This window comes from Atractosteus spatula, chromosome 3 (assembly GCF_055471065.1).
Source record: "Atractosteus spatula isolate fAtrSpa1 chromosome 3, fAtrSpa1.hap1, whole genome shotgun sequence".
NCBI classification, from domain to species: Eukaryota; Metazoa; Chordata; class Actinopteri; order Semionotiformes; family Lepisosteidae; genus Atractosteus; species Atractosteus spatula.
Genome location: NC_142708.1, coordinates 72695282 through 72950725, shown reverse-complemented (window position 1 = coordinate 72950725; position 255444 = coordinate 72695282). Strand labels below are relative to the sequence as shown.

At 45.7% G+C, this 255444-nt stretch overlaps 7 protein-coding genes and 1 non-coding gene across 14 annotated transcripts; 3 read left to right on the top strand and 5 right to left on the bottom strand.

Moving 5' to 3' along the window:
- Positions 1-10554: 10554 nt before the first annotated feature.
- Positions 10555-22569, bottom strand: yif1b (Yip1 interacting factor homolog B (S. cerevisiae)). 4 transcript variants are annotated; one of them, XM_088911880.1, is made up of 8 exons: positions 22361-22569; positions 17946-18172; positions 17234-17338; positions 16440-16518; positions 15427-15484; positions 14578-14733; positions 13346-13439; positions 10555-12425 (listed from the first exon to the last, which is right to left on the bottom strand). In XM_088911880.1, the coding sequence occupies exons 2-8, from the start codon at positions 18156-18158 to the stop codon at positions 12270-12272; spliced, it is 861 nt and encodes a 286-aa protein (XP_088768006.1). In that variant the 5' UTR covers positions 18159-18172; positions 22361-22569; the 3' UTR covers positions 10555-12269. The 4 variants fall into 4 exon arrangements, with proteins under 4 accessions (XP_088768006.1, XP_088768007.1, XP_088768004.1 ...); XM_088911881.1 differs by having other exon boundaries at positions 22338-22408; XM_088911878.1 differs by lacking the exon at positions 22361-22569 and adding an exon at positions 21391-21609.
- A 393-nt stretch (positions 22570-22962) lies between these two features.
- On the top strand, positions 22963-23035 carry trnak-cuu (transfer RNA lysine (anticodon CUU)). Its single transcript has one exon. It is a non-coding gene; the product is annotated as a tRNA-Lys (tRNA).
- Positions 23036-25561: 2526 nt separating this feature from the next.
- sertad3 (SERTA domain containing 3) lies at positions 25562-33164 on the bottom strand. 2 transcript variants are annotated; one of them, XM_088912399.1, is made up of 2 exons: positions 32949-33164; positions 25562-29642 (listed from the first exon to the last, which is right to left on the bottom strand). In XM_088912399.1, exon 2 carries the CDS (start codon positions 29633-29635, stop codon positions 28757-28759), a length of 879 nt encoding a protein of 292 aa, XP_088768525.1. In that variant the 5' UTR covers positions 29636-29642; positions 32949-33164; the 3' UTR covers positions 25562-28756. The 2 variants fall into 2 exon arrangements, with proteins under 2 accessions (XP_088768525.1, XP_088768526.1); XM_088912400.1 differs by lacking the exon at positions 32949-33164 and adding an exon at positions 30124-30563.
- Positions 33165-33940: 776 nt separating this feature from the next.
- On the bottom strand, positions 33941-39951 carry blvrb (biliverdin reductase B). 3 transcript variants are annotated; one of them, XM_088910355.1, is made up of 5 exons: positions 39774-39948; positions 37737-37898; positions 37240-37329; positions 35666-35797; positions 33941-34727 (listed from the first exon to the last, which is right to left on the bottom strand). In XM_088910355.1, exons 1-5 carry the CDS (start codon positions 39856-39858, stop codon positions 34573-34575), a joined length of 624 nt encoding a protein of 207 aa, XP_088766481.1. In that variant the 5' UTR covers positions 39859-39948; the 3' UTR covers positions 33941-34572. The 3 variants fall into 3 exon arrangements, with proteins under 3 accessions (XP_088766481.1, XP_088766479.1, XP_088766480.1); XM_088910353.1 differs by lacking the exon at positions 39774-39948 and adding an exon at positions 38547-38884 and having other exon boundaries at positions 37737-37944; XM_088910354.1 differs by lacking the exon at positions 35666-35797 and having other exon boundaries at positions 39774-39951.
- Positions 39952-54583: 14632 nt separating this feature from the next.
- On the top strand, positions 54584-108735 carry sptbn4b (spectrin, beta, non-erythrocytic 4b). Its single transcript, XM_088911661.1, has 36 exons — positions 54584-54734; positions 55846-55997; positions 56284-56457; positions 58974-59065; positions 59334-59414; positions 60022-60137; positions 60568-60680; positions 61259-61446; positions 63336-63453; positions 63586-63744; positions 64232-64534; positions 64894-65044; positions 66595-67465; positions 68722-68859; positions 70607-71363; positions 74406-74608; positions 75882-75972; positions 79521-79667; positions 87295-87558; positions 89801-90025; positions 90201-90290; positions 91226-91504; positions 91960-92090; positions 93247-93451; positions 95387-95632; positions 95943-96077; positions 96626-96870; positions 97448-97586; positions 98547-98631; positions 98979-99175; positions 99595-100346; positions 100923-100989; positions 101411-101688; positions 101941-102108; positions 103164-103206; positions 103524-108735. Exons 1-36 carry the CDS (start codon positions 54584-54586, stop codon positions 103752-103754), a joined length of 7785 nt encoding a protein of 2594 aa, XP_088767787.1. The 3' UTR covers positions 103755-108735.
- A 2682-nt stretch (positions 108736-111417) lies between these two features.
- Positions 111418-124426, top strand: shkbp1 (SH3KBP1 binding protein 1). The gene is made up of 18 exons (XM_088911955.1): positions 111418-111636; positions 112816-112869; positions 112969-113014; positions 113136-113209; positions 114408-114466; positions 114556-114636; positions 115032-115196; positions 115361-115451; positions 116122-116312; positions 116558-116673; positions 117778-117865; positions 118160-118276; positions 118907-119077; positions 119363-119518; positions 119846-119942; positions 120809-120993; positions 122493-122625; positions 123021-124426. Exons 1-18 carry the CDS (start codon positions 111581-111583, stop codon positions 123565-123567), a joined length of 2427 nt encoding a protein of 808 aa, XP_088768081.1. The 5' UTR covers positions 111418-111580; the 3' UTR covers positions 123568-124426.
- A 2343-nt stretch (positions 124427-126769) lies between these two features.
- Positions 126770-138723, bottom strand: esrrd (estrogen-related receptor delta). Its single transcript, XM_088910905.1, has 7 exons — positions 138614-138723; positions 137713-138143; positions 135130-135246; positions 134447-134557; positions 133926-134087; positions 131810-132079; positions 126770-127129 (listed from the first exon to the last, which is right to left on the bottom strand). The coding sequence occupies exons 1-7, from the start codon at positions 138670-138672 to the stop codon at positions 126885-126887; spliced, it is 1395 nt and encodes a 464-aa protein (XP_088767031.1). The 5' UTR covers positions 138673-138723; the 3' UTR covers positions 126770-126884.
- A 9951-nt stretch (positions 138724-148674) lies between these two features.
- On the bottom strand, positions 148675-227350 carry ltbp4 (latent transforming growth factor beta binding protein 4). Its single transcript, XM_088911221.1, has 40 exons — positions 227254-227350; positions 224951-225230; positions 224330-224406; positions 223707-223813; positions 222312-222402; positions 218029-218086; positions 215834-216039; positions 209516-209686; positions 202125-202346; positions 197760-198043; positions 196564-196666; positions 190251-190319; positions 186211-186333; positions 183973-184137; positions 183473-183649; positions 182648-182740; positions 178123-178251; positions 177246-177371; positions 176561-176686; positions 176003-176122; positions 175469-175588; positions 174629-174748; positions 173592-173711; positions 172876-172995; positions 172111-172230; positions 167696-167821; positions 166716-166841; positions 165730-165852; positions 165233-165364; positions 163015-163140; positions 161896-162039; positions 160368-160580; positions 159653-159724; positions 159016-159144; positions 157598-157741; positions 156782-156934; positions 155520-155778; positions 154972-155243; positions 154588-154737; positions 148675-152509 (listed from the first exon to the last, which is right to left on the bottom strand). The coding sequence occupies exons 1-40, from the start codon at positions 227348-227350 to the stop codon at positions 152355-152357; spliced, it is 5748 nt and encodes a 1915-aa protein (XP_088767347.1). The 3' UTR covers positions 148675-152354.
- Between the last annotated feature and the right edge of the window lie 28094 nt (positions 227351-255444).

The following is a 255444-nucleotide window of genomic DNA, read 5'->3' as shown; positions in this document are numbered from 1 at the left end:
TAGTTGTCGAACTTATATTTAATAAAACTTGACGCTGGCGTAAAATGACTGCGTTTAAAGAGAGGCGGTGTTGTTTCAAAGTATATTTTTTTAAGGTGAATACCGAACGAGGAAATGGATCTGAAATCCTAAGGTTGGCGTACGGGATATAGTGTGAAACTGCAAGGTTAGTCCATAGCACGCAGTTAACTTACAGTGCAAATGCAAAATAAAACTTGTCTTACCTGTGAATAAACCATTTACCAGAAATGTAATAGGAAGTCCCTACAATAACTGGTGTAGTTTGAACACAGGCAGTACAGGCATGATTTAATTTCGATGCAAGTCAATTTCAGAACCCAACTGCAATTCAATCTGAACCGGAGAGAAAAAGGAAATAATGTCAGTTACGGTCAAGGAGTCTGACATGGAGAATTTGAAATGCAGTAAGAAATTGAGTCACTTGTTTACACAAAGAGCTGTGGGAGTATGGAACATGTAACCCAACCATGCGGTCAAAGACGATACATTCACCCCCACCAAGAAAACTGCTGAAGGAGATCCTGTGAGGAATTAGCCATGAAAAAATGAGCTAGACGGGCAGAAACAAAATAGATTTCTTGTGTTTTAAAAAAATATTGTAGATTCTCCTTTGAACACAGCTTTTCATCACATCATTCCATCACCTTAATAATAATCCTTACACATATAGCACTTTTCTGCACACTCCACTCAAAGCATTCTACAGGTCATGAGGATCCCCACCACCACCACCAGTGTGTACCCCCACCTGGATGATGCGACAGCAGCCAGAGTGCACCAGTACTCTCCCCACACACCAGCTATCAGTGGGGAGGAGAGCAGTGTAATGAAGCCAGTTCAGAGAGGGGGATTATTAGGAGGACACGATTGGTAAACGCCAGGGGGAAATTTGGCCAGGACACCAGGGTAACACCCCTACTCTTTTCAAGAAATGCCCTGGGAATTTTAATGACCACTAAGAGTCAGGACCTCTGTTTGACATCTCATCCGATGGACAGCGTCTTTTTTACAGTACAGTGTCCCCATCTCACTGTACTGAGGTATTAGGACCCACACAGACCTCAGGGTGAGAGAGCCTACTGGTCCCACTAACAGCTCTTCCAGCAGCAACCTTGGCTTCCCCAGGAGGTCTCTCATCCAGGTACTGGCCAGGCTCTCACCTGCTGAGCTCCAGTGGGCTGCCAGCTGGGAGCTGCAGGGTGATACAGCTGCTTATTCGATACAGAGTTACAGAAAGCCAGAGCCTATCCCAGGAAGCTACGGACTCTGGATACACCCTGGCTAGGATGCCAGTCTACTACAGGGCACACACAGACTCATACCACGGCCATCTATCCAAAAATAATGAATCTACCACTATGTCTTTGGACTGTGGGAGGAACCAGAAGCACAAGGAGGAAACCCCCGCCAACACAGGGAGAACGTGCAAACTCCACACAGACAGCACCACAGGAGCTGAACCCAGGGCCCCAGCGCTGCAAGGCAGCAAACCTAACCACCGCACCTGAACACCACTTTGGGTTTTCTTGCATTTATTCTATTATTTATTCGATTTGGCTTGAAGTCCAAGGCAAGATCAATTTTTACAAATCGATACAGCTGGAAATCTTACTAAAACAATTTCAGTGACACTCAAAGGTTCAACGGCAGCACACTCACCTGAGCCTAGAACAACCTGGCTGTCCCAGGTCCAGAACCCTGTCCCACATGCATGACGTGTGCCCCGTGTGTAAGAGCTGGTCTGACCAGACCAGCAGAAGGTGCACAGCACCTTGCAAGACACCATGTTCAAAAAGCAACGAATCAAAGATCATTCAAATCCAGGATCGTAGTAACACAGAAGCACAGAAATCACATCTCCCTCCCCATTCAACCACAGAATTTCACACTATGCAAAAAAAAACATGTTATTAAAAATGAAACTTGCCCTTGTTTGCACAGGCGCCTTACGAAGCAGACAAACTGTACATTAGCCACTTAGAGCAATATAGAAATTGAATGCTGGCCTGCATTGAACACAAGGAATAGTACACATGCCCAGAGTCTTCTATATGTGACCAGACACAGAGGTAAAGGCATGAAATTTAGTTACAGTTTGTATTCCAAACTCCCTTCTAGAAAAGGCTGGATTAGCACTGTTCTGTGGTTCTGTGCACAGATAATCTGGCAGCTGCTTTATGAATATAGACTGATGATGATCCCTGCTATTTGCATTATATAAATGAGCAGGAGAGCACACAGTGGGAGCGCACATCTCAGTGGTCCTGTCTGATACTGCACCCCACTGACCAGTACGCCCATTCATGCCTCATGGCCGATGGTCGTCCCCCAGTGGGGGGTCCCTCCAGTGGGTCTACATCACCCAAGGGTCCCTGCATTTCTATGTTGTTGTAGGACAGAAATCAAAACTGCTCGTGAAGTAACGTAGCACATAAGCACTGGACAGACCCACCAGAGCTCTCAGCATTTGAAGAAATAACATTAACAAAACTAAAAGAAGTTGCTACTTGATAAGTCTGTGTGCTCCCCTCCCCTCCAGTGCAGGAAACAGAAACAGTGGTAGCGTTGCTTCCCTTGAGCTTTCTATTAGTATGTTGTTCAGACTGTAACAGTGATGCAAAACCCAGGCAAAAATGAACTGTTAAGCATAATTAAGATGGATTATGTGTAATAAGAATGTAATCTTTTTAACAAAACGGTACTCTTTATCTCCTTCTTCACAGGAAAAGATCAGTTTCAAATAACCATAAAAAATTAACAAGAAGTATAAAAATAGATTATTTTAATGCAAAACACACTCCAGTGTCGCTTTAAAAGTCATGTTTAAAAAAGGGTATTTTAAACATCACAGGTTCTCTCTGAAGAACTTGTCTCCACACTCTTAGGGACTTGTGCCTTCCTGTGAATGGTTACCAGTCAATGCTCTGCACCTGAAGCTCTCCTGCAGACTTGTTCACTTAAAAGTAATTAACTACTGGCGAAGTTTAGAACACAGAGAGCAGACTGCTTTTTTTTTCCTTCTCCCATTATTAATTGTAAACTATTTCTGAAGATTTACTATCGGAACAGACTGAACTCGGAAGGACACATCATCGTTAAGGGGGCTCTCTCCGGCCTCTCTCTCGCCTGTGTGAAACCCTGTTCCGACGCGAAGCCCAGCCAGAAAGTGAAATGAGTTTGAATGGTCTCAGCTTCGCCCCCTGGTGGCCCTCTGTCCACTCCGCAACATCTCCATTCATTGATTTCGTCGGTTGGGAATGAGGGTCAAGAGTGAAGAGTATAATAATTTGACCCGAGACTCCGGACTCCAACCCACAGACTGAACGCCATTAACCTTCCGTGGCCCAGAATCAACTATCGGATTCTACGCACAGAATGCGTACACCCTCGCTCACACACGTGTGTTATACTGTATGTGCACACACACACACAAAGTGCATTTATATGGAGTGGTGCGGTGTTATGGAGTGCGATTTCTGAATGCCACCATCAAAAACAATCTACAGATCGCGGGCGGGATTAATTCAATGCAGTTTGTGTACTGAAGCAATTCGCTGCGCTGCCCAGCACAGCTGCAATTCATTCTTAACCGTCAAATGCTCAAGCAGCTTCGGGGTTTTTTTTTACAGTATGCTGTCATAATAACAACAATCCCTCCATATTGTCCACTCGTTTCCTGAGCAGTAGCCTATATTTGTCTTACTCCCCTCCCCTTTTACTATAGACTCCACTTGTCTGTGGGCGACTACGTTTCTAATAAAGTATACCATGCCGCAGACTGTAGTCTTGCACGGGCAACACCAAGCGAAGCTCTATATCGAGAGCACCACACACACACACAAAGATACAGCACTCATCATGTATCCAAATGCTTTATGCTGTGTACCGGGTCTTAATGTTAGCCTGTATGTTAAGCTCCTGTCTCTCAAGTCTCGCCATTGTCGCCATTAGAATGTCATTTCGGTGGCCTCGTTTCACCCTTATTTTGTGTGATACACGATGGCACAGTCATTATATAACGACAGCGGGAGCGAAGAAGACGGGATTCGCTGTTTTTTTTTCCCCCCCGTTTGTCTTCTGCACCAACAACCCTCCTCGCTAGTGTCCGAGAAGACTATTAACACGGTTTTGGAGGCACGCGTAAACCCCCCCCACACACACACACAAATACCGGATAATGCCATTTCAAAGCCAGCCAGCCCACAGCCGCTAATAATAATAATAAAATACAACAACGTGCGTTTGAGCAAAACTTTTGGACAATAGTTCCGTGACAAAATGTGCAGGAACGAGTGGAAATTCACCTTTCCCCACATTCATTTCTGGATATTTTCCGTGTTCTTTAAATAAACATCAGTTATGTAATTGCACCCGATTAATCTTTTCAGCACAGCATCAAGCAGCATTCCAGCCTGAGCGCAGCGGAGATGTATTATAATCCTGCTCACTGTTACACAAATGGCTCCGTCTGAGGAGATGAAAGAGAGGGGGGAAACGACTCAATTTATTCGCTCTTATTTATTTTCCTGGCGCTCCGGTATAACGCCGGCGACTCGGCGGCGGTGTATCTGGGAATGTGCGAAGTAAATTTTATTTCCAATGGCCAAAGTTGGGACGCAAAATATCCTTTAAAAAAAACATGTTAAACGGATCGCCCGCTTTGTACACCACACCCCTTTACAACCCCCGTGCAGTTTTGGAACCATCAAACTTACCTCCAACCCTGTACATGTTCGCTGCCATCTTCCACTCCTTAATGGAATAAAAATACGGTTGTTGCTGTTATTATTATTCTCTTACAAAAACCTCCGAGCTTGAAGACTCCGAACTTCGCTCCTGGCGATTCCGATGTCCAACAGTTCCTATCTTCACCTGCTACAATACGCCGCTCAGCTCGCTGCACAAAACACAGAACATGATTTTTTACGTTATTTTTTTACGTGTGTCTCTCTGTCCTACTGTCTTCTTTTTTTTCCTCTCTCTCTGACGTCGGAACCATAATCTTCGACAATCTTGAATACTTTAACCCTTTGCGGGCCCGTCCGCATTTACCAACACCCCTCGGCGACTTGCAAATTCTTCCGAAGGAGAATCATTTGGCTGGAATAATGCGAGTTTTTGGACGAGAGTTTACGACATCAGAATGAGCTGGCCCAAACAATTTCGTAGTCGCACGGTCGTGTATGTATATGTGTAGTCCTGTTTAACAACCTGTCACGTTTTATTTCTTTGAAAAGGAAAAAAAACTAAGGAACAAATACACGCAGGTATCGAAAGGCGTATTTAGCACTGGTTCTCGGAGTTTCATAAAAACAGCTCTCTGTGCGACTCAGCATAGGCGATTGTCAAAGTTGACCACGTTGAATGTGCAACATGGTTGAATCTTGCATTTAATCTGCTCTGCCTCGTTTTTTTACATATTGTACTGTACTTTTACAGCACAATCCTTTACTCTGATACCAGTGTGCATAACTTTTCTTTAAACCGCGTATTTTTTAAACCGCGTTTACTGCGGTATTTCACAGTAAGCACTAAAAGGAAAAGCGTACTGTCCCAGATGAGTTTTTTTTCGTATCTTTATGCATAACTTGCAAATGATCGATGAAAGCTGTTCCGCACGCCTGTAAATTCTCAAATCAGTGCTGCTGCTTTTAGAATGATCCATCACGGCACGTTCTCGCATCATGAACGAGTCATTTTCACAACTTACGGAGACAATATGAGAAGACTGGAAAAAAAACTTTAAGCTTTACTTTAGGTATCTGTGTCTATTTTAATGCAACAGTCCAAAGCATTAAAATACATTTTGAAGTGTGTTTTAGTGGCACAGTGTGGTTTCTTTTTTTAAAAGTCGCCCCTATTGTCTCCTGATTTGGTATAGGGAGGCCACACAGGCACACAGACGACTTGAGAAATGTTTATCTACTGTAAGGCAAGTGGGTCGTGACCGTTAGAGGCGCACACGGGGTTAATTCGAGTCCCGCAATTCGCTCTGACGTCCTTCAATAGGTGAGGTCAGAGCTGGAGACAACACATAAAACATTTTTAAGAGGAAAAAAAAATCAAGATGTAAATAACCAGTTGTCACTTTACCACTGACATTTTCCGCCGTCATATTTCCTCCTCCGTCAAAATACTCCGGCGGCACAAAGTTAGCCGGAGTGCACGCTGACAAACATTAAAATAAGAGAACAAAAGACATTTGAGATGTGTTGCCAAAAGGGAGGTGTGGGGGGGGGGGGAGCGTGGATGAATATGATTAAATTTAAGCGGCGGTTAACTGGTCCTTTTCTTCATTGGAAGTGGTGTGCTCCTGATCCGTCCGCGCCTATAAGGGAATAAAGTAGTACCATGCTGGCACAGAGTCAATATCCATCCGGGTATCAATAGAAGATAGCGAGCGAGAAGCCGATCCATTAAAATCTGCATGGTCCCTATTAGAGGGAGGAGCTTAAGACCCTCAGCAAGAAACACACACATACTCACACACATACACACACAATCACACTCTGCCAGGCACGGTTCATTAAAGTCACAGGGGCTTATTAAGAGAACAGACAGCTTGAAGCACTAGCAACTTGTTCATCCCTTTGTTTTAAGACATAACAGGACCGTTTTCACAGCTCTGCTCATTTAAACCAGGTTTGCAAAAAATGTGCAGTATTACCCTCTGGTACACCAGCAATCTGTGCTTTAACAGTTCAAAGGGAACATACGAAATTAATGGAACGTATATATCGTATATCTTACAAATTAGATCACAGTTCTTGGGTAGTATTTTTTCATGCCTTCAAATCATAAAGACCATACTCTGTACTCTCCTACATCATTTATCAAAAGACAACAGACTGCTGGCATGCAGACTTGCAGGCTTCTATCAGTACCCCTGGTTAAAACACATGTCGTTGTAGAGAGCCTGGAAAAATAAGACACAGCACTCGTAGTGGACTCTGGAAAGGGACCCTAGAGTAAGACTTGGACAAGTTCTGGTCGCGTCCACAGGCGAAGAGATCTGGAAAAGATAAAACACAGATTACAATTTTAACTTGACAATTTTGATTTTACAATTCAGCACCTTGACGTTAGCCCGAAGTGATGGAAACAGCTCCTACACAGCACAGCTACAGTCTAATCGCTTTCCTTTCTGATTTATTCCCCTGCCTGTTTCCATCGCCTGCCCTGTCCAAATGGTTTCAGCAGAGCAACGCCGGACAGGCTAGACTGCTTTATAGACGGGGCATCCCCTGGCTCCTCAAGGCTAGGGGACGTTGTAGAGTAGACTGTAAGAGTGCCTGGGGAAAACCATTGGAACACTGGCAAGAACACGCAAACTCCACACAGAAGGACACCCCTGACTGGAATCAAACCCAGAAGCTTTGAGGCAGCAGTGCCATCAGTTACCGCCCCTGTGAATTCCCCTCTCATCTTTCCATCCATTCATGAAAGAGAAAGAGCAGCAAACTTGCTGATAGCGATGGTTGCCCTGCCAGGACTGATCATTTTTTTAACTTGTCTTTACAGGGGCTAAACTATCCAGTCAGCTGCACTCTCACCTTGGATAGGTACGATCATCGGCACTCCCTGGCCTGAACCATAACCTGCCAGTTTTTCTTAAACCTCTGTTCAGATCCTTCCATCAAACTGACGCATGCGATCTTGGGGATTAGTTAGCTACAAGTAACCAACCAGCCCTGACCTCTTCTTATTTCTTACCTTGGAAGGTTTAAATACATCACTGTATCCATTCTGCTGACTTGGCCTCAATCTGATCAGATGGACTGCTCTAACCCAGTAGAGCTACCTTTATTGTTAGTTTTTGTAATCGCTGGCTTGCTAGATGGGTGGTCTTTGTCTTTTAAAATAGTCACTAGCTGTACCTACAGTAGATCTTAGATCTCAGTTGGCTTTCGCTGTACACTGTTCTAATTTGACTCATTCCAGAGTGCTGTGACATTAGTGTGACCCTAGGTGTGCTCTATACGCTGGAATAGCTAGTGCCTAACCAGCTAGTCTCACTCCTGCGGCCTTCGTGATCTGCAAGCACCTTCCTGGTGCTGGTAGACCATTTTCCTGCCCCCCCACCTCCCCAGTCCATCTGTTGTGAGGGGCGCAGATTATCTGCCACACGCCAGCCAGGTGGGGGTTGCACTGCCCTGGTGGGTGAAATGGGTTCCCTCCTGTCGGCAAAGTGCTTAGGGACCCTCGGAGATGAAAAGTTCTATACAAATGCAATGAGGTCTTATGATGTTTGAACTACAGGGCAGTGCCAAATGGAAGAGGTCAGGCACTTGAGCCAAGGCGGGAGCAGGATTCCCTGATAACTCTGAAAGCTCAGAGGTGCCTGCCTGGCAGTCCACACAAGCCTCTGTTGTGCAGTAAGACAAGGCTGTCCTGGTGGGCTCACACCAGCTCGGGGTTAGGGAAAGTTCAAGCTTTCTGTACTTTTGTCATGCAACAGCACATTCTCTGCCGTGAAGGTTTGGACCATGTAGTGGTGATAGGCTCTGCACCTTATAGTGATTTAGCCATTTATTGAAGTAGGGCTTGATCAGGCCAACATGTTGTTTTGCAGTCAGACGTTTTATTATTACAGAACAAAAACACGGAAAACGAAGGATCATACTGGTGTCGTTCCGTTGCTAAACTCACTGCCACTTGCTAAAATGCCAGTGTAACTCAATCGCTTCCAGGAGTGAGAGAATTGTGATCTGTGGGTGCCCGGAGCTTCGACTGACGACTCGGCTGTGAATATCGGAGGCAGAGAGCTCTGTGAGCTGCACCCTCTCTTCCAGAGCCATCAGGACACATCCCGCATCTGGCCTGACGCGCGGAACTGGCGAGCGCGGATGACCAGGATTGAGCTTGGAAAGACTGAAGCTGTGAGACACTTTATATCAATTGATTGATCCGCTTTGTCAATAAGCGTAAATTCAGAACTCCCGCGATACCGCCGGGCTTGACTCTTCCTTTCTGTTGTGTGTACGCTGCCGGTGACGCGTAATAAATTAAGTACGCAGGCTCTCTGGACGGCTCTGATGCCGAATTTTGCTGACATACGAAAAGTCCTTGTATGTGCGAAGAATCTGCATCCTGCAGTGGTATTTGTGGGCTATTTATTTTGAATAAAATTACTTAGGCGCCATATTAGGGGCTCCTTACATACAGGTCTCTCTCCTTCAAGCATTAGTAGAGGTTTACCTAGATAGTGCGATTTCATGCTATCGAATGAATTCAGGAGTTGTCAGGGCCCGACCTGTAACCCGGTGTTACAGCACCACCTTGCGACTGAAACTGCAACACAAACGAAGCTCTTCTGAAAGAGGCCTTTGGAAGACGCCGAAGGCCTTTTCTATTTCTTTTATGAAAACCGCGGTTCAGATACCAATTGGAATGCAGTGGCCTTTCGTGTGAAAGAGTTCATAGACATTCCTCATTCGCAGCCGACACAGACTTGAAATGGAGCTAGCACTCCAGAGGTATTCAACCGCATTGTCTGTCCCTGCTTTCACAGGAGAGCAATCCCAGTGCTGACGACACGCACATTATATCGGGAGACAATTCAGAAAGGGAGCGACGTGTTCATGTTTAACAAACTACCTCCAAGGATAAGCTTTGAAGTCAGATGTAAAAAAAACAACTTGCTGGAGTACTGGCCAATTTTTGCTGGGAAAGCTGAGGCTGCTGCTGGAAGGGGTATTAGTGGGGCCAGTAGGGGGCGCTCACCCTGTGTCTGTGTGGGTCCTAATTCCCCAATATAGTGACTGTGACACTATTGTGTAAAAAGGCACCATCCTTCAGATGAGATGCAAAACCAGGATCCTGCCCTCTTTGTGCCATTAAAAATCCCAAGGCATTTCTCAAAAAGAGAAGTGGTGTTACCCCAGTGTCCTGGCCAAATTGCCCATTTTAGAAATTTTGGGGCAACTGTGTCCGTTTTATTGGTCAGTTTGGAACCCAGAGAGGGAGGTGGGCTCACCTCCTTCGTTTCGTTAATTCACACCGAGGGCACGTTATAACGCTGGAGCAGAAACTTGAGGTGAAGGTGGAAAGTTTGGGGCTCCCGGAATCTGACACCCAGCTCAGAGAGCACGACGTCACAAGAAGCCAGTGCTCTGGGGGTCAGGGGGAGTAAAGGGGAAAGACTTGGAGGTTATAGGTTCCAGTCCTGGTTGAGGGGGGTGGTTTATTTTCAGTTCACACTGATACGTGAAGAGAGTGCAAGGGTGGGTGGGTCTTTGCCCTTACCACTGGGAGGTTCCAGGTGGACACGGAGGTCAGCTGGAAACAGGACAGTCAGTCCTGGGGCAGGATGGGAACAAGGAGACTAAGGAAACAGGAGTGGCCAGCGTGTAGGTGTAATGAGTTTACCTTTTATCAAAAAATGTGGAAACCGCTGCATCCCAGAGGTGTGCAGATATCGTGGAGCGCAGTGTCTCGGTGTCACAACAGCAGACAGAAGGCACAGCGACCGCACTGGAAAGAAGAGTAAGAAGCATCCTGGTGCGGGACAGGACCCGCAGTCACGACAGCAACATCCGTTTCGTCTCTTTTTATTGTTTCATCACCCACTCACAGGTACAAATATAAATAAATGACATACTCGCAGGACACACATCAAAAGCATCCACAACGTGGAATTGTGAGAAGACTTACAAAACAGAAGATATTAGCAAGAGTTCAAATGAATTGTAAAGCACGGTACCAGAGCTCCGATTGCAATCCGAATTACAGAGGACGTGCAGGGAAAACACCTTAAAGGTGTTTTGTGGCCTTAGAGGGCAGCGGAAGGACAAAACTGATTAACTGTTGGCTCCACTCTTCAGCAACCCTTACTGTAAATCTGCTGACGCAAGTGGTGTACAGAGGCATCTGACAACTCTTCCCAATTACCAATACAACCATGCTGTAAAACAGGGACCAGCCTAATACGCAACAGGATTGGCTAAAAGGAACACATCAGTAAAAATGGTTAAAGAGAAAGGCTCAATTCCACAGGACATAGTTCAGAGTAGCCCCTTTCTTTATCAACCACTTATGCACGACGTGCATGAAGAGCTTCTCCGACTCGGCTGCTTTTCCGCAGGGTGGATGCCCTTATAATGGGACTGCATTTCTTTAATCGTGTCTTGGGAATGGCGTAAGGCACAGGAACAATCGGAAGTGCCCGTGACATTCTGTAATTCTAGCATTCTGAAACAAACTGGTGACCCATCTGACTGATGTTCTTCTTTATTTGGGGGGCGATGATCAACAAGTGAAATAAAAATTCTGACACCTTGATTTATTCTTATAGCCTGGCCAATCAGGGGGCATATTAAGTTCTTTTGCGTTCAGACACATCGGAAGACGGACACTGTAGCAGGACCGCTTCAGGAATAAGGCTGCAATATGACAAGAGGGCCAGTTCTGGGGGTGGTGCAATGCTGCAGCTGAAAGCCGAGGAACGCCTGTGTGATCAGGGCGTGTTTTTAATTGATCAGCCCTTCCTGTGTGGCTGGAATGATCGTGAGCAGCTCAACGCTGCCCACTGCACCTGGGCCCCCCCCAGCAGAAAGGCTGAGGCCCGAACCTGGCTCGAGGCCTGCAGCTGGGAATGGAGTAGCGCCATCATTCCTCTCCGAAGCGGTTAGAGAGAGGGCGCGGCCTACGGTCGCTGTAATCGCCGAACAGCGCACATCCTCGCCCACCGTGACTCCACTACAACGAAGGGTTTTTGGTTTATGCCTCCACCGGTGGCTTGCCCCGAATTTTCACTTGTTCAAGTAAGGCGAATGGGATAATGAGCACAACACCGACAATTCTGAGTCCGAGCTGGTGATTCGAGTTCAATAAGTGTTTGATTTTAGGAACGGGGGGGAGGGAAACCTAATAAAAAGGGTGGGCGATGTGTTGTGGTGTATGGATGTGCCCCCCGCAACCCCTCCTCTCCCCTGCGTTTCCTGGAGAATACCCACCGATCAGCCGAAAGCGTATGCTAGCCCTCCTCTTCAAAGAGCTGACCGAAAAATAACAACACATCAAAAATCTTCCCTACGGGAAGGATGCTCTCGCAATGATCTGCGGTAAACATTCACATTCCGAAATAAAAATACAGAACAGTCCGTTTGTGCTGAGCAGTGTGCCGGCGCCGCTAGAGATGGTTCTGAAGAATTCCAGGTTGAAGCCGTCCCGGGGAGAGATGATAAGGAAGTGAGGAGCGCGGCGGTGGCAGTGTGGGGCCCACGGCTTGCCCCCCGAGCGCGGGCACCTCATCTGACCAGGTGGTAAGTGAGCCAGTACATGAAGACGGGCTGCAGGCCCGCGATGGCCATGGTCAGGTACATCCGGAGCTGGTTCTTCGCCCCCCTCACCAGCACGCCCTCCGCTGCCGCCTCCGAAAGGATCTTCAGCCTTAAAGTCTTGATCTGCCGGGAGGGGGAGGGGGATCATGGGAAACTGTCAGCATGTGGGGCAAAACCTCCTGTTGCCGCTGCCCAGGGGCTCATTACATCAAACACCTTCAACATCAAAGCCCTCCATGTGAAATAGCATGTCTTTTTCCCTTAACTGAGGGTACAAGTTGGGTGAGACAGGCACACAGAAGGGAAAATTCAGAGGTTTTACATGCAGAGCATCAAAAGGAACCCATCATTTACAACTGCAACAGGCCCACAAAGTTAACCAGTGATTACCTGTGTCATGTCTGTTCAATCAAATGTAAACTCATGAGACACAGATTGACACCTGTCACTCGCAGGAATGACCGGTAGGAGTGTCTACTGTGTGTGTAAGCCTCAGGTTAGGAACTTGTGGCCACTGTTGTTCTGCAAAATAGTGCTCTGCACCAGGCTGAAGGTGCTGTCCTGTGGGATTGTGTCCCATTCTTTCACACACTCTGGACAAGCATGTGATTGGTCACTGATCTCTGGCTCCTGCCTGGCAAGCAGTGCACAGGAAAACGTCCACATTCTCACTGTGCAGCACAGTTGATCTTCCACAAGCAGCATGGGCACAAGCATGTTGTCTTGCAGGAAGCTTGTTGTGGGAGGATGAGAATGTAATTTCAGTGTAATTTTAAGAAATTATAATAAAAGCCGAAATATCCAAAAAAATCCAAGAAATTAATTCATTACATTGCTATTTCATAGCCTCTCCGAGGAATCTTTCTTTTTGGAAGAGTAGGGGGGAAAAAAAAGGGCGCTTTTCAGCAAAACAATGAAAGTGAGGTGTGTGCACATGGGTCACCTTGTCTTGGCAAAGCAACAGGTCCATTTCAGTTTTCCAACATGATGCGGAGGATCACTCAACAAAACTAAAATTAAAAAAACACAAACTAAAAGCTTACCATGAAGACAAAGATGGCTATGCAGCACCAAAGCAGCACCAGATAATAACCTGTTCTTCCGAAAAGCAGCCCGGCCACAACTCCTACAATCATTCTGCAGGGACAGGGGTGAAAACGTGAAGGACCAGTTACACTGAAGAACATGCCCAAGTCAGCACTTTCCAAACTAACACGGCACCCTTCTCAGCCAGGGCGTGAAAGCAGTTTTTTCAGGAACGTTTTTTGTCTTTGTTCTTCCTCAAGGGTGCTCTAAATTGCCTTTTTACGGTATGATTCCCTTTTTACAGTATGAATGTGTAAAATTAAAATAGGGAGATGTTGAACATGTCAACACGTTGGAGACATTTTAATCAGGATACTTTACCCCCTGCTTTCTCCAGTGCAGGCAATGAGCTTAAAGCATAAACAGAGTATAGGAACTATCCTTTAATCTAGCAAATGCACAACTGTAACTCTATAAAAATGCACTGAGCATGAAACACCTATATTCTCTGCATATAACAATACAGCTGCATCCTTAAAGCTCTGCCTTTTTGCCCAGTGTCTGGATGGTATTCTTTAAAGGAAAGACTTGGGAATGTTTGCACAGCTGTCTTTATCTGATCAGGTCCCTGAAGCAGTAAACATGGCAAGGCAATTGTCCTAACTTTTCACTGAGAGTAAACCAACTGTGGTTAATCAGTAAGTCAGCCTTCTTAGAGGATCGGCACAGTAGAGGGTAAAAAGATCAGACAGAATAGTGCAGACTGGATTGTATTCTCTTTTTTCATCCCTTCGGACCATGTGCAAGATATTTACAATGCATCTTTACTCAGCTGACTACCTTTAAGCAGCTGAAACATTGTGTTGTTGTAAATATATGGCCATTTCTAGTAACATTGTTACTATGCTGCACTGCAAAATGAAAAAGACCTGTGCCATGTGACACTCGGCATTCCCTGAAAATAGGGGTGCGTACCTTTTAGTTTTTATACATTTTGCTTGCTTAGCAAGGTAGTATTTGGACCAGATGGTTTGATGGAGATCAGTTATTGTTTACTCTCTCCTTGCGGTCACGTCTGTTAAGAGTACGGGCCACTTCTCAGATAAAAGCCTGGGTTTGAGCCTGCTCCATTTTAGGCTTGGCGTTTTACCTCCTGTTTCTAATCTACATCCAGGCTGCTCATTTGAATATGCCAGACCAGTGTTTTGCAGACATTCAGCACTTTCTGCTAGCATTAGAATCGCCTTACCCCACGTACTTGTACCCAGAGAAGGCTATGAGGTCGATGGTGGTGAGGTCAGTGTTGACTGTGACGAGGTACAGGCTGAGGAGAGTAGCCAGCACTTCGATGATGAGCCACACCAGGGCTGAGCTGGCCTGCATGCCCAGAATTTCAGGGGAAAACCTACACACCACAGGAGGAAAGGAGCAGAGGAGCGGTGACCTAGCTTGACTTTGCTCTGATGGGATTGCAAGCTACAGCCTGGACTGCTTCACTCTGGCAAGCCCCCACGTCAACATACAGGACCCTGGCAGCAGCTACGCGGCAGCATTTCTGCCAAACCTCGCCATCACACAGGACTAACACTGCCCGTTTTTAAACCACACCTGCACTTCCTGTGATCCATCACTCACCTGCCATGATTGTTGCATCTTGTTGCAAACAACACATTGCATACTCCAGTACTGCAATACTGCATACTGCAAGCAAGCAAGCATACTGCAAGTGGAAAGTTTTTGTTCCACACTATTTAAGGAACATTTTTGAACAAGCATTAACCCCTGATTTAACAATAATATGATCAAAAATATCGGGGGTGCTTGAGCCCACACAGCACCCACAGAACACTGCGCCTAGGATTCCGATGAACTACACAATAAGCAAACACTGAATCTGAACTATACAATAAGTAAATGTTTACAAGCTTTTACAAAACACGTCCAGGTAAAGACAGACACCTCAGCCCTTTTTTCAGGAGTTGCAATGGAAGACGCAAGCTGAAGAGAAAGACAGCAGCCGTCTGTTACAAGAGTGCAACTCTATATCAGTGCTGTGTGGCGCAGTAACCTTATACAAGCGCAAAGCCTGCCAGCTCACCTGTTCTGAGTCCCCAGAGCCAGCCCTGCCACCAGGATGTAGGTGATGAATGCCATGGCTGTCGAAACAAACAAGACTGCAGGTTAGGAAAGACACTGGCTGAAGGAACTGTTTGCGACTCATCATGTACATCTTCTAATGTGGAGAATCAATTCAAAAGGCAAACAAGATGTTGAGTATAGTCAAAAGTGTAGAAACTGAATTAAGGGATGTGATGTTAGAATTGTACCATGTACTATTTAGGCCTCATTTAAAACACTGTGTACAAATTTGGTCACCATGTTATAGATAAGATCCTGCTGCTCTGAATCACTCCAGAGAAGAGCAACTGGATTCATTCTGAGGCTTAAGGGAATGTCCTACACCGACAGGCTGAAGGGACTAAACCTTTTTAGTGCTGAACGGAGATGATTACTAGGGGATCCTATACAAGCTCTCAAAAATCTAGTAGGTTTCTTCAGAATTATGTGAGTGAAAGACAAACCTGAGGACACAGGTGAAAAGTACGTGGAAGTGTATTTAAAACTGAGTACTGGCGGCACTGCTTTACACAAAGGGCAGTGGGAGTATGCAACAGGCTACCCCGCCGTGCTGTTGAAATTGAAACCCCCGGCGTCTTTCAGGAAACTGCTGGATGAGATCCTTGGATCAATTAACTACTAATTATCTAACGGGCAAGATGAGCCTAATGGCCTCCTCTCATTTGTAACCTCTCTGAGGTTCCCATCAGTCAGATGCAAAGGAACTATACTGTTAGTACATGCTGATGCACCAGTCATGTGGTCCTCGCTTCCAGTACACACGGGGGCTTCTTGTGTCCATTCAGTCTTGTATCCAGAGCGGAGCTCATCAGGCTGTGGCTGATCTTGCCAGCGCAGTGTTCAGGCAAGGAGCGACGCGGTTTGTCATTCTGACATGGGATATTAAGCGCAGTCAAAACTCTGATGACGGGCGGCTATGTGCTGGCTGGAGGAACCTCAGCCCCCCGCTGGCCCAAGCAGTGCTGTTCTTACCTGGAATGTACAGGTCAGGGGCGTTGATATCGAACCTGGGTGCCACTGGGGTGTCCTGCTGGTAACTCACCTCCCAGTTCTGCACAGAAAGCCAGGAGAGGATTACAAAAAAGCACTTCAACCCCAATGTCTCCCATCACATGGGCAAACACGCCAGGGTAGGACCACTGAATTGCCAATGCAGCAGCAATCAGCCCAGGGGAGAGAAACAGCTGCATCCCTCTTCAGGCTTCTGACCCTGAGCAGTACATGCTGTACATTCAGCAATTAAAAAACCTGTAAGCAAGCCTCAGAATGAGATCATTCACAGCAATACAGAATCTCTAATCTACTGACACAGATTCGATTCTAAAAGTTTCCCTTTCAGCATGAACCACTCTGTGCTGTAAATCCAGCTGTCTGGATGCCAGTGTTCTCACATTATTTCTCTCAGAGGTGAATAAGGAGTGTTTCAAGTCACTGTGAACTTCAAGGTCTTTCATCCAAACATGAGCCAGACATCTCCCGCTGTCACTATTCGGCAGTTACAGAGGCGAGGGCTCAGCTGGCCAGATGTTTTGTGCATTGCTTCCGTCTGTTGACAAAAAGCCTTGCTTTGATCCAGAAGCTTTTCAGAGTGACCTCTTCTGCAGCTGAACATCATGATCTGCATGCAGCACTGGGCAACAGTGCGCGAAACGTGCCGCCATGTGGCCCTGCAGAGCTCAGAACACTTCTGCACAACAGGAGGCTTAATTCGCTGGGTTACATTCCACACAAATAATCCAATTATAGTTAAAAGCAAAAATCAATACCTGGTGCATGTAAGGGAAGACCAGCAGGCCGAGCTTCCTGCCCACATAAACCGTGTCCACTGCAAAGTAGTATTTCAGCTTGGAGATGGGGATGAATCTGTCCAGCTGTGGGGTTCAGAACTGGTCAGTTTGACACCTTGTTTTTTTTGGATTCATGCAGGCTTATAGTCAGGAAAGTCAAAAGCACACATGCCTTGAACACAGAACTGGAATCCTTAGAGGATTCAATTAACAAAGCACTGCTGCAGGCCCAGCTGTGACAGCGACAGGGCGTCTTCAACAAAAGAAGAGACCTCATCGTTTCTTCCTGTAGCGATGCCAGCCTCGTTAACGCTGACTGCTACAGAGGAGCTGTAACGAGCACACAGAGAGCCTTGTCTTCACGCACAACGCGAGCATGCACACATGAGCTGCGAAAGCACGCAAACGAAGGCAAAAATGACATAGCGGCTTAAAAACTTAGTGACTGTGCAAGAACATTTTGCCAACAACGGTCTTGAAAGCTACTCTTCTATTATTAATACAATTATTATAATTTTGTAATGGAAATCCAAGAGGATTTTACATTTAGTCGGAAGATGAATGGAGCCCTGATCAATCCATAAAGATACCATTTAGGAGAAAAGGCACTAAAGGAATGCAATGGGCTATTATTCAGACTCCTGCTTCAGATGTCCTTACGCCATGACTAAGGGACTAAGCCTCTACTCACATTTTTGTCCACGATCTGTTTTCCCTGACTGGCCAGACTGCTGCCATAGGCCATTGCCAGATTGGACATGGGGTCGGAGAGCAGAGCCTGTCCTGGGTAGCCCGCCCCCACTGCTTCCGGGCCCCTGAAACCCGGGCCCACCGCCCTCCCGCCGGTGCTGGTGTCATCGAAGAGCTGGCTGGGGTTGGGCCCGTCCGGGGCCGCGCTCCTCATTCTCGCTTTCTGTTCTGGAAGCGGCAAAACACTCGCAGGTAAGAGATCAGAATGCAGAGACGGGCACGAACACAGGCTTGCAGCCATGTGAAGAGTGCCTGCAGGCGCACACTCCAATACGCTTGCGCTGCAGTGCATTACACATGAGGGCAGCGCGCATCTCTGCTTTTCACATTAACAGGCTGCAGGCTGTCCCAAGACAGCTATTCTGTGGCAAAAGAAGAATCGCACCCCCTCGCTTGGCAGAGGTGTTGCAGAGATGGATCTTCTGTTCCAAGTCAACACTGTGCCGTTTCCCCACACTCGTCTACTGGGCCCCAAGCTTTAGGGCTCTGGTAAATAACTGGTAGGACTGGTCCCGAGCAGCTGAACTGTTGTTTTTGTCCCCATTAGTATATTTTGGAGGAAAACTCCTATGAGTCAGAACTCCAAGAGACAAGGTACAAACAGCTCACCTTAAAAGAGATAAATAGGGAGGTGCATGAAATAAATACTTTATAAGTCTAATAGTACCAAGGGGGGGGGGGGTTGTAACAAAATGTGCAACTAGGGATGTTTTGTGCATTTAAACAATTTCCTACTCAGTCGCCGTCAGGTTATTCTACTGTGGATTTGCACTCTCACCAAGTGAGCCTGCGGTGGAAAAAGCATTCAGCATTTGATTAGAATCAAGCAGCGAAAGCTGGGGTGAGCGAGAAGCATTCCTCGCACATCACTCTGTGTTTTTTTGTTTCCTATTTATCGACCCCAAAAGCCAAGCAACCCTTGATTTGTCATCACCTACTCACCTAAGGCAACTTCATCCTAACCTCCTGGAATGCACCGCCTAAATACAGGCGTAATAAATTCATGAAGCCCTTGTGCAAACACAGCAGCATAAACATGTCGCTGTAGGCTGTGTCTTGAACTACAGTAGAACTAGCCAAGCATTTAAAACTGAAAAGGAATCCCAAACCTACAGGTGACATTTGCTGGGTTATGCTGATTCATTCAGTGCTGTTGCATCCCAGGAAATTCCTAAGCCAAGGAAAATGCTCCACATCCTCCACACTGCGCCCGGCACCAAAACCCCAGCTTGTTCCGACCTCAGTGGAACATCACAAGATGTTTTCGCCCAGAATGAATTTCTCTCAAGAATAAAGACTGCATTATTTCATCCTCAGCCAAGATGTCTCTTGAAGAGGTCACAGGAGCGAGGTAGCAGAGCTGGTGGAGTGGTGCCACAACAACCAGGAGGCCTGACAGGACACAGCCAGCTGGCACTCAGAGCTGAGCAAGTCACATGAGCCCACGTCTCTGCTGGACTCTTCTCTCCAGGTGCTGGGCCTTTCCACCTCAAGGCACAGCCAGGCATTTCTCTGCTAAACTGGATTTGACACATATTTAAAAGGCACTTTCTCCTTTCCTTAAAATGCAATTCCTGAAACTGCACTCCAGTGTCTCTTATAAATCTGAATGTTCGTTTTCTGAACCTAGCTTCTGAACACTGTGGATGTGCAACCCATAAATGTTGCCATATGTGCTGTTAAAACGCACATATTGTCAATAAACCTGTAGGTATTTGTTTATGGTAGCTGTCAACAGCTTGTCTGTAAACTGTGCGCTATACTGTTATACTGTATATAATGTCAGCCTGTCTCTTGTAGGGAAACAGTTCAGAGCCTCCCCCTCTGGCATCTGAATCAGGACTTCACGTGGGAGAAAGAGCCTCCTCTGATCTGAACTAAAAATATCCTCCCCTTCCTGTTTCTGGAGCGCTAGAAGTCCTTCACCCTTTCTAAAAGATGCTGTGCTTCAGGATGTGTTTACACATCTGTACCTAGTTCGGCCTGTGCCCAGATTTACTAACATGACAGAAACTAGAGCACATTCACATCAAATCCCCAAAGCCAGTATAGTTCTGAAGCATACCACCTTCTAGAAACAAAACCCCCCTTCTACTGTATATACAGGGACAACAGAAGCAGGTCTGAAATCCCATCATAGTTTAGAGGCGAGGTGAGTGTCCCAGGTTGACAGCTTGTGTTGAATCCTATTCCTGGGACTGAGATCTTGAGCTGGGACCATCCGCAAGAGGCGCAGTACCAGACAGAACAGCTACATTCAGCAGGGCCTGATGCAGACACTCACACAGACGACTGGTATGTTACAAAACCTGTGACACATCTATGGAATGCTACAAAATTTCCTTTTTCAGCCAATTTATCTGCTTGGATTTTCACCTGAGCAGTGCTGCATTTTAGGACACTGTTCATGCGCTAGACCTCATTCTGACAAGAAACATGCTGGCAGGTCCCTACACCCTGTCCTGCTTATGAATTAAAACACTGCATGTCAGTGTTCCACAAAAACCAGACTATGAAATATGTGTACAAGACAAGAAGATATTTCAAACAAAGCTAAAACTGGCTTTTTCAAGCACTATGGCAGACTTACACAAAGATGAAAAGGAGAACTTTGGATGAGTCAAGACAAAAATTCGAATTGCATTTTCTCCAGTGGACAAGACTGACTGAAAACTTCACAGTCTGTATTGCCTAACGAATGTCACTGCTTTGTTCACGGACCATTATTAAATTACAAAATATCAAAACTCCCAGGCTTTAAAAACAAGTGCCGAAGGACTTTGGCCATGAACGAACCCTCTGCCCCAACAGCTTCAGAAAGCACTGGGCCGGCTGTGGTCTTACTCGGTACCATCGTCATTGGCACTGCGGTACAAACAGCCTTCTACCGTGGTACTTAAACCGCTGTGCTAGGAATAATGTTAACTGTGCTTTACCCAGGTAAGATGGGGGAAAAACTTCGTTTCCTGCAAAAAAAAAGACAACAGCTGTACACTCGCGTCTTCCGTTTCGCTTAGTTTTACTTCCCAATTCAAAGAGCTTCTTTCAGTAACGCAGCGCAGAGGACCGGCATCTCTGTCTCCGCTACACTGTGTCAAGATCCTGCTGTACAGTTCCTTCGCTTACACTGGCTACGGACAGTGCGCTGTAGCCTTGTCTAGCTCAAAAAGACAACTAAAACAGTAGCCCAGATAATCTGGCAGTGACAATATTTTCTGAAACAGATATATCTTGAGCACATAAGTAAAAACACTAAAATATCCACCATCTTCTCCTTTTTTCAGACATGATATATCCTCTTTGTGCCCCCCCCACTTTCATACAATAGGAAAGTGTCACGCAAAAGTGAAAATTAAATACAGATAAATCTGACGTACGTAACTTACGCTGTCTGAACCCGCTAGAGGTCGTTGAGTAATCCATACTGCGGAGATGAACTGACTGAGATGAAAATAATTAGACCACAAAATAATGCAAATACACGAAATTAAATGGCTTACATTCAACTTTGTACAGTACGATGATAAAAAAAAAAACCATTCAAATCGGTAAGGCCCTGCCTCTTTAAAATACAATTAGCAGCGCACAACCGAACTTGAATGTCTGACCAATCAAAGCGTGGTAAATCAGTCCAGCGCGCGATGCACGTAAGGATCCAGCCAATAGGCAGGCTCCGATGTACCGCCTGAACGGAGACGCCCGACCAATGAAAAGCAGACGCACCGACGCGTCGTGAAGATTGACAGCACAATTCACCAGTCACACGCCAGTACAGGGCAAAAAAAAAACCCCGATTTCTCTAAGGAAGGCAGGATGGCGTATCTGGGAGCATATGAGAGAAACTATACAATACTGAGAGATCACAGCAGGTCTGACTTATTATTAACCCACTGTCTACCAAGACTATCGAAGCAAGCCACTGCAGTAAAACAATCTGACTGGTTATTTTGCAAACATCTGTCTGTTTTCTCCTCAGTATAACAATTCCAGATTCTAAAGTGTAAATAAAATGCATAATATTTAAAAAGAAATTACAAAATGCTTAACACCCAATATGCTCGCTTACATTTGTAATTCCTCACATTTTATTCACAGAAACGCATTTATGGTTATTAAATTTTTTTTACCAATTAGCTACCGATAGATAATACCAAAGCGATATAATGCATCATCGTAACATTTCAAACAGCTGCACTGCGAAATATTGTTTATAGCTAATAAAAGCTGTAGTCTGCATGGAGCACACGTTAACCATTTCAACACAGCAACTCTTCAACGTTTTTTTTCTTCAATAAGATTTAGAAGAAAAATAAGATTAATTTTGCTTACTCACTTTTAATCCTGTCATATACGTACCGTCACGTTTATAAAGCTGCCTCTCCAGATAAACTTATATTTGCAAATTGTACCTGGTAGGTACTTTGTCAATTTGAGCGAAAGGGTGTGCGGCTATATCGTTTAAAAAATTCGTTGTAAAAAAAAAACGTACGTAATTGTTAAACATTAAATTCCATCAGATGAATTTCTGTGTCGACTTTGTGTTGTCATCCTGCTAAAGGTGAATCAGTTCTAGGGGAGTTCGGAGTTCGACTTTATGACGTCAAGCCTGCCAGCACGACCCGGCGTTACCCACGCGAGCAAGGAAATACACTACAGCTACACGGAGCAGAGACCAGAAGCGGGGATTTAAATATGTTTTAATCTTCCTGATTTTTTTCCGCGGGCTAGCCGTGCTTAGTGTCTTTTATAATAAACATTAGCCTAGCTCTTTTGTACTATTTAATTCACAGTTATGTGTTAAATAGTAACGCTTTGAGGGTCAAATTATCCCCCCGTGCTTGTATAAAAGCGTCGTGCAATTAAAAATCAATCTATAATTATACTTCAACTCTAAAACAGGGTAGTAGTTGTTACAATATGTCTTTATTACAGACCCCAGACATCCTCGTGTATCACAAGCCCGGCTAGCTCAGTCGGTAGAGCATGAGACTCTTAATCTCAGGGTCGTGGGTTCGAGCCCCACGTTGGGCGATGTCATTTTTACTGGTCTTTTACCGTAAGTAAAACATACTTACTGTATCTTTTCATTTAAGTAATTCAACATTACTTTAACCATTTAAAACCATGTGACCTGTTATTTGCACAATCTTAACTTTTCAAGTTAAACTTGAAAAGTACCGATTCTTCTAATACACAGTGCGAAAACGCGCAATTTATGAAAACGATGATTTCAGAAATTGTCCAGTAGGTGGCAGTAGCTATACAGTATTTAACCAGACTGTAGTACAGATGCACATCTTCCACGAGTTTTTTTTCTAATCTTACTTCACCCGCATTGGAATATCATTATGCAATGCGTGTTTTAGATGGAAATACAGGACTAACAGTGCATTAAGAGAGTGCTGTTTTTAGACCGTAACTATCTAACATTTTAAAACTCCGCGCTGTAACAGATTTAAATGGCTGCTCATCGCAGGCCGTCACTGTGCTGACAAAATCAAACACACCGGAATCAAGTTACCATAGTGACGCCTAACATTCGTAAAAACTGTTACTCAATCGATTGTGTTATCTTTTCATGGTCGTATTCGGGCATGGCCTACAGGCGTCGCTCCACTCTGAAACACGTAAACGTTGTCATTCACTTGGCATAAACAACGAAGAATCGAAATGTACATCTGAAAACGCGCAACGAAACAACCGAACACACGGTGGATAAATCTTCAGTTTTGAATTTTAACCCTGAACAGAAACTGAGTTCGAAAAACCGCATTATAATTGTAATTTGAAAAAAAAAACTCGTGAAATTATATTTTTAACGGTTTTGGATAGGCACGTGGATAATGCATTTATATTCATTAAAATAAGCTTCGTAAATCTGCGAGAACATCAAGCACCCGGGCTGCTGCAGTCCAATCGATAGATACGGGCAATGAGGTTTTGTGTGATATTTAATCACTACAACCTAAAGGGGTAATACTTTATGACCAAACTAAAATTTACCATGGAAGAGGTAACTTGCGGGCAGCCTGTGGACCACGGTCAATTTTTTAGACGATCAGGCTTACAGCACTGTACCCTGAAATCGACATTCCCTCGAGAGGTGCTGGAGCCATGTTTCCTGTCCCAGCCCCCCCCCCCCACGCTGCGCGTCACGTGGCGCCGCTCCCCCTCCGCTTGATGAATGATTGCAGCCCCGGAGCTCGCGGCGTTTCCAATGTCGGCCCCGTCGCGCGCCAGGCTTCCTCCTCTCGATGACTCGACGGGAGAACGTGCCTCTTCTAGCGCGTTGTCTACGCGCGACAGAGAAACCGGTCTGTGCGTTCTTGAATTAGATGTGCAATTTTTGAAAATCAGCATGCAAATTCAAAGGGAGCCTACCGTCCCAATTTCTCAGACCGGCTATTAATTAATTCACGGTCTTGCACAATTTTACAAATTCCGAATTGAACACAAAATCGTGAACTTTGTGAAATTACTATGTTGTTGCAGAGCCCTGCTCTCGCCCCGGGCAAGTGACGTTAGATGGCCCTTCCTGCTCTCTGTAATCACTCATTTAATGCGATGTAAGAGGGAATGAGCTCAGGTTGTGCAGCAGATATTTCACCGCAGAAATATTCCAGCCTGTGTTTGTGTTGGTCGGCAAACTGTCTGGAAGCAGACAGCAATACTTCTATTGGATTAAAGGACATGCAGACATGTATTCACAAGCCTGCTTGTTTACAACGCAATGGGGCCAGAACACATCACTGCAATCACTGGCCTCTTTCTGAGTCACAGAACATGACACTGTGCATATCTGGAAATGTAATTTTGTGGTTTTACATGGTACTGTGTACATTTTGCTTTAATTGTGGTTTGTAATGCACTTATCAATGCTCTTTCTAACCCCCCTCAAAAAAAGCATTGCAGTTCCCCTTTAATAATAATAATGGTTAGATAATGCTCAAGGCACTTTACAGGTAATGGGAACTCCCTTCCACCAATACCAATGTGTAGCCCCACCTGGATGATGCTATGGCAACCCAAGAATGCTGGTACACCCAGCATACAGAGTAGAAGACCATGACTGGTAAAGCCCAGGGAGAAATTTGACCAGAACCCCAGTTAAAACCCCTACTCTTTGAGGAAAAGCCCTGCACTGTTTGATGACCATGGAGAGTCAGGACCTTGGTTTTGCATCACATCTGAAGGATAGTGCCTTTTTTACAGTATGGTGTCCCCATCACCATACTGGGGCATTAGAACCCACACAGAACACAGGGTGAGAACTCCTGCTGGTCCCATTAACCTCTTCCAGCAGCAACCTTTGCTTTCCCAGGAGATCTCTCGTCCAAGTACTAGCCAGACTCCTACCTACTTTTTGGGTTGCCAGTTGAGATTTACATGATGATACTGCTCCTGGCTGTCACCAAATACACAGTCTTTGAAATATTTAATTTCTCAAAAGCTTTGAACGTCACTTACCTGCAATCAAATCTTTGAATTTCTTTTTGGAAGTAATCAATGCATGCTTTGCACACCATTCTCAAAAGACCACCACTGACACCGAGGCACTAGGTTGATTTGTTTTATTTATAAAAAGTAATTACAAGAGAATTGGACACTTTTTAGTGTTTGCATAGATGGAGCAACTCAATATGTACCCGAATGCTTTTGTTGGTGTGGAATTTCTTGCTATTTCATGTCAGCATTCTTCCATCTGCTCAAGAATGCCTGCAGATACGTCTGCCTGCACATTTAATAAATAAACATTAAATTAAAACATCTTCTTAAGATGCTTAATAATTTTCTTGAATAGAGGAGCCAGTTCACTTTTAAAGTCAGACCTGGCTTTCTGTAAAACACCTTTAGGGAACAGCTGAGAGATGACACTGTTCCAGACACTAGGAAGAGCTTGGCAAATAAGTTATGAGTCCTTCAACCATGTTAACCTGTAGCTACTGCACTAGAGTATACAAAGGAGGCATATCATATAAAAACTCACATTCTTTGAAATAAAACATTCACATGTTTAAAAGGAAACAAGGCAAAATTTCAGGTGTATTACTGTAAATCAAAGTTTAAAAAATGAAAAATACTGCACTTATTATTGCCATCCAATGAGCCCAGAAATGCACTTTGAGTGCACCAAGACTCTTTCAATGTCCTCTTTAGAGCAAGGAGCATAAAATATACTTCAGGAAATTGTGCACCCCAGGCTCTATAAAAGGTCAGAAAGGACAGTTTCTAGCCATACAACAGACAAATGTAGTTCTCCAGCAACACTGGTTTCATACACTATTTAATAACACTGATTTCAGAGAACCAGACTGAAATGCTGCGCTTGGACATTGTACTTTAAACAGATCAGGCTTAAATACCCCAGCCTTCTTGCACAAACATAATACAGATTGAAAATCAGAAGTCCATTAGACAGCCTGATGAGAAGACACTGAATGACCGTGCAAGAAAACAAGGAACTAGACCAAGTTCTTTGTTCTTAAACATATATGGATAAAAAAAAACTAAATGTTCAAATGTACTTTGCTCAAACCATAATTTGTACTGTGATTCAACCTAACCAGACAATGCTTCAACATATATAAACCCCATAAAATGAGTGTAAAACTAGTGTCCGTTTATGAATGTGTCAACACTGAACAGTAACTGCCCCGGAACAAAGAAAAAAAGTACACTTTTCACTTGAAGGCAGAATGTGCAAATTGTGCCTTTGTCATTTTTACAGTCCACTTCTTCCATAAGAAACCTAATGAAATACTACAGATTTTAGGGGGAGTCTTTTGGTTACAGGTTAGTGAAAGCTGTTTTGCTGGCCAGGCCAAAGCCTAAGACAATGCACTAATCAGCTGACGGTACAAAAGGCTAAAAAACTAAGTAAATTCTTGGTGACCTTTAAATTTCTGTGGAAAACTTTCTAGTTCACAACCGAAGCCCACCTTCACCTAAAGTGAAGCACACCTGAAAATATTAATGTCAATAGCAGTCAGTGTTTGATTTTAAAACTTGAATTCAGAGGAAGACATTCGTGATCTTAAAGAATAAATATGTGCTACCAAGTGACCCAATTATAGTGTACGTACAGATCCATGCATTGTCTCAGCCTTAATGATCATTCATTTGGAAAGCCAGGCTTTTAGTCCCCTCATGTACAGGTCTTTCACATTGTTGATAAGAATTACTAAGCATTTCAGAGTGTTTACAACAGCTTTCACACAGGAACAAAAGACCCCAAAGAGAGGTATAGCAGATTTCAGAACTTTTGGTACACTTTTGCTATTACAAAAAGACAGTAATTCGGAAACTTGAAGATAACATGCACACTTTAAGCTATGTAGTGATAGTGGGCAAAAAAATAAGCAATGCAAAAACTGTAGGTAACCAAAACCCCTTCTACTTTTTTCCTCAAAGGTTTACAAAATATCTTAAACTATCTACAAATAAATATGGCTTTTTAACCATCAGGTTTTTCTTCATTAAATAGTAAAAAAAAGGTAAAAACATTGATCTATACCACACTGAGTATTGAAACGGAAGTTGGAGTTTCAGATTCTCATACATTACAAGACTGTGATAAGAGTTAGAGACTACCCCACGGTCCCTTTTATGAATAAGAGTTAAAAGTGGAATTTTCCACTACACAGTTTAAATTATTGCAAAGGAATATTTCACCTCTCTTACAAAGCATTGGCTTGCAATATTTAGTTAACAGCCTTATTTTACCACAAAACAGGCAAGGGTTTACTAGTAAAATTGAAGCAAAAATGTTTTAGAATAAATGAGATAATTTAGACTCTTTACCACAAACACTGGGACTCTCAAAGGAATACTTTTTAGAGTAGTTCAATTGTACTTGTACTAAACTGTGCAGGGGGAAATGGTTTCATGCAGAAGATGAGGTAGCATTAAGGTAAGTTGTAGATATAATGGAGACATAAAACATTAGAATATTTCTGACTTCCAGGATGAATGAAATATTTCAGAAACTCACTGAAACAGAAAGGCAGGCTAAATGGGTCTTGAAGGACTGGCACTCTGCCAGCCTAGCCTGATGGGAAACCCAGTTAACGGAGGTAGTTGTGATTTCTGCACCAGCCGATGAGAAAGCTGACAGTTCCTTTCGGAGAAGCTGACATCATTGTAAATCAGTTCCATGTTACAGTAAGGCGTTGCTTGTTGAGAGGTCTTCAGTTATTCAGAATGTTAAAAAAAACTAATAATAATAATAATAATAATAATAGCAATAAATATGTATAAAAAAGATCTTCACAGAAGACAAGATTTCAACATCAGTCAACAATCATGTCAAACACTTCCCTCACAAGAGGCATAACCTGGCCAGAGAATCAAACTTGAGCTCATTTACGCAGCTTGGCACAGACACTTCCTTGTCTTTAATGGTTGAGGACTGGAATCTAGGCTAGATTCAGAATACCGTTTCCTTAAATATGCAGACTTACAGTCTGCCAATAAAACTCTTCATGAGACAAAATAATCGTGATCCTCAGCCCTTCGCCGTGTCGGTGCTGAACTGCTGTAAAACCCGCACTCATCTTTAAACGCGCCACAAGCTTCCAAAACCCCCAAGCCTTCAAAAATGTCCTCTTTAGTCCCTTGTCAGGGAAAGGTTTGAAAGTACACTTTACCAACTCATTGCTTCTCAAGGTGAGTTGGGGTCAAGCCCTGCAAGCACCAGTTTGTAAACCCTTCGCCCAGTTTCCCCACAGGCCGAGACGGAGAAGACACCGAGGCTCAGGAGCCCACCAGGATTTCCATGATGTGCTCCAGCTCATTCAGGTCCCGCACGGCGGGGGATGGGGAGAAAGCAGAGGAAGGGGGGGAGCAGGAGGACAGGTACTTGAGGAGCTCGTCCCCGGGTGGCACCGGGAGAGTCCGCCCGCCCAGCGCGCCGGCCTCCCGCTCGTAGACGGAGGTGTCGATGTCCGGGAAGAGGTCGTCCAAGGCGACGTCGGTGAGGTAGCTGGACCTCATGATCTCGAAGCTGCCGAACACCGGCTCGGGGGCCCTGCAGGCTTCCGGGCCCTCGCCGGGCCTCTCCGCCCTACAGGGCGAGCCGTCCTGCTTGGACCCCCAGTCGCTCGGCAGGTTCTCGATGGAGCTCAGGGGGGCCCGTTGTTGTTGTTGCTGATGCTGCTGCTGCTGTTGCTGGGGGCCCGGAGAGGAGCTCCCATCCAGCACCAGGTCCAGATCCCTGAGAAGAGAGGAGATGGCGGAGGACAGGGAGAAGTCCTCCTCCGCGGACAGGAGCGCCCAGTCGTCGCCGTCCCCAAACCCCAGGCGGTGATTCTCCAGAGACATCCTCGGAGGGGGGGCTTCCTTGTGAAGGCCGGGCTCTGGTGGGATTGGGGCCGGGACCTGCTGGTCCGGGCCCGAGCTCCCGGCACCATCCTGCCGGATCTCCTCCTGGATCTGCCGCAGGGTGTTGGCGATGAGCACGGAGCGGCGCAGGCTGGGCTCTGCCAGCGCCTGCCCGCGGTGGAACTTGTCCAGCGAGATGTCGAGCACCGACTGGCGCTGGGCTGCGTACAGGCTGCTACCCTTCTCCGCGCGCGCCCCTGCGGGCAGCTCGCCGTCGGCCGGGAGCTTGCGCTTCTGCCCCTTCACCTCCATCCTCCGCCTGCGGGAGACACGAAACAGACCGTCAGAGAGCGCCCGCGTCCCAGCAGGACCCCCCTCCTTTCCTCCCAGGGACTACCCAAGTGACCAGCAATGACCCTCTTCGTCCCATGACCGGCAACCCAGAGTGCCACAGCTCCACGCAGTGACCCACCCCCCCCCCCAGGTCACCAGCATGACCCTTATGACCCCCTTCTCCTGGTGACTGGCGCCCCCCCAGTGATGACCCCTCGGGCACTGGCACAGCTCCACAGCTACCCCCCAGGTCACCAGTGTGCCTCAGTCATGACCCCCCACCCCCAGGGACCAGCATCTCTCAGTGGTGACCTCCCAGGAAATGGTACACCCCCCCCCGCCCAAGATCAGCACACCCCACACAGGGTGAGGGGCAGTAAGTCCAGGTGCACAGCTCCCACCGCACCCCAGTGCCGAACAGAGGTGGACCCAGAGGGAAAGACCAGGCGCTTTCGTTCCTAACTCACAAGTAGATTCAACACCATCCGCTTTCCTGAAGCAGCCGTCCCTGGAGCACGCTGCACCTCCGCCAGACCCTTCCTTAACCACGGCACACGGACCAGAGACAAGGGGGAAGGGCATTCAGCACCAAGAATAGGAGGCGCTTTTTACACACAGGGTTGTGGGAGTCTGGAACACACCACCCACGCCATGTTCTTCGTGGGCTTCTTTCAACTACATCATTGGCTTAATCGACCACAGGCTGGTGGGGCTGTGGGCCAAACAGCCTCCTCTCTTTTCTCACTGTTCTTCACGACATGGGGGGAAGCTGTGCCTGAGAAAGTTATACCCTAGAGGAAACACAAAGTAGAAAGAAACCCTGGTAGTAGCCCAAGTAGCCAACCCTGGTCCCAGAGACCTGCAATCCCCGCCTTTCCAGTCACCCTCAAACCCATCCGTTTGTAAAGCATGCACTTTAACAAACTGCAAAAATTAATGTTAAATAAAAGCACCCAGACAACAGAACCTGGTAGCCAGCCCATAACCACCAGCATTAAGCACAACATGAAAAAAAAAATCATAGTCACGCCCTAGCACGTATATTAAAAACTGGTTTTACCTGAATCTAATATGGGATCAGAACTCCCAACAGTTCATAAATGCGGGTCTGATGTCCAGCTGCAGAAGCTGGATCCCAACAGGGCTCAGCCGGCAAGCCCAGCTCTCTCTCGCTGCAGAGCCACACTACAGCGCGGCAGTTACCCGAAACCGCCTGAACCCATCCGGTGGCGCTGTCGAGCGCACTGCCGGGGGCACCAGCGCAGGGACGTGCAGAAGCGAGGATGCCTAAAGGATGCCACGGATGTTACATGGCTTCACAGTACAAACCGATTACTGCACACAGGGGCGGCCTGGCGTCGAAATATCCTGCCTAGACTTAGCCGAACCCCCCGCCCCCCCCAAAAATCAAAATGAAACCCGCAAGAACAAAAACGAGCGAACTACTGCTATTTTTTTCACCTCGTAGAAGTGGGGAAGGTGGGGGAGGGGTGGTGGTAGCCGATCGCCTAAATGTAATTTTCCGCCAGTAAAGATCTTAAAGAAAGATTTTAAAGGCGTTTTTTCATTAAAAGATCTTTAAAACGGTTTCACCGATAATGAGGCCTCGGCCCGGGGACGTACCGGAGAGACCCTGCAAGCACTGGTCAACTCCAGCAGCGCAAACAACTCAGGCGCCTGACCGTTTCTTTGGGTGAACTCAAGTAAAGCAGCGAAACTCAACCCCGAACAGCTTAAACGAGGCTGTTAAAGGAGAAGAAAAAGTTAAACCGACCGACAGTACTCACCGATATCGCCGTCTGCCCTCCCCTCCAAACTCACAACTCAGTCCGCACTTAAAAAAGGGTCCAGCATCTAAATAAAAATCACTGCTGCGCCTCGGAAAACGCGCCAGCTCCGAATACAGTGTCTGCTCTGAAGCAATACAGGCAGGTAAGCTGGTTACAGGACGAGGTAAATAACGAGCCCTCTACTTACTCCCTCCTAGAAAATTACTGCACAACTAGCCGCTCCTACTTCCCGCCTGCTAATTCAAGTCCGACGCGAACCGCAGTGCGCAGGCGCACGACTACACCCCGTCCTTGGCATTGTGGGATACGGAGTTTAAAGATGGCGGCCTCTTTCAAACGCGTTCCTATTTAGTTTAGAACGGGCTTTTCCGTCATTTTCAGACGGCGGATCCATGCTGATCAAAGGGCACTTCAAATGAAACTTTCGCCACTGTTAGAAGTGCGCTTTTGCTGTATTCTGCGGGATGTAAATGCAGAATTGATCCGATTCAGCCTCAAAGCAGGGGTTTCCCAGTCTATAGACTGAAAACATTTTGCACCAGGGGTTGTTTTCAGTCATTTGAAAAGTGAAATCTTGCACCTTATAAGAGTTAAAACCGGGAAGAGCGCTTTTCTGTTACAGAAAAGTTCTTCTCTGACTGCGTTAAATTAAACCTTTGTCTAAAGTTTTATCAAAATGTTGTTTCCATGTTACTCATGTCGAAATGCACGGCCGAACACTTCTTAAAAAACTCCAAGTCCCAGAGCGCATTGCGACGCAAAGGGAATGTGTCGGCGATCCATGTTAACCATGCGTTTTTTTAATATAAGGTCAAATTAAAATATAGTCTGAAAAAAATGGGAATTATTTTCGCATAAACGCGCTTATTGTCCTTTTACGTTTTCACTGGGTCTCTTCCTTGCATGGCATCATACCAATATCCTTAAAAATATTTTTTTACAATCGAGTCCTGAACTTATAAATAAAAACACGACTCGCATCACTCGTATTAATACACGAAGGCACTACATTAAAGATAAATTATAGTGTTGGAGAATTTTAGAATACGACTGCATCGTGACATTTATACAGAGAGACACAAAATCAATTTAAGTCCCACTAACCAGTGCACAAAGTAATATTTCTCGGAAAAGACTGTTAAAAGTCAACCGTTGCACGTAGAGACCGATCACATAATATACTAACGTTAAAAAAAAGAGAATGAAACTAAAACATAACCATCCGCTTTTACGAATTGTTGCCGTACGTGTAAATTTAGTTGAGCATTTTACAGGAAACATTTTGTGTGATGTTAAATGTTTAAAAACACGAATCCCGCACCCGTTCCCACCTCCAAGTCCTTTAGCTCAGCGATTTGTTTTTTTTAATCGTTACTTTTTGATAGTTAAGACGCCGCAAACGGCGCCTAATGCAGCGACTGCGATAGCGTCTTCGTCTTTTAGCCCATCAACGTCCAGTAAAAAAAAAAATCCGATAACGCAAAGATGGGACTGAAATTTACCTGCTTCGCGTTCGTTTTCCCAGGCTTTCGTTTTCTCCTCAAATCCCCGACATCCACAGGTTTTCTTCCCCCTCACCTGGAGAGTTAGGGAATACTACTACCACTTTCCTCGCCTCGAAATCTCGAATCTTCCCCCTCTGCCCATTGCTCCAGTTAATGTCTGCAGATCCGGGACAGTTTTTCCTAGTTTCTCCGACAGGGCTAGCACCCACAAGAAGCAGGGCGCTCTCTACTGGCTTGGACCGGCTGTAAAGCCGCCTCGGTCTGGTCCGGATTGGACGAGACGGATGTCGGTTTAAATTAAATCGCCCCCACCTCAGCTTGTTCCCTTCGGTTTCGCAGTCCCGGCTCCGGAGACAAATGGCAAAGGTTGTAGAGCCCCGGGTAAATGATCCAGCCCGATACCGGAGGCTTGGAGCTCGCTGGGTGGTATTCAAAATCGAGCCAGCCGGAGAGGACAAAGTGGTGTGCGAGACTGGTGGGGAGAAAGGGCTTCCACAAGCGCCCGGCCGTTTGAAGGCGACGGCGGACAGTCCCGCACGGATCCCTTTTCTTATTAAAACAAAAGTTGCCGGTTTTGTCTTACTTGAGTCAGATTTTTTGTAATACTCAACGGTCTATCTAATGCGCTTAAAAGAGCGTGGGATGGATTTACTGCCATCACACACCCAAAACAAAACGCGCCGGCACGACCGCAGACCGACGCTGTCAGCCGCTGTTACACTTCCCGGGCAAGATCTCTCCCCTGCGCTGTTGTCGTCCCTTGACTCCGCATTCACACGTGAGGGCTTATCGATGTAGAACCCGAGGCCCCCTGGTGCGGCTGTGGACTGTCCGACTGGACTTTGTCCACCACTAACAATGGCGAGTTACATATGTGCGAACGGGTCGGTGGCGACACGGTTCGTCTTTATGAAACCCCTTGATGAAAGGACGAACCGACCCAAAACGAGGTATATTCGGTGGGAGGGGGTGGAAAAAAAACACCACACCCGCCTGAACTTGAGATGTTTTATTAGAAGAAATCTTCAGAGGAGTTCGAAGCCATCCAGTCTGAAGCAGTAAAGGCAAGGCACTCATTGGCAACAACAGGTATCTGAGCATTGCATGATCGGTAACTCCTCTGCAACCTGGCGCACACAGGCACCGGAGGTGCAGCTTTTAAACGTTCGCTGAAAAGGTGAGACGGGCCCTCAAACCACAGTAAAAAGGAGTTTGTTTTTTTTTGGGGGGGGGGGGAGAGAGAGAGCAAAAGCCATTGCACCAGCCAAGCCTAAAACACTGCCCCCCAGTGGACATGAAGGGTTCTTTCATGCCAGGGGGTGGGCGCTGCTCTTTCCAGCGAGGGCAGCTGGAGCAAATCCGCGTTTCACCCACCTAACATGCCATCAGCCTGCGCCCAAGCAGCACCCCCCCCACCACCACCACTGTGCCACTCCTGCCCACTGCTGTCACCAGGCTGCAGAGGGCATCGACACACTGTGAGCATTTTGCCAGTCTTCTAAAGCAGCAGTTTCTAAAGCTTGCAGCAGGTTGCGGGGGCTTAGTGACCACAGCTCAGCACATGTTGATGTTGTTGAGTTTAACCCCTCCCCCGTCCCACCCTCGCCCCACCCTGCGCCGGTTAGCTGTACTCTCCGCAGAGCCCCACGGTCTTCCTGTCCCACTCCGTCGTGGACAGGCAGTGGACGAAGAAGTGGCCCAGGTCGTATTTGGAGATGACTTTCCCCTTCAGCATGTTCTCCGTCACGGTGTACCTTTCGGTCAAGGGGTGGTTATCTGCAGAAACAAAGGCAGGACACTTCCTGGCTCTGACCTTTACAGTGGGCTTTCTGCTTCGACCGGTATTAAACAGAAAGCCCAGGCTGTGCACAGAAGCCTTTCTTCCCACCAGCTCCTCTTTTTAAAACAAACCTCCCTGCCTGATTTCAAAGCATGAAATGTCCTGCTCAATTCTGAAATAGCACCTCGCACCTCAATCTGTAGATCTTGGATTGGTGTACGGATTGAATATGTATGGTGGATGTGCACTGTTTGGGTTTTTTTTTTAAATCTAGGCTAGGCAAATTCCACTCAACGTTGTTGACATGGCACAAAGTTAATTTGGACATGAATAAGCACCTCTTGCTGTCCAATATCTTCCTCCTCCTGCTCGCTGCACAAACTCCCCTGACACCCAAGTGATCCAGAAGCTGGGCTAGTTACCAATTAAGGGAGCTAAAATAATAAACTGCTGGTATAGACACTGTGGGGAAAGTCATTTTTACGCCAAGTTCTTAAGTTTTCTGCATAAGGAATGTCTGGCTGTTTTCTTCCACAAACATGATGGATCCATTTTCTGCAGGACAAAAATTGACTTTTAGCTGTGGGGCTGCATATAGAGGAATGTCTCACAGTGACTCAGCTAGGCTGGATTGATACATGTAAAGGGACCATACTGACTGTGCAGGTTTAGTTCACTATGAGAGACACATTTCTGAGGATTTTGCCATCTCAAACTCACGCTGATCCAAGTAACAAGCCAACTGAGATCCATGAGGAGCAGTGAGATTTTCCATTTTGCAGTGGAAAACATTAGCATAGCAGAGGCCTTGAGGAAACCGAATAGCACAACATGCATCAAGGGTCTCGTTGCCTTCCAAGAACACCCCCCAGCTCTGAAGAAGACTCTTGGCAAAGGAGGGAACCAGCCAAGAAGCAGGCCGAGAGAAAATCACCCGCAATGTGTGGAGGCATTACTGCCACGTAGTCCAGCCCCGACTCCTTCAGCAGCCTGTGCATGCGGTCATGGTCCTCAGTGATGGGCACCAAAGGAGGGGGCACCCTGCCACGATCCCCAAGAAGGAAGGCTGTTGTAGGAAGAGGGCACATTAGGTTCACCAACAACCCCCTCCACTTTCCCCTTTTGATTTTTGGAGAGACCAAGCGAATTGCTGAAGGCAACACCGGAAGAGGAACTGCAAAGCTCTTTTTTACATTTAGGAGTTAGAAAGAACCAGCAGATGAGCCAAAATTTCCAGGTACATGCAGTTCCCTTGTTCTGTGATGGAGAACAAGGCACCAACTTCCAGTGAGGTGAAGCAGCCCCATTACATTGTAACCAAGCAGGCTTGTGAACACATCTTTTAACCCAATAGAAATACTGCTCTCGATTTTGAGACCGTTTAACATGCAAATACTGCTTACTTGTTAAATCTGCACATAGATCAGGCTGGAACATTTCTGCAGTGAAATGTCTGCTGCACAACCTGTGCATATTCACTCATACATCACATTAGTCATTATGGAGACTAGTGAGTAGGAAGGGCTGCTTCATGTTGCAATTCACACGAACTCTCGGTCTTGCCCGTGACGAGACTTACAGTACCTTTCACCAAGTTCACAATTTTGTGTGCACTTCAAAATTGGTAACATTTTTCTCAAACAACTTAAATTCATTGATGTTTTATTAAGTAAGGTTGGAAGAACTGGCCTGAGAAATTGGGAATGCATTTCCCTTTAACGGAACAAAATCACGATACGAGTTAGGATCAGAAGTCGTTTTTGTCAGTGTAAGCAGGGAGACCGGGATTAAAATGGATTTCACCATGTCCATCAACTGAAACTGGAGGCCCTGGTCTTCGGAAGTCACAAGAAATATACTGTAGTTGTGTACATCATTCTGGGTCACTGCCTTAGAGGGCTCTATAGCTTGCATACAAAACCTGAGGCTCAGCCTCTGTGAGCCCTCAGCTTTGTAGATCCCAGCCACATTGCCAGGAGCTCGCCAGAAACAGTGCTAATTGTTCCCCCAGTTGGAATTCTGCACCCTGGGAAGAAACATCAGCTTTCATTTGAGCATCTGCGAAAGGCACACCGCACGATGCTCAAGACCAAGCCAGCAGATGCTGTTGTGTTTGTGCATGCTCTGTTTTATGGTTGGGGCTGTGCATCACCTTAGTCATGGTTGAAAGTTAATAAGTTTAACTTTGACATCAATGTTTCCATTTTTGAAAGATGGAAATGTCTTGATTTTCCCAAGTATAATTTTTCCTTGGTATTGAAGAAGCAGGTTTTGTGCGGGAGTCACATTCTTGCAGTCCATTTACCACAGCTGAGCTATGTACCACTGTGACTCTGGTATGGATTTTGCCTATATGTACTGTATAGGGTTCTCAACATCAAAAGCAAATACTTTCATTGGCTCAAATCTGATTATGTCCGCTAAAGACTAATGTTCTCCAAGAAGGATGGCTATGGTACTTTAAACACGCTTTTTGCAGCACACCAAGGCAAAGATGTCCAGTCCTACCTGACATGCATGCAACAACCTTTTGAATTCCACGGGCTTTCATAACTTCCAGAATGTTCCTGGTTCCTTCTGACATCACGGTGGTGGGGCCTGTTAAAATTCCAGAGGCAGTTCAAGGCGCGTACACCCACAAGCCCACACAAAGGATGCACGGATTCACTTTTGTCCGCCAACCCTGGATTTCTAGTACTTGCCCTCCCTCTTGTGGTCACCATTGGGAATTGCAGTCACTATTTCACGGAGCTGTGATCAGTTACTCATTCAGGTACAGTGAAGTTCTTACTGTTTAAAATAAATGTTAAGTGAAGTGTATTTCTGGGGAAAGGGTTTAAGGTTAGATCATTTTAAATCCAACTTCAAATAATCTTACAAGCAAAATGTCATTTTAAACCTTCGACCTTTAGCTATATTCATTCATTTTAAATGGCTCCAAAGGCACAGAAGACATCAGATAACCCAAGGGGTTTCACCAGTGGTCTCCAAGCGCTCAGACTCACTCAGGTCGTTTCCAGTGCCCAGGATGATGATGGCGGCGTCCTGGCCCTCCAGGGTCTTCTTCACGTCCTCCTTGTTCAGGACGTCGCCCACCACCACCCTAGAGGCCTTGTGGTCCGGGGGCAGGCGGGAGGGGTCTCGCACCAGCACCGTCACATTGTAACCTGCGGACATGGGGGAGGCGGCGCGCGGTTTGACCGTGGTCAGCACCTTCGGAAATAAACACCTGCTGCTGGACACCGACTTGCTCTTCATCAGCACAGTCGAAACTCAGAAGCAATTTCATGCAGTTTGTGGCTGCTCAAAACCGCCATTGGGGACGGTTTGAAAATGAGGCGCATATTCCGAATTTCTGCACCAAGAGAGCCCGTTTGAAGAGACACAAGCACAAGGCAGGTGGGGGTTATGACTCCTGTAGTTTCAGAGCACTGCGGATCAGCGCCGGAGCACGGAGCGGTTAAGGACTCGCATTGCCATGAAGCGGGGTAGTTCCAGAGCTCTGCTCCAGAGAAAATCGAGCTGCTCGAGTGCACGCGCACAGAATCAGCCAGCTGGTCACCCTGTTCGTGCTCTCCCGTCACGAGTTGAGTGTTACCCCTAAGGCACAAGGGAGGGAGCCGTAACATTTTACAGGCTAATAAACTAAGCTCCAGACCCGCCCATCACTTTGTTTATACAAGATCTAGACTGTTTCATGTTTTAGGGGGCAGTGTGCATCCTCTTTCCCCAATAAAGTACACTTTTACCGACAGTATAAGCCGAAAAGGTTCATTTAATTCCCCCAAACATCTTGAATAGTCGAGGTTGCTCACCTGTTTTACTTTTAGAAGTCCAGCGAGCATGCCCTTTTTTTTTTTTGCCTGAAGGCACCCCAACAGCTTTCGCCCCTGTTTTAAATAACTAGGTAATTCGTTACTGGACAATTCGTCATTGACGCGGACTTTTCCACGAGAAGGTGTTTGTACAGATTAGCGACCGTGCAGCGTTCGTGAGGCCCAGACGGCCGGACGAGAGGTAAATATACGCGCGGCTCATGCAAGCAAAGCTGCTGTTCGCACTTGTTTCAGTTATGTGGGTAAAACGGTCACATGTCACCCTTCCCCGTAGCAATGGAGAAGCGCTCTCCCAAGAGGCGCAAGGTCAGCAGCGTTACCATACTGTAGCTCCCAAGTGCGCACAGAGAACGGAGCTCAAAGTGAATCGAACCCAGCCCATCTGTTCCTGAAGGATAAGGGAACTATCTGGACACCTCGTGACTTATCTCCCTTGCAGCAGGGCGATTTGCAACCGTGACTCAGCTGAAAATCAGCACCTGGTCTGCCAGCATTACATGACTGTTTTTAAAGGATCTTCGCTCCGTCGTAAAGCAAGCAACACAAGTGCATGAAAAAAAGCCTACTACACTAATACCAAGTATTTAAAAAAAGTTCTTCCTTTATTAGTCAAGGCAATTACTGTATCGCGGGCTGTATGCGTAATAGATAACTGATTAATGAAGTTCACTAATATATTTAACGCATCTAAAAATTCGTCTAATATGAGACAGCGGAATAAGCGCTTGCTTGTTAAATAGAACAAATAGACGTCGTAGCCTTTTCAACGACTGAATGAATATAATTTTAATGTCAGTAGTATTAACCTTAATAGCATGGAACCTTCCATCTTTCAACTCCATTATTTTACTAAAAAAGCCCCCTTTCGCATCGTTAATGGATTGTTTAGAAATTCCGCCGAGTCAGCTGACGTGATGGTTAGATCAGTCAGTTGGACAAGACAGCTTTCAAAAACAAGCAACACGCTTTAGTCTCGAAATGTTTTACCTTACCGAGTCTTAACGATACCCCCCCCCCCAAAAAAAAATAGGCAAATAGTGCCCTTGAATAAGTACACCAAACTTCGCAGCTGCCTAATTCGTCAAGCAGTTGCGCTACAGCTGCAACTTGTCGATGCACAGTCCGTGTCCGCGCTGCAGAGGTAAGATTAAATCAGCTCGCGATCCACGGCCGTGGCCTCGAGCTTCACGTGGCTTAGATCCCTACCTGCGCCGACAGCCTGGGGCAGGGTCGCGCGGCCGGTCATTCCCGTGGCGCCGAATAACGCGACGTTCTTTATCGTCCCAGCCATGACGCCTGGAGAACAGTAGCAGTGAGCTACAGCCACACGCTCGGTGTAACAAAGCTCGGCTTGGAAAGCGAAACCTGGTCTGTTAGAGGCGATAAGGAGGGTACGCCCCCCACGCCGAGCGCTCACTTCCGCGACGAACTCCTCCCAGGACTAAAATCTACATTCCGGGCCATTGCATACTGAAGGCCAGGCTAAGCCATTAAAGACTACACCAAGTGCAAAGATCTCGCAATCGTCACGAAACTGTCGATTCGGCACTTTTTTTTAAAGCTCTTTCGCCATTTAACTTTGAAGGGAACGCGCTTTAAAGACGTCGGGCTTTAAAATTAAAGTGGATCGCGTTCCTTTTTCGAGTTTCCGAGAGGGCCACTCGTGATAGAGTTGATGGCTCTTGGAGCAAACCGTTCCGCTAAATATTACCCCCGCTCAGTGGGAGTGAGCAGCCAGCCTACCAGTCCTCTGACATACCAAGCGTCAAGCGTTATTAAGCCAGAAGCCCAGAAACAGAGCTGAGAGGTGACCAGTCACCGACCAACGTTTTCCGCATGAAACACGGACATTACGCCCTCGGAAACCATTGGCTGTTTTTATTAAATATATTTCTGCTAGCTAGTATATACAGTTAAAATAATAATAATTGCTTTTCTGGACACTCCACTCAAAGCACTTGCTCAAAGTGTGGACACTCCACTCAAAGCGCAGCCCCACCTGGATGATAGTGCACCAGAACACTCTATTAGTGGGAGTAGTGAAGCCAATTCATAGATGGGGATTATTAGGAGGCCATGATTGGTAAGGGCCAATGGGAAATTTGGCAAGGATGCCAGGGTTACACCCCTACTCTTTTTGAGAGACGCCCTGGGATTTCTAATGACCACAGAGAGTCAGGACCTCGGTTTTACATCTTATCCAAAGGACACCTCCTATTTACAGTATCATGTCCCCGTCACTATACTGGGGCATTAGGACCCACATGGGCCACAGGGTGAGTGCCCCCTGCTGGTCCCACTAACACCTCTTCCAGCAGCAGCCTTAGTTTTTCCCAGGAGGTCTCCCATCCAGGTACTGACCAGGCTCACACCTGCTGAGCTTCAGTGGGTTGCCAGTTGTAAGTTGCAGGGTGATATGGCTGCTGGCTTTGAAAGAATCCGCAGTTTTCTTGAGGTTCTCTCAATGAAAGGTAACTCAATCTAGAGAATCCTCCCCAAGATTTGTGTTTGGTAATTTACTAGTAACAAACCGTGTACTTACATTACAAACAGCCAACTTACGAACCCTCCTGATAAATTGAGAGCTTTTTTTTACAATGTCTACCCCCGAAAGAGTGAGCAATTACCAGCCACAGTCCTATTTCAAGGAGAAGGTGCCTCTTTTGTGAGTCATCTGGATTGGTACCATTGGCCCTATCTGTTATGTACTCAGCCAATAGGAGACACACAGGCACATGCTTTTCTGATGGCTTTAGTGAGACATGTGCTGTCACCACTGGTGAGTCCTTAAACAATCCTTGTTCTGGTTAAGCATGATCGATCCTTGCAATTTATTTGACTGCGATGGTGGGGGGGTAAGAGCTCAGGAACATAAAATGTGAGAGAGATCTATTCTTGTAATTATATTACATTTAGAAGGGGGGAAAAGTACATTGATGAGTCAGTGAGGGGTTGAGATTCTGTCTTTAATAATAATAAGTGATTCATGTAGTTCCAGTCATTTGGTAATGGTACTGGCTACTGTGTAATGTAATGTGTTACTCATTTGACAAATGATTCTATGAGTACTTTAATTGAAGTTCCTCGTGAACAAATGAAGTTCTTCTATAAGTCTAAGTCAAGTAAGGACAGGCATGTGGGGGTCATTACTATATGGAACAGTACATTACTGAGCACGTCTCCTGAATGTTTCAGTTTCTGTTCCAACTAAACTCTTGGACCTCAAACTGAGGGAAACCCTTGGTTTTCAGTTTATAAACCAACCGAATCCATATAGGTCACCCTTAATTGGTAACTCATTGGTTTGCAAAGACACGAAAGAGGTGAGTTTTGGTCCGCCTAGTATGCTTTGTCACTCCTGTTGAGCAATAGTTTAAAATGCAATATGATTTGATTTACAGCTCTCAGGTGACTTGGATAGAATTAAGTGCTGAGAAAGGAAATCTGATTTCCCTGCACAAGTTCCAGAAACAACTAGAAGTGTCTTTTCGACATTCTTCTGATTGTTTTATAAATCAAGGTTAGACTTTAACCTCTAGGTTCTATTTAACCAGTTTAGAAAGTGTACAGTAGGTGCTTTCTTCATTCTGATCAGTAATTTCTACTCATTTAAAGCACAGATTATAAGGCATACAGTGCTTAAAACTGAAGCTATGTGGTCAATGTTTACTGGGAGCTCTTAAATCACATCCACAATTACAAGCATATCTATATGGTCTACATCAAGGGTGGCAGATAAAGTTCTCGAGGGTCTGAGCGCACTAAAATTTCCATTCTGTGTCTAAATTGCAAAATCAGGGCACAGCCAGCTCACCGATCGCTAATTATTTCTATACAGTTTAGGTCCCACTACTGTAGATCAGTGTTGGGCAGATCCAGTCTTCATGGGCCAGAAATACTATTTTTTTCCAGATCACTTCCTAATTGAGACCTCTGTGAAGCCAAGAGGAACCTGGCGCATGTTGGATCTGCCCAACACTGATCTACAGGAGTTTATAGAACTTTAAAGAGGTAATTAAGAATCAGTGATCTGGCTGTGCTCAAGCAGTGCTGTGCAGTGTCATGGAGTCAGGTGTCTGGTATTTGAATAGCAGGGTTCTACAGTAAGATGCATCATTTCTAGATTACATACCAAATCAAGGAATCCCAATACCTCGTTACTTCAGTGTCTGGGATTTATTCCAGCTCACATGGCTTTTCATATATATTCTGGTTTAAATTCGTAAAGATATTCTGATCAATACTTTTCTATCCTCATTTATGAAAAGGGCACCTAAAACTGTATGGAACAGATTCTTTGAAGCGTCTGCTTGCGTGATTTGCTAGCTTAGAAAGCAATACTCATTTACACATTGAGACGGTATTAGTTTGCTAATTCGGTGTCTGTTCTACTATGTAGGTAACTACAATTAACACGGATAATGCAATAAAATGCTAGCTGTTTAACGGGGAGGTTTAAGAGTATTTTATAGTAAGTCGCTTCTTAAGGCTTTTTTTTGCGAATGAACTAAAATGTTCATGTTTGCGGTTGGATTTTTCAAAACGTTTAATTCGACGTATCCAATATTGAAACGCATAGCGTGTTTTCTATCACAGCATGCGAGAGAACATCAGAGGCAGGGCTACTGATGAAAAGACATTATGTGTGTTGATAAGAAAATCAATTCAGTCCCGCAGGAATAAAAAAAAGAGTTTTCACCTATTCCGTAAGGACGAGTCGCTGACGTTTAACTGTCGCTTCCAGGTCCTTGTCCCGCTTACATGCAAAGCGATGAAAGACAGAAAATGGTAGCTACTTGGGAATACATTCAGAGTGCCTCCAGCTGAGGGATTTTTTTTATGTAGAGGGGACAGCGGTGGGGGAGGTGAAATGACTGATTTTATTTGATCCTGTTCTTGTACAAAGCGCGTCTTGCGGGAGCGCACATCACCGACAAGCGGAACAGTCGCCGCTTGCTTGCAGTACCACAATTGCATTCTGCCGCCGAGACAGGTAAAACCCCGGTAGCAAAATATTCCTCAACGACTGACAGGCCGGCCCAAAGAACTCGGCAGGTTTCTGAATTCTGAGCCGTCCCAGCGCTGCGCACGCCGATACAGAGAAAAGCGCTAAGCTCGGCGTCTTCAGCCCAGTTGGGAAGACCTCTTTAAGGAAATACGAGAAGAGTCTTTTGGCAATGTGTGCACGCACCCTACCCTCCACGCACACGCACGTATACGCGTGCATAGCTAACACCTGTGAAGGCGGCTTGTCTCCTTTGATTCACGTATCTAGCTCCACCGCGCGCTCCCGATTCCAAGTCTCCCCCTCCGTGAGGCGCCGCTTTGAGCGAACCAAAGCGGTCTGAATTAGAAGTGGCCGGGTGCTCCTTCCTTCTCTCTCTCTCTCGGAGACGGGATGCTTGGCACAGACGCCGTGTCGCTCGTAGCGTCGTTCAAAGCACAGGGAGCGTGTGTGCGCTTCGCACAGGTTGATTGAGCAGGCCGGCTGGGAATTCTGTCACGCATTAAACAAGGGTATTGAGTCGGGGGTGGGGAAGAGGTACACAAGCTTCTTTGCAGTCCACATCGCGGCTTCGCCTGTGTGTTTATGGTTCCGTGGTTTTCTGTATATTGCCATTGGTGGCGAGCCTGACAGCCGAAAGCCGGGCTCAGGATGCTGCCGGGAGGAAGCGGCAGCAGGCTCAACCCGTGAATCCGACTTCTTCGCTCGCTGATATAGAGTACACGAGTGGCGGCTGCGCGGTGCACTCCGGCGGCTTGCGGGACCTCAGTCGGGGATTTGGAGAAGGGAGGTAAGCTCGGTTCCAGCCTGCATGAATATCGGAGGAATCCTTGGCCAAATGGCACTGAAGCTGCAAAGTGTGGCAGCACCCGAGGCGTGTGTTTCAGTGAGTGGAAAATGCAGCTACCGGCCTGCTCGGTACTACTGCAGTCATTTCAATCCGTCCCCCGTCTCCCTCTCGTCACCCTGCCGTAAGGCTTGCCGTCTCCCGCAACCGGTTTTTGTACACCGCGGCTAATGGTATTGCTGAATCAATATAAAAGGCTATTTTTATTTTTTTTTTTTTAGTCAAATGAGGATATCGAATTTGAAAGCAGGCCTGTCATTAAATCCTCTCTCAGAAAAAAAAAGCTTATTTGGTTGCGGCGCGTTCGGTCTCGTCTCATAACAATAGGTATCGCAAATACCCAGTTCCTGGATGTTCCAAGGGGTGATGGGCATATTGTCGTTGTCTTTAAATACTTCTGTAGCAGCTTGTCTTTTATCCCGCTTGTCACACTAGAATGAAAAGGAGATGTCCAGTCTACACGCCGATATAAACCGAGATCCGTGAATCAAATACACCGGCACGCGTTTGGAGTGCTTTGACACAGCTGATCTTAACCTTAGCGACAACCCCAGCACGTCTTTGTCCCCAAGGTCTAGTGTAATCGTTGCACAGCTGGAACGACAGTCCTGTGACCGGGGAATACATGAATTGTCTTATGCGCACGTTAAGGTGATATCTAGCAAGCAAGTGGTTTCATTTAGCGGCAGAACTGCGGCTCATGCTATTTTGTAAAGCAGCGCACGCTATCATTGCTCCTGTAGTATTGCGGGTTACAATAATCATTGGACGTAGGGGCTGAGCCAGAGGCCGGCTGGGGAGGGTGGAGGGAGCCGGTAGGGTGACTCATTAAAGTTCCATCAAGGGAACTGGAGTTCGCCCTGGAATCCGCGCTTCCGGTGCTCCCGCCGCGCTAAGGTGAAAGTCAAGACAATGGCAATGACACGAGCCGGCCCCGTGCTGTGGGTGCGCACTTGTTAAACATTCAGAGAGGCGTGTGCAGTAGTTGTTTTTTTTACTAAATTCCTCATTGCCGATGAGGAAGAGGCCATTGCTGATTTATGTTTGCATCTAGGGACGGGAGCTATGTGTGTAATCTATGCTCCGGTTTATTTGGGCCCACCACAGGCGAGAATTTGTATTTATATACCTAAGCGTATTGACACACACCCCACACTCTGACTCGGTTACTGACACACTAGGCGTTTTCCTCATTTTAAGGACGCGTGCCTCTCACCGCCAGAAATCGGTTCAAAAATCGCCTGTTAAATTCCCTCTCCCAAGACCACATCTGATGTTTCCCACAAACCCGGAAGTCTGATCACGCATAAACGTGAAACCCGGGGAACCCGTGAAAGTGCCCTGTGCCTGGATGCCTGATCCGCCTGAATTCCGCCGATTTGGCCGAGACCGTCAGCATGAGCGATGGCATCTTCCGACATCCTGCGCTGTCCGTAGTCCTGAAGAGACAGGGGGCTGGGAACCTAGCGCAGTGTAGTGTACTTTAATATAATTCTTATTTACACAGGTTATGAGCAGCACATGTTTTGATCAGAACTTATATTTTTTCTTCGGCTTCCCGTTTTACTCACTGGTTCTAGTACTGAATCATGAGGCAGTTCCGTTATCTGTAGTTGCCTACTTTTTAAAACAACAGCACACCGTGCTTTAAACAGGGACAGTTTCATTTTGAACCCAGAAGCTAGTAGAACAGCCTTGTTTTTATTAACTAAGAATGCTATTTTAGCAAAGCCTCTCGCAAACTAACAAAAAAACATAATTGTGCCATTGATATTTCATCTTTTTCAGCATACTAGGTATGATTCTGATAATAAAATACCGGCAAACGGAAGTGTAACAGACATGAAACTAAAAGATCCCACTGACGGCTCGATATTGGATTCCCAAAGAATAGCTGAGTTCAAGTTTTCTGCTCTGGAGAGGACTCGTTTGCTATGCAAACTGAGGGACGGTGCTTGAGTGTACATCTCGCCCACCAGCTCCTGTCATTATCTCATTAGAGCCGATCTGGTCTCTGGAGGATCTGGGCACACAGCTAATGACTCCTCTGCTAGTCTAAGGGTTACAACTGAGAAAACAAGGAAAGTTGGGGTGTCTCAATGCCTTCAAGGGCAAACATGCATATCACTTACTTTTAAAGCATAAAAATCCTAACATTCCCTGTTTTTATCCCAGTGAGTAACAGGACCCCATTTATAACAACCTTAACTGCTGTTTTTAGCAGGCGATGTCGTACCCTGATGTACTAACTCCACATTAAAAGAGATGGGAGATAAAGCCTGCAGGTCTACTCCAAATGTTTTATTTTCACATTTCTTAAGCCTTTACAAACAGGAAAAAAAAATCCATTATTACATAAACTCCTCAAAATGCTGGAATTTTGCGCTCAGAACATTGAGTTATGTTCAGCATAGCAGTGTCCAGCCTTGCACTGATTGACAGTGATGCTTTAAGAGTGATTGTTTAGCGTTTACTAAACTGCGGACAGTTTAGCAACGACTATAACATCACGCAACAATATCTGGAAAATGTTCTCAGTAGCAGCAGTGCATGTCCTACAAGAAACTGTCTTGTAGGCTCCCTGTGGTCTTGACTTGAGGAGAAGAGGAGGGGTCCTGGATCAGTAGCTCAAAGGGCATTTCCAAAGTAGACCCAAAGGACGGATACAACATCAACAGGTGGGCATGAGGCAGATGCCCCAAGTAAAATCCAGGAGGTACAGCGCTTCTTTGCAAATGGGACTGTGGAAGATTAGGACTAGCTACCCAGCCACTCTGTGGAAGACTTGTTCAAGCAACGGCTGGGTGAAATTAATTAGGATCCAGCAAACAAAAGAGCTAAAGAGGGTGAATGGCCTCCTCTCATTTGAAACTGGTCTTATTTTCTAAGGGGCAGTAATGACTAGGGATGCAATAATAGTCACGCTGGCAGCAGTAGTGTCAGTCATACCAGTTGCAGAATCATTATTTGCAGCTCTTGTAACATTTTCCTAGCTCTCTGGACTCCGGAGGGTGGTGTTTGCGTGTGTATTCGAAGCATGAGACAATGCTAAGGTATATACCATGCAAGTGAGCTGTCTGTGGCTGCATGCTTTCATTAAAAACACATGAAGCAATATTAGACGTTTCTTTAGGTGATTCTGTCGAAGGCTGTGAAGCGGTCAGAGCTAATTATCATTCGCATATCCCATTATAGTCAGATGGGCGTATAGAGCGATCTGTCAAATAAAAAAAAAAATCATATCCTGAGCTCTTTTTAAAGTCGGAGCGAGGAGAGTTGAAGAGCTTTATATTAATGTGCTGTGACATCTGTTCTTCCTCAGGTCTATTCTGGTGTTTGTACTCATAGTGCTACACTGACTAATATCCTACAGCAGAGAACAGGACATAATGCTTCTGCTGAAAGGTCAGATTTGGTCTATTAATGGGAACGGGCTGCTGCCTTAAACTAGAGTTTCATTTTACCCAGCACCATGGACTAATGATGCCACAGAGGTTCCCACAATGCCACACACAGGGTAGTAGAGTGTAGCCATCAGGCATATGCACGTCAGAATCAAGTGCCTTGAAAATAAAACGAAAGATGTGTTTTGGCATGAAGACTTTCTTGTCCCTGTGTCATATTATTTCTCTTTCCATTTGAGCTGTATCTAACTCAATTGGCATCTTTGTTTGGGATGTGGGACGAGCTCTCTGGTAAAATAAAAGGCGCTTTCAACAAGACTGATCTCCCATAAGAACTAAAACTTCACACCACTTGCAACAGCCTTAAGGCTTTTAAACGTTAACAGTATGAGCAGCAGTTTTACACAACTGCTTTTAGTAATCCAGCCATTCATATCCTGGCTTGAATGCAGGGAAGCATGAAGGTTGCTTTTGAAAAAAAAGATGCTGGAAAGGAAAAGGCTTCACACATGCAGGTCTGTAAAAAGTTCAGAAGATGATGTGGCCATTGGACACAGACACCCTAAAAATAGGTTAAATGAGACACAGTGCTCAAACAGCACTAATATGTGTTAAAAGCAAGAAGCAACAATGATTATATATTTTACCACCAACATGTTGAACTCAGGCAGGTCAATATACAGTATATGTTGACATCTACGACATTGACGAATACATGCACGTTGAGCAGCATAGTGATGTGGATGTTTCACAGACCTTTGATTCTTGTGTTCAATTCCAGTACCTTTCTGTTTAGACTAGAGTATGCATGTCCTGTTGTGTGCTTAGGTGGGATTTCTCCAGGTGCTCTAGTTTCCTCTGACAATCCACAGACATGCTTTTCACATTAACTACCTCCCAACCCCGGGGTGGGTGTCACAAAGAGTTTATCAGGACCCTATGCAGACAAAAACACAGGGAAAGAAGACTGGGAACAGGGCTGGTAGACGAACAGGGGGGCGTGTCGATGGTGACCTGGTGCTTGGGGGGCGTGACCAAGGCAAACAAGTCCAGGGGAGTCCAGGGGGGAAATCCGGGGCGAAGTCCAAGAGTCCAAAACCGGGAAATCCAGACGAGATGAAAACAAGACACAGTTAAAAACCGGAACGGGATCCGGAGCAAGGAGAGGGAATAAAAATGGGGATAACGGGACCAGGCTCTCCAAGCCCCGGACTCAGCTGGGTCAGGACGCCAATAGGAGGCCTCTGCCCTCAAGCCGTGGGCGTAGGCAGACTTGATGGTAGCTGGGCCTCCGGGCGTCCGTCTTCCAATGCTGAGCTGGGAGTAGCGAGAGCGCCCAGCTTAATTAAGGAGGGGCAGGACTGGGGGCAGGTGCACATGATCAAGTAAAATGTGAAAGAGCTGGAGCGCCCTTAAGAGGAGGGATTACCATCGTGACAGTGGGTGTGTCACCTCATGGACTGGCATCACATCCAGGGTGTTGTCCCACTGTGTGTCCCATGGTCCTCTGGGTCATAGTAACCCTCTCAGGATAAAGTGGTCTTGCAATAGATGGTTTATTCATATTTACCTTCCCGAGAAATTCTATTGAGGCTGTTAAAATAACAAATTCTAATTTGACAATCTGGCTGCATTTTCTATTGCAAAAAGTACTTTTTTTTCCTCGAGGTTTGGTTTCTGTTTTCACATCTGGAAGTATTAACCAGCCTACCTGAAGCGCCAAGCACAGCTTTAAGAATCTCTGATAAGAAGTGGCACCTGCCCAGCACCATTATTGTCAATGAAAACATTGTCTAGCTTTCCAGCGATGCTTTGCGAAGGACTGTCTGTTCAAAGGTCCCGTTAAGACCCATGTAATTGGCACAGACCACGACAGCAGTTTACAGAACAAGGATTCTGGTTCTTCTTGTCAGCGGCAGAAATGGACATTAGCCAGTCAGAGCAACCAATCTGAATTTCCAAGAGCTAGATCATCTCCTTGCCAGCAAAGCCTGCAGCATGCAGCGACTGCTCCCAACAGGTTGATTAAGGAGGACTGCTCTAAATAATGAATGCTGAGTAAAAGCAACACCCCACTGCACAGGCTGATCTGAAGTATCTTGATCCAAGAGTCACCTTCCGTGATCTTCCTTGTGACTCGGATGGATTGGAATATCTCTCAATAATCCCGTTGGCTTCCTGGAAGACTGTGGGACATGCACTGAGAACAAGGGGAAAGGTTTCAGCAGGTCATGGTCTGTCTGCTGGAGGTGGGAATATGATTAACTCTGTGCAGCCGCCCATAAACAGAAAGAGCCAGGCTGTGCCTTTACATCCCGGTGACAAATGCCATTTTGCTGTCCCCCGAGTACATGTGTGATGGCCTCTGGTCGCTATGATATTGCCACCTCGGCAACGGTGCAGACTTGCAAGATTTTCCCATGGTGTAAAATTTCAGAAATACCTGCTTGCAAATGGATGTGTTTCTGCCCCCGAGTGCGTAAAGATATTAAAATATGACGCTACTGAAGTGGGATTGATTTATCGTGCCAGTGAACTAGAGCACTGTGCAGATGTTGAAGCGTAATGCTGAAACAGGTTAAAGAGATTGTCAGTGGCAACACAAGGAGAAAGACACCCACCCCCCAAGTAGCACTGGTCCTAACAGCTCCTAACTGTAGACAAAGCTGATTCTTCCAAGTCTCTTGGTACAATCAACGCAATTCAGTACAGTATATGTTGATAACGCAGGTCAAAAAAGAAGAGCAGCATGTGCTCTTTCGCAGGCTGCAGAAACATTCTGGTGTGCAGCAGGATATAATGACTGAGTTTATTGAGGTATTGCTTCCTATCACTAAATTACTCCAAGATGGCAGCAGAATTACAGCATGACTATTATGACACAAACATTCAAGAGTACAGCCCCATCTCCGCTATGATTTATATAGCACGCACAGAAGACACAAACGCACCCTGTTCTAACAGGGCTCCAGTGTGTGAGGGCTAACTCTTACCGTATTTGTCCGATGCAGACTGGCTGTCTTATTGTGTATGTGTATTCCTGTGTAACACAGAGCATGCAAAAGGACAAAGTAAAACCAATTTAAGAGGCGCTCCAAGCCTGTGCTTAAGAGACAGTGATTTATGAAGGTTCCCTTGCGAAAAGAGTAAACGCAGCCAAAGACCAATAATCAAAGTCTACTATATATGTCTGTCTACCATGTAGTGTCTGTGTGGACAGGTTTCAGTTCTGGGGTGGGAGAGAGTGGAGCCAACGATACAAACTACATGCAGGAAAGATGCTGAGTGTGAAGTCAGAACTTTGATTCCTTCTGCTCTTTAAACAATCATTTTCACACAACCCCGATTTACTGCTTACAGGCTGCTAGCAAAACTAATCTCGTAAGGAGCTGTGTTTTGAAAATAAAAATAGGGCAGCACGCATATACTTTACTAGCCTTTGCAAATACAGACTGTGTAAAAATACAGATCAAAGAAGCTGATAGGACACCTTACAAAGTATTTTTCTTCAAAAGCAAACAATGTAACATTTTTCCTTCTCGAGATACACTTGATCTGACAGTGATACCATTTTCAGGTTAGTTTCAGGATGGTGAGTAGCTAAGCTACTCTACTTTTGCTCTATTTTTTGAAGATACAGAGTGCCTAATTAATGTAAAAGATTACAGCTAAAGATGTGTAATATATTATTTCATATTTCATTATAAGTGCTGTAAATGCCTATATAATAGGAGGAAAAAAAAGTCATTTCCATCTTGTGTGCAGGACTCGATCTCTCATCTGTTACTGTACAGCCACCCAGGCTGTTCACAGCTGTCTAAATGCACAGGGTCAGAACAGCACTGCAGGCACAGAGCACCCAGTCTCCTCACTGCACAGGGACAGAGCACTTTCTCTCACTGTACACGTGCAGTCTCTCCCAGGTCATCTCTTGTATTTAGAAACAAATGTGGTACATGTAATGGGGGAAACAAGCTTCTCTGCATGCAACATTCTAATTTGCTATCAAAAAGACTGACTAAGCATTAACGGGACATTTACCACACATGTAAATAGTACACTGTGTCTGTACAAATCTGTGAAGACATTTCAGGCCTGAATCCGGTAAAAAGAGTTCTTGATTCAGGCCTAACCACAAAACAGTTCGTTTTGCTCTTATTTTCACAGTGAAGCGCTGCATTTTTAAATTCTCTCAGAGCAGCCGTGAATGGACTTCAAAGCCCTTCCTAAAAGAGATTTTGGTCTTTGCCGACAGTGGCGTCCTGAGGCATTTTCACGGCCGCAGCTCTTAGCGGTGTGCAGTAAAAAAAACGCAGGGTGTCTGCTGGTCCCCATTTTCAAGGGTACGAGACAAGCCTGGGTCCGGGTCGGATCCGTAACCCGTTTCCCCTCGCAGGTACCGCGGCCAAGCGGCGCGGTCCGTAGCGTTTCTTCGGAAGCGGGGCTACCGGTAAAAACGTTTCAGAGCGGCGATCATTCGCGTCCTCGCCGCGCCCTTACTGACGCCCCTGGGTCCATTAGCCTCCGCCGGCAGCAGCTTCTGGGGGAACGAAGGCAAAAAGAAAAAAAACCGCAGCCCAGCCACTGAACTGTGAAACGTCAGCTTCACGGCTCAGCGCGCTCCTTCAGTACTTCACAAATGGTCTATTTTTTTTTTAGAGGAGAGAAAAAAAAGTAACAGCAGGATTGCCCCTCACCCCCAACCTTCAGAAAATCTGTCCGAGAAGATATGGAGAGGAGGCTGTGTGTGTGTGGTGGGGGTGTTTGTGGTTTGTGATGAAGGTCATAGCTGAAAGCTGAATTCTGCAGTATTTACTGCAGATGACGTGCTGGGTATTAAGACAAGGAACATAACTGGGGAAAAAGTAAAAAGAGGTGATTTGGGAACTTAAATTAAAACAAACACATATATTATTCATCACAATAGCAATGAGAATAATTCACCTCACTATGATAATTTATTTTGAGGAAGGACGAAAGGTTTCTACAGTGTGATGATTCAACGCATCTGGCTTGTTTGGTCGTTAGAAGTGTATTGATCCGTGAGGATCTCATCCAGGCAGTTCCAGAAGATTCCCAGGGCATCACATTTAACAACATGAGAGGGCAGACAGACATCCACTCTCCTTTGTGCAAAGAGGCGCCTCCTGTTTTTAGTCCTAAATTTGCTGCTGCAATACTGTGCTTTTTAGGCCCAATGGACTCTTTGCAGTGTCTTTCAAGATTTTGCTTATTTGTAAAAGTGCACAAATAAATACATACAGTGTGTGAAAATATATAAATGCCAAATTAAATCTAAATCCGATATCACCCTGCCACTCACAGCTGGCAGCCCACTAAACGCAGCAGGTGTGAGCCTGGCCAGTACCTGGATGGGAGACTCCTGGGAAAGCTGAGGTTGCTGCTGGAAGAGGTGTTAGTGGGGCCAGCAGGGGGCGCTCACCCTGCAGTCTGTGTGGGTCCTAATGCCCCAGTATAGTGACGGGGACACTGTACTGTAAACAGGTGCCGTCCTTTGGATGAGACGTAAGACTGAGGTCCTGACTCTCTGTGGTCATTAAAAATCCCAGGGCGCTTCTCGAAACCAGGAGCGTTTCACCAAGCTGTTGGTGTCTTGGTACCTGTGGGGTTGTTTTGGCATTTTCACACCTCCTTTCCGCTGTACGGATGGTCTGCCGTGTGGTGAAACGCGTATCGCTGTTTCGCCAACTCAGCCTTTTCGCTGAGCCCTGGCGTTTGATTTCTCTGCTCATCTATTTTTAAAGACAGCAAAAGGCTGTGGAGAAAAAAATCGTTAATCTTTTTTGAACCAATACGCCGTGTGTGTGCAGGACAGTGCATTAAATGTAGCTCTGTGGTAAGAACTTTTACAGTATATTCGATCGCTGAAACGATCGACATGATTCACAGATGGAAATGTGAGTATTTGATCCTGAACATATGATCCTTGTGATCTTCCTTTTGGTCATGGCACTGGTTTGAAAACACAGCTTTGATGAGAGAATCTTGTAATCTTCCTAAGAACAAAAATTGGAAACATTTACATAACATAAAACTGTACTTTTCTCATGTTGTGGATTTTAAACCTATAGTTTTGTAATACGAGGTGGATTTGACTGTGGGATTTGCTTTCAGTAGAACAGGGGTCTCCAGCCCCGATCCTGGAGAACCCCATTCCAGCAGGTTTAATAGGGCAGCCTTCAACCGATCCATTTCTAAAAGCCTGGAACCATTTAACTATGATCATTGAAACAGGCGGTGCGTTCAATGAAGTCATTTAGAGATCATCTGGAACAAAATGGGAGAAAAGACTTCAGCCCTCCAACACCAACGTTCCTCCCATTGATACACAACGTGCTGAACTGCTCAGTCGCTTAAACAAGTGGTCCTAAACTTTAAGGCTGCTGTCGCATCATCCGGGTGGATTTTGCACATTGGTGGTGGTGGAGGTAAAGCACTTTGCTTTAGACTTTGAGTGGAGTATCCAGAAAAGTGCTATATAAATGTAAGCAATTATTATTATTATTATTATTTAAGTAAGAGGTGACTTAGGGGTGACCTACTGTAGAAGGATTGGGGCTCTCCAGGAGCAGGCCCGTTGACCCCTGTGTTAAAACATGATCTTGCTGTGTAGGGTTAATGATTTTCGTCCAGTCGCTGTTTTGGGAGAAAGCCACGATTGATCGGTTTGAGCGATCTGGTTTCGGGGACTAAGAGCGCCTCTCTGCCTCCCTCCACAGGGCGAGTGGGCACAGGCATCATGGCCAGTGCCTCCACAGACCTGGATAACGCGGAGGCCCAGCGGCAGCTCAACAACAACAACCGGCCCGCCCCCAGCACGGAGCAGGCGTGGGACGCGGAGAGCACCACCGCCAAGCTGTTCGAGTGCTCGCGGATCAAAGCCCTGGCAGGTGGGCGTGTCCGCTGACTTCCGCAGGAAGAGGCCGGAACCGCGCCTGATGTGACATCAGGATCAGGATCAGGATTAGAAACAAGATTTATGTATAAAGTGCCTTTCTAAACCTAAGGATGGTATACATGTTCTGCAGAAATAGTGATAGAGAAAAATACAAAAAAAGTACAATAAAAAGAAAAAATAAACAAGAGCACACAGGTTTATACTGCTGTAGAGCAAACAGACATAAATCTTGGTAAAAAGGAAAGTTTTGAGTTTGAGTAGGGAGCTGTTTCAGCATATTTAGGCTGCATAGGAACAGGTAAAGGTTTTGCTGAAAGGAAAAGAAAAGAGGCACAACGTTTCAGCTGTGGAGTCTTCTTCAGGTGTGAAGAAGCACAGCTGCCACACCTGATGAAGGTTCCACAGCCAAAACGGTTGTAACGGGGAGTCTTGCTAAACCGAGGAAAGGTAGGGTTCTACGCGGGTTCAGGAGGTGGGGAGGTAACCAGAGAGTTACTTACTTAGTAGATTCGTTATCCAAAGAGGTAGGCAAAGCCAGAAACCAGAAGTCCTTTAACCGAGACAGAATCCTAAAGCCAAACAAAACCGTGATCCGAGAAGCCAAGTCCAAAACACGAAACCGAGGAGACACTCCGGATGAAAGGCCAGGGATATGTGGAGCTCGAAAGGTAAACACAATACTGAGCGTGGAAGAACAGGTAAGTGGTGATGAAGTACATTGGGAGGAGAGGGTGTGTCGGCAGAAGAGCGAAGCGGTAGGTTAGGTGATTATCGTAGTCTCCGCCCACGTCTTGATCAGGACGCCTGGGCCGTAACAACATTTGCCTCTTCTTTTCCTTTCAGCGCGGAATAAACCTTTACCTGTTCTTTTGCAGTTTTAAGTTAGGATTTGTCAAAGAATGTGTCTCTCTTAGAGCGTGAGGAAGGTCATTCCCTAACACTGGAGCAGTGAAATATAGTTCAGAAAAAAAAATGAGGTTGTTGTGAAGACTGGAGCCAGTAGGAGCCGGTAGGTCAGCAGGTTGCATTGTGGTCTGCCTCACCAAAAATGGTGGGTCAAAGTCTTCATCTCCTTCCCTTCTGTCTTTTTTTTGTTTGTTAAGATGAGCGTGACGCAGTCCAGAAAAAGACTTTCACCAAATGGGTGAACTCTCACTTGGCGCGGGTGTCCTGCCGAATTGCAGACCTCTACAATGACCTGCGGGATGGGTACATGCTCACCAGACTCCTGGAGGTGCTATCAGGAGAGCCCCTGGTTTGTTCCAACTTCTTAACATCCATAGCCCAGGACTGGTAGACTTTAGACTGGTAGATCTTTTTGCCCCCTTAAAAAAGAGCTTTACACTTTGAGACAATGCTGAAGGTGACTTCTTTCAATAAATTTGAAGAGGAATAATGTAAATTGTGCTGATCTTTAAAAACCGTAGGCCCCGTGTGGCTGTTTTTATACTCTGACAAATAAGCGGTTTCTCAAACTCCTCTGTTGGCAATACTGTTTCAGCCCAGCGCTCTGCCCCTCTGTCTCGCTCTCTGTCCCTCAGCCCCGGCCCACGCGAGGACGCATGCGGATCCACTGCCTGGAGAACGTGGACAAGGCCCTGCAGTTCCTCAAGGAGCAGAGGGTGCACCTGGAGAACGTGGGCTCCCACGACATCGTCGACGGCAACCACCGCCTCACCCTGGGCCTCATCTGGACCATCATCCTCCGCTTCCAGGTGCGGCTCTGGCCACTTATGACAAGGGGGGAGGAGACGGAGGTGTTTCCAGACCATTGCAAATCAGAGTGTGTACTTAAAGGGGAACTGCAGTCCCGATTTCTCAAACAGGTTATTAAATCTCGGTAAGGAAATAAATTCTTTGACGGAATAGAAAAATTTCAGGCATTTTACAAAATGGTGAACTTTGTGAAAGTACTGTAAATCACCATGTTGAATGAATGAACAAGTAAGTTCCATTTATAGGCAAAAACCGTCTTGAAGTCGTAAAAGAGATATATTCACAAGCCTGCTTGTCTTCAGTGTAATATGGCCGCTTAATGTCACCGGAAGTTCTGTTGCCTCATTCTGAATTGCAGACAATGACATCAATATAGCACTGTGAATACCTGGAAGTTTTACAGGTTACTGTGTACATTTTACTTTCATTGTGGTTTAAAATGCCCTCATCAATGCAGATTCTTTCTAACTTCGAAATAGAAAAGTAGTGTTGCAGTTCCCCTTTAATTGTTGAAATTATCTTCAGTGGTAAGGCCAGTTAAGTATTTGAAAGTCAATTAAATGACTAGTGGAAGGCAGGACACTATGGGGATGAGGTGAGCACATGGCTGTTGGGTGGCTGCTTTCTCCTGGAAGATGGATCCTGCGAGCTAATTAAACCCAGGACTCCAACAGAAGATGCTGAACATTCATTCAGTCACAAAGGTCTTCCAAAGTGCATTCTTGAAGCAAATCTTCACTGGGAAGTTTCTGAAGTCTGGTGAAGCAAACACCCAACACAGATGGCCTTCCACACTCTGCTTCCTTCTGTTCTGCTCTAATGATGGTGTTAAAATGCTGTTTATGCCAAATGTATTTAATCTGTGCAGCACTGAACAGGACCGGGTAGACTCGGTAAAGGAGAGACCCCAAGATCATACACAGCCGCATAACTGGAGGAGTCAGCAACTTGAATTTCCATGTTAATAGAGGTGGCCTTAGTAGATTTTTAGGATTCTGTTACAAAAATTACAATCCCCAAGCCCTCTTGCCTTTCAGCGTTCCTCACTGCTGAACTGTTGTGGGGATAGCCTGGGCAATATAGCTCTTGCCCATTCTGCACACCGCAGCCAGGCAGCCGACAGGCTCTTGAATTTTTCATGTGGTGAAAGAGAAGGAGCAGGTCGCTGCAAACGGGTGGAACTCTGGGAGTGTAGGCCTTTACTATTGTCCTTTTTTTTTCTTCTCCTGTCTCGAGCTGGTGCCAGACCTCTGCCCTGTCAGCAGTACAGGGACTCAGTGCTGCAGTATCTGCGTCGGAAGTGTGTGTGTTGGGAGGGGTTTTGGGTGAAAGGGAAAGCATGTGAAAAAGACAGTCAGGTGAGCTGGAAACATGATATGGTGTGTGTGTGGGGGGGTAGTTGTTCCTGGAAAGACTTCCGGAGTAGATGCAGCATTCAGGATAGTCCAGATCCTTTCCTGTGAAGGCAAAAAAAGCAAAGGAATCTGCAATATTACAGGCAAACGTCAGAGCCTGTGAGCTCTAAGCCTGCTCTCCTGGGCTGCTAGCGGTAACATTATTGATGATGATTAACATTGAACATCAGAGCTGAAGGGTTTTGTCTTTCCACTCTTCCTGCTACTGCTGTTACAGTTGTGAGCAGTTACTGCTGCAGCTGCTAATAAATATTCCCATTGGTTTTATTCGCTGATCTGTCGTTGCACTGCACTGAAACCAGACACCTGTCAGAAAGGGAACCTGGTGCCACTGTCCATCAGATTGCAGAGCTGGAGGGCCATTGTAGAGCCCATTTATTGCACAGATCTGAAGAGCTGCTTGTGAGGAGAGGAGCTGGGCACCACGAGTCTTCAGAATGCCGTCAATTACTTGCATTTATTTCCAAATTCAGAGATCGAGAGAAGCGCTGTCATTGCTGAGGTTGAGGAATGCCTGTTTATGTCACTTGGCTTCATTAGCTGGGATCAAATTTGCCCATCAGAGCATGTGTGCAGATTAAGAGTAAATACATGACAGATAATGCTGGAGTGAATCCAGCCTTGCGCTTACAATAAAAGTTGCAGAAATAAAAAAAAACGTGAAACAGAACAGTAAGAAACAGAAATAAGGTTTTGCCCCGTTCCTCACTCTGCTCCTATCTGATTTTCTGTGGAATCACGCAGCCCCTGATTTCAATCCTGTTTCGTCTGGTCTGGCAAAGGAAATCTTCCCACCTTGGATCTACAGCAAAGACTCCTTACCTCCCTCTACCTTCTGTCACGAAAGCGTTCTTTCTGGACCCTATGCAGACGACACAATCCATGGTAGAGTGAGGAAAACACGGGGAAAAAGGCATGCAGGGATCAGGAATGAAAACAAGGGGCGTGTCCATAGTGCGCTGGTGTTCGGGGGAGGTGTGGCGGAGGAACCAGAGGCAGGTGCAGGGCATGAGTACTGAACAAGGAAGGGCTGGAGCGTCCTTAAGAGGAGGGGTTTACGATCGTGACACCTTCATCGTGTATTTCCCTTCCTTAATCAGATCCAAGTCATAAAGATTGAGACTGAGGACAATCGAGAGACACGCTCAGCCAAAGATGCTCTCCTGCTGTGGTGCCAGATGAAAACTGCAGGGTAAGTGGTTGCTGGAGTTATCTGAGTCATGATGACAATATTCATGTAAGAGACCTGCGAGATACTATGTCAGGATGAGAGGGACAACCTCAAATGTTTTAAAAGCACCTTCCTTGCCATCAGCTCTCCATGCATTCCTCTGTTTTTTACCAGCTCTTCTTTGTTGCATACTGTCCAGTAGCACGTGTGAACATTTAATGTTTTCCCTCTCCGGCTCTGATAGATGAAAATAAAGCTGCTGATGGCATTACTGTCTGACACCCTACAGGTACCCAGAAGTGAACATTCAAAACTTCACTACCTGCTGGAGAGATGGTTTGGCTTTCAACGCACTGATCCACAAACACAGGTAACTCAGGACTCGGGAGCTTTTCCTATTATCATCTAGGCTTTCTCCAAGAAAACATACAAATGGGTAAGATTATCAATAAAGCGTTGTATTATATGTTGTGCAAGAAAATGATGTAGACAAAGTACAGGGAATTCAAAATGTAAAAGGGCTTTTGATAGAGTACACCTGTAATGAAATAGAAGCATTGCAGAGCTCTGTACTCTTCAGCCAAGACAGATGAGGTAGAAAAGAAAGAACTCAGAATATGAAGTTCAAATCTGGAATGCTTGGTTTTCAGTAGCTAATTGATCCAGGGGTCTTGTTTAATCACCTCTTGGAAGAAGACAAGGTATAGGCTTCATTAACATGTCTGGGCAGCTTGTTCTAGACGCTCACCACCCTCTATAAAAAAGTGCCTCCTGTTCTAAGTATTAAATGCTCTTCCCATTAGTTTCCACTTGTGTCCTGTGGTTCATGTTGCACTGTTCATTCTGAAGAAGTCTGCTGGGTTGAATTTGACCATGCCTGTCAGGATTTTGAATACTGATGTAGCTGTCTTCACCAGGTACATTATGTCCCACCACTGTTTTCTCACTCTCAGACTGTGTGTGCTGATGATTTGCAGGGCAGACCTGATTGAATTTAATAAGCTGACCAAATCGAATGCCACGTACAATCTACAGCAAGCCTTCAACATTGCAGAACAGAACCTAGGACTTACAAAATTGCTGGACCCTGAAGGTGAGGTCTTGTCTCTATATCACTGCAAGATGGGCAACCCTCCCTCCTGTATCTAATGTGGAGATACTGTATAATACAATTTAACAGGCTGAGCTCTCTCTTGAATTGAAGAGTTATGGTCACCCAAAGTATATGGTGTCAATAATGCTTGCATTTTGTTTCCATATTATTGTTAAGTGAGATTTTTACAGCTACTTAAGATTCATCTGCATGTTCCTAAGAACATGTCAATGCAAGAAGGGTCACAGATGAGTAGGTCATTTGGTCCTTTTTTTCAGTGGGTTGCTGGTTGCATATAGAGCTGAGAATCTCATGTAGTCTTTTCTTAAAAATGGACAATCGACCTGAACATCATGGCTGGTCAATTATGTCTTATGTAATATCGAAGCCTTGTGAATATGACCAGTACTTTTCCTTCTGCATTCTGTAGACGTGAACACAGAGAATCCTGATGAGAAGTCTATCATCACCTATGTGGTGTCCTTTTACCACTACTTCTCCAAAATGAAAGCGCTGGCTGTGGAAGGAAAGAGAATTGGAAAGGTAGGGTGATGCAGGATTCTTAAAGAGGATTTTAGAAATAAGAGATTTTCACCGGAGGCCTGGAGACATTTTCCCTCAACATTATTCCCAGCCTTCTTAAATGTTTTTCTTTTGCATTTGTCTTTTTGGTCAGCATGGTGTAAAGGTAGACAACATAGTACGGCAGATAGGGCCATGGGCTCCTAATTGGAAGGCCATGGGTTTTAGCCCCAGCTGCAGATACTGCTGTGGTACCCTTGAGTTTCTCCAGCTCCCCCAGTTGGGATACCCTTGGAGAGGACTATTGACCCATCTAGGACATAGTCACACCACCCATTCCTCTTAACACTGTGGAAACTGGCAACAAGCACCAGGCTGAAGAGTTACTACATTCAAGTATGTAGTTGAACAAAATGGGCTGAAGTCTAATCCTCTTTGGTTAATACTTTTCATGTCAGCAAGCTTTTTCACAGCTTCGTTTCAGCGTGCTGCCAGAATATTCTACATGCTAGTTGTGAAATGCCTCTTTTTAGATTTAAAGAGCCAGCAAGTCAAGGCAAGTGACTCTTAACCTGACGCTGTTGATGCGATGTGGCCAGGTTCTGGACAATGCGATCGAGGCGGAGAAGATTATCGAGCGCTACGAAGACCTAGCCTCGGAGCTGCTGGAGTGGATCGAGAAGACCATTGGGATCATTAGCAACCAGAAGTTTGCCAACTCCCTCGCTGGAGTCCAGCAACAGCTGCAGGCCTTCACCACCTACTGCACCATTGAGAAGCCCAACAAGTAAGATGATGGAAAGGGGCTGCAAGGATGGCCCCTGGAGGAGAGAGTGCTTGTGTGTTGTTGGCAATGAAAAGAAACCCAGTTGATTAAATCATCAGCACATTTCTCCTTTTCCCCTGGGTTATATTCAGCATTGGATGCAATAGTTGCTTCCCTGAGGAGTCTGGTGGGTTTATGGGACAACCTCATGTTATCATCCTTTATGACCACATCTGTCAATCCGTGCTATAGAATACAAACATTATAAAAGTTGTATTTCATTTTTGGTTGTGTGGTGAAAGCAATGCCGATGTGCACAATGTGACTTGATAACATAGAGTAACACACAGAGTGACACACAGACCCCTGTCTTAGTTGTTGATAATTGGGTGCACGAAAACCCATCTTCTACTTCAAAGTACAATTTGACTGTCAGAAATGGGCTTTGTGATTTCAAGCAAATAAAAAATACAAGTAGTTAGGTATTTGTATTTCCATCATGCTTATAATTTTATCACACTCCTCATGGACGGACAGATGTGAAGAAGGAGGCATGTCCTCTTAGGGTAAATAGAAGCCTTTGATTTTAATAGTTGTATGCTCACTGTTCTGCTTTCATTAATTCACGAGGAATGACAGCAGCCGAAAGCTTGGGAGAAATTAGAATCGTTTTTTGTGATGTGGAGATTTGGCGTAACCCGCTTGGCTGAGGGCCAACCTCCCGGCCGTTGGACGGGGAGGATAGGACCCCCATGCGACCAATTGGGTAGCTGCAAAGGTGGCGAGGGGGTGGAGGAGGGATGCAGAAAACGAACGAGGAAGAGGAGAGGGTGACGTTTGATATTTATGGAGACCGGTTGCTTACGTCAGGATTAGTGAGAATTGCAGCAGCTGTGTCGAATGAGCGCGGCTGCCTTCATTCCTCCCGAACTTTCATTAAAAACTCCATTAATAGGGACACAGAACATGAATGAGGTAAAATTGGGCTGCAAAGATTTCAAAACTATGTATATTGAAACCATGCTGTGCTGTGATCAAAACATTTATGCATCTCAGATGGGCTCAACATGTTATACATAAAAGTGTATAAAACGTTAATGATATTAGGCTGACAATGCTCATTTTTTTTTATTTTAAGGACTTAGCAAAACAACTGAAGGTGCTGCGCTAAGGTCAATTAAAACAGTAAATAAATGAAACAGCCATTGATCAAAGCCATTTCAGACCAGCTGGGACTGGAATACCTTGACCAGATGTCAAAATAAAAATGGGCAGTTTAGTGGGATGTGTTTTCCAAATTCTGAACCCTGTTACGCTGCTGAAATGCAGCATTTTGGCTTAATATGATCAATAATTTCTTATTCAAAGGTGTATTGAATCACATTCCTAAATAAAGCAGTATTGTCAGTCTTGCTGATGGGGCCAGAGTAACTCCCTCTCTATCTGAATTACCAAAGGGAATGTCTGCTTATTGATGGAAATGAAAACTGAAACATCTGGATCATGTTTAAACCAGGCTTTGTGCTGCTGCAGGGCAAGTGCATGTCCACTCACTATCAGCTGTTAACTCAAGCCGCCATGTTGCACAACCGCAAGTACATTTTATTATTTCTGTTTTCTCAGCTTCCTCTCCTCGTATTAACAATGGCGCAAACCGCGTCAGTCAAATTAAATACTACAACTACTTTAAAAACTCAGGAACAGAAATATGAAGCACAGATGTCTGATCTGTTTCCGTTTTTACCGCATACAAGTGTACAAGTTCTTGACAGTCAGGCTGCAGTTATTGGTTTGAATTAGAGATGTATAAATCTAACAAAATTATACCTCAATACATTTTTGAAGTTTAAGTCATTCCAGACAGACTTTAAATACACCTGGTAAATTTTCTTGCTCTGGGCGTTTCATAGATTCCAGGAAAAGGGTAACCTGGAAGTCCTCCTCTTCACAATCCAAAGCAAACTAAGAGCCAACAACCAGAAGCCATATGTGCCTAAAGAGGGGAAATTGATCTCTGACATCAACAAGGTGAGTATTGCCTTCCTCTGAGGGCATGGGATAAAAAATATTGCCCTGTCTGGAGCTCAGCCCTAACGTTTTATGTTAACTGCTTGCGACTGAAGGTTGCCACTGTATGACTGTATATCTGTTGATCATCAGGCTTGGGAGAGGCTGGAGAAGGCGGAGCATGAGAGGGGCGTGGCGCTGCGGACCGAGCTGATTCGCCAGGAGAAGCTGGAGCTCCTCGCCCAGCGGTTCGACCACAAGACCACCATGAGGGAGGCCTGGCTCAACGAAAACCAGAGGCTCGTCTCGCAGGTACTGCGACAAACCCCCAAGCTCGAAAGGGAGAAGACAGACACATCCAAACCTGGTAAAGCGGCCATGTGAATCAGGCTGGAGCTACAAGAAATTGGAGAACTATGGTATTTTTTAGGGGTGCTTGTATTTTTAATTGGGTAGGATCTTTTGATATGGTAGCAGAAAAGGAAGAGCATTGGGAACATATTAGCTTCTTGCTGGACAGTGTGAGTCACATGTACCTCTACGTATTTGAGCCTTCACAGATTCACAAGGGGCACACATCAGAGATCTCTGAGGTGCTCTGTTTTTCATGGTCTCCATTCATACATATTCCACATTTCATTGTTTAGCAGTGGGCAGTTTCCACGGTACAGATGTTCCAGTAGACATACTGACATTCCAAGGGCCCTAGCTCGTACTGCTATGCAGTAGGAGCCTTGTTTCCATTCCCTCACTGTTCGCTCCATGCCGAGGGGCTCTGACTCCCACCTGCCCATTTTAGGATAACTTCGGCTACGACCTGCCCGCGGTGGAGGCGGCCATGAAGAAGCACGAGGCCATCGAGGCGGACATCTCGTCGTACGAGGAGCGGATCGGCGTGGTGGTGGAGCTGGCGACCGAGATGGAGGAGGAGAACTACTACGACATCCGGCGCATCACGGCCCGCAAGGACAACATCCTGCGGCAGTGGGGCCTCCTGAAGGAGCTGGTGAGCGGGCGCAGGACGCGGCTGGAGAAGAACCTCGTCCTGCAGAAGACCTTCCAGGAGATGGTCTACATGATAGACTGGATGGAAGACATGCAGGTGAGCAAGGGGTAACATCTGGGGTTTGCACATTCCTTTAAAACACCTCAACACCTTTAACTCCTCAACTCTTCCACAGGGCTGCTGAAATTTCTCCTTTTCATCTAGCATGTGTAGCTGGGTTCCCCTCTGTGAACTTGAAAAGGGTTTTGTAGACTTTGCTAGCATTAGAGATTGCAAAGATGAATGATAGAGCAGAAGTAATTGGTGTAGATTTCTTCCAGGAATGATCCAGAAGAAATAATTAAGCATTTGGAGCTGGGATTTACACTGGCTCACAGCTGGACAGCTGAGCTGGTCTTTGCTATGAACGCTGTTGAATGGCAGTGGGTAATCCTTCTCCTTCCTTTCTCCCCCAGGTGCAGCTCCTGTCCAAGGATTTCGGCAAGCACTTGCTGGAGGTGGACGATCTCCTCCAGAAACACGGGCTCCAGGAAGCAGACATCGCTGTCCAAGCTGAGAGAGTGCAGACGCTCAATGCGGCCGCCCTCAAGTTCGCCAATATTGAAGGTAGGAACCATCCCTGCGAGTGTCCCGTCTCAATCAGGTTTTTGTCCAAAAAAGACAGTTAAATAGTTTCTAGAGAAATTCTGTTCAAGCCAGGCTGTGCAAATGGAACAGTCTTCTCTAAAAGCAAATATTCATCTGATTAGTTTACATTGATACAGGTAGACTAAATACAGGTAAAATAAGCACCAAGTTACCAGCAGAGCCGTTTGATGGTGTTTGAATTGGGAATGAAAGACTTATGTCTTCTTGCTATTTACCTCTTTCAGACAACACGAGGAAGCAATTTAAAAAGGCAAACAAGATGCAACGATGTACAATTTGCTCTATGGGATGTTATGTTACAATTGTATAAAGCTTTAGTAAGACCTCATATAGAACACTGTATACAGTTTTTGCCAACATGTTACAAAAAAGATTGCTGCTCTGGAATTAGTTCAGAGAAGAGTAACTTGACACAATCCAGGGCTTGTTAATTAAGGGAATACCCTGCACTGACAGGCTAAAGAACTGAACCTTTTTAGTCTTGAGCAAGGAGGGACTCTAGTTAACCTGACACAGGTATTCAGAATCCTCAAAGGCACTAAGAAACTCCATGGATTTCTTCAACAATTAAACATGAACCACAGGACACAAATTAAAAACTCACATTTAAGAGCATTTAAATCTAAGAACAGGAGGCTCTTCTTGAACAATGTGTTGTGGGAATATGGAACAATTCACTGGCTGAATTGTTCCAATACTCTGGCTTTTTTTAAGAAACGGCTGGCTGAGATGCTTGTTTTAGTTAAGTACTAACAACCAGACAGTCTCCTCTCATTTGTCACCTCTTACACATCATATCCAGGGCTTGTGCCTTTCGGAATGACCCGCTAATGAACATTCCTGCAAGATCCCATAGCGCACAATACCATCATTTGGAAGCAAAGATGCATTTTGTAAAGTTTCAAACCAGGTTAGGGTTCCATTGTTATGGCAAGTATAACTGATATTGCTTTTACAGACAAAAAAGTCTTGTTGCACTTCACAAGACAGAGGAGATTGGTAAAAATAATAACCTAATGCCAAAATGGTTTTAAGAAATGTTTTGTTGCATTTACAGTATACCACACAAAAGGCTTATTGCTCACAGAACACAAAAAGCTGACGAGTGTTTGCATACTACCTACATTTTTTTGTGTTTAAGGCCAAATGACACCTTTATGTTAAAACAATTCTGTACTTGTACTGGTACTGGAACAGTTTATTGCCTTCCTACCTTCTCAAGGACAGATTGGAGGAGCTGAATCTTTGTAGATCAACAAGATCAACAAAGTGACAAGCTTGAGGTTTTCACATTTTTAACCAGTATAAATACAGCTGCCTTTTGACCCTTATTTTGACTGAAATGCCAGCAAATTTGGCATTGACACTAGAAAACTACATAGTGCATGGAATAAAAAGCCAGCCCACCAGAGCTTGCCCAATGCACTAGGACTTCTAAAGTCACTCTGACCCTATAACTAAAAGTGCAAAGGGAAGCTGCAGCTAAGTAACATCTCCCACCTCTGCAGGCTACCAGCCCTGCGATCCTCAGGTGATCTGTAACCGCGTCAACCACGTCAGCACCTGCCTGGAGGAGCTCAAGCAGCTGGCAGCCAAGCGTCGCGCAGAGCTGGAGGAGTCGCGGCAGCTCTGGGCTTTCTTCCAGGAGGTGGAGGAGGAAGAGGCCTGGATCCGGGAGAAGCTGTCCATCCTGGCGTCGCAGACCTATGGCAAGGACCTGAGCAGTGTGCTGGGGCTCCTTAACAAGCACAAGGTCCTGGCTGGGGAGCTGATGGGTCGGCGCACCTTACTGCAGCAGACCATGAAGAAGGGCAAGCAGATCCTGACCCAGAAGTGCTTCGGGACAGGGCGGATCCAGGAGAAGATCATGGAGGTAAAAGCGGAGTGGAAAAAGCTGGAAGACCAGGCCAGGCAGCGGCTCAGCAACCTCCAGGAGGCCCTGAACTACTTCCAGTTCAACGCCGAGACGGATGACCTGCTGGTTTGGCTGCAGGACACCTACCGCCTGGTCTCCAGCGAGGACTTCGGCCACGACGAGTACTCGACCCAGTCCCTGCTGAAGAAGCACAAGGGCGTGCGGGAGGAGATCGAGACGCACCGGCTGCAGGTGGTGGCGCTCCGCAAGCACATGGTGAGCCTGACCCTGCAGTACCGCGAGCTGGACGAGGTGCAGGCCCGCATGGCCGAGGTGGAGCAGCTCTACACGGAGGTGGCCGAGGTCTCGGTGCTGCGACAGCAGTGGCTCCTGGACGCCCTGGCCGTCTACCGCATGTTCAGCGAGGTGAACGCCTGCGAGGTGTGGATCGACGAGAAGGAGCAGTGGCTGAACAAGATGGAGATCCCCGAGAGGCTGGAGGATGTGGAGGTTGTGGCCCACAGGTACCGTACGAGATGGGGGGGATGGGCGAGGCGATCATTTGGTCCCAGTCCAAAAACCCACAAGACTGATAAAGGAAAACAGAAAAGCAATTACTCTGCAACTTGACCCCAGTCTTTTGCTTGGGCAGAAGTGGATGAAGTCCCCTTTTCTTTTCCGTTTCTAGTTCCGAACTGCTGCTAAGTAGGACTGGGCAACATTGCTTTAACTCAGCTCCACACTCATTTCAGGAGGGCTTTCCCCCCCTGTTTTTCGGATTAGGTCACTTCCCAGCCTCTGTCCCAACAGGGTGCATGCTTGAACCACCCAGAAATTGTAATCCTGTCCAGGATTATTGCTTTTGCTGCATTTTTATGACATTCCTGGGAGTGACAGAGAGCTGTTCTGTGCATCTGGCCTAGAGGGTTGTCTGTTGTGATATGAACTATAGTATAGGCCATATGGAATCCCTATTATTGAATTAAAAGGGGTTGTTGTTATTGGTTGTATATCTCCCCCTAGTGGCAAAAAACAGCCTTGCCAGATATCTAGCCTACCTGATGCAACTCCAACTAAAATGACAAGCATACATCTTCACAGATACCGACAGTAGAAACTGGAAGAGAGCCTGCAGTTTGTAAAACCCAAAACTTGCATAAAGTACTATGCAAGACGAACGTGAGGGTCATGCCTATTAACTGACGTACGCTGCACACAGTGTTGCAAGAAATGCAATAGAGCAATATTTTCACAATGCAATGAGCATTCAATATTTATACTGAGACAAAGCTAGAGCGAAAAAGAGCGTCTGCCATTATTTTAAAGCAGAAATAATAACTGTCTGCAGACAGGAAGAAAATTCTTTTATATTTTCCAGTTCAATTTAATGATATTAATTGAACGTCATGGTGATTTTAAAATTGAAGTGATATCATCGCTTTTACAATCAGTTGAAATAAACAGGAATATCAGTGCACATTTTCTCCCTAATTAATACATTTCAAATGTTCACAAGGTCCAGATATTTACATGATCCTTGTTGTGTGGCTGTATCTGATCACTAGTGTAAGAATGAAGGACTTAGTGGAGACTTATGATCTTATATTAATCAAAGTTAATCAGTTTGGGCAGCCAATGAATGAATAATAAAGCATGTACGCATTTACACTTGTCAGTGGCTGGTTCTGTTGTGGTTCACTGGTTAGTTTTGTTGAATACTCCCCTTCTCCTACAGCCGTCCACAGCGGCACCACGCCTCCTGTGCTTGTTGTCTCCCCAGGTTTGAGAGTCTGGATCAGGAGATGAACAGCCTGATGGGCCGCATTCTGGACGTCAACCAGATTGTCCAGCAGCTGCTGGACAGCGGACACCCCAGCTCGGCAGAGGTGCGGGGCTGCCAGGACCACCTCAACAGCAGGTACAGTGCTCTGCTGGAACAGATTACAGAAGGTTCATTTGTTTTTGCATCACCCTTTTATATGTTTAATTTCCTCCCATGTAATTTTACAGCAGTTGCCTGTCATTAGTATTATTTACCCTTCAAACGACTTATTTTCATGCTCTCTAAGAGCCACACTTACATTTAATAGGTACCTTTACTGTATATGGCCAATGAGCAGTGATCAAGAGAGCATGTTACTCCTTAATTAAGAAACTAATTATGCCAAACAGAGCTCTGATGGAATTTAGTGTTTAGAAAATACAGACATTCTGAAACTTGAACATAATATATGATTTTCTACATTGCATAAATGCTGCATAAAGGTACTGTAAATCCTCACCCAAGTTCACCTAATGTGTTCAAAGATTTTGGCAGTACCAATCCCTTACTGCACACGTACATATACAGTATATACTCAAATGTACGCATTACTCATGTAGCTCAAACGTTTACAGTGACAAGGATAAAAACCAGCTGGCGTGTGGCCCTTCAAGAGCAGGATTGGAAACTTGGGACCATTTCCTAAAGTCCTGAAACAATACAGTGGCCATCAGATAAGCATAGTAAATTCAGCAATTTAGATACCATTTAGTACACAAAAACTGAATGCTTCGCTCCTCAAGCACCACAGTTCCCTTAATTGAAAGATAATAGTTAATTTATAATCAGGTATAGGTGATTAAGCATAACCTATAGATCCTATTGGATTAGGACACTCCAGGACCAGGGTTGGAGACCCTTGTGTCAAATTCCATCCTGACCCTGGCCTCTTTGACTCGGTGGCAGTATGGTCTGACACACCAACCTAGATGTGCTGCTCAATTCTTTATGTAACTCATGCATCACAAAGGAAACTGTATTGCTTCACCATGTGAAGCTCCTCGGACGTTTTCTGAGGTGGTCTTCTCTTTATTCATTGACTGAGTCTTCCAGCAACAGTCCCAATTGTAAGAAGTATTTTCAGAAACTAAAAATGCATGCCCATATTTACATGCTACATCCACTACACAGCCATATCCCTTGCCTTCCCATTTCTGCTTTTCTTTTTTTTGACAGCCTTAATGTGCCAAAAAAAACAAGTTTAGATTATCTCTCTCTCTCCTTTCTGGGCCCCTTCCAATCTGACAGTCAAGTTGGCACGGTTTCACATTCTGCATGTGGGCTAATTAAAGACAAATCAAGTCTTCCTTTCTTCGATTTCTACCTCCCCTTGCCTTGAGTAGAGTCACTGGTTTGAAACATGACAAGATCAGTCCAGCGGATCAAGGAATTTCACACTCCTTTTGTGCTGTAAAGTCACTGCTACCATGGACACACTGTAGCCAATAAGGGGCTTAGTCAAGACAAAGTCACGAATATCCTTAAAACATGCCACAGTTGCAAAAAGTGGCACGATTTTGTCTCATCCTTTTCCCTTTGCTACTTAACATTTCAAAGGAGAGTATTCCCACATTGGTATTGCACAGTACATACATAATATTCCTTTGTGCCAAGGCACTGACAAAATTAACATAGGTAAACATGGTTTCTGTGGGCCCTAATCTATTGAATTCTACTGCTGTTGAGGTTTACCAGAAAGTTTATTTTGAACAGTACTCATCTAATACGATCCCCAGAAGCAGTGCACATTACTCCCATATTGCTTACTGTATCACTGCTGTTAACTTGATTTGCAAAAACAATGTGATCACTCTTCTTGAGGTGGGTCTTTGCCTTGCTGCAGGTGGAACTGCATCGTGGAGCTGGTGGAGCACAAGAAGGACAACCTTAACTCTATTCTCCGCATCCAGAACTACCTGCTGGAGTGCAACGAGATCAAATCCCAAATCCAGGAAAAGAGGAAAGCCATTGAGACCACCCAGTACACGGGAAGTGACCTGGGGGGGGTGCTGGCCTTGCAGAGGAAGCTCTCCACAATGGAGGGCGCCCTGGCTGTCCTGGAGCCCAAGCTGATCCGGCTGCAGCAGGAGGCGGAGGAGCTGGCAGTCACCCATCCAGCTCAGGCCATGGAGATCCTGGTCCAGTTTGAGGAAATCAGCGTTGAGTGGGAGGAGCTGAAGAGGACCTTGCAGGGCTGTGAGGACTCGCTGACGGTGGCCAGCAGGCTCCAGCAGTTCATACAGGACTTGGACAACTTCCTGACCTGGCTGGTCCAAACCCAAACAGCCGTGGCTTCCGAAGACCTGCCCAACACCCTGGAGGAGGCCGAGCTTCTCATCAACCAGCACGCCACCCTCAAGGAGGAGATCGGACGCTACGAGGAGGATTACGACCGCATCCAGTCCGTCAACAAGTTCCTGGCCCTGGAGGAGGCCCAGGTGCCTTACATCTCCCTGCAGCAGTGGCTGCAGAAGCTGGACGTGGGCTGGAACAAGCTCCTGGAGATGTGGGAAAGCCGGAGGGAGGTCCTTGTCCAGTCTCACATCTTCCACCTCTTCCTGCGTGACGTCAAGCAAGCCGAGTCAGTCCTGAACAACCAGGTGAGAAACAGGGCCCTCTTCTAGGAGCTGGGTCTGCCAGTTGGCTATGTTTAGCTTCGCCAGGACCAAACCAGATCACAGATACCATCTATTATGTTCCCATGAGAAGGTACACATTCAGATAATCCCAAAATGTGCTTTATTGTGCAAGCCATATAATGATGGCTGATACGGTATGTTTCTTTTTGGTTTTTCCAGTTGTGCATTCTTACAAAGTTCCTTAAAACTGAATAATGTTTAGTTTTTATTTGCTAAATGACATATGACAAGGAGCTCAGTCAAAAAACATTAATTTGACTTGTTTTTGCTTGAATATAATTTGAGTTTGCATTTCATTACTGGACACTGGATATGAGCACTTCCCACTGTTCAGGGTCCTACTTAATAGTTTTTCCTAACATTCTTTTGAAAGCATTGCAATTATGCAGTAAAAATACATTTTTTCAGGAGAATGGCTGCAGGGTGATACTTCTGGATGTCACTGATGTGTAGTGAGCTAAACAGGCAGATGCACTGTTACTCAGCAGCTTGAACGCCACAGTTGAAACAGCCAATTCCTTAGAAGCTGTGGAGCCACTGTGGACAGTGAAATCTTGACTACTTGAGACTTACAGTATTTGTGGGGAAAAAAACCAAATGCAATACCAAAATGCCATTTTGCTTGCCAAAATCAAGCCAGCGGATGTTCTGAAAACCTTCTTGCGGGCCTTCCTTGTGTCTTAAAACTGCCAGTGCAACTTTAAACCTTGACCAAATTATGCTTGATGGTACTCAACAAACAAATTCCCCATTTAGAATTCCAGCCAATCCACTCTTATACTTTACTTAATGAAATCTTTAAACTGATGTTATTTTTCTCTCATATGTACTGTATATACCATGAAAAAAAATACATGAACAGTATACACATGCTGTTTATATGCATGCAATCCTGCCTGCATATGCTTGCACATAAAAAACCCAAATAAATATTATTGCATGTAAAAAGTCTAAGCGTACCTATCCATATATGTATATACTGTAGATATAGATATACGCCTGTGTGTATTAAATGATGAAAAGAGAACACCATTATCACAGTATATTGTTTTCTGTATAACATATTTGGGTTGAAAAATACAGCACTGTTGCTATGCTGAAGGGCGGGCTGTTTGCATTGGAAACCAGAATCGCAGCATCTGCTTCAAAAACCCCATCGTGTCAGCCCCTATTACCATGTGAAGGATACAGCAGGGAGCCTGCAGCCATCTCTTCATACCCATAGAGCTCCGAGGTTTCACCTCCCCCCCCCGGAAAGGTCTAAGCACTGTGAGCTCAACTGACACATGTGGGAGATTTGCATAATTTCCATTTTCTGTGGCTGCCACACATTCCTAGCCCCACATGTGTGTGTGCGTGGACTGGGGAAGAGGAGAGGGTGGGGACAGTGTGTCAGAACGGAGATGAGGCAGACACAATCACTGATGCCTGAAATAGCTGGGTGAACAGTCAGCCATGGCGGAGTGTATTGCTATGCCTGCACGCTTGTGCCCGAGAGCGAGCGTGTTTTCTAATCCCCAACGTAGTGGTCACAGTTAGAGGACAGACCTTCAGATGTACCTACATGTGTGCACAGCTTGCATGCTGACTGGCTTTGTATTGTTTCCAGTACTGCTAAGAAAATATTTTTTTTAAGCTTAGGACTAACATGCGACATTTCTCCCCATGATATAATGCTAAAAAACAAAGCATTAGCTGCAAGCAAATCCTAAGTGTCCGTGTATCATTCGTTGGGAGTTTTCACTTTCATCATCACCGTCTTTAAAGCCCTGTCCTTCACAAGCCATGGTGCTGCTCTGTAGGGGCTTTTCTTTTTTTCTTGATTGTTCAGCAAGCCAAAATCCCAGGTAATTAGCCCATTCTCTGTGTTGCTTCTGCAGGAAAATAGGTTTTTACCTTTAGTGTCTTCAGTTGTGTTGGCAGCACAGTAAACATCACGAGATGTCACTTGTTTCTTTTTAATGATTCCTACGAAGGCTTGAGCACACTGGCACACTGGCATCTGAATGCCTGTAATATTCAAGTCAGTGTTGCTGTTGTGTATGGCACTCCTTTGTGAAACACATACAGTAGCTGCCTGGGTATTATTTCTACTGGCCGTTTTTACCCATGTGGTTCTACATGTGTGTAGCTTTCATTGCTTTTAAGTTACACACCTCTCCTGCCTCTTCAGACATACTGTAACTGTAACTGGAAGCTTGTGGGCTCATATTCCAGGTGAGACACACCTGTTATACCCTTGTGGTACTTCACCTGGATTCCAGCAAAAAACCCAGGTCTAAATTAGCACAAATTGAAGGTGCTTTGGAGAAAAGCATCAGACAGATAAGTCAGTAATAAGATCGAGATGACAGATGAATGGGGTTGAAGCGTCAGTGAGGCTCTGATGGCTAGGTTAACTGGTGATGAGTAGTTTTTCCCAATTAGCAGAGATTCACTATTTGCGGAGCTGCTGCGATCGCCAGTTTTACATCCTGCTGCTCTTTTCACAGTTTCAGGAAAAAGATACCACAGCAACTCCGCAGAACAGCACATCTCCAATTACGTTGGATTCACCACCACTTAAACTTAAGGCTTCATTTTTTTCCAGCAGCTATATCACCCTACAACTCAAACAGCATTTCTTGAAAAGAGGGTGTTACCCAGGTGTTCTGGACAAATTTCCTCCTAATAATCCCTGTCTATGAACTGATTCATCACTCTGTTCTCCTCCCCACTGAGAGCTGGTGTGTGGGGAGCATACTGGTGCACTCTGGCTGCCATCACCTCAGCCAGGTGGGTTGTGTGCATTGGTGGTGGTGGAGGGGATCCCCATTACCTGTTAAGTGCTCTGAGTGGAGAGTCCAGAAAGGCACAACATAAGTGTAAGGATTTACAGGAATTAAACAAGCCATCAGAGCCTCACAGACAGGCAGGAGGGTCCTGCAGGGGGCAGGAGCATCACTGCGAGTGTTTTTGTTTTTACAAGGCTGATCACCAGAGTGCTTCTCCCCCCCTTGGCAGGAGTCGGCACTGGCCCACGTGGAGCTCCCCGCCACGGTGGAGACGGTGGAGGGAGCCATCAAGAAGCACAAGGATTTCATCACCACCATGGAGCTGAACCTGCAAAGGATTAAAGCCGTGATCGAGGCTGGGGAGAGCCTGATCAGCCAGGGCAACATCTATTCCGAGCGCATCAGCGAGAGGATCGAGACCATCGCCAACAGGTGAGCGCGCATGCTGGATGCTTAGAGTGATGAGGGAATGCCTAAAATAATTTCCTGCCAATTTGCATCAAATTAAAATGAGACTGTGAAGTCAGGTTTTAATTGTGACTTGAACTACTTCAGTATTGTACAACTCCAGTCCTGAAGAGTCTGTAGGTTTTCACTTTACCAAAACTACACCCATCTTAAGGAAAGATCTGGTTCACCTGTGCCCTGTGCTATGGTCAGGTGGATCCACTCTGGGTTTTAATTTAAACATCTGTTAGCAGGATGTTCAGTAGGTGTACCCTTGAATGCACATCCAATAAAAAGGATTATCAACACTGTCAACACTGCATTTGTGATAAGCATCCATTCAAATTAGGTTACAGAAAAAATGAGGAAACCAAATGCAGATCCAAAAGACCACGTGGTGCCTCTGAGATCGACACAGGACTGCAAGCTTAAGCCTTGCGCGTGAAATTGAAACTGATTGGAAGGTCGCTGAAGCTTAAAGCCCTCCTCTGGGTGATTTCCCCCTGTATGTGATTGACTACATATTCTTCCCTTCCCTTTCTAAATCGGGGGCAATCTTTGCATCTGCAATTAAAGGGAGTCGGAAAACGGCTCATCAGTGAGAGTCATACCTCTCCCTGGGGTGGAAACAAAAGACACAGATGCTCAAGAGCCTCCCAATAATGAGGCTAGCGAGAGGCCATGGTGAGCTGAGGGTTGGCAGACATGGATGACTTGAGCTGGCCGTGGTAGCTCAGTGGGTTAGTGCTGCCTCCCAGGGCCAACTGGTCGCTAGGCCCCCAGTCATCTGCATTTTAGGTTCTAGATCTCTGCCTCTAGAACCTCAGCATAGTGCTCACATGGGAAGATCCCTTGTCGCTGCTGGTTAGTTCGTGACCGAATGGCAGCTGTTGCCCTTCCTGTCGATCTTGCATCCGTGCATGAGTGCACCAGAGAAGCAGCAACCTGTGCATTAGAATTAAATCAAACCTAGTAATATTGAGGCTTTGCAATTTACCAATTACAACATATCTGGAATACCTTGCTGAATCCTGGTTGGTGCAGTACAAAATGGACCTTACTGCTCTTCTTTTATGCTACTGTTATCCGCACCATCTTGACCTGATGCGATCTTAAGCCGCTTTGGATAAAAAGTGCCTGCCTAATGAATGAAAACATAAAGAGGAGTTTCATTTCTGTCCCTGATTGTGCTTTGTAAATCCCTGGGGGAAACTAGCTGGCTGATCTGACCAGGTTGATTTTTTTCTTCTCCACACAGGAGCACACAGAACAGGGAACAAGCCCAGGAGTGGCTGCACAAGCTCAACGACCAGTGGGAGCTGCAGAGGTTCCTGCAGGACTGCCATGAGGTAAACTTAGAGTGGCCGACGGCCTCAGGCCGAGCACTTTGGTTCACACCAGTGCTCACCAGCAGCAGTCGGAGGGCACTGGCCACCTCTGCTTGAAATGAGAACAAGTAGACAATGCTGGAGGAGACTGCATCAATGTGGAGGGAGACTGTGGCCCAATTCTCCCTCTTGTTGGTTCAGAAAGCTTTCTGAGCTCTCTGCTCTTTGCAGGAAGCTAATATTGAGCACATGGAAGGCACTTCAAACCCCATCAGGAGCACAGCTAGGGAGTGTGCACGCAGCTTTTCTTTTTGTGGCGAATGCTGAAACAGAATGGGTGGGGGTGGGGGAATGATTCTGTTCTTTGAAAGCCAGTTCTGTTACTGGTTGGATCTGCGCCATGCACAATTAACCCTGCACCATGCACCCCAGAACTGCTCCGTATGGGATGCTAAATCTGGGTTGCAATGGGACACATTTTCATATTACAGCACTGTTTCAGTATGGGTCTTTCCAGAGGTGCAGGATAAGACAATGTGAGAGGCATTACAATTTCAACAAATGAGTATTGGAAGCAGTAACATTTGTTGTGTTTTTAAGTGCACCTTGATGGATTATTTACAATCAAATATTCTCAAATGCAATGAAAGTAATGAAATGAAATCTGGGGGGCTTTATCGGTTGCTTTTTCAGGTGCAAAAACACTCCGAACACCCCCCCCCCCCCCCCCCCAACAGCCGTTCTCCCCCTTTACAGCAAACAAAGCCAAATTACACAGAGAATTTGAAATGAGAAATTCTCAGCCCTTCAGCAATTACCCAATCATTTATTAACACCCACTGTGGCTATTTATAAAGATTGGTGGCCATAATATATACTGGCCTCTAGTGGCAAGTCAGCTACAGCTGAAAACCTTTCTAAAGCTGGCATGCAACTGTCTTATTTCACTTCTGACCTGATCAAAATCTCTGAGGTTCATGTTTACTTTTTCTTGAAATGGAGATGTGATATTTCGTAACAGAGAGCTCTGTTGTGGCCCACATAGACCTGCAGTGGCAGGAAAGAAAGCATTTTTTTAGCTATTTTGCAGACATGTGCAGCTTTACTTAACCTCTATAGATGGTGGTTAACTACTCTTGTACTGCCTGCTTAGTAGCTGGGCTTCTCAGTCCATTGAGGATTCTGCTGAGCTCTCCACCACAACACAGGATAAAGGCATTTTAATCTTCTCAGTCTTGAGCACAGGAGGTTATACAGAGACTTGATACAGAGTTTTCTGAACTATGATTGTATTGATAAGGTCAACCCATTGAATGATTTTATGCGCAGCAGCCAAATAATAACATGAAGACAGTGGGAGGTTGATGATAAAATATGGAATGGGAAAATTACAGGAATGGGAAGGAGAGGCACTTACACCCGAGGGTGGTAGGTGTCTGGAACAAACAACCTAGACAAGCTGTTAAAACCGAAACCTTGATTCCTTCAAGAAACATCTGTCAGTACTTAGGTACTGACAATTAAACAAACAAGATGGATCTAACCATCTCTTATCCTCTGCAGCCTTCTTAGGATATTCCTTTTAAATATCCTTTTCCATTCATTGACAGTAAATGATTCTCTGTGGTGGTGTCTTAGCGTAGTAAAAATTTCCATTTTGCGACGTTACGTTTTAATGCACTTGACTTGACATTTTAATACGCTTTGATTGTCAACACCAGCTGACAATCAATCACACCTGGTTTGAATGGTTTTTCTGACACACAGCCATGCCTTTATTAAACTTGACCTTGGGAGAGTGCTATTGCACGTGTATAAAAAACATAAATGAAGAAAGCAGACAGCAGCAGTTACTCATTAAAGATTTTGAAACTCCTTGTCCAAACCAGACACAAATGTCTTTCAAAATGTAAATATCTCAAGGCATGCTTGACTGCTTTTCAATTTCATGTTTTAATGGATCTGCAGCCACAGTTGATTTCATAACATGTAGTGAGACAGAGACCTTTTGGCAAAACAATTCAGTAAGGAAATTTTTAAACACGTTATTGAAGCCACACTCGGTTCCATGGCATTCCCAGTTAAATCATTTGCCCGAGTTCAAACTCTCCTGAAATCTGTGCCGAATGGGAGAGAGAGAGAGGAGACACAATGGGGAGAAGCTTAGTAGCGCTGTTAAAGATAGAGCTAAAAAAATAGGTCAAGGTCCCTTTAAATGAAAAATGCTCTAATTCAGTCAGCAAACTGTGAACCATGTGCTCCTTCTCCTCTCATCTTATCTCATTCAGCTGTTTCCCAGTGCTTTTTTTTTTGCTTCGCTCACAGTGCAGTAATTTCAAGTGCAGCGAATTGTCCCTGGTGACGCCCATGAACGACGTAAATTCGCTCGCTCTCAGTCTCTATCGCTCTCTCTCTCTCTCGCTCGCTCGCTCGCTTGCTCGCCCGCTCACTCTGCTCAGGCACTGCAGTGGGAAACTAGGGCTCATTGGATGCTGAAGAGCCTGGCAGCAGCAGCACTAGAAAGCAGGACTGCAGCAAGCGACGACACAGCATGAGAGAAGGGGGAGAGGGAGAGGGAGAGGGAAGGGGAGAAACCGATACAGATTTATCGCAATTCCGAGCATCCAAGCGTCTCTTAACCTGATCTGGAAGAAAACTGGATTCTGAGGAAGAAAGGGGAGGCTGTGCTTAGCCCTCCTGGTCCTCGACCTCCTGTTTCATCTACCCCAACCTGCAACACCCTCCTTCTCTGCCCTTTCTAACCCAGCACCGCCACAACAACTCCCAGCATCAGCACTGCTTTGAAGCACCCTGGACACCTCAGGTTTTTCCCAAATCAAAGCCGGTCCCCAGTCTTGGGGTGACAGCACAGGACAAAATCATCTCGCATCCCATACTGTGTGCTGAGCCATTTTGCTTGCCCTTTTCTTCCCCTTCCTTTCTGACACATCTCGTTGTGGATTAATTTGGGCTTCACAAACACAAAGGATCTGGGAGTCTACGCGACGCACAGGAAACCTTTTCAGCAGCTCGATTTGATCTTCTGCTTCTGTTTTCTTGGATTTTACATTTCTCCGAGCTGGGATTCCCTCAGATGGCCTTGTTGGCACCAGCACACCGGCACTGCAGGTGCAGTGATGAAGGCAGGCGAGGATGAGGGGGTTCGGGTTATTACAGGCTTTGTTGTGTGTTGTTTTTTTGTTGAGTTTGTGCCCGGAGCTACAGAAGACAGTGATGATCTATCTTTCTCTGATAATGGAAGGAGGGGAGGAGAAAAGTTAAGTGGGCTTTTGGAGGACTGGGGGAGATTGAAGAGAGAATAAGGAGGCACAGAAGAGAGTGTGCCCCCCAAGACAAACATAACTACAGGAAAAGAGATTTGGGGGACAGTTTTGTTTTATTGTTTTGCATTTTTGTAGCACCTGGTTTGCAAAAGCCATAGCTCTTTCACTCACAAGAGGAGATGCAGAAGGCCACCCCCTCAATTCCTCTCGCTCCATTTCTGGGGCGCCCCATCTGAGAATGTCCCGGGACTGCAAGCTCCTGACCCCTGTCTTTGTGTCCCCTAGCTGGACGATTGGGTGGCTGAGAAGATGCTGATGGCCCGCGACACATCTCGGGATGAGGCGCAGAAGTTGCACAAGAAATGGCTGAAGCACCAGGCGTTCATGGCAGAACTGGCCCAAAATAAAGAGTGGCTGGAGAAGATTGAGAAGGTGAGGCCGGGACCCAGGGAGGGGAGGCCTGACCGCTCTGGGAAGGGGAGGGGGTGGGTGGGAAATTGGCCATGGATGCCTGGGGTATAAATTAACATTGAGAGCATGCCCTGCTTTTATTACTACAAATGCTCACGACTGCTCAGCACCCGTAGCCTTTTTGTTGAGATATCTATATTCATTTGTTTGTTTTAACTGGAGTTTGATTACAAATAGGAACCGATCCTTTTTTTTTACATGCTCTGTGGTCTAGAAATGCGATTTCTTTCTAGTGCTAACCTTGACGGTGGTGATGGATGGGTGTGAAATGGATAAATAAACATAGATGTATATAGAGGTCCTGGGCAGGCTGACTCAGTCAGTATGCTGTTCTTTCATTCTGCTCACTGACTAGTTGTGTGAGAATGTATTGACAAGACCTGCAGCGGGAAGAATCTGTTTTCTGTTTTGCTGTAAGGTGTTGTCCCCCTTGAAATGAGAGAAATAGGAATTGTAAAGATAAAGAAAACGATAAAGCCAAAGGTAAAGATTTTACAATTGGCTTTCTGGAGGTCCAGTCCTATTAAAACTAACATACGTCTGATGACTAATGACATCAGTACAGAGCAGGATTCTGTACCACAAAAAAAAACAGTTAGATAAGAAGCTGACCTCCTTGGCCCTTTAAGGTGCCCAATAAACTGGATTTTGCCACGTTACGTAAAAAAACAAACAACTTTTTATTTCAACAAAACTCCTCTCCAATACAATTAACATGGTGTTTACAGTATAACTTATCAGCAGTAAACATCATGCTGTAACAATTCCTGATCAGCAATGCTTTTTTGATATTCAGTGGTGAGTCTGAATTTGCTACAGTTAAAAGCAATCATAGCCTCTTAAAAATTCAAAAACACCATGACACAGACTGCCTCGGTTCTGAATTCACATTATTATTTCCACTGTATCCTGCTTTATTCCTTGGTCTGATTCTCTTAAATTAAAGGATGCAGCAATCAATATTTGCATAGCAATTGGTGTAATGTTAGTATAAATAATCACAGTATCCTATAAACATGGCAAAATCATGTGCATATTACCGCAAAATACTAAGCAAACTCATTGTTACAACTTGCTTGCTTTTTGTAAAAAAGCAAGAGTTAAATCAAAACAAGAAAAAGAAATAATAAGTGACTGGGTTTCAGAGTCACCCGGGCTTGAGCTAATTCAGTCAGGAGCGTTTTACTCATCTTGCAGGGGTGATTTCTACAGCTCTGCCAGGCTAATCCAGACCGTGATTCTTTTTTCCGCCAGCCTCTGGTATGAACACAACCAAAAGCAAAACATCCCTTTACAATAAGTACAATATCTCCGTTTTGTCTATAATGTAGCACCATTTCACAGGAAACAAGAAAATAATCAAAATAAGGCAAATGAAATCACAGGACTTCATCCAGCAGAAGGCTAATATTCTTGCCCTAAGGAGGGGACCTGGACACTGGTTTTCCTTCTGTACCCCTTTTTCTTTTCTGTCGTCTAAGCCCACCTACATACTATGGATGACAGGGCCATCTCTTTCTACACCCCTAAGCTCTGGAATTCTATTCCTGTCAGAGAGTCACCTTCTCTGAGCTCTATCAACCAAGACTCAAAACCTTCTTCTTTAGAAGGGCCTTTATTTGACTGCTTCTGGGTCTGGCCCTTTGCTTTTCTACTGTACTCCATATCCTTACAGTAATAGTGTAATCCTGCTGTCTCCTCTCTTTGTGTGCTTTTTCTAGCCACAAAGCACTTTGAGAAGCGACTTTTAAAGGCGCTGTAGGCAAATAAAAGTTTATTATTATTTATGATTTTGGAGGCTCGCTAATCTTAATGTAGTGGTGCCCTTGGTCTATTTATTTTAAACCACAGAAGTGTGCAAGTATTTAAAACGCAGCCCTTATCATAAGATGGTGTTTGACATGCACTGGGTGGCCAGCCTCAAGTCCTTCAGGGTGTGCTGGCCAATCACTTTGTTAAGGGTTTCGATTGAATTCTGTTTGTGTGGAGCTGGGTCGTTTCTACTCGGATGGTGATCTTCCAGGTTTAAACACTCATCTTTTTTTATTGTTCCGCCTACATGAAAAAAAAGGTTTTTACAGTCTGCCCCCAGTCTAATTAAATTTATTAGGGTGCCAAAAATAAGCACCACAGTTCTTACTGGACTGTCTCATACGGGTAGGCTCAAAGGATGATCTTTAGTGATACAAAATATGTTTTCCAAGAAGGGTCTCCGTCAGGATACTTTGTAAAAGTATCATCTTAACCTTTTGTGCCTAAGAATGTTCAGTTTAATGTATTTTTAGCAAATCATAGTTTTAACATTACAAACTGCCTGATTCACAGTTTTCAGAATCTGTTTTTCAGGAACGTTTCGATTATTGCCAACAGGTGATGAGTCTTACATTGATTATCTTCAAAACTCCTCATAAAACCTCAAGTAAACAGGTTTTATTCTTATGCACCTCACTAAAAGCCAAAGCACTGTAGGCTTGTTTCTTTCTAAAATAGTCTGGAAGAACTTATGGAAGGTTTCATTTGGAATGACGTACTGTAGCTTGACTCATTTGGCCCATAGGGGAGCATCTCACCGGCTGGGCTGGGGAGGTATTTTATATTCCACACTCAAAGCCTCGAAGCTTCTCCATTTTTTTTCATTTTGCTGTAAACTGCAATTGTGTGATGGTGTGGTGACAATGTGAGTGGGATACGGCATGGTAAAAATCAGTATTAAAGATTTAATACTTTTAAAGAGTATTAAAGCACGCATGTTTCAATCTGGATACTCTGACAAATTGTGAAGTATAAAGCACAAGCAGTGGTCAACCAGAGAATTGTTTTTCACAATGTTTTATCACTTACTGACCCACTCTACTGCACAATGGCTGTTAACCATGCACTTGCGCAGTATTGTTAACACTGTGTGGGAGTAGGGTCTTCTTGTTTAACGCCAGTGCAGTATTATTAATAATTTGGTGTGGGAGTAGGGTCTTCTTGTTTTAATGTCAGTGGACATCTCTTCAGAAGTCAGTCTGTTGATAATGATTGTTCATGTTATCAGCAAATGACGCAAATCAGCAGAAGTGCCACATTGGGTCTTACTGTATATGTTTCAGTTCTGTATGAAAATATTGATTATCCCACCGTTCTGTTTTGATAACATCTTCAGTCACAGTATTTGATTGAGGTTGATTGCTTTTAATGTCTGGCTGTGATTTGCTTGGACAAAAGTTACATTCTCCTTTAGATCTGGGGATCTCACTTGAAGGACCTTTTTGATACAACCCGTACAACCCCAGGGTTTGCTTGTAACGTTTAGTCAGTGGTGGTGACTCAAACAGAGCTGAACAGTTTTGCAAAGGACTTTGGGAATTGTTTTTCAGGAAATATTTAGATTATTGCCAACAGGTGATGATAAATCTAATATTGATTATCTTCAAAAGTCCTCATAAAACCTCAAGTAAACAGGTTTTATTCTTATGCAACTCACTAAAAGCCAAAGCACTGTAGGCTTGTTTCTTTTTTAAATAGTCTGGAAGAACTTACTTCTTACTTACTGGAACAAGGCAGCTTAGCCCATCTTGCCCATAGGGGAGTATCTCACCCACTGGGCAAACAGCTGCTTTGGAAGAGATGTTTCTGACCCAAAAGCAATAGAGCACAACAAAAACACAACACAAAAGCAATAGAAACACAAACCTTAATGTAGACTTGAAATGTTTAGAAATGTTTTACTTCCTTTAGCCTCCATACTGCTGAAAAGAAAGGCAAGGTTTGATGTCAGTGGAATCGATTTTTATTCCCACAGGCCTGCGGTGACTTTTTGACACCTCCCTCTGCTCTGAGATGATTAAATGGTTTAATGCCCGATAAAAGCAACACATTTAACACTCTTCTCTCCAAGTCTTCAAATGCTTATATAGGCACAGAACCCTGTCGCAATAAAATAAAACCAGAGAAGAATTGGCCATTTCATTTATTTTGTGACATCTGTGATATTGCTACTGGCTTTCAGTGTCTGAGTCAGGTCTTGCATAATGCAACAGACTACACTACCCGGTGCTATTGTGTCCGGACTAATACTTTTTTTTTTAAAACTAAGAATGGGCCACTTAAAGAGATCAGAAAAATAACAGGGAGATTAAGTTGCAAGGAAAACCAAGGGTAACAGGACTTCTCCAGGGAAGACACCCCTGTTCCATCTTCTGTCTTCTAAAAGGCAGACCCCTGCTTGCTCAGGGAGCAGTTCCGGTGGAGTACTAGGGTGTTTGCACCCTGTATTAATATTTCGGACTGCCACAAATTGTCCAGGCTGACCTTGTTCGAAGTCCCGCAAACAGCTGACAGTTCAAATTCTCCTGAAGTGTAGCATAGCCTGAAGCCCTGCGGAACAGTGCCTGTGCATGCATGTCCTTGGAATTCTGGATTTCTTTTCCTAAGCGGAATGACCTACAGTATGCCAGCTGAAGCTTAATCCACCCATCTCAGAACGCAAAGTGGGACAGAGACCACATGACTGCTCACCACCCTGGGGTGGGATGTCTGTCCTCCAAAAGGCCTCAGAAAAAGGGGCCAGCTCACAACAGCCAGTCGAACCTAGCCAGCGTGTCCTTGGAAGATGGCAGAAAACTGGAATGGCTGACAAAAAAAACAACCCCAAGCAGTTCTCAAGAGAACTCCACACAGACAGATGCCAAAGGTCAGAATTCCAGGATCACAGAAGTATGGGACAATTTCTTAAGGGTCTTTGCTTATTAAGAACTGTCATATTCACACATGTATTAGCACAGATGTAAGGTTTTTTTCCCCAAAAATATATATTACATATAGAATACCTTTTACACAGTAGCATGATCAGTAATGACTTCCAAGAGGCATACTTCCCTCCTGATGAAGGCCTGAAGGTACTTCAGTGATCTGAATACTTGTGCTTTAAAGAGATTCTGTGGTTGACATGGCCATCTGCGTAAGACTTGCTCATCACATCACCTTATGTGATCCTGTACCGTGCTGTCGGACCAACTGTATCAAGAAGCTTTCAGTGAGTCCTCGACATCTTAAGCTCGAAGGGCTCAGAAAGAAAGTCATTATTATAAACTGGTTTATTTCCTCCTTTAGGTTAAAGCGGGTTTTACCAGTGAACGCCTTGTTAAAAAACTGCGTAAACCCTTTCAGACTACAATGACAAAATAATTTGCCGTCTATGTTTATTCACACACAAGGACGAGGCTTTTGCTCCAGTGATTGCTCTGCACTCCCTTGAAGTTCTATTCTGTTACAGAATTGTAAAAAAATAATACTGCCAGAGGGCAACAGTGAGATTTCTTATTCACACTCTGTGCTGTTTTTTTTCAAGCTATTGCAAAGGTTACCAGTTTCTTAAGAGACGAGCGTGGCCGGCGTTTGAACACCCAGCTGGCTCTGTCCTTGACGCCTGGGGGTGCTGTATTTCACCCGGGGGCGGCTCCACTGAGATTTATATTTGTGAAAGCGTTAAGCACAGATTTTAGGTCGGGCGATCGGTGAGGTGTTCAGTAGCCCCGCGACGTTTGTTATGTTTCACCCTGCTGCATATGGTCACCGTGCCTGGAAAAGCAACCGTGGGTCCTGCGCTCTTTTTGGTGCAATCTTTTTGTCACCCGCGAGAACAAGAATAACAAAAAAAAAAGGACCCCCAGCTTTTTGCAGCATGATCACCTAATTCTGCTGGCTCTGCAGTCTCACGGAGCAGCAGCAGCAGCAGCAGCAGCAGCAGCACAGCTGAGACAGGAAACCTGGAGCTGGGGTGGAAGGAATGCAGCTCGCTCATTATATAAGCAGTGGATCGAGTTCCACCATCACCTCTCTGCGCATTCAGTGAAATTTGTTTCTGATGAGCAAAACATACTCTACTGTGATGGGTGCAACTAATAGATTGGGAATGAAAGAGGTCAGTCTTGCATGAACTCCAGTTTTCATAAGACAGATGCCACAACATTATCGCACACTGCAAGATACCGTTCATGCACAAGGAACGGTAACACGCCGTCCTCGTGTCAGCACTGTTGATGAGAAGATGGTTTGATTTGAGACACACACCTTTAACCCCCATTTTAAATTTGAAAACCCCACGGAGCAAAAGAATTAAAAGGCACGATGATGAGAGTTATGATTAAACCTTCACTCCTGGCGACACAAACGGCTTAATTAATTAAGACTTAATTAAGACGATAGGTTGCACATTAAATGATGCCGCCCACGTAAGAGTGCAACGGTACTAAGCAGTGGGGAACATTTAGAAAAAGAAGGACATTTGTGAGATGGAAAAATTGGAATGTGTAGGTGAAAAAATATTCTAAAGTGGTTATCACAAGTGTGGACATTCACATTATGTTCATCAAACATGGATAAAGACATCACCAGGAAACACAAATGACTGAATAATCAATTTTCCCCCACTAAATCTTTTCCCTAACTGACTTGACTTGAATATTTTTTTTAACAACTCATACCAGTGAAGACCATCATCTCCTGTAGTTATGTGCATGTGTGGGGTTAGAAATATTAAAAATATCTGAGATAATAATAACTGATAAATAACAGAGGTTTTTGTAACATTAAAACATATGGTTCTATTAGGGAACTCATTTGTTTCTTTAATGTGACTGAATAATCTTTTCTGCATGTACTGCAAGCATTTTTTGTATGTGTTTAAGAAGCAGGACAGTATAAAGCAGAAACTCTACTGATAAACATTCAGACTCCTCTTAGCAGGCTTCATCTACCAAGACATAAATCGCAAAAAAATATTTGGCATTGCGACATTTGCTCAAAAATATTTCTCTTCTTTGTAATCCTCCACAGGTTCTATGCATCTTAACAAAATATAGTAAAAGTAGCCCCCGCCTCCTGATCGCTATGTTCCACACAGATTTTGACAAGCTAGGACATAACAGCTATTTAAAGGCTGAGAAGCGTATCCACGTGCTGCCAATGGTCTGAATTAGACAAATACTGAAATGATGTGCTAGTGGTCACTTTATTTATGTTTGCTGTAGACCATCCGTAGGCCTTCAGTCTTGGAATTGGCTGAGAAAAGCCTGTCATAAATAATATCTCGTCTTCCACCCAGTCTCCACGCGTTGTGGCATGAATTCTATTTCAAGAGCTTGGCATGCTGCCACAGGACTCTTGAACAGAAAAGGAGAAGTAAAAGCTTTCTTAAATGTTTCAAAGATTTTTCTTATTCAGACTGTTTGTTGATTGTCGAAATTCAGCAAATCCACCATGATTATTTGGCCTGGATCCTTGTCTTGACCACAGATAATAAGCCATTAGAAATGCAGGCTCTCCAACCAGCAAGGTTTGCCTGTGATGAGGCTCCTTGCAAACTTCAGCAGATGAAGGCAAAATGCCCGATGCTTTTTCTGTGGAACGCCTGCATATCCAAAGTGGAAAACTCTGTCCGGCTATCAGCAAGCTAAATCAAACATTCAGCTTTTCTACAATCGATTTCAAGAGCACAGTTTCAGTCATGGCCAACCCAATGCGGCATCAGATGAAAATGGGTTTCAAAGATGGGGCAGATGATATTCAAGTTTCTCCTTCCACCCTGTCTATGTTCCACCAGGAAGGCCAGCAGCTGATCCAGGAGAAGCCGGAGTTGGGCGCCATCGTACGCCGGAAGCTGGAGGAGATCAGGGAGTGCTGGCTGGAACTGGAGAGCACCACACAGGCCAAAGCCCGACAGCTCTTTGAAGCCAACAAGGCCGAGTTGCTGGTGAAGAGCTACAGCGACTTGGACCAGCAACTCTCACAGCTGGAGGGCCAACTCACCCACCTGGATCAGGGCAGGGACCTGACCAGCGTCAACAAACAGCTGAAGAGGCTCCAGGTCTCTCCTCCTCTCCCACCCCCTCATTATCACATCATTTTCTTAAATAAAACCGTTCTACGTTTTGGCAGCGCACAGATAACACACTAGTTGAAAAACACAGCGCAGAAAATTTAATTTTCTTGGAAAAGTTAACTCTACGTCCACTATGAAAAAACAGTAATGGGAGAGTAATGAAGGCCGACATAGATGTGCATTAAATTTGATACCTGTGCATGTAGTCTGCTGGGTGGATACGTGGTCACGATCCTCAGTGATCAGTATCATTAAAATGAAAAGCATCACGCAGTGATCGCCCCCTCACACATACAATATTTAATTTTGTCTTGAAAAATACCAGCTCATGTCATAGCACGAGCAGCTCTCAGATAAAGGGCTTGAAACAGGAGCACCAAACAATGCACTTGCCAGCACAGCAGTGTCTACCAGCTCAGCGCTGTGCATCATGAAGAGCCTGAAGCAGACGCCTTTTGTGGATGACCAATTTTTAAATTGGTGTCAGCATTGTAGCAAACATGGAGAAGTGCGCTGTCCTTGGAGGTGCTCTTTTTAGGGTGGCAGGCGTTCCTCGGATGAGCCTTCCCGGAGAGAGACCTTTAGCTAGGGATGCGAGTAAGACCAGGGCTAACACAATCTTTCCTTGTGGTTTATAAAATGTTTATAAAAACCTCGCCTTCAAAAAATGTATGTAGCGAGAAGGAACTAGCTTTAACTTTTAAGCCGGTGTGCTCTACTAAAGACTTGCACAAAAACCTACTCCAGCACATTTAATAAAAGCACACGGCCAAAAATGACAAAACAATGAATGGGTGCCAAGTAACTATGGCACACAGGGTGAATGCTTTTAAGCATCACAGACTCTTTGCATTCTTTGTAAAAACAAAAGAAAACGGATCCTTTAAAAATACAAAGCCATCTCTTATTGTGTGCGGTTCCCAGATGCTGTTATAGATGCCCTGATGCATGGTGATGTAAAGCATGCCAGTGGGCCTGCAGCAGAGCCAGGAAGGGGATTAGTGTTGGACGAGTGTCCTGAGCGGCGTGCACATCCACCGCATGTCTGTTTTGACCGACCCAGCGAGATCGGTCAAACACCTCTTTTGGTCTAACCTCCAGTTTGCTTCCTCGGGACAGCGCCAGGGCCCGAACCCCGCGGTCCTCAAACAACCAGATCTTCATTTCATGCATTTTCATTCTCCTTTTTGACAGCATGCTGGTGCTTGAGCTGCTTTGAGTTCCTTTACAGCCTCGCATTGTGGTTTGTATCAGTGCCACCCAGCCACCTCCAGAAGGGGTACAGTAGTCTTTTCATTTCATGTCATTCGCTCTCCCGCGCTTTGTCTTTTTGGTCTTATTTTACAAAGGGGGAGCTTCTCCTTCCTCACTCACCCAAACACTCCTTCTCTCATCCTGCTCTCCTTTATTTTTGTTCCTTTCTTGCCCCGGGGATAAGTAATTGCCTCAATTACTGAGAATGTCAGTCTTATTTCCTTTGAAATCCATATCGAAATTTCACGTGTTTGTCCAGACAGGTCAGTATTAATGTTCCTCACTGTTTAGCTGTGAAACACATTCGATATGGGATGAAAGGGAAATCCGGCTAGGAAAAAGGAATAATGATCAGGTTTGCAAATACCTGCTTCATGTATTCTCTTGTGTGTATTTTTATGTGGTTTTCTTTCTGTCTGACCCCTCTGCATTTTGTTATTTTTGCACATCAGGTTGCCTTGAAAGCAAATGAATTTCTTCAAAAGAAATTCAACTGCACACAGATGCATCAGAGCAGATGGTGTTTGTGTCAACTCATATTAATGTTCAGCCTCAACAAATTGAGGCTTCCTCTCGCATATACGCAGATAGCGTGTGGGCTTCATCGCCCCACTCTTTTGCCTCATAATTCTGATTTCCCTCTTTTTCCACACACATGAAGAACACCCACACCTTAAAAGTTTATTTTACTCTTCATAGAGTGCGAACAGAAAGCTATTTTGGTAAGACACTCAGATACTTAAACTACAAGTCATCAAATACGCCAGATGGCCATTCAAGCTTCCTCTCAATCCTAATCTTTTTATGTTCTTTAAGTTTCTAGAGCTTTTCATATCTCCATGCCTATTTCACAGTAACAGTTATAAAAAGAAAGGTATTGCATGACGAATCTGGAATGCAAAGCCTCACACGTGCCTGGCTGTCTCTCTCTCTCTCGGTTTCTCTCCTGCATTCTGCCTCTGTGCTCTCCCAGAGCATGGAGAACCACATGGAGGAGTGGTACAAGGAGGTGGGCGAGCTTCAGGTGCAGGCCGCTTCCATCCCCCAGCAGGGGGCGGTGAAGGAAAACGTGGCTGACAAGCAGAACGTGGTGGAGACCCGGATCGTGCGCCTCATCGAGCCGCTGAAAGAGAGGAGGCGCATCCTGCTGGCCTCCAAGGAAGTGCATCAGGTCAGCCGGGACCTGGAGGATGAAATAGTGAGTCGCTTCGATTCCGTTCCTGTCCCCTCAACACCACCCTGCTTTGAATTTTACACTCCCGGGAGACGCGGGACATCAGCAGTGGCATCATGACCACGAGGCATTTGTGTGGAAAAGCATGTTAGAAACCTTAAAGACCTTCACCCATTGTCTTTCTTTTGTGGTTTTACAGATTTGGGTTCAGGAGAGGCTGCCAATGGCCACTTCCAAAGAGCATGGAAACAGCCTTCAAGCAGTGCAACAGCTCATGAAGAAAAACCAGGCAAGAGCCACCCTACCCAACCCTTTCTATATTTTGACAGCCTTGTTCCAACATTGTCACCTAATTTCGTCAGATCTCAGAAACCAGGGAAGGTTAGGTTTGTTTAACATCTCCTTCAAAATACAGGGAAGCTGTTCTTTGAATGAGATGTTAAACCAAGGTATTGACTACTTGGTCAATAAAGCCCCCAGGGGGCTGTTTGAAAGAGGAGGGATCTTAACTGCAGTGTCCAGGCTAAACTCCACTTTGGACATGGGTAATCTGGCCTCTACAACAGTCCCCTGTGTCACCCAGCCACTGTAATCCAACTGGTGAAGTTATTTCTTCCTTTTCCACATGACCTTCTATGCAGTGGGGCTACTGGTGCAAAATGACAGCCCATACGTCACTAACAGGGGTTCTGCTCTTCAGGTGCAGATAAAGTGGATTCCCATATGTGTGTAAAGCTCTTTGGGTTCCATTAGTTGAAAAAGAGTTGTTATAAGGGCACACTTTCTGAAACACAAATGCCAGCATTATGACCCAAAGCCAGCTTCCACAGCAAAGATTTTCCTTCCTATCGTTGCTTGACCAGAGGAGCTTTTCAAAGCTTCTTCCTGTGCTGAAAATGTTTGCGTACACTTTTCTAGCAGCCACCCCTGACTGCCGCAGTTTGAAGATACAATTCTAGCACGAGACAACTTGGTTGTGTGGGAATTATTTTAGTGCGGATCTTTCATTGTATTTTATGTGGAAGTGGGAAAAGAGAAGAAACTCTATTGTAAAGCAGTTTCTAATACAAGAGCCTAGCTGGGCTTCCCTCCAAGCCAGTATTGGTGACAGTTGATAAGGTCACCTCCAGCCTCAGACATATCACTCTCCAGAAAGTGTAGGAACTGCATTCCTGGTGGGTAACGCTGGCCTCCTTTATGGATTTCTATATGATTCTATATCAGAGTCTGCAGCGTGAGCTCCAGGGCCATCGGGCACGAATAGAGGACGTGCTGGAGAGGGCGGGGCTCATCGCTTCCATTCGCAGCCCAGAAGCTGACTGCGTGCGGGCCAGCCTGGAGCACCTGCGGATGGTGTGGGACACCCTGCGCATGGAGACGGAGAGGCGTCAGCTGACCCTGGACGCCATGTACCAGGCGCAGCAGTACTACTTTGACGTAACCGAGGTGGAGGCCTGGCTGAGCGAGCAGGAGCTCCACATGATGAACGAGGAGAAAGGCAAGGTAAGAAGTGGACTGGAACACTTTGTGTTGGAATCTTGGTGCATTTGCATATAGACGGATCAGGAAGCCCATGCCTTCATTTCCCAGGGCCTTGTGCCAATGTGGCTGGTCAATGCTGCTATCCGTGCTTCCCTTCAGAAACGTACATACAGTAACTTACATAACAGTATGTGGCAAGTTTAAAGAAGCTGTTAAGGGAGAAACTCGAATGAACGGTGAATGCAGAGCGTTCCTGTAGAAAGTTCCTGGAAGGTCAAGAGGGCTTCTGAGAAACCCATGGAGCTTTCAAACCAGTAGAGGATGCTGGAAAATGGCAAGAAAATGGTTTCAGTGATTCTTTTTTCAGGAAAAGCATTTTATTCACCCCACCAGCAACAACACTCAAGCGTTCAAACATTCACCCATTTAGGGGTTGGCATAGTTGGTTCCAGCGTGTTTATTTTTTTTAATCCCAGGATGAACCCAGCACCCTCCAGCTGCTCAAAAAGCACCTTGTTGTGGAACAGACCATCGAGGATTATGCCGAGACCATAGGCCTCCTCTCTCAGCAGTGTAGGCAGCTGCTGGAACTGGGGCATCCAGACAGGTAAGCCCATCCTCCATCATTGCAGACCCCTGGGAAGGCCATAAGAAAGGTGTTTTGACTCTAAGTCCCAGCAGTAGTCTTGCAGTGACACATTCAAAATCCAGGAAGACATAATTCTCCAAAAAAATGCATGAAATGGAGTTTATAACAAACGTTCGGAAGGGATAACAAGAACCAAGTTCAATCAGACTTAGCTGTCAGTAATTTGTAATCACCCCTGACATCATTTCCTCCTCTGCATGAAAAGATGTATCTTTTTGCATCCCACCTCCACCTCATCTTCACCTCTGCAGCTGCTCCTTGGTCACTTCTCACTCTGCCTGGGAGGACGAGCCTCCTTGTCCTGTGGCCAGGAAATTAGCCCTAAGGCAAGCAGGTTAAGTTAAATTTTGACTAAAACCCTCCATAATCCTTTCAGTACTTAATTAATGGGTGTTGTTATTCCTAGGAAAGCTTCATTTCTTCTGGGGAAGTGCTCCAGCAGCTCTACATTTCTTCTTTTCTTATAGAGGGGCCTTCAGCTGCAGAGACTTCTTCAAATTTCTCCTGGGTCAGACATCTCCTTACAAAAGAGCTCACAAAAGTTTTCTTCACTATTAAAAACTAGTCCCTAACTCAAAACATGAGTACTCTATGGGTGACAAGGCCTTCTCCTTTAATGCCACAAAGCTCTGGAACTCTATCTCCAATGATATCAGAAAGTCACCTTCTCTAAACTCCTTCAAATCCAGACTCAGAACCTTCTTCTTTAGAAGAGCCTTTACTTAACTGGTTCTGGTCTTCTGCTCCTACTGTATTCACTACCCCCATCTACTCTCATTGCGCATATCTTGTGTATTTTGTTGTTGTTGTTATTCTGTAAAGTGCTTTGAGAAGCCACCTTTAAAGGCGCTTAGTTGATTATAAAACATTGCTGCATGAAACTGAGCAAATGTAGCAAATGTAGGTAATTGATTTTCTCGTGGTTTCCTGCAGAGTGTGAGGAAATAGACAACCTCCATCTATTTTCTGATTTTTAAAAGACTAGATGGCTAGTTCTTTTCACAGCTCAGAGTAAAACCAGGGGAAGACGTGTGATTTTGCCATTTGAGATGTGTTGAAGTCAACCCACTTAAAAGGCTTCCTCTCCTCCGCACTCTCGGGTCTCTTCGAGAAGCGAGCAGATCAGCAAGCGGCAGTCTCAGATCGACCGGCTGTACGTCTCGCTCAAAGACTTGGTGGAGGAGCGCAAGTCCAAGCTGGAGCAGCAGTACTGGCTGTACCAGCTGAACCGAGAGGTGGACGAGCTGGAGCAGTGGATCGCTGAGCGGGAAGTGGTGGCCGGGTCTCCGGAGCTTGGGCAGGATTTTGAGCACGTCTCGGTGAGGAAGAGACTTGGGGCAGCAGTGGGGAAGGCAGCTGGGGGACATGGAAGTTTGCATGAACAATGGTGCAGCGTTGGGCAGTCCTTGGATTGGACCACTCTAGATTCTTTGCAACAGAGGGCCTGAAGACTAAGAATTGCTTACAATCCCTGGAAACATCAAAAGGCATACGTGCCTATAAAATGTCACTTTTTTACAAAACTTTTGTTTTAATATCCCAAAATTGATATTCACAGATACGTGTCATTTGCAAGGGTTGACCAGCCCTAGATCCAGAGAGTCAAAGGATTAGATCCTGTGTTAAATTTATTCAATCCCCTAACAAACTCAGTCAGTGGGATAAATAAATTGGTTTATATTTGTTCCAGGTATTAAGAAACAGCTAAATCACGCAGATTTGAAGATCTCTAAAACATCTACAGCTTTATAGGAATGAAAGAAATTTGTAATCTCTTCACATTGTTTATTTCAAAGTGATGTTGCGCACAGCACTACAAGACATGAATATCTTTAGTCATAAATAGTGAAGACTGGTAACATATATGAAGTTTTCCTAATTTTCCTTAGATTTCCGAAGTAAGTTGGAGGAGTTGCTTAGCTTGTAACACATTGAAAATGGAAAATTCTTCTTTACATAAAATTTAGCAGGTGTCTGGAATTATTTTTGAATGATTGATTGTTGGACAAACAAGAAATGTCAGGATACAAGGATCAGTTAGTTTCCAATCTGCAAGTAGGATGATCCAAACGGCCTCATCACATTTGAAAATTGTTCTTTTGTTTGTGTGATACCTGAACAGGAACATAGAATGATGAAAATGTGGTTCGGCCGAGGACTGTATTCTATATAGTACTACTTATGCGAATTATGATCAAGCATGTGAAACAACAGCTGGAATGTAATTAACGTTACAGATGGTGCTCAGCTAAATAGCAGGCGTTATAAAAAGGAAGTTGATGGGAGCCATTTGTATTAATGAAGGTGTCATCACCTACTGGTCTGTAGGGACATTTCTTCTCTCCGATTTAGTTATTTAATCGGGTTTTTGAAGGCCACCATGCATTCATCCAGAAATAAAGAGACCTCCTTAATAAAAGCACACACTGAATGCAACCTCAAATAAATGGTACCACTGGGGTTCTGGAGCAGAAGATCTATTATCAGTACCCTGCTGTGCAGCTATAAACCACTCAGCTGACAAAGGGCTCTGCTGACCTAGGAGAACCGTAAGGTTTTACTGTGGCAGTATCACACAGAAGCACTGAGCCACGACCCCCCACGAGACATCCCTGAGAGGGGGGTAAGAGAGATGGGGAGCAGTCTGAATAGAATCTTTTTTTTTCTTTTTATTTGAATGAAAATGAAGAACAAGTAGTGGAAGAGGGGATTAACATTCTGGCTTATTAACGAGGGTTCACTGATGCATGAAGTGATCTACTGGGAAACAGGCTGGCACCGGACAACGAAGGCAGCACCCCCCCGTATAGACACCTCCTAGATGGGTGTCGGGAGATTTAGAGAGGATTAACCAGATTTTGCATTTTATTTTTGAAGAAGCCATTTAGATTTAGACTTTGGGTGAACTCTGAAGGCAAAAGCAGCTCTTAGTCACTTGGTTTTAGGACTCAATGATACAAATTATGATAAGACAGAGAGACCTTCCAGTTCCTGGCCCACTACTAGGGCCCATAATACATAAGCATATAATACACAAACACATCCAATCTAGAAGATGAGAGGCCGTTGATGGTCTTTGATGAACAGACGATGAAGCTCCAGCTAAGCTTACTTGCAAACATAAAATCTACTGGAGTCCCTAATTTGCTCACAGTAAAATGCCAGACAAAAACTTCACAGCTCATACATTACTGTTAACTTTGTGAAAGCATGGTAAAAGCTCCAGTCCCCCTCTGCTCCCACTTTTCGCTTAGATCCTGCAGGAGAAGTTCACAGAGTTTGCCTCGGAGACGGGCAACCTGGGGCAGGAGCGCGTGACGGCCGTCAACCAGATGGTGGACGAGCTGATCGACTACGGCCACGCGGACGCGGCCACCATCGCCGAGTGGAAGGACGGCGTGAACGAGGCCTGGGCGGACCTCCTGGAGCTCATGGAGACGCGGGCACAGATGCTGGCTGCCTCGTACCAGCTGCACAAGTTCTTTGCCGATTGCCGTGAGGTACACTGTGCCACTACCTTTGTCTTTATTTTTGTTTTCGCTTTCAGAACTCTGCTGTAAGAATGGGCAGCCTTTTCACACAGATAATGTAAGTGACAAAAGGGGACAGACACTAAAACAGAACAATTCCACTGTATATGGTGGAGCCCATTTTAATGTGGCCAGGTTCTATAAACCTGTATGTAGGCATACTGTATACAGGCCTTAGACCATACATTAGAATCAGCCCCATCTCAAAGGCAGTTCAACTGCAGTTGTCAACACTCGTTCTGTGAGACACTAAACGAAGACGGATCTTATTGAACTCTAGGTGCTGGCACAGATTGAGGACAAGCAGAAGAGGCTTCCTGAGGTGCGGGCACGCCAGGGGGGCACTGCCAACACCAGCACCCTCCAGAGACTCATGCACAACTTTGAACATGACATCCAGCTGCTTGTCACTCAGGTGAGGACACAGAGGCAGCATTTAAGTAATCTCTGCCAGAGGTTTTTTGTTCTTTTATCTAGGATGAACACTTAAATCATGTCCAATTCCTGTTTTTTTTAACCAAATTCTAACCAATCTAGACCAGTCCAGCCCCTTGTATATCAACGTGATGACCTACACAGGAAAGTACCACTGTTTTACAAAGGAGTAGACTTGTGCTTGTTATCTGATCATGAAGGTGTCGGATCATTCTTGATCATGCTGGATCATTTCATTGAGCAGTGAATGAAACTTAACCCGGTCACGGTTCAATGTAGCTGTAACTGGAAAGCCAGTTCTGTGGATTGAGAGAGAATGACAGAGGTGTGGCAGTCCAGTTATCAGTGACATTAGCTCAGCTCTTTGTGATTTGGGTTCTGTGAAAAACTCAGTCGTCGTTGTGCCAGTGTGCATTCTGGAGGCTGTGTATGTATTTTACCCCACGTGTCTCTGCGTTGTCAGCCCCGGAGCTGTAAAAGCAAGCCAAGTTGATGCTCAGTCCTCACATGTTCTTGCCTGTGGAGCAGGTGAGACAGCTGCAGGAGAGCGCGGCGCAGCTCCGGACGGTATACGCTGGGGAGAAGGCCGAGGCTATCGCAGGGAAAGAGCAGGAAGTGATGCTGGCCTGGAAGGAGCTGCTGACCTCCTGCGAGGAATGCCGGGTGCAGATCACCACAACGACGGACAAACTGCGCTTCTTCGGCATGGTGCGGGACTTGATCACATGGATGGATAGCATCATCTGCCAGATAGGGACCAAGGAGAAGCCAAGGTAGGCTAATCAAGGACAGGTTATGGGCGGACTAGTATTTAAAAGCCGCAAAGCAAGAACCCAGCAGGATGTTGCGTTTGAACTTCTGTACATTTAATTGCTTTCATCAGCCACTAAAGCTAGGCCAATGCTTTTTATCAGTAGCTCAGAAAATGTATTTTTGCTCATATGCGAGCTAGAATTTAACATGTTGATTATGTAATATCAAATATTGACTCTTTACATAAGAAGCTGGCCCAAAACCTTACATTGTAGTTCTTGGGAGACAGGTTTAGAATTCTGTGTGATTTTCATGGCAGATTTAGTGCAATAAAACCTTTTTCACCTGTACAATACAGTCGTGCTCCTTATGCTCTGCCACTCTAACCCTGGACTGCCAGTGCATCTGCTGGTTTTGATGACCTAATTGAACTAATTGTTGGAGAAGCTCAAATGCTTTTCCTGGTTCTTAACATGTCACTAATGCGGTCAGAGACAGCGGCCTTTGAGGACTAGGTCTCATAAATCAGCTTCTCAGTAATCCCTGCACGAGGGCAGAGGGCGATGAAATGAGGAGGTGGATCTCTGGCCGTTTCAGGGATGTCTCCTCCGTGGAGGTGATGATGAACTACCACCAGAGCCTGAAGAGCGAGATCGAAGCGCGCAGCAGGAGCGTGATGCAGTGCGTGGAAATGGGCAAGACGCTCCTGGCAGCCAGGAATCCGGCGGCAGAGGAGGTGATGGCCATCTCTCCCCCGCCGTCGGCAACCGGTCTCCCCCAAATCCCACCGCTTGCCCAAGGCGACACAATGCCACACACTGTGCATGCTGAAGCATGAATAGCAAACTGAAAAACAAACAGGGAAGGGAGCTGTAAGAAGAGGGGTTAATCAACAGTGCTCTGAAGAAAGATTAACTAGTGAACATGGTAGTAAACCATTTGGCTATTTTTTAAATTTTCCCTCAGCAAACGTGGACTTTACTCTACATAAAGGACTTTTTAATCATTTGACCGTAGACGTCACTTGAAAATAACTCCTTTACCAGGAGGACCCACTTATCTGGCAACAGCAGAGCGTTTTACTGAGGCACCTTGAGAGAAATTCCTTTTATCAAAGGCACAAGAATAACAATCCATGTGGGGTTTGAACCCATGATCCTACAACCCTAACCTCTACTCGACACTGCTGCCAGACATAAAATTTGATTTTAATTTTTTTAACAAAAACAAGTCATTCATACGCAGTAATCCTTTGCACCTTGCCTGAAAATCAAGGCCGCATGGAGGTATCTCACAGCTCTGACATCTACAGTAGGTGGTATTCAGGACAGGGGCAGTGTTTTATGTGGAGTTTACATTCCCCCAGCATGTGTGTGGGTTTTCTCCAACTGCTGCTCCAGAAACATGCTGGAAGGTTAACTGGTTGCCACTCTAAATTGTCTATTGTGAGAGGAAGGAAGCTGGGCAGTAATCTAGCCTGTCAGGAGTGACTCAGATTCCCAGTACAAATTCCTGCAATACCATAACTAAGAACAGGCTACTGGTTCTCTCTGTTTATATAAGATGTTCAAGTGATTAAGAGATAAGGTAGAGATCTGCGATTGAGTAGTTTTTGTATTGATATGGGACAGCTACTGTATATGGTGACCAGGCAGATCTGTAACCTGTGGCTAAGTGTCACCTCTGTCTTTTTCAGATCAAGGAAAAGTTGGATAAGCTCATCTCAAAGCAGAAGGAGCTCTCTGAGAAATGGGATAAGCACTGGGAAACGTTGCAGCACAGTGAGTACGCCCTCTTGCTCTTGGGTGGAATGTTTCAAAGGTTTGGACATTTTAGAAACAAATGATCTGTCGCCCAAACAAGGCAGCGGCTACGACGTTTTGATACAACTGGCAGCAACGCCCCAAGGGTCACAGCGATTTTGTGTGTAAATGGTACAGCTAAAACCTCTAGTGCTGCACCATCCTCATGCTTCAGTGTGCCTCTCCATGCTTGACTATTCCTGATTAGAATTTTATTGTGCTTGTCTTATTATCACGGTGTGCCACAGGCTCAATTCTAGAGGACTGAAACCTTGATTTTTTTAATGCACAAAACCCTTTCTGAGAATGTGCGTGTTGCTCCGCAGTGCTGGAGGTGCACCAGTTTGCCCAGGAGGCCGTGGTGGCGGAGGCCTGGCTTACCGCCCAGGAGCCCTTCATCAGCAGCCAGGAGCTGGGCAGCAGTGTGGACGAGGTGGAGCAGCTCATCCGCCGGCACGAGGCCTTCCGCAAGGCCGCCGCCACCTGGGAGGAGCGCTTCAGCTCTCTACGCAGGCTCACCACGGTACGGGCTGTGAGACCCCTCTACCAGGGGGTGCATCTCCGTGGTTTCGCTTTAATTCAGCGTGTTCTTGATCTGAATCTGTCATTTCAAAGGTCCCACTTTGCTCTGTCCACTTTAATTGCATAATAAATAAGATCTAAACGATGATCCTCAGTTGCATTGGCCTTGGCATCCATTATGAAGCACTCTCTAGTGGTGGCTGTGCTGCTGAAACACACACACTTGTGTTAGAAAAGATTTATTGGAGCTAGAGATTGGACTTCTTCATGTGCTGGAGCAGTAATCTGAAAAAGTCATACATTCATACAACCACCAGGGGTCACGATGCAGCTGTGTGAGTCAAAATCTTTGGATGATTTTCCGGGCCATTCAAAACAAGGATTACTGCATGCTGCTGATGTCCTTATTCTTTTCCCCAGGTAGAGAAGCTAAAAGCAGAACAGGGGAAGCTGCCTCCAACGCCTCTGTTGGGACGCAAGGTGTTCCTAGATCCCCAGGAAACCCCCCCTGCTCGGAGCGCTACCTCATCGCTGTTGCGTCACACCATCTACGAGCAGATCGAGCCAAGACTCGACCGGCCACTGGAAGCCACTTCCTCCGTGGCCCGGAGGCTGGGCTCCACTGTCGCTTCCTACACACCGGTCATGAATGGGATGAAGTATGGGACCAGCCTAGACCACCGCAGCGAACCTAAGGTAGCCTATGTCCGGCAAGAGTTGAAGCCTGAGAGACTGCGGCCCAAAATCGACAACCTCCATGACGGGCTGAGGCCCACGTTGGAGGTCCGGCTGCCGGAGAAAGACAGGGAGACGCCAGGTCCAGCCGAGGTGACCCACGAGCCTGTGCTGGAGATAACTGATGCATCTCAGGAGCCACATGGGGAACCTCGGGTAAGCCGCTCGGACCCCCAGGTGGACCACTACTACAAACGGGAGAGGGAGCGTAAGCTGGACCGGCAGACCTCCAGTGAACAGGAGATCCAGGCCAGGCGAGACGAGCTTCCATTGGAGATCCGCAGGGAGCGGTACGAGCGGCGGCTGGAGAGGCAAACTTCCAGCGAGCAGGAGGGCCAAGCGCACCAGGAGCGGAGACGGGACAGGCACAGGCTAGAGAGGCAGGAATCCAGTGAGCAGGAAACTACTCGGGAACATTCAGACAAGCGTTCGGGAGGGTGAGTTGAAAACCGGCACTGCAGCGACAGCCCAACTAGCTAATCGTGTAAGAGGACTGTCTGCATCCATTACTAGGGGCAGTTCATTACGTAATGTCTCCCAGATGAAGAGGGCTCTGCCATATTCCAAAAGGCAGCTTCGATATAGAAATGATGGTTATAACAAAACACTTGGTTCATAATGGAGAACAGTGAAACGTTTGTTGGTAGCTTGGTAGCAGTCATGCAGAAGGCTCTTTATATCATGGCTATGAGATGAGAGAATAGTGGGAAAAGTGGCTAATATCACTGTTTAAATGCTCAAACAGAATGGCCATTTAACAAAAATAAACAGCGACTCCTAGAGATATCAGATGTTGCCATTGGTCTGAATTACTGGGATACACGCAGACAGAGTACTAAAAGAAATGTCTCAAAATAAATATAAAAAAATAGCTCAGTCCATCAAGACTGCCTTTAGTGTGAGCTCTACTTAGGTGCAGCCAACATGAAACTAACTCTGTGCTTCTGCCGCAAAGATCTGCCTTAAGACTGCCCCAGACCTGCGTGTTGATGGAAATTAATCTGTGCTTGCAGGGAGAAGCGATCCACACTGGCGGATATTGTGGAGCAGCTACAGGAGAGGGAGGCTGCTCAGGCCCAGGTGAGCCCATGAGGGTTTATTGCAATATTCACTCTCGGGACATGTATTTCAGGCCTTTCAGTGTGAGCAGTCATCTTGGGCAGTTTGAATAAATTCTTTTTGCTATTTCTCCTAATTTAAAAAGGTGAACTCCATGAACTCTCTCACAGGGAAAAAGCAGACTTTAATAAACTGAAACTACAAATAAGGAAAATAAAGAAGAAAACCTCCACTAAAAAGATTAAAGCGTTTAGGATGAGAGTCTGTTTGGCCTTTTGTTTTCTGAAGCAAAAAGTTCAGACACTGGGCCTGAACTGGGACTACAGACTCAGTTTCATTACGAAAGCAGAAACCAGAAAACATGCAAAAGACTACAAGTGTAAAAACGTTTATACTGCGTTAATGCTATCATGACCACTGGGGTCTGTTCTTCTGAGCACAGGCCCGTGAAAGGGAAGGACCTCCACGTCTGCCCAATGGCCTGCCTGAACGGGCAACCAGGCCGGACCGGCCCCGAGCTAGAGACCGCCCCAAACCCCGCAGGAGACCCCGGCCCAAGGACCCCAACGCACCCCCAGGAGAGACCCGGAGATCCCGCTCTGCCCCAGCACAGAGCGGCTCGGCGCCTGCCGTCCCCCAGCCTCCCACCCACACCGCCCAGCACGAGGGCTTCCTCTTCCGCAAGCACGACGTGGAAAGCCAGAAGAAGAACTCCAACAGGTCTGGGGCGCGGGGAATCGCCAATATGGCAAAACGTTTGATCACTGGAGTGTCAGCAGCAAGAACAGCTGTTGCAATTTGCATTCAGCATTTTACAGCTAGCCGGGCACACTAAAATATCCACTCTTGGAAATTTTGAAGTGGTCTGAAGTCTCAACACTATGTTTGCCAGTATGAAGTCGTGCTTATTTTCCAGTGTGTAAAAAGGGCAGTGTTTGCGGTAACGGATTACGACTTCTTCTGTGACTGCAGGTCCTGGGTGAACCTGTTCTGCGTGTTGTCCAAGGGGGAGATCGGATTCTATAAGGACGCCAAGAACACCGCGACACCTTACAACAGCGAGCCCTTGCTCAGCCTGAGCAGCTGCACCTGCGATGTCACCAACGGCTACAAGAAGAAGAAAAACGTTTTCAAACTCAAGTAAGGCACTGGAATCGCCCTAAACCTCACCGCTCTGCATGAAAAGCGCTAAACTGCAGACTGAAGAAAATGGTGCTTCAGGCAGCAGAGTTTTCTTGAGAATTGTGAACAGAGAAGGCCCAAAGTCAGTTTCTCTGAAAGCAGATATCAAGCAAAAAGCAAGCCATTCTTTTGTGGTTTTCTGCTTTTGATTGGTGACATGTAAAAGTGATAAACCTTCTTGATGCAAACACTCAAAAGAAATGAGTAGATGCTAGAAAAACACTATTTTTCCATTTTAAATTATACACAGCCTCGGGCCTTCATGAAAACCATATTAACATACATCTGTAAACTACAGTATGGCTTATTACCATCTTGTCAGTGTAGGCTGGGGAATTCAGGGAAACAAAAGCATTAGAATAGTTCTTTGCTATGGCCAGCAGCCATATCACTCTGCAACTCACAGCTGGCAGCCCACTGAAGCTCAGCAGGTGTGAGCCTGGTCAGTACCTGGATGGGAGAGCTCCTGGGAAAAACTAAGGTTGCTGCTGGAAGAGGTGTTAGTGGGGTCAGCAGGGGGCGCTCACCCTGCGGTCCATGTGGGTCCTATTGCCCCAGTATAGTGACGGGGACGCTGTAAACAGGCGCCGTCCTTCAGATGAGACGTAAAAAACCGAGGTCAATAAGAATCCCAGGGTGTTTCTTGAAAAGAGTAGGGGTGTAACCCTGGCGTCCTGGCCAAATTTCCCATTGGCCTTTCCCAATCATGGCCTCCTAATAATCCCCATCTATGAATTGGCTTCACTACTCTGCTCTCCTCCCCACTGAGAGCTGGAGTGTGGGGAGTGTACTGGTGCACTATGGCTGCCCTCTCATCATCCAGGTGGGGCTGCACACTGGTGGTGGTGGAGGGGATCCCCATTACCCATAAAGCGCTTTGAGTGGAGGGTCCAGAAAAGTGCTATATAAGCGTAAACAATTATTATTATTAATTTGAAATGATTTGCCTCAAGTAAAGAGCTTCACCCAAGACTCAAGGAGAGAGCTTAATTTCCACTTTTATTTCCCCTTAGAACGAAAGATGGGAGTGAATATCTCTTCCGTGCTAAGGATGAGGTAAGATATTCCTTTAAGACATTTCCTGTCCCGTGGTGTGACGCCCAGTGCATCGTTATTCCTGCTGTGCGGTCTTTACGAAGCTCCTAAATTTAAGCCCATCTCAGGTGGGCCATCTCAGCTAATTCATTTTGTGACAACCCTTTGTTTCTGTTCATTGGTAAAGTGAACTTCACTGCTACATGCAATTAACCAATTAAATATCGGTTAAGTGATTCAAATACTAACAGGGGTGAATCCCTGGATTGGCTGCTCCAATACATGGCAAGACGTCTTAGACAGGATTATAGGGACCGATTTGTGTTTCTGTCCTGCAGGAGGACCTGAAAAACTGGACTACAAACATCACAAAGAGCATTGACGAGCACGAGGAGATCGCCAGATGGGGGCAGACCCAGCCTACTACCTCTTCCACAGACGAAGGAACGAGGAGGGACGGAGACAAAGGAGGAAAAGCGGACAAGGCAGACAAGTCGGAAATATCAGAAAAGACGGAGAAGGCGGAAAAGGCGGACAGACGCTCCAGTGTCTCGGGGAAGAAGAAATGAGAGGGAGGTCACCTGCGGGGGCGGGGGAGGGGGGAGGGGTGACGGGCGTGGGGACGAACTTGAGGTGATGCTCAGATCCCCTCCCCCCCTACCTGAATCGAAATCAAAAGCAAAAAAAAAAAAGGCGACCGGGAGCACGTATAGCCGCCTGCATCCCCACCTGTCCCCGTGTTTCCGGGAACAAGAGGCCAGAGTTGCAGAGCGAGCCCCGGCACCAGCTCTCTTCAACACCCTCTGCTTCGGGTGGCCCGAGTCCGAGTCGAAGCGGGGCAGCCTGGTGGTACACTCGTACACTCCTCTGGCTAGGAAAGTACAAAATCAAGGTTGTCGCCCCAGTAGCTATAAAGAACGTTAGTTTTCCCTTAAATCTATCTATCCGCCTAATCTTGTAGTCCAAGTAAGTTAGAATCAAATAAGGTAAGCTATTGGAAGCTTTGGCAAGCGTTTTTCCTTCTTGCTCTTCCTTTTCTTCATTTTTCCTCTCGCCGTCATCTTCCTTTGTGTCGAATTGGACCCGCAAGCGCAGGCCAGTCAACACGTGAAGGTGCTGCCCCCTCCCGCTGAGAGTTCCTCCTCCCCAAAGCCCGAGACACGCCGCTCTGAGGCGCGTCGGGAGTGCTCTAGGCCCAGGAAGATCTCACCAGAGAATCGAGGACCTCCGCATGACGATGGAGGAGAGTTGGAAACGGAAAGCTCAGTGTGGCTCAGGTGGCAAACAGGCACACCAAACGGCCTGATCGAGTCTAACACCCTTCCCATGATTGTAATCTTTCTTATTCTTAACACTGGTTCCCTAGTGAAAAAAAAAAAGCCTTTATGCAGATTACAGCATGACACACGCTACCCCAATCAAGCCTTTTTTAAAAAAGCCATAAGTCTTCCATTTTCAGCTTGGCCAGTTGTTGCATTTGAACAGTGGCCTATTGCTTCCTTGCACAAAGAAAGGTTTTGTTTTGGCACAGGAATCCCATCTTGCAACAGGAAGGGGCAACGCCAAAATCAGCAGTCAAGCCTGCTTTATTCCATCATCGCAGTCATTACCAAATCAGGGTCTAAAAGAACTTCAGTTATGAGAAGAGTACTGTACGCCGGGCCAACCACCATCAAACACATCAGGGGTGAGAATCACACTAGCAAAGCACAGTCTGGAATACTGCTTTCTTAAAGTCTTTCTAAACTGGTTGGTATTGCCCTGTTTTTGCACACTGGGGTGGGGTGGGAGACATGCCAACATCTTTCTCTAGAGAGCGTGTTGGATTTTTCTTGTTTTTAAAACAGGAAGAGGTGACTGCTCTTTCGACAAGCTTACATCCACACGGAGACATGTCGTGGACAAGTGTATGGCTGTTCAAAGCCATCGCTGCAAAAGGTGAACCTTTGCAGAGCTGTAATGAAAGCAACAAATTGTCAGCCTCTTATCGACTTCAGCTGATAAAGGATTGGTTCTGCATTGCCCTTCCTAGACTCGTAGTTTTATTGACTACTTGGTTTGTAGTGTTGCTGGTGCATTCAAAGCAAATGATGAAAAATACCATAAAGTCTACTTGTAGTTCAGCATTTAGTGGTTAGTGCCACACCTAGCAGTATGGCAATATGTGTACAATGCAAATATATTGTGGCAAAAGCCAGACACTGAATATTTCTACAAGGAGTGTAGAATTTAAATACTTCTGAGGGAGGGGTTTTCGTAATGAATATAACTCGTCTTAAGCAGCCTTTTCTGCTTTGTTTCTTCTCAGTACATACCGGGGTGCATTACCATATACCACAACCAAAACAATGCACGTCCAACACAAACGCTTTTTGGGGGGTAAAAATCGAATTGCCACACGTTTGAGAATCGCGATGCATACAGCACGAAGGACATGCACAGCAGGTACCTGGATCGGTGTTGTATTCAGAGAAGTACAGAATGCCTACAGCTGGGGAGCTAGCAGAGTATTTCCAACACAGTGAAGAGCAGAAAGGGTAGTCTGATAGGAATATACAGCTCATATCATATCTCGTGTGTTACTGGTATGCTTCTAGCGTACAGCGTCCTTTAGTCTTTTTTTTTTCGGATGCAAGTGTTAGGCCTTGCATTTTCTTTCACACAAGTCAGCTTCATATGACTTACGTGGGCACCATGAATACATTGAGTAAAACTTAAAATATCTTTTTAAAAAAATGCCCATCAATTTTTAAATCTCTCCTTTATGTCAACAATTCAGTAGATTTTTCTATCTGTAGTAATGAACAAGTTCTGCTACCAAAATCATTTGGAAAGAACCCGAAGGGGGATTTCATTACTCTACATAACACTGGGCCCTGGACCCCATGGAGTCTCAAAGATGCACAATCTTTGATGCCTCGACTTCAGCGTTCTGAAATGGAGCCAGCGGCAGGGCGTAACTGTGGCTCTGCAGGCGTTGTGCTGGCAACCGGACCATGTCTGAAATGCAATTTTAAAATGGGCGCCTCTTTGGAATTACACGGAAGAAAGCTGAGCAGACACAAGGTCCATCTTTCTTACACTGTTGATTTTATCCTTTGCGTTTCTTTTTTAATGAAAAAGTCCGACGAGTCACATTCTTCAAAAAGCAAGAAACGTCTTACTGTACTCAAGGTTTGGTCTTTTATTTAAAGACATGTATTTCTGCTTGGAAATGATAATTATCTTGTTAATTTCCTTGTTTATATTGTTATTGGTACAAAGAACTACAAAATGTTTTTACGCAGTATTCTCTTAAAGCTGTTATGCAGTAGAACTTCCTTAGTCCTATAAGATTGATGATAAAGAAGCTATGGACACAATGATAGTGATGGTATGACTAGAAAATTTATGCAATTTTTCCTTTGCACTAAAAAGCGCTACCCCATTGCACAGTGCTATGTCCATGCCCATTGCACAGTGCCTATGTCCACCTCCACTGCACAGTGCTAATGTCTGCAAGGCAATGGTGATGCAGGGTCAGTCCAAAAAAAGGCTCCTCTCTTTTTTTTCTTGGTCAAATCTGTCTGCCCTGTCCGTCAGAGACGAATTGGGCTCTGCATGTTTCATTAAAAGGAATTTGGCAATTTGACAGCAATTGACCAAGGACTCATTCTATTTGGTCAGATGCAAATACAATGAGTATAAATTCTTGCTTTTTATTTACATGTGCCATAAGCTCAATGTTAACATTTAGTGTGAAATTGAACTTATTTTCTAACCAGTGTTTAAAATAAATAAAACCCTAAAAGTTTTTTTTTCCTCCTCTACAAGCAACTGAACTGTTTTCCCCCCTTTTAATATCCCAGTCAGAAACAAGCAGCTAAAATGTATGGAGATTGTGCAGTAGTTACTCATTTCACTCATATGACTGTTTGTCTAGCTACTGTAATGTTCACATTAACAATTCATTGGTGTTACAACAGAATGCCTTCGATTGTTTTAAGCTTGCCATAAAAGAGTACTCTCCCAACTGAAAGAATTGAAAGATTCTCATTAGAGAGGGTTGTAGCTCTACATATTCCTTTATTCGGCATGGAATTCCAGTCTGTTTTAACAAGCGGTTTGTAAAGTAAAAATTTCTAAAAAAGCTTTAAAAAAAAAAAGGCTTTCCTCGAGACTTGGGGCAAATTGTCCATTTTAATGGCTTTTATTTGGACTAAGAGGGCTAAGCCAAAGCATAGAGCTGCTGTGTTTCTTAAGCTGCTGCACCCCGAGAAGTGGCCGTGTCCTGAGGCTTCGGGCAGCTGTCTCTGGGGTTTAAACAGCTGGGAGAGCAGAAGGCAGAGCCTGGGCCGTCCCTGGGTGCTCACTAATAAGGCACTCACACAGCACCCAGTCTGCTGTCCACACGGGGCTCCAAGCAGAACGTCAGACGTCTCGCTTTGTGTTGGAGATGGTGGCCTTGTTTTGTATTCGGCTCTTCCAGTACGTCCCCACCCTCCTCAACATCTACATTTTAGAGCTAAAAAAATCATCTCTAATTACAGTAGATAATGAAATGAAAGCACAATTTTTATAACATGTAGATTGAAATCTGGTGGAGTTTCTACGAGACATTAGTCTAGATACTTCAGTTTATGCCAAGACGTTATTACTCTTACGTTTTTTTTAAATACGTGAATTATCCTTACGTGTGGCATGCCTTTTAGAGTAATTTTTTTTTGCTTTTAAAAGGAATTTTCATATAGAGCACGACCTAGCCTGCCCTCACAGTTAGTGCCATGGACTTTCAGAGTAACCTCTACAATTCCTTTTTAAAAAATAATAATTTCTGTTAAAGATAAGCTTGTGCTTCGGTTCCCAGCTTTGAAAATGAGCCAGATGCTTTGAGTTACTCTTGACAGAAAACCAAGAACAATATTAGAACATTCTCTTCTTGCGACAGCCTTCATCATTTGATGATGCTGAACAGACTGAACTGTCCTTCTTCAGGCTGTTACCAATTTGTTTTTAATAGCCAGTCTTAATTGCAACTGTCTTTTTTTAAAAAAATACGTCCTTGTCTTTGAATTTCTGCAAGGACTAACTGAACCCTGCACCACCATTCCTGTGTAAGCAACTTACCTGATTTTGTGCAAAGCTCCACAAGCTTAAAAACCTGTATAAAAATGTATTTGCTTCGGATGCATTCTGTAAAGAAGAAATCCTTCCTTTTCTGCTGTAAAACATTTTAAAAATAAAACATTTGACTTCTAACAAATCTGAGGGTCAGAAACCGGGGTGGGGGGGAGAGGAGTGTGTGTGTGGGGAATGAGTATGTGTAAAACAGAAAAAAAAAGGTTGCATGAATTAGTATTAAATCCCTACTACTGAGTCGCTGTGCATGTTTTTAAAATGCGTTTTATTGCCCTGATGATACAATCATTGTACAGTAGTGAGTTGGGGTGACATGTAAGCCAATGGATGTAATTAATGAGCAATGTATAAAATAGATCAGACCTTACACTCAGTCATTGCCTCTGTACAGTTATCGCTGTGAATTGATAAATACAAGTTGTGATATATCAACAAGCCTCTTCAGTCGTTCATTTTCTAGACTAACGGGGGCGACGTGCAAGCCTCCGGTGTCAGAAAACAAACAGGACCCCCCAGCTGTTTCTTTTTGGTGAAGCTGACGATTCCACACTGGGGCCCCGCAGTTTGGAAAAGCAGGGGTTAACAACCAGGGCTCAGAGCAGCTGCCCCTTCGCAAGCAAGAGAAGGAGAGGAGGGTGGAGGACCGAGGGCATTGAAACCAGTCCTACACCCCACCGCAGCGTTAGAGAGCAGGGTGGCTGCCCCCAGTAACACACTGCATGGCGATGAATGGTCACCAGCACACGGCTAGCCTGTTTCAAACTCCGGTCCATTACAACAAAGGGTGCTAAAGTGATCGTCCAATTATAGCTCAGAAATAGGCCTCTCCCACATGCGTAGTACAATAGCTAGTGAAACAGCCCAAGCTGAAACCAGCACACTTTTGCTTGAAGTCCCACTTTGCACCCCTGAAATCTCTTTTCACCAGTCAATGAGAGAGGAGCAGAACACCTCTGTGTGTTCCAAGATACTACCGCAGTCGGAGAACAGGCAAGTTCGCTCTTCATTTCAAAGCACAAAACGGACATTTTGGGAAAATCGTACACTTTTCATTGTCGCCCTCACACTTCTTACAGCTTCCCCATTACGCAATTTGCAAAACCATTTGCCCCCCTCCTCCGGGACCGCCCCGTCGACACGCACACCCTTCCGTGTCGGTTTGCGGGAGTTTCACGATCACAGCCTTCAGTTTCACGGAGGGAGACAGCACTACCGACCTTTTCAAGTCAACTTCCTGTCTTCGCGGAGGCCCGTAAGAGACGGGGCTTTTATAACGCCGCAGGCCCTCTCTCACCCCACCCTGTTTCGTCCAGAGGAAACGTCTTCGCCGGGTTTTTATACACCACCAGCGTCTTGATTTTTTCCTCCAGGGTAAAGGACTGGGGATTTTCACACCACTACTTTGCCTTTTCGTCCTCTGGGCTGTTGGCTCATATCCAGAGACGAGCGACCCCTGTGATATTCAGACGCGCACACACAGTGGGGCTCTTTCCTTAAATGGGCAGACTGCTGTTATGGGGGCGAGGTCATCTCCCTCTAGTGGCTAGAGACGGCACTGCACCTCTAGCTCTTCCCGACTAGCTGAAGCAGACCACTTTAAATACTGCAAAGGAACAAGTAATAGGTTTATTCCCTACTGAAAAGAGAAGAAAGAAAACACAACGTTTCGGCCGTGTTTCGGTGACACCTGAAGAAGGCTCCACGACCGAAACGTTGTGTTTTATTTCTTCTCTTTTTAGCAGGGAATAAAACCTATTACTTGTTCCTTTGCAGCCTATGCATGCTGACGGAGCTACCCACCTGAACTACTTCAAATGAAATACTGTATAGAAGGTAGCTGCACCTTCTTCGGGTGTGGCCCTACAGCCGAAACGCTGCTTCCTTTCTTCTCTTTTCAGCATGGAGTAAACCTTTACTTGTTCCTAGTGGGCGGTCGTTACTCCAAAAGAATTCACCACGTTTCCCTGCTTACATGATTTTTTGTGTGGAAAAATAGCAGTTTCATCCCGTGGACTGGATACACCCGTTAAGACAGTGCACCAGCTGATCAAACAGCAGTTTGATATACCGGACTGGTTTTAACGCTAGTGTTGTCGTAAGGCATCCTTCGGCTTTCTGCAATGAATACAGCCCGCCAATGCAGCAGTGCATGTCTGCGACGTGTGAAGATCCTGTAGTGGTGATTACTCGCAGTCTCAGCGGTTTCCCATGTTTGCAATGCTTGGTACCACGCACGGAATTACTTTTAGCGCATCCTGCAACTCTACACGTGAATCTACCACAGACAGGGTTTGCGTAGACAGCGTGGCGGTCGTGTCATTCCCGTGAATGCCAGGAGCTGATGGATGGTCCGGTCGATTCCTCTTTGTATTAGAACACCGACTGCGTTTGCTCAATGAATCTCCCTTATCCGGTGCAAGTCTGGAGAATTCGTTTTAGTTAGGGCGGACCGGGGTGACGAGGCTACTGTTTAAAGTTAGTTCCAGAAACAAAACAAAACTCGCTACAACGTGCAAACACGACTGACCAGGAGAAATTCAACTCGGATCAATCCGCGGGTATCGCTAGTATTGCCCAGGCCGGGCAGCTGGGCTCAGGGCTTTGGCGCTGCCGAACAGGAGGATGGGATGTCCCCTATCAATAGGAAGCAGAGACCAAGATTCCCTGCGATACACTGAAAGAGACACTCAGTAATTACAGAAACACCCTTCCCCATATCTAAAGGCATGCGCTGCAACAATCCTGTACGTACACCGTCGTGTACACGCCGTATTTGGATTATTATAACCCTTCTGCATAGAAAGCAGACTGTAGCGTCGTTATCAATACGCACTCTGGCGCCAAACAATTTTTGGCAAGAATTTCTCCGTTCGTGCAGTGTACTGCCCAGAATTAATAGCACGTATGAGCTGAGCAGTATTGCAATAATACGGATACTTTCTTGGGCGGGGCGAGTGGGTAAAATCGCACAGGGGAAGGCGTGTGGACGACAACCATTTCCCTGTTTCCGAAACAAGGAAGGACAGGACACAATTGTGGCGAGAGCACTTTGAACGACAGCGCGCCGAGCCAGTAGCGCACAAGCTTGGTTTCTCCGGCTCGCCAATCGCTGACGAGTCCAGGGGAAGGGATTTTAAAATGAATGTTTCAGGAAGTGGGTCAAAGAAACGTTTTGCAGATCAAGTTGAAGTTTCAGCACCCACCGGTAGCAGCACGCCTAGATATTAATATAAAAAAAAGTGAATCAGGGGCGATGTCGCCTAGCGAGTAGTGTGATATGGCCAGCCTGACGAGAACAGGGGAAATCGTCCACCTGAACGTGGGAGGAAAAAGGTAAAATAAAAATGTGATCTCCGTTCGCTGATCAGAGTACATCTCGAGTTTTGTCTCGGAGGAGATGCAATACATATCTGACATAGTGTTTGTTGCACGAATACTGTATAGTCTCTGGCGTCGGTAACAGCAGATCGGCTAATTTAATTACCAGTAGCTTCTCAAGATCTAGCTTAAGTGAAGTTTGGAAGTCCAGAGAACACCCTATCTTCATTGAACTACCTCATAACGACCTCTCGAGCATCATTAAAAACTATTTCACAAGTCTAAGAACCCCAAAAAATGTTTTCGGTTCCTCCCTGCAAAACCTTTGTTTCTTATAGCGGGATATTTTGATTCGCTCCTGGCCGTGAAAAAACGTGTTAAAACATTTGTCATTTGTATTGGCTGTAAAACAAAAGGAAATGAGGATTTGACGGAAATGACAGAAATCGAAATGCTAGCAACACCTTCAATGCATTTCCGACGATTTTACAAGTCTTGTTAAGATTTCGACCTTGTCGACAGAAGTACACAATGCAGTCCTGAACGTGGTTGTGATCATACAGTGTGTTTTTTACTCGCTTTATTCAAGACGCACTGCATAAACTGTACTGTAACTAGTACTTGAATGTCATGAATTGTGTTATGGTGAACCTTTTGACCGAGGTATGGATAACAACAATGACAACAATGGTGAAAATTCAGCTAACATCAAAGCATCTTGCTTAATTCAATGTACGAGCACTACTATGGTTTCCTGGTACAGAAATGCATAGCCCCTTGTATCATTCATCCCATTTAAGGATGAGACAGAGCACCAGAGAGGTAATTGAACTGGTTGTCCCAGAAACTCCAAAAGATTCCCACCTGAATCATTTCCATGAAAGTAAAGGTGCCTGTCGTCATTGTTCTGAGCATCAGAAAAGGCCCAAGCTGGGACTGAAGCCATGAGCCTGGAGCAAGCAACTGTTAAAATTAATATCCTTCCCCTCGGGGAATTATGAAGTCTAGGTGTAGTGTGTGGTCAACATCTGTAGTGTGGAGCAGCGGATAGGGGACTGGACTTCTCAAGTGCTTGATCATGAGTTCAAATCCCACATGACACTGCTGTTGGCATCTTTGAGCAAACACATTGGTATGTGTCAGTGTTGCAAAATTATATCTGCCCCAGTATTAACTTTCACTTCTAATTTTCAGGTTCAGCACATCAAGACAGACTCTGACATGGGTGCCCGATTCCTTTTTTTCAAGGTTGGTGCATATTGAGATCTGTGAAACGTGTTGGAGAAGACTGGGAGACTTCTGAATGTTTCTTAACATGTTTGCTTTGTGTTTGTATTTTTAAATCAGTCTTCTGAGTGGCCGAATTTCAACCCTCAAAGATGAAACTGGAGCAGTAAGTAATTTGTGATCGCCCTGAAAATATGATTAGGTGTTTCCACTGGCTGTGAATCTTTGTTTTTGTGTTTTTGCACCACAAAATTAATGTAATCACTCATTTTGTTTGTGTCTTTTAGATTTTTATTGATAGGGACCCATGCCTCTTCGCCCCAATTCTCAACTTCCTTCGCACCAAAGAACTACATCCAGGGTACAGTGCGTTGAGTCTTTGTGTGTCTCTGTAACATCTCTGAGCTCAGCTTAGCTTCTTAGATCTGCATTGCCTCTTTTTGCATTTCAGTGTCCAGTTTAGTTTTTAATTAATAAACCATTTGTTCAGAGGCTGGCCATATTGAAATTCACTTTTCCTGGAATACTTCCACTCCCAACTTACAAATCTCAGCCTTGCGTAAACCTTGGTCAAGATATCGGTATTTATTTGTCAAGGTCCATAGTGACTTACTGTTAATGACCTGATGAACATTTATGTTGATGTTAATAATAATATACCTTGCGCTTATACTTTGCTTTTCTGGACACTCCACTCAAACCGCTTTACAGGTAATGGGGATCCCCTCCACCCCCACCAGTGTGTACCCCCACCTGGTTAATGCGATGGCAGCCAGAGTGCACCAGTCTGTTCCCCACACACCAGCTCTCAGTGGGGAGGAGAACAGAGTGATGAAGCCAATTCATGGGTTATTAGGAGGTCATGATTGGTAAAGGCCGAGGGAAGTTTGGCCAGGGCACCGGGGTAACACCCCTAAAAAAATACTGTGGTATGAAAGCCATTCATATCACACAGCACCGTGAACAAAGCTAGCAGCTTAAAATATTCAAATACTAAAGGCTGTAAAAACAGTTTTCAGAGACAACTAGCAGTACGGTTTCAGTGCATTGAAGTTCCAATGAGAGACTGTCAGAAACTGCAAGATGTATCGGTAGAGAGAAGAGGTGAGTCAGACCCCTAAAAACAGGGGGGCTATCAAGGCAGAGAGAATGCTTAGCGAGTTGCGGAGGTTTGGAGGAGGTAAGCAGATGGATGAATGATGGCTGATGCAGGGAGGCCAGCTCGGAAAGAATAGTGCTTGGGTCAGGAGCTGCATGGAATATCCTATTTAAAAAGGGCAGGTCCTGCAGATATTTAGGCAGGAGAGAATTGGGCTGTGAAGCGCACCAGACACAGGGGCATGTGCCTGTTCCATTTTGTGCTTAGTTGCACAGCAGCTGTATGAGCTCCATGTTGGAGACTGGTCATTTTCACGTGTGTGCGCAGATATGTGTTCTGTATCAATTGACGTCTGAGCTATATCTGGGGACAGGGGTAAGGGAAGCACTTGGAGAAACAATCAGCAATTTGTAAAAACTGTTATTACACTGCCGCTGACCTGGCTTACCTGTCTTCACAGGTCTATCAACGTGCGCATGTTGATGCACGAGGCTGAGTTTTATGGAATCGCTCCTCTGGGTAAGTCTTTCAGGTATTTCCATGGGTAGGAGGATTCTGGAGTTTCAGAAAGCCATAGCTCCTTTCCTGTTGCTCTATTCTTTTCCCAGTTTGGAAACTGCAGCTGTGCGATGAGCTGGATACGTCTTCCTGCGGGACGGTCCTATTCAATGGATACCTGCCTTCTCCAGGTAAGAAGCGTTCTCAGTCTCTGGTTTTGGATTCTCACGTTTGGTGAGCCGAGCATCTTCCTATAGTCAGGCCTTGCTTTTGCCTTCTAGTTTACTTGAGACACAGAATTCAGGTTGAGAGGGCATCCCAGTGTTGATTTTGATTGGTCTGCAGGAAGTTGGACACACACGGTATTGCAGGTCACCTGAGGTTTGGAAAGACCTCTCAGCATGAGGAACAGGTGCAGATGGTGAATAACTAAAGCCTCGCTAAGACAAGCAGCCTAGTTATTGAGCCTCATGCAGAAGGCTGGTACCATGCCAGTGGGTGAAACCTCTGCCAGGCTTCAGGAGGTCTGACCTTTGCATTTTGTCATGCTTGCCTCTTCTCCGTCTTCTTCCCTTCCACCCTACAGTGTACCCGGCCAAGAGGAGGAACAGGCATAGTGTGGCGGGCCCACAGTTTGTCAGCGGGCGCCCAGGTCCCACGGAGAGGGTGCCAGTCAGGAGAAGCAACACCATGCCACCCAATCTGGGCAACGCAGGGATTCTGGGAAAAATGCTGGAGGAGAGGCCTCCTGGTAAGGCTCATCTATAGCAGTACGCAGTAGCCTTACCACTGGCACCAGTTCACCTGTGGTTATTTCCCCATCAGGGAGCCACATTTAAGCACGTCATGTGAGCACACTTCAGTCCCGTTTGTGCACTGCTCTATTCCCGAGACAATTCCTTTTCCGTTCTCCAGGGCAGTCCGTCGATCCTGGAATGGTCCGCATAGTGTGTGGCCATCATAACTGGATTGCTGTAGCTTACGCCCAGTTTGTGGTTTGCTACAGGTAAGAGCCAGTCCACGCATCATTCTGTTCTCCGAGAACCAGCTACTTTACCCCAACCTGGTATCACTCGTGGCTTTTAAAAACATCTTTTAATTTCTTTTAAAATCAAAGAACTGCTCACTGCCCAAATCTTTTGTAGTCAGATGAATCCGTCTGATAACTAAAACTTTGTATAATTCCTTTTTACTCTCGAGTGTCTCAGGGCAGTTTTCTTTGCTTTGCTTTTCTTTTCATACTTCTGTCATATAAATGACAATTGTGTGTCCTGTTGTACAGCTTTTTGAGAGTTGTGAAAAGCTCAGCGTAATGCATGACAGGCCATGTATTGTGCTGGGATTCCTCGGAGGTAGGGCAGCATACCAGTGCAATTCACAACCAGAAGTGGATTATTTCCATCATACAATGGCTGCTTTTGACAAAACAATGCTTACTCACTTTTAAAAACATTTCCATTAGTACAAAATTCACCCTGTAAAAATAGTCACTTTTTTAGCTTTGGAAGTGTCCCATTGAATATGCAGGTACCAGAGGCTTTCCAGAGCGTCACAGGCTCAGACTAGCCAGCACTTTCATGCGGCAGTAAAAAAAAGCAATAACCCTGATGCGACAAAGAAGGCGCTCGAGGTGCTCGGCGTCACAGGAGTGTGTTCTCGTTGCGGGTGGGGGCCAGGGTGAAGGAGTTCTCCGGGTGGCAGCAGGTGTTTACCAGCCCGCGGCTCGACTGGGTGATCGAGAGGGTGGCCCTCAACGCCAGGGTGATGGGCGGCTCCCTGGGCGACAACGACAAGATGGTGGCCGTGGCGTCCTGCAACGAGATCATCCTGTGGGCCATCCAACCGGATGGCAACGGCAGCGAGATCGGTGAGCCGGGGTTCGCCGTCGGCGGACTAGAGCCACTCTTGCGCCCCGTTGTGTGCCAAGTGAGATTTCCCTGGCTTAAAAACTTAGCCTTAAAAATATCGCCCTTTGTTCTCAGATTTGCCCATAAAGCTTTTTTCTTTCTGAGACTGAAGAGTAGACTCATTCCTCGGTACCGTTAATTAAAGTGAAGGTACGAAGCGAGTGGTGTGACCTCTGATCGAAGACGTACGCTTGGTCCCTCCCAGGTGTGTTCAGCCTGAACGTTCCTGTGGAGGCCCTCTTCTTCGTGGGGAACCAGCTGATCGCCACCAGCCACACGGGGAAAGTGGGCGTGTGGAACGCGGTGACCAAACACTGGCAGGTACGAACAGGAGAAAAAAGGGCTAAACAGGCTTTCCTAATCATTAGGAAAATCAGTCATTTTCCTAATCAATCCAGGTGGATGCTGCACATTGGTGGTGGAGTGTCCAGAAAAGCACTGTATAAGTATAAGCCATTATTAGCAATTATTATGAGATTCAACCGATCGCTGGCTTGTCAAAATGCCAGCAACCAAATTGACAAGACAGACCTGCTTTTGGTGCAGCCTGAGAACAGAACTAAACGTTCCTCTGTTACGCTGCAGTGCAATGACTGGTGGAAGTCCAAGCGCAAGACTAGGGGAGGCTCTCGAGGCTTGTCGGAGCAGCTCGGAAAGAGAATGGCTATGTGTCGTGATCAGAGAGAGGCGAAGCAGGCAGTTTGGGAAAGGCTGGTGACTGGAGTATGTAGAAGGCTGGGCGAAGGGTGGAGGAAAACGCTGCCTCGCTGGCAGCAGTGAAGAAGGCGAAGACGGAAGTGCCTTTAGAAAATGACTGGAATACTGGAGAAAAATAAGGAAAGTGGTTAGCGGATTGAGTCTACAGGAGGCTGGAGCTAGCAGGCAGAGATGAAGGCAAGCGTCTGCTGAAACAGTGCTCTGAGGATTTGGGGAAGAAAACGTTCTTCTATGTCTTGGCCAGAGTGATCGCTAGTTAGATCGCTGTCAGAGCACTGATCAGTGCAGAAAGCTGTCTTTAAACAGCCAGGCTAATGAGCTGACTGAGGCCTTGATTGACTGCCTGATTGACAGGTTGTTGGACCAATTGAGAGGGGTCCTGATCTCGTGCGCGTGGGGTCCGGGGAAGGCCGTGAATGGTGCAAATGATGGCGTTGCCCTGGCAACAGCAGGATGCGAGTCCATCCTGGCCTGAGCCTGACATCCTCAATTCTCTTTCACTTCCAACTATATCGTATCCAAGCATCATAGAAAGCTGCCAGCCTGATGAGCTCTCGGTTGCTTCTTTTCCAGTTAGCTTCCTCAAAGTGACCCATTGCAGTTAGAGCTCTTACAAACCACAAACAGCCAACAGTTCGCATGGATATTGAGTTAGCATAATGGAACTGCTTTGTATAATGTGTTGATTTCTTCCCCTTGTGTTTTTAGAATCAAGACGTCGTTCCCATTAATAGCTATGACACAGCTGGTTCTTTTCTCCTTTTGGGATGCAATAATGGATCTATTTACTATATAGGTAAGTCAGGTTCTGTGTGGGCCTGGTTGAGGATTCTGCAACAAAATTAAACCCTTTTACAAATTCGGACTCCATTTGACAGAGCTGTAACACCATGTTGAATTCAAGCAAGAGGTTTGTGGCTCTCTTTAGGTAACAATAGGTACGGTATAATTCTATTTTTCCAGTATCAGAACTTTTCTTTTATAAAACAAAGCCAAAAAGGAAATGCGAGGGATTATTCTGTTTAAGTGTAATTGGTATCGGCCTGTAACGTTTCATGGAGGAACTGAGGTCTGCTTTCGCTCCCACCAGATGTGCAGAAGTTTCCCCTGAGAATGAAAGACAATGACCTCCTGGTGACTGAGCTCTACCGTGATCCCTCAGAAGATGCCATTACTGCCCTCAGTGTCTACCTCACGCCCAAAACAAGTATGTCCTCCTTTCTTCAGAATTTACGTGTGTGATGTCTGCAGGCGACAAGCAGAGACAAATTCAATCATTTACACTTCCACGTTCTACTGGGTATCCCCCCCCCCAAACAATTTGTGTTCAGATCCCATTTCTCATTCATGCAGAAGTTATTTACATTTTGGTTTCTCTTGGGATTTCGGTTTTCAGAACCAGATCTAAGAAATCTACACGTGTTTGCATGTCAAGTTGCAGCAGTATGTGAAAACAGATATTGGTTTAATATTCAACTGCAGCCAAATCTCTCACCGTGTGGTAAACAGACTAGATGGGATGTTTACTCACAGTGGACAGTACAATATATGGTTCTTAATTTTGTTATACCTTTGTTATACCTTCCCAATCTGGAGTCAGGAAACTGAAAGACCTATCGAAATGCTCACTTGACTCTACCACCTGTCAGAACTCCACATCAGTTTGCCTACAGGCTTTATAGTGCCTTATCGGTGAGTGAGAACTGTTGAAGGAGTGAGGTCACTGCAGGCTGAGCCCCTCTGAAGTCCTACGGGATAGCGCCTGGATTAGATTTTAGTTTCCCGTCAGTCCAGTCGGATTGGGGTCATCAGCAGTGCTTTGCCTTTGCCCTGGCAGGCGACAGTGGGAATTGGATCGAGATAGCCTACGGAACCAGTTCGGGCATGGTGAGGGTGATTGTACAGCACCCCGAGACTGTGGGCTCTGGACCTCAGCTCTTCCAGACCTTCTCCGTCCACCGCAGCCCCGTCACCAAGATCATGCTGTCTGAGAAACACCTGACCTCAGGTAGGCTTTTCCCTGTTCAGGAAACTGAGAAGGTCCTATTGCATAGCAGTGCGTGGTCCATTCCAGGTCTTTCAGGCTGCAGGCTCTTGTGCAATTCGAGCTAAAGCTGCGGTGCATCACCTAGGTAGGATCTGCACGGCAGAGATTAAAGAAGTGTCCTTTGCTATATGCAGAGCATTCTGGGATGCCACCAGGACGTCAGGTGCTACAGAAATGTTGGGCATCACTTTCTTACTAATGCAAGGATTAAAATGCCTATTCAGTGCAGTGTTTTGCGTTTGACAGTGTGCGCCGACAATAACCACGTTCGCACCTGGACGGTGACCCGTTTCCGAGGAATGATTTCCACGCAGCCCGGCTCCACGCCACTCTCGTCCTTCAAGATCCTGGCCCTGGAGGACATCGACGGGCACGCGGGCTGCAGCGCGGGCACAGATATAGGCGAGTGGCGGACGTCCGCTTTGCTCCTTTGGATCTGGTGTATTTTTTCCCTTAAAGCAGGACCACCTGAAAGAACAGGACACTGGTAGGCTCGCTGGCCGGGTCTCCCTTGCTGGCTGTGCTGAGAGGCAGCATTCAGTTTAATCCTGCGCCATTCTCTCGGTCCGGCCCATCGAAAGCCACTGCAGTACGTAATTGCCTACTAGTCACTGAGCAGATGCTTATATTGAAACTGACTGAGAGTCAGGAATTGCTTGCATGTGGAAGGAGATCTGGTTCCCACTGGTTTCTGCTAGGACCCCAACAGGCTGTGCTTTTCGGTTGCAGGGCCCTACGGGGAGCGAGACGACCAGCAGGTGTTCATCCAGAGGGTGGTGCCGGACACTGACAAGGTCTACGCCCGGCTGTCTTCCAATGGCAAAAGGTGAACTGGCGTCTCCTTTTCTTCCCCTGCCTGTTGCTCTCGGACAGGGCTCCCGGCACTCAGTGCTACTCGGCACGGGTGGAACAGGCAGCGAGCTCCTCACACCCACGCCCTCCTGCCGCGAGGCTCTCGGCAACACTGCACACCCACATCCCGTCGGGACAGCCACTGCCGCTCTGAGGCGCCCAACACGTTATTCAGTTGTGGCTCCTACTGTTGTAGCCAGTGAACACGTCCGGAAATATCCAGATGGATATGAAAAAGCAAAACACATATGGGATATCTAAAGAGCCAAGGAGTTACAGTGGCTTGTAGCAGCCTCTGAAAGGGACAAATGGAAGGGCATTTAATGTTGAGAAAAGGAGGCACTTTACACAAAGGGGTGTGGGAGTATGGAACAGGTTACTCACCCACTTTGTCTGGCTGAGAGCTTCAGATTAATTAGCTACTACCACATGGGCTACAATAGCCGAATGGCCTCTTCTCACCTGTGGCTGCTCAGGCTCAATTACCTGTACTGCTGCCAGTCTGCAGGGTGTATCCTGGCCTACAAGGAAGACACTGGTAGGATCCCACAGAGTTCACACATTCCTGCCCAGGGCAGACCGGTGGGTTCTCACACTCTCCGAGGGAATGGGTCCGATGATATTTCCAAACCACACAGGACACCATCAGACCCACTTTCAGGCTACTCCTGCTGCTCGGGGAGGCCCAGCGTGTTATTTGCTGGGTGATTCTGACATTTTGTTCACTGTACTTGTAGCTTGAAGTGAAACTGCTGGCCAGTGCTTTCCACTGAACACTGGTGGAAGGTCAGGGTGTTTCAATGGGCGGTCTCCGGTCCGTTTCGGACCCGTCTCTCCCAGGGTCTGCGAGGTGCGCTCGGTGGACGGCACAGCCATCACGGCCTTCGTGGTGCACGAGTGCGAGGGCTCCAGCCGCATCGGCTCGCGGCCGCGCCGCTACCTCTTCACCGGCCACGCCAACGGCAGCATCCAGATGTGGGACCTGACCACCGCCATGGAGATCGCCGGCCGTACCGACACCAAGGGTGGGCGGAGTCAGTGATCTAGACACAGCGGATATACAGCCACAGCTGGCAGAGAAGCAAGGGTGCCATACACAATGTTTCAAATAATAATATAGCACTTTCCTGGACACTCCACTCAAAGCACTTTATAGGTCATGGGGATCCCCTCCACCCCCACCAGGGTGTAGCCCCCACACAGAGAACACAGTGATGGAGCCAGTTCAGAGAGGGGGATTATTAGGAGGCCATGATGGTTTAAGGCCAATAGGAAATTTGGCCAGGACACTTGGGTAACACCCCTACTATTTTTGAGACACACCCTGGAATTTTAAATGACCACTGGGTGTCTGGAACTCAGTTTTACAGTGCTTCTCATCCAAAGGACAGAGCCTTTTTTACAGTATAATGCTCCCGTCACTGTACTGGGGCATTAGGACCCAGACAGACCGCAGGGTGAGCGCCCCCTACTGGCCCCACTAACCTCTTCCAGCAGCAACTTCAGCTTTCCCAGAGGGTCTCCCATCCAGGTACTGGCCAGGCTCACACCTGCTGAGCTTCAGTAGGCTGCTAATTGTGGGTTTCAGGGTGATATAGCTGCTGGACAAGTGATAGATACGGTCTGTACTTACTCAACAGAAAAAAGGAGACTTTGAGAACATTGCATCTGTAGTGGTGTTGGTAGGCCAGTAGGTGGCGTTCTTCCTCTGGAACAGAACTTGCAAGCCAGTATGGTGACATGGTGATGTTCTCCTGCCAATAAGATGGGGAACCGAGCTACTTGCTCATTAAAGATCCTGCTACACTGTTTGTCAGAGGTGGGTTTTCCCCTTGTGATTGTTCAAGTCCAGAGTGGAATTTAACAATCTGGTCTCCCTGCATTTCCTCTTAAATCTGCCGTCTCGCATCAGTCTGCAGTGTGGCTGCTGGGACAGAATGGCAGCTGAGGGCTGAGCTTCACTGGTGGGTGAAGTGGGTCTCCTCCTGTATGTTAAGTGCTTTTGTCCTCAAAGCTCTATTAAAAACACACCACACTATACAGTATGAGCCCTTTACTCCACATCACCACCAACTCTAGAACAAGCTTCTCTAGCAGTGTGTGAACAGAAAACCGTTCTAAACCTCGGTTCCAAACACTTTGTTTTTCATTAAACTGGAATTTTACCGACAGAGGAAAGCATAATGGTACACTTTTTAAACTCTGATCAGGACGCTGAGTCACACTGCAATGCGGTGCTAAAACACAGCAATTATATGTCTAGACTTTTAAAAACACTAAATAGACTGGATCCAATCCTAATCTGATGCGTTTTTAATACCTCTCAGTACAAATTCAAATTGTGGTTCATTTCCTGTACAGAGGAGTTAAGATGGCAGAGATAACAGCCCTGGGAGGCAGACGTCACAGCGTCAGTGGGCAGATCCACTGCTTCGTGGGCCGGACCCTGCACCCCAGCTGACAGGGCCCGAGAGCCCCAGGAATGCACCAGTCTGATGCCTTCTCTCCCGGCTTGGTGTTGTAGCTTCCGGTGGCCCCACAGAGGAGGAGCTCCTCCAGCTGCTGGACCAGTGTGACCTGGCGCTGACCCGCACGCCGGACATAAGCCCCGCTCCCTCCTTTGCCCACACTGCCACCCCCCGCGCCTCCACCTGCAGGTAGGTCCCGCAGCTCTTCTCACTGGACCCCCGGCATGGGGCCACGTGCCCCAACGGCACAGAGAATACAGCAGCCCCGCAAGGGGAAGGTGTGTTGCACCACAGTCCGTTTCAGGTTTCACACGCAGTAAATGAATTAAAACCCTCACTCCAAATATTTTTTGGAGCACTTTTGAGATTAACACTAGCAATTCACAGAACAGACAGTGCTTAGTGTTGTACACAAGTAGAAAGTGAAGATTAAAAACTGATAATGTAGTAATGTACAATCACAACTGCTGAAGACGTGTGCAGATGTCTGTTCTGACCCGCTACGTTTTGTGCGGCGGAGTTGCTGCTTCTCTGATGAGAACATCCGTCAAGGTTTTTTTTGGGGGGGGGTTTCTTCTCGGCAGCCTCCAGTCTCAGTCGAGCGACACTTCCCGGGATCGGGGCGCTAGAGGCTTCGGCCCCCTTCTGGGCACGCTCCCGCGCCAGCCCCCTCCCGCGGCCCTGAGCAAGCCCGTGGGCGCCGGGGGGACTGGGCTGGCCGTGCACCCCCAGGTAGCCATCAGCCAGGCCTCCCTGAGCAGCACGGGCAGCCCGCACAGCGCCGAGGCCCGCGCCAGAAGGCCGGAGAGGTGGGACCCCCTGCCGGCGCCCAGGCGGGGCAGCTTCGTGGAGCGCTGCCAGGAGCGGGCCAAGAGCACCGATTACGCCAACATGGACGCCCGGAGGAGCCTGGCGGCCTCCAGCGATCTGGAGGCCAGGCTGGCCACGAGGACCCCCCCCCTCTCCTCGGCCCCGCTACGGAAGACCCCCTCGCCGGGGGCCAGGGCCCCACCCCCCACCGCCCCGCGCCAGCCGAAGGAAGCCGGAGAGGCTGCCGGCGCCTCGCCCAGCGCCGGGTCGCCCGCCAGCTCGGCTGGGCCCAAGCCCAGGATGAACGAGACCAGTTTTTAAGGGGCTGCTCCTGTCCTGCGGTTTATCCTCCTGCAGCCGCCCGGAGAGAGTGCGGGATTTCACCACAGCTGCCTGGCATTGTTGGCAAGGTTCAGTTTTCCCTCTAGTGTGAAAACGAGAATTTTATTCCTCATCTGTTCTTTTAAAGATCCTATATACAAATGTATGCTGCACCAAAGCTCTTGGCACTTCTCCAGTGTTTTGCAACCAGCAGAAGGGCTGAGGTTTTTTTTTTGTTTGCGCAAAACTGGAGCAGGTTGGACTCTTCCAAGCAGCACTGGCTCAGCTCCGGCTGCCCACTTTAACATTTGCTGCAATTTTGTTTTACTGTTACCTGTTAGGGGGACCTGAATGGTCTTCCCTTAAAAAGGGGTCCTTCGTGAATCTCGAGTGCTGCAAAACACCTTTCGTTTGGGTGAAACACTTTTTAATTTAAAAGACAAAATAAGTCGCCTAAATCCTTCCCAGCCTGACTAAAGCAATAGACACGCGTCATGCTGCAGTGCACTTTTACTGTTCTGGTGGCCGTGACAGACCTTTCCTCTGGGTTTTTCCAGCACATTGGTGGAAAAATAAATTCCAAACGCTTTGAGAGTTTCACTGCACTTTTCTTGTTGTGGGTAATACGTTGGCCCAGGCTATCATCAAATGTTTTGACTTAAAAGCTGAGAAACAAGCCAATAAGTGCAGCAGGCTTTCTGGGAGATGAAGCTTGACATGCTTTAGTATCACACTTAAGGAACCGAGCAGGGTCTCTCACAGTAGGAGTCAAGTGCCTTCTGATAAATGCATTGCTGCCAAACTGATCATGTATGCAGTTCACTTAAGAGGTGAATAAAATCCTGTTATGTCAAATAAAGCGTGTGATGCTTGTTTTTTTTTTTTAGGGGATGTTCAAGGCAGGGGGGCAACAGTTTCACAGCTCCAGGGTTCTGGTTTCAGTTCCAGGCTGGGTCACCTGTGTGTGAGGAGTCTGCACGTTCAGGTGCAGTCTCTCCTGATCTGTGAGGAGCAGACATTGAGCTGCCTGATTCAGAGGAGCTATGCTACCCAACAGTTGGGATAATGGTCATGTGAAGATCAATAGTTCAGTATAGAAGGTCCAGTTTGTGTTTGCAAATCGCAGATGTAAAAGCTCACATCTACCATTATTTACATATTTCATACAGGGTGTTGTATTTGATTGTTACCTTGAGCTTCACTCAACAGCATCTCTAGTAAAGCAGGCACTGGGCAGATTCAGACTGGCGTCACTGCATTAAGATCGGTCATGCTGTCTGCTTACGAAAGCAGTGCCTATTAATGGACAAGTCTGCATCAGGTAACAATCGCCATTCAAACACTGGCATTGCTTAGTGTAGTGCCTCTACAAATCCCATACTTGTATTGTGAGGAACTGCATTTAATACGCACATGCTAATTCAGTAAATGTATGCAAACAGATGCTGTTGAACCCATTTTTTTCTAATCCTAGATGTCTGTGTTAGATATTTAAACTGTGACTGGAGGAGGAGCAATTCAAGAACACAAGTCTTGCTTTCTTGCATTGATGCATTTGAAGAGCTCAGGCCCCAACTCATGAACAACCCGTTTCCCATCTAAGCATTTGAAAGTTCCAGGCTTTTCTGTCTGAGCTGAGGAGAGCAGACGTGTTGTCCTATCGCATGCAGCAGTCACACAAGCAACACGGTGAAGGCTCTGTTGTATTGCAGTTTAATGCGCGTCAGCATTCTTTACAGTATAAGTGCATTTACCACCAGTCAGCAGGAGGTGTCCCTTTTTTATTTTACTGAAACTCTTTGCAGACTAGATCCCTCTGCTTGTCACCCACAAGAATATGTTTCGCACAAGATGGCAAACAATTGTCTGCAATATTCAAAAGATCACTGCTTCCACTTTAGAATGCGAGTCAGAAGTCTGTCAAAACCTCTTCCTTTACAGTACTGCCAGTCCAAAGCTGGAGAATACTCTGCCTGCACTCTGGAAGGAACTGACCTATATTGTTTCATCCTCTCTAGAGTCCTCCTAGGACTTCGAGCTCTTTGAAATTCACTCCTGTGGAGGACTGCAAACATCACGCCTGATTGATTTCACAGTTCTCAAGTAAGCTTCGAGTCTGGGCCTGCAGTCCCAGCTCCATTAGCCACGGAGTAGACCTCACCAGGCCAGCAGTTTTCTTCATATGGCAAACAGACTGACAGAACTAGAAATAGTGTTCCAGCTGCATGTTCTGTGCTACTATGAGTAATGTGGGAAACTTATGCCAGTTTTTAACTTTCTACGGACTAAATCAGGATATAAGTAACAGCAGGACTTTTCCCTGAGAATGCAATTAATATAAATAGCAATAAATGTCTTAAGTCACACCCTCCTCTACTGCGTGCCTTCAAAACAAGTTAATATAACTTGAATAAGGTAGAACAGTCAGTTTTGATAAAAGCACCCTGTATGTTTTCAATAACATTTATGTTATGTTACCACCATGAAAAGGGATTTCATTCATACCTAAACCAACCTGACTGAGGATGCCGGCGACTGCAGTCCTGGGTCACGAGCTGGCAGGTTTGGTAAACGCTGTGGGAGAGCAACAGTACTGCATGTTTCCGGAATAATCCCGCAGGAATTCGCTAGAAAGCACCAAAACAATATGCGAAAGGCAACCGGCGAAAGCGTTTAGACAAAAGAAAACGGAATCTATTGCAAAAGTTAGCGCTTTCTATGGGCGTCCCAACACGGGAAGCAGGCGATACCATTTTTTCATCTAACCTCTGAAACCCCTGACCTTTGCGTTTTAAATTTTTTTAACGAAAAAACGTTTTAAACGTTTTAAATCTATCCTAGCACAAATCAGAATACACTTATCTCCCGTCGCTCCCGTAAGTGACTACCCCCTCCGTCAGCGTCGTTTGTACGAAGAATTCCACCTTAAGGCATCCAGACGCGTTTGTCCCTGTTTAGCGGTCGCTAGGCTATCTTTGGCGCCCTCTTGTGGACTCTTACGGGATTGTACACATACTGTTGCTCTGCCACAAAGGAAAATCCATTTGACAATAATGTGATATGACAGCTCCTGTATGTACTTGGAAAATTCAATACCATATCACAGATGGCTCAGTTGTAGCAGAGAAAAACCGAAAGTATGCTTCCCCCCCCCCCCCGCCCATAACATATTTGGAATATCCAATCCATCTTGGGTTGATTTTCAAGGTGATGAAACGTTCCTCCCCTCTGGTTCCGGTGTGAGCACATAGGGCTCCACGGCGTGGGGTGGGGTGTGTCGGTGTGTCACTGGGGGACTGTGTGTGTGTGTTTGGGGGTCACATCTTGGCCTCCAGCATCTCCAGGAAGAGTTTGTGCATGGGCACCCTGCCCTCCAGCTGCAGCCGGCAGAAAGTGTCCACGGCGCGGTTGGCGGTCTGCCGGAGCAGCGGCAGGGTCATCAGCAGCTTGCCCGTGCGGTGGGGGTCCCCGGGGTGCCGGCCGGTCTCGAAATCCTGGAGGGCCTCGTGGAGCACGTCCTGGAACTGCTGGATCGCCTCCGGGTTCTCCACACTGCCGGAGTCTGCAGCCAAGAGAATGCAGTCCCGCATCAAGACATCGGGAAGCGTCAGTGTTACCAGGGTCTACTCTAGCCGATCAACACCTTTGTCTTCTCCCGAATTGATTACTGTAATGCTCCACTCCCTGGGGTGTCTCAATCCACCTTGCACAAACTCCAGCATGTCCAAAATTCGGCAGCCAGAATCCTGACCAGGTCTAGTGCAAGTGTTAACATCACTCCTATCCTGGAGTCCCTGCACTGGCATCCTGTCAGGTTTTGTGTCGGCTTCAAAATCTTCATGCTCACCTACAGTATAAGGCTCTGCATGGCTTGACACCTCAGTACCTGTCTGAACTATTATCGCCCTACTCCCCACCTCGCAACCTTCGCTCTTCTAATTCTGCTCTCCTTACTGTCCCCCAAGCCCGTCTACACTCTATGGGTGACAGGGCCTTCTCCTGCTGCGCCCCAAAGCTCTGGAACTCTCTCCCCAAGGATATCAGAGAGTCACCTTCTCTAAGGTTATTCAAATCCAGACTCAAACCTTCTTCTTTAGAAGAGCCTTTACATAATTAGTTCAGGTGGGTAGCTGCGTCAGCATGCGTAGGCTGCAAAGGAACAAGTAATGGGTTTATTCCATACTGAACAGAGAAGAAAGAAAACACAACATTTCGGCCATGGAGCCTTCTTCAGATGTGTCCACACACCTGAAGAAGCCTTTACATAATTAGTTCTGTTATTTATTCCTTTCCACCAACCGTATTCAGTAGCCCCATCAAATGTCTCCTCTCATTGTGTATTTTTTTGTTGTTATTGTACTTCTGTAAAGCGCTTTGAGAAGCCACCTTTAAAGGAGCTATTTAAAATAAAGTTTATCATTATGATTATTTTTCCTGGTCCTCACAATGCATACACCTGCTGGGTTTCATCGCCGCCGAGCTCTTTGGTCAGAAGAATCCTGAACTGAGCAGACAAAGCATGTGGCTCGAACTTTCACCAGTTTGTTTTTCCAACTCAGAGGTGAGAGATTTTAAGTTACTGAAACCCAACAGCTAAAAGGCAGCCTCCAACATGTTGAGGAATGGGGAACAATGAAAGTGTCCAGACTCAGCCTGTCACTGGGTCTGTTAAGGGCTCAGTTGTTTAACTGAGAGCTCCGCTGGTGTGAGGGTCCCGAGGAGCAGAGAAGAGCTAAAGGAACAGACAGAAGCCCCTTTGTGAGAATGTGCGTTCACAGTTTTCATGCTGTCACCTCTGGTCAGGCAAGCACAGCCCTCTCTGTTAGTGTCGCCTTGGACACACTCTGGCTTTTAGAGCATACAGGCAGCCTAAGGCTGGGAGGACACTCACATCTATTACAGACCTCCACAGTTTTTATTCCATTACTACATCACATTTAAAAAACCCAGAAGTAAAATGAGCCTGCATTGACAGACAATCTAGCTTAGAAGACTAAGAGCCTCTTATAAACTCTAGAAACCCGAGTTTGAAGAGTGAATTCTCCTCCTGTCTTGTTACATAAGAAAACCTGTTCTCCTGTCTCAGAGCTCTTCCCTAGACACTGACAGGACAGAAATCCCAAGTAATGGCAGGAGACACTGGAAATGGGTTTATGAGTTCCTGAGATAGATGGCTAGGGCGATGAGATAGATTTATTGATCCCAGCTGCAGGCAGAACAATCTCTCACACAATTCCAGTATTGATTATTTTTCTCTTGTCACAGGCTTCTGGAGGCGGGGGGGGGGGATTCATTTTCCAAGCGAAGGTTGAATATGTGGAAAAAGAAGACATTTACAGAAAGGAGACTTGCTCACGTTTTGCAGGCGATGCTTAAAATTTTCACAATCATGTACTGTATAAATAATCATCACTGCAAAATCTCCATGGAAATGTATTTAAGCACACTGTACAAAACTGACCTGTGTGTGAAACTGGACTAATCAAAGAACATGACTGATCCATGAGCGCCGTAGTTTTTTCTATAAGGCAAGGAGTAGCAATCCACCAAAGTATTTCCACATAAAAATTGTGCATCAAGCTATGAGTATCAGGGAGTCCTCACCTGTGTGTTGAATATAAAAGTGTGGAGTAAACTGCTTGTTTTCTGAAACTGTCCCTCACTCACTCCAGAACAGCTCTGCTCTCATGAGTGGCGATCAGAGACACGAGGCGCCCTTCGGAGTGTCTACATACCCAAAGCTCATTTGAATTGTACACTATCAGTCAATGAGATTGATCGGCCTCTTAATGACAAAATCAATGCCCCAATTCTGGCCCTTCAGCCAGGACTGTGTCAGGGCAAAGCTGGAGATGGACACTTTCATTTTGAATCCTTGCTGAAGATGAGACCCTTCACTTCAGAGGACCTTCCCATGAGGAGCCTCTGCGGAAGTCTTCGCCTGCGGGTCTCACGGTTTGCGTGTAGGCAGACTGCGAGGACTTCAGCCCAGAAAGTGAGACCTTTGGTTGGCTGCCCAGTCCCTTACTGGTCTGTTAAGCTGCCGTTATGGCTGCAGCTGGTCTCAATTAACCCCTCATTATCCAATTTCCCTTACACACCCCTTCCTTCACTATTTAAACCCTCAGTTCAGCATGTACAATTGCTCAGTAGTAGAATCTCTTCTGCCTCCGGAGCACACCTCGCCCTTTCCTCCTAAATACCTCGTCTGGACTCCCTCAGCGTCGGCTCTTTGGTTTTGGTTTGGGATTACTCGCTCTTGCCTTGCCCCTATCGGATCCGTTTGCCTCTCCTCTTGCCTACTACCTGGACCTGACCCTGCCTGGAACAACTCACCACTCTACCTCATCGCCTGCCTTGGATACCTCAGCTACCGGAGCGCCTGGAGACCCGCACAGGGTTCGTAACTAACACCGTTCTTACAGCTGGTAGCTGTTTTGGAAGGGGTATATTTCTCTTTCTGCAGTTTGGACATTACTCAGAGCAGTGCTGTGGTTAGCAATAGTGGCTCTTGGTTCCTGGGTCCGTGGTTCAATTTTCATTCTGGGTTCCTCTCTATATGGAGTTTGCATATTCCCCCTAAGTCAGCTTTAGTTGTACTTCACTACCGACAGTAGTAAAGACACGGCCTTTCAAGTGGTTGGTGTATTTCTGTATAGTTTAAGCTCACTTTCTCACCTTTCTTTTGCGGTGAGTCAGTTCAGGCTCTAATATACCAGCTTTATTCATTTGGCAGATGCTGTTTAACAGCTAAAGTGAATTAGGACACTGAGGTGTCAAGAACTTACAAGTATTCTTTATAGGGGTATCACTAATTAGTGCTGTAATTAAAAGAAAAGTGTATGTGAAGGAACATGAAAAGCATTAAGGAGTGCCAAAACAAACAAATCCTTCATACTCAGTGAGCTGTTGCTTGAAAGGAGCTGTGAAATCTTTTTCCTGACTAGCTTTTAGTGAAGCAGGCTGCAGGGTGTTTAAGCTGTTGTGAAGGCGGTGAGCTCCGGGGCTCTAAATACTGCACGGTGCTGGGCTCCTACAAAGAGGGTTGAGATTTACTCCCTGACTCCACCACTGCGACCCAACCACCCCTGTGAGTGAGTTTCCAAGCCAGAAAAGTCGCAGGGACTCAGCAGCAGCACGGACACGTAGACCCCTCACTAATCTCCACTGCTCGCTTCAGTTAAAAGTCAATGCTAAATAAGTCATTGCTAAACTGATCATTTTTTATTACTCAGTTCCTCCGTCTGGAGTCCAGTGTCCTTCAGCCAGGGCCCTGCTGTCAGTCACTCTCTGGTTTGGGCTGGGAACTGTGAGGGCTCCTTGCCAATACGGGCAGCCTGCCTGCTTGCTCTTTCCCTGACAGCTGTCAATAGCCATCTCCCCTCCCCGGGACACTAACAGCCTTTTAAAAGACTCGCTCTCCAGAGGAGAAGTGACAGGGACTCCAGCTCAGCTCCCCGGAGGCTCAGGGACTTGAACCCTTATTCCAAACCTTGCCCTCGCCGGACGGAGGCGCGCGGAGGGAGGGGCAGGGAGAGAGCAGGAGAAAGAAATGAAATCAGAGCTTAAATGAACAGAAAAAAAGGAGAAAGCTGAAATCTGACAGGGTGATGGACTGGTGTTTGTCTACAGAAGAAACACTGTGATAGGGGACGGACTTTTTCCATGCAAGTCTGTGTGTTACTTCCTCGCACATAGTACAACTATTACCTCACACATCCCCTGCTCCAAAACCCTGTACAAGGTCAAACTACTACCAATGGTCTGGTGACCCACACAGCTGTTTTGCTTGGATTTCTTCCAGCCAAGCCCTCAGTTACACAATCAAACCCCTCATTGACTTAATAATAATGAAATTAATCAGAACTGTTTGTTCCCAGATCTTAAACACATCGGATCTTTAATCTTTCTTTTTAGTAAGTGAAATAAAATCCCTAACTTGTGACCAGAACCAAAATGGAAGTATTTACTTGAAGGGGCTTCTTAGATCGAGCCAGGCTTCAATGATCTAAGGAAGGTGGGATGGAATGAAGACCAGCAGGTGTGCAAGTCACCAGGACCAGGATTGGGAACCACTGTGTTAGAAGTGGCGTCTCTGTTCTGTGCTCGGTTTTGGGACGTCCATATTTGAGCATCTGTGTCCAAGCTACTTATTTTAAGTAGCACTTTTTTCATGCCCCTGTTCTGAGAAACAGGGATCTTTGGTGCTGCAGAGTGGAAATCAACGTCGCAGTCAGCTCACCTGAGTTGGCAAGGACCATGGCTTTGAGGGTGACCACCTCCTCCGGGCTGAGGTGCATCTGCTGGTACTTGGAGATCAGGTGCTTGAGGGCTGTGTACAGGTCTTGCAGTCCTGCCGCCCGGCACTGTGCCCGATCCAGCCGGAAATTCCCGGCGAACACCAGCTCCTCGGTGAAGCTCAGCGACCGGGACACTACGACCAAAACCAGCGCCTCCATCCAGCCACTCTGGAGCAGAGCCATCTGGTCCACCAGGGAGAGAGCAGAGAAACCTGGGAGAGAGGCACGAGAGCACATCACAGCAGAGCTTCAGAGGGGTCTCACCGTGTGCAAGACAAGACTGAATATTAATGCAGACTGATTTGGATTTACGAAGCCCTCCGATATCAAATTGAGCAGCCTCAGCACAAGAGGTGTAGTGACACAACACCATGCACAAAGCCGAGCAGACACAAACACAGCAAACAAACACAGGAATATATCTGCATTGTGCAGTTTCAGGAGCAGTGGGGAATTCTTGTTTCTTTATGACAGGAATCCGATTATTCCTAATCTTTATTTATCTGTGGTTCTTTTTTTTTTTTACGTTCTTCAATACCATCGGCCTAAAGGCAAAACAAAAGATAAATATTAACAACCACTTTTTCTGTTTTGCACACAGGGGCGATTCAGCCTGCCTCCATCCTCTGAATGGAACAGAACTGCCACAGAGGTGCAGGGTCCCGACACGTCTGTGCTGCTCTCTGCCCACATGCACCTGGAAGGCTAAGGCAGACCCCCAGCCCACTTCCCAACCTCTCCACACTCCAGAACATTGGTCCTGCTCGGAGCAGCGCAGTAATTGAGAACGGTGTAATGAGCCGATCGAGTTGCCCCCCTGTTTTCAGGTTGCATTACTTGCAATGTTTATCACAAGCCTACAGCTGGTCCCTGGGCAGGAGACCCAAGTGCCTCTTAAAAACGAATTAATTAACAGATTGGAAACAGCATAATCAGTCTGATCAATAGAGCAGGATCAATAGCTGACAGTGACTGGTGACAGTGAGGGATTGCAGCTTGGGAACTTTTTGGTTTTGGCCAGGGCACCTGGAAACAGTTTCTGTGCAGAGTAAATGAACTTTTAACCGAAAGCGTCCAAATCCAGCTGAAGGAGCAGCCCCTCCCCTAGAGCTCTTTTATACATTTTTCTCTTGCTCTTCAACCCTTAATCCTTCATTTGCAGAAGGATTTCAGTATTTTCAGTAGGGTTTAATTCATTATCCTGCCTGGGTATCAGAGTGCCTTCACCGTATTGTACTGCGCTGAGCTACAGCCTTGCCACACAGACAGCACAGTGTATTGTCCAGCAGGAAGCAGGAAAATAAACTTCAGCAAAACCATAGCAAAGTCCCAAATCCCATAGTAAGTTTCCAAAGGCACACTTTTCTAAGGACTTCCCAGCTGGCTAGTGAGTCATTGCCAGGCTCCTTCAGTCAAGCCAGCTTGCAGGCACACTGCAGTCACCATCCCCTGGCAATGTCCACCTGGGCAGCCCTGTGCCAGCCCTGCAGGGGCTGCAGGTTTCTGGGTGTCCTCCCAGCTGAGTACTCAGTGGCCTCATTGAACTCGTTCCTTGCTTAATGGGACAAGTTGAAGCCTTTCCTTTCTCTTGAGAAGCTGGAGATTTAAAGAGACCTATACAACCTGCGGTGCTCCAGCCTTTGAGGTCCAGAGCTGAACACCCAAGCTATACATGGCCTCCGAGCTTGGGGAATTTCTCAAGAAGAAACTTCCACCGGGTGGTGGCCACTGGACACATCTAGCTTACTAGAGTAGCTGACTGACCTGAGGATTTCAGTCAACTGTGTCTCTAAAGATCCAACATCTTGAATGGGTCTTCTTGTTCCAAACACCCACAAATGGGTGATTGTGGAAGTGAAAATGTTTCCTAGTCTTTTTTTCTACATTGGAATAATCATTCTTATAAAACACAATCATTTGGAATCTCTTGTGCCTCCACTTATACTGGTCTGAAAAGTCACATAAGGATGGGGGCAAGATTAATTTCCTTCATCCCTTGCTCAGTGTACAGGTGTGGTTCAGAAACACCAGCGATCGAGAAAGACAGAGATACAGTACCTGGGATGTGCTTAGCCCAGCCAATGACGACCAGCAGCTCCCTGTTCAAAAGGTCACACAGGGTCATCAGGGTCTTGATGTCGCTATCGGGCGTGGTGGGGTCAGGCATGGCGCAGACTGGAGTGGGCTCCATCATAAGAAGGTGCGATATGACTTTGTTACCTACAAAAAGGCACATACACACACTTAAGTCACTGTTTGTATGGATAAAGCTGCATATACCTCTACATAGAATGATCAAAATGAATGATACAGACAATTCAACATTTTCATTCGATTCAGCCTTGAAACTCTAACATTACACCACTTGGGGGTTCTTATTAAAAACCATTAAACCATTATTCCTGCTCCTTTTTGTGACAGATATTTGAAAACTCATATGGAATAGAGGACATAAAATAGCCTGTGCTCTACGTCATACAAAATGTGGCAAACTCATGTTCCCCTCTGTAATCACTTTTCAGTGTGAATACAAGAAGAAATGAATGAATGAGTGAGGTATTCCAGTGCAGTGGTGGCACCTGTGGGTTTGGTGGGGCTTGAATATGGGGCTTTGATGCAGAACAGCCCTCCAGAGTCCACTCGTCTCTTGTACTTCTGGCGACCCCCCCGCACACGGTCCATGCGAACGCCTGCGGACACAGTTATCATCAATGTTATTCCTGCTGGGGTCACTTCAGTATGGAGCCCTGCTAAGTTTAAAGGTCAGATCTGAGTTAGACATGAGATAGACCGCATGCAACATCCCCACGAACAAAGTGGAGCATTGGCAGCCGCCCCACTGGTCTAGTGTCATGTAGCGTGTATGGCCTGATGCAGACTGTCAAAAAGAACAAAGCCGCAGAGGTACATGTAGGAAAACCCCTGACACAGCAAGAAGGACAAGGCCATCTGCTTGAACTGTTCATTTTCCTGCAGCAGGTGTCTGCAATAGTGGCAGGAGAGAAAGAGGCAGAGGGCTGGGTAAGACAGCCCCTCAAGGAGACACTGGGAGGAGAGACAGAGGCAGAGAACTGAGTGAAACAGCCCCTTAAGGGGACACTGGGAGGAGAGACAGAGGCAAAGGACTGGGTGAAACAGCCCCTCAAGAAGACACTAGGAGGAGAGACAGAGGCAAAGGACTGGGTGACATAGCCCCTTATGGGGACAGCAGAGCTGAGTTGCAGAGGTTCCGGGTAAAGGGAGAGACATTAGAGACCCTCACCTTCCTTCATCATTCCCACCTGCAGGCACTTCCGAAAGCGACAGGCCTGGCAGGACTTCCTTCTGCGTTTGGTTATCTCACACTCGTTCATAACTGGGCAGCTGTACTCGATGTTACCTGGCCAGGTGACACACAAAAGAAAGTACACTGAATCATTCTATAACAGTAACACCTCAACATAAACCCTGCAAATTCAGCTCAAACCTCTCGTAATCCATAATACCTAGAGAAGAACCATACAGCATACATACTATTTACAGTATGGCTGTTAACTGAAGTCAGATATATTTGTCATTTGTACTGTGCTCTATCAACACCAACTTCACTGATAATTGTGTTTGCAATGTGCTTATAAAGTGTGATTTACATCTCCTAAAATAGTGCTACCCCTATAACTTCAAAAATATAACCTGTAGAAAAAACAACGATGCAGGTGAAATGGACAGACTAAGAAGTAAGACACAGTTTGCATCTGGGATTGTATTGTTATGATAGAATGGGACAGTTCAAGTAGGTACTGTAGCTGTGTCAGCATGTGTAGGCTGCAAAGGAACAAGTTAAAGGTTTATTCCATGCTGAAAAAGAGAAGAAAGGAAACAATATTTCGGCTGTGGAGCCTCACACCTGAAGAAGGCTCCACAGCCGAAACGTTGTGTTTCCTTTCTGCTCTTTTCAGCATAGAATGAACCTTTAACTTGTTCCTTTGCATAGTATGGGACATATTCCTTTATCGAGAACACAACACAGAATATTATTTAATTGGTTGGCGTCTGTAGGCCAATCAAGTTGTATTTGACCTACTTCCTGGTCATTAACCTGTTTGCTTGAGCTAACATGGTTGCTAATTGAAAGACATTCTATGGTTCCTTTTCAGTTAATATCCTGCTCTGGCCATGCTACTCTGCACATTGAGTTTTCACACAGAAATCCATAGGAACTCCGGGCCAAATACAAATATTGATCAGCACTGTCACACCACGACCGGCGAATTCTTTTCAGCACTGAAATCCAGGATCACGAGACAAAAAGGTTGTTTTTAATAGATTATTGACCGTTTTCGCCTGGCTGTTAAACCCCAGATGGACAAGTTTTGCAGCAGGAGAGCTACGATGGATGGGATCTCATGTTTTGATGGTGGGTAAGACTCATACTGGGATCAAATTTCCAGGGAGCACTCCTAAAATGGTGCACTGTACCGGTGTGAGGTCACTGCTCCAATTTATTCTTTACATTTTAAATCACTTAGTTCATTAAAGGAAAAACAAAGGAAGGCTGGGGTTATTCTTAAGAAACTAGAACCGAAAGCAGCTCAGAGCAAGTTCTCAAAGCTGAAGGAATGGGATCTTTCCAGGAAAATAAATGCCATGGACTCTATGATGGGAATATACAGAATAATTTCACCTTTGTGATTAAGGAAAGCAGTTCCCTTTAGTTCCTTGCTGTGTTTTTCACTCCGATTTTGACATGGGACTGTGGCCAGGAACACCGATGGCCAGCTGGACTTGTGATGGGAAAACAGAACGATGAAGATTTCATTTGTCTTCCTCCATTATCACATGGGAAGGAAACTCCTAGGGCATCACGACAATGCACTTGATACAAACAGCCTCGGTTCCCTCAGTCAACCAGCTTAAGAGTAGTTTGATTAGACTGTAGAACTGGCTACAGCTGGGTAAGACTGGAACCATTAGGACTGAATTAGGGGTAAACCACAGAGCTGCGTTACTTGCAGAGAACTGCAAAATCACTTGGCCTCTGCGTTTCACTTCAACGTCTTGACAGATGGTTGACAAAGAAGTTGATTTATTAAGTTCGGAAAGCTTTCTGGCATTTGATGGGCACTGGTCCTGTTGTTTTTTTTTTAAGAATGACCTAGGCAGTCTCCCAACATGTAGCACACAGAGGCTTCACAGGAAAATCAATTGCACAGAAGAGTTCCAGGCTGTCTGGGAAAAAAACCCCATTGGAAATCTGATTTGGATTCGAAATCTGGGACATTTACTTAGTTCCCTCTAATAGATTATTGATTGCTTTATTAATTAAGATCTCCACAATTGTTCTGTGCCCTGAAACCTTCTCACAGATTTAGGCAAGCATTCTGTGGATCAATTCTGGGCCAGACACACTTTTGTTGTTTTTTCTCCCAGGGAGAGAGCATAATTAGGCGTCTGCTGTATTGGTCGAAAATATTCCATAAGCTACTTAAAAACTAAATGTCCCGCATTATGAACAGCGCAGGCACGCAATGTTACAGCCCAATTGTATGAGTTCAGTGATTATATCGTCAAGTTGTTCACTCTTCAGCTTCGCTGCACATACTATACTTTTACTTTTGATCATTTTCCGTCACCGATGCTAGTTCGCTTGCTGTATTCACTGCAAAAACGCCTACGAAAACAGGCGACTGTCAACTAACAAAAGGGATAAAAAAAAAGGTTGGAATATGGGCAGAACAAAGTGCGAGACCATTCCGAGCTTTACAAATCATGCCTTTGGCGACCTTAGTCGTTAGAGCTTACCGCGACCAGGTGTGGGTGTGGGCACACGGCACAGGTGTTGATAAGTTCGCCAGGAGCTTTTTACCTTGAATGGTTCTCTTGAAGAACGCCTTGCAGGCCTCACAGGACGCTACACCATAGTGGTAGCCCGAAGCGAAGTCCCCGCACACCAAACAGAGCCGCTTCGGTCCCGAACTGAGCGCGGCGGCGTAGTCGCTCTTGAGAAGGGTGTCCGCGGCCGGGAGCGACAGCGCTCTGTCGGCTCGGTAGAACTGGGCGCTGCAGGTGTCGGGCAGGGCTCTACCGCCGCCGCCGCTACCGGCGCTGCATGAACTCGGGGAATCCGGATCGAGAGAGTGCGCTTGAGAGAGCAGGCTGTAGCCGCTGCTATCTGAGGAGCCGCCGGGGCTGAACTGTGTGGCGCTGTCCAGCGCTAACGTGGGGCTGGGGGGCTCCGTCTTCACACTGGGCTCGCACGACGACGGAGAATCACCGATGGGCGACCGGCTCAGTAAACTACGAGAGGTACATGAAACGCGTTTTAATGACAGTGGACGCATGCGTAAATATAAGAAACTCCTTAAAATGACATGATTGCCTTCAGCTTTGATAACTTTCAACAACTTCATCTAAGTTAAAACAAGTATATTTGTCCTATAAACTCATTAAGCACATGAAAGCGGAGCACAAGTGAATTGCTTTAAATTACTGTCAATTATTTTTCCGTTAGGAAACACTCATGCGTAAAAACGAGTTAGCAGGTGTTTAATTGTACTGTAGCATCGTAAATTCGTGTGATAGCTGACCAATGTCAAACAGCACTAAACGTTAGACTTTAGGAAGATCTAGTATGAATTTGTCACTCTTGGTCGTGAAGAACGAATTATAATAATAATAAACATTTCACATATACAACACTGTACGTTTTAAGCACTAATATAATATTGCTGAACAACAATCATGCTAGGCGAAACTTGAATACTTACTGGCTGTGCTGATTGAAGATGTGAAAACTGTCACTCAGACAGAAGTCTTTCAGGTCCATCGTGAGAAAGTCTCGGAATGACCAACCCGAGCTGTCACGAGCAGAAACCCACGGGCTGGAGACGCGACTGAAGCCGCGGGACAGAGAGCCGCTCTTATTTAACAGGGATCTGATCTCAGCAGGGAAAGGGGGGCGGTGTGAACTGAGCTAATCCAGCCACAGTCAGTAAGCGGCTGTATCGATGAATGCAGCCCAAGCTGATATACTGTATAGGTAAATAAATTATTCACAACCATATATTCATAAACTGATTGTACTCTTATCCATAATAATAAATTCAGGGATAAACAATTACAGGTAAACAAACAGATGCTGTAGGGTCAGCACATGTAAGGTATAATTCTATTAAATAATAGGTATAACATATACTGGATATATCTTCATTGTGAAAGTTAGTTTGGAACTTTTTTAACTTGTAACAGTTAAATGGGGGTTAAAAAGGTAAAGCACAGTCTGAGCTGTGTGAAAGAACCATCCTATCCTTTCCACTAAATTAAAGGTGACCCACAAATACTGAAGGTAATCAAAGGGAACAAAATCATAATTGTAGCGCTAATATCCCACATCACACGGTATGGGAACTGAAGAAATAGCTGATTTATTGTACGACTTCTGACTGAGTCTCTTCTTTTAAAAAGGATGGCTTGTGTTCTGGTGCATTTTTCTTGTTTGGTTATTTGAATGTTAATGTTACTTTGCTGCTGCTCATCACTCCTGACCCACTAACCCACACTCAGAAAATTCAAAGCTGATTAGTAGTCTTAAGGTCGGCCTTGCTGATCGGGGGAAAATTATCTTTTGTCTCTTCATTCGGACAGGCCTAGAGCAGCTCGCGTTTTCAGATGCTTTTTTCCCCTTTTCTCTGAACTCGATGTTGCTTACAGTCAATGAAATGAACAGTTTAGGGTTCATGCGGTTGTCCGTTTACAGTCAACAGTTGCGAAACGGCGATTTGACAGAGACGCTGCCAGCATCTTAGCAAACTGAGGGGGCAGGAACCAGCAGAAAACCAGTCACATTTGCACAGTCGCAGGAGCGCTGAAACTACGGCCATTCAGGTATTGTCGTGTTCATACCCCTTTTTCTGGTTGTAACGATCACAAGACCTCTTAAATGCTACTCAAAGACTTTTGGGTGTTATTTTCCAGCTCATGCTGAACCGTCATCCATTTACCTGCATTAAGAAATAGAAGAAGAGAGTTCTGGAAACAGTGTGTCAATACCCTCCCTTTCCAGAATGACAGTGTAGAACATCAAGAGGTGACAAAGTCCTTCTGTCACTGCGGCCAGTATTACAGCATATTTAACACACACAGAGCCTTGCAATTTTCAAGCTGTTTTGATGAACAGACTTCAAAGCACAAATAGTTAAAGTTCCTCATACTGATATCTCTGCAAAACTCAATAGTGGCAGTGCACTTCTCAAAAGTGCTGGAAAGCCAGACTTTGTGTGGTAGGAGCTAGACGTGCAATATTCAGCCTCTCTTTTTGAAAAGTGACTCCCCCCTATCCCGCCTGTATCCACCCTGGGGCCTAGCCTCTCGACCTGGAGGTTCGACCAACATGCCTGCACACAGCCATCAATCACTGCCTGGCTTGGCAGCAGCAGAGAAGGTACAACACAAACACATGTGTATCAGCTTCAAAACCAATTATTTTCCACCTCCATGTCACGGCAGTGCATGGGCTGGCTTGAGGGCCAGAGAGGTTTAGTTAGAACTGACTCCCAGCTGAACAGGTACCAGGAAACTATAGCAATCCAAAAAAAAGCCAATAGGTCCTTAGGGACACACTCAGCTCTTGCATTCTGTAATCCTTCCATGTCTGCTTCCCAGATCCTAGCACACAGAGTGAGGTTGGTTTATTCTTCGGTGCCCTGCGATGAGTCCTCCAGTCTTGATAAGCACACACCTTCGCAGCTTTAACCAGTCGTTAACTGTGTTCATGGATGCTTGTATTAGGGTGGTCAATATGAGACCTATTGAGACCAATTGAGGTGTGCCAAGGTCTTGTGTGTGAAACCCTAGGGGTGGAGTGGTGGCTCTGTGGCTGAGGATCTGTGTCTGTGGCTGGAAGGTTGCCGGTTCGTATCCTGTGGCCGGCAGAGAAATCCTACTCCGTTGGGCCCCTGAGCAAGGCCCTTAACCCCAGCTGCTCCAGAGGTGCCATATAAATGGCTGACCCTGCGCTCTGACCCCAAGCTTCTCTCCCTGTCTGTGTGTCTCATGGGGAGTGTTGAGGTATGTGAAAAAGACAAGTTCCTAATACAAGAAATTGTATATGGCCAATAAAATGATCTTATCTTAGAGTCACTCCAGTGGACCTGGGTGAGTTCTGAAAGCTCTGGGCAAAACTAGCCTGACCCAGGCAAAATAAGATTGACCAGACTATCGGTTTTCATCCTTAAGTGTACAATGTCACAGCAGTACTCGGTTCACAATTTCTCACAGAAGAAAACAATATATACTGTATGGGTTTATGATGTGCTCATCATATTCTTGAAAGAAAGGCAGAGTTCTCACTTAACAGAGAACATTTCAAAATGGTACATGATCAATGAACAATATCATTAAAGAGTGTCATTTCTATATTTTATTTCACAGGGTGAGATGCATTCAGTTTCTGCAAATATATCTCATGATGAGTGCAGTCAACAAACCCATGTATAAGTAAGTGTGCATCTCCCCATATGCAAAGGTTATTCTGTTTTCAAAAGGTTTAAACAAGTTTTTAAAAAACAGCAAAGCAGGAACACCAAAAGACCATTTTTCTGTTCTAAACTTTCTTTACATGTTCCTTACATTTCAATGCAACACCAAGCAATCCCACAAGCCACTGCATGCTGGTTAATTTTCTGACAATGCAATAATGGTGATTGCTTGATGTTGTTTAACTATTTTCAGTGTACATTTCAATTAACTGAGCTCACCGGTTTAAAATGTTGAGCATTTCCTAGAATGCATCCAAAAACATAGTGCTTGTAGCTGTAATGATTCATCTGTTTGGAGTGTTTCTAAACCACTTTATGATAAACACCACTGTGCTGGTTATGTTCAGTGCTTGAAAGTCAAACGAAACAGCTGAACTCTGTGATGGGGGACTGGAATACTAAGCACCCATAGACCCTGCAGCAGATTCTGGAAGGGGGAGGTTAAACGTACTTGCTACAGTTAACACAAAACCAGTGATACTGAGTGAGTCAATCAGGTTCAGAACATTTATGGTACAAAAGTGAATCATACAATAGGCTAGATTATGCAAAGGCACTGATGTTCTTGAAGGCCACTGACTTTTGAAGGTCACTGCCACCCTATGAAACTTGAACAGAAATTTCACCACTTTTAGAGTTTTAACTCCTGTTTCACATACTGTAGTTTATGTCAATTGGCCTTTTTGGGTCCACCATGCCTTTACCGTAATTTCACTGTGCTTTTTTCACAACTTCTTTTTCATAAAGAGTTCTACTAACAGGTACAGATAAATTACTCCGGAGGGATATTGCGTTATGGACTTCAAGTCCTTTGAAACTCTAATTTGGTAAACAGATGCTTGTTGTTTCTAGCTCGATTGCACCAGCAGGTAAGGCTCCGTTTCCCTGTTGGTAAAACAGGTGGATTGATGTGCAAACCGCCCGCACCCGTCACGTGGGCTGTATTTACACAAAATGAGCTCGCCTGTGGCCCACGCGCGCGGGGAGTGGGGGAAACACAGCCGCCGGTGAAATCTCCACTCCACATCGAGAGAGAAGGGGGGAGTGTCGGCTGCGGACGCAGTCAGTGGGTCGCGTTTAGAAGGGTTTACACGGCAGATTAAAAGCGCCATTCCGCTGCGAGAGACAGCGTTTTCACACGCTCCGACTCCCCGCCAGGTGCAGTACGACATCACCTGCAGACCAAATTCATTCCACTGATGAATTACCGTACTTCATGAGACAGAGTTCTGTCGCCAGAGAACTGCGTCTCGCTTTTTATAATTAGTACATAACCTTTTACACGTTACAAAAAATAATGACAGTTCTGCCCCGTCCTCATCATCAGTTTAATTGACCAATACCCCTGCTACTTTCTTACTTTTGACCTTAAGGGAACTCAAGGGTGTTCAGAGAGGTTAGGCCTTTGTATGAGGTACAGACCGATTTGGTTTAAATATTAATAATTGAGCGTAACTGTATATATATATAACTGTATATAGGAGCGCTAGGGTGTGGTCAGGCTTCTAGAGTCCGGCTGGAAAGATGCGGGTTCGAATCTCAGGTGGGGCGCTTGTTGTCCTCAGGAGCGAGCTAGGAATGTGCTTGGTACACCCCCCAGCTACAATGACTAGACAAATTAGTCGCTGGGGACAAACATTTCAAGTAAATGAATGAATTTCTGGTCATAGAACCTATTGCTTTCAATCGAGAGAACGAATGTTTTAGCTGGGAACTCTTAAAAACGACTTCTTTGTTATTATTCCTTTCTTGACTGAAATGACTATCTGCTTGCTCGTGCTCTAGATTTTAAAACAAAGCGTTACATACTGCAGAGGCGTGAGGAAGATCAGAATTGCTAAACCTTATATTTATATTTAACCGTGTAACAGATGGATTGCAAGAACAGGCTTAATAAAACCGGTATATAACACCGTAAAACCCTGTATAATAAATACCTACCTATTTTTAAAAGACGATAAACAAGTTTTGTATGTTCACCTGATCACAATGCCCATAGCAGTACGTATTGATTCCCTCTGCGAATAGAATGGTGTCATTAACTGCGATTCACAGAGCAACAGAGGCATCAGAAATGAGGTGCGTGAGATTTAGGCCCGGTGAGATCTGCTTGCATCGTCTAGTTGAGCGCCTGCGCCTGGACTGAGGCGGTGGAGGAGAGATGCGTGAAAGAAAATGCGGAAAGAATTTAATACATATATCTTACAGAAAGGTCATCGGGAATGATTATGGTTTAGAACAGCTTTGGCGAAAGGCTTGATTGTAAATCCCTTACAACTTCAGCTCCATTTATTTTAAATACCGCAGTTTTGTACTGTACAGTACATCACATCCATCTTCATTCAGTTGATAATAATATTGTCCGGACTTCTCGATGGTCATCTGATAAAAACGCGTTACAACACAGGCTACATGTATAGTAGCCTGTATTTTCTGAGGTGCTAGCAGAGACTGAAATGCGTTAATCGTTGTTAACGTCTTGTTTCGTAATAAGCGCATTTTTGTAACCTTCTTAACCGGGAAACCGAGTCAGTTAGCTGTAACTACTAATTACCGACTATCAATCGGGGTGGACGGACCGAAAAGCCTCCTTTCGTTCGTAACCTTTCTTGAATTCTTCTATAAATTTAAAGGTATGTTAAGTGTTAAAAAATACTCTAGAAATGACTTCGATTCAGTAGGTCTATGGAGCAGGATCACACGACTCGTCCTGGTTTCAGTGGCGTTTGCACTCGATTCAGCGGGTGAAGTAATTCCTCTCTCTTCCGCCTGATCTGCTGTGTGGAAGAGCTGCGGGTGTTGCACCTCTGTGGTAACGTGGGACCCTCCTGTATGAAACTGCTATATAAAAGTAAGGTCTTATCATCATCTTCACCACCATCATCATCATCATCACCAAGGGTGACAGTGTGGGGGAGCACTTACCTGTACTTTGACACTCCAAATTTTCTTGGTTATTTTAAGTGATTTTAAAATACAGTGTATTAGAGTGCTTTAAGTCATGCCAGGGATGAGCATAGCTTGGCAAATACAGTACATGACTGTTATTAATACTATTAAGAAGATGTCCTGTGCATAACAGCCATAAAGCCAGAGAAAAAGAAGATTAAGCACATAAGAAAGTAATAGCAGTGAAAAGGACCTTGTTAGCAATGTAACATCCATCCATTTTCTAAATACTTTATTGAATGCAGGGTCATAGGGAGCCAAAGCCTATCCCAGCAGGCACAGGTGCAAGGCAGGAAACATGTTGGACCAGACACAAACTCCAATATAAACACACGCACACCTAGGGACAAGTTTCCCAATTTACCTGCCTCTTTGCCTTTGGACTGTGGGAAGAAACTGGAGCACCTGCAGGAAACACACACAAACCTAGGGAGAACATGCAAACTCCACACAGACAGTACCCCAGGGATCGAACCCAGGGCAGCAATGATAAGGACTGTGCCAGGTCTAGCAAGGAAGGGAGTCTACTTTAATGTTGGACCACCAAAACTTTAAAGCAACACAATTGGACTATTTTGGCACCCTGTTGTTCCACATATTTAAAGCTGCCGAGTCTGGATTTATGAATGAAAGGAGAGGTGGGTTCTCCTGAGAAAAGCACATAGCATTAGGATCATATTCCTGTGGTCTATTTCTCCCACCCTCTGTCTCAGGTGAGGAACATTCTGACCCAGTTCTAGCTCCACTGTCCACACAGTGGGGTGATGCGATTACTGTCTAGGCTGCTGAGTGACATCTGTCTGCTATCCACTCTAATCTCCTAAAAGGTCTCTGCAGCAGGGCCCTGAGGTGAGCGCACACACACGCACTCATGCCCTCCACTGGACTGTGGCCTGTCTGCTCATGTTTACAGACACACGGTTCATGTAGCAGCCAAAAACAGGCCACTGGGTTAAGTCTCATCCCCTCTTTATCTCTGCTCATACCTTGAGACCATGCGAGATCACAGCTGGGAGCTCTCATGCTACTGTGTTCATTTCAAGCAGTGGCTCATGGCAGGTGAGTGTTAAGAGCTTAGCAGCACCATTAGCTTACCTAACAACAAACTGAGAGGGGAGCTGGGAGGGGGGGTGGTGGAGAGGAGATTTTCCCTGTCATGATAGCAATCGATTAGACAGATTTAGCAGCAAAAAGGCTGAATCATCCTTTGTCTCTCTCACTTGGACTGATCCCTGGTCTTTCAATAGCCATACTGCATGTTGTGATGGTGCAGAAATCCGTGGGAAACAACTAGAGATAATTCAATATTCTGTTTCTATGTTGTGATGTTCCCAGATTCCTGCACACCACCATTTAAGGATATAAACACAATCCGGTTTATGGTTAATATCCTCCACAGTGATCGGTGGTGCTCAGTGTGTCCAAAGCAAGAATGCTGCTGTTTACTGCATATTTCTCGCACAAGGGGAAGGAAAGACTCACATAGTTCTATAACAGGCATGATCATAATTATATAGAGTAATGCGAAACAAAATTGCAAAGAAACTTCTTATTTTCTCAGTTGGCCTTTTAGGCAGTTTTTATTGCTCTTAGCAGTATTAGTTCCTTCATGAAAGCATCTGAGCATTAAAAAACTTGCATTTATGCATGTGTGTTTTTAGAAGAATAAAGTATATGGATTCTGGACATTGATAGAGTGTTTCAGGCATCATTTTGATTTACTGATCATTACTGGATGATGCATAAGCACTAAATCACCTCATTACAGACTTGATTAGACACCAATGATGCGGTTTATCCTGCTGAATGCTAAACAAACTGACAATAAAAAAACACATAAGAAATGACCAATATGCTAGCGTTACAATGGTCTCTCCAGTAGTCGAGCCCAGTGCTCCTTGGGGATAATAATAATTAATAGCTCCTTATACTTATATAGCACTTTTTCTGGACACTTCCCTCCACCACCACCAGTGTGTAGCCCCAACCTGGATGATGCGACAGCAGCCATAGTTCACCAGAACGCTCCCCACACACCAGCTCTCAGTGGGGAGGAGAACAGAGTGATGAAGCCAGTTCAGAGATGGGGATTATTAGGAGGCCATCAATGGTAAAGACCAATGGGAAAATTGGCTAGGATTCCAGGGTAACACCCCTACTCTTTTCAAGAAATGCCCTGGGATTTTTAATGATCACAGAGAGTCAGGACCTCGGTTTTACGTCTCATCCGAAGGACGGCGCCTGTTTACAGTATAGTGTCACCCTCGCTATAGTGGAGCAACTGGACCCACACAGACCACAGGGAGAGCGCCCCTCCAATACCTCTTCCAGCAGCAACCTTAGCTTTCCCAGGAAGTCTCTCATCCAGGTACTGGCCAGGCTCACACCTGCTGAGCTTCAGTGGGCTGCCAGCTGTGCGTTGGAGGGTGATATGGCTGCTGGAAATAGGATTGGGGCTGAATCAAGGTTTGATGCGGACCGCTCAGACAGACACTGCTGGGTGCAGAATGAGAAGCTACAGAAACCTTTGTTTCCAGGTGACCAGTCAAGGGGGATCCAAGTGTGTAGTGGAGTTTTCTAGTTGCTGGAGAACTTCACTTGTAGAGACTGATGGCACCCTGTTGCACTGACAAGTCCTGGGACACATGACAGTGGATTGTTCTTGCGAGAGGCACATGATAGTGATTCCCTACTCATCAGGCAGACGTCAGACTCATCAGTGCACCCCCTACAGAAAGGAACGGCACTTCCTTTACTAACTCTGTGGATTCATTGCAGATAGAAGAGTTAAGTGTTTTTATGCTGTTTATAACAGTTGGGGTAGTAGCAGTTTGCAGGTAGGACAGTCTCCCCTAGTGTAATGCACTTCCAATCTGACTATTCCTAGACTGCCTTCACAAGGTGCCACTAATACTCCTGCATCAGCATCCCCTAGGAAACTGTTTTTTTTTTGTTTTTTGCTGGCTCCACTCTCTTTGTAGAAATGAACAGGCTTATATTGGAAACTGGGGTGTTTCTTCCGAAGATAACGCGGAATCAGCAGGTCCCAGCTCATTAACTGGGATCATCCGGTGTTTTCCAGTTATCCTGCTCTTAGCGGCGGAGGCCGGTGGGTTTGTAATCAGCCCCTGCCGGCGGATGCCCGTGTGCACAAGGCCTTTTACTGACTGTACATCTGCCGGATTGCCGTCCATTTCCGCGGATGTAAATCTTGTGTCGGCTTTCTTCCTTTTCCAAATTGTGATCACGTTGCCATTTTATTCTTTATTGTTTGCGAAATTTTGAAAGCCCGTTTTGACTTCCACGTGTCAGCGATGTGTTAGATTCAGATCAAATCGTGGCTGCGTGTTCGGTTTTACCGTAGATCGAAACGATTGCACGTTTTTTTTTATTACACATCCACACGAAATGGTGTTTTAAGACAAACACTAGTTGATGCCAAAACCACGTAGGGGAAGGTAGGCATAAAAATAGTTATAGCTAGACCTAAACCGATTCAAACACATCCTGCGTAAAATTAATTAGTTTGCACTTATCAGTTTGTGCCATACTTTTACCATAGTCACGGTGCCCACAACTAAATGGATTCAGTTCCTTTAGCCCGTCTGTATGATAAAAACAAGAAATAAATCATTTTGTGAAGCATGTACTGTATGAAACAATTAGATAAGACAAAAATCTTCTTGTTCCTTGGATTTTTGCAAAGGCAATATAATACTCTTCTGCGCCATGTTGAGCGAAATTCCACGTTCTAAAGGGGGCGCGATGGGTTGGAACGCTCTAATTTAACTTGCACGCGTGGTGCTCGTGGAAGTTACGCAGGCCAGTATCTCTCGGGCTTGCGTGATACAGACCCAGCAAGCTGGCGTGCACCCGCCGGGCAGTGCCCGCGGGTAGGTGCGCAGATCCGGGGAAGCTAAAAAGCCGATATTCCGCTGCTCGGTGCAATCCGCCAGAACAAATTAAGAACGGAGTTTGATGGGGACCATTTTAATCGGATTGGCTGGTTATGGTTGTGAGGATTGGCCTATAAAAAGGATTAGCACCTGGATTCAGTTAAACTCGCAGGACTGAACGTTCAGGTAGAAGAGAGCAGAGCTGCTTTGCTGCGCGCTAAGCACGTGAGAGCGGCTCCGGCGCGGCTCTCCGCACGGGTACAGCAGGAATGACCCCCCCCCCCCCTCACGTCCTGTACCCCCCCGGCTTTGATACAGCAAAACCCTTTGCCGGAAAGGAAATGTCGGTCGTTTTGCATTCGTGAAATAACGAGTCAGGAAAGTCGGGTCTTCCAAATCTTCTTTTTCGGGTGTCGACTTATTTCAGACCGTGTGAAATTGAACTGCTCTGTTATCAGGTATACAATTTATTTTATTTTCTTCCGAAATACAAATGTACAGCGTTACTATTCAGAATTGGAATGTGTGCAAAGACATTAAAAAACGTTTTATACATTAACAAGAAAACACTAAACTTCAGTCAAGATCAAAACCAAATGACAAAAAAAGCATTTGATTTTTTCCCCATTTTCCCCCAAAGACCGCGGACTGCAGCTTAATACAATAGTTCAGTCCTCCGCAAGTACAGTGCACAGTGTTATACAAGTTTATGTGCTGAGAATCATTTTTAGGTTTTCATCTACGTGAAAAAAACTAACCAATGACATAAACATACAGCTGAAGACGAGACATTCGTCATGAACTGAAAAGGTGAATAGTAATTTTTAAACCCATTTCCATCTCTTAATGCAGGTTGAGAACTGATAAACGATTATCACCAATATTTTTATACTCAAAGATATTTAAATAATACAAAGTGAGCATTAGAAAGCACGTCAAAACCCAAATCTTTCCGTTACATACTTTATATTGTAACGCAACGGGGGCTCAGGCGGGCGCCCTTGCCGCATCAGGTCGGCCCCACACCGTCCGGGGCTCGAACCCGGGACTTCCGCGTCTCTGTGCAGCGACCCAGCCCCGTGAGCTAAAGAGAGATCTCTCTACAGCCCAGTAGCTGTAGTCCTGCTATCACAGGGAAGGGCGGTGACGTCACCTGCTCTGGTACGCCGGCTCTTACACAGTACCTGTCGGCCGTAAGCGTTACAATATATTTAGACGTATTTCACTTTTCCAAGTTTATTCCGCCAAAATGAAAGACCCGTTAAACTTGTTTTATTAGTTACAGCGAGATTGCTTTGCAAGCACGTTCGTTCTAAGACGATTAAAAATTCAACAGGCGTTTTATGGACGAGAAGTGAATATAGTGGAGTAGTTCCCGGAAATCTTGGCGGGTTTTTCTTACAAAACAGCATTTTAAAATCACGGTCGCATGTGCTCTTTAACAGTTACAGTAATATTATAATAGCTTTTTTAAAGTAAAAAAGAGCTTAACTTTGCACAGAGTATAAATTAATATACAATAGCATATAAAACACATAAATCTATAGTGATCTAGCTTTTCCTACTGCAATGGCCATACCTTCTTACTTTTTTAGGAATTTCCATTGGTGATTATTTGGGTTTAAAATGTTTTTTTTTAACTAAAGTATGTTGACTATAACAATTAACAGCTCTCTTGGCAGAAAGTGGGGTGCAGTAGCTAAGCATCTCATTATGAGAAAACATTGCTTTAAAAAATGATCAGGCTCCCTCCTTAGAGTTGTAACAAAACCACTGCCTTTGCACTAATTTTCAACTTTTTTGCTTGTTATGTAGATTTAGGTGGATTTAGAAACAAAAAACTCTAAACTCTCATTTCCCTGATTAACATCACTGATAACACTCAATCACAAAAACAACTGCTTTACTGCTGTGTGGTGCGAATTCTGTTTCGATAAAACAACCCTTTTCAATATCCTAGTTGACCTCTTCAGTATTAAAGCACTGTTCTTATTCAGAGTACAAGGTAAGACAGCTGAATCTCCATCCTAAAGTCCACAGTATGACCACATGACTTCACCTGCATCAGGACAGAGACAGGGGAATTTATAATTGTCCCAAAACAAAAGATTTATCCTGAATTACGTTTGCTTAATTAATTACCCAGCAGGGGAATAACAACAAAATCCATAAAGCATATTTTAAAATATTCACTTTGATTACTTTGTTGATGTTCTCATCTAATACAACAGTGTTCAGATTCTGTTAATGGTTCATAAAACTGCAGTTGGAATGACTATCCTGAATGAACCAGTGAAACTCATCAGCTGTTCAGATGGTTAGATCAATGATGGGCACGAAGTGCAACAGATCTGAACTACAGGTTCATCCCACACAGTCACTGAACACCACAATTGAGCTCATCTGAGGTATAATGTGTAATTTTCACATTTTTTGAAATTGGAGGTTCGTTTTACAATTCCCCGCTGACTCAAAGGGTCCTGGTGGACGCTCAGTCATACGGTCAACTCTTCCCACACAGCAGGGACACCTAGGGCTCTGAAGAATCACTAGCCTGCTGGCATTCCCACTCAATCCATAGTGGTCAAAGACCTGAAAACAGTGGTGACCAATTAAGTCAATAAGTGATCCGATTAAGTCGAACTAAACAGCTCAGGTCAAATGGCAACCAGAAGGCACAGTGGCCCTCCAGGTGCAGGGAGAGCATCAGTGCTATTCGCCCGTGTTTTCAGCTCTTACTCTGCAGGATCCCTTTCTCTGCTGGTGTCTGAGTCCGCTCGGCTCTCAGTCACCAAGCTGAGTACTTAACAAGCAGCAGTTTGACAAATAATGCCTTCATGTGAGAATAATTCAGCTCTTCAGCAGCTGGGCATAGGTTAGCTAAAGGATTTGATTAAAGGGCTATTGATCACTGTTATCACAAACCTTTCACTATCAGCACTACTTCCTTACTAGGAGTTATATGCTTTGTTGTGTCACATCTGACAGCCTGGAGAGACAGTACTCGACTTTCCCAGGCCTCATCCTGGAGTGATGTTGCAGTATTGAGAATCTACTTGAAATAATCGAACTGACAGAATGATTCTTTTCTCAAAAGCCGATCCCACATGTCTATTAACTCTGGAAAGGAAGAAAGCTAGCGAGGGGGGGCGGGGGGTTTATCATGCTGCGCTCAGTGCCGAGAGGGCAGGACCAGCGTGGACGCGGCCTCCCCAGCCCGCTGCCACCCGGAACCCTGGACATTCCTGAACATTTAAAAGCTCCTAAAGAGCATGAGAACGGTTACAAACAAGAGGAGACCCTTTGGCCCAGCTAACTGATCCAAGAATTCCAGTTGCTCCTTGAGAGAAGCCAGGGCAGTGGCTTCAGCAACATGGCTGGGTAGCTAGTTCCACACTCCTACCACCCTTTGGGTAAAGAACCTAAAAAGCACAAAAGATATCAGTGCTAACGAGGAAATGGCTGGTGAGTGTTACTGCTTAAATCTTTATGACGTAGTGCTAAGTCCTCCCTTAACAGCCACAGGTGCTCACGGACAGAGAGATGGTTCAGAGAAGCTCATCTGTGAGGTGAAGTCAAGGCAAACTGGCAGCCATAGTTTGGTCAGAGCATGCTGGGTGTCCAGGCCAGGCTGGCCACGTGGTCACAGCCTTGGCAAATGATCCTCTTTACTGTTCCCACATTCTCAGGGGCACTGTGCAGCCTGAAGCCTCGTTTTTAAAGCAAGGCTGCGCTTTTCACGTCCACCGGACTTTCGCAGACAGTAAAAAAGGATCGCTTCGCAAGTATACTGTACGGCGTTGCTCCCAGTTTTAGCAAACTTCATGACGTTGCGGTAATTTGCGTTTACAGTTTTTTTTTTAAAAGCCCTCGAACATCTGAAAAGGAAAGGGGAAAAAAAAACAACAAAAGGGGGAAATCGGCAGAAGCGCAGCGCCGGCGGCGGAGCGTGAGAGGGCTCTCCGGCGCCGCAGCCCGGCTCACTACAGGGGCGGGGAGTGAGAGGGCTCTCCGGCGTCGCAGCCCGGCTCACTGCAGGGGCGGGGAGTGAGAGGGCTCTCCGGCGTCGCAGCCCGGCTCACTGCAGGGGCGGGGAGTGAGAGGGCTCTCCGGCGCCGCAGCCCGGCTCACTGCAGGGGCGGAGCGGGGACGCAGTAGTGGGGCTGTCTGGACACGACGAACCCCCGGAGGCACACGCACTCGTAAGAGCCGTCCGTGTTCACACACTGGCCGTTCACACACAGAGTGCCGGGGTCCTCCGCCTCCTCGCACTCGTTCACGTCTGCAAAACAAGCAGGCCCTCGTCACCCTCCGGTCGCACACGCCAGCGGTCCGCATGCGAGGTGGGGCGGTGGCTCTGTGGCTGGAAGGTTGCCGGTTCGTATCCCGCGGCCGGCAGAGGAATCCTACTCTGTTGGGCCCCTGAGCAAGGCCCTTAACCCCAGCTGCTCCAGGGGCGCCGTATAAATGGCTGACCCTGCGCTCTGACCCCCAACTTCTCTCCCTGTCTGTGTGTCTCATGGAGAGCAAGCTAGGGTCTGTGAAAAGACAAATTCCTAATGCAAGAAATTGTATATGATCAATAAAGTGATCTTATCTTATTTTTTGGTTGAGCCCTTTCCACTTCTAAACACAGGCTGAAGAGGATACCTGTTATATTTTTCACATACTTTAAAAAAAAAGTAAATATTGACTGGTCACCAGATGAATATCTGGTAAATATAATGACAAAATGTTAGGATCTCATATTAAAATCTTGCGAATCAACTCTAAGCACGACAGACAGACAGCCACTTGTCATATGATGTCAGAGGAACGAGGTGCCATTTAACGCAAACTTGCAGTTACATTTATTCACAATTTGTCCTCGCTATTCAGTGTTACCACACGGTAGCGAACAAAATCAGGCCACGGAGGAATCTTATGAAAGATTTTGCCGTTTGTTCTGTTCCACAGGGTTTAGAGTCAGGTTTTCCCGATTAAACTGACATTCTGCAGTTTAATGGGATTTTTCTTTAGACTGTAAGGTGGGTGTTATGCTATATTACAGCCACACCCGAGCACATTCTAGAGGAAAATGTGAGACCATCTGTCCAACAGCTAAAGCTTATCATGCAAAATCAGATCATGCAAGAGGACAATGATCCAAAACACGCCAGTACATCTATGACTGCATGGCTGAAAAGGAGAACACTCAGACTTTTGAAATGGCCAAGTCAAAGACCAGACCTCATCCCCATAGAGATGCTGTGGTGGGACCTAAAGAGAGCTGTGCCCTCAAACACCACCGAGCTGAAGCAGTTTGGTTAGGAGGAGTGGGCCAGAATTCCTCCCAGGCGACGTGCAAGACGGATAAACTCTTACAGGAAACCTTTACTTCAAGTTAAGTCAAGCCCTAACTTTTTCACACAAGGCGAATGAATGCTGGTTGAGGTTTTTAAATAAATAATGAAAAAAGTAAATTTTGTGTCTGTTACCCTTCACATGGGGTTACGTTTACCTACTGTTCGGATTGGGTGAGGTCTAGATGCAGGTCAGATGTGTCTTAATATGTAAAACCACAGAACCATAAGGGGGTGTACTTTCTTTTTCACATCACTGCATAACACCCATGAGGTGTGAGTGTTTTCTTGCAGTCTCTGTCCACCCCATTTTGGAATTGCCAGTCGTTTGTCTCATGTCTTATGTCTTGGATCACTGTGAGGAGGCCTGTTCCGCAGACAGATTGCTGTGTCCTGCTCGCAGCTGGCCTGAGACCAGGCCAGGTCAGGCCTGAGCCCGCAATGTCAGGGCTACAGCTGTAGCAACCACTCGGCCAGTCCCCTCTGCTGCTCATGATATTGCACTGCTCTCATCAGGCAGCGATGGAGCACCCAGGAGACAAGCAATGGAGCTGGTGATGGCAGCCCCAGGAGAGCGTGCTGGGATAGATGGGAACTTGTCTAGGATAGTTGGGATTATCAGGGACATTGCTAACTCCTGGGACTCGGGGGGGAGGACAGGGGTTTGTGTGCATGTTATATGAGTGTACGTGTGTGGCTGTCCCACGTTTCCCCATCCTGAGCTGTGGTCTCAGGTTCCCACCCTGACTTTCCTGGCCTTTGGCCCACCTTCACTCTGTGTTACAGAGGATGGTTTCTGGCTGGCTGATGAGAGCAGTCTTTTGAAGGATAGCACAACTATGCCATTCTGACCAATAAAAGAGCATTTCCATTACCCCTCTTGTGCATGCTCATTGCTCGCACTACAGTGTATTTCATTCTAACTTCATTATTTTTGTAATGAGAATTTTTTGCTGTTTTTTCTGCAGGAGGGCAGCAGGGATTTAGAGGAGAGGAGAGGAGGGAACGGCTGACACACCTATGCAGGCCATGTTTGTCATGTCCAGCTGGTAGCCATCATAGCAGTCGCAGGTGTAGCCTTCGGACACGCGGATACACCTGCCGTTGTCGCAGCCGTGCAGAATCCCGCACTCCTCCGCCTGGAAGCCTTCGTGGGGCTCATACCGGCCTGAGAGAGAACCAAAACATCCTTGAGCTTCAGCAGGCAATTCTCAGGAACATAAGAGAAGAGTACGCCCTCTCCTGGGCAAACACTTAACCACGGTCTCAGAAATCACTCAGCAGAACAGGTACAGCAGCTGTACAATTTCACAGATGCTGCCGCACCCCGCCAGGAAGAAACATGGAAATAATAAAGTGGACCACGGTGGTAAAAATCAGTCCAAGCACAGAATGCCCTTACTGTCATAGAGCTCTCGGCGGGTCCCTCCTGCAGCACCCCGTTCTGGAAATGAGGGCCCCTCCCGGGGCCTGTAGCGAAGCCAAGGCTCTGGGGGTCTGGGTTCGCCCTGGTCAAAGGGGGGAGCGGCAGGGAGAGAGCCCACTCCCTGCCGGGGGAGCAGCTCATACGCAGGCTCTGACAGGGGGTTGGGGATCCCATATCGAGATTCGGGGTCCGGTTCTGGGGGCACATACTGCGGCTCGTACTCCCCTATTTCATAGCGGCGATTCGGGCTGCAAAGACACAGCAGCTATGTCTCAAAAATGTGTTTCTCCTCCAACGTGTGAGTTCATTATTATTATTTAAATATTCTTTGCTGTTTTGGAGATTTTAGGGTGTCTTCCAAACTACGGGATCACCATTTCACTAAACTCGTGTACGCAGGTAAACCATCTGCAGAACAGCAAAGAATCGCGGCTCTGCGAGTGGTTTGTTTCTTTGCCTTTGCCGGTTCCGTGAAACGGCAGGCACGTTAGCGCTCACGCGGGTTATAAATACAGTGACTCTACCCTCGGCGGCCGTAGGGGCCCTCTCGAAGTCCATATGGAGGTCTTCTCCTGGAGCTTGTTCCTCTGTCTGCCAAGGGAGAGTAGTCCTCATACCCGGGAATCAGGAAGTCAGGGCCCCCAGGCCTGGGAGGGGGCTCAGCAAAGATATCTGTCCCATAAGGCGCCCCATAATCCCCACCGAGCATGGGCCTGTACCGCCCCCCGAAAGAAGGGCCATAGGCTGGGGGTCTCAGAGTGTTGCACATCGTCTCATAGGCCTCTGGAGAAACAAGAATTTGTACAATAATAATTCCTTACACTTACTGTATATAGCGCTTTACTGGACACTCCACTCAAAGCGCCACAAAGGTAAAGGGGAATCCCACTGCCACCACCAGTGTGTAGCCCCCACCTGGATGATGCAACGGCAGCCAGAGTGCACCAGTACACTCACCACACACCAGCTCTTAGTGGGAGGAGAGCAGAGTGATGAAGCTAATTCAGAGAGGGGGATTATTAGGAGGCCATGATGGGTAAAGGCCAGGGGGAAATTTGGTCTGCACACAGAGGGTAACACCCCTACTCTTTTTGAGAAACCCCCTGAGATTTTTGATGACCACGGAGAGTCAGGATCTTGGTTTTATAGTATGTATCATCCAAAGGACAGCATTTTTTTTCACAGTATAGTGTCAGCACAACCATATTGGGTCATTATGGCCACACAGACCGCGGGGTGAGCGCCCCCTACTGGTCACATGAAAACCTTTTCCAGCAGCTGCCTTAGCTTTCCCAGGAGGTCTCCCATCCAGGTGGCCAGGCTCACACCTGCTGAGCTTCAGTGGGCTGCCAGCTGTGAGTTGCAGGGTGATATAGCTTCTGCCCTAAACGGTACGGCTACAGTATTTCACAACACAGCACAAGTCACTGAACTTTAAAGATGAAAAATCAGATTAATTTTTGGCGTGAATTTCAAATCCAGCTAAATTGACCAGACCCCTGAGTGAGGCCCTGAACCCCAACTGCTCCAGGGGCACCGTAAATGGCTGACCCTGTGCTCTGACCCCCAGCTACTCTCCCTGTCTGTGTGTCTCATGGAGAGCAAGCTGGGGTCTGCGAAAAGACAAATTCCTAATGCAAGAAATTGTATATGATCAATAAAGTGATCTTATCTTATCTTCTCCTTCTAGATTTTCACTTTTCACCTTGCCCACCTAGGCCTTCCATTTCTGACAGCCAGAAAAGGTTTGACAGCGCTGCTCGTCGTCAGTGACCGCAGGACTCACCCGTGTCCCGGCCGGGACAGAGAGCACACTTCAGGCCCCAGGCCTCCCCATACAGACAGCAGCACTCCGTGAAGGTCACCTGCCTCTCCGGGAGAGGCCGCTGGCAGACCAGGTCTAGGGTCAGCTCCTGCCAGCAGTACGCAAGGTTCTCATCTGGAGAAAGAAAGACGGGCACTGCTGGGGTAATCAAGCTTGGGTGCAGGTTATTGTATAATCTGCTCACAGCTATGTAACATTTCAGTGTTTCCTTGTGGATGTAGTACCATTCAGAAGTCGGGAAAACCCCATGTACAGAGAGGCTGGGAGAGAGTTCATTCTTCCTCACTGGATACCCTGATTCCCTTATGTCACAGCTCACTGTCTCCTTCATGAGCCTGCTACTCAATGACCTTTGCCACAAAACCCTTTTAATCTCAACATTACTTCAAAAAGTAAACTGGCTTGTGCTAACCTGGGTAACGACCCCAAACGAGTGCAACAAACGAAGGAATCTCCAAAACACGTGCTTCACCTTTTTAAAGTAATAAGGCCGACAAATCTCTGCCATTGTTGTTCAAAATCAAGCGAATCAAGGCCGCCTTGAATTGACAGGTAATAAAAAATAAGCTATTCAACTAATCGGCTTCACTTTAAAGGTTTAAGGTTTTGTAAGGGTTTTTGTGCATGCAGAGCGAAACTAGAAGTTGAAAATCCTAGAGGTGACATGCTACAGTCTAGGTGTGAGGGCAGCCCACACTGTCCTAGTGAATGGTGGGCATGTCAGGCTGCCACCACTCTCCTGGGGGCCTGTCCTTTCACCCCCTCTGTGTGTTGTACCGAGGTCTTCGCTGGTGGTGTTGATGCAGCTCCTCAGAGTGTCGTCCAGGACCAGCGGAGCCTGGCAGGTGCAGTAGTACGAGCCCTCGGTGTTGATGCACTGCCCGTCTCTGCAGGCTTCCTCGTTGTCACACTCGTTGTTATCTGAGAGGGCGAGACAGAGGGACGTGACGCTGTCGTTCGCCTTCACCGCTCCAGCTCCGAACAGCCCAGGACTCCTGCCTACCCATGTCTCGGCGACTGTCTCACCTGTCTCTGCTGCGAACACCCCCATTCTCACATCTTGTGATAGCGACGGCACACTCACACTCTGCTTTTTTAACCCCTTGTGGGATTAGAGGCCCTGACTATCCCAATCCTGGGAAGATCAACAGTGATACAAGGGAAATACTACTACCAATTAATCCTTACCCTTATATAGCGCTTTCCTGAACACTCCACTCAAAGTGCTTTACAGATAATGGGAACTCCCCTGCCACAGTGCACCAGTACTCTCCACACACATCAGCTACAAGTGGGGAGGAGAGCAGAGTGATGAAGCCAGTTCAGAGAGGGGGATTATTAGGATGCCAAAGGGAAATTTGGCCAAGGACACTGGGGTAAAACCCCTACTCTTTTCAAGAACTGCCCTGGGAATATTTAATTACCACAGAGACAATGGGGAGTCAGGACCTAAATTTAATGGCTCATCCAAAGGATGGCATTTTTTTTTACAGTATAGTGTCCCCATCACTATATTGGGGCATTAGGACACACACAGACCAAAGGGTGAGCACCCCCTACTGGCCCCACTAACACCTCTTCCAGCAGCAACCTTAGCTTTCCCAGGAGTCTCCCATCCAGGCACTGGCCAGGCTCACACCTGCTGAGCTTCAGTGGGCTGCCAGCTGTGAGCTGCACGGTGATAGAGTCGCTGGCTAAATTACAAGTTACAAGGGACAAGTGGCAAGTGTCAAGTGGAAATTAAGTGAAGACACACTGAGGACAGAGAATAGGAGACACCAAGGAAGTTATAATTGGGGTCCTCGTCAAATTAATTTAATGCAGTTCAGAAACAAAAGTCTGGGAGAGATTGTTAAGACAACCGCCAAGCAACACAGCCACACCACTGATGTAGCATTATATCAGAACTATTATCTGTTAGTCTGTTAACTGTTAAGCTAATTATTAATCCAATTATTAAAAGAAAATATTAATTAATGGCCAATCATGCTTATTTCAGTCACTGCTTCAGTCTTTCAGTCACTGCTTTGCTTCCCCCTCACAATGCTGTAGGTGTCCTTGGAGCAGCTTCTTGGCATGACCCACAAGGCAAAGGGGGTTCTGAGCTTGTCGTCCTGGCCTGGCCACCTCCCCTCAGCCACTGTCCGCACTTCCCGAAAACAGAACTGCTGGGTAGCAACTTTCAGCTCGCTTACCAATGCACTCCAGTAAGGTTGTATCATAGTAGTAGCCGGAGAGGCAGTAGCAGTTGAACCCAGGGATGTTGTTAGAGCACACACCGTTTTTGCAGATCTCCGGATGAAAGATCTTGCACTCATCCACATCTGTGGAGGAGAACATGGAGATCTATGAGCATCAGGGCAGAAACACATGCTGCCTCAAGACACCTCAAATCTGGGACGTTTGCAACTGATTTTCATTTTTGATCGCTGTCGAGAATGAACTGCAATAAACAGACTATAAATACGGTTTTGGAAAATCTGCTGTTTGATTTTTTTTTGTGGCGCTAGGAAAGGTGTAGGTGACGAAAAAATCAGTTACATCGCCCTGTAAACCTTCACAGTGTTTTTAGAAATTTCAAGACGAGATTTACTGCATATCTATAGAACTGCAAATAAGCTCTGTGAAAAATGCAAGTTACCTAAAACAATCAAGTATGCAACATTTAGATCTACAGGATTGACTTACTGTTTTTTTGTAATTTGTTGTGATCACCTATAAAGTAATCTGGACGAACCGACACTGTATCCCATCATTCTGCAGAGGTATTAAAAGATTAGTGGTGCAATCCAGCCTTTGTAATGTATCTGTCCTCACAGAGTCCTTCCTTACCTTGGTAACTGAAGGACCCCAGCCCTGTTGTCACGTATCCCTGCCCACGTGGACACAGAGCCCGGTATTCCTCTGGTAAACAAGAAGAGAATTCCGCCTTCCGTCAGAGATGAAACATCAAAGCAGCACCAATTGCTCCTGGCTGCCCTGGGTGTTTTTTACACTCAATACGTACATTTGACCACATGGCCTTAGCTTCCATGTTTGCTACAGTTTTGATTTAAGACGTGCAACTCCAGGCCTTCATGGCCCAATGAGAGAAGGCAATGGATCCAAGTGGTTTAAGGTCGGCTGTGTGAATACGGGGAGTTTGTGCACTCCACATGGGACGCTGATGTCAGACACACTCCTGCCCCATGTGTGGAACTTTTGGATAAAAGATATGTTTTTATTATTAATCTGTTAATAATTTTGGCGAAATACTTCATCCACAAAAGTAAATGGTCTAATACTGCTCCCTCTATTGATGCTTTGAAGGTAGAAGTCCCTTTTTATTTAAATTCTATTAGAAATTTAAAGAATCAAAAGGCAAGACATACAATGGAAATATGTCAAAAGCTTAAATTTCTGCTTTTATAATTGTGAATTCCTCCGGCTGTGAAGTGCGTCTGTTTCTCCTTTTTTGTATTTCTGACGTTTAAATCAAAACGTTTTTAAAAAAAGGGTGTGCCGTGGAAATGGATAAGCCAGCAGGCTCTGCTCCACGCGCGGGTACCTGTGCCAGGCGCCGGGCAGGGTGTAAAGCTGCACCCCAGCCCCCAGCCCTCCCCGACGGTGCAGCAGCACTCCTGGCGCGTGGTGTTGCGTGACAGCGTGCTGCACATTCGCGTGTCTCCGGTGTTGTAGTAGCACTCCTGCGCGTCGCTGCGCTGCGGCCTGGAGTCCGGTACTAACGCCCCCCCGGCATTGATGGGTATCACTCGGGGCGCTGAGGGGAACAGAACCAAGACAGGGCTGAAGCACAGCAACAGTGGAGAAGGGGCTGCGAAAGACCAGCCAGCCAGCAGATGTTAAAACACGGCAGCAGCCTAAAGTATCCGACTCGTAATAAGGGGAAGCCATCCCACTCGACTTCACTGGGACATTCTCTGTTTAAGTCCCGGCTGTCCTCATTGTGGAAAAAAAAAGAACCATAATTTCCCTTTTTCTGGAATTGAAAAAGTAAAGAGTCAGAGTCTGCAAAAATCAACCCACTAACTCCCCCAAAAAACAGAAACGCATTTTGGGTTTATAGCTGAATCAGTCTCACTGATAAACGAGCAAGGTGATGCCGCCATAAGAATCTACACGGGCTTTAAACATGGTAAACATGGTAATGATGTGTGACTCTGAAATCTAGAACAGGCAACAAAATACCAGGTTTCTCATTCTTTTACTGAACTTTAGGGGGCAGTGTTGGCCCTTTTAACTGACCTGAAGCCAAAAATATTATAGGAACTGCGCAGAAAGTTACGCTGTTAACTCTGGAGCATCTAAGATAAAGCATGCAGAAAATACAGAGCCATACGGTACTCTGTAACTGAACTGAAAAAGCTGCAGATTTATGTAGTGCAGTGTCAGGATATTTTTCTTTTACGAGTTAAAGGCACTGCCCGCACCCAGTAAAACTCAGTTTTACAGTGGAGACACCCCCCAGTCCCCCGTCAATCCTACAGTGGGAAGTAAACTTCATGTGAGCGGTCAGGAATCTGACCACTGAAGGCCCAGTGAAAGCTCACTCACCACCTGCCTCACACTGCGTATACACATGGGACATGGGTGCAAAGCCTGTGAAAGAGTTTAGCTGTGTATATCTGGGAAGGAAAGCATCCGAATGTATTAGGATTAGAAAGTGGGCCCCATCGAACATCCCTGAAGTGGGGGCGCTCACCCCGAATCCTGCTCCGCCAGGGTCGTAGGGGGAGTTTGGCAAAGGCGGTTGTCAAGTCTCAAGTATCGGGGTAGCAGTATGCAGCACAGATAGCAGACAATATATTCTCATCAGCAAGAAAACATGGGCAGGCACAGGAAAAAAAAAATCTTTCTCGAACATTATTTTTAATTGTTTAAAAAAAGCAGCAAGCCTATCCCGGTCTGGCAGCTCAAGAAACAGCTGCAAACCACCGCTGCAAACTTTTCCAGGTACTCGGACAATGGCCAGATGGCGTCTTGGGTTTTCTATTTTTTTGGGGGGGATGGACTGCTTAATGTCACTCAGGATTCCTCTTGTCTTCTGGCGGACGTGCTGGTAGCGGCGCAGGTACCTGATGCGGGCCTGCTCACACACTGTCTGGTCTGGGGGTCGTACTCGTCGTGCTCGTTGCGGCAGTTGCACAAGAAAGTGCCCTCCACGTTCTCGCAGCGGGCAGCCCCACAGACGCCCGGCATGCTCTCACACTCGTTCACGTCTGGGAAGAGAAGGCGGGGTCACCGGTGCCCGGGCTACACGGGATCCAAGACCGGCCCGGAAACACACAGGTGCACAACGGACTGTCTACAGCTCAGACCTGAGGTTAACTGGGATCATAAAAGGAATTATTTTTTAATAAGTATTAAGGGTGAAGCAGAGCTCCCCATAAAACTATTCGCAGGTAGCACCTTTTATAGGTGACAGACAATCCTTCCACATGTGAAAGCAGGAGCAATCCGTTTTCACTGTCAAGCAGGGGGCGCAGATCACTGCCATCAGGGGAACAATTCGCACTGAAACAGGTGCTGTGTGTCCGCAGTGTACCTCACAGTTAAAGGTCATGTTAAGTGGCACAAAGCAGCCCCCTACTGAAGGAGTACCAGAGGTTCATTTGAGAAAACAAATATAATAGAGCCTGATTACTGTCTGAAATTATGTGAAAATAGTGTCTCTGAAGGTCACAGATGCTTCCACCTGGGAGCCAGAATCAGGGATTGCGTGTCTGTTTAAGAAGTATATAGCACATGTGTAGCAGTGATTGAAATGACCCATTTCAGGTTTCTTCTGTGTGGGCCCATAATCAGAACCAGTTGTGGGGGCAAAAGGGGCCAAGGCCACTGAGCTCACTGGCAGGTGAAGAGTTCCAAGGAAGAGCTGCCTTCCTCCGAGGGATAAATACAGAGAAGGGAGAGTGTGTAGTGGCCAGTCAGACCCAGCGAGCTGGAAGGCAGGTAGGAGACCAGGACCAGAACAGTGGAGTCCTGAGGCAACAGCCTCACGCATCACCACAGCCTGCAGGAAACTGCTGCATCAGACCACTGTTTCCAGTACCCAGTAACCCCACTGCCTCAAGCTGCTGAAGTTCAAATGAGACGTGAAAAAACCTCACACGCCCTCTTGTGCCCCACATTTTCTTTTGGGCAGAAAACAGAGGGGGCTAAACCCCTCAGGCTGGCACCCCAGTGACAAGTACCCATGCATCTCCTCCCATCTTCTGCCGTCTCGTAACCCGGGTCACACATGCACTGGTACGAGCCCATCAGGTTCTGACAGAAGGCATGCTCTCCGCAGATGGTGTTGTTGGCACACTCGTTGATGTCTGCAAGACAGACGCATGACAGAGGAGGCTGGACGCTACCACCCTTCAACAATCTTATTACCACCCTTCACTTTGGTCTCTTTATTTACATACTGTATCACATATATCGTATGAGAAAGAAAGCACCGTTCTGTTCACTGGCCACAGAGTGGTGAAGGAAGGAGTGGCAGTTGAAAACTCCAAAATGAGTACTAATTTCAAGGAAAGATACTGCCCTTTCTGAACGAGCTCCTGTGGGACATAAATTGCGAAGGTTCCAGCTTGATATTTGTTCCAGAAGGAGCAGAGGCACCAAGGGAAAGGCAGACAGCAATTCCATTATTTCTGGGGGGTTAACAGGGCACTGCCCTGAGTGTAACTGGGATTATCGTTTCTTCAGAACCAAGAGAAGCCAGAAGGTGAGAACCAGTTCACACTGCGCTGCAACTGCACTGCACGTCTCTCTAACCGTGTCCCGCACAACCTGAGAGTGTGGTGGAGGGTTCCTAGCACGTGAGCTCAGACTATCCGCCATGTGTTCCGTTGCCACGGAGATGAAGAAGAACCCGATGGGACGCAGATGCGTTTCTTGGCTGGGTGCTGGGGGGGAGGGGGAAGGGAGGGGGGGTCGCGGTACTGTTTTTGACAAAAAAAATCCTCCTCCCTCTTGGAGTGGAAAAACCCCGCCATTCTGACACGTGTCCAAGCACAGCTGTGATAGAGGCCTCTCCGCATTCCAGCTCTGCTTGTGAGCCCCCTGTGGCTGTCGGCTCTCAACGGGACAGCCGATAACGGGCGCGGCGCCCCCCCTCTTCTCCAGCGCGGTCCACAGGCATGCAGCAGGCGAAGAAGACTAGAGGAATGGCTCTTTAACCTGAAGATGCATTCACTGCTGCTCATTGTTTCTACTCTGCTGACAAAGGCTTTTCACAAGGATGAGCCTCCTTTATTTCTCTTCTTTCTCACCCTGATATTCCCTGGGATGTAAAAATCTAAACTGCAGTGCAAAAGTCCTAAGACATTTTAGACACACTCAAGAGTTGCACGATTTGTGTGTTCTGAGCATCAACAATTTCTTCATTGCTCCCAGCAATGTTTCATACTATTATCCGACTTGAGAGGAGTCTTAGCTCCTTGCAGCCTGATCACATCAGATCTGAGAGGCCAAGCAAGGCCGGGCCTCAGTACTGTGAAACTGTACTGAGCAGCAGGTGGTACAAACCACTGTCCTGGCCCTTGTGTGGTGATTGGAGTTACTATTCTGTAGCGGGTGCTGTCCTTCCGATGAGACATTCAATTCAGATCCTGAGTATTTGGTCATGATTACATGATTACATGATGTCTTACTTGGTCTGGGCCCTCATGATTGGGCCTCCACGTGTTTTGCCCTTAATTTCTCACCTGTCCCCCTGATCTGCTGTGCAGTGGGGCTGCAGACGCTGAAGGATTGCTGCACTTCAGTGATGGATGAAGTGGCTCCTACTATATATTTAAGAAGCACTTTGTGATGCTCCTTCGCCCCTCCCTGAGCAGATCAGGTTTTATTGGTCCTTGTAAGCAGGAGGGTAAAAGAACAGGGATGCATGCAATTGTCCTGGATCAACAAGGTTCCAGAAGTAGGATCACACAGGTCACATGTGTTACGTTATTGTTAGGGACGGACCCTATGCGGATCCAGGGAACTCAAAGACTGCCAACAGGATCAAACAGGGAAATCCAAAGTCAAAGACCAAAAGCAGTAGATCAAAAACCAGAAGGTCCTAGAGCACAGGTAACTGAGGGAGAATCCAAAAACTCGTGGTCACAAAACAGGGCTAAAGTTGTTAGGCCAAAAAGGCTCTCTCGTGGATAACAGGAAGTGGAGCTCGCAGGTGAAAACCTAATACTGAGAAGGGATGAGCCAGAGAGCAGGGCTCAAGCAGGCTGGGGAGGGGAGGTGTGGTGATGAAGATTGCTGGGATTGGTTAACGAGGTCTAGGTAGTCTTAAGTCTTCTCTGAGTAGCTGAAGTAGGTGCCTGTGGGTTTGGAGCCCCCTGGTGGCGGGATGGTGGTACCGTATCAACATGGCTGCTGTTCTCCCACATGGCTGGGCCCGCGGCTGGGCACACTTACCCACGCAGTCCCCGCTGGCCGTGACCCTGTACCCCGGCTCGCAGATGGTGATGCAGTGGAAGGAGCCGATGGTGTTCTCACAGCGCTGGTTTCTGCACACCGCGCCCCTCGATTCGGCGCACTCGTCCACGTCTGGGCGCAAAGAGAAAGACGAGCGGTCAGCTCCCACACTGCCTGCCAGCCGCAGCCGCAACGAGCAGTGAAGCCATCGGGACAAGAGAAACCCCGCGCTCGACGATCATTCCTGATTGCTCTCTACCCCGCCTGCATGAGCACATCAAGTAACACCAAGACTGTACCTACCAATGACGATCATAGGAAGAAGATGAAGGAAAAGACAAAGATGTTAATTGTTTAACACTCTGGTATGAGAATTTTTAAAATTCCAATACTTTGAGGCAAATGAAGTAACGCAGTTCATATCTACAGATGATGTGACCTTTCCTCAAATCAATAACTCTTGGCCTTCCCCTGTCTCTCGCTGGAGTGTCCTTTACCGAGGCAGGCGGTCCGCTCCGGGTTCGTGGTGAAGCCGGTGAGGCACTGGCACTCAAACGAGCCCTCCGTGTTGGTGCAGCGGCCGTCCTGGCACAGCCCCGGCCTGGCGCACTCGTCCACGTCTGGCCATGGGATAAAACACGGGTGTCACGTCAGAGAAGCCTGCTCCCGTGACAGGAGACGAGAGGGTGCTACGGCTCGTCCTGGAAGAGGCATGGAGCTAAACTCTGAAGCAAAACCAGTTTGCCTCCAGCACTGAATTACTCTTAAAGGGGAGCTGCAACGCTGTTTTTAGATTTCGGCGTTAGATAAAATCAGCTTTGATGAGAGCATTTCAAACCACAATAAAAGTCTAATGTACACTGAAAGTTGTCAAACCTCCAACTTACATCACAGAATAGACTACATTTGCAGCTATGCGTAGCGATTCAGAACGAGGCAACAAATATTCCAGTGCTGTGTTGTGGCCCTATGATATTGTAAACAAGCAGGCTAGTGAATACATCTCTTTTAATCCAAAAGACTTATTGCTCTCGACTTCGAGACGGTTTTGCCAGCAAATACCACTTGTTAACTCTGCGTACAGATCACATTGGAACATTTCTGCAGTGAAATGTCTTCTGCACAACCTGTACTTGTCCGCTCGTACATCGCAGTTCATCAGTCATTACAGGGACTAGTGAGCAGGAAGGGCCGCCTAACGTCACAGTTCTCTCTAACTCTTGTCCGTGGCGAGACCAGGGGTTTTGTGACTTCCACTAGTTTAACAAAGTTCACGATTTTGTGCTTAATTTGAAATTTGTACATTTTTTCTATACCGTCAATTCATTTATTTTGTTACTGAGATTTAATAACCAGTCTGAGAAATTAGAACTGCAGTTCCTCTTTCAGATACTGGAATGATGTTCATCTCTCCATTATCCACAGCTGCTGTGACTTCAATATCAGGGGTGGACAAACCCGTGAGCTTTTCCAAGATCCTTACCGACACAGGAACTCCCTTCTGCAGTGGTCTTGTATCCCTCAGAGCACAGGCACTGATACGAGCCTTCAGTGTTCAAGCACTCTCCTTGAGGAAAGCAATACTCTCCTTCCAGGCACTCGTTGATGTCTGCAAGCACAGCAGCATGGCACCGAACATGAACGTCTCAGAAATGCTCAAACAATCTTAATTTATTTTGTCCTGCATCTTCTCATCACACTACTAACTCTGCTGGCATTTTGCCGGTGCTACGTTTGTCCTTTTACAAGTTTGCTACGGTAAATTTGTATGGTATTTTCCCAATTTAACACTGTTATTCCCCTGCATTCAGTAGCAACCAAAGCAGTGAACCTGAAAGCATGGGTACAGTACCACACAGTTCAAATAAAGGAATACCATGGTGAATCATGGTATTTTCATAGTCCAGTACTGAAGTGCACAGAGAAGGCATGGCAATACCTTAAGAAAGTATAGTGGAAAAATGAAAAATACGTGTAAATGTTCTTGGAGAAACCTATCACAAGTGTGGCTCCACAATGAACATGTCTTCACTAACGTTACATACTGGGCGCTGTGTTAAAAACTTTGCAGCTGTGGACTCAATTGAAAGAAGAGCATCTTACATATATAGGAGTGTCTAAGACAAAGACATTAAAGGAACGTCATCTCTTTAGTCTTCAGCGGGAAAGACTACAAAGCAACTGGTATTTAAAATTGTGGAAGGAATTGACAACTTGAAATTAACACAGAGAACTACTTCAGGATCAACAATAAGCCAGAGACATAAGTGCACTTAGGATAAGGGCTGCATTTATTGATCAGAAACGAAGGCCCATCTTTCACCAAAGGGATGAGGAAGATTCCCTGGGAACCTCCCAGGAACAGCAGGATGAGATCTTTGGATTAATCAGCAAAACACAAAAGCACAAGTGCAGAACGGGTCGCTATTCCCCGGACGAGCTGGGCGGGGGGACAGAACTCACCTTTGCAGAGGCGGCCGCTGCTGTCAGCGCGGAAGCCCGGCTGGCAGTCGCAGTGGTACGAGCCCTCCGTGTTCACGCAGCGGCTGCCAGGACCACACGTCACGGGGCTCGCGCACTCATCCACATCTGGGAACAGACACACGCGCTGCCAGGGGCTCAAAGCTGACAGTAACTGTCCGGTAGAGGGAAAGAAACTAACGAGCAGTTTGTGCCACTTTGAGCCTGCAGCAAGCTGGCTGAACCGTTTATACTACTGAAAATATTCTTCTGTAGAATGTCTTTCTGTTCTCGCCATTCTTAAATAGTAGTGGCAATATTACGCTCTTGAGAAGGACATTTTCTTCACGTTACCGCCAGCAAGCCAGGAAAACTGAGATGAAGAATGTAACCATGAGTAGTCAGATTTTCCTCGTACATTAGAATTTCTAGTGTTCAACTGCTTTTTGCACTTATTGTTAGAAGTCACAGAGGATCCAACTGCTTCACCTTCAGGGACATGTGTAATAAAAGACACAAGGAGAAAGACAGACCATTTCTTATCATCTTCAAACTCATTGTTTGTTAAATCATCATTCTAGTAAATATTTAGGTGGGTTTCATTACTGTAGCTCTTTTCAACTGGAAATGCTTTTCTGCACGTCTCGAAGTGTAATGCTCTCTATAGCTCTGCACTTGACTTTAAAAATCATAAGAAGACTTCGAAGAGATGAAATAAGAAAGAGGGTTTTAACATATACTGTATCTGCGGGGTGGATCGGTAAGAGCATTCTTAAAACATTCAGCGCAAATCATGCTTTTTAATCTTCAATTCCACAAAGCAGAGTACCAACGGAGAGACAACTTGTTCAATTTTTATGCCAGGTTCTGATAAAAGGGATCTGAGGCCTGTCTGTGCCATCTGTGCTGACTGCTCACCGCTGAACTGCCCCCTTTACGTTAGTTCATCGTTCTCTCCTGCTGCTGCTGACACCCAGCCTGTTCTATCACATTAACACTCTTCTTTTAATGGAAAACACCTTGGTTCTCTCTTCCTTTGCCCAGGACTTTCTCAGATTTATGAGGTATGCACAAATAACCGGAGGCATCTGTCAAGAATTCTGCCAAATACCTCTGAGCAGAAAAAACGAAATGTGCTTTCAACTGTACAAACAGAGGCCAGATTCGCTGAAGAAGTGCTAGTCGCTATGGAAGCTTCCTATCAGCCTTGGAGTAGTGGCCCAACTTCAAAGACAGGAGAATGGACCCTTGACTGCCCTTCTCTCAACATGAGAACAATAACAGTGTCTGCATTTAGGAGCACCTTCTGCCTTTCTTAGTTAAAAAGGTGTCAGATAGGATCTGGTGAGGATGGCTGCTGTTCAGAAGAACTTGAGAACTTTAAGGAACATTTATACTATACTGTAAAAAAAGACGTCTTTTGGATAAGATGTGAAATCAAGATCCCAACCCTCCATGGTCATTGAAAATCCCAGGATGTTTCTCAAAAAGAGCAGGGGTGTAACCCCGGCGTCCTGGCCAAATTTCCTATTGGCCTTTAGCCAACATGGCCTCCTAACAATCCCCCTCTCTGAACTGGCTTCATCACTCTGCTCTCCTCTCCACTGAGAGCTGGTGTGTGGGGAGTGTACTTGTGCACTCTGGCTGCCGGCGCATCATCCAGGTGGGGGCTACACACTGGTGGTGGTGGAGGGGAGTCCCTGATTGTTGTTGTTGTTATTATTATCATTATTATTATTAATAATAATAATTAATAATAATACTAATTTGAAAGGGCAGACTCTTCAGCTCATCAGGACCCACCAGGCCCAAACATTATCAAAGCCTGAGGCTTAGTTTTAAACAATCCCAGCATCCCAGCATTTGTAAACTTGGCTTCTAGGTGTTTAGTATCACTGCCCAACTGAGATTTAACACGTTTCTGGTTACAGCAGTGCTTCCAGTCAACTGATTTGAATTTCAAGTACTTCCTGATTCATATCCTATTTATTTTTTAAATTTAATTTTTTGTTTTAGTCTGGAAGGACTCTGTGTTCTCTGCTTGGCTATCTTTGGCTGAGAGCTAAAAGATTAAGTTCCTGCAACCAGTCCTCATAGCCTGGCTCATTGAGCTCTTAAATAAGTATTGCTGCTCTTTCACAGGCAAATAAAACTGTACTTATTCACATACAAGGTTTTGGAATTAAACAATGAATATTGAGAAGAGCATAAAAACAGGAAAATGCTTCTTGGGGGTCTTGATATTGAAGAGCTCTTGCTATTTTCTGAGGAAAAACTGAAGTCAACCCTTACAGCTGAATTTGTTCATCTGCTTAACTAGAATACCTTAATGATCATCTGACATGGAGCCCTAAATCAACCCTGACAGCAGAACATTGGCCTGAGTGCATATATGAGAGCATCTGCCCCTGTGAATTCTGCACTAAAAGCCTGTCGTCCAGACAGAGGTCTGACTCTTCTCATCGTGAAGTGTGGATAAGGACTACACCACAGGTCAGAGATCGCGTTAGAGCCTACAGAGCAAATCCCTACAAATCCCGAAACCTCCCAGCAATGTCTTTGCAGTGGTATAACAATTTATTAAATACAGCCCCCTGGCCAAAATATTAGGAACACTACAATGTGGTAAGCACATGACATGGACATGTATGTGAAACTGTGGCCCGGTCCCATCACATTCTTTTAGCAAGATCAGCTGAGGTTGTGATGTGGGAAAGGTTGCGTGGAACTGCCCTGCATGTTCCTCCTGTACTGTCGATTTTCAAACAGATTGAAATCTCAGAACTCATCTCACCAGGAAGCATGCATGTCTGACCTCTGATGGGGGGGGTCTTTCCATCCAACATGAGAACTTCAAAAAGGTTGAACTGGGAACACTCTCTACAAGCAGGAATTCCCCTAGAGCCTGTCCTCCATAAATCAGACAATTTACAGTAGCCAATTAAACCTAAGCTGTCTTCAGGAGAAGGGAGGAAACGTGAGATCATGTAAACTCCACACAGACAAATGCCCCAAGCTGGAACTGAACCCAGGACCATAGAGTTGTGGTTCTGTAATTATTGTGTAATTGTAATTAACCACCATGCTTCCTTAACACTCGTCATTGTTATGTTCTCTATTTGTGTTCTTAATGGCGGTCATTTATCACACAGCTTCTTAATGATGAACAAACACTTTATTAAAACAACACTCTATAACTCTTGCTACACTAACTCTGTAACTGCCTAATCAACTGCCCCTCAATCTACTACTCTCTCTCTATATATATACACTATTTACATATTCATGTACTGCATCAACCCATAAGGACCACACTCCACCAATATCCTTACAGTCATATTTTGGCCCGTGGCTTCATTGTGGATCATCATCAGCAGCATTTCATTTGTTAACTGAATAATCCTGATCTGAGCCCTTCATTCTCAGCTGCAGATGGTAGATTCTTCCCCAGCTACGTTTTCCATTCTGTTTGACTTTGTTTTCCAAAAATGCTCTTGTGCGTATCTTATCCCAGATAGGACTGACCGATTTTGTTTTCTCATCGAAAAGGTTGCCAAAACAACTTGAGTAAACACAGTGCAGTTGTGGTTAGGAACTGGGGGGGGATGCTACAAACAGGCTGACTCATTCATTCCCAGCAGGTTGCTGTTTGTCCGAATGCTGGCAACTGTGTTTTAGAAGCCTGACAGAATGTACTGTAGGCTGCCAACCAACATTTAGCTTCTGTGTTGTGTAATGTTTTTCATAACATAGTGGACCACAGCAGAGAGCTCTCTACGATGTTTTCATTTCTAGAAATGACTCTCTATGATGTCATTTATTTCTAGTGCTATAACACCTAATAGAGGCTCTCAAACACAAACCACACAGATTTCCTCTTTCATTTAGTGCTGGCCACGCTGTAAAAATGTCATGTAAGAGAGAACACAGCCAGTTACTTTTATAGGAGGAACGGTCTTGGACTGCAATAGCATACATAACCTAAACACTCATATTTCTGATATATTTGTCCTAAATATCATGCATATATATATATGTATGTGTGTGTGTAATGTGAGCAATGATAGGCTGACAGATTAAATAAAAGTTTTTTAATTCATTTAAAACATTTTCAATTTAATTTAATAATAATGCATTTGCATGATTGGTAATCTAATGATTGTTAAACACTGCAATGTGCAAATAATGTTTTCTACTCTAAAAAATCTCTAATTAAGTGAATGAAAGCCTGGGGGAAAGAAATAATATGAATCACCCTATACTATACTGTATTTACCCTTCAGCAAATTACAGTGGCACTGTACAGTACTTGAGCACAGTCTTGTATTAAAACAAACCCGAAAGCAATGGACAGTTTCAGGACTGGAATTTCTGGAGGAAAATGGTCTTAGAATAAGACTCATGCTTTGAAGAATTACCTGTACACCTGCCATTCTGCAGTCTGTACCCTTGTCGACAAGGAATGCACTGGAAGGAGCCTGCGGAGTTAACACACTCCTGCCCGGGACAAATCAAGGGGTTCTCACACTCATTGACGTCTGAAAAAGAAAAAAGAAAAACAACCAGGCACAAATTCAATGGCCAACATGCAAAAACAGGAGCTGTTCAATGCAGATAAAAGGAGTAAAACAGCACTTGTCAGCTGCTCTGTAGACAAAATGGAGGATTCTACGGTCAAATTCAATTTCTTTTGTTTTTTTTAATACCACAGGCCAGGCCAGGATGGACCAGAAAAGAAAGCAGAGCGCATCAAGCAGAGCGGTATTTTGAATTGCACAGATTTGAACTGAAGGAGCAAAATCTCTTTGGTCTTAAACAGAGTATACTATGAGGTGGGCTGATCCATGTATGGCATTTAATCCCTTAACACAGGCACCAACGAGGCCCAGAACAGTGAAATTCTTCAGAATAAACACTGGAACACAGAAACCTTACGGAAGTTCAAAACCTGGTTTTCGGAATGGGCAGTTCCTTACCCAAAGGGTTGTGGAATAAAGTGTGGAATAAGTCACTCTGCCATGTTGTTGAAGCTTATAACGCTGGTTTCTTTTGAGAAGCAACTCAATTACATTCTTGGATCAATTAGTTCCTAATTGCCAAATGGGCTAAATGGGCTGTATGATCCCCTCTCACTTGTAACCTTCTGAATTAATTCTACAGGCGTGGTGGGATCCCGGCCTTACCGACACACTGGTTGCCGTGGAGCTTGTACCCGCTGGCGCAGGAACACCTGTAGCTGCCAGGGGTGTTGTCACAGCGCCCGTTGGCACAGGGGCTGGGGGTCTGGCGGCACTCGTCCACGTCTGTGGAGGAGAGACACAGAGCCTGGTCTAGCAAGAAAACGCTATGGGGAGCTGCCTGAATCCCCAGATATGCTGTGTCTGGTCAAAATTTTTTTTTTAATTGTTTCTGGGAACTTTTGCACTAAACTCCTGACAATCCACGACAAACTGAGTCGCTGAACATTCAACCTCATACACTGTTACCCCCCGTCACATCCCGGAGTGCATGTGGGCCTGCTGCACGGGACCGGGCTGCCAGTGTTTCAGAACCCTGTGGAGCACACCTACGCCCTGTTAAAGCAGCGCATGTGGATCGGAGGCGGAGATGTGGCTCCTGACCCCATCGTTGGTGAATGTAAGTAAAGACAATCTCCACGTGGAGATGAAAAGGCAAAAACATAAGGAAAATTGGAAGACAAGCACGAGAGAGTTATTCTCTTGCCACCTAGTAGGGACAAATGGAAGAGCATTTAAAGTCAAGAAGAGGGGGGGCTTTACACAAAGGGTTGTGGGAGTATGGAACAGGCTACTGGGCCACAATTAGCTACTTACTACTTAATGGGCTACAACAGCTGAATGGCCTCTTCTCACCTGTGGCTGTTCTTAGGCTCAATTACCTGTACACCTGCCAGTCTGCAGGGTGTATCCTGGCCTACAAGGAAGACACTGGTAGGATCCCACAGAGTTCACACATTCCTGCCCAGGGCAGACCAGTGGGTTCTCACACTCATCGACATCTGAAGAAAGGGGGGAAAAGCAACAACACTGAAAAAAATCCAAAGAGTGTGAGGTGCAAATAACTAAAAAGTCAAGGCTACATTATCAGCAGCCATATCACTCTGTAGCTCACAGCTCACAGCTGGCAGCCCACTGAAGCTCAGCAGGTGTGAGCCTGGTCAGTACCTGGATGGGAGACCTCCTGGGGAAAACTAAGGTTGCTGCTGGAAGAGGTGTTAGTGGGGTCAGCAGGGGGCGCTCACCCTGCGATCCACATGTGTCCTAATGCCCCAGTATAGTGACGGGGACGCTATACTGTAAACAGGCGCCGTCCTTCAGATGAGACGTAAAACCGAGGTCCTGACTCTCTGTGGTCATTAAAAATCCCAGGGCATTTCTCGAAAAGAGCAGGGGTGTAACCCATGTGTCCTTGCCAAATTTCCCATTGGCCCTTACCAATCATGGCCTCCTAATAATCCCCATCTATGAACTGCCTTCCTCACTCTGCTCTCCTCCCCAATGAGAGCTGGTGTGTGGGGAGGGTACTGATGCACTATGGTTGCCGTCGCATCATCCAGGTGGGGCTGCACACTGGTGGCAAACTGGGGGATCCCCATTACCTGTAAAGCGCTTTGAGTGGAGTGTCCAGAAAAGCGCTATATAAGTGTAAGCAATTATTATTATATTTCACAGAAGGAATCAAGGCAAGCCTGGACTGGTGCACTCAATAAAACATAGTAAAATAAGTAAGTTTTCTTAAAACATATCACGTTTTCTTAAAATTACCTGCCTGGACCGTTAGGTGCAAAGTGTGAGTCAAATCTCCAAATGAACAGTGAAAGAAAGAAACTGAACTTTCAGCACAAGCAGTAAGGAAATACTTCCATCTGTGAACCGCTGGGAAACACAGAAAAGCATGGCGGGATCCCGGCCTTACCGACACACTGGTTGCCGTGGAGCTTGTACCCGCTGGCGCAGGAACACCTGTAGCTGCCAGGGGTGTTGTCACAGCGCCCGTTGGCACAGGGGCTGGGGGTCTGCCGGCACTCGTCCACGTCTGTGGAGGAGACACACAGAGCCCGGCTTGACAACGATAATGTAATGTTGCTTTATTGGCCTATACAATTTCTTGCATTATGAATTCGCCTTTTCGCAGACCTCAGCTTGCTCTCCATGAGACACAGATACACAGACAGGGAGAGAAGCTTGGGGTCAGAGCACAGGGTCAGACATTATACAGCACCCCTGGAGCAGTTGGGGTTAAGGGCCTTGCTCAGGGGCCCAACAGAGAAGGATTCCTCTGCCGGCTGCGGGATTTGAACTGGCAACCTTCCAGCCACAGGCGCAGATCCTCAGCCACAGAGCTACTGCTCCACCCATACCTGCTTGAACCCCCATGTCACTGGCCAGAGTTTCAACAACCACGGAGGCTGCTTTCTGTACCAGTTTGTACCCAGAAATTTCTGGAATTCCTCACAAACCAGCTTCATAGTTCAGGAATTTATTTGGCACAATTTCTTTTCCAAAGTGAAGGGGGAAAAGGCTTTGCACACAGCTGTTTCTGACAGATGGGGTGGGTTCATTTGAACTCTGTCAGTTCAACCAGAGAAAAAACAAAATGTTCCCTTTTTAACCAGATAGGAGGATCATGATTGCAGAAACAGTCTTGATCGCAGCCCTTATACAAATCCTTTAGAATATAAAAAGGATGTATATTATAAGGCAAGGGGCAAGGATTTGGAGGAGTTTACTAACAAGAGCGTGACAGGAACTGTACCTGTACACCTGCCACTCTGCAGTCTGTATCCTGGTCTGCAGGAGACGCACTGGAAGGAGCCTGCAGAGTTAACACACTCCTGACCAGGGCAAACCAAGGGGTTCTCACACTCATTGACGTCTGAAAAAGAACAAGATATATCAGTGAAAAAAACAACAACTTCAAGAAATGTGGTTGTTCTTTCTTTTCAACTAAACAGTGCAAAACAGCAGCTATCTACCCAAAGCTATTGGTAGATGAAGACGAGACTCTTTTCTAAATTGAACAATTCCTCAAACAAGGACTGTTTTAACAGGAAATCTACCTGGCCCTGCTTTGGACAAGCAGAGTATAACCAAAATAGTACAGTTACTGTTGGTCGCTAATATCACCCACATAGGTCAGTGGCAGAACACTTCCTTCCAACGTGGAACTGGGGCAGAACAAGAGGACACCCAGAACAAATGAGATGGACACACTGCTCACTTAGCAGAGAAGTGCTAAAGCTGCAGATGTTGTTTCTGAAGACGCAGCATGGTGGGATCCCGGCCTTACCGACACACTCGTTGCCATGGAGCTTGAACCCGCTGGCGCAGGAACACCTGTAGCTGCCAGGGGTGTTGTCACAGCGCCCGTTGGCACAGGGGCTGGGGGTCTGCCGGCACTCGTCCACGTCTGTGGAGGAGACACACGGAGCCCGGTTTCACGAGATCTACCTTAACAGTTAATCATGGCCCATACCAGCAACGGATATATGGCGGTTTTATCACCAGAGGACAGACTCTGCAAGGTGATATTTAAGGTAAGCAGCAGCAGCTGGTACAGCAAACCACACAGCCGGCTGCATAACCGATCTCTGGGGGAGAGGTGTCACATGTTAGCCCATCACAGCTTGGCACAGTAGGATACTACAGCGTTTTCTCATGCTACTGAGGTGAGTTTTCCCTCAGGATGTCCTCGACACAGCTTCTATATCATTTAACAATGCTCTAAACCCGTTTATTTTTTCCCACAATTGGCTCAACCTCTGGAGTGAGCGCCGAACTACGATTCCAGTGCCCTTGCAACCGACATCAGCTCAACATCATTACCAGCCAGCGACAGTGCTCTTACCAAGGCAGTGTGCTCCCTGAGTGCCCAGTCTGTAGCCGGGGGGGCAGACACAGCGGTAGCTGCCAGGGGTGTTTTCACAACGGCCCCCGGAGCACAGCCGGGGTGTCTGGGCGCATTCATCCACGTCTGAAATGGCAACGCGTTTATTAGATCCATTCACAGCCCCTGAAAATTCACACCTCCCTGCTTCCATTCAGCCTCCTGGTGTGGTGTCTGCATACTGCCAAGAGATAGGCTCCAAATACTCTGTGTTCTTCTCTAGCACTTGACTTAGCACCAGGTCAGAACAGAATTAACACTTAGTATTTTTACTACTGTAATTAGTGGATGATTTAATAGTGGGAATGCTTTTAAAACTGGGGACAGGGGGTACGTCTTTACCCAAAGTGGGGTGGGAGTATGGAACAAGCCGCCCAGCCATGCTGCTGAAGCTGAAGCCCAGGCTTCTTTCTCGAATCAGCTGGAGGATTAAAACAAACTACTAAATGGATAGATGGGAGAACGGTCTCCTCTCATGTGTAAACTGTTCTCATGAAAAGGTGATACGTCCGCATTTGTGCTACAGACACACAGAGCTGTTCTGAGAAAAAACTTCATATGAATCTGTAAAATCCTAAAAGACGACCTGAGTAGTTCAGTACAGAAGTGGCAGAGGAACAGCATTTTGGACGCACAGACCACAGACCTGCGCAGCTCCTCCCCTGTGGTCCCGGCCTGTATCCCACGGGGCAGGCGCACCGGTAACCCCCCTCAGAGTTCTCACAGCGGCCGGCGCCGCAGGGTGGCGGGCTCCTTCGGCACTCGTCCACGTCTGCAATACAGGAGCACCGGCATCACGCGGGGCCTGGCCCAGCCTGGCCGGCCCTGGGGCTGCCACGCCCGCATGGCGCCAGCCTCAGTTCCCAGTAACATCTACTTCCCCAACGTTACCCAATTAAACAGGACCAATTAAGCAATTAAGGATCAATTAACCAATTCACATACACTTCAAAAACAGAGATCACTATTAAGCGATTTATCAATGATGTAAATATGTCCTTCATTAGAAAAGAATGAATCTCCTAAGGCTCTTGACACCTGTTTTTTGGTTTATATACTACAGAATAATAATATATATATATATAATTAAGGTCTATGTTTCCAATCAAATAGTTCAGTTTGGAATCAACGCATTTACTGTAATTCGCACTGACTACAAAGCTAACATGTAAGCATCTTGCATCTGGGATTGCAAACAGGAGGCACTTTTGCACACTAAGGGCTGTGGGTGCTTGAACAAACTGGCCAGACCTACTGTTGATGCGTACTGATTCCCTGAGACCCTTTGAGGAAAGGAAGGGTTAGTCAGCTCCTAGCAGCCCGAGAAGAGGCCAGTGGTGAAAAGAAAAACAAGGTGGAATTGAATCTAAACTCATTTATGATCTTATCACCCATATCACCTAATTGATATCTCACACTTACTCACCAAACAACATAGTTTGGCTTCTAATAATTATTTAAAAATAAACAAAATGGCAGAATAGAGCATTTATTGCCTATATCCCTTGAAAGTGTTCCCTTACCCTGGCATCGTGTCTGCTGGGCATTCAGCTGGTACCCTGGATTGCAGATGCAGGAGTACCCTCCTCCCAGCTGGTCCACGCAGCGCCCTGGGCCACAGATCAGAGGGCTGACCTCACACACGCGCAGCCCTGGATGCAGGAGATGCAGGAGTTAGATATCGCCCATGTGAAAGATCAGAAGACAAAAATGAAAAGTCCCACCCCTCCGGTAGGAGATCATTAGGAAGAAAACTCCTTCACGTGCCAAGGATTCAGCAAACCAAAGCACAATTAAGTAAAAACAGCACCCTCAATGTCTCAGATGCCTTTATTTTCATTTGCTGAGAATTTTTCTTTTTAGTTTGCACAACCTGCAAGATCTCTGTGCATGAAAACATTTTGTGCTTTCATACGCAGCCTCACAGAACTTAAAAAAAGACTTACAGATATAAAAAAAGGATTTCTTTAGCTTTTACCGGATATTTAAAATTCTAATTAAGACCTAAAGGTTTTTAGATTGGGAGCAAGAGAAATACTGCTATTCTTTACAGTCTCGGCAGAGTGCTCATGGTGTCTATTTGGGCTCCTAATAATGCAGTACCTTCACATTTTTCCCAGCTGGCTTAGCCATCTGCATTTCAGTGGCTGGCATAAGACTATGTTAGTTACAGATGTGCAGCACAAGATCTGTGCTCATTGACAAAATGCAGGACTGCCGACTGGAAAAATCCTACAGGAATGGTCTAGCACGCAAGCCAGTCAGAGGGACCAGCAGGGAGGTCAGATGAACAGCCGTGCACGCAAGGCAGGTGGACAGCAAGAGGGGGCTGAGGGCATGTGTATTTGATCAGATCCTGCTGTGAAGGCTCCGCTTTCACCGTTTAAAAGGAAACCCGCTGTCAGCACAACAGGTCCTTTCAGAATCAGACAACTCAGCAACACTCTTAACAAGTGCTTCTGAGCTCACCGATGTGACCAGGAGTTGCTCCTCTCGAGGAGTTCATTATAAGAGCATCAATAAGTCTTTTACGAGGAGCAAAAGATCACTTGGCACAAGGCCTCTTTTTCTTGACAGCTGTGAAATGCAGTTTTACTACAGTTGCTTGAAGTGAAAACACACTTCTGCCATATGGTTCAAGTCGCCGAGCTGTTACCGTACCGTTTCCCATGACCTGAACGGCATTGTAAAAGTTTTGCAAAATAAAAAGAATATGTATAAAAATGTGTGCCAATGTTGGAGGTTTGGCTTCTGCGCTTGTACCGTCCAGGACATAATGTATGTGACAAAAGTTGCAATGATGTTCTCAAGTAGAGAACTGTCATTCCACAGAGGGCAAATATGAACAAATTCAATTGTCTGGTGATGTTAGTATGATTGAGGTACTGTAAATATACAGAATATTATACTGTATATACTGTATATACTGTATATGCAGACACACTGATCTGAAAAAAACATTCAACCTAAAATGTATGGTATGTTTTTTTTATATATTACATAACTTATGACTCCCCATAAGAAACCTTTTTAAAAAAATATGGGGGAGGGGGCTCTGAGGAACGTGAGTAATGTCGAATCTGTCTTCATTCTTGTCAGTTGACAGCTTTAAGTCACGAGAGTTCAGGATGTTATCAAGAAGTATGCATCAGCCTACATTAGGAAATATCCCCACCTGTCTCAGCCTCTCAACAGGCTTTCCACACTTCTGCAGAAGTTTACAGGACTGCCAGAGCTCCTGTGTTTAGTGTTTTTATCTCGGATTGTTTGCCTCTCTTTAAACAGTAAAGGCAATCAGCCCACACCAGATCCCATTTTAAGAAATGTTGTTCATTGACCTCTGGGTTTTAGTATATTTTCATTTTTTAATTCTTATTAACAGTAAGAATTTAAAGCAGTACACCTGCAATTACTACATACTACAAAATGCCTCCTTTCTGGGGATGTCTTGTTCAATCTACTGGATTAAATACAGGACACATGTACAAGTCTGAATTGATAAACTGCAGGAGCCCAATGCCCAGGGCTCTGGGATTAGTGCTGCATACAATGCTGTTCGCCTGAACAGTTTTTTTGACAAGAATCCTTAATGTTTTTAAACCAACAAAAATACATTAGGCATAAAATAAGTAATGTTATAGAATATGCAAATTGTTGGTACGATGTTTTGTCTGAGAATAATTTATGAAAAGGAAAAATACATCATTTTCAACCCCCTTTCAACATCCCTTCCAAATCTTCCCTCACACAAAGGAGTAAAACTAATGTAGAAAGAGACAGAGCACAGGAAAAAAAGAGCCTAGCAAGACACTAAACAGTTTCTAGGAAGCAAAAAAGAAGTTGAAGGCCTATAGGCTATCATCTGTTAGCAAAAAATTAAGGTCTAGGGTGCAGAACGGAGGTTCAAAGTCTCAAAATAGTAAAGCGCTTGAACAGTTTTTAACCGGGAAAGCAAAGCAGTAACACGTTAGTTTAAATACATTAAAAATGACACTGAATAAAAACATGAAAAACACGGAGCCCAAACTATGAAATCTAACTTTCCACAGATGTTACTGCCTTAATCTAATTTAAATTCTTATTTAACTTAATCTAAACCATCAACATGTTTTTAAAGTACAGGAATGGTAAATTGATCTATATCCACATTTATCTATCATCTTTTGAAAGGGAATTTTGTCAGAAATAAAGATCACGCTTCACAATATTTTACAATGCGTCATCTGCTGGTGGGTCAAGCCTTGTCTTGATGTTTGATGAAGTAATGAGGAAAGGGGCTTTCTCATGTGTCAGAATGTGCACCATTTGTCTACATCTGAGCATGAAGCATCACCACTTACACAGGAGCCTCACGTGGTGTGAACGGGAGTTTTGTTGGCGACATTTGAAACTTTCTCACCGATTCAATGTTGCACTCCATGAGAAACAAGCCTTTATTCTACTTCAGCTTGGTCTCTGGAATGCTTAAAAAATGTTTCTCTGCTTCGCCAGCTTATCCTGTGAGTGTGTCTCGGCCACCACTGGTCCTCACTCAAACATGAAATTCAGTCAAAATAAAATCCTCTTTGATCTTTTACAGTAGCAAGCTGCTCTAGCGGAACAGCAAAAAAAGACCAAACAGAGAGACCAGTTCGTCTGGCATCTTCGCACGAAGGAATCAGAGCTGGAGGGGGGCCGAGTCCTTCCACTTGCTCCAGAGGCGTTCGTCTGAAGTGAAACCGCCACCGATACGAGCCCTCACATCTCTTTGTGTGCCTAGACGAAAGTCCAGCGCCCCGAGATTTATCTGCCTACTCCTGATGGGCATCTAAAGGCCTGTTCTTCCCAGTGTTCGAACCTGTAAAAGCTAACACTTAAGTCCTTTCACACAAAGAGAAGCCCACAAAGAGGAAAGAGGAGGAGTATGCCCCCATCCTGAGTCAAAGAACAAAGCATTCATTGTTGTGGGCATCGCATTGCCCATTCTCAGCAGAATCGACCCACTCAAGTCTCCTGTGGCCCACTCCCTCATTCTCCTCTTTCTCTCAAAGAGCATTAAAAAGGTTCACTTTGTTGTCTGCGGTTGAGATCGGCTGAGATTTTCTGCTGCTATGCATGAGTGTGTTTTCCTGGGAAGGTAAACACATCCTCCATGGGTTTATGACGAAGCACTCATTTCCCATGGAAATGAAAGGGGGGATTATAGGGCTGGATCAAGAGGCCAGGGAGAGCTTCACTCTTCACACAGCAGCAGCTCACATTTGTGCAGAACTCTGGAGACACTGTGCAAACAAGAATGCAACCGAATCCATCCTCAAACAGTGGAATACCTGAGGTTTCCCCACAGCAGTTTTGCACCCAATGTTATCAAGACTCAAGTTCTCCATGTGCCTCTGCATCGGGGCCCTGAGCTTCTGCCGTGCTTGTGTCTGCTCTGTTTTGAGCTCACCTCAAATATTCAGCTTACGTCTGACAGACATAATTCATTCATTCAAAACCAGATGTAAACCTCTGAGCCAACTACAACAGCAGTGATAACAAGCGTGTAGAAACCTGGTTTTCCACTGCCTGTTCCGAGACAGCTCCTACCATCCTCTTCAAAATTGCTCTGCGCCAAGACAGTTTGCTGACACAGAGCACAAACACCTGAAGAACCCACAACAATACAAGACAGGACAGCACGGGTCACACTCTCTAGATTTAAAAAGCCATACGTGTTCCTTCCTAAAGATTTAGATGCTCCTCCATTATGACACATGGCAATTACTTTCATTCCCTCAAAGAAAGACTGCTTGGAGACCAGAGGTTATGAAAAGCAACCTTGCGGTAAAAATCCAAAATTATTTTCTTAAATACCCACACAGGCTGGAATCACAAAAATTGTTAAAGACTGAGTTTTCCGCAATGACAGCTGTACAGCACAGGAAAAATGAGGATGAGCAGACACACAGCTTTGATGCCCCCAACTATCAAAGCTATTGGCCTTTGGACACGCTGCGCCATGGCATGCCACCACATTCAGTTTCACAGCAGGAGGAACAGGGGGAACCCCAGCAGTGGGACAGGTACCTGGCCTGGTCGGGACAGGGACGGGGAGAGGCCTCACGGGCTGGAGTGGATGCCTGTCGTCTCTCGGGGGGCCTGTCCGTGGTGGGACTGGGGCTGTGAAGACACGAGACCCAGACGACACTGGCTGACAGACACGAGGGCTATAGGTTGGACTGGATCACGCATGAGAATATCTGACATCGGCAGTTAGACTGTTAAAATCCCTTGCATTCTGAATACATTCCTGCATATTCTTCACTTCCTTTAAATTTGAGTGCAGGGACCTAGAAATTCTCTGACAGCAGTTTCATTTTGTGTGTGTTTATGTTATTCTTTAGGCATTTTATGTATTAGAAGGATAACTAATGCAGAATCAAGTCAGATTGTAATAAAGGTTTTGCAAATGTCTTTAAACAACAACTGCTACAGTACATAACTGGAACAAATTGCAACTTTAACTAAGTACATCAAATACTAAAGTTCTTTAATTTGCGAGGACCCTGCAGCTCTCTGGGATCAGCTGCTATGTGATGCCACGTTGGTACGAAAGAGAGGCAAAAAAATGGAGAAATTAAAGATATATTAAAGAAAAATTTCATTGCACAGAAACCTATTGCATTGAGATACAGTGCATCCCCCCACCCAAAACGGCTTTCTGAGTGACCTGATTCCTGCAGGGCCTGATGCAGATGAACACTGAGCTGAGAGATACGAATGTGTCTGTGTGTGCTCCATTCTGCAATTGGCTGTGATGTTGCAAAGCCATCTCTCATCTCAAGGCGGGTTGTTTTCCTGCAATCAGGCTCTAGGACCAAGGCATGCTGGATGGCGAATTCTGGGACTCACGTGTGGGGCCTCTTGTGGGCTGTACGGTGGGGACACCACCAGGCTGCAGCTCAGCTATGATCTGGGAGTCGAGGGAAGCCCCCCCACCTTGTTGATTCACAAGCCTGGGGTTGAGCTTAACTGTGGAGGCCGAGTAGTGGTAGCCAGGCCCTGCTGGGCATATCTCCTTAAAATCCGCTGCGGAGGAAAAATACTTCACAGTTCAGTCACCACCTCAGACATGAAGGATCACTGGGATTTCTAATCAAACTTCTCATTCAGATTGCCAGTAAGGGACGTCAAGGAACAAAACAGCCGTAAATTGCTGTGCAAAAATACGCAACTTTGGTCGGACAAAAGTGCTGATGAGTCTTTGGTAAAATCTCAAGTTTAGTATTATCCTCATCTGAAGGCAGAAGCTTGTAATGAATACAGGGACTGAGGTTTAACATTTCCTGATGATGTCAGATAAGGATCCTAAAGACCCCCAGTTAAAGTAATTTTAACAGTACTCATCTCACCTGAGCCGAAGGGTGGACACCTCTCACAGCTCCTGCCCCAGCCCTTGCCCACCCGACTGCAGCAGCAGATCTGCTTGGTGATGTTCCTCAGGATGGGCAGGGAGCAGATCCCCGACGTCAAGAGACGGTAGCACTGGCCCTTGTCCTCGGAGATCACTTTCTGGGCTATAGGAGCACACGGGTTATTCATTCTGATGTTTCTGAAGCCATGCTTGGAGCTCGTTTCCCCTTTCTTCTCTTTCAGCCATATAACCTTGCTCTTGGCCTGCTGCACTGCTCGTTCTGGGTGGTGTTAGGTCACAGCTGCCTCGTTCGACTGCTGAGCTCACTCAGCTAAACCTCAACACCTTCTTTTGAAGAGCTTTCTCTGATACACTATTTCATTCTCATGAAGCTCGATACTAACCTTGCTCTGTACTATAAGCACAGATGAGGGGCAGAATGTTATCTTTTGACCTGCAAAGCTTTCTCTCTTCCTCACAAGAGACACATAATTACCAGGTGGACACAGTTGTCAAGCCCCAGTGTCATACCCCACCCAGTCAGGCTGGTCAACATGTCTTTAATTAAGTGTGCAAACTGCCTGCGCTGAATTGGACAGACAGGTGGTGGACTCAATTACCACACAAGTACCTAAGCTTCTCGCTCATAAAACTGGAAGCAAATAGCTTTTTGGGGCTATAAAAAAGGAGCTCGAATTCATGTCATCTGCCAGTGTTTGCTCTGTTAATTGAGTACCTGCCTATCACCCACTTACTTATGTAGGTGAAGTTAAGACTGTTTAACTACAGGGAGTATGAGCAGGGGTGGACAATGCTGACTAACTAGCAACATTACTGCACATTACTGCAGTCTGGCATGAGAGACTTACACGTCCAGTCAAGTACAGGAATGGTAATTACCTTTCACCTGCTAATTACCGTTTCAATCAGACTACTGGGCCCCCACACGCCTTAACTAATGGATAATTAAACGATCCCCCCACACCCCGAAAACACACTCTTCTTGCGGGGCAAAGAACTCGTACTGGTTAAATCACCTAGGAAATTCTCCTTTTCAGGTAGATAAGATCTAATTTGATCAACAGCACAATATTTTTAAATGCTTAAAAGTTGGACAACTGTTCTGATCATCTTTATGCATTTTGCTGCACTTCTTTGCTAATGCTAAACCCTATCCAAGGAAGGGGGTTCTTAAAAAATGGGGGCTTCCCATGGGTTTTCTATGTTGCCTTTAGCTATAAACAGCTCTTCAGCTGCAGATGTCTTGATTTGATCCAGTTCAGGTTCAACCATTCTTAATAGCTCTTCAACATATAAAAAACAAAACAAAACAAAACAAAACAGACATGCTGGATGCTGGACGATGGAGATGAAAAGCCCCGCTGTAAAGCTGTGCTTAGCTCAGAACTGGACCTGCGTTACTGCAGTGTGCTCTGTTTGATTGCTGAATGCCGAGTATCTTATGTCCGTGCAAGAGAGATATGGAAAAGAGCATAAAGAAATAGTATGGCAGCGCATTAAAACACAGAATTGAGATGAAAACCCATGGCAAAATGAATCTGAAAAGCCGAAGGAAGAGAATTAACTGAAGATTTTAAAATGGCCCTCAGCACCCTGTGTGTGGTTTAAAAGCTCTGTTTCCAGGTGCCCTGAGAAGGAACAGAGGTGCAGTCTGAGACAAGACGCTGACAATCCGGAGGGATGGGGACGTGTCTCTCTATCAGAGAGAAAGCGAGCTTCAGCAGCAAAGCAGAAAGCTTCAGGAAAAACACACAGAGCTTCACAGGCGTTAAAGCATCAGCAGCAATTCCAAAGCACGGCCTCGGTTTCCGAAAGCACAGAGAATAAGCAACGAGAAAAGCACCACAGAACTTTAGTTTTGTAGAGTCTGCACCCGTTTCCTTGTCCTCTCGTGCTGACTGGCAGCTGCAGACATTACAAGGCTGAGACACAATCAGCTCTGAGGCTCGAAAGGCAGAGGGACTGTGTTCAGCTGAAGGCTAGTACCCCCTGGTCTTTTCTAAGGGGTCACGGCTACCAAGCCAGCATCCGACAGCAAGGTTTGGATACACGTTCTCCCGTAAAACAGAAAAAAAAACCCGAATGAAGAAAACAATTTTGGCAAAGTTCTGTTTCACTTTCTCACACCTTACTCCAGGCGCAAGCGTTATTCAAAATTTCTCAGAGGAGCATCAGAGCGCATGCGGCCTTTTGGCTTAATTGCCCCTTTACTTACAGATACAGATTCCGTGAGAGGCATCCAATATATAGCCCTGCTTGCAGACACAGCTGTAGCTCCCTCTAGTGTTCACACAGTCTCCGTTCGCACAGAACCCAGGCTGCGAACACTCATTAATATCTACACGGGGGGAAAACAGCTCTGTCATGCCCTAGCCAGTCAGCATGGGCCTGAAGTCTTCCACTCAATCCAGGATTCCCAGCTAGACTAGACATCCACGATGGCGTCAGAGAAATAAGAGCACAAACGGACATTTGACTGAAGCAGGGAGGAGCGGTTGAGCTTCAGCCTGCATTTTGACGTAGTTCAGGCATGCGGCTCGTCTTCAGGTCTCACGGCTGAGCCACGCTCATCCCTCATGGGCCGAAATTGTGGGAACCCTCCGATCCCAGGAATAAACGCCTTTCACTGCAGCATGAAACGTGTTCAGACTTGAGGAACAGGAGACGGTCTTCCATCACCTGAACTGGCCAGAACAATCCCCACGTCTCACCCGTGGAAAAACCCGTCAAACCAGCAGAGGTGCTGTTCAGTCCCACACGCCACTAGCCCTCCTCCCAAACTCAACAGAGAGCCCTCCTGCAAGAAGAGGGGGTGCTGGACTGGACTAAAGTCAGTAGGTGCCCTTTTCAAGTTTTCATAGAGGTCCAACAATTTTTGGGGAAATGTGTGTGTGGGGGCAGGCAGTTCCTAATATTTCCCCAGTGAGTGTATTTGATTTTTAGTAAATAAGAACTGATATAGGGCCTTTTTATTTAAACGGCACTGTATGTAGTCTAGGCTGTTTATATATCATGCTTAGTAGATACAAAAAAAGTATTATTAAATAGCTTACTGAAAACCATTAATACTTTACGATTTCATCACAGGCCACTTACATTTCCTCCCAATTATAAAGCTGGGTAAAATCATAACTCATTTTATTGAAGCATCCTGCTCAAAGATTCAGCTGTAGTTCCCCTCCCAGGATTTAAACCCGGAACATTCCTGTTAATGAGCCGCACTCCTCCCATTACAGCATAGCAGATAGCACAAAAGACTGGATCTTGCAAAACGTTTTCATAAAGGAAAGAAAAAGATTAGAAATCAGATGTGGAAAGATGTGCAATCCTTTCCCGATCGCGATGGATTGGAAGTTCAAATTCAAGCAAAGGAACCAGTGAAAATGATGAATGTGGCGAGAGGCAGGTGTTGACGTCTGGGGCTGTACAATGAGCCGCAGAGCCAGCTCTGCCTTCAGGCTCATCTTCCCCAGGCTGTGGACAGACAGGGCTGTGTAAACGATCGGCGAGATCCTGCATCTGTCGAGTAGCAGGGCACAGTTCGAAATCTGCACGGGACATGACATGGCTTTGCAAAATATCTAGCTGAGGTGCAAAACACTGCTCCTGCCTTTCCACTTATTTCAGGTTCCTGGGCTATTTCACAGTTTTCACTTTCTTCAGTACACAAAGTCCTCAAACATGTATACGCTATTTTCCTTATATCCTTATACGTACAGATTGTAATTGAACTGCAGTCTACGAGATTCTAAAAAAAAACAAAACAAAGTCAGGCATTCATGTTCTTTCACTTTTTTTAACTTCATTTCACTCCTAGCACTCTCAGGCTATAAGTAGTGGTGATCTGTCAAAGTTATAGTGAAATGAAAGATTCTCTAACGCCTCCAAGTTACGTTCGAGGGTAATTGTACTGTATGTGTAGGAGAGCCCCACACAGTGATGTATGTACACTCACTGCTTGACCCCCAGTAAGCAGAACTGATACTGATAGCTCTCCTTCTGATGGGAAAAGGGTTGTCCCCTTGTCCTGACACTCGCTTCGCGTGTTCTGAGCTTTCCAGTTCGCTGGCCTCCCCTCAGAGTGCTAACAGCACTGACCATCAACACGGCCTGCAGAGCAGCTGCATGCAGGCTTGGAGTTCACAAAAGCTGTGCTCTTGGGTTGCCTTGTTATTTACATTGTGTCTGTTCCAAGTGCCACTTCCTCCTGGGAAAAAGCCTTGGGAATACTGTAAGTGCAGGGATTTTTGGAGCAATCCTGGGAAATGTAGAAACAGATGGTTTCTGTGAGCCATTCTTATCAAAACCTACATCGTCTCTGGAATGCATCTGTCCAGAACTATTTCAGGTTTTATAGCTATTCTCCCTCCCATAAAAGCAATTCAACATGGTATCTTTCCACATATCTTAGTTTTCCATGAATGTTGCTTCATCTCACTTTATTTGTGTAAATTCTGTTCTGCATGACTCAGAACAGAGAAGGGTCTCTCTTCAGCTGTCTCAGGGAACATGTTTTGTTTGACATAAGAACATAAGAACCGACTGGTTCATTTGATCCAAAAATCTCATCCAGCCATGTTTTGATAGGTCAATATCGTTGCGACAACACACCCTCCACAACTCTCTGTGTAAAGTTATGCCTCTTAATACAGCACCTTTAAGGCCTTACAGTAGCTCCCTGTCACTTTAGATTACTCTAAAACTAAGGAAGACGAGATTTGGGCCTCTCAAGGTGCAACACACAATTTAGAAGAACATTTTTAGGTTCAGGTGAGTCTAGAGATAATGTTACGGAAGATTTTAGAGAAGTCATACACAGTAAAAGAAATCCTGTCTCGTTACTCTTATCTGGTGGATTTGAGACAAGGAGAAATGGGTTTGTGTGGTTAATCTCAGTGAAATCCAGTGCTGTTTCCAGATTCTACTGTTATCCTTTACGTTCAATGGAGGCTGGTGAATAATTGTGGCATTAACAGCGTTTCCGCACTGACAGCAGACGTCTCTGGATTCCTTCGACCGGTCTTTGCCTTGGATTGAGATATTGGAAGGCATTTCATTCTTGGCTCAGTACATTGAGATGGGCCTGGAATAGTTTCTTGATGAGGCAACCCATTTTTTTAAAGGCATTCTGGCTTAAGTCAAGCAGAGGCAATGCATTCACAGAACAGAATTTGATACCGTCACACCTCAAAGTCCCCAAAGACAATGTACTAAATAAAAAGGGAAAAGGAAATAGTTCAAACATGTACGAACACCAGTCTCCGCATCAACCAGCTATGACTGAAGTTTCTCTTGGGATCGTCATCCTTTCAGGTATTAATGCTATGATAATGCTTCCCCTAGTTTAGGAAAGTTTGGTGTAACTTAAAAGCCTTCTTTTTGAGCTTTATGGTTTTATTTTTCCAGACACATTATAGGTTTCAGTGCAATCACGCTGTACCACTCTGAGGATGCCTCCTAGCTTAACATACTGCAAATTTATTAAGGTTTAATGAAAACATGAAGACTTCATCTCATAAAACTAATCATGGTTATTAAACACTCCTGGGAGCTCTAGTATATCCACAGCAACTGCTGCACTAGGTCCATATCAGTTCCTACCATTCCAGTGTCCTGTCGTACTGTATCAACCACTACAATTAACAAAATGTACTCTTACTGTTTGCAATTAACCCATATTTCCGTACCAATATCAGCAGATTAAAGCAGAACCTCCTGTTCTGTGACTTCTCACTTGCTGGGTGTCCCACCAAATGTGTTTCTTAGTGATGTTCAACTTAGATCCTTACTTGTTGTGTCACCTGTGAACATCAAGGCCACACTGTTCTCCAGTGACTTAATGTACAGTAATTGTGATCTCCATTGTTCCTCATCTTCCAAACCATCCTCACTCTCGAAGAGCAAGGAAACTTTAAACATCTGTCACGCCTGCCAGTCTGAGTGCACAGCGTCCTGCCTCAGTAGCTGTGAGCCTCTGTCCAGTGTGTCTTTTCCATAGCATTGTGCTGCTGATCGTATACTGACTCTATATGCTCGACAAGAAACAAAGTTGCACACAGCGCTTTGAAGGAGCCCATCGCTGAGTCCCGCCTGCCACAGGCTTCCCGGCTTCCAGCTGTGGCAAAAAATTAAGTTACCGCAGGTGTGAAAGAAGTGCGAAAAATAGTGAGTACAGGCAACCTCATGAGCTGTAATCCAGAGATCAATTAGGTGCCTCAAGTGAGAGACAGTGACAAAGAAAAACCAGGCACTTACCAACACACTGGGTCCCGTTCCTCCTTTCAAATCCCTGCGGACAACTTCGGTCTCCGCTGCCACCAGAACCTAAGGGCAGACGACATGCAGGTTTTGACCAAATCTGCACCAAATCTGAGCCGGTGTGGGAAAGGACCGTGCACAATCACACCTACAAGGGAACTAACTGCAGTGATTAAGGTGTGGAAATAGTAAAAGGCTGAGGAAAACGTTCTTCTTTTATTTGACCGGGATGAAAAGACAATTACATTTCATTTTCAAAAATGCCACAGCAAAGCAGGGAATGGGAACATAAGAAGAAGCAACCCAAAGCGGTATTAATGAAAACCTGAACACCCACCTGAGAGATCAGCTTGCTGATGTCCTGTTTCTTTCACTCTGGACTGTGACATTTTAAAGGATTAGTTTAAGTGCAATGCATATAAAAGCACCCCTGCAGTGGCCAGACGTCCTAGCCCGGGAGCAGTGATGGAGATTCATAGCTCAGCCACTTCAAGGCAAAGGATCAGAGGTCAGCTGGGGACCTCTGTTGCTTTCCCAGGGAAACCCAAACACATGAAAGAGAGCGTTCAGACAAAAAAAAAAGACTAAGGCAGTTCAATTACCTTAATAATAGGGGTAAGAAAACTGCCCGTGCACCTGTCTGTGGCCAGTCGAGGTGTCTGTTGCCACTTAAATGACTTCAGAGAGAGCAGGAGGCCATTGCAGGACCTTGACAAAATGGCCTGATTTCCCAGAAGTCCTGGTCCACAACATGGATGAGAAGAACAGGCCTGTGAGCAGGCCTAGCAAAGGTGGAAAAGGCCTCTGTGTCATGGTCCCTCTTTACTTGGTCTGTGTGAATCACAACAAGGCCTGTGTCAGAAGGTCAGAGGTCATCCAGGCTGTTTTGTTGTTTTCTCCCCATGATTCCAGATCTCGTGAAGGGCGATGTGAAGAGCGAGGAAGCTCTGGAAGATGGGCTTTCATTTCCAGAGTTAACAGATCAACCCTCCTCTCCGTTCTCGTGAAACACCATGCTGATTATGCTGAGTGATTTACTATTTAAGTTCACCCACTGCAACGCATCACAAGTGGACGCAGCCACATGGAAGACGGGGTACCAAGCCATGCAGATGGGAATGTGCCCAGAAAGCATGAGATTGTGCTTCCAGAGCCCAGCACCATCTCCCTGTCTAGAAGGAACCATACTCATGAACGACACCTAAATCCGGCACCAACATTTTCCTCGGTCAACTGGTTTTGAAACCGGCCTGCTTACTTGTTAGCGGTGCCTTTCCAGAGCCCCCATTCAGAAGGCTTCTGTTGCAACTGTGCAGACAACACCAATGATCAGCAACAAAGACCCTCACAAGCCACTCCCCGTGAAAAGCATATTGCAGCATTTTAAATAACCCTTTCAATTCGGAATGAGAAAAATAGCAACACTGTCTGTGACTCATAAAAAAGCCAACCATCCAGACTATTTTTTTTTCTACACAGCGGCGGCTTCATTAATTGAACTGCAGGGGATCTCAGTGGCCTTTGTTCTCCAGTGCCTTTGAAATGGTCTTGTAACGGTTGCAGGTGACACTTTATGACCTGAGAGCGGCTTCTTAGTAGAGGCAGAGCTCCAGCGCCGGGCATCAGACATAGCTCGGCACAGCAGCTGGGGAAAAACTACAAAGAGACACTGGTACCGGCTCATAAAAGAGAGGCAGTAATTAAGTGAGTTGAGGCCTATAACATAAAAGTGTATAAATCACCAAAGCCTGCCCCATTAACCATTAAAGTTGCCATCGGGCCCGGATGAAGAGCTTTTCACTTTACACTCTGCCCTTGACTGACTGCCAGCGCAGGGCCCAGTGGCAGACTGGAGGGAGACCCACTCGGATATGAAGCTCAGGCAGAAGAGGAAATAATCCTGCAGCCGGGATTTCAAAGGTTTGTGTAAACTGGGCTGAGTGGCTTGATAATTAATTTCAGCACTTTTTCACTTTGCTTTCAATTACTTAAAACCATTTTGCACATAAACTCTCCAGAACTTTGCCTTTTCCGCAAAAGACAAGAACATATGAGTCAAAGCAGTAGTCCTGAACTGCCGAGCCCAACAGATGTTGCCCTTACCATCTCTCTAAGGGGAGGTTAAAACTGTGTTCTGGTATGTTGTGTGACATGAGTAAAGCACACCAAGTGCTCAAGAAGAGACTTACTCAAATTAACTATAAAGCACACAGAGGGTTTTAACAGATCCCTGTACACTGGAGCTAGAGATACTTCAGCTGGGGCCAACCACAGAGCCAAAAATGGAGCACACACTGACACATACATAAGTCTGGAGCTTGGCCTTCTTCACGGTTTGAGGAATTGCTTCGGGAAAAATGCAGCCGTTTGGCTATTTGGGAACTGGAGGAAGCATGCCATTTCATGCATGGAAGTACTGTTTTGCGTGGAAGTGATCATTCAAATCAATCAGGGCCCTGCATTTACAAAAACAAATGGGTTTACCAAGCATTTCAGCCCACTGTATTTGTAAGCGAGGCTGTGGAGCAATGATTTATCTCATCAAGAACCGGCATCCGTTTTCTCTGTAAAACGGTCCAGATTTCAATTATAGATATCGACAGATCTAGGGCCGTGCATGTTTTTTTTAAATAAAAACAAAGAGAGAAGCATAAACCAAGGCAATGAAGCTGTTCAGGGGCTCTGGCTGGGATCTGTCAGCTGTTGAGAGGATAAACAGAAAAATCTGTTGTCTTTATATTAACTTCCTGAAACACTCCATTAAACAGCTCATTACATAGGCCTTTCTGAAGAGAGCCCACACAAAAGCACATAAACAGGATGGAGCAAAACTGCTTGGATAAGAGGAACAAATGGGAGTAACGCTCTACCCCCAAGTTACAGAGCTTTAAAAGCTCTGTTGTTTGTTGCATGCTCTCTCTCGTTTTCTCTGATCGCTTTCCACAGAGTAATGCCTGACCCCTGGGAAACAATGAATAATAAGGTCACTTCTTCCAAGCAATCTAAGTTATGCAATTACCACATTCAGCATCACTTGTTTATTATTTTAGATTTATTTTGATTTTTAACAGAGCGGTCTTTGTTTTACCTTACGATTTGTTTTCACGTGTTATCTCTGTGTTGTCATGGCACTGAGCTGGCGGGTGTACGTTTGGAACTGCTCTGAAAAATGTGTGACTGTAGTACTGGGCTTGTACAGTAAATGCTGGGTAAAAGCACCGAGCAACATGTTCACTGTCTTGGCAAAACTGTTTAACAAGTTGACATTCTGAAATGGGAGGGAGAGACTGGCTGGTATGAAATAAAAAATGATTTTTGGCTCCATGTTTCAAAAGAAGGAAGATTGGGGAATGAGTTAAGAAACTAAAATACCTCTACACCAGTAATGCATATCTGTACTATCACTCAGAATGAACAGGACATCAAACTGCAGTGCCAGTTCCTGCACAGCTGGAAATACAGTCTATACTTTTTATTTTTCAGCATATTATTTATTCTTTAGTGGTAAACTTGGGATTTGGATTGCTTAATAAAAAAGTTAATGAATAAAGGGATGTTTAGATCATTCAGTCAAGTTAAGTGTTCTTTTACAGATCCTGGAAATAAGTCCTATTTGCTTTTGTAGCAAAGTTGGGTGCTTTTTTGCCAGGAACCTAAGTGAATGTAAACAGGTAAGATTCTACCAGCTTAAAATGGAAGTAAAAAGCAGGAGAGGGAGAAAAAATGGAGCGTTTCTTAAAACTGCTGTCAAGGCTCAGAAGTAACAGGAAAGGGCCTTCTGCAAACAATAGACAAATATGGAAGAACCTGGAGTTCCAGCAGCCAGAAACTCCATCGGGCCCAGAGCAATAAATTGCTCAGAATTTATATTTAGAAACAGATATGTTTTGCACTGGAATTTGTTAAGAAATTAAGAGTTTTTTTTTAAACGGGTTCTCTGGTTTTATTCGCCTGACATGACTGGCTATTCATAGCAGAAAGTGGGGGTAGAGTGTGGCAGTGGGGCCCAGGAGCTCAGCGTCCAATTCTGGACCAAAACCCAGTCTGGAGCCTGCAGACTTCTGTTCCTTAAAAGGAGCCTGACCTGTTCAAGCATTAAGTCTAGGGAAAAGAAAAAGAAATGACCAGCATCCAGATACACTTATAATGGTGATCCTACCAATAACACCACAGGGTCTCGATGCTAAAAGGATCGCAGAAAGTTTTACTTATGATTACCCCTCTCACTTCGCAAGCAATTACGTACAGCTGGAAAGAAAGGCTAGCTTGTTTTTGCAATCTGTTATAGCCATTTAGAATTCAACTTTCAATCGGTCTTTAATCAAACATGCGAACTTGCTAAGCAAAGCAGTCTCCAGTCATGGTCTTCTCTTGCTGATATTTCCTTGAGGCCAGATTCACATGTCTGAGGTTCCACCTTGATTGAGATCAGTCAGAAGAGTTACTCCTCTGTGAAAATGTCCAGCAAACAAACAAACGAATAAGCTGATGACCGGACGTCAAACAACAGGAAGCTCCTTCATCCACACTGAAAGCTTGGGCCTTGACTGAGTGGGGTCTATCAAGCAGTGGCGTGGTCAGGGGTGTTGCAGAAATAAAACCGTTAGCACAAAATAACAAAACAGCTCAGAGCAGCAGATCAAAGGATCTAAAGATAGTACTCCCCATCGGCGGCTGAATAATTTCATTCTAGACTGGAAGGGCACTTAATATGCGTAGCACTATGCGGGGGGCGTGTCCAGTGTGGAGGCAGAGATCTGGTAAAAGGGCGACGCCCTGCCTTTGTAGTTCCAGCCTTGCTGGCTTCTAGATGATGAGCCACAGCTGGGCGGGTCCTATAAAGGCACACTGGACACCCCCCGAGGGGACGAGCAGGGCCGCCCCGGAAGGGGAAGTTTACACCGCCAGTCCCCAAAGGGATTGCATCCACATAAGGTGTTCTTTTTCTGCTCATTGTCTTTCCCTGTCCCGTCACACACTTTCACTGGGGCAGGCACACACACACTTCTTCACGCACTCAGTTCTTGTTTTAATCTTGCCTTTCGCGCCCTGCTCACCAGATTGGACCCTGTGAAATAGGGTCGGTCCAGTCTGGTCAGCGCTGTGCTAGCGGCTCTTTTTTTCCCCAGACTGGACCCCGTTAAGAGGGTAAGCCCAGCCTGGGGGTCACGAGGCACAGCGCTACACTTTCTTTTTGCTTTTTGTTTATTTTTCACCTCTTTTTGTGTTATTTCTGGTCCCTGCCAACCTCATACCGGTGCGTCCGTCTCCTCACCCGGGGAGCTGACATTTTAACGGTGCTCGCCGCGGCGCCTCCCGCTACACACTGTCGCAATGAAAATAACGGGTGGTTTCCACATTGAGAGAAAAAGTCATATGCATCAGTAGAATGCATCAGGAAAAGTGGACAGTTTCTGGCAGCGGTCTGAAGCAGTGAAGAGGCAATTTCTTCACTGCAGAGTGCCTCCCACACTACAAGCCTGTCAGTTAAGAATGTGTTACCTTGCGTTCCGCTATACTGTATATGCCTTCCGATATGCCGAAATGTGCCCTGAGGCCCGTGGCCATCAGACCGCTGTCACAGAGGGTCTGCAGCTAAAACAGCCGTCCTGCCCTTACGAGAGAGAAGCTGTGTGAGACAGCGCCTGCAGGAGCAGCTCGATGAAGCTGTCTTAATGAAGCAAGAGAGCACAGAAATTAATCCAGAAGAACAGCTCCCCACTTTGCTCCTGAAACGTCATACAGCTCAGTTCCTTGTCCCTTAGTGTCTTGCAAGTGAAAAACAAAAGTTTTCCGTTGCGGGATTCGAATGTAAAAAGGCTTCTTCTGGTGACTGCTGTGCAAAGGAGAAACAGACAGCACCATTCCAAAGTTCTCCAGTTAAAAAAAGAGAAAATGAAAAGCAATTGAACAAGGCAGAGGTGCGTTTGGTGGAAAACGCACGACCAAAAAAGGTGTTTTCAGTTTCTTTTTCTTACAGTTGCAGTTATGTGGAAGAGGAAACTCTTTTTGAAACTCTTGCCTGTTTCCCGAGACCGTTCCGCTAAAACATTAGGGGTGAGGTCCTCAAATTCATTAGGAAGGATTACTTTTCGATTGGGGAAAAGCATTTTTTTTTTCTCATTCGCCTCTCTCTCGTTCACAGCGTTTCCTGGCAATCATCCAAAGCTGTTCTTGAATTAAAAAAGGCAGTTTGGCCATTTAAAGAGACTATATCCCAGGACACAACGACCCCAGGAAGTGCAGTCAGGAGAGGAGTGTGTCATTACAACGGGGCTGTGCGGGAGGAGGAGAGGGAAAGGTTACCTACCTGAAAGGGTGGAACAGAGTATACACTCTGTAATCCCCCACGCCAGTCCAGCACCCCGGCAGCATGTCTCCTGGGACCTCAGGCCAGGGAGAGGGGAGCTACACTGAGGACCAAAAAGGGACAAAGAAAACCATGTTCACTTTCTTTCAGGGCGGTGAGATTAGAATACAACACAACATACAACACATCACATGTAGGAAACATGGCCGAATTTGTGCTGTGATCCACGAAGATGAGGAATTCAGCAGGCAATGCTCCTCCAGAGTGTGATCTAAGGAGTTAAAGGCAACAACACTTCTCTTGGCCGGTGCGTTGCTCTAGCTTAGCTTGGAATGTCCCTCCCCACTGCAGCTCCTCACAGTAAGCTTGCCGAAGCCTTTCCTGATGGGATTTTAGTTTGAAGCAGTTGACTGGAAAAGGCAGAGGCAGATCTACACAGAAAAGACAAGAGTGCAATCCAGAAAAAGCACAAAAGGATAGTAAACAGGGAAGAAATGAGGTAACAGGAAAGAGTAAGACGATACAAACTAATCTTTTTAAGTCTTGGCAAAAGCATGACTGTGGTATTCCTGCCGGGCCGGCATCCAGCGATGCTGAGCTCCTCGGCTCGGCCAAGCCACTCTCGGATTGATAATTAACGAGCTGGAAAGATCAAAATTAAATCCCTGTTTTGAAAAGGAAAATCCGCAGGGCCGTTGCCGCGCTCCACGATAGAGAGAGAAGCGTGTGCTGTGAGGGTGTGGATGACTAGTGGCGCAATCAAGCGCCCTTTTTTTGACCCCACAATGAATTATGTGTACGTGGGGTGCTCACAGAGTGACAGCTGTTTCGGAAGGGCCCTGTGTAAAGACAGCTGATGAGCATGAGGGAAAAGCAGCCAGCGCTTTCTTAAAACTCCTCCTGAGGATGAAATTGTTATCCTCTGTTGCCCTCACAGGTTGAGTGTACCAGCAGAGGGCTATCGGTTTCTCCTTTAACTAGTAATGTAGGCTCACGGCCACCAGAAACACAGGAGTAGCTGAGACAGTGGAGAAGAACCAGCAGCATCAGCCCCCATTCACCTTGTAGAGACCCAGCCCCCACAGAGTTTGGACTCGAGAGAGTTCAGTACAATGCGGATGTTTCCAAGGGGGCTTGATGGACCCTGGAGAAATCGGAGGGCAGTGGGAGACTGCACTGGACTGGACGCTCCTTACCTGACCGTTGCGCACCTCCCCGAAGCAGTACTTGAACCCCGAGGACTCGGTGTAGCTGGGGTCCCCGCGCACCGTCTGGGCTTGGACCCGCGGAGGGGGCGCCTCTGCTCTCTCGCCTGGAAGCAAGGTGTGTCTCCTGCCCGACAAGCCCCCTGTCCCCACGCCGGTATCAGCCTGCTGCTCCCCAGCCTCCTCCTGAACTCCCCTCACCCTCAGCACCTGGTGGATTTTGACGCTGGCTTCCGGAGGGTGTTGGACACGGACCGTCACCAGGGATGAACCTCCTTACAACGACAATAGTTACCATCAGTGTGACCACCTTGAAGCCTGATTTTATAAGCCAGAGGAGACCACTGGGATCTTCCAGAATCTAATCCAGCTGTTTGTTAAACTATGTACAGTACATCAACTTGCTAGGCTTGGGTAGGCTTCATCCCTCAGTCGATCAATTATGATCCTTGATAATGACTGATAAGTGCAAGAACGTAACGATTACAGCTGCTTCCCAGCTAGGTGAGAGTTTTGCTCTGTGTGCCTGAAAGTTAGAGACTGAGATTGGAAGGGGTTTGCTGAAACAAGCTCAGTGGAAAAGATCTTGCTAGCATTTGGTCCTGTGTCTGAAAGCAAGCCACACCAAACGTCCAGCTCTAAAAAAAAAAATCAAAAGTCGACCGTAACCAGAAAACTGATGAAAAATGAGTAGGCCTAACGCTTTAAAACATTCGCCGGGGCGGTGTTATTAAGAAAAGCAGTCTCTTTCTCTCATTTCCAAATTGTGGCCAAAGTTTTTGGCAGGTGGCTTTCCCTAAAGAGCAGCCAGCAGCTGCAGTGAATGGGACCACAACATCTGCATGGGGCTAAATCAATCTTGAAAGAAAAAAAAAATTCAATTGAACAAATAATTGTGGAACTGTGGCGGTCTTTTTCTGAGCCAGCGCTGTTCCTGTTAAGCGTGTGACCATGAGTTCATGTGTCCTCGATGGACTGCACCACATGAGCGTTAAGCAGTGAAAAGGGATGTGAGTGCTAGGATGTCATCTGGAAGAGGCACAACAGCTGAGCTCCTGGAAAGCCTGCTTTCGTCTCAGCGTTTGACATTTGTGGGGAGTGATTTCATGATACCACAAAAACTGGCCTTTGTGGCCCAGTGAAAAGTCTGTTTCATCCTGCAAACATTAAGGAACAAAGCCCTTTCCTTCACAACATCTTGTCTGGTTTCATTTTCCAGTCCAAAGATAAAACATTCACAATAACTCAGAACACAGTGTCAGGACAGACTGGATCTGGAGACCTTTCATCAAGACATTTCTCAGCTTATAATGTGTCACTCAAAACTGTTCTCCTTTTTCATATTCCCTCATCTTGGTACTGAAGCCATATAAAGTGGTACTGTGTGTCAGATGCTATAGTTTTAGATACATGTTAGATATATATGTCCAAAAAACTTTTTCATATGTAGAAAAATTCCCAAACTAACATATACGGACACACCTGGGTATTAACGGGGAAGTGATTAAAAAAATAAAAATAAAATGCACTTCTCTACACAAATACAAAACCTAACTATCCTGACATGTAGCTGAAGCTGATCATCTAGGATTCTTCAAGAAACAGAACAATACAAGAAATGAATTGATATTTAAACAACTAAATAAGCAGGATGACTCGAATTAACCCCACTTGTCTGTAACCTAAATCACATTCGATTATTCACAGGAACAAAGCTTTGTTGTTATTGAAGCACCAGTGCTTGTGAAAAAGTCCTCATCTCGGGTCCTATCTGTTCAAGAATTAACATGTTAAAAGCTTTTCCCACTTATTTTTCTGGTCTGAGCCCCACATCAGATAATGTGTGCCTCCCGTGTTTAAAAACCTCTACACTGCTAACTGAGTATGAGCTCAGGCCCTTTGGAACCCCTGTCCAGGTTGTTTCCCAAAATTTATGACCCTCTCATTCACTCCATTAATGACCTCCTTAAATATTTCACACCGTCTAGCTGGTTCGGTGTGACAGAGTAATAGTTCCCCCTTGTTTGGGCCGCTGCATGAAGGAACAAAGGTTCCCTTTGTGCACAGCCATGGGAAGTGGCATTTTGAAATTACCTGCAAGCTTCACTGTTTGGATTAAAAACACACACAAGACCTGCATGACCTCCAGGTTCTCTACAAAAGTGATATTTGAGCCTTGAGGCACATCAGGTTGCCATGTAAAGTTTCTGCAACCCACAGTGAACTGAGAGTACATGACTTCTCCCTGGACGGGATGCAGGACCACTACAGCGCTATCCCCAGTGATGTTGGTACCTCTTTTTATAGCTGCACGACCTGGAGAAATTGAGGTAAAGTGCAATACACCATGTTCACAACTCAGACTCTGTTGAGAGCTGAGTTTCCAGAGCCCTAACCTCTATTCACTGCTGTCCCAGACAGCAAGCATCTGTTTCAAGGGAGGCAAAAGATAACATTCATCACACAACCCCCAAAGGGAAGAATCTAACAGATTATCTTCTGTAGCACAATCATTGTCTAAACTCAACATGACATATTGCTGTAGCAAATAAGAACCTTATTTATGATGAAATACCTAAAGCCACAGCTCACATGTGCCCTAATGGGGCTAAAAGGAAGTGTACTGCAAATCAAATTCCATTCATGCGTCATTTCATTTTAAAAACCACACAGGACTTAGGGAATTTATAGTTTAGAAAATATCATTCTCTCGAGAGGGAAACACTTTTTAGGCAAAAGGCAAATCAACAGCTTAATGTTGAGTTAGCATATGATTTGTTTTCTGCCAAGTGTTGCACACATAATGAAAGTCATTTAGGGCTGCTCATTTTAATATGACAGGGCTTGGATTGTAGTAAGTCAGAAGCTGTAAAGGAAAATGTAGCTTGATGTCCTTCTCTAGCTACAAAAAAAGAGTCAGATTACAATTTACAAAATATAATGCGCATTGCTGGTGACATTTAGAAGTTGGAAGTAAACATCATGAACTCTGGTGTTTATTCGATGACCAATAGCTTGACAAGCTGTTTAGATATTTTACTGCCATTAACATTTGGCTGTGCTTACACATTCCCTTTGAAAAACACTGGCGGTAGACTAAGTACTTGTATAATCGCAGTCATGGTCCATACCCTGTCTATATTTAAATAATCTGGGGACCTTTTTATTACCCTTTGTAAGGAGACAGCATCTTAAAGAGCCTGTGTTTGAATTCTTATGACAGTAACTGAGGGCTCATCAGGCTAAACGAAGGAGTGATTTTAAGAACAACAATTATTTAGATTTTGCTTTAAAAAGTAAAAAGGACTTCTCTTCCACTGCATTGCTATTTTTTTTTACAAGTACACAAAATGTATACAGAAATTTCTTTGACCATTCTTGTGTCTGAGAGGGGAGCGCAGACCAAATTCTCTGGGACAGTAAGACATTGTTTATGCCGATACCCCCAAATCAAAAACTGGGTGCAGCCTGTCACTTGAAACTCTGAAAGTCCAGACCCCCACATTTTTGGCACTTTGTTCAAAAAGTCTCTTACCTGCATACTTAAGGTCATAAAGTTCAACAGAGGTCCATTTTAAGCATAAAAGGACTATCTTTGTTTTTGATCATACAGATAAAGGTTTTGCTTGTGGCGTGTGGATCGAGGGGAATCTTGAAGACAACAGGAAACACAGCAGCAGGCTACAAGCTTAAAGTGCTCATTTAGAGTTATAATTTCACATGTGTGTAAAGCTGCCCCCTTCTTTTTTCAGCTGCGTCCTTCTTGACATGGACCGGGAGATTGGTAGCTGCTCTCTTTTTCTGAAGGGGGCCAAACGTTTACTTCCAAAGGACATCAGCATTTAGTACAAGAGAGCAATCCACAAACGATCTACTACAAGGCAAACATATGGTTATTGATACCACAAAAGATGCATCATATGAGCTGTAGAGAAGGAATATGGTGGCATTTAGCCTTTGTAAGAGGAAGGGACTAAATTTACCTGGAAAACTGATAGTTTAATAAATATTTCACACCATCTCCTCTTCTGTAACATCTAGATAATTATTTGTTTAGCTTCTGCTGCATTCTAAAAAAAATGCATTTTAGAGATCCCTTAAAATTGCATGTGTGTCAACCAGATAGGGAAATTATTGAAAGATGCAGATTTGTAGCACAAAGTGCCCAATCATTGGGTTTATGATCACTGTGCAACCCGTGAGTCCTCGCCACCAGTGGTTTTTCCTGTAACTGTAAGGAACTTTTCCTCATACACTAATTTATTTAGCAGTAACCACAATAAGAAAAAGGTGGTAATTCAATACCAAAACATGCTGATGACTAAAAATATCGCCATGAACAGTGAAGACACTCACCACTTTGCAGCGATTGGTGGTTTTGCAGGGGGAGAGTGTACTCTGACTCAGTCAGCCTCTGCTGATTGGACGAGAGGGCAGCGGCTGGGGGCAGCTTCCCAATTTCATTGGTGGAGGAGCGAACAGGGATGTGGCAGAACTTTCCCGTGAAGGTTGGGGGACAGAGGCAGCGGTCCTTTTGTATGCACACCCCTCCGTTCTGGCACAGCAGAGGGCAGAGAACTGCAAAAGATCACAAAAGGGGGATTTAATCTTCTAATGAAAAAAATCCCTCAGGGCCCCAGATTCTTCTTTTCTGAAGTCATAGTAAAACAAGGAAACCTACAGCATCAAGGAGATCAATTTGAGAAAGTAAAGTTCTACATGTGCACCTTTTTAAGACCTGATGCCAATGGTAAAACACATGGTTCTCATCTACACATTCACATTCACAATTTGGAGGTGATTAAGGGAGGTATGGGGTGGGGCGGGGGGGGGCTGTAAAATCCATATTGTCACTGAAGCAAAACCAAAAACACGAGGTTAAAAAGAGATCGTACTGACCTGACCCGTAAGAAAACACATAAGAAATCTGAATGAAAGAAGTGTGCGACACAGGAGGAAAGAGGTGCCAGATCTATCGCACAAGATAAGGGCTGAGCATTCTGGCATCTAGACTACCCCAGCTGTGCATCAGAGGGCTTCAGGGGACAGAGCGCGACAACGGAAGGAAGAAAATGGAGCATGGGACGAGACGGAATCTCGAAACGTTCGTTGCTCTCTGTTATTATGTTCTCAATGAAGAATTCACAGCACATTTTTTAAAATATGATGTCATTCTTACTGAATGCCAGGGTTAAATATAACCTATCAGTTATCAGTGGGAAGAATAGGGTGCCTGGAAATCGGAGGTGCACACCAGCATACTAACCTCACTTGTTAGCCTTACGGATGTAACAGAAGGTGTATTTCCAAGAAATTCTTTATTTCTTGGCATGATGCATTTGATCACATGCCGAGCAGAACATATCAACACAGATTACAATCCAGTTTTTCATTTCAGTTTGGTCTTAAGCAAGGCCTGAGAAATCTAACAGAACCACCAAACAGACAGTTACTGTTTACTGATTAGGCTGACACATCTGTATAAAATCTGTCTGCACATTCAGTCTTCCCAGCACCTCTCGCATCCCGATCAGTCGATCTGATCTGCGTACCCTCATCGGACAGGAAACTCAGGGAAAGTGCCTTTTGTCTGTCGAGACATAAAAGAATGGGAACAGCCCCTACTGTCTGTTACAACTGGCACTGTGCATACAGTTACAAGTACGCACACGGTTCTGCTGTTGTAAGTAGAATGAACAACTGGCAATGAGCATACGTTAGAATGTACAGTACAACAGACCATGTGACTCTTGAGATTGATTTTTTCCATTACCGAATCGAATTTTCCAGCCTCTCAAAATCAATCCCCCACCCCTTCACCCCCTTTCTCCCCTAACACACACACACACAAAATTAAAACTAATAATTGGAAAATCTGATCTCATTTACTTTCTTCAGCTCAATTTTTCAGAGTGGGCAGCCCAGGGGGGGCTGCAATATATCTTCCTCTGTCTCACGGCAGGGGGGTCGGTAAAGGGAACTTGCTTTGCCAATACTGGACAGCAACGCGCATACTTTTTTGTTTTCTTTCCTAGAAGAAAGCAGGCAAAAAAAAAAGGCTAAATCTGTGTGTTTCTGTGTGTGCTGTGGGTCACAAGCCAGTTTTCTGATGGGAATTCTGCGCAAGGGCTCTGCGGCTTCTCCGAATGCTACAACCCAGGGATTTTCCTAAGCTTTAACCCTTCAGTAAACTATACAGAGGAAATACAAAGAAAACAAGCAGTACAAAACCAAATAACCCTTACTGCTACCTCAATAAACATCTACCTCCTTGTGAGGCTTACTCTGGCTTCCCAAAAGATATCCCCTACGGTGAGAATCCTTGGATCTTGTATCTTGAATCCATACCTTGCACAGAGAACAGCAGAGGATAGGATGCAGTATACAGTAGATGGCTCACTGTGTAAATGGAGCCTTATCATGACTTAATTTCAATTTTTTCATACTGCAGCAATGAAAGGATCCAAATTAAAGCACAGACAAGGAGGAGCACCAAGAAGAAGATACAGTTAAAGAAACGGTGGACAATATTAGACAACGATGAATTTCTACTTTACGTTTTATAGACCTCCATGTATATATCAACTTGTATGAATCTGTGTATCCGGATATAGTATAGAGATACACAGACAAATACGGGCTTTCATCTAACAGTACAGTGCACCTCCCTGGAAATACTTCCATAGCATCTAAACCTTTGCGCCGTCACTTGTTTGCAAACAGGATCAAAAACCAGGTCTTTACAGGACAGGAGTGCACATATACGTGCACAATGAATACAAATGTACAATTCTACAGAAATTTCATTATAAGTCCACGGAGAAAGACGAGGGACATCAGCTATGGATCATACTAGTAGTGGGATGAATCAATTTTTTTTCTTTCATTAATTCTTCACTGGACCACAGTACCCAGGTTTTTCAAAATCCAAATGTGGAAAAATGCCCATAAAACCTCCAGGACTGGCTCTACTAGGAAAGGCGCTTGTTCAAAGTACTTGTTGACTTGGGCTCAGATGTTTGGACCTTAATCATACCAATTGGCAGCTACGAGCAGGATTTCCCACTCGTGACACACGATTAGCAGAGCTCCCCTGGTCCAGGATGGGGTTCAGTTGAACAGTGTTGTCTTGTTTTTCAGCACATACAGTGTAAATGACTCCTGTGACCTGCAGAGCACCTGTGAGCTTGTATTGACCTCAGAGAGAGATGTGCTCCTCCTCCAGTTAGCAGAGTTGCGACTTTGGCACATAGGTGTGTCAGAGGTGCACGTTTGACTACAAATCTGTCAGGATTGTAATCCTTCAGGAACCAGGACTGGGCATCACCAACATTCAATCTTCTAAACCAAAGTGAAAATGCAGAAATACTAAACTAGAGAGCCGGACAATAAGCTTAGTGCACAAAGCTGCTTTTTACCTCTTTATGTTTATTTAAGATAAGACAAAAATCCCAGTGAAAAAGCTAAACTCTCTGTAATTTAGCATGAAGGTAGACATGACTGAATGGTTTAATCCTGGCTTTTATTGACTGTCTCAGCCACGTGATTCAGTTAAGGGAATCGTTGCTCAACACTGTCAAGAACAACCCTTATAAAATGCAGTGAATTGAAGGAAATCACAGTACAAACACAATAAAGCACAGACTGTGAGCTGCAGGAGATTTGCAGGTTATTTTATCCTCACAAAGGAAAAGCAATTGAGAAGGAGAGATGGCCAGGGGGCTCATTTGTCTGCCCAGAGCATAATGTGTTTGTGGAACAAATTAAGGATGCATGTCTCAAAAGTGCAACACGGGAATTATTTACAAGACCGTGGAGGTTAGGATATGACTTCCAATTCTGTGAGGAGCCTTTACAATTGCCCTCATTAAACATCTTAACCTTTTCTGGAGCTCATCTGTCTTTGTGGACTGGAGCTGAAAGTTGTCCAAGATCTACATGGATCAATCATTTTTAGTGGTTCTGCCCTTCCTCTGGGAGAGCTTGGATGGGTTTTCTGTTGAAGGGGCTTTTCAGGACCAATGTTTTGGCTTCCTGTCGATCCAGAAATGCCAGGGAAACTCCATTTCCAAACCTTATCCGTGCCAGGGAAGTCTGATTATTTTTGTCTGAAAGACCTTCATTGATCTATAGCAGGCTAATGTACTTCATCTACCTAGCCTCTTCGAGAAGAATTATTCCAATTTGAGGAAGGGGCAGAAAGCTGCTTTAGACCTGGGCACATTTAGATCTGTCTGGTTAAGCTAATAATTAAATAATTATTAGCATCAAGCAGGCATTACACTGGTAGTGCAGTAGTTTCTCTTTCAAAGAAGGGAGGTCCACAGTGCATGGCAGGCTAACCCGCCAACTAATACAGCTAAGTAATCAGGATACAGACCTGCATTAACACCTGGTAAGAGGTTCAAGGCCATAGTTACTGTTTCACACACCACCCTGCTAGAGTGAACTACTAGAGCCAGGATTCAAAATGTTAGTGCTTGAACTGAAACGTAAGATAAAGACCCCAAAGTAAAGTTTTCTGAATGGATGCATTCTTAATCCTTAAAAGTTTTAGTCCTTTTTGGGGAGGGAGGAGACAAAAAAAGCAATGTCACATGCACCTGGGAGGCTCGAATGCAGCACGACCTCCTTCGATCCTCCACTGGTGGGCACAGCTATAGGAGCCAGGATGTCCTTTCGTCACCTTGCGTTACTTGTACTGCACAGTTGCAAAATTCCCCCAACCTCCGGAATCATCCTCCGGCTCCCACTCCCATACAAACTCCTGTCTGCCATCAGAGATTCGGTTTACAGCACTGTAAACCTCACGCTGCTCTTGATAAAGGCAGGTGCCAATAAAGTGTGCACTGGGCTGATATTAACACAGATCAAGCATTTACTAGCCTCCTGAATTTACTATGAAATACAAGGGCCAATATAAAAAAGAGATCCAAACATATGTTTTCTTTCCTTTAATCTCCTTGAAATGAACTCTGCCTATCTAGGCTTTAGGCTTCAGTTATATGCAATCCCTGGTCTTGTATGCACATTCTGCTCAGGAAAGCAGACAACCAAGGACTAAACACTGCGAAAGTAAATCATGCAAACCTGTTTTCGAACCCTGAGCTTCGGGAGAAAGCAAAGAAAAAAACAAGCAGCTTTCTATAGTTGCAAAGACAGAGAGTGGTGATTACACTGGAGGAGTGTAATTTCACACATTCTCTGGGCATGTGTCGAGAGGCTTGGCTGAAAACAGTTGTGCTTCAGAAAAAAAAAATAGCTGAAAATGAAAGACACATGCACTTAGCTTCCTATCCACATGTAATCAGTCATTTTGGCAAAGGCTTGAACAGCTTGATTAAATTAAATAAAAAAGTGTGTTTTTTAACCCTTCTAAACCTGCCACACACTCAAACACAACTGCTGAAACATGGACTGTTTTACTGTGCATGTTCCCTGCGAGAGGTAGTGCAATCTCATTAAACATTCACCACTATAAATCACATTAAAACAGGCTGAAAATGACTACCGCTTATGCTAAATGACAGTGACGTGTGCTGCTAATTGAGAAGAAAATGAAGTGCAAATTGACCAATTATAAGTCATTACTGTTGCACAGTAACATTCCAACTGTATGCCTAAATGTTGCTCTGGCTCTGAGCCCCTTTTCTGGAAACGTGACTCCCAGCTATATTTAGCAAGCGAAGATCAAGTGTTAAAGAAGGCACTTGCAGTAACAAGTGAGTGCAGACTGATGTAAAAAATGGGCAAAGAGGAGGGGAAAGAGCTTTGAACAGAAACAGAGAAGCTACTGTTTTAGCACGAGGAATTTCACAGGCATACAGTGTGTCAAAAAGAGCATAGGAATATGGTTGCCGACGATTAAAAGCATGTTGTGCAAATTGGTGTTTGTATGGTGTAATGATCTTTAAAACTAATACAGAGAAAACAACTTCTCATTGACAGCTACTACTGTGATTCCTATCTTGCACTAAATTCAAACACATCTTTCTTGCCCCAGTAAACTGATGAGATGTCTCGCCAAAGGGCACAGCCAGACATTCTCAAGTTAAACCGTTCGTAACTTTGAACCCACCAACATGACACCTTGAGAAAACGCAGACACATACAGTACGCCAACACGTTGCTCAATTGTTTCGTCTTTGTTGTTATACCCCCAAACTTGGGTGATAAAAAAGACATTTGTTCCAAAATTAATCTCTTCTGATTTTCTGCGCTATATTTAATTCTGGCACTACAGAACTCATTTTCACATGTTCTCAAGGTCAATTTGACTACTGAGAGCCTAACAAGCAAATTTAGTTACTGGCATGTCCACAATGAAGTTGTAAGGTGATCTTTTGTGTTTTAGACCGCCAGATAAAAGCCACTAATCCATTTTTAATCCAAGCCGAGAAACGGGTATTAAGAATGGATAACCGCAAGGTCAAATTCTTTGGGTGATTTTGATTTCGCCCGCGAGAGTGTTACTAATCAAGTTACAGGCGCTGTCCGTTCCTGTTGGAGCTGCGCTACCTTGAAATGCCACTGGCACATCCTTTCCCAGGCACAGGAAAATAAGACAAGACATATTATGAGGCCTCTGACACTTTAACTCCTCTCTACTTTGGGTAGATGTGCCATGATTAACACTTTCAAGAAAGTAACATGACAGGATTAACGACAATGGGGAAAGCTTGGCAAACGTCATTACAGTATGACCCAGTGAAAAAGTCCAAATGAGTAAGGAGAAAGCAGATGAAAAGAAGGTATTTTAAAAACATGCCACAAGCTTCTAAGAGACTGAATTCCTGGATTAACAGTTAGTTCCCTCCTTAAAAGGAGCCTACTTTATCCATAACCAGCATTTGAAATCTAAACAAGAATTCAAGGAATACTACCACAGGGCAGGTAGACAAATAAACTAGATGTTTGGGTCACAGCATCCTCAAAGTAGCACGTGTGAGTTTCAAGTAGGGTCTCAAACAAAACAGCACGAGTCAGCATGTGCTTTTTAGCAAATAGTTCTCAGAAGGAGTAAAAATGTCCTGGTTTACTGTTTAACACATAGCTGGTTTGCTCATTCCTACTGTGATTCAGGATCCAGTCTCTGGCTGAAGCATCTCACTGCCCTCTTCCCTGCTGGACTGAGCAGTCTTGTACAGAAACAGACCGATGGTTCTGAACTGACACCTTACTGCCGGCAGCCACTTGAAAAATTCAGTCTCTGAAGCAGATAAAGGTTTGCAACGAGACGTCTATTGTTGAAACAAGCACAACTGCACATCCTTCAGCTGCCTATAATTCAAAAGCCATCTGCCCTGCACTCTTAAAAAAAAAAGAGACACCCGCTACTTTGAAAAGACAGCTTCATAATGATCTCAGGATAATAGGGAGAAAAACAAAACAGGACTTTTGAAACAAACGTCCGCCAGCCTTGTGGTTTTCCACCTCTCGCCCGTAAGCCTTTACCGAGAGCCAACATAACTTCCAGGAAAAACTTAAAGCCCAGCTGGCACGCCTTGCGCAGGACCGCGGACTACGACTCCTGGAAGAGGGCAGGGGGGGGAATTCGCTCACATCTTTTTAGATGCAATTCCCCCGTGCGACTTAACTCGAGGCAGCTGGGAGAAAGCGCTACAGAAATGGCCCGAACACGCAGGTTAGAACTGATGTGAGACAGCAGAGACTCTAGAATCCTTGGATTTTGATGCTGCACAAAGAAAGCGAGAGAGAGAGGCGGGAAAAAAGGTGAGAGAACTCACAGACTCGGAAGCCCGATCCTGGTTCTGGCCGGCCGTGGCTGGTGCTGTACAGGGTGGTGATGTTACCCCGTTCGCAGAAATTGGTGCAGTGGCCCTGGGTGCAGCGGACTTTGCAGATGGTGGGGGTGAAGAGGACCTTTATCCTCTCGCCTCCTGCGCTCTGGGCGTCCGCTGGGTGGGGAAACACAACCGAGAAGTAAAGGAGAGGCAGCAGCCCGAGCAGGACCATGTCTGTGCGTTAGAGTTTCATCCCCCGAGGAGAGAGGAGAGAGGAACGCAGGAGTGGAAGGAGGGAGGAAAAAAAAAAAAGGAAAAGGCAAGCCCAGACGGCGATGCTACCCTCGGCTCCGGTCTCTTAACTCTTTTACGTTCTCACCCTGAAACACTCTGCTTGGCCAAAAAAAACCTGACGCTCCCCCCCCTTTTCCCAAAGTTCATTACCCCCCCCCCCTAAAAAAAGGAGAGGCAAACAAAAAAAGGAAAAAGGTTCACAATCCTGCTTGGAAACGAATGGCTGTCCACTTAATTGGAAGCAGTGTAAGAAGCGTGCTCTGGGCTGGTCTCCAAACACAATGTTTATAAGGGATCCAATCCATCACACAGCGCAGTTAACTCTTGACTGCAGCCCGCCTGCCTGCAACACTGCACTACGAAATCTCTCCCTGGTGCTGCAGCACAGTTTGGTTTTTCTTTTACATCACCCAGAACTTGTAACAGTGGAGCTGTGAAATGCACGGAGGTGTCAGTGAGGACCAAAGACTAGAATCAGGCTTCCAAGCTCAGGGGCTTTAAGCATATAAGCAGACACCCAGGGACAAACAGCTCCACTCTGATAAGCCACTTCAGCTTGCAGTTTCTTCCCTCCTGTACAAGTACAGACACAAAATTGAAATTCTCTTACAAATCGTCTGTTCTCAGGACCCTCCTGGCACACCTTGTACAGTACCAGAATGATGTCATCCAAATACGAATACAAAGAAAGAACAAAGATAAATCTCGCAGAAACTTTCTTGAACATAGCAAATAACTATATCATTTTTGTTGGGTTTTTTTTCAATTTGTGGTTTGAATCCAGGTTTACAGAAAGGATTTTGCATTTTCCACCATGGAAGAAAAGTCCAAAACAAACAGGAAACCGCTTCATGTGAAGTTGTCGTATCTGCACAGGGGGAAGCCTCTTGCAAGAACTGTCTGTTGAAAGCAACCATTCTTGATGTAAGAAGCACAATCCCCATCATACGTGGCTGATGAAACTCTCTGACCGGCTCAAACCCCAGAGCAAGGTCCCCTTGTGTGGAGGCCGGCGGGTCCAGCACTGCAGGAGGTGTACGGAGATATTCTTCCACGCGGCCTGGGCTTAGAGAGGTTATAACACAGCTGACCTGCACCTGCAGTCCTTCAGTTAACGGTACTTCATTCTGGGCAAAGGCATAAAAGGCATGCAGAGCTGATACTGCCCTCAATGGTTTCCTGCAACCATTCAGAAACCTGTCCAAGTCTCACCTCCTGCAGGTCTTGCATTCCTGTCATCTTTGCAGCTCACTGTGCCTCACCGGCCTACTTTATCCTAGCACTGTTCTTGCGATGCAATGTTCTGCCAGCCACAGCCTGAGAGACAATGGAATCACACGGTCTCTCTCACATGCACAACCTCATGTCCCAGTCCCCAAAGCCTGGAGCACTCCCAACCCCAAATGGCAAGCTGACATCCAATGTCTAATCATCCTTGGCTTTTTAATGACTCCTTTCATCCCAAAGGATCCTAAGGCACTTTGCATCTAGGAAGGGACCTCCTTCATCCACTGTTCCTGGGAGGTTCGGAGTACTGCACCCATGGAATCAAGAGGGAATTTTAGGGAGGCCATGCTGAGAATGAAATTTAACTGGGACAGTGGAGTTAACACCCCTAATCCTTAATAACACATCATCCAAATGACCAAACACTTTACAGCATAGGGTCCCTGTCACCACACCATACACCATTGGTCGGGACATTATGGTCCAAAGGGAAGCAAACCAGCTGTCTGTCCACCATTGCCAATCCTAGCAGAAACCCGGTTTTACAGTACTGAGCAGGACCAGCCTTGCCTGATGAGATCAGGCTACCTACTGTAATTGCCAAGCTGCTGTAAGCATGCACCTGTCAGTTTAGACTTACAAAAGAATGAATCACTCCTTCTGCTATTACCTTTATTTCAGTAGATGCACATCTTGTGGTTACACTGATCTGATTGATTGAACTGTACATCAAGACTTCAAGAAAGCAGACAAAAACACTTTTACAGTGATCATTAAAGGGCTCTTTAGGAAAAGGGATTTTTAGAAAAACGACGTGCCTTTCAGCATCAATATGCTTTTCAATATGCGTCAATATGCTTTTCAACAGCGAGTAGGGCACACCTTGTGAGCAGTTAAGGGTAAAATGCCCATTCGGCTCAACTGTCTGCATTCTTGCATTAGAAAAAAACGCACCTCTCACCTTTTGAAGGGTGAGTCATGTGCATTTAAAATTCCATTTTTTTTTCCAGGCTCTCCCTTATGGGGTTCCAGAGAAAAGAACACTGTCGCCATCTTTCCAAACCTCAGCCTGCGAGTGACGTCAGGCAGGCCCGGGGCTCTTGCACATGTCTGCCAGATATGCTTATTGTTTTAATTACCAACAGGGGGCTATGCTCCATCGATAGCCAGACACCACTCTCCTCAAACAATGGCACGATACATCTAACAAAAACACCATGAATCTCTGAGCTCTAGTAAACACAAGATACACAGGGCCAGTTTTTGGCATATTTTCTTGTTTGCCTTGGGAAACTGTCTGACCATAAAGCTTGTAACCCCATTAAAATTAACCCTAGGTCATTTTCTGGTGGCCCTGGCAACAGGCCTAGGAAAGAGGTCAAAAAAAGATTTTAACCCGAAAAGCCAGAGCAGAAAGTCCACTTCAGGAGCGGCACCCATGCACTCAGTTGCAAACGTCTCATCTAAAGGACATTGCCTTTTTTACAGTATAGTGTCCCCATCACTATACTTGGACATCAGGACCCTACTGATCCCACTAATACCTCTTCCAGCAGCAACCTTAGCTTTCCCAGGAGGTCTACTGGCCAGATCACAGCTTCAGTGGGTTGCCAGTTGTGACCTGCGAGGTGATACAGCTGCTGACTACATTACACTACAAGTATCTCCACAGTTCCCACTGACTCCTACAGGGAAGCACTGTGTACTGCAACACATTCTCATTTGTACAGTGCCTGCTGTGCTCTTACACCAGGATAAGTCAGCTCGCAGAGTAAATGTGAGAATTACCAGCCTAAGGCACTTTGATATAAACACAAGTGTGGGGGAAACGTATTTTTTAGCCCCGGCCTTTGAACAACCACAAACTTCTGCCGCGCGTCTTCACCATGATAGAAAGTTGGATGGTCTCTCAGTCACTGCTCCTCGCACCTCACTGTTCCACCTCTGGAGAGCTTCGTTCATCGTGGTTAAACAGATGATATAACCAAACACATTCAAGTCATGTCAGGAGAGCAGTCATGAAGCGTTCATTGTGGGCTATGATAGAGTAGCAAGTAGTGAGACACACTCTGCACTTCTGCACACAGAACTGCGGTGGAAATTATGGATCACTCGCCTTCAGTGTCATTCTGCAACATCAGTTTGTGAGTCTGCCAGTTCACAGAATGGATCTCGCAACCTTTAACCATCTGTTCGGACCAAGCTAGGAGGCCTCAGCGATGATGATGAGGTCCAGGTGGTGGCACAGGAAGGGCTCTGGGTGCGGGCAACATTGTTTCATCGGGAGAGTTTCCATGGCAATTGAAAAGAAGTGTGTTGATGTTCCAGGGAGGAACAAAAAGGAAACAAAGCTGCCCGTGGCGGAGCGCTGGCTCTGTGGCTAAGATTCTGCGCCTGTGGCTGGAAGGTTGCTGGTTCAAATCCTGTGGCCGGCAGAGGAATTTTACTCCGTTGGGCTCCTGAGCAAGGCCCTTAACCCCAGCTGCTCCAGGGGTGCTGTATAAATGGCCGACCCTGCTCTCTGACCCCCAGCTTCTCTCCCTGTCTGTGTGTCTCATGGAAAGCAAGCTGGGGTATGTGAAAAGACAAATTCCTAATGCAAGAAACTGTATATGGCCAATAAAGTGATCCCATCTTATGGGCCCGTTGAAGTGACCCAACTCACAAAAACCAATCGAAACCACATAAATCGCTGCATATTAAAGAATCAAAAACCTCAACCAGCTTCTCCCCACACCCCTCCAGAAACAGCAGAAAATCTGTTCGCTTGGAAACATGGCTGGGTGCTTTCCATCTGACATTCAAACATCAATAGTGAAAGAAAAGCTTAAGAGGGAAGTTTGTAAGACGAAAGCACCAACTCGCCATCCAAATAAAACATAAGGCAACTTCAGCGCAATTTCCCTGATACACACTTGTAATGTTGTCTAGTGTGCAAGCGAGGCAGCTGTGAGCACTAAATGCTTTATGTGACGGGTGGGAATGTTAAGATATACTCAACCGCGCGCTGTTTTCCCCGTTGACAGAAACTCGTCCACTCCCGTTAGGGAGAAACCAAACAAACTGAAATCTCTCAAACGAAAAGGCAGACACGCTTGTTTTTAGAGTAAACCTTACCTTGAAAAGTTCGTTTTGTTTAGATTTGCAAGCATGAAAGAATATTTCAGCATGATGCTATGAGGTCTTGTGGGAAAATGATTTGGGGGTCTTTATTAGCAAAACAACATCCATCAAGCTGCTAATAATTAGGCCGCAGAGAGCAAGCCAAATAAAACAATGACAGGATTAGGTTACAATAGCATATCATAGCCAGGATCCGTGGAGAAGGGACATTGTCAAAACCCCCTGACAGAACCCACACTCAGATAACCTTATCTTGAACTCCAAAGGCTTCAGGAAGAACTGAAAATGAAAATGGGCCAGGGTGCAAAAACAACATATTGCCATAAGAGCGCCAGTGCCATTTTAAAAGCATGGCCTGCACTCAAGACACAAACTGAACTGCTGAGGAACAAGAAGGGACTTTGCACTGAGCCTGCACTCTTGAACAGAGCACTGTTCAAGCTGAGCTGTTTGTGGATTTCAACTGGCCAAACTATGAGGAACTCCCATCACATAACCAGCCGGGACTCAGCAAGGAGGAACAGCTTGAGCATTCTGGATGGGATGAGAGTTAAAGGTCTGTAGGAGGGAAGTGCGAGTTCCACTGTAATTGCCCGTGGGAAGATGGAAGCTGCTTTGAATGCCCACTGAGTCAGTAGATTGGACTGGGACTCCCTAATATTCTGGCCTAGTAGAATGGGCAGCATTTTTGGATTTAATCTGTTGCCTGCCTAAGTTGTTTGCACATTCTTTTATTTTCAGAAGGAAATATAACTAAACTCCTCACACTGCAATACCTGAGTTCAATATCTGAACTGCACTATACCTCTGAATGAACATCCTGAAAGATTCTATGCTGGTTTAATTGTCACATGTTTTTGAATGTCTTCATAATCCAATCAAAAAGATTTCAGCTGGGCTGGGTGCAGCCCACCAGCACCTTTTCATACTCCTCACCACTAAAAATTTTTTAACATCTGTGTAATTCAATCCCACGGGATCTCAAAAGAACCGAGGAAACAGAGACCTAAGTAATGAGACTTTTCCAGGGCGGTGTAAGCCATTATACCTCTGACGGAGCTGCGTAACGGATAACTTTCCAGGCCCTTGGCCCCAGCTTCAAAATTTGTTCCACATTGCTTTAGCACTCCAAATAGGGTTCAAGCAGATTTTCCAAACTGGATTAAGTGAAGACAACAACAACCAGAAAGAAATGATTTGATTTGTCCTTTAATTTACAATCCACGTCAGCTCCATCTAGCTTGGCACCCTGACGTTTTTACTGGCCTGACAAGGGGCAGCAAACGTAGCACTTTTGACCAAGTGCTCTGGAGATCGGAGCCCTAGAGTGTCACGCCCTCTGCAGCCAGAGGGTGCTCCTGCTCTGTCCTGTCCCTAGTTTCCTGTGCTTTGCTGTCCTTCCGGTGTCTCTCTCTCTGGGGCTATATATTTCCGGGTCACTTATTCTGCTTGGCTCAGCATTGACGTTCAGATGTCCTGAGACCAGCCTAGCACCAGGTCACCCCACGTCCGCTGCCTGAGGGCATTGGTTTCTATTCGACTCCTGAACTGCTGAGCCCGGGCTAACCCCCGTCTCGCCGCTACGCATAGGGTCTATTTTCGCTCTCCTGCCATTCCGCGGTTCGTCCCTTTTTCAGACATCCGTGACACAGACACCTGGCTAGCCTGGCTGTTCACCTGGTACTGTGGTCCGGTAGATGGTATACTCCCCACGCTGGGTCTGGATGGCTTTCACCCTGCCTCCCTTGTCTCCCGACAGGGTGCCGGACAGCAGCTTGCCACGCTCGGCCTCCACGTGCTTGGACAAGAGCGCAGTCATCTTGTCAGCCTGGCCGCCGGCCCCCAGAGACTTCTTCAGCAGCACCAACTCGGCCTCCTTGAGCCTGCACAGCGGGGAAAGACAACACATGGCTAGCTCTAACCTGGGCTGCCCGACGGCTCTTCGGTTGTTTCTGTATTTCTGGTCAGAGCCGTGTTCTGTGTGCCTGTGGAAGGGGAGGGGGTAGTTGTGGTCAAATGTTCCTTGTGACGTGGATGAAAGCTCTGGCTCACAGATGTGCTTGAACTGCACTGCTCAAGTGTAGAACTTGGCGAGCTGTGTTCTGTGGAACTCACGTGGAACTTGAGCTTCAGCAGCCACCAGCTCTCCCACAGTTCAGAAAAGAACAAGAACCTTAACTGGACTAATTACATGCTTTGTTTCCAGTTTTTGCTTAACTAATTCACGCCTCCTATGTTTTCTGACTAGCTGTATTGTCCACTGTGCCAAGGCCTGCCTTACTCAAATGTTTCCTCCAAAATTGCAAAATTGTTAAAAGTGTTCGACAGTATTTCTGCACCCCTGGTATACATATGGTCTACGTTTGAGTCTATCAGGCCCGACACAATCTATCTAGCTGTGCTTGTTATTGAGTTACAGATGCAGCATATATAGATCAGCACTGTTCAAACAAGGGATGCGATGAAGGTGACTGTCCTGGCTTCGTTTTCATATCGCCAGCAGCTATATCACCCTGCAACTCACAGCTGGCACCCCACTGGAGCTCAGCAGGTGTGAGCCTGGTCAGTACCTGGATGGGAGACTCCTGGGAGAGCTAAGGTTGCTGCTGGAAGAGGTGTTAGTGGGGCCAGCAGGGGCACTCACCCTGAGGTCTGTGTGGGTCCTAATACCTCAGTATGGTGACAGGGGATTATTAGGAGGCCATGATGGGTAAAGCCCAGGGGGGACATTTGGCCAGGACACCAGGGTAATACCCCTGTGCTTTTCGAGAAACGCCCTGGGATTTTTAATGAGCACAGAGAGGCATACTGTAAGAGAGTGTCCTGAGAGTGTCCATACTGTAAAAAGACGCCGTCCTACAGATGAGATGGAAAACCAAAGTCCTGCCTCTCTGTGCTCATTAAAAATCCCAGGGCGTTTCTCGAAAAGCACAGGGGTATTACCCTGGTGTCCTGGCCAAATGTCCCCCCTGGGCTTTACCCATCATGGCCTCCTAATAATCCCCATCTCTGAACTGGCTTCATCACTCTGCTCTCCTCCCCACTGAGAGCTGGTGTGTGGGGAGAGTACTGGTGCACTCTGGCTGCTGTTGCATCATCCAGGTGGGGGTACACACTGGAGGTGTTGGAGGGGATCCCCATTACCTGTAAAGCACTTCAAGTGGAGCGCCAGAAAAGCGCTATATATGTGTAAAGATGATTATTCATTCATTTTACACTGCTACTCTAGGGCACACTTAAGCTCCAGAAATGTACCAATGGTCACCATTCTGCTGTCTGTTACACACATGATCCGTGAATCTAACCTCCTGTAGGTGCTCCCCCAGCAATATTACCACTAAACTGTTCTGCAAACTGCAAAATTGTATTATCCCAAAGGGGTCGGCACACTGACAAGAAAACTGGCCCAAGAATTCCTCCCTGAGTAACCGTTTCTCAAATAAAAGCTTGTTTTGTGTCTTCGCGTTTGCAAGGCAACCATGGGTCTGTTATCCGGAGAAAGGGAAGACAGGGAAGACAGCCAGCACTGCTAGCAGTCTTGGGAATACTACGCGATGCAATCTGTAAATTGTGCCTAATTAAGCCTGAGGTCGTGTATTTATATTACATTCAGAAGAAATATGCTCAAGAGCCGTTTGACTCCTAAATTATTGGCAAAGCGTCTTACAAGGAAATGACTTCAGGTCTGAATTTTTTTTAAGCAGTGTTTTGTTTCGGTCTCTATTTTTTTCTAACTTTCCTCTCTTGAAATCCAGCGGGATGACATTCCCCGGAGCTCTGCGGCCCTGCCAAGGCTAAAGACTCGCGAAAGAGCGGCAGTGGGGCCGATGCCGCAAGCCTAGAGGCCAGCCGCCGAGCTGCGCAACGCTGACCGCGTCCTTCCGGTGGCACTTTCGTGCTCAGAGCTCCGCGAGAAGGAGATCCACACAGCTGAAACAGAAACGGCAGAGATTCGCTTTGAACATTTTACATCCTCTGATTGCAAATGCCATCAGACAGGTCTCAATTTGAATTACGGGCATGCTGTCAATCGACTACTTCTTTTAATTGTTACTGTTAATAGCCAACAAAAAGAACATAAAAAAAAAGAGAAAAGTCAGTTTTCATAATCATCCTTACACTTATACAGCGCCTTTTTGGACACTTCACTCGAAGCGCTTTACAGGTAATGGGGATCCCCTCCACCCCCACCAGTGTGCAGCCCCACCTGGATGATGTGACGGCAGCCGTAGTGCACCAGTACTCTCCCCACACACCAGCTCTCAGTGGGGAGGAGAGCAGAGTAATGAAGCCAGTTCAGAGAGGGGGATTATTAGGAGGCCATGACTGGTAAAGACCAGGAGAAAATTTGGCCAGGACACTGGGGTAACACCCCTACTCTTTTTGAGAAACGCCCTGGGATTTTTAATGACCACGGAGGGTCAGGATTTCACATTTACGAGTCAACGCCATTTTTTACAGTATAGAGTCTCCATCACTATACTGGGGCATTAGGACCCACACAGATCACAGGATGAGCGCGCCCTACTGGTCCCACTAACATCCCTTCCAGCAGCAACCTGCCAGTTGCGAGCTGCAGGGTGATATAGTTGCAGGCACTTATGACAGGACTACAGCAAATGCACCAAATTCAAGTATACAGAATAAACTAAAACTATTTTTTTTCAAATGTTGTTTGTGTTTTGGGAGCTCCCATGTGAAAAGCTCTGTGCAAATAAAACAAAGGATTATAATTATGCTGTATATTTTTTAATTTTTCAATAGCAGGTGGGGGAGGGCAAATATTTCTTTGGATGCAAATTTATACCTTCTTGACCATCACCTTCATAAACTCCAGGTTTGTTAAAATCTGCTAAATCAGCCTAATAATGATGTCCAGCAGTGAAAGGAAAATGAGGTGTGTACCTTCAGACTTTCTCATCAATAGATTTATTTATTAAGCATGCTTTTCTAACAATGTGCAATTGGATTTTACATTGTGTGCTAGAAAAGAGTCTTCTTTTCTTGAAATAATTATCGAGATTGCTCCCAGACGAGGCTGGATGGTCACTGAGGATGTGACCCAAATAGAAATGAAGCCTCCGCTATCTATCAGCATAAAGTCTGCAGCAAATTTCAATTTTACTGCAAGTATGATCATCTGCAAAGCAAAATGAGTCATGTGGCGTAGCTTATGTCAGTATTCAGAAATGTGTTCTGTAGCTAGGACTGTTGGCGGTACAATTATCAGTTTTTAGTGGACATCTGTATACTGTACAGTACTGGCACACATTGGAAAAAAGAGTTATATACTGTACTATGAATTAATGCAAGCGTGTTTCTTTAAGAAACTGTGTACAGTACAGTAATTATTCAGCAAGTAAGTGTTCTTTAATGATGAATGCAACTTAAACTTTGTTTTCTTTACTAGACGCGACCAAAGCAAAATGTTTTGAATAAAGAACAAAGACAGAATTCAGAATTTCTGCTGCCTGAATAAACTGTGTTAATGGCAGCACTTCCTCAATGTCACTAACAAGGGCATTATTATTGCTCCAGTGATGATAACACCGTTGCAAATAAAGAATAATTTTCTCTTTGCCAAATCTTAAAAGCCCTGCAAACAGCTTTTTTATAAATAATATAAATAAAGGTATGAAAAAGCTTTGCGATAATGTGCACATTCGAAGCCAGATAAGAGGTCAGTAAGTGACCCTCCTACATTCCTCAACTTCGCACAGCTAGATGGCTGGTGGGACCTTCTGCCTTTTTTCTGGAAATGTGAGGAAGCAACACTGAGAGTCAGAACTGCTGCTGCTGTAAGGCAGTGCACATAGCCTCCTGCAGGACTGAAAACTGCCCTGGCACCACATCTCTCCAAAGCCACCCCAGCACGAAGCACGAAGGTTTTTTTGTGGAAGGCGGACAGAAAACAAAAAACATCTCAGCCCTGGAGCTCATGTTCTTCATGCAGAAAGCAGCCGCTGCAAATACTGAAAGCATGCAAATATGTAAAACAAACACAATAAGGAAACATAGACACAGCTCTTTCAGACGCGGTCAATATACTTTATAAAGATTAAATAATTGCAAGTTCCAACATTCCTGCGTTTCAGAATACGTAACCAAATGCAAAACTAGGTTTTGTGAGCAGCTTTGGAAACAGCAGTGTTGGAGGGATGAAGACAGGTTGATCTGAGGTCCTGGACCTGCTTTGGCCCTGCTTATTCAATAGCCTATTGTAAGCGCTGTGTTTACAAAGGGCCGAGCCCTTCCTTCCTGTCAGGAGTGAACTTGCAGGAGGCATGGCACCCAGATGTCGCTGCGATGACCGTGTGCCAGGGGCGTGCGCGCTGCCTCGGTTGGAAAGCGTGCTTTATACTGGCACTGGCATACAGTACACTTCACCTGCGGTCAGACAGGCCAGTCGCCAAAGCCCAGTGCTCAAATACACAGTACAGAAACGAATTGGCTCACGGCTCTCTCAGTGAGCGGGCTCTCTACTGTAGAAACATGAGAGGCAGGCCAGCTCCTTTAATATGAGCTATGAACTGATAAAAGACACCAGACAGAAGAACAGGCCCACAGTGGACCTGATTGAACAGGTTGTGATTATTTCTCTTAAAAGGCTTTGGATGAAGTGCTGGATATGGTATATTTGTTGCCATATTACCAAAAAAAAAAGGCCTGAACAGCTTGGCAAGATGGTGTTCCATGCCAACATGAGACTACACCTGAGACCATATCTATTACACTGTATCCGGTTTCCTCGTCTTAGTTTACTGTACAGAATGGAGATTAACACATAATGCCTGGCCTCTTTATTTCTCTTGAAAATATTTTATGAGAGCTCAGTGCAGCCTTCTAACCACCTTGTAAAATCAGAGCAGATAGTGTATGAAGCAGGGATAAGGCAGAAAGATGTTTATTCCAAAACCTGTCCTTGGATTCATGTGAATGTAAAATCCAAGACGTTTGTAACAGAGAAGAGCAATTCGGAGCTTTTTTTTTCCACCACTTTCTGTGAATGAGCAGCTCTTACAATAGTTGTAAAACAAAAATCTGGTTTTCTCATCAGGTCTTTTCATCAGGAAACCACAAGCGGCCCGAGTGAACTGGATCAAGGGGCCAAACACACAGCCTGTAAGCCAGCGCTCCATAATTCCTGGCAGGAACGTCGGCCGTGGTTTTGTATGCCCATATCAATATTGAGCGCTTCTCCCACTCTGATCCCATTACAACAAGAGCAAAAACCAACAGAATAATTCAAAGTCGTGCCTCATTAACAGATCAGAAAAAAACGGAATGCGTGTTGTGATTCATGGACTTTTATTTCTATCAAAGCAATCTATTAACCGCAGCTGGTCAACCTGAATCAAGAAAATCACATCTGGCAAGGGGGGGCAAATCATCCATTAACCTGTCAAAACTCAGAATTCATTCAGGTGCAAACCCTTCCCAGAGGAAATCGTGTTCATGCTTTTGTAGTGATCATTGGTTTCTGCAAGATGCAACAGACAAGTCAGAAAGAGTGAAATGCTGCTAATCCTGTACATGAAGAAACATTAATTTTACAGGCTTTGCTGCAGTGACACGTCGGATTTTGCGCGGAGGTGTTACTGTTTACTTTAGATCTACAGTACATTTATTTAGAGAACATCGCCACCTGGTGACTGCATGTAGTATCGTCTTTTGCTCTCAAATTATTTGAGAACTACGGCGCAGCCCAGACTGGGGGATGGTGAACATAAAGCCCCTGTCTCAGTCAGGGAAGAAACCAGGAAGAAAGAGGACCGCAGTAAGCAGGAAAGCAAACAGTGCAAAATCAACTTTCTCAGAACCTGGAGGGCTGAGCTCTCTTCTGAGTTTGCTTTTGCAACGTCTTTTGTTCGAGCATTCCCAGGTGAACAAACTACACTCAGCTCATGTGAGACAACCGGAAAGGCAAGGCGCTCAGCCTGAGATCAGTGCACGATTGTTTTTGTTTAATCTTCTTAAGCACGCCAATATTGATTCGCGAATGAACGCGAGAACAGGCTTGAAATCAAACACCCCAGGCAACCGGGCAAAGAAAACAAAATCACTGGCCATTCAGAGGATTGATGACCATTGCCACTTCTGAATGAATTCTTCGAGCAAGGCCCTTCTTCCCCTTTGTGGAGTCGTTCGGCTTTACCAGACTCTAGAAGAAAGAGTTGGGTGCGTAGGCCCTCCACTAGGATACCCCTCTTAGCTGGAACACTCCCTTCCAGATGCCGGGTGATAAACTGCGTGGGAAGGGGGTGGGAGTGCTCACGTGCATGGCAGTGAAGGTAAATAATATTATATATGGCAATACACGTTTATAGAACTGCCCACGGTCATAAAAAGACAGATGGTTGTGCGGAGTCTATGCAGACAGAAGCATTACCGTCTAAAAGGATTGACTCCAGACCCTAGAAACAGTAATAAAATGCTCCAAAGTTGTAGGGGCGCCTGGACCTGTCCTCACTCATTTCTACATAAACTGACTCCCTCATAGCCCAGGTATTCCTAACCCCAATCCTTCTCAAATGGAGGTGGGTGTGAACTCTATCCAGAACCCAACTCCAAACCTTAACTTAACCTAGACACGGGAGGTATACACATCTCAATTGGTCTAAACTGGAGTGAAACAGGACGGGCAGGACGGGACCCAAAACCTATCAGCCTGTGTCCTAGAGTAAGAATTAGAGAAACCACTGAGGGGGAGAACAACAGGTTACTCCAGCTCAGTTGTCACTAGGTATTTTTCCCAACACCGCAGTAAACAGATAAGGAAACATCAAGCACACTTGGATGGGGAGGATTTTTTCTCTTCATAATCTGAATATTTGTGAGCTCCCACGTATAGCATACTTTGCAATACTTTGTATAATTCTGCCGAGGCTGACAGGACAGGTGGATCTAGCACAAGGTCTTTCCAAACCACAACTGAATGTCTAGAAATGGGTGCTACAAACAATGATCTATATCAAGGACACCGTACTAACGGATGAATGTAATAGTCTGACAAAAAGATAGGGCTTGCCGCTCCTTCCCTTAAGACCTCCTTTAGAGGAAAAAAGAAAAAAACAGAAGCTATGTTTTTGAAATTCAAAGCCAAAGGGGGTCTACTCTGGTCCCAGTCCTGCAGGTTCTGTGGTCCATCCTTAAATCGTCAATTTCTTAGCACTGAGGAGAGTGCTACTTTGATCACGTGAAGCACATTGGTTCTGTCAAGACGTTTAGAGAATGTGTGAAATGTGTGAAATGGACACTAAGTTAGATCTCTAGGACCCTGCTTTTCCATTCCTGACTTAACTGAACCAATTAATTTCCCACATTGATAAAAAAAAGTCACCTCCAAGATTTTACAAATTGCTGATTTAAGGGTGATCTGCAGTATAAAAGCCTTCTGGACTGTGGCTGACCAGGGAAAGATGTTGGTCACCTCTATCACCTGGGGATCAGCGATCATGGTTCCGTAACTGGACCAGACTTGAAGTGGCTTCTGATTGTCCCACAGACTGCAAGCCCATGCTCCACGTCAGCACGGCCGAAAGCTCCCAACTCTGGCGCTGACCAGCACCTGCAGACCACATGGGCACAGGATGGACAGCAGCATCAAAGCTGCAGCAGAAGGCTGGGCAGCGGTCAGCTGAGAGACGCCGTAAATCTCTGGGAACCAGAAATGGGTAGCATTCATCTGCAGAGCGGTCTTTAGACTCCCCTGAGTCCTTTCATCTTGAAGCCGTCAAAGACTTGTTTTTCTTAGCTGAGTTTCTTTTGTGTGGAACCCGCCTCCCACTCCCATTCCTCATCAAGCTCCAAAGCAGCTCTGTTTTCCTCGCATTCCTCCGTTTGCGGTTCAATCCAGGTATTGATTCTGGTTCTTGCGCCTTCTCCACCTCAATGTCAAGAAAACCTCACAGCATGTCATGAAATTAAATTTCGCTCTCCCGGGAATTGATCAAATTCTCGTTTTAGGATTTTTTGATTGAGGATTCATAATTTCAGACTGGTTTCTGGAACTGAAATTAGGAATCCTCAATATGCAGATGGAAAAAAGCAGCTATCATCAGGACTGTGCAACGATTCTCATAGCGTAAGAAGACTGTTATGGCAACGTCACTTCCCAGGATTCCAAGGAGTGCTCAGACTCCCTGAGGCGAGGGCACAGCAAGTGGCTCTGACGCCTGTCTGGGGTGTGTGGGTTGGGTGCCTGCAGGTGTCCAACATGGCAGGTCACATCCAGAGTCTGACCACAAACACTACAACCGGAACCACCGCAAATCTTCGGACTTCGGACACAAAGAATATTATCAGCATTAGCCTGGCCGTACATGGTGCCCAGATTGCATGACCACATAGAATTACACCAGCAAGACGAACACTGCCATGGAACGATTATGTAGTGAGGAGCTCAGCTAGTGGGCACAGTACGAATAAAGCATTGTAATAATTCTCTATAGCTACCTTGTAGATGTTTTCAAGTAAAATATTGAATTACATTTCTGTGTTGTCTGTCATGTTTTGTATATTAATTATGTACTCAAAAAAGAAAACATCAGACCACACTGATTAATTTCCTTCAATTAGGATAAAATCTCCAGTATAGAGCCTGACTGAATTATCAAGCTAAAGAATTCTTCATTATTTCATTCTTAAGCAAACTAAATAATATCATTAACTGTGAGCAGGGTTTGGTCTGCTCTGCTTGGGTGCTAGGAATGGTGCCTGGCGTCCAATATGACATCCAGCCTGCTCATTTTAATTTGGTGAGACTCTGCAATAAGACAGCTGAGCGGGACTCACGTTAGAGGCTGCCAGTGCACCACGCGCTGTTTCCTGGAGCTCTGGGGTGGCTTGCTGGATTTGGGCTGGGCGCCTGTGCTGGCCTGCTCGGCGATGGGAGAAGAGCTCACGCCGGGGATTCTGGGAAGGGTAGTGGCGGAGGCCCAGTCTGCTGCTGGAGTCGGGGTTATCTGATGGTCGCGGGGATGTTCACACCTGGGGCCCTCGAACCCGGCTCTACAAAGGCACACCTGGGGGCGCTTGCAGATCCCACCATTGGCGCAGCGGGGAGAACACCGAGCTACATGGGAAAGAAATCAGAGAGGGTCACTGACCAGAAAAACGAAAGACATTTGCAGAAAACACATGTGAACAATCCATTTAAAGCTCTCTAAAAAGAGGGTTCTACTTTACTCTACTAAACATTGTAAGAGTAGGAGTGCCAGAAGGCAAATAACTGCAGTTTTGAAACACACAGAAAAGCATGTTTTTAATCTGGTATCAAGTCCCCTCATAATCTTCTCTTTTCAAGACTATAAATCCGTCTAGTTGCTTTTCTCAGGACTATTCCAGCGCAGCAGTATCTTCTTTGAAGAAGGGTCAACAAACTTGGACACAATATTCTAAACGAGGCCTTACTAGTGCAATAGACAACTTTAACGTCCAATTGAGTACTTGAGCACTTGTATTTTGAGCAACTGTTTTAAGGTGGCATGGGAACTGGAGTGGTATTCCTGCTATGTCTTAAAGAGTAGGAAGTTATATCACTCTGCAAGTCACAGCTGGCAGCCCACTGAAGCTCAGTAGTTGTGAGCCTGGCCAGTACCTGGATGGGAGACCTCCTGGGACAGCTAAGGCTGCTGCTGGAAGAGTTGTTAGAGAGACTGGTAGGAGGCGCTCACCCTGTGGTCTGTGTGGTATCGAATGCCCCAGTATAGTGATGGGGACACTATACTACAAAAAAGGCACTGTCCTTCACATGAGACACAAAACTGAAGTCCTGATTTGTCATTATTTTGATCTGTTGTCATTAAAAGTGCGTGGGTGTTTCTCAAAAAGAGAAGGCGTGTTACCCCGGTGTCCTGACCAAATTTCCCATTCCCTTGATCAATCATAGCCTCCTAATAATCCCCATCTCTGAACTGGCTCCATCACTGTTCTCCTCCCCACTGAGAGCTGGTGTGTGGGGAGAGTACTGGCGCACTATGGCTGCTGTCACATCACCCAGGTGGGGCTGCACACTGGTGGTGGTGGAGGAGAGTCCCCATTACCTGTAAAGCACTATGAGTGAAGTGTCCAGAAAAGCGCTACATGAGAGTATTTTATAGGAATTCTCTGCCAAGCCACTCAATCATGGGTGAGAAACTCTCAAGACACAGGAATGGAACATCATGTGTGTCCCAGTCTGGGATACAACAACACAGTAGGTTCCCGCACACTTCCACTTCAGTTTTCCAAGGACTTTTCCAGCCTCGCTCTTGTCCGCTTGAATTCCGTGTCTTTGTGCGCTTGTGGAGTGCCAGGAGGTCAATGCCAACAGCCCAGTTGGCGCGGACAACAGTGCTTTACCCACACCAGAGGATTACCATCAATCTTTGGACCCCCCGGGGTGAATATGAACAGCGGTGATTCAAAACTAGGCCTTTTGATGCAGGACCCTCCCCAGCCCTTCTGTAAAGATGCTTTCTTGCACGAGTTTATGACCTTCCCCTTCAGGAAGAAAGCTCCGGGCACGGTACATTTGCACGGCTTTGCACGGGCCTTTACACTACAGACGCAGATGAAATGCTTCCTCGCAATCCCTTCTTTCTTTCGGAAAAAAAAAAAGATTTAACACCAAGTGTTAGCTCGTGTTGATTCACAGATTTTTTTTAACCTGGCAGTGTTTATGTTGAACTAAAATCCACATTGCGGGGAAATTAATATTTACAAATACGAGGCCCAGGAAACAGAACTTCATCCCAAAATAAAACATAGAAGAATAATATGATTGTCTTGCATTTATTTAAATATATCTACATTGATATCAACCCAAATACCCAACTTAACTGAACTGCGTTTAACACAAACTGTAAGCATTTAAGACAAGTAAAAGTTTTTTTCCATGCTGAAAACACAAGAAAGAAAACAGAACGTTTCGGCCGTGGAGCCTTCTTCGGGTGCACACAGACGATTCGGGAGGTACCTTACGGGACGCAAATCCTCGGACACAGGGATTACACAGGTATAAGTAATACAGCCGACTGATCCGGCGTTTGGAATGTTAAACGGAACACTTGGAAGGAATCTCTGGCTTTTCCCAGCAGAAGCCAAGTCAGAACTACCGGCCTTGAGGTATCCAAGTCTCTGCTCCGCCTCTCTCTCGCTCTCCCGCTGGAACAGGCCCTGCAGGACTTCCACCTCCGCGTGATCGACGGCCATAGTGATTTTAGAAGGGCTCTGCTTTCCTTCCAGCTTTAAACAAGATCAGACCCTCATCAAAAAGATTTCAAAACAGGAGACACTGCAACGAGTTGGCCTCACTTGCATTCATCTCCAATACAGATCTGATGGCTCCTGGCGCTAAGCAAATGGAAAGACCCCAAATCCCGGGTTGGGCAGAGCAGAGCGACACTCGGCACACATACTGGCGCAGAAACACGGGACCTTTGTACCCTCACAGCAGACGATCCCACGAAACCATCCTGCACGATACATCAAGGTTTCGAAAAAGTAAAATACCAAATTGACCTGAACATCCCAGAAGGGCAATTGGATTGTGTCAAGGCTGGGATAGTGCAGCTGAAGGAATACACAGTTCCAACGCAAAATACGTCTGGGAAAGGTATTGTCAAATTTGTTTCCTACATCTGGATTCATTACAACTCCAGCTAAAACACACAGCTGGCTGTCCACTCATCTTGAAGAGTCACAGAGCCTCCCTATACAGAAAGAAAAGAGGCAGGACTAAATGCACATGGCTGACACTGAGAACTCAGCACGGATACATAAACTAACTGCGGACAAGAGGGACAACATGCTATTTCCATTCTACAATACCCCTGGCTGGTGGGTTTGTTCATGCTCCTCACTATTGACCTATACATATGACCTGGAAGTGATGTTTGATCAGCCCTAAACTTCATGTCTTCTGGGAGGTGGGAAAATTCAGGAACACCTGGCAAAAACCCATGTGAATCTGAGGATGTAAACGCTTTACAGAAAGGCCCCTAGTTGCAACCAGGACACCGAATTTGTGAGGCCAGAGTGTTAACCACTATACCACTGTGCACACATCGCTAACTAAGCCTCCCATTACCAAAGCCTTTCATTTACTGTGACACAGCAACAGCAATTAATTGCATTTGGTTTTTATTGTGCTTTTGATGTGTACAGTATGCATCTCAGCTGCATGACTGTTTCCTTCTCGGTCTTTCCTGTATTGTTTTTAGGATGGATTTAAATTGTACTATTGTATCTTCTCACCTGTATTGTGCTTCCTATTTATTTACACTGATGAACTGTATTCCTGCTTTGCTTGCCTGTCAGATCTACTTTAAACAGAGACAAAATTCCAGATAAATCTCCATCAAATGAAGAGCCACAACATATATACTGTACAAGGCGCTGTATTTTCACCACCTGTGCAAGGACATTGGCATCAGCTAAGCAATCCAAAATCAAACACAGCAGAAGGCACAACCAGGGCAGCACAACTGAACTCTGGCATCATGCAGGGCCTGATGCATATGCTTCCACAGAAGGCTGAGACTGCACAGATGTTAAGGTGTTGCGGAAAAAAAGTGGCTGGTTTCAGTACGTTTGGGAGAGCACTTTCTAAGAATGCTGGGGCCTGTGTTTATGAAAGACGAAACAAAGTTTATTCAGTGAAGTGTCGGCATATTCTGTGCTCTGCCCTTGTTTGAACCCTACGTGACACGCGCTTTTCTGCTCCCCCTGTAAAAAATAACAATACAACATGCTAGCTTGGTAGTTTCCAGGCCTCTCTCTGCAGGTGATGGCAGACACTGCCAAAATTATTTTTTTCTCCCCTCCATCTTTCCCTTTTCTGTTTAGCCACTCATCCGCACCATTCAACTGGAATTTTCCATTCCCACTTCTCGAATCTGTCTAATGTATTGTCTTGCGCAATCAAACAGCACCACGTATGTCCAGGCCCAGCACCACCTCTCCTCCTGGCAGAGAGCTGTACTAACGGTGCGCACGCAGTCTAAACGTCTGGTAAATGAATGCAGCGTGACGTCTTGTTCAACACAGTCACATATCAACTTCAATGCTGAAAGATTAGAATGACCACCCATGAAAAGAGTGGGGAATCTCCAGCATGTTTCCCAACAGGCTATTCCACAACCACGATGCCTTCTGGTCAGGGCGTCACACAAGGCCAGGCCTTGACACGGATGCCTACAGTATGTGCGTGCTCTTTTTCTTTGTTCGGCCTGAGCCATCGTCCATCCCGGCTTTCTAGGAAAGCCGGAGCCTGTCCCAGAAGCTTACAAGGCAGGACCTTCGGAGAGCTGTGCCACCCTGCTACAGTCCCACGACATTCGTGTCCAGGCCACTCTTGCTACTGAGCGGTGCTCAGGGCTTCGGGAAAAGGTACTGCCCCGCTGAAATCATGGAGCATTATGGGCTTGAAGAAATACCGATAAGATTCTGGGGTCCGTCTTTTGAGGGATGACGCATTCGGTTGGACACTGCAGACATAACTTCGTGCAGCAGCAGACTGTTCACTTGAGCTCTTGTAAAAACAAGGGGCTGACATCCTCCTGTGACGACAATACTAACAAGTGCAACACTCGCAGAACCCACCTCTTCCTTACCAACCATTAAACACACCCCTAGTCCGCCCTGCTGCCTAGACTGTTGTAACTCTCCGTTAGCCATTTCCTCGACCTTATCCAGAATTCCACAGCTCGACTTGTCCTTTCTCTTCCTCCCTCCACTGTCTCCCTTCCACCCCTCTCGTCCTGTCCGCTCCTCCGTTTTTCCAGTGCCCGAGCCCGTCCCTTCTCCGCTCCCCGGAATGGACCGCCCACGGACACAAGACGCTCTGCAGGGCGCTCGGCACCTGCTCAAGACTCATCGGTTCAGACAGCTCCTGCGGTGCGTCAGCTCTCAGCTACATCCTTCAATAACTCTTCCACTGTGCTGCACTCAAGCTTTTAATCCCCACTCTGGTAATTGAGCTTGCTAAGTGCACTTACTCACTGTAGACAGGGAATACATACCTAGGGGCGTTTACATTCCTGCTCAGCAGCCACACTTGCAGTTCTCTCTTTTCACTCCTTCCTTTGCTCTTCCGGTTTGCAAGCACCTTGTTAAGCCATGTTAATTATTTATTTTTACTGTCCCAGCATGAGCGATCCTTGTATTGACACTTCATGTCGAATATCTACAGAAATCTGCCAATCAGGCTAGGTGGAGGCATCTGGTCAACAAATAAAAAGAGGTGCCAGTTTTCAGATGGCTCTATGATGGAGACATCTAGTGGAAGGAGAATGTTAGTGCTGGAAGGACACGACGCGCTGTAAAACCTTTCTGCTGTCAGTGGACTGCAATGGCTCAGAGGCTTGAGAAAATAGTAAGCATATCGTACGTAAACAGATTATGTGTAAACATTTAAAAAGATCAAAATACGATGTCACTTGAGACTTTAGTCGAGTTTACCCATTTAAAAGATGTTTTTAAAACTTGGATGGCGATCATGCAAAATCAAATAGTCCAATTTAAAAGGCATTTTTATTATTTTTTTAAATTTATTTTAGAGAACAAAACAAAACAATTTTACATATAACCCACCATTATCGAGCCTTACTTCTCAGACAAAAATGATCTATTCCTGTTCTCAACAAAATGCAACCTTAAAGGTTTAATGTACTGAATCCAACTAGACCAATATTTGACAAATTGTTTCATTTGTAATTTTAATTTGTAATTGTAATTTGTAATGGAAAATGTTATTTTTTCCATTATATATATTTCCCTTATTAATTCAATCCAATCATTCATTGTTGGGAAATCTGGGAGAAGCCACTTTCTTGTTACAGCTTTCTCCCCTGCTGATACAAGGATTCCAAACAAATATTCGTCAGTTCCCCTCCAATCAAAATCCAGTTTGCCAAAATATAAAGCCTCAAATGTAAAGGGTACATTCCTTTCAAATATAGTTTCCAGGGCCTCATGTAACTCCTTCCAGAAAAGCCTTATTTTAGGGCAGTTCCAGAATATACGCTAATGATCACCTTAGTTTCCGCACTGTCTCCAACACTTAAGAGTCTTCCTCAGTATGGTGCGCCTTCTGACTCGGAGTAATGAAAAATCAAACAATGTTTTTCCAGCAAAACTCTCTCCATAAATGCGAGTAAGTACATCTCCATTGAAATTCACAAATTGTAAGCCACTCTTCATTCAAAATTCTATTAAAAGGCATTTTTAAAGAAAGTAAATTGAAATCCTAAGTCACAGTTATCATGTACCTGTATAACCGTGACATTATAACGGTTGGGTAATAACCGTTATTACTGCAGGGAAATGAACCTGTTAATAACCTGTTAATGAACCTGTTAAAAGGGTAATAACCCTGTTATTACTGCAGATGAATCTGATTTCTATTGGGTTCTCCTGAAAGATGATGCTGGATATTGTTTCTAACCGTACAGCCTTTTCACCGCAACCTTTCAGCTTTTGAGTTTTTGCACTGTGATTAAAAAGCAAAACCAGAAATGAACCCAGGTGAGAGGAACCGATTCGTTTTTTCCAGGTTTATTCCTATACGTGCAAACATTCTGCCAGTGAAGGCCTCAGATTTGCTCTGAGCGAACGCAGAAAAAACAGTTGCAGGACTGTAAATCTTAAGGACTGGAACTGGCTACAGAATAGCAGTCGAATTTAAATCATAAAATAAACGTCCAGATGAATTTTCAAGTGGCCTGTCAGCTGCACACACAAACCTTCTCATTCACACGTTAGAAGCAGCCAGAGTTTCTCTTCAACATAAATAATCTGACTTCTAAGAATCTAGAACTTATTTATTATCTTAGAGAACTGCAGAATAAACACCTGATATTCACCAAGCGTGGGTTTGGAAGAAAATCACAAAGATGTCCACTTTGTAGTGCCAAGTCAGAAGACACATTAAAAACGTCTTCTGCACCCGTGTTTAATATTTTTTTTAAAAAGAGAACAAAATTGTTTCATTTGTCAATAAGGAGTCTTAATTCAGTGCTATCAAAGTCTTTCAAGAAGCTTGAAGCAACATTTTTTGTAGGAATAAAAAAGTATAAAAGTAACAGAACAGATTAGTTAGTGTTTTTTAAGGCTGTTGTTAAAACTGAAACAAAGCCAGTACCATAGCTAAGGGAAAACATGGCCTTTTGTGTTGAATTTCGTACTTGAGCTATTGGGGACTGCGTTTTGCACTAGCACATCTCTGGGTAATGAGGACCAAACTCTTTTGTATTTTTTTATTAAAGGCTACATTCTTCTTATTATTCCCAACAAATTTATTAAAGGGTTGTTATCTAGGAGCTTTTCGCTGTGATTTTGTTTCTCGTCATGCGCCTACCCCGCTCTGCGAGGGAAATCTCTTGTGCCAACTCCTCCCAGTGCCTGTGATACAGTCCTCTTGGCTAGGGGTGAGACCGTGCTACAAGCTGGCCCAGCCATGCAAGAGGACAAAACGTAAAGCAGACCCCATGTTTTCAGCAGGGTGAAGGAGCGGTCGGTGTTCTGGGTTTGTAACTGGAAGGTTGTGGGTTCAAATCCCAGGTGAGACACTGCTGTTGTGCCCTTGAGCAAAGTACTGCACCCGAACTGCTCCAGTAAAATACTCAGCTGTATAAACAGGTACAGGCTCTGAATCAATGTTTTAACCAAATAAATCCATAATAAGCTTGTGACACTCATGCAGAAGGCTAAGAAGTGTTGGGGGAAAGCTGGACGATTCCATCAGAATTTGGAAATGCTAATTTTTAATACAGAAGTCCTCTACGGCAAATAATAACTCAACTAAAGTGTACCCTTACATTAAGGATCTGAGCTCTTCAATACATTAGAAGAGAACTCTCCTTCTGAAAAGGATGGGTCATGAAATCGAAGAAATAAGTGTGGAGTGTGGCCCTGACCTCAGAGAAGACACAGACCTGGCTCCCATCAGCCTCTGCGGAGAAGACTGACGCTTTTACATCAGGGCCCCCCTCCTCCCCATTCCTGGGGGCTTAGCGGGCCGCTGAGCTCCAGGCATTTGAAGGAGAGAGAGGCACAGGGACGGCGAGAGAAAAGTCTGAATGGACGACTGGAAGCGGACGAAAGGTGCATACTGAGAAGCCCCCTACAATCTGACAAGCAGCTCCGGCCAGGGAGCCGGGCCCCGGCTGAGTTTTCGCTCGGGAGTCGCGAGAAGATGAGAATTCCCACAGCACTGCGAGAGGCGTGCGGGGAGAGACGCGTCAACACTGCAGAGATGCACAACCTCCTCAAGGATAAGACCTGGTCTCTCTCCAGCTCCGCCGTATCCAAAAATCCTGTTTCTGTCTCCCACACCCCCCATCCCCCTGCCCAGAATTCAAACAGTACCCCAGAGCACACAAACCCTGAGCATCTCTGGGTAAGAACACAGACAGGGCAGACAGCACTGCACTAGAATCTGTTTGACCCTCTCACTCCAGTTAAAATACACGCAACATAGTTAACTTCCCCCTCCCCATGATGATGGCCTATTAGAAACCTTTGGATTCAAATTTCAGTTCAAGGTTTTCGCAAACTGCAGCATCCCATCTGGAAAGCTCATAGATACCAGCAGCACCTCAATGGCCGTTGCAAATACAAGCAGTTTCTGATGCACTCAAGCACATTTCTAGTGAAATGGCTCTCAGTAACTGAGAATGCTTTTTCCAGTTTCTACAGGGAGCACAGTAAGGGGGCAAGGTGGGGCACAGCACCATGTCCTGGGTGTTCACGTTATGACACTGTAGGTGAATCTGGGGGCGATCTGGAGGTCAAACTCTACTAGATGTACAACGGGTGGATATGGAGGAGGGGTGGGTGCCATGAACTTTCTAGACCAGTGACGCACATCATACAGCATAGCAGTCATTATATACCGGTGTCCCCTTTGCTATGGAGTCCACTATACAGCTCAGGCGCAATGGGAATGCACAGGTAGCCTACACGAGTTCCTGAGGGCTCAGTTCGAAGGAAGAAAGAGCACTTTTGACATATTAGCCTTCCTTTTCTTCCACCAGCAAGGGGAAGGGGGGGGGGGGTTGTATCTTCAAAGGGCATCAGCTGGTAGCCATGGACACCGCTGTGTTCGCAGCTCAAAACACGAGGCCCATGGCTTAAGCACAAATGAAACGATACAGTATCAGCGAGGCAGGGGACTGAACGCTCACTTGCGCTCCTCAAACCCAGGGGAGCAAGGCAAAAGGACTTCTCAGGGGGAGCAGACTCACGTTTTGTGCATTTTTTTGTCTTCGGGGCCACAGTCCATCCAGCACAGCACGCGGCGCCACAGACGTTGGGCCTACAAGGCAGGGGGGAAAAAAAAGATGCTGTTTAAAACAGATAACAATACGCAAACGAGAAGACAAGAGCAGATAGAGGCCTGGCGGACATCCTGCAGCAGATATCCGACACACAAGAACCAAACTCCTGACTGCTTCCTTTCAAACAAAACTTGACATTTTTAGCTGCCAATATATAAAATTATTTTTAAAAAAGAAAGGCCGAGAGAGGCTTTTCTAAGCTTATTTTTAGCTACCTTAAGGTGAACAATCATTTTCTTTCACTCTGTTGTTATGACAGCATCTTCACATACTCTTTTTATCTGCTGGTAGGGTAACACTGGTGCTGCACATTGTAACACAGTGAAAATAAGTAGCAAAAACGTCAGGCTAAATCAGATCAATCTAAATACCCCCTCTATCAGTTAAGGGCTGTAAAGAATCTAGCATACCTTCCACCGTGAATCGGCATTACCTCTGTGCCACAAGGTGTAAGGGCAACAGAAACAAGAAATCGATTATCCATACTGCAACCATACTTTCTTAACAATGTAAAATAATTATGCCTTTATTTCCTGAAATAGTGTGTCTTGACCTCTTTGTTATTGATGGTTGTTGTGTTGCATGCTGCTGCCAAACAAATATCCTCAAAGGGATCCCAGTAAAACTCAAATTGATAACCCGTGTCATCTGAATGGAGCTTAATTTGTGTGCAATTATAGTGAAGAAAAATAATATCCAATCAGACGATAGAAGAAAAGCAGTTCTCTCTCAGGCGAAGAACTGCAGAAACGTCCCGCAGAAGTAAGTCATTTTAATTTATTTTGACGTGATGCATTTGAGAGAAACAAAAACTCAGAAATCTTTCCAAATAAATTATAACATCATTGCAAATCCAGCATCAGGTTTACTGTAAAAGTGGGTCCCCAGGAAAAAGAAACTTGTAAAAAAGGACCTGCTGAAGCCACTGATCATTTTACACTGACCAGGAAGGTAAATTTACATTCCGTTTTGCTACGCCTCCCACCACACCAGCACATGGGATGGGCCATCAGAAGGTCTCTATCCTCCACCGCACATCCCACGCATGAAGAGATCCAGCTTTCCCACACGGGTACAGGCCGGCTGCCTTTCACCTCTGGGACGGGAAAACAAAACCGGATTAAATGCCCTCGGAGAGGCCTGCTCAGGGGAGAACCTTTAATTCAGGGCTCCTGGGAGAAAAGGCAATTAACGACCCGACACAAAACTTTTGACGACGGCCCGCACTTCAAAGCAGCAGTTAGGGAGATTAACGCCAACAGACCCCCCTCCCCTGTTTGGTGGGATTTTCTAATCAGTTACACTTTCGTGGGTTTATTGTCCGGCTGCTGACAGGAGCTGGGGGCTTTCTGAGCAGCGCTGGCACGACGGAGCAGAGCGCTCTTCGGGGGAATGGAAGATGGCTCCAAGCGCTGTTTCAACGCTTCAGCACGTTGAACTGAAGGGGCTTCCCTGCGTTTTTCAGATCAACACTGTCACTGAACAGCAGAATCGAGATCTCAATGTGTTTGAAACGTGTCCCGTCTGACGTCTGTTGCGCCATCAGAGGTTGTGCGATAGGAGCTCCGTGATGCATCTGCACTCCTCTCGCAGGCCTGTAGTGAAGACCCACCCGAATGGCCTGAGTCCTCGTGTCTCTTTAACCCGGGAGGTTCCCTTCCTCATCCTGGAGATCCCGAGCTCGCTGGCTCGCTGGCTCGCTGGCACTTCCCACGCCGACGTCATCCTTCATGATTATTTAGGAAAATCTCACGAGTCAAAGGGGCTAAAGCTCAGCCCGGAGACGTCGGAAAGCTCAGCTGCCAGGAACTGCATCTACAATAGGTTAATCTGTTGCACGACTTGAGAGCAACAACATACGCTCACCATCGCTGTAACCCTGTCATGCACTAAGTGCCTTGTCAAGGCTCGGGAAAGAAATACTATTTATTTAAACCCACTGAAATCCCAGTCGCTGGCCTAGATTATTATTGCCACACAGCCAGGTCGATGATCGACAAAGCAGGCAGAGAAGCAGATCGTTTTACGTGCCGCCCAAGATCCCTCCTTTCACCTCGGCACCGACGTCCTGCGGCTTGGCCCCACGATCCGGGCGCAGTGTGCTGCCCTGCGCCTCGCGCCCACCTCTGCCAGCTAGAGCCCCGGCTTCACGAGCACCGGGGTCCGGCGCTCCTCACCCCGTCGCCAGGCAACGCCGCTGTCCCGCGCCCAGCCAATCCCAAGTTCAAGAGGCAGGAAGCAGCAGTTTCACAAACGGCTTTGGAAGTCAACACTGGACCACTGTTTACACACAATAGAGTGACATTCCCCCCAGCCACCCCCTTCATTAACTGGCACAGTTAAGGGCTGGAAAACAGACAATCGTTTGAAGCATGGCTTCCTCGAAAAAGGCCCGAATCAATGCTGTGCTGTGGAGCTGAAGGATTATTAACTGCTCCTATACCTTGACAACAGAGCCCAGCATTCCTTGCTCTGAAACGGTCAGACGAGTGGGTTTTAACAGTTACAGGCACAGGCTTCACTGTTCATTGGTTCAAGTGTGCTCTGTGGGCCTTTAAAAACCTCTGGCCAAAGAAACAGCTACTGTACAACAGCTCTTAGCGCCAGACAGGAACAGACTTCTCCGAAATACTCGGTACCCCTTCATCTTCCCTCCTCATTCAGATGAACTGGAATCTCTATATGCAAAACGATAAGAAAAAAACCCCCTAAGCATTACTGACCCTCAAGCAGAGCTTTACACCAGTTAGAAACTGGCATTTCCAAACTATTATTCAGACATCCTGTCACTAAACAATTTATGACAGATTTAACAGTTTTGGTATGTTATGAAGAAAGCGCAGATATTCCATGTGAGGTTTCATTTAAAATTCATTCCACGTCACAAAAACAACATTATGTAGAATCAAAATTGGAAATGGACGTTATGCAGTATATACCATTTTTATCAAAGCATGGTACAACCCCTGAATCAGCACTAATTACAGCCAGGATGGTTGGTTACATCTTTCAAAACCACCCTAGATGTACCCTGATTTTCAACCAGTGGAATAAAGAACATGGATAAAACCCGATCCGTAATAATTCAAAATTATATTATTATATTTATTATAATAATTTGGACTGTCATATACTTTGTGTACATGCACACTTAATGCATTAATTACTGTTTCTGCTCAGGCACAACCTTTTTTAATCACACAGTACTCCTGTTCTTTTTGCCATCAGTAGCCACGCCGTGCTGTGAATTATAACTACAGTATATGAGGGCTGTTTAGCTTTCAAAGTCCCCCTTGCACAATTTCTAAAAAATGTCAGTACCGCTCAGTTTCACTTTAAATTGCATTGACCAACTACATGCTGGTAACCAGTGTTAGGCACACAGCTTACACTACATGTCTTGTCTTGTAAAAGCACTGCAAAAGGAGAGAAACGCCCTGCAAATAGGCATCTATCATACTCCAGCTCTATAACACACATGAGCTCTGATGTGCTGAGAAGGTGAAAGGCTTTAAACATCTAAAAAGATGCAAGATTAGTGGTACAACTGCGAGGAGGAAACCTCTCAGGGAGTCATCGCTGACCCTTCACCTACTGTAGATGGAGAGACACGCTCAGGAACTCTCGGCCATCTCAATACACGTTCAAATTCGCTGCTGAGGCCTCCGAAGGAAACTGGTCCTTAAACTAGACAGTGATTAACACCCCGATCGAGATGGGAAAACCACCTGACCTGGTCTTTCAAGCAAAATCAAGGGCGACAAAATATACCCCCCCCCCCCCACCCCAGTGCACTCTCCATATGCAGAGAGAGAGAGATCCGGTCGAGAGAAAATAAAACAACATTCCTTCTTTTCATGCTCCGTTAAACCATCCTTCTGCCTCAGTTCCTAGCCGGATTTGCCAACAGGGAAAAAAGAAAACGGAACCTGAGGGAGAGGTCTTGTAAGCTCTGAACTGACCCGTCTCTCTCTGTGTCATTTGTTCTGAACGAAGCGGAGATTTACATAGCCGTCAAACCGCAGTTCTTGACCTTTCTTCACTTATATCATATGTTTCCCTTGAGAGATGACTAGACCTCAATACCAAAAGGCACCTATAAAAAAAATATTACGGTTCCACATTACAGATGCCATTTTGGGAGATACTAGAAAGAGTTCCCACAAGATTATCATATAGCTGACACCCTACTAACTTGGGTCAGTCAAGTTGTTTTTTTTAAAGATCTCATCAAACAGAGTAATGGCAATAAGCTATAGATACGGTTTAGAAAACGACATGTCATGCTCCAGCAATTAAGATTCAGCAGTCGTGGGAGGGTCTCTCGGAAAAGATGGATGGAGCTCACCAAATGCCTGTTTGCAACCATGAATCGCCTTCAGTCACCAGGACAACTGTTGAGATATTCCAGGTGGTGCACACGGATGCTTGAGTCCCATTCACAGAGTTTGTGGGATGCAAGAATCCCAATAGGTTTTCCTGGTAAGCGAAAGCTATTTTAGGAGTGAAGGATTCTTCCCCACATCCCCCTGGCAATACTGTTGATGCTGGCTCTACACGACTCACTGCCTGGGTTCCACAGCCAGGACCAATAGCTGGACTTTGGAGCCCTCTAAATTGCTGTAGGGTTCAATGTTCAGTTTGTGTCAAAAATACAAGAAGATGCCAAAACCAGTCCTGTGGCGACCAGCTCTTACATGTTTTGTGCCTTATTCAGGTTCATTTATTCCTTACAAACGTATATTGAATTCTACACCGTGGTAAGAGATCAAAACTTTTAAGCTGCATTTTGTGAAACCTCCTGCTCTCTTGTCCTGTGCGAAGAAAAATCTGCCGGTACTAGTGCATGATTTAAAAGAAAGAGATTCCACAGATTCCGTGGCTATGAGAAGAAAAAGCCAAAGGATTAAGTTACTAAGTACATTAACAGTACAAATGCGAGTGTGGAGATTGAGTTTTAACCCAGCTGCTCGTCACTGTAATTGGAGCTGTCAAGAGATTTTTCCACTTCTGGGTGCTGCTGAGGGCAGAGCTCTTGTTAACTTTAAGTATTAAAACCTAATAATGCCGTCAGTAAAAAAAAATATACCAATTCATTTCCAAACAACACCCTGTTAAATAGGCTATTTTGATAACTCTGTTGTAAAAACATTAAGGCATTACTGTGGTGGTGACAAGATATGGTCAGCTCATAATCTTCATCACAAAAATAGACCTGCCAGCTTTTTTAAGCATCTAGGACACATAGAAATGTGCAGAACACCAACCCTCCCCAAAATACTACAACACAGACAAGAACACTGATCCACTTTTTTTTATTCTTAAAAGCCTACGTGTTTAATAAAAACTGTCTGTCTTTCAAAATATTTCTCATCCAAAAACTGGTTATTGTAAAGATGGTTTGGACCAGAGTTTCCATGAACTTTCTGTCCATGATCTTTTTATTTAATGTATGAGTGTGTACATACTGTATACTGAAGCTTATATTGGGTGGAAAAGATACTCTGTGTATTGCAGATAACCTGTGACTGGAGCCCCTAGAATACAGTGGCTTTCAAGATGCAATATAACTTTAGTGCCCATTATTGCTCAACAAGCTTCTTCTCAGTGATTTGGACGATACAGGATCAACTTCGGACTTAAAAGATTTCCAAAGGTGCATCTCTTAAAGCCTTCTTTCTGTATCACAGTCCTTACAGCAATTAGTTGCTGTAAAGATTGGGTGTTTCCATGTGCCTGCACATACCCTGGACATGAGTGAACTAACTAGCAGGTCTGCTCAGGTTGTGGATGATCCTTTCAAAGGAAGTGCAGGGGCAACACCATGTCAAATACCCCACTGTCTCACATGCAGGAAAATGACTTTCCCACATCCTAAACCATCACCTAGATCGACAGGAATTTTGGAAGGGAAGGAAGAGAATAGCTATGGATCACTTGTAATCAGCCAATTCAATGTGGCTCTTTCTTTCCCTTCAATGGATCTGAAATGGTAGTTTCCTAGTTTTAGATGTGTATTTATCCTTTGCCACACAACACAGTACGTTTGAGTAATACCTTCCGTTTGTGTGCCATAATGGAACCATCACACACACCGACTTTTCCTGTCTTTTCTTTACAAGGTCTGCAAACTAACAAAGTCTTCACTCCAAATTAAAAAAATAGGCTTCCAGAAAGAAAATAAACATATGTATATTTAAGGGGGTGATATTCGGGCACCAGCAACCAGTATGCAATTTATGAGCAGAGATGTTTACACTGGGTAGAAATGAGTAATGTACAGTATAAAGGTTAGACACCCATAAATTCACTTCCAACTGAGGAACATGATTATAAACTCAGCTTCAGGAACTGTTTGACCTCTCTAAATAGCCACAGGGGAAATTATGACAGGAAACGAAAACTTGAGGAAGTTCGATGGGTTTAAATATTCACACATTCTTTGGGGAAGGGGGATATTTTAGCACATGTACCCACTTTAAAAAAAAACGGCAAAACAACTTAAAAGGTTTGACAATACAGATGATAAAATACTGTTTCTTGCACAAAAAAATTAACAAGGAAAAGAAAATGGTGAATTATCACAAGTGGAATTGGACTGGAAAATTCCAAGCATGTTTAAGACATAAATCCTGACACAGATGTTGATGCAACACACAAGACTAATTTTGCAATGGTAACTCATGAACCCTGCTGTGATACAAAAAAAAACAAAATACAAAATTCCAAGCATGTTTAAGACATAAAACCTGACACAGATGTTGATGCAACACACAAGACTAATTTTGCCATGAACCCTACTGTGACACATACAGTAAGAGACGTCATGAATCTGCTAGGCGGGGTGGCTTGCTCCAGACCCCCACAACTCCTTGTGAAGACTCTCCAGTTATCAGGTTTAAATGCATTTCTCCTTTGTAAGAACACAAGAAAGGGACCCTCTGGCCCACCTTCATCATATGGTAGTTTAGTAGCTAAAGTGAAAGTAAAATCTCACCACGCCATTTCTTAAACGTGCCCAGAGTTTGGGCTTTAATCATCTACTGTACATGGGAGCTCTGGTCCAGATACCCACAACGAATTAAAGGTTTTAATACAAACTTCAAGATTCGCTTTCATTTTACAACTAACATTTGATCCGCATGGCACTGCTTTTTCCCCACAAACGTTTTTTACTACATATAAAACTATACCACTGTTGCTCGCTAAACCACCTGGTGCTCTTCACACTAGTATTATTTACACAGTAATTGAAAACTGTTATTAATCGCGGCTGCCTATCTGGTTGACCCGTTAACCGTTACTCCCCAGGAGGCAAAGAAATCCCAGGAAGAAAATTGATGGTGCGGAAAAAAATGTGGGTAAAAAGCCTTCTTTGGCTCCCTGTGAGAGACCAGAAACGAGTTGCAGGAGCAACGTTGGTTTATATACTCACCTAGAATCGAATGGAGAAAATTACAACAACAACAAAAAATAAACGAATAAACAATTATCAACAAAACTTGACAATAATTTACTTCCTGTCTGCGCTACACCAAAATGCGTCCGTGCTATGAACAGACTAAATCCATTATTTTGTGTCCTCTGCGTCGTTTTTCACTGTTAAATCCGAATAAATCGGGTATACGGTGAACTTTGTTACTTAGTGTCTCTTAATCACTGTCATACATCTGGCGTAACAGACTTATACTATCATAAACTAATATTATTAAAGAGATTATTTGCCTTACAATATGTCTGCTGCCCTGACCAACATGACTAACACGCAACAATGTCACAACCAACAATGACTGTTGTTATCATTTTTCTCTACAGCAAGAGTGACAAAAGTGTACCCCAGTCATCGCATGTCTCTGTGTTCTTGAAATTGTACTGTACTGTCTTTAGTCTTTATCTGATTATAATCATCCAACAATACTTTATTCGGTATTCCCTCCATCCATAACAGCTGACAAGTTTAACTTCAACCAACACAAGAAGTTGACTGCGTGCTAAGAGTCGTGGTGTCCATTGGTTTTCTTAATAAACGGCGAGTATTTGTTAGTATACCGTTAAATATTGAATCCTTTGTCAAAGCAGAAGAATCTATCGAGAATAATTTATCGTTTATAATAGCGAACTGGAGAGTTACACGTTTATACTTCTTAGAAGGGTATTTACTGGTGCATTTGGACATAGGCAGTAGTGATTTATAGGCGGGAAACTGAAGACTTAATCGCCAAAAATTGCTCTCGTCACAGTTGCAGACCTGATGAAAAACTAATAAGCATTTAAAATATTGAACCAAACACACAATGAAAACTAAAAGTGACGTGAGAAAATGAGCTGGACAAAACTACTTTTTCTTTCTGCACACGACAACGTTTTACATAGCAAGTCATCTCAAATAATCCGTTTTTTATTATAACTGCTAGTGCTGATTCTTATTCTTATACCAGATTTCTTTTCAGATGACACTTGTGCACATGTCTGTTGCAGAGGAAATCCATACAGACGGGCTGGATAGGACAGGAGAAAGAGCGAGAGACCATCACAACACACCAGGAAAAAGGACGATGACAGCACAGGTTTGGGGATATCTGTAACATCGCACACGGAATCTTCTGGAACAAATGCCTTATCTGTTCTTCGAAGCTACGGCTAATTAACTTTCCAAAACCTCTAATTATTTTAAATCCCAGCCGAGTCTCCTCTAATCGGGAGTTCTTTGCCAGCGCTGTTTTCTCCAGAAAGAAAAGTGTCGATACCTTCACCGAGTTATCTATAGCCTGTCTCAGTTCGGAACTGAAATACTGTCAGGAGGAAAATTCAAGAAAACCTTCAAAGAAGTGGTACCAAATAGCGACCAAGGATATGTGTCGATTACATAGGAAATGTGAAAATGCATCATATTGAACTGCATTTCTCAGTATGCACAGTGGAAAGGCGTTTTGGAATATTTAATTTGTTCCGTTTGAACTACAGTATCTACTGCATATCAGTGAGGAAAAAGTCCGACATCCTGCATAGCTTTTACATCGCCTGTGAAACACTGCAGAGCTAACAGCTGCATAACTTGAAAGCTGTGCCAGTTTTAGACAGCGTGTAAACTCGCTAAAACTCTGATAATTCGAGACAATATATAGTGGTGTGGATGTACAGTATAACTTGACAACTTTCAAATACGCACAACAAAAATGTCCAAATGCAATATTTAGATATGTCACTTATTCAACCAAAAGACACTACAGTAACGCTTAATATTATCACTAATAGTACTCACCCAGGTAATTTGTTATTCTTTTTGGTAGAATTCGTCGCTTCGCTCCTCACTTTTGCAGGTGCTTTGATTTTGGGGACTTTGGTTTTCGCTCCTGGCGCGACAGTCGGCTCCCCCGGAGAGTTCAGGGAGCCCGGCCGGTCCGGGGTGCGCTGCCGCGCGACCCGCGGCGTCTCCTGCGCGGGCACGCGCGGGACACTCCTGCCCGTCTTTGAGTCCTGTCCTCGCGAAAGGGCGACAAGCAGCGCCAGACCCACGCAGGTCAAAAGCAGGGGCTCTCGTCTTCTTCCACTTAACATTATTTTTTTTAATATACTGCGCGTGGAGTGAACTTTACATTCCACTAGTCCCTAATTGTCCAAACGGGACGCACGGATCCTCAGTCAAAAACTTGCGCAACAAACTTGGGTATAGATCAGATTTTAAAAGACGGCGTGAACGCGTTTTTATCTATAGGTGTGCATGTTTAATTGAATTATTAGTGACCAACAATCACAAGTCCCGATATGGAAATGTTCCTCTGTCCCATTGCGTTGAGTCCAGACACAGGCTTTGTGTGTGAACTAAGCGCCTAAGCTTTTAAAAGCCCCTTTATTGGGGATTCTATGAACGCAAGAGCAGAGATAAACGGAGTTTAAAAGCCGGTCTTAAAAACTTTACCCAATAGGGCCGAATCCTTCTGTTTTAGACGGGAATCTGCCAATGGCAGTCCGGAGGGGGAGGGTTTCCGGATAAAGGGTTAACGCTGCGCTAGGTCCTCTGTGTTCGCGGTGAGGTTCGATGAAAGGCAGCCACAGCTCCATTCAATTCTAATTGTGTTCCGACAGGGACGCGTTTGTACTGCAGGACCAGCGAAACTCCGCGCTGCAGAAGTCTGGTGAAAGAAAGCGAGGCGTGGGAAAAGCGCTCTGTTCCGAGCTCTGTGGGACTGGTGACAGAATGCTGTAACTGCGCGTTGTTATTATGAACCTGCTCACTTCATCTGCTATGTTCCTGCTCCACCTCCACCTTTTTTTTACCAAGAATATCTGTCAAAACCGCTACACTTCAAGCTTTTGAGCCACTGTCCTTTTCTCCTGTTGCTGTACTTGGAAGCCTCCTCTGTTCCAGACGGAGAGATTCTGCTTGAGGCGAGTTACAGCGCTGGAGCTCTTTGTTAAGAACCTACAGTAGTGTTTTGATCCCATAACTTTCCCATAACTAATCCCATAACGATTTTTGTGATGCGTTTTACCTCGATTGCTCGAACGCTCGTCGCAAAATCTATAGAGTTTCCATTCAAATAGCTGTATTGTTGCTCAGAAATACCGCGTCGCCAACTCTGAATTATTAGTTCATCAGTCCTTGGATCGGCGAGTAGGGGACCACTGCACTAAACTGAGACCCTGCTTCTGAACAATTGCAATTAATGCTGAAAGACTTGTCGCTGAATCAGTGATGCTGAAAAATCAGAGAATAAACCCGAGTGGCTTTTAGTACCCCAGATACTTGGATGTCAACTCGAATTCGTTGTTGTTTCCTAAATATCAAAGAAACGCATGTCATGGTCACCTAAGGCAGTGTACTGTGGACGAATTCTGGGCCCGGTGTTTACAGGCTGCATGGCAGACGCTTGCGATAGAAATTTCACGTTTGCAGAGGATAAATTGCTGTCCTGGCGCGCCCTCCAGTGGCCAGTTATTGAGTTTCAGAGGGAACGGCTGTGAAGCACCTGTGTTTACATTCTCTCCTGATCCCCATACGCACGGATTTGGGAAGCTTTATCAACACACCCCGTGAACACCTTTTTCCAAGACTGCTGTTTGATTCTTTTGAAAAATATGTCAAAGCTAAACGGTCCGTTGTTTACATAATTGGCAGTTAAATTGTTTACTTAATTCATAATAAATCTGACCAGAGCTTATATTAATTCTCACCACTAACGCTGTCAAAGAGCTTCACCTAGAGGAGGGATCTGCCTTATTCACCACTGCGGGACAGCAGCGCAGCAGGGCAGCCGTCCTGCGTCTGCAGACCCCGGAAACAGCAGTTCAGGTAGGGGAGAGGGGAACTACTTCACTAGCTCATTTGTGGGAGAAATTATGGGAGATCCAACTGGAGCAGGGACATCAGGACTGACACCCCTACTCTTATGAACAGTGCCAGGGGATCTATAATGACCGTATAGTCGGGCCCTTGGTTTTGCATCTCACTCAAAGAAACTGATAGTGTCCCAGGTCATCACATCGGGGGTATTGATTAGGAAAATCTGGTATCAGAGGGGAGAGCGCCACCTGCTGATCCAGCAACACAGCTTGCAGGCTTTTCCTGAGGTCTCCCATTCCGGTACTGACCGGACCCAGCATTGCTCAGCGTCGAAGTTCTGAGGACTGAAACCTCCTCTTTGTTCAGACAGATTCCGTTTGGGTCGTCTCTTATTTTGTGTACTATATATAGAGTACATAAACATGTGACAACCATACTGGTTCACATCCAACACACTGTAATCAACAGGAAACAGGTGATCTCTGTTGATCTGTTTTTATTTGGTGAAGGACTTGATCAATGAAATGAAATACTAGACTACTTACAGCTGTATTATTCTTATTATTGGAGCAAACGTTAAAGCTGGATCAGATATTCTTATTTTGAATAATGTTGAAGATGACAGTGATGATCAAGCACAAATCAAGCTTGGGCTTGCTATAGTATATAGTTCTCCACTAGAGGGATGCAGTCATCATCAATGAAAGGCAAAGCGTGAAATCAGTCCATAACTCGCAGTTCATTAAAACAGCATCAGGGAATCAATGAGTCAGGAGACTTGAGCTTCACTGTAATGAACCGGCGCGTCACCCTGCCTCCAGGTTCTCAAACTCAATTTAAAATGAGATTAAATCAGAAATAAATCACAGAGACGCAATTTCATTCTGCTCCACACTCGAAAACAAAATCTTGTAGAATTCACGAGCTCAGGAAGGCATATTCACTCGAAATATCCGATCTATAATTTATTAATAACGGTTTCTCAAAACCTTTAAGCTGTTAACATTGGTCCGGGCAGAATCCATGCTACCCACATAAGGCTCACTTTACATACACAGAACAGAAAGACTGAAAGTCAAATCCATAATTTACTGCTACCGAATTGTATGTTATGTATGCTTCCTTTGACACTGTTCACAACATCACCATATTAATATGGGCGACCTTGGCGTTGGCATACAGTAGCATGCAAGCAAGTGACACGACACAAAGCATTAAACGGGGCAGACAAATACACAACGGTATATAGTTCAGCTCGGACTTTCGCCTCATACAGCAGCTGAATCAGAAGGCTGATAACTGCGATTGTCAATTATTGCGAACTCACTGGCCAATTCCAGTACAGAGGATGCTCATTCCTTCGCTGACCTTCACTTTCAGCTATTCAGGTCGAAAAGGCATCCAGACGCTGATCGAAAACCTGCCGGGTGTCTACAGTACAAATCGGATAGCCGTAAACGAATAGGTCAGGGCGGTACGGCACGCTTGTCGAGACCAGGTGCTGGAACAGTTGTAATACAACGGATCATTCTGAGACTGGGTCTCGACCGCCTCCGAGCTGGAAACTGGTTCTGCACCTGTAAATTCTGGCCCAGGCTCTCTTGGAATGGGCGTTCTGAAGAGAGCGACACAAGCCGCGACCCCTGACTCAAAGAAGTGTTTTCTTGAAAGCGAATTACTGAAATAACAACCAAGGCATCCCGATCGCTCTGAGCCTCAAGCTACCGTTCAGGAAACCAGAGTTTACCGTGAAACGACACAATCGCACATCACCGTCAAAGCACGCTTCGGTGCGTTGGGACTGTGGAGGCAAGCAGAAAGTTACTGCGGCCACAAAGCACAGGCAGTTGAATCCGTTCTCAAGAAGATCGCTTCTGCCGCCCGCAGATCATAAACGACTGAGCTTTTAACAGAAGGTGATGTCTAAAGCTGTGAAAGAAGGGCTAAAGTCGTAAAAAACAGAACCGCAAACACCCGCGAGCCGGGGATACATAAGAGAAAGTAATTGTGCTTATTGAGAAGCTGTTGAGATTTGCTCTAAAAGAGAGCTGGGAAAATACTCTGGTGATAACCCCAAAGCGCCTTCCACGCGACCTCTCCGATGGCTCACGCCGTCGGCTACCGGCTCCTGATCTCGTTTATGAGATTTTATTTATGTTTATAATCAAGAGAAAACGGTCTGCCATCTCACGGTGGGCAATTATTCCGGGAGCCTCGCTCAGTCCCCCCCCCCCCAAAAAAAAAATCGCCGTCTGGGAGCGGGAGGTGCGTTAATAGTCGCTCTGGGATGCGCAGAAAGTTGAATTTGGACGCGTTTCTGCTGCGACCGAGGCAAAGAGGAAAGACTGATCTGTGCTTCTCGGGAATCCCCTGACGAGCTTCTGCTCCAATTAGAAACAGCCCAGCTATCGATTCGCTTCTGCATAGCTGCGCGCTCCCTTGCGACAACCAACCCCCCCACGGCTGTCGCTAATAATATTTTATGCTCTTTAGGCTCAAGATAACCGTTTCTGCGCCGGCCCACCTCATCGCAGTCACAAAGCGGAATTTGCTGAGCCGTGCACTCCAGGAAAATCCTGATGAGTCAAGGAAAACGACTCTGTGGGAGATTACCCTGCGTGTTGTGGGGGCAACAGTACCTCCCTGTGCTTCATTCAGATGTAGCCTCTCCAACAAAGGAAATCGTTTTTGTAGATAGATGACTTTAAACCAGGGGGCCGGGCCCGGATTCGCCGGTCGGTCTACGCAGGCAATCTCGAATTCACCGAAGCGATACGGCCGGCAGAATCACGCGCGGAAATATTATTTAACTAAACCATCGAGCCGGTTGCAAATCTTTTCTCAACACTCAGTTCAACCTCATAAAACGTGATCAACGCGCAGCCTTGACAGAGATTCAGTACAGAGCGTTCCGTTGCCCTCACTAGTAATGCAAGACACTAGGACTAGTTTATTGGTGTAACGCTTCTATCCAATGCAAGGGACACTGGCGCCCATCGGCAGAGCTCGGCAGTTTCCTTGGCCAATTCAGGTGAAGCGCCTTGCTCGTGCGTGCAATAGCAGCCTGTCACCAGCTGTGTGAACCCGCAGTCTTCTCAGCGGGAGGGCCAGGTGCCTGATCGCTGTGCCACCCTGCTGCGCCACACCGCTGCTCCAAAGCACCCAAGACGCACCCCGCCGCGCTCTGCAGCGACAGCTCCTGCCGCCCTGTAGCGGCGCACAGAGGAACCCGCTGCCAGCCCGGGTCTCGCCGGGATCTGTCTTTTTTTCTTTCGTGTGTTATTGTTACAATATCTCACTTCAAACCCACTCCACACCGCCTGTCCCTGTATTAAAGCATTTAACTGTAGGTCTGTTGCACATACTGTACCCGTTGCCAGCAGCCATATCACCCTGCGACTCACAATTAACAACCCACTGAAGGGAAGCACGTGTGAGCCTGGTCAGTACCTGGAAGGGCGACCTCTGCTGCTGGAAGTGGTGTGAGTGGGACCAGTAGGGGCGCTCCCCCTGTGGTCTGTGTGGGTCCTAATGCCCCAGTATAGGGACGAGGGCACTATACTGTTAAAAAAGGCACTGTCTTTTGGATGAGATGTAAAACCGAGGTCCTGACTCTCTGAGGTTATTAAAAGTCCCAGGGTGTTTCTCAAAAAGAGTAGGGGTGTTACCCCGGTGTCCTGGCCAATATCCCCTTGGCCTTTACCGGTCATGTCTTACTAATAATCCCCCTCTCTGAACTGGCTTCATCACTCTGTTCTCCTCCCACTGAGAGCTGGTGTGTGGGGAGAGTACTGGAGCACTATGGCTGCCGTCACATCATCCAGGTGCGGCTGCACACGGGTGGTGATGGAGGGGATTCCCATTACCTGTAGAGCACTTTGAGTGGAGTGTCCAGAACAGCGCTATGTAAGTGTAAGGATTAGTGAGAATTGTGTAAGACCAGAGCAATGCAGGCACACATTCTATATGGCTGTGTTATTCCTTTATGTTGCAAGTGAGAACAAATTATCTTTGCAATGACAAACTTGAAGATCCAATACTGAAGCAGGGAATAGACTCGGGCAATGCGAGCCACCAGTGGGATTTGAATCCATGACCCTCCTGGTTTTCTCCAGGATACAAGAAGATTATAAAAGACTGTAGAAATGTACAGGATTCGTGACTCGCTCACAAGAGGCTGCACTTTTTAACACTGCAGTCTGCTACGGGATTTCATGGAGCGCACCAGGATGCCTTAAGGACGAGGACAGGATTCTAGAAGCTACACTACACTAAAGCCTGTCGTGTACCGTACAGTTCCTCCGCTACGGCGTATTTTTAAGAAACAGCAGGAGATGCCAGGCTCCTACATAAGAAACCGAGTAACCCAGAGTCGCTCAACCGGGGTTTCCCTTTGTCTGAACAAAATCCAATGAATACGACACGGAGCCCGTCTGGATCCGCGATTTATGTCAAAAACAATGCTGCACTACACTGAATCGCTTTACTGATAATGAAAGTAATTTTAGGTCAAGACCCAACGATGAATTTCACCTGTTTTCTCTTTTTGCTTAAAAAGGTTGCCATGTGGCGTTACGCAAACCTTTGTAAGCGTTTTTCTAGGATTCATGACAAAAAGCCGCCATTTAGGTATGCTACATTAATCGCGATCAACGGCGAACTGGAATCTTTCGGTTAATGAGGGATTTTGGAGCCTTCAACAAAGCGGAGTGGATAATTGTTATCCACTTGGCCTTCATGAGCAATTACTTGCAAAAACGCACGATGAAATTGATTTTGCCACGCAAGCTGGAAAATGACACTCTGCGCTCTGTAAAGAATGGCGCTTTCGGTGTTATTTTCCGCGGTGCAGTACTGTATGCTTTCTTTAAAACAGTGAATGATTTCAAGGTGATCTGTAGTCGAAACAGCCGCCAGTAAAATGGCAGGTAATCATTCTTTTAATAGCCGAACGCCCACTTAAAACAGGGAGGTAACCAGCTAAAATTAATGTTGAAGCGAAGCGACTGTAGCAGTGATGAAAACAAGCAACATTACAGTATCTGAGCTGGGACTCAGTCATCTCAGACCAGAGAACCGAACTCCAACTGCAGAAAACAATTGTACCAGCACCCAGCGGCGGGCGAGCTTGAATCGGCTGTAGCAACTTTGCGATTTCATTACTGTACATTCCTAAGGAGAACACAGGACATATCTTTCGGGATGATAGTATAAACGAAATAAACAAAAAAGAGTTTTCTTTTACATATATTGGGAGCTAATTTCTTATTTTTTCATCAAAAGGGTTGTAAACGCAATGTAATGGAGACGTGTGCTGAACATTGCATTTTGGCAAGTGGGCTAACTGTGCTGAGCATACTGTACGTCAAGCCAGAAGTAGAATTTTATCTCGACTAAAGATAAAATTCTCTTGGCTCTTGGGGTTGAGGGCAAAAATCAAGGTTTTCATATGATACCAGAAATGTTAGATGATTAGTGCGTCTACATTCTGAAATCTGCACCCCATTAAAAGTCTGCTCGGATAGTCTCGTAGAAGCTCTAATGCAGACTTGACTGTTTTATTGCTGAAGTAGTTCAGGTGGGGGAGCTGCGTCTGCATGCGTAGGCTGCAAAGGAACAAGTCATAGGTTTATTCCAAGCTGAAAAGAGAAGAAAACACGACGTTTCGGCTTCTTCAGGTGTGAGAAAGACAAGGCAGACAGCAAAGATTAAATGAAAGGCCTAATCTGTTTTAATTAGGAGATCAAAAGAAGCACTGTCCGAGTGCCATAGAAACAATAACAAACTTGTAATTTGTATGATTTCGAAAGCTGAATGTTGAAACCAGAACAAAGCGATGCTATGCACCAGTTTCGTGTACCCCTTTGCCAGCCGCCTTAAAAACTCACATTAAAAGAGATTTATTTGTTTCAGGTGGCAATTTCACACGCGTCATGTTTTGTTTTGTTTTTAAAAGAGGCTGAAAGGCGAAAACTCAAATCTTTTAATGGTCAAATCATCAATTTCACACATGGTTTCGGAGCATGACTCCCGCGGCACCCGTGTCCCGCGAAGTGAGCCAAGCGCCCTCACAGAGTAAACTGAGAGAGAGCCACAGGACCCGTAATGACACAAAAAGACGCCCCGCGGTGTAATTAAGCTGATACAGCTGCGGCTGTGGGAAAAAAACCCGCCTTTTCCTAAGCAACTGACCTCTGGGGGAAAGCTTATTACCGAGGAACTGTTGAGCCGACAAATATGGAAAAAGAAACTCATAAAAAAAGAAATATAGTGGGGTTAGTTTACTGTTCAACCAGGGCCTTCAAAAACACGTTTTTTTTAAAATAACTGCTTTTAATCTCGTCTTTACGGCACGCCGAGGCTCTGCTCCGTACGATTTGTTCCCCTTGCCGCCGATTTCCAGGTTAATAAGTCGCAAGTTAAGAATGAGCACAGTCTAAGAAGGCGGTGCGTGTGATGTCGTGTGACGAAATTCAAAGAGGAAGGCAGTGCGCTGGGCCACGACACGACGGCAGTACAAATAAAAACTTCATGTACTGGGTGAACCCCAGTAAATCGATCGACATCTCGCAGGTGACTGTTGGAACTGGCAACGACGCACGCCCGTGTGTGACAGGTGTTGGGGTCCAGTTTCCCTTTGGTGAAAGTATTGGGGTCGAGAGGTAACCGTGTTTCGTTTCACGGCTGGTTGGAACCCGCCAGACGGCGCTGGGAAGCACTTAATTTATATTGATCGTGTCTAATAAACGAATAAAGGTTCCCCAGCTAGCTGGCTGTTAGTGGCTGGCTCTTGGACCTTAGCTAAACGAGGTCAAGAGAATTACAGCCCCGGGGGTGGAGGCGGTGGGCTGGGTCTTCAGAGTGATTCATCTGCTTCCTCCGCGCTGCAGGCGAGTGGGAGGTGGATCAGGGCGCAGGCCTCTACAGGCCCCGTCTTGTCCCGTTCAAGACTTCCAGTGCCGTCGCCCGGCTCGGCTGGATGAGGAGTTATGTAGTTGTGTGTAGGAGACGCTCCCCTGTGCTCATCCATAGTCTGTTTCCATTCCAAAGAACGAGCGACGAGCTCTGTATTCTGACCTGACCGAGACAACAGAGATCACTGATATAAGAAAGCAAAAAAGAAGCCCTCCAACACACAGCATACCTTGCTACCGATTTTCTTATCCGTTTTTATATTCGAAACAATTCGTTAAAAAACTCAATGGCAGTGTTACTTAACGTCTTCCTGCGTCAGTCATTTCGGACGAGGAAACGGGATAGAAACGGCGAATTAATAAATTTGTGTTGACAAATTTATAGGCTTCCATTGGTCTCCCAGCTGTATACAGAAGCGAAGTCTCCTCGGTCAGCATGACAAGATCCCGGACGCTTGTTTCCAGTGTTCGCACTTCTCTACGGTAAAGAGGAGCGAGCGCAGTCCCCCAGAAGCCGTGCCGTCTTTCCGACATCTGACCCAGATTGCATAAAGCAGAATATATCACCATGCAATTTTAATGCTAGCTATTGTTCTCGAAGGGAAACGTGAGGGGCTTGCTTTGAGCTGCTGTGACATCTCCCCTAATACCACACACTCAAATCCTCCTCCATTCTGGAACAATCGACAAAAAAGCAATCATTAAAGCAGGCTTCTCGAACACTTAAGGCACGGATAGTATGCGTCTCTGCTGTCGGGCGAACGAGCCCTATTTTAACTGCCCCCATGTGTCATGTTTGTGGCAACCCTAAGTACTGTCAGGCTGCGTGACCGTATCTAAGTAACGTTGCACTGTGAATCGTCGGCTTTGCTTCCAGGCTAGAAAGTTGCTGAATTGCAATTTGCTTATTGGTTACTGTGTTTTCCTTAGGAATGTACAGGAATGTACGCGTTTGTCTTTAGCAGGGAGGCACCGTAGCTCCGCTGCAACCAAAATATTTTAAAAAAATACATTTTTTCTAGAATGTGGTCTTAAATAACTTATTGCATATATATATATACTGTATCCTTGTATCCTGAATTGTTTAGGCCCTGTATTCCAAAATTCGTACGACTTATTAGGAGCCTTCAGCCGCGACATTTAATTAAATCACATCCACGGCACCTCAAACTAGATGATATTCCCCTAGTTATACAAAATGCTGATGATTCAACATGCGTTTGCCTAAACAGGTGCCTTCCTGTTTCACAGCGATAATCCCTTTGCCTAAAGTTGGCTGCGGTATATCCCATTAGAGATCATCAGTCATTAAAAGACAGATCGGGGTACTCTGTGAACTACCGTGCTGAACTTTGCTTTCCGCTCGTCGCCTTTGATATTCAGTTCTGAAATGGGCCGTCTCTTTGGAGGAATACCGAATCCACATGCGACGAAAACGAGAAGGTCTGTTATTGTTTGTTTGGCCCACAAGGACGCTTTTCCTGAATCGCACCGATAGAATATCCGTGCTGCTGCTAGCGCGCACGCTGGCGTGTACAAAGGCCAGCTATCGAAGTCGCGTGTTGCCTGTTTGACAATGGATGCAGTTTGGCCCCGTCTGTCCGAAACTACAGTCTGAGAATTGTAACAGGACCTCTGTATCTATCATTCTTTGTAGAAGCAGCATCCTCGTACTGTATTTTGTTCATGACAAAGGACTAGAACGTCAATAACAAAGGGAAAGCCCGAGCAGCTATCACATTCTCACATTCCCATTCCCTGCAGATTGCAGGCTGTCCCTTGACAATGGCGTGTACAGTATATAGTAAAAGTATAAAAACGTGATCCACAAAGCCTTTGTGTTACTGTTTCCTGCCAGCTGATTCGAAGTTGTACTTCAGGGCTTTTCTTACTGAAACGAGAGGAATAAAAGTCTCAAAACAACGTCAGTCAACTTGTACCAGAGCGATCTGAGAGTGAGAAAGACTAGTTTCACGTATGAGATAACAGGTTTTCCAACTGTAATGCTATTCCTGGCAGTTGGCGGGACACTGGAAACTGGCAAACCAGGGATTCTGATTCAGCAGGAGTTTGGAGCCCAGTTCTGGGGATGCTTTGAAAGCTGCTTCCCTGATCAGCCTGGTCCAGTTTCAATCACCTGGAACAACAACAAAAGCAGCTGGTACCGACTTTTCACTGAAATGCGCTGCAGCTGGTGCTTTCACCCAGCAGGTATAAATTATAGTGCCAGCTTATGGTTACAGCTTGGGAACAAATCAACATAGAGTGTATTAGAGGTTAAAGGACTGTGCCAGTAGGTGGAAACTGGATATATTCCATTATTCAGATCATCCAGTTACAGTATAGCAAGCCCTAAATAGGCATATCATGTATGACTTAACTTTCTCACAGCAAGCACCTACTGTAGTAGCTTACCCACCTGTTTAGATTTTGATGCTTGGGCTCCAAAGCTTCTCCAACTGCTTCACATGAAGAAAGGGACCCTCTTCATCCTCCACTGCAGTGCAGTGCCACCTGGGGCAGCCAGCCTGTGCCAGCAGCCCGGCTGCACAGTGGATCAGGTGGAAGAGTGAGGTGCTGGTTCAGTGAAACTAACGGGGGACTTTATTAGGGAGTTTCACAGCTGGCAGCCCTGTGGAGCTCAGCAGGTGTGAGCCTGGTCAGTACCTGGATGGGAGACCTCCTGGGAAAGCTGAGATTGCTGCTGGAGTTGCTGTGTTAGTGGGGCCAGTTGGGGGCGCTCACCCTGTGGTCTATGTGGGTCTTAAT

Coding starts and splice junctions, on each gene's coding strand:
- ltbp4 (XM_088911221.1), bottom strand. CDS start 227,350: ATGGCCGTCGATCACGCGGAGGTGGAAGTCCTGCAGGGCCTGTTCCAG. Junction 173,712..174,628: donor CCACGGCAACCAGTGTGTCG/GTAAGGCCGGGA, acceptor CCCTTTCTTCAG/ATGTCGATGAGTGTGAGAAC. Junction 159,145..159,652: donor GGGGTCCTTCAGTTACCAAG/GTAAGGAAGGAC, acceptor TCTCCTCCACAG/ATGTGGATGAGTGCAAGATC.
- sptbn4b (XM_088911661.1), top strand. CDS start 54,584: ATGGCCAGTGCCTCCACAGACCTGGATAACGCGGAGGCCCAGCGGCAG. Junction 97,587..98,546: donor GGAATCCGGCGGCAGAGGAG/GTGATGGCCATC, acceptor TGTCTTTTTCAG/ATCAAGGAAAAGTTGGATAA. Junction 103,207..103,523: donor TCTTCCGTGCTAAGGATGAG/GTAAGATATTCC, acceptor TCTGTCCTGCAG/GAGGACCTGAAAAACTGGAC.
- shkbp1 (XM_088911955.1), top strand. CDS start 111,581: ATGGCCAGCCTGACGAGAACAGGGGAAATCGTCCACCTGAACGTGGGA. Junction 114,467..114,555: donor TTATGGAATCGCTCCTCTGG/GTAAGTCTTTCA, acceptor TTCTTTTCCCAG/TTTGGAAACTGCAGCTGTGC. Junction 117,866..118,159: donor TGGATCTATTTACTATATAG/GTAAGTCAGGTT, acceptor CGCTCCCACCAG/ATGTGCAGAAGTTTCCCCTG.
- yif1b (XM_088911877.1), bottom strand. CDS start 21,427: ATGGATTACTCAACGACCTCTAGCGGGTTCAGACAGCGTAAGTTAC. Junction 16,519..17,233: donor TCTTCCCTTACATGCACCAG/GTATTGATTTTT, acceptor CTTTCTGTGCAG/AACTGGGAGGTGAGTTACCA. Junction 13,440..14,577: donor TCTGGGTACAAGTACGTGGG/GTAAGGCGATTC, acceptor CTGTCCCTGCAG/AATGATTGTAGGAGTTGTGG.
- sertad3 (XM_088912399.1), bottom strand. CDS start 29,635: ATGGAGGTGAAGGGGCAGAAGCGCAAGCTCCCGGCCGACGGCGAGCTG.
- esrrd (XM_088910905.1), bottom strand. CDS start 138,672: ATGGACCTGAAAGACTTCTGTCTGAGTGACAGTTTTCACATCTTCAAT. Junction 138,144..138,613: donor ATCTTCAATCAGCACAGCCA/GTAAGTATTCAA, acceptor TACCTCTCGTAG/TTTACTGAGCCGGTCGCCCA. Junction 134,558..135,129: donor GGTGGGAATGATGAAGGAAG/GTGAGGGTCTCT, acceptor CTGTGTCCGCAG/GCGTTCGCATGGACCGTGTG.
- blvrb (XM_088910355.1), bottom strand. CDS start 39,858: ATGGCTGGGACGATAAAGAACGTCGCGTTATTCGGCGCCACGGGAATG. Junction 37,899..39,773: donor GCCCCAGGCTGTCGGCGCAG/GTAGGGATCTAA, acceptor CCATGTCCGCAG/GTTACAATGTGACGGTGCTG. Junction 35,798..37,239: donor GGTTGTTGCATGCATGTCAG/GTAGGACTGGAC, acceptor TTCCTACAACAG/CCTTCCTTCTTGGGGATCGT.